At 42.5% G+C, this 288,358-nt stretch overlaps 3 protein-coding genes across 3 annotated transcripts; 2 read left to right on the top strand and 1 right to left on the bottom strand.

The window, feature by feature from the left end:
- Positions 1-49,866: 49,866 nt before the first annotated feature.
- SYN2 (synapsin II) lies at positions 49,867-202,120 on the top strand (the record flags this gene model as incomplete). Its single annotated transcript, XM_082288687.1, has 13 exons — positions 49,867-50,240; positions 105,232-105,289; positions 107,838-107,929; positions 111,491-111,647; positions 125,435-125,524; positions 162,139-162,201; positions 164,533-164,675; positions 170,009-170,083; positions 173,689-173,791; positions 180,315-180,464; positions 195,427-195,487; positions 199,224-199,479; positions 201,985-202,120. 13 exons carry the CDS (start codon positions 49,867-49,869, stop codon positions 202,118-202,120), a joined length of 1,758 nt encoding a protein of 585 aa, XP_082144813.1.
- On the bottom strand, positions 129,945-152,204 carry TIMP4 (TIMP metallopeptidase inhibitor 4). Its single transcript, XM_082289072.1, has 5 exons — positions 151,924-152,204; positions 136,073-136,170; positions 131,427-131,541; positions 130,634-130,758; positions 129,945-130,518 (listed from the first exon to the last, which is right to left on the bottom strand). Exons 1-5 carry the CDS (start codon positions 152,075-152,077, stop codon positions 130,321-130,323), a joined length of 690 nt encoding a protein of 229 aa, XP_082145198.1. The 5' UTR covers positions 152,078-152,204; the 3' UTR covers positions 129,945-130,320.
- A 31,365-nt stretch (positions 202,121-233,485) lies between the features above and the next one.
- On the top strand, positions 233,486-284,115 carry PPARG (peroxisome proliferator activated receptor gamma; the record flags this gene model as incomplete). Its single annotated transcript, XM_082288545.1, has 7 exons — positions 233,486-233,525; positions 264,740-264,967; positions 266,661-266,830; positions 268,205-268,343; positions 272,863-273,062; positions 276,378-276,828; positions 283,868-284,115. The coding sequence occupies exons 2-7, from the start codon at positions 264,748-264,750 to the stop codon at positions 284,113-284,115; spliced, it is 1,428 nt and encodes a 475-aa protein (XP_082144671.1). The 5' UTR covers positions 233,486-233,525; positions 264,740-264,747.
- Positions 284,116-288,358: the final 4,243 nt, after the last annotated feature.

The following is a 288,358-nucleotide window of genomic DNA, read 5'->3' as shown; positions in this document are numbered from 1 at the left end:
TTTTTTTCCTCTCTATGGAGACATCAAACAGCAACAAATGAGGGGGTTCCATTGCGCCATTATTAGATGGAACAAATAGGAGCCATAGGTTATCCCCACTTCAATACTTTCTATTTCAGCTCCCTACTCCTGAATTCTTCAGAGCCCTGGCTCTGGAGTGGTAACAGAACTCCAGCTGCATTCCCAGCAGCATTAACCTAGAGCCACACCAGATGGTGGCTCGCCAATTGCTCTGTGAGGCACGTGATGAAACCACCTGAAGGTGACTTCAGAAAGAAGTGATTTCAGTGATGGCAATGCTTTCAAGGGCACTGAGTGTGACAGGATGCTTCCTTACCACCCTTTTTTTTAAAAAAAAATTCATTTTGTGAATACTTCTCAACATAATTGGGTGATTAACCATAATGTTTGTTCCTGTGATTTGTGTAGATGGTGATAAGTCACGTAAGGGTGTCAGGCTGAGGGTATGATGGCTTGAATTGCTGAATGATCCCCATGGATTCTGCAGGGATATTCCTGTGTATTTTAATTGATTGGCTGTTAATTACAGCTTAGCCACATTTGATTGCATACTAATTCATGAAAGTGAGATCTTGCAGTTAGATCGTACAATTTGTGTGCTGGAGGAACTTTATTGGACAACAGCTTGAATTTAAGTGTCTGAATTAAAGTGAATTTAGCTGCCTCTGTTATTACTAATATGCTAATATATTTAAATCATAAGGAAGGCAGCTATACAGCTTCAATGCAGGACATTATTTATTAGCCTAATAATTGTAGCCACCAAACTGCATATTCTCATCATGATGAATTACCAAAGCAGAATTGAAATTCTGTGCACACACAAGAAAGAATAAAAAGGATCATTAAGCAGAATAAACAGCAAGTGACACAGAAAAATACATTACAGTGATATTTTAAGCTAATGCTTGTGTGGGCTGTGCGAAAGCACAAAGAGTTTATCTCCTACAATCATTTCTGCAGTTCTGCTACTAAACAAGGGGTTTGTTCTGCTGCTTCCCTTTACCTGGCCTGGCTGGGTAAGGCCCTTCATGTTCTGAAGCAAGAGAGGGAGGACAGCGAGGTGACAGGGCTGCAAAAACAGGGATAAAGATGAGGGAAGGTGTTGATCTAGAAAATGGCTATCACACAATTGGTGGCCATTTCTTCAGAATGTCATTTTCAAAAACCTCCATTCATTTTCATAAAGAGGTTGGTCTTAATCAGGAGGAATTTTTCGTCCCTCAAAAAGTGTTCATTTATGTTCTTTATCCTTTCTAGGTTCTAGTCCAGCTGGAGGCCCTGTGTTGGTATAAACAGCCTCATTCCACAGATGAAAGGGCAAATTGTCATTCTAATTCCTCCTTTATGACAATATTCACTTGTGTTACATTGTTATCAGTGGAATCCTAGCTGCTCTTCCATTGCTTAAGCTGATTCACTTGAAATTGTTATAGTGGGAGATGCAATCAATGGAATTCATATTCTGTGAAAATTGGAGCTTTTAATACTGAATATAGGTTATAATGTCATGGCAATAATGTATTATGATCATGAAAAATGAGAATATGCATTTTTTGGCATTTTGTAATAATTTAGAAATGACCATTCTTATCTGCATTTCACATGAACTTTGTTATCTGTAGTGGAAATGAAAAATATTTGGAAGGCCATTTTCATGTAGCTAATCAGTGCTATAGTGTTTATGTTTCATTTCTTTCACCATAAATGCTGCTCCTTGAAGTGCCTAAGCAGTTCTGTCTGAAATGCCTGCAGTCCACATGTGCAGTTCACCTGAGTTGTGGTTATATTTACTTTCCTATTCTGCACTTAATTCCATAAGGCTTTGTTTTCTCTGCTTCGAAGAGCCTCAGAGGATTTGAACTCCATTGCAGAGCAACAGTTACACACTAAATCTTTCTTGTGGTGAGTATTTTTCCTTTGGTCTCTCTTGCAGTTATGAAATCTTCAAGACTGTGTTTAACAAACATCTCCAAACTTCAGTGCACTCATAAATGGATAAAGGCAAAGATAAAGAACTGAATTTTAACTTTTGTTGAAAAGGCTTCTCTTTGCTTTCATTTAGAGGTTCAAAACTGTTGCAAAAATCCCAGTGATGAGCTCATTTTACCACAGCTTTGCAGGCTGCCTTGTTTGTGTGTCATATGATAACTTATATGTTCCATAGGTAATACAACTCTGTAAGAATATAGCTTCACTTTTGCTGGGGAGGGTGGAGCTAGCTGCCTCTAATTGTTACAAATTACATTGATCTCATAGTTAATTAGACTTCTAAAAAGAATGATATATAATGAACACAATTAGTCATTCATAAATGCTTTCTGTATTTCTTCTCTGTCGAAAATAAATTTCCTTGGGCTGCCACAACATCCTTGTGACCAAAATGGTGAGGGATGGGCTGGATCAGAGGTGACAAGCTGAGCTGCCAGGCTCTGAGGGGAGCAGGCAGTGGGGCTCAGCTGGAGTGGCAGCTGGTGGCAAGTGCAGTTCTTCAGGGAACAAAACCGAGTCCAGTGTCCCTCCATAGTTTCATAAATGGAGTTTGATGCTGTCTGAACACCCTCTCTCCCTGCCCCAGGAGTTTTTTCATCCAGGTGAATCAGTACCTGTGCCTAGGTTTGCTCATTCAATCAATCCAGGCTCATTAGCTGCAAGCAGGCGATACTTCAGTGCTGAAAAATCCCCCATATTGAAGATCAAAGTCCAACCAGACTATTGCTATTTTTCTAAAAGCATCACACTTCTATTAATTATTGGGATTTATTTGCCTTTCAAATGTGTTGGTGCTGAAACAGCAGCTTCTATGTGCAGACCAGTGAACATCCCAGTGTGGCCAACAAAGCAGTTTGGGTTGTATAGCTGTGTAAGATTTGTTGTTGCCAGAGGGGAAGTAATTAGATGTTCTTGGCCTTGTTAGTACTCTGAGATCCTCAATAACCACTTTGATGTGTGTCTCTGTTTGTACATATGTTTTGTGTAAAATATTCTCTGGATTTCCAGTCTGCTTCAGATTCCAAACCAAAATGGAAGGTTACTGTTGAATTTCTTTGAAGAATTTGTGATAAGCTGATGAAACCAGTCTTGCACATAGGTGCTGAAGAAAGAAATTAATAGTATAGATCTGTAAAATACATCTTAAATGTGTCATGTCCAAAGTAATAGTAATCATAAATAGTTAAATCTGGAGAAACCTTTTTATCACAAGAAAAATGAGAATTCCCTGGGAATCTTAACTTTGAGAATTCATCCTGAATCTCTGAGATGCTCTAGATGGAAGTGTTAAATTATCTGGCACAGTGTTTTAAAATCAGGATGTTTCACAAAATCTCATTAGTGTTTTATGATGGAAATGGTATCAAATGGTATGGAGAGGTGTAATTTTAATTCAGGTAGGTGGTTGGGGGATTTAGCACTGCTGAATTGAAATTAAAAAAGGAAGAGAGATGAATGCATTTCAGGATAAATGATTTATTACAGGCTTACCAACTTACCCACAGAAACAGTAAAAGGAGTATTGTTTCATGCATTTGGAATTCTCTCAGACAAGGTAGTAGAGCAGCAGGAGGGAGCAAGAATTTCTTGGGAGAGCAATACACCTATGAAAAATCTGAAAATTGACCTGATATCCCTTGTGTATAACTAAATCACTGCCCAGTTTTCTTCAGATCAACCTGTTTGAATACAAGTGTTGTGCTGTGGAGGAAGCAGCATGAAATATATTCTTTTTAGGTACTAGAACAGCAAAAAGTAATTTCTGATTGTTGGATTTTCTCTAAATTGAAGGGCTCTAAATATTCAGTGCAAACTGCACTGAGCTACTGAAGAGATGGAAGCACATAAAGGTGAACTTCAGAAAGGTTTTGTCTACTTCTAGTTCTTAAATTCTTACTTATTTTGCAAAAATTCTGTGTTCCAAGGGCTGAGAACTACCTAATGAATCCAGTAAAAAAAAGCAAACTGTGGATAAGCAATTAATTTCAAACCAAAACAGGTTATTAAAGGAGCTTGAAGTGGTTTTAAAATTTTTCTGAGCTCGAAAGCCACAACTTTTGAATTGGATAACTTGCATTTGAGTACCACCTGTGTGATGCTCTATTGGCCTCACGTTTAGGGTTAGTAGGAAACTGGATTTCTAGTTGTCATCAGAGAATCTGGAATTTTGACAGCTGTGAAGGATGAAGATGAAAATCACCTTGGTCGATTCAGATGCACATAGAATGCTCTTTCTGACATTTTCTGTGACATAAATCATATTTACTTAAATACAAGGTTGTTAAATAGACAAATACAGACTGTATTACTTAGACTCTTGTGTCCTACATGTAGTTTACATAACCTGTTCCTGTTTGGTTTGCTTTTAGGACTACTCTTATTAGCTAAATAATAGATTTAGAAGCAAACTCTTGACAAGATTACTAGACACCTTTACTGGAGTGAGACCTTGCTTTCATTAATTTTGTCCAGTAGCCTGCAGAAACTATTTTTGTAATGTATCTCTTTATTGCAACTACGTATTTGAGTGCCTGAGTTTTGATCAGTAATTTGGGATGTTCTTCTGATTCCCTTTGGTGTGCCTGTGAAAACTGGGAAGTAGCATCATAGCGTTCTAATGAATCTGAAATCTGAGAAGTCTTGAGATAATATTTCAGTTTAATCTGAAGTAGCAATAATATTGAAGGGTTGTATGTTGCACAGAGCAAAGAGTTCCACGGTTTCTGACCCGTAGTGTTAATGACATTTTCTGGGGTTTATTTATGTATTTGCTCCTTGGACTATTGCTTCTTTCATTTGCTGTTTTGTCAGAGAAAAACCACAGACTTTTACCAGAAGTCTGGAAACACTAAAAAGCTTTTGCTTCAAATATCATTTACAGTTCATGGACTTAGATCAGGAGTTGTTTTTCCCAGCAACTTGAATCTCCTGCTCTCAGAACATATTGAATTTTGGCTGTTTGCTCTGTTCACTTAATTCCTGAATTACTTAATAATTACTTGCCTTCAGCAAGGGATAAAACTCTTCTCACCTTAGTTATCCATCTTATTTAGGCAAAAGTAGTTCTGGTAAGTGGCAGTGTTCGTGGCAGAGCACACACTGAAGCAGTTGTGTTAGTCACTGCTCTCAGTCAGCACAGAAGGTTCTCACGTTGAATCAGGGAGATGTCAGCTGCATGGCTGGGTATTTTTAGTGCTTTCCTTAGGTTCTAATTAGCAGTGTCTTAAAACACAGCGAAAATTCGGATGATTCCTGGGCTGGCTGTTTATCTTCATAGTAAACGAGAATAACAACTGTTTCTTGGTAGAAAAATGCTGTGTTTGACTGCCCTGTTGGAAACAGTCTGTTCTAATGCTGTAGGTCAGCTTCTGTAAAGATAAATAGATTTCCAACAGCAGCTCTTGGAAGGGTCACTCTCTGCTCTAATGATGTCAGGATTTAGATGTGTGTTTAAGGAAACTGAGGTGCTCCTGTAGCCTTTGGGAAAGGATGTACAGCTCTGCTAGCCCTTCACTATAGCATTAAGGTGTACCTGCCTTCATTAACATCGGTGACCTAATTATTCTATGCATACCTGGGTTGGGAACCTTGGATACATTTTGAGCCCAACCTATGGGATGTTTCTGTTAAACATTTTTTCAGTATAAGTGATTATATAGCAAATATAAGCCCAAATTTAAACTCTGATATTCTTGAATTTTGGACAGCAGTTTTTAGAGATTTGGTCAGTGCTAGAATCCTTTCTCCACCCTTATTTTAAGTTAAAGGGGTAAGCAAGCTTTAAGGGTTTTATTTCAATATGCTGCTAACAGTTTTATAGGTCTGTTTGGCAGACTAAATTACATATCACTGAGGAGAAAAAGGTTTCTGTGTTAGTTAAGTGAAAAATATCTTCACCTTTACAGGTACCCCGAATTGAAGGAGTAGAACATAAACTGGGTCATTAAAGGGAGCTGCCAGTGCTACTGTTTGTGCAATGACTGGAACACATTTCACATGGCAGGTGACCAACTTTGGCTGGCTGGAATCTGCCCAGTTCATGACTAGTTCCTGCTGTTTGTGCATCTCCAAAGAAAGAATATCCCTATGAAATGTGTAGATGATTGCTAGAATTCTGAATAATTACAAGGCAGCACAGGAGGCATTTCTCAAGGTGAGCTCTGCAGTTCATTGCCAGAAGCGCAGGAGAAGTCGGAGCAGCGACTTCGTGCTTTCTGTTGCTGGTCTCTGGCCATGTAGGAGGTTTAATTCTCAGATCTATTTTTCTGCTGTCTTCCAAGAGAATTGAAATGTCACCGCTTCAAACTCATGTTTTCAGAATAAAATGCACAACCTCCCAAAATACAGTATTGACTGAGTAGTTCACCCACTTTAAGCCAGATTTGTAAAGAATCCAAGCCAATTAAGCTGGCTCGGATCTCACTTCTTTAAGACTCCTCCATTCCAGAGCAAGAATCAATGTCAAGTGTTTCTGTTGACATTCTGGGCACTATTTAAAAAACCCAGCCCAGTTTCCTTCTCTAATAGCAATAGACTGATCTTTCTGACAACCTTAGGGTTGGATTTCAAAACAAAAGTTTCAGTTTTGATTTTAAAAAACCTATATAGCTCAAGGAACCAAATAATAAAAGCACATTGGCAATGCAGGATACTTCACAGCTTGGCACTGAGTGCTTTCTTTTACATGGTGACATGTGCAGAGCTTCTCAGACAAAAATGAATCATGAGCAAATGATTTTCTCTCTTACAGAGAGCTTTGGGGAAAAATAGAACTGCAAAATACCAAAAGATGTTTCCCACAGGACAAGTAGAGGGAAGTATATTAGGGTCTTGTTCAGCAGAAGACTCTTAATGGATTGTAGAAATTTCTGCTGGCACACAGGGTGGCTTTTCTCGAGCTCTGATCTGGGCAGATGCAGCCCATCAGTGCCAGGGAGCCAAGAGCTCCTGTCTGCAATAATGAGACCTTCTGGGGAGCAGAGTGTGAGAATTCAAGTGCTTGCACTGCCCCTGGGTGTGCAAAGCAAACCTTTTCTGCCTGTGATGTGTCCTGTGGACATACAGTTAAAATCTAACCTGCTAGAAAATTGCTAAAATGTGAGAAACCGCTCATTATTTAGTGAGTCATATCCTTAATACAGCTGTAGGATGAAGAATAATAAAGTAATGTGTAAGAAAGAACTTGTGTTATTCTGAAGGGAAGGTGAATTAGTCAAAGTGTTGCAGAAGAACTTGAGCATCTGCAGCATTACCAGAATTTTAAATGCAGGCACAGATTTATTTTTTTGTTGAGCATCAAAAATTCAATTCTTGTGTATTCTGCAGGTAGCAAAAACTGATTAGGGATTCAGACAGACGTAAACAATATTCCTGTCAAATTTTCCCATGGAAGAATGTCCATCTTTACTTCAATCAAATGCCCGAGATTGTTCATGTACAGATTTTTCTTGGGGCACTTCTCATTGCATCAGGTTTCCAGAGTTTTATTTCAGGACTTTGCTTTAACCATATTCCCCCCTCTTCCTTCACTGTACCACCACCCACCCTTCATCTCTAGAGTTTATCACAAACTTCACTTTCCCCTGCAGAGTGTAACACTCAATATATTTTCCTTTGCCTTTCCTCCAAGCTCTGATAAGCCCAGCCTGGGCTGCCTCTCTCACACCTTGCCCTGCACATTCTGGCAGCATTCACCTCGAGCTGCTCCACTTGCCTTGGGGTTCTCCTGCACTGCACAAGGACACCCAGAGGCTCCATGCAGGATGGTGACCCTGGCATTCCCTGGGGTGCAGCATCACCATCTGCTGGCCCCATTCCCTCTGGACACTTTGCTGATGCAGAAGGGGAGGCAGAAGAAATGGTCAGTGCTGTTCTGTGCATGAAAGCAATTCTTTGGTGTTCTCCACCTGCTCTGGGCTCTGAAGTAATTGTTGCACTCTTCTTTCCAAGAAGAAAGGTGAGATATGAAGTCCAAACAGAGTATTCCTGAGGTTTCCCATTCCTTCACTCAGGATGGTTTCAGGAACCTGGCTCTTATGACAACAGAGAGACATTTAATATCTGAATGACTCTTGCACAATGAAAAAATACTCAGAGGTCCAAAGTTCTTTTAGACAAAAACGTACCACAGTATAATCCAGATGTACCACCGATAACATAAATTAATTCCAGTGTATGAGGGCAGTCAAGGTGGTTAATGTCTGTATATTACAGAAACACATCCTTTTTTTATTGTTTTTTTTTTTTTTAATCCCAACTTTATGGATCCTATCCATAAAAAAAAGTCTGTAACCTTTGCCATCACAAAAACCCCAAAAATTGATTTGCTTGCAGATTGTGAAGTTTTCTGTGGAATTCCAGACTGTTTTAACTTTCTGGCCATGGAATAATGACCATAATTCTCCCTCCCCCCCTCCTCAGTTTTAGTGTCAATACTGCATTTACTACATATGAACAATTTCACATATGATGACTATATGAAGTTGTTTGTTCACTACAAGACAAATATCACTTGGGCCTTTTTCCTTGTGGTCATGTAACCCTCATTACAGCATGATTTAATAATTAAAATGCTTCTCCTCCCAAAGTTTCCTTCCCTTGCTGAATTTTAACAGGAAATTTGTGGGTAATCAAATATACTGAGCACTAAGAAGAGGGGGGGGAATGTATATTCTCTCAGTCTAGATTTATACAAACAGTCCAGAAATAATTATATAGCGAGGAACAAGCAGACTTCAAGAGAAATTAAAGAGATTTTAATATTCATGTAAGAGAATATGTCATATAGTTTATTTAAAGATATTTTTTAAGATACCCATTAAAGTTGTCTTCGGATCCAATTTTGCTTTCAGTTGCCAAATATCTTGCTGATTCATTTCTCTTAAAATTTGGTGTGCTCAGAAGGAACTTGAAAAGAGTAATCAGTTCAGTTTTGCAGCTGATGATTTCTGCATTTACCCAATTTGACCATTTAAAAGAGCAGCGTAAGTGAAATAATCTGTTCCTATAGCAACACCGAGAGTCTGGAGGAGCTTCCATGGTGTAGAGATGATATTGAAGCCTTAGAAAACCCCACAAGATACAAACAAAAAGTATGGATTCTGAGAGAGCCCATCTATAATGAGCAGTAGGAGGACATAGCTTGTGTTAGGCATTACAATGCCCTTTATTAAGGTGCCTTTGACTGTTTCTCGGCACAAGTTTTGGGATTTGCAACACTTGCCTGACCTCACTGCTGGGTTTGCCAAGCAGCTGATGGTGGCAGTGGCAGCGTGCGTGACTCAGGGAGCATACAGCATGAGCCGTGTGTTTAAATACTGAGGTGCTGGCAAGAGGTTTCTTGCGGAGAATTAGAAAATGAACGGTTGTTTCGTTCATTGTCTGGCTTTTTCTTGATAAGTTAGACTTACCTTTCTCATTTATTTGTTGGTTGAAGCCTTGAATTCCAAGTAGAGTACGGTGATCTCTTCATTTTCTTCTTGTACTCCTGCTTTCATAGTCGAGAGACAAAACCAGTCCTTGTTGAAAGACAAACTCCAAGTGCTGATGAGCAGTGAGCTGTCCTGGTGAACAGTGCTGTTTGTCTGCCAGTCTCCTACAATAAAACACACAAGGCAAATCTGTCTTTTCTCATGGGCATCGCTGTAGAACAACATCAGTGCAGTGTGAACCTGGTGAAGCCAAAAGGCTTGGAAGGGCCTTTACTTGGAGAGACCCCAAGGTCAGAACTTCAAACACAAATAAGTGGAACCATGTGAATGTCTGACAGAAGAAGAACGATGGTTTTCTGTTAATACCATTTCTAAAGTTTAATATAAATGCTGCAGTACAATTCACAGTTGCCAAATTATAGTTTGTGTTGAAAGTCTGTAATAAAAATTTCTTCAGTCCAAAGTGTCTAAGATGAGAAAAAAATTTATAAAACTGAGAGAAGACATGGTTTCTAGCAGTTGAAAACCTCCATTTTGTTACACACACGATTAAATTACATATAACAGGATCCAAATTTCGGGGGGGGGGGGAAGCTGAAGTTTAATACTAAAGAGGGCTATAATTTAATGATGGAGGTGTACTGGATTAAGAGCTCTTCTTATTGAAGGAAAAAAATCTGGTGATTTGCTCATCCTCATTTGTTCCTCACTATGATCCTGCCCCTCTGTGCCCCTTTCCAGCCCAGCTGTAGGGGTTGTCTGCGGGCTTAGGCTGAGTCAGCTCCAGCACCTGGCAAACTGCTCTGAATTGGGCTGTCACTGCTTCCAGCAGCAGCCAAGCACCAGACAGCCCTCAGGCAAGCAATCCCTGAGTGTGTGGAGATGGGAGAGAGTAACAAAGTGCTCCCCTTTCAGGTCAGCAACCAGGGTTTCTTGCTAAATCCAGAAGAGAACTCTGAATTCATCTGGAGTTTTATTTATGTCTCTAACAGTCTTGATCTTATAAAGATGTTTACAAATAAATGTATTGATAATTTCTTATTGAATTTTATTTTTAAAAAGAAATTTATAAATCTGTACAACTCAATAAAAATACACTGTCGTTTTTTTTTTCTGAGTTCTTTCATAGCTCTCTAAGAGCTACACAGAACAATTCTTGTTGTTTGAAATGAGTTCTTGACTCCTTTTACTGTGGTCCTAACAGTTAAATTGTTTGCTTGTGTGTAACATTTATAAGGACCATAACATGAGTGCTTGGAGTAGCTCAATAACATATGTTAATCCTAAAACAGATTTATTTTGAGTTTCCTTACCATTTATGACTGGTGAGGGTAGAAAACTTTGGATAACGGAAGTATGAAATCTATAAGGATGAAATCTGTAACTGTTTGTTAGAGTGCAGTTTATTCTTCTGTCTCCATTGTATTTCCATTACCTTTCCCTAACTGGAAAATGATCTGAGCTAATTTAGTACATTGAGAATAAAATTAGTGTTCCCTGTCTTAAAACAATTGGTTTCAACTTGCATGTTAACGTTTAAGAAATGCAGTACAACTTTAACATTGCGTATTCAAACTAGAAGGAAAATTTCTGTCTCTTGTTGGTTAATCCAGAAATTCCATTTTTCTCTCTTTTTTGTCCTTAGAATATGAAAATGAAGTCAGGTTTTCTAATAAAAATTACTTTTTCATTCTCTTATTTATACCTTAATCTTATTATATTATTAACAGCTAGACTAATTAATTTATTTTTTAAACTACTTGGAGAGCACTTTCTGGTTATTCATCCTGGTATTATATGCAGTTTATATAGACATGTAGTCCCCACTAGAACTGTCCAGGAAAGAAAAGCCTGAACACAGAAGGAAACTCTAAAGCCCACTTTTTTTTTTACCTACTAGAAACACGTATGCGTTGCAGGGTTAAGTTAAAAAATCACTTGGGTTAGGGAACTTGGAATTTACTAAGTGTAATTAATTGATAATATTAATTTACATTACTAACATGCAATTAGGAAAGGTGTTACAATAAATCAGAAGATGACTTGGATGTCCACGATGACGACAACGACGCGGATGACTCAGATGACAACAGTCACTTGGATGACAGTGGCGACAATGATGACTTGGACATGGCCAATGGTGACTCAGAGGCTGACTTGGATGTTCATTTGGATGAGAGCAGCTCAGATAAGGATGTTCACTTGGATGGTGATGAGAACAGCTCAGATAGTGATGACAACTGGGGCAATTCCAATGCCAACTCCAACTTGGATGACTTTGGTTTGGATGACACCAGCTTGGACAACGTTGACTTGGATGACTTTAATGTGGATGGCAATGAATGCTGAGCCATGACCACAGCACAGGGCTTCGTTCTGTCCCACATATGAAGGGCACTGGGACTAACTGCTCTGTTTCGCTGTGTCATTACTCCAAAAATGCCTTGCAATAAAATGTTCCTTCGTTAGAGACTGTGTTCTCTTCCCTCTGCTTGTACACAGAGCTGGCCTGTGAGCAGTGCTTTATTTTGCATGCTGTGGCACTGAAAGGTTTGACCAAAACCTCGTTGCCTTGTGCAGGGTTCAACAAAGGAATTGGCACTTCAGAACTTCTTAGCATGAATACAGTTGTTGCCTTAATAAATTGATTAAAGTATTTTGTCTGAAAACCCACAACCACATCCTTGAAGCCCCAGAGCTTTTTCCATCCTCCTTTTTCTGTGTTTGTCATTTGTGCTTTTCCTCTGCTGATGCTTGGCGTGTAGGTAATTTATCTCATTTGATATGTCAGGCAGTAAAAGCATTAGAAATGTCTTGCATGCGAGAGGAAATGTATTTTCCATTGTGCAATGCTTTCATAATTTTTCCAAGTGTTCTGCGAGAGGACGGTAAGGCAAAAGAGAAAAAAGAACATTCTTTCGAAATGTTTTGAGTCACTTGCACTTCTATTTTCTGTAGGAATTTCATCTCGTGCATCCCTAAATAGGTTTGAAAATTAGGATAACACAGGTTGCACACCTGTATCACGGACTGCACACACCTGTAGGCAAGGGTAAATATTCTGGTCTGCAGGTGATATTCAGCTGCTTATAAGTAGTGGGAAACAAAAGCCAGTGCTGTAGAAATTCAGTCAGAGCTCTGGGCCCTCTATAAAACCCAAGGAATTAGACCAGGAAGGCTGTACATGGTAAATGTGGAACACAGTCAGAGACACTTAAACTGATGGATATGAATGTAAAACCGTGTTTGAAGAGGAGCATACTGCCCTGTCCCTGTTACACAGCCAGTTGAACAGGAATGGTGTTTTGCACACTTGCTGCAAGCTCTGGGTAAATCCTGGAGCTTCTTTGGGGAACACAGGAATAGACACAAACTCCTGCAAGGCAACGAGCAAAATGAAATCCTGTTTGCCTTTGCTTTTTCTGAGTGAAATAAGAGTCTGATAACTCTGTCAGCTCTAAGTGCATCAAACATGGCTGAAATGTCTGCGTGGGAAGGAACTTGGATTCAATCCAAAGGTTTTGAGGCATTGCAACTGGAGAGAATTAGTTCATATTATACGATGAGTTTTGTTTAGATAAGTTCAGGAGTATCTTTCATTCTTATTTAACACTGTCTGTAGCCTTTAGCACTTGCAATATTCTGATTACCACATATGAGGGTGAGCCAACAGAAGGCTCTTGCAAGTGCAGAACCACAAACTGGCAATATATTCAAAGTTGCTCACAGAAACATTCTTTCATTCTACAAAATCTTAGGAAAATATATATCCCTGTTCTTCACTGGGAGGATCCTAAGACTTTCAAAAACATTTCTGAGAAATGCACTTTCAAAAACATTACTGAGAACAGTAAGAAGACATGAATAGAGTGAATAACCTGAAATATTAGCGTATTTCCTCTCTCCAGAAAGAGTGGTCTCCCATTCTACTGAGTGCCTTTATGTCTGAAATTTTGTTGAATTTTCCCAGTTGTCCTTTTTGGAGCAGTACAACCATGTGTAGCTATCTATATTGCCAAGATTCTAAGTAAATCCATGCTCGGAAAATCTTTTTCTGAGTTGTGAATATTTACAGAAGATTAAATACATGAATTAAGAAAGAGCTGGCCACAGGGCAAACTGTTGGCTGGAGAATTACCTGGGAGCATGGGAGAAGGACGGAACAAGGATTTAAAGTAATGGTTAGCACACTGCAGCCAATTGTCAGAGTCAACAGACTAACGAGTTCCTTTCGGCAAACTCCCCCCCATGTCTAATTAAACTTCCCCTGAGCAGTGGGTGTCATGGCCAATACAAACTAAACAGGGTTGGAATTTCCTCTCTGCATTTCCAAGTGTCTGACTCTCCTTCTCTTGTTTTGGGCCTTGCATGCAGCATCTGCTGGGCCACTGACCTGCAAGAGTGAGAGCACTGTGTTTCTGTCTCCAACAGGCTGCTCAGAGTTCCTGCTCTTCCTGAGGGAGCTGTTCGCCTGCCCCTGCTCCCTTTTTGCCCATCCCCAGCACAGGGACCTCATTTCATAGGCATCTGTGCATATAATTTGCAGCAACAGTGAATATACCCATGTGGAGACACTGAATATTTTTGTCTCTGTGTTAAAGAACTGAAACTTTGTTATGCACAGTGCCCTGTATGTGCCTTTCACTGTTTAATCAAGGTGAAGAGCAGAGCTCCTGAGGAAATTCTGTAAATAAGCACACCGAGTGCTGGGCAAAGAAATTAGCAGTCATTATTTCTGTATGGTTAAAAATATCAGACAAACCCGGGTTTTGGTTGCTTCTTCATATTGATTCACCTGTTCTAGAGAACTTAAGTATTGTCCTTTGCCTGGGTGTCAAATCTGTGCTAGGGGCAAGCTTGGCAGCATTTGCAATCCTGCAGCGCTTTCCTGGCTTGTTTTTCCCCAAGTGACAGCCATCATCACATCAGGAGGTAGAAGTGGCAGTAAAAGCAGTGGTACCTCATTTTGGCTCTGAGTAGTTATGCTTTTTAGCTATGCCTTCCAAGGAAAATTAGGTGAGACGGATGCTAAGTGTTGGTTGAATGAGGTACAAGAGGTACTGTCAAATAGCAAAAATAAATCTTAGTCTAGATTTTTAAGATCAATTTATGAGAAACCCCTGGGTGGAGGTGTGGGTGGACTGCCTGCCTGGCCTTGCCTGAGCAGTGCATTCTGTAGGGTGGCACCCAAACCTCAACTCTTCTACTTACACATGTTCCTTTTCTCATCTAATGAGCAGCTAACAGGAGTTCATTTGGCTCTTCCCAGAACTCTTTCTGTTCAAACTCTTCTCACTTACTGGATTATCCAGGAGCCCCTCTCATGGAGCCAGCAAGATGACTCTGATACAGTAGCCATATGAACCAGATATCCCTGTATTTTTAGAGACAGCCTTAATGCCTGGCTGATGCTCCCATTTTGTGCTTTGGGGCATAAATTGATTACTGCTGAAATCAGAAGGGAAGGCTATCTCTGAATCTCTGCCTGCTGCTCCAGGGAAACGGGCTGGACATGTTATTGGCAGACTGTATTCCTCTATTGCTGGCTTCTAACTCTGCTGTTAACCTGAGGTTTGTTCAGAATGTAATTACAAATTGACAGGTACGTATTTATTGTAATTACATTTCATAAGGCTACTTAATCTCCATAAAGACACTGAGTCTGCACAGCATCTCCGTGTCACAAGCAGTGACTCATCAAAAGAAGGAGGGGAACACAGAACTTTACATCTTTATGGTGCTCTGTCAAAATCTAAATGGGCCTAACAAGATATTCTATCTTTAACTTTGTAATGAGTCTCCTTTGCAGGACACTTTCAGAACCTACTATTTCATTTTGACATTAGATGTGGAACTAAGTTATAATATGCACTTATAAAAATATCTGGAAACCTTTTGTTTGGGATTTGATAGCTGAACATCAGGGGTTTTTGCAGCAGTCCTAAGCAGTGCTTATTTTCTGTTCCTACAACCAAATTGCTCTGAAGAGGAGAGGATATGTGCATAAGGGGAAAGAATAAAGGAGTCAGCGCAGTTAATAAAGCAGGATTTATAACAAATCAGTTTGACAATTTCATTATGCTTCCACTCACTAAGGTGATGTAACAGAGCAACGCCAGGCAGATTGAATGATCTTCCTACATCCATTGATCACTTATGTGCTTACTGATTGCTTAGCTCTAAAAGGAATGTTTTGGGGAACATTTGCAGATCCTTGGAGGGGGAATGGAGCTGTGTGAGATGGGTGTTCTGTTAGCACACTGACTGTGAGGATGGTTCTGGCCGAGGCTGCAGGGCTGAGGCAGCATTCCCTCAGTCACTGCACTGAAGTTCTTACACCCCTGAGGTGTTTGGGATCCTCTCTGGGGGCCATCTCTCACCTCGGGGAGTGGGACAGTGAACAGCAGCATGAAAGCTGAGAGAAGTGTCAAACAGTGCTTCCAAACAAGCTGGAACCTGGCTCTTTTGGGCTCAGTTCTTACTTTTGCCAGTTACTACTGGTGTTTCTACCTTTCTAGAAGTGATAGATAAGAATATTCATGTATATACACAGCTAGTCCCTTGGGCAGGAACTGGGAATGTGCCCACCCATGGGGAGTCAGAGCTAACACACCCCTTTTAGCAAAGTCGTGGGCACCTTAGGTGCTGAACAAAGATAACCACTTCATAATGAATTGCTTGGCAGTTTTGCCAAGACCTTAGCCCAAAAGCTATGTTTTTCCCCCCAACTGGAATGATGAAAAGAAATCTGCATTTTGAGAGGGGCACTCTTCCAAACAGGCTGATTGTCCCCTGGATGGAGTGGGTGTCTCTCACAAAGCCTGAAGGACACTGCTGCCTGGCCAAAATGTAACTAGAGGCTTTAAATAAAATACATTGTTTGGGCTGACTTGCCCTGGTATTTATGACAAAAAGCCCAGGGCTCATCGCCCTGGGCTGCTCCCCCTGCAGTGGCAGAAGACAGGACCCACCTTTGGGGAGTTTATTTTCATAGCATCCTTTGGCCTCAGCACCATGCACACTGCAACTGCAGAGCTTGCACCAGCTTGGGTGCAGGCAGGGATCACCATTTAGCCATCAGACAGTGATGTCAAGGCAGAAGATTAAACTGGGGTCAGAAATACAGGTTCTGCTGTTTCCGTATTCCCAGGAATAGGACTAGCACAGGAATAACAGCTTTGCGTTAAATTAAAGCATTTCTTAAATCTGTAAGAGTGAAAAGTATTCCAGTAGAGTGTTTTTGAAAAGTACTAGATAAATACAGTAAATACAGCCTGAATGGCCTTTTCCAGAAATTCTTATCACAGCAGCTAATGATTAGAGCGTTGTTTAATTGAGTTGCTAATATTAATTCATTAGCCATAATTTGTTTGTGGCTCAAAGTTAGCATCCTGCTGTAAAAACATGAGATGGGATTTTTAAATTGAAATCCTATTTAATGAGTTAGTGTTTCTGAAACTGGGAAGGTTGTTGCTTGGAACCTGGGATACTCACCTGGCTTCATGGGTTAATGATATCTCTGAAATGAAATATAGAATATTCTTCCTAGTGTATATTCAGCAATCATCTGTTCTGTGATCCAAATAATCTTCTACCCATCCATCATCTATACCACTGAAAGGAAAGCTAAATGGCAGCCTTTAGCAATGAACTGGATGAGATGGGATAGAAATGATATTCTCACTTCCATCTGACAAGCCATGTGATTGACAGTGAAAAAATTCCTTCTGAAGCCTGAGCCAATACTGCAGGCAGGGCTGGGGTGTTTGTGAGAGTTTTACAGAATTCCTCGTGTCAGTTAAACCTTAGGAGACAAATCCCTGTGAGCTTCTGCAGAGGAGCAGCCACACTTCTGATAGAGAACAACACAAACCCCTCTTATCCCAGATCCTGTGTAGATTCTGTGAAGGGTGTGGGTACAGAGGAAATCGTGGATTTGGATTTAAGGGTATTTGGGGCAAGAGAATCCAACATACAGTTATATTTTTATCTGCTAGACATAAATAAATCCTACCAACATTTCAAGCAAACCAAAAGTGAGTGTGATATAGGTAGCTGGGATTTTTCTGTGCCATATTTTGAAACATGAATGTGCTGCCTGGAGGCAGGCCTGGGAGAAGATGCAGGGGCAGTATTTTGCTTCCCATGTAAGTGATGCTGGTTTCCTTTGCATAGCTCCCTCAGAAAGTACCAATTAGAATGTCAGCACATGGCTTTGCTCTCTGAACAAGGCAAATATAACACTTAACACTGGGGATTTAAGATCTTAACTCAGCTCCCTGTTGTGTATAATTTAGAATGCAGTCTCTAATGACATGATCACGTTCGTTTTCTCTCGCTCTCTTGCACACTCTGTTTTATTTTGGTTTTTCTGCTCCCTCCCTCCACCTCAGTGAGAGCACTGACAGCTTGGGCAAGATGAGTCAGAGATGCTCAGTAAACAAAGACTATTAAATTTCCCCTTCCTATGCTAAAAAAAGTTGCATCACCTATGTCTAAATAGCCACCTCTTTGAAATTGTAGAAGTGGTTTTCAAGAGGATTTTAACCCTGCTATAATAGAACAGTTGTTCGCAAATATTGAGAGTATATAAAAAAAAAAGACTGCCTGGGCAGACTGATAAAAACAGTGGAAACTGTTGAGTCATGCAGGCCATTAATTACAAAAAAAAAAGGGGAAAACATCAAGGGAATGTTGTTAAGACACAGCTGCCTTTTTACGAGTAGAAAAAATCAGGCTAAAATTACTTTAAAACACAGTGGTTGGAGTGAGTGATGGTGAAAAGAGATGGAAAAAACCACCTTTATATGATCATAGGTGTTTTGATTTAAAACAAGATGAAAATATTTGTTTAGCTTAGTCTAAACACTTATATGACACATTTAGCTTTTAAAATGCTTGAATCTCTTTGGCATTCTTTTACACTGGCATATGGAGTGATAAATGTGCCACAGTTTCTCAATTCTGCCCTTTACATTCTAATTAAAGGAGAAGCAACCCACTTTTCTGACTGTTTTCCAGAAGGAGGAATGATGAAATTTATGCTGCTTTGTGAGTTAGAGCCTTCTCCCACTTCCCCTTCACAGGACCTGAGAGAACAGAATCTATTTCATAACTGTTAGAGGTAGGAATCTTCTAATGAGAGAATCTTGACATAAAAATATCACAGCTTATTTCTTATCCTGAGAGAGGGTAAACAATGAAAGATTTCTTATGTTCTCTAGTAATGGTGGTATTTTGGATGAACCAAAACCAGACTCTTTCTCTCACAGGGCTAATTTGACATGTGGCTAGTCATTCTAATTGAAACCAAATTAATGTTCCAGTATTGTTCCAGAGTTTTATGTGGGAAAAAACCACTTAATATTCTCAAAGGAAGTTTCTTTACATATCACTCCAGTTTATCATTCCCTCACAGAATCAGAGAGTGGAAAGGAGCCCGGAGTGTTCCTGTTACAACACTTTTGCTGCCTGGTAATTGTAATTAATGACACTAAATGCCCATAGTCTGTCCTCTGGGTGTTGCTTCTATCTGTAGGAGCTTTATCTTGTCCAGATCCAGCAGAATGTGCAGAAGGCAAAAGCAGGGCTAAACAAAAGAAAAGAGTGCCAGAACCAAGAGCAGCTCTAGCGAGGCCCAGGAAACGCTGCAGGTGAAAACGGGCATTCTCACCAGGGAAAGGCACCAGGGATTTCAAACCAAACTTGATTTGAGGCATTCTTCACAACTGAAGGAGAGTATGAAAACATTCATGTAAGTCAAATAATATCAGCAAGATAATTGCCCGTAGTGGCCAGCCAGGGGAAGGCCAGCAGGGACAGAATTTTTGCAGAGTGAGCCACCAGAGGAGCACCAGAGGTTGGAAGGGTTCTCTGGAGATCACCTGGACTAAGTTTCCAGGCAAAGCAGGACTGTCCCTGGTCCTGGACGAGCCAGCCAAGGGCGTGAGCAGCTGGCCAGGGGCAGAACTCCATCCCTCAGGGCACTGCCCAGGGCTGCAGGGCTGCTGAACACGTTTCCCTTCACGGCCCAAGGCAAAGACCCAAGCTCCAGGCTGTGGCTGCTGCCCTGGCTTTGCTCCCTTGCAGGTTTTGGCCAGTTGTGTTTCTGGCTGCCCTACAGACAGCCGTGACCTCGTGTCAGATGCCTCTGTCCCCTCCTCTTCACCAGATGAGCCACCAACAGATAGATCTTCAATTAAGCCATTTAATTAAAAACAAATGTGCTTCTACTCTGTCTCCCACAGCGAGTATTTCCTTTTGCTTTAGGATGTAACTGCTTCTCACTCACATTGCAGGACATCCTCCAGTTTCCCATCTCACACCAGTGCTATTCCTGCTTGAGGAATCCCTGCTGTCCCTGTCCTTCCCACAAGACAACTTCACTCCTTACTGGGTTTTTTTCCCCTTCTGTTTATCATTTCCAATCCATCTGTGGTTTTTTTGAGGTGGGACAGTGGGAAGTCACAGTTCCCCCAAGTGTTCATTACAGGAGTGTTATTAAGTAGCAGAACACCTTCTAATCTTCCAATTTCTTCTTAATCCTTTTCCTATTACTTTCTTACATTTTCAGTGTCTTTTCTTGTTAATCCTGTGTTCTTAGAGAGCCACCAGAGCATCTTCCATATATTATCTGAGAGGTAACAGCCAATTTTAAAGCTGTAATTGGGAAAACAAAGGAATTTTTCCTGACTATGCATTGCTTTGCACTTCTTGACATTGTGCATTTGATTTTCTCATCACTCAATGAGATCCTTGAAGCCAGCTTTAGATTTTGGTAGTCTGAAAAACTCAGTGGGTTTCACCCTTTCAAAACTCAGTGGTTTTTGCCCTTTCTTGCAGAACATTCCTGCAAGTGTTTAACTGTACCAGTCCCAAACATTGTGCTTGGTGACCTCCATATTAATATTGCTTCTTTGTGAAAACTCTCTGCTTATTCCTGACCTTTTTTGTTTGTTAAAAGATTAGTCCATGCAAAGGCTTTTCTTTTTGTTCTGAGGGGATTTATTTTCCTGAAGAGCCTTTGGTGGGATGTCAGAGGTTTGACATCTCCCATTGCCATGCACTTAGGTAATTTTAACTGATACACTGATTCCTTTTAAGAGCTCTAGAAGATTTCACTCAGCCTTTCTGGGAGGGCTGCATCTTCCCTTTTTGCTTTAACTTACATTTTTCCAGAGAATTTTCTGCTCTCCTAGAGTTCGTGTCCTCATTTGCTTTTAGCGTTTGTTTGCTTGTTTGTTTGGTTTCTCCCCACCAGCTATCATGCCTAATTACATGGCTTAGGTTATTTTAAGCAAATATGGGATGCACAGAATGAGCTAAATGATGTCAATAGGAGAGTTGTCATTGCAGTTTTTAAAGAGAAGCCAATTAATAAATGCAGCTTTCAAAACAAGGCCTGAAAACATTATGGAAGCTGACTGGACTGAAAGCAACAGAAAGTGGTTTAGGTGTGGCTGATTAAATAGAAGCACTAAATTCTCTGGGTATGTCTGTGCACAACCTTACAGAAGAGGTGGTGATTTTTCATAGTCGCATTTATTCCATTTTTTGTAGCTGCTCACTGCTTCTCCAATTTACAGCTGGAGCAGATATTGTTACATAACTGGGTTTGTCATTGTATATGGATGGGATTTTCACACAGGAGCAATGAAAGGGCCCCTTTCTGTGCACGATTTTCTGAATTTCCTTCAAGAGAATTAAATTTCTGAGCCACGCATCCCAAAGGTATGGGCTTGTCATTTGTTGGAGTGACAGTTGTGACACTGATTGACTGCTGCTGGAAATGAGAAAATGAAAATATTTGTGCTTGGCAGCTGTCTGGAGACAAGACCCAAACCCCTGACTTCGTGGTGACACAAATACCCACATAAAGAGGAAAACAGGAGCTACAAAAGGAAGGGCGTTATTGCTATTTTAAACCTCTCCATTTTCCTTCTAAAAGCTGAGTGATAAGGGTCACGTTTCCCATGGCAAGCTCAGCATTTGCCCAATCATTTTCAGTCACAGCCCTGCAGGGAGGGCAGTTTTTGCAAAGCACTGATTTCTGTTTATGATCAATTACAATCGTAAAAACGCTGCTGACCAATATGGAAAAATCCTACCATGGTGTTCAATTTCCTACATAATCCCCAATTTTATTTTTCTGCAGATGCATCAGATACTGTGCAGTAGAAATATCTGCTCCAACAAGGGAACTGTGAACAGGTTTAATAAATTGTAGATGGGAAAGGCAAGAAAGAACTCACACACTGGTAGCTTGCACATGTGGGGATGCTGCTGTTGTTCTGTGCAGAGGACACCTCCAGCAGCTGTAAATCAGCATATTTCAGCCCAAAAAAGCCCTCTCTCCTCTGAGTGTGGTGGTTATGCACAGTTGCAGCATTTATCCACTTTTAATTTCAAGTGGTTTTGGGTTTTTTTACTAAAAGACAGATTCATATCAATAGCCTCTATCTTAGCCTGAAGTTTTTTGCCATATTGTGGAATTATGGGATGGTTTGGGTTTGGAGGGTCCTTCAAACTGATCCAGTGCCACCCTTGCCCTGGGCAGGGACACCTTCCACTATCCCAAGGTGCTCCAAGCCCTGTCCAACCTGGCCTGAGACACTTCCAGGGATCCAGGGGCAGCCACAGCTTCTCTGAGCACCCTGTGCCAGGGCCTGCCCACCCTCACAGGGAGGGATTTCTTCCTAATTTCCAATCTGAACCCACTCTCTGTCAGTTTGCAGCCATCCCCCTTGTCCCATCACTGTATGGTCTCCAAAAAAGTCTCTCTCCATATTTCTTGTAGGCCCTTCAAGCACTGCAAGGCCACAATGAGGTCACCCCTGGTCTTTTCTCCAGTCTGGACAACTCTCCCAGCCTTTCCTCCCAGAAGAGCTGCTCCATCCCTCTGCTCATCCTGGAGCCTCCTCTGGACTTTTTCCAGCAGCTCCAGGTCCTTCCTGAGCTGGCCCCAGGGCTGGGGCAGCTCTGCAGGTGGGGTCTCACCTGAGGGGGCAGAGGGGAAGAATCCCCATCCCTTTCCCCGTGCTGGGGCTCAGCCCAGGGCACCGGGGGTTTCTGGGCTGGAGCAGGTCCAGGTTTCACCCATCAGCACCCCAAGCCCTTCTCCCAGGGCTGCTCTGGAGCTGGTCATCCCCAGCCTGGATTGGTACAGCAGATGTAGCAGCAGAAGCCTGGTTTATGAACAGGTGGTGTTTGTAATGCACAGTCTCTGCAGCTGAAAGGTCCCTAAATATTGTTTTCACCAGGCTTTGTTCCTACAAATCGCTGTCTCTCCAAGTGGCATCAGTGTAGGAAGGCAGCTGGCAATATCATGTGAATCAGAATGTGACTGCTGGCAAAATATTCTGAAAACAGTGAGTGTCACTGGAGCCCTATAGATTGAGGATTTCATCTGGGAGGTTTCTCAGCTTTTCTGGGAGAGCTGGGCTCTAGTCTTTGAGCTGTGTAGTGTTCATCTGTATCAAGGAAAGCTTCCAGCTGTAAACACAGCTAAGGCTGTCTTCATGGCAAAGGGAAACCTTTGGAAAAGAGGCAGGAAGCATAAAGTAATGAGTGGGTGCCTTATATGGCAACAGGGCATGCTTTTAATTACAAGGTGCAGCAAAACCTCTGGGTCGCCTGCTTTTCCCACAGGTCCAGGCGAGCATCCCTTTGTCCTCGTGTCAGTCCTCCCCCAGACAACCTGGCAGTCTGGATTCTTTGCATTGCTCCCCTTGTACATTCCTTTCAATATCATCTTTCAATTGTCTTATTTACCAGAAATGTCTTCACAGAATTTGATTCCAGCTCCCCATGAAGGCAGGGAAATAAACAGTAAAAAGCCAGGACTCACTCCTGTTTTACCTATCAATGGTCTCATCTAAAAGTTCAACTATAAACTTGGCTGCCTCCCACAATGGCTGCACAATACAGTTAGGTAGGTGCTTTTCAACAGATAACTTGAATAAAAAAACCTCTTTTGGTGCCTGCTTTGAGGGAAAACAGCAGCATGAAATAAAAATGTGGGGCCTGTGTTTGTCGCAGGCGTAGTCTCTGCCACCTTCCATGTGTGATGGCTGCTTTTAAGAAACACAGAGCTTAAAAAAATTCCAAAGTGACTGCAGAGGTGAATTATGGACAATGTTCTTTGTTCAGCTGCAGTGTAGCAATTTTTCTCCCCCCAGGGGAAAAGAGAACATAGGATAGGTGAGTAGAAAGGTGGGAGCAGCGTGTCCTCCTCCAGGGACACTTTGGATAGAGCATCATCCTATTGTTAATCATCTGCTGCCTCTGAGAACAGCCTGTTCCTGGGCTCTGGAGTTACCCTGGCCCAGCAATTCTCTGTGATTTGCTTTGTTCCAACAGGCCCTATAACAGGATACTTATAACTGGAACACAAGATTTGAGTTGGGCTCTTTCTGAGCCTTGGATTTTATTGGGAGGTGGGGAGGGAGGGAATCCTTTTGCTTTCAAGAGTAAAACAGAATCAGCAGTTTGTATGTTTTGCTGGTATTGCTTTTTTAAACATTGTCCTAGACATAAGTGGTGTTGAATCTTTTCCATTGAAGAAGGTAAACAGAATTGATTTTTCTCTTCATGCATATTTATCTTCAGAAAATCATTTATACATTCTCTGATTTGTGTTAATAGTAAAAGTCCTCAGATGTATTCTATCAATCTCTTTGAAGGCTGGTACATAATTTCCATTAGGGAAGCCTAAGAGGAATATAAAGTAGACTTTTCTGATATTTTTTTAACTCAATGAATAAAGACATAGATATAGATGTGGCCATGCAAGATTCAGAACCTGTCCCTGAAGAAAAGCAAAGTTAATACAAAAGTATATTGATTTGGGTCGAACGCCAACTTTGCTCAGAGCAAAACCCCTGCTCATTAAAGAGGTCCCTCTGAAACAAAAGCAACAAAAATGTTGTGTATTTTTGCCTCTCTGTCCACCTTCCCACTCCTGTCCTGTGTTCCTCTCCCCCTGTTTCTCCTCAGGGGGAGGCAGTGTGGCTGTGCCCACCTGAACCCTGGGCTTTTATTCTTTTCTTTATCACTGCAGGTTGGCTGCTGATGGAATGCTCTGGGCCTGAGTGTATCTCGTCAGGAAATCACAGATCTTTAATCTGATAAATATTGTCTCTCTGATCTTGCCATGAGTCTTGTTTAAGGAATTGAATAATGCGAGGGTAAACCAATCTTGTTTAAAGGGGCACTGAGTGAACACAGTTTGCCTTCCCCTCTCTGACCATTTATTCTGCAGCGCAAATCATTAGAACTGTGCTCAGTCAGGACAGGTAAAGACTACTTCTGCTTTGTCACCAAAGATCCAGACCAAATTCCAAGATTCCCATGGAGATTCCCAGCAGTGCTGGTTCCACGATGCTTCCTTTGATAAGAACTGGATCTGTCTCTGAGTTTTGTTGTCTCTTGCTGTGTGACAGTGGTATCAGGAAACAGCTGAGAAGAAGGAATACATTTGTCCTTCAAAAAAAACCAGCAACTGTTCCAAACTGGGTCTGTTTAAAAGTAGGGCAGCTATTAAGATTTTTTCCTATATGTTTTTATTTACACTGTAGGCTTTTGTAACCAGCTACAGGTGGGTTTGTGTTGTAACTAAAAAATGTCATGGTTTGTCCTGGTAGGATAATCTGAGTTATGCAATTTAAATAATTTATTAAAAACAAAGAAACCACACCCACTTAATCTCTCTAATAGGAACATTTGGAGAGGGAGAAGAAAACTTGTGTTGGATACTGATCTCACTTGTGTGAATGGAGCGACACTGAAGAAATAAGGCTGAGAAATGGAACTTTGCAATCCAATTTTTATAAAGAGATCATTGAAAATTCCTGCTATGATCAGTCTAATTAATGCTAATTATTTAAGGCTTTTGGATGCAAATAGCCAAGGGCAAGCCATCGGGTAGTATGTAAATACTTGTGAAGGAAAGATGTGAAAGATATGGGTTTATTTCACTCATTCATGAAAGCTTATTAAGGATGTGGCAATGTTGTCAAATCAATGTTGTTAAGCACTTAAATTTTATCCGAGTTTGGAATCCTCAGGCAAACCAGGAAAAGTGTTCTCTTCTTCTTTGGGATTCTTCAGTACTCCTTATGCTGACCTCTGCAGAAATTCAGTGGAGCAGAAGTACAAATCAAATTTTCTCTCTCTTTCAAGCTCCTTGACATCCATTTAGTCATCTTTTGAAATGATGAGAAGAAATGAAAACACCTATTGTTTCTGTAAATCCCTTTCTGAGTGCTCCTGGTCTGCAGTGACATTGTGCCAGAGCAGGTGGGAAGGAGAGCCACAGCAGAGGCATTTCCCACAACAAACTGTGGATTTCTGTTTAGAAAGCTTAGAACCGGTTTTGAAAGCCACTTCTGTAGCATTTGACTTTAATAATCTTTATTTATTATTACTTTCTGGTGAATCAGTAGGAGATTTCCATAGTTAAGGCCTTTGTGGTCATGGATCATGTTATCAGAACTTTCCCAGTCAATGAAAAATGGAAATGCAATTGTTGGCAATTTCTTAGAGAGGAAAGGAAATCTGAAGAAAGGAAGACTGGAATGCTGCATGTCCACTGAATAATGACCTTGGAAAGTTCATTTGTGTCTTATCCTTTGGCTTTCCATTTGCAAAGGCAAATACTGACTGTGTTATCTACCTCTAATCATCAGATTGCAGGTCACGAGCTCATTTTGTATTTTTGGGCCATGCTCAGTATGGAAATCCAGCTCCAGCTGAAGTCCCTCCATACAGCACAAACAACCTCCTTCATTCCCTGCTCATTCCCTGGGCACTTTTGGAGCCAGCACAGGCAGGCAGTGTTTCTGCAGCCGTCTTTAGGAGCAGACACGTCAATCCTGACCTGGGGACTCTGCTTGCTGTGTTTGAGCAGTGGATTAAGGCTGTAAATGCCCTCTGGCTTGGAGTGGCAGAGAGAGCAATCCCATATTGCATCCCTGTGGGGCTCAGGATTGCTCAGCCACACATTGAGTCCCGGCACATTCCGGAGGAGTTGTGCTGTTGTCTCGGAGACATCTGGTGATAGATCAATGAAATCTGCTCATTTGATTTGTGCTTTATGTGGGTTCATTTCTGACAGATCTTATTAAAATAAAATAAACCCCAAAGCATTCCTGCAAGTGATTTCTTGCTTTTGCCTTGTTTCCAGGTTTTTCCATAAGTGTAGCTTTGCCTTGTGCTGCACAATAGATGTTCTGAGATTACCCACACTGAGCTGTTTTAAATCCTGCAATTACCAAGTCTTTCACTAATTTTTATCATTTCTATCAAACTATTTTTCTTTTGCTTATCAGGTATTTGGAGGTTTCTACTGAATTATGAGGAATTATTTATGTTTTAGAGAGACACTGAAATTACCTGGGAGAATGAAAAGAACAGCTTTAATGTACTTCATCAAAAGTGTATTTGTCTCTAGGATTGTCAGTGACGTGTGTGAGGAACTGCCAGAAACAGAAAAGGTGGAATACTTAGGATAATCACTCTGAAATACTGAGCCTGTATTTTATTTTAGGTGCTTGGACAACCAGTAGGATCAATCTATCGCTAACAAAACTTATGAGTCACATTGTTACAGAAAATTTCCTTACAATTCACTTTTTCTATTATTATTATTTTAATCTCCCACTCCGAGTGCAGGAAGAATCCCAGTAGAAGGATTATTACAAACCTTGGTATTTTCTGCTCCAAGTATGAAGGGCAACACTTCCACATTTCCTCCCCAACCACAAGCACATCACAGCATTCCCAGTTCTGAGTGCGCAGTGAGTGGTGGGTGTGGCCAGGGCATGAGAGAGGAAACAACCTGTGTGTGCCAGAGGTTAGCCAGGCTACTTAATACACACAGCAGAGAGTGTTTAGATGGATGTTACTGCCTGACTGAAGTACTGAAAACACAGCAGAACAATGAGGGATGTGTTTGATGGCAGAAAGGTTTGGCAGAAAAAACCTTGATTGCCAGTAACGCATGAAATCTGTATTTAGTTTTGTAGTGTTTAAAGATTATTCTCCATCTTACTCAAACCCTACTCCTATCATTGTTTAGAGTTTCCTGCAGTCATAAAGTTCTTTTCCTCTCCCAGCACTGATGTGCTGGCATACCCTTCCTCTTTTTAGAGACTTCCTGTTGCAATATCACCTGACCTGGGTAAGAACCCAGGGTGAATGGGTGATAACTTCTGTGAAAAACTCTACAGAAGCAGTTTCATACCTGATTATTGCAATCAAATACACAAATAACTTCTGGGCATAACTTATTCTTGTTTCACCTCACCAGCTACCAAGGTACCAACATTTTTAATAGTTATCCTTCTTTATTTCACTGGTGAAACTCCAGATATTTGTGTTTTCCCTGAGCAAAAGGGCACTTGTACAACATGCTCTGTGCTGCTGGTGACTGTTATCCATCAGCATCCTGTCATGACTCAGTCTTTCTATCTTCCATTCAGAGCAATATTCTGCTAGGTCATCTTTTACTGATGAATGTGAGAAATGTTCAAAATAACAAATGGAAACTGATTCTTAAAATGCAGAGCCAGACTGACTGAGACACAGAGTGAATGGCAATGAGCAGTGGTCACAGAACATCCCTCCAAGGAAAATCAGAGCAGCAGCAGTGGGCTTTTAGCTTAGGGCAACATTTGCTGAAGTCAAACTGCCTCTGGCTCAGAGAAAATGAAAGTGCCATTATTGGCCTTCAGGAGAATGCTGGAATGGTGTGTGTGCTGTTCCTTTTGAGAGTATTTGCTTCCCATCTGACACACACATTAAGAACCAAGAGTAAATACTCAGATATCTTAATTATCTTGCTGCCTTTATTATGCTGTGCTTGGTTTTCATCCTGGGAAGTCATACGTGAAAGTCTTGCAGGATCAGCCAGACAGAAAGTCTGGTTTGCCTTCCTAGAAACAAAAACAGAAATCACTTCCAAAACAGAGGTCAGCCCAAAGCAGGACTCTGCTGTGGCAGCCTTTGATGATACTGATGCTGTGCAGCATTAATTCATAGTGCACACAGCTTTTATTTGTAGTTAGCAAAGATGTGCACCCTTGAGCCTCACCTAACCTTTCAAGAATAGGCTAGAACTCGAAGTCACTGGTGGAGGGCTCATCTGTTAAAAAGCAAGGAGCTGAGCTGCTTCTGGGTTTGCTTTCCTTTCTCTGCAGGCAGTGAGATGCCGGCTTCTTACGTTTGCAACACAAGTCCCATTTGCATTAATAATGCCACAGTCGATGCAGTGAAGTAAAAGATGCAATTAAATTTCCCTCAACAGATGCAGAGCAGGTGGTAAAGTTCTAAAAAGTAAATCTGGCAAATGAAGTGCCCAGACGAGCAAACCAAGTGCTGACATAGAGACGGGGTTCCTGGGAAAATCAGGTTTCACTTGTGATAATTCAGTGTCTGATTTAGGAGATATTTCCTGTAGAATAGTATGCAAAACCATTCCATCATATATTTAATCCTATCTGACATTAGTTGTCTGAGAATTGTCCTGCACAGGTAACAGGAAAGGCAATATTGAAATAAGGATTTCCTAACAGTATTTCCTTAGCAACTCCTAAATTATTTCTGATGCTCTGAGCCTTCCTCAGTCTAGACTTGCACTTTAGCTGCTGTCACAGAACCTTTCAAGACAAAAAAACCCTAAAACAACACCCCCCACTCTAATCTAGAAAGGATGGGTTTTGCCTAATTAGCAATAAACTGATTTTTAATCAGCATAGTCGAAAAATTTGTAACAGAAATTTAGTGTGAACTAACTGCTGCACTAGATCTGCTGGTCTTTGACTCTCTGCGATAAAAGACTGCTATGGCATTTCGTTGATATTTGGAAGATTTTGTTAATGATCCCAAGGAGTCATTATGTAAACTTTAAAGGAGACTAAACTAGACTAGACTAGAAAAATGTGGTGTTTGTGTTTTGCAGGTTTCACTTGTTATCATTCCTAAAATTAGTCAGGGAGTCTGAACTCATTTTGATGTTACTTTAGCTTATTTTACTTGTAGCTAAATTGAAAAAAATGTGTCTTGTACAGGAAATTAACTTCTCAGACTCTGGAGCAGCACCATGTCTACCGACATCTGATACTCTCTTTATGCCACTATTCAGGCTGGATGTAGATTCAAATTTGAACATGCAATATCTCCACAGTTAGGATGGTAACAGATCTCTAGTGGTCACACGGTAGAGCAGAACTCCATCCCTTCCTTATTAAAATCCAAAGATTCTTCTTGACCAGCAAGTATTTTCCTTTGTGTATTTCTGGTATTCCTTCATCTGCTGGACACAGAACAAACTTCCTTGGTGTTGCTTAACTTTCTGTCTCCTCTTCAGAGTCAGGAAGTTTGCAGAGGTGATGCTGAAGCTCAGAGTGAGCTGAGAAGGGAGCAGGAATATTCTGCAACAGGAATATTCTGAAAATCCAGCTTTGTGTTCATCCAGAGCCATCCTGACCGCTGGCAGGGAGAATACCACACTTCCAACTCTGTGCACTGCTCCTTGCTCCTCTCTTCCCTCAAAGCTGCATTGAATTCCCTGCATTTAAAATATAACCCAAGCTTTATATCTCGTTTTGTGCACAGAACTTCTCAACTGGTAATTAAGCAGCCATTTAATTTGCAGAGAGCAGTTTGTCTACCAGAAAAGACAAAGCAAGGGAGACTTGTTTGTTAATGACATTGTCTCACTGTTGGGGTTTTGTTGCTGCTTTGTTCTCTCAGTCTTCTTAATAGGCAGCAAGGGAGCTGAAACTAAGTTGTTCCTGGTGTGCAGGGAGTATTTGGGATAGGATCCACCGAAAGCTTTGCATTTTAATCCCTCTTGTGTTTTCAGAAGAGACCAAAGAATTTTCTGAGGCTCCATAATCTCCTCTACTGCTGCATATTTTGCCGTACCATTTACATCTAGGGCATTTTCAGACCATCTGGAGCAAATCTGTGTGCAAAAGAAAAATGGAAAAAAACTCCATGTTCCTTATGGAAATCTATTCCGTGAGCCCCTCCTCTGAGTGAGGCTCTCAGGTTTTCGCCGTGTTTTTCTCAGGATGGATGGAACTCTGCTGCTTATGTAACAAAGCGACGAGTTTGCCTTTTAGAATCAAAAGTAGGGTAACTAAGCAACAAAAATCGTCCTTGCCCTGAACACAAATTGCTTTCTGATCGTTAGGATGCTAACACCAATACTTTCAAGAATTAAACACTGTGAGCAAGCAGCTTTCAGCCTTCTCATTCTCATTATGTTGTTTTAGTAATGCTCAAATGTTTTTAGATCCTTTCTTCTTGTGCAGGGAGAAGCTATGGTCCAGCTCTTTACTCTAACCCACACAACTTCCAACTAAATGCTGCTGTCTTCCCCAGGATCCTGGCTTGCTGTGTTTATCTGCATGTGTAAATCGGGATACAGGCTGCAGGTACTTTGGTTGAGTAGAATTTTATTCCATTAATTCAGATTTGTTGCTACCCTCCCAGTGCTAGCCTTCAAAAACTGAATGTGAAGTTTTAAGCCAGGGTTTGCTGGCACCTCAGCTGAGCTGCCAGATGCTTGGCCTGGTGGTCACCTCCAGACAGAGGCTTTTAATAAGCCAAGAGCTCTCATAAAACTCCATATTATCCACACACAGAACACAGGACAGGGCAAGCCTTGGTTGGAAGTACCACCTAGGGACACATGAGCATTATGACACTTTCTTACATAGCAATGTGTGCTGTATGTGAGAAAGGAATTCGGTTTAAAGATACCATTAAAAAAAAAAAATAGAGTATTGTAGTCAAATTTTGAACCACAGGCTTTTTAGGGACCACAAATGGCAGAAGGGACTTTATCAACTGTGGAGGATGAAAATTTCCAGACTTACTTCAATGCAGACTTTCCAGTTTTTAAGTTATTTCAATTTCTATTCCTGTAAACAAAGGTTTAAATAGGAAAGAGGACTGGTATGGCCACAGAAGACAGCAGCAGGAATGGGGAGTCAACAAGGCCATGAGGAATTTTGACATAGCCCTTGTTTCCTCTGGGGTGGAGGAGCATGGATGCAAAATTTGGCATTACAAACTTTGTTTTCCTTCCCTTCAGAACATGCTCTGTCAGCTGGGGCCTGCCTGCCTGTGCCCCAGACAGAAATTGGTGCTGTAAATACACTTGTACACTGATGTTGAGAGCTTTGGGTAAGGAAACTGTACCTTGATATGGAGGGAAGGTTGTCAGATAAGTATACACTGGAAACCAGCACTGAAGAAATTAACAAAAACAGGAATTAAGGAGACGATAACCAAAAAGCCCTAAACAAAAAGAGAGGATGTGGAACAAAGAGTAGTCTGGCAAGTGGCCAGAGAGAAAATATCTGAAATAAAACACTGCATAGAGCAGCAGGAGGCAGAAGTACCCATCAGAATGGAAAGAGGGTTATCCACAATTCCCAGTATCCAGGGGCTGGGGCAGAGAAGCTGAAGGATAAATGCCAGATGTGGAAGATCCTGAACACAAGGAGCAGGAGAAGGTCTGTTGCAGGAACACAACCGAGTGGTGAGCTGTGTCTGCAGACCCAAGGGAGGGAGCACGTTTTGGGGTTTTGTATCCATGCAGGCTTGGGCAGGACTGAAATCACTTCAAAGCTGGAGCAAAGAAAGAGGGTTTGCAGGACAAGTTACTCAGAGGATGAGCTCCTGACCACACTCTGCCATTTGCTGCGTTGTGCTGACATTAAAGGGAGGAGGGAATGAGAGCAGCAAAATCCCCATGTCTGGGACAGTGGGAGCAGGGCTGGGAGCAGAGGATGGGAGCTGGATGATAACCAGTGGAAGGTGAGCTGAGTACAGAGGAGAGAGGGATTAACTGTCTCACTGGATCCAATAGTTTTGGGATTTACAACTCCCTTGCTTTCAGTTTGTGCTTTTCATTTGTCACATGACACACGTGGGTCTGTTCCTGACCAAAGCTCTTTCACTGCACCCTTCTATCTGACAGGAACTGCAGGACCTTGCTGTGCAATGACAGCTCAAGATCTTGGGAGGAATAACAAGAAATGGGGTTGGATTTATCAGGATGGGAGCAAATAGTTACATTTAACTGCATTACTACATCAATACTCTGCTGAATTTTCAGTACACTGTGCTTTGAAATGGACATCTTTATCAGTTCTGAACGAGTCCATGCAAAGCCATTAGAGGTTATTAAACTACAATTTCCCAAACTACCAGGAAGATGGCAAAATAAAAATCCAGGGCATGATCATGCTTCAGCCTCTCGGTGCCTCAGTGAAATGGGTACCAGTTCCTCCTCCCAGGGATCCCGAATTCCTTAATTAGTACTTTAAGGGCTGAGTGATCTGGGTAGGCTTGTTGTGCAATTACAAAGTATGAATTTAGCATTAATATTGCCCCTGGAACTTTACTGCTTTTCCTAGATGTTTCTTACCATCCTTTCACTGTACTCTGCACTGCACTGATTTCCACAGTTAAGCTCAGTTTCCTGTGTTGTGTTCCTGAAGAGCAACTCACGACCTCTTGCTTTGCTTTTCATTAAGAAATTGATTGCTTCACTGAGACTAACAGGAAAACATTCTTTTAGCAGCTTAAGATAAATCCGTAGTACTCAAGTTTAAGTAAAAGGCATTTTCATTTGTTGTTTCTCTATGGCAAAGCCTCTGTAATTCTTTCCCATGTCATAAATTCATTGTGTAGAGATGTGAGGGAAGCCCAGATGAGAACCTTTATCCCAGCTCTCAGGAACTTTCCCTTTCCATCTCAGGAATGACTGTTTCTGAGAGCTTCCACTTGCAGAGAGCTCATCCACACAGTGCATATTTTCTAGGAGTAAACTGAATTACTGTCAAATGCAGCATGGGATGGAGCTGTTGGGAAGCTTTTGTGGTTGTGTTTCACAAGCTCTGCAGAGACCTGAGCCTTTGTGGAGAACAGCTCCTCTGGGCTGTGTGGGATGGGAGTACCCAGTGCCTTTGTAGATGAAGGAGAAACAGATGATATTTCTAATTCCTCTGCAGTCACTCTACGCTCCTCTCAGTGTCTCTGAAGAAGGAAGGGATGGGACTGTGTTGATTTGTCTATCATTTGGTATTCCCAAGCTTTCCAATGTGTAACTTTCCCACGTGCAGCTTCTCCCTGGGCTCTCCCAGGTGTTGCTGCTTGCAGCTCTCTGGGGCTCCCAGCCCCTCACACCTTCAGGGTTATACCAGCACATTATGGGTTTTTAGAGTATTTCCTCCTTCATTCACTTCTTCTAAATAAACTTTGCATGTTAGACACTTACTGAGAAGAAAACTGCCACGAAACAGGTTGGGAGTGCAACTGGTAGACACTGAATAGGATTTAATGGAAATTAAATATTTACAGAAGCTGATAGCTCTGCAGATTTCCCTGCACAGTCCTGGGGACAGAAACCCTCTCCTGGCTGGCCTGGCCCCAGCAGAGTGCTTAAGGCACAGGGGGAGTTTCCCCGAGGTGGGTGAGATTAGGGATGTGTGTTTAAGTGCTTTGCTGGACTTCAGCCCCGCAAACACTCTGCTTTCATTTCAATTCCCCTCTTAGTGTTTATTTTTATGTAGGGATATGAATCTTCATGGGTTCATTGCCTCAGACAGTGACACCAGCGAGAGACAATATCAATCTGTAAGTATCAGTCAATACCTACAAACTGAAATGAAGGCTGGGGTTTGTTTTTTTATTTAATAAATATTTAACAACTGCCCTTAAGAATCACTAAACCTCTTCCCTTTGTAATAAATTACCTCCAAAAACAAATTTACTTTTGGGCTAATGGGAACCAGTGTGTTCTGTTCTGGGTTTAGTTTCATGGAGGAAAAAAAATGAATTTGAAAGCTTACCTGAGTCTCTTACAACCACCTGAGGCCATGGAGCTGCTTCGAGGGGAAATTGGTTCTGGGACAAGCTGTTTTATTTAAGTGACTGCTTATGAGACAAAAGGTGTGAGATGTGAGTAAAGTGTCTGTCCATGCTTGGATGCCACTATAAAATAGAGTTTCTTTATTTAACCCCTTTGATGAAGACAGTAAATCAAAATACTGATTAATACTAAGTCATTCTCTATCAAAGCCTAAGTGGATCAAAATAATTACCTTTAGTGAAACTATTATTAAATTAATAATTTATTTCAAGCAATGACCAAAATAGGAATTAATAATTTACACAATTAATTGAAATGCTGAAAATTCGAATTTTATTTTAAAAAAGCAACAGCACTGCCAGTAAACATCCCACAGGGAGTATGAAAATCAGTGTGTTACAAAAAAATCAGATACTTAAATAGTGTTCATAATATAATAATCTATTTAAATAAGATCATGAGACAGTCCACAGGACAACATTTACAGTTATGAAACCTTGATGATGAAGATAAATAACAAATGAATATAAAATCCATTTAGTGAGACTGAACAGATGCATGGCAGTAAATGCTCGCTTCTGTTTTGCTCAGATAAACTCACAGGAAGTTTTCCTGCACTCAAAATGGGGGAATTCCCCCACTGGAATCCACCCAGGATGGTTTTTCCTTAAAGCTGGCATTGGGTGGTTTGTGCTTGGTTCTCTGGCAAGAATGAACCCTGTCAATAGTTCAAAGCTCTCCTCAGAGTTTATTTGTACCCCGTGGTGATGAGGAGCAGTGTGTGACACTCCAGCAACAAAGCACCTGCTGGCACTGGCTGAATATAGAACTCAGCCCAGATAATTCATTAATTTAGGGGAATGGAGCCTGCCTGTCACTCTGTGCTCTCTGAGAAGGGAAACACTGGGCAAACTTTTGGGTTGGGTGGTTCAGGGTATTTGTTTTGGTTTTGTGGGGTTTCAGAGGGAGTCTGAAACTTAAAGAACATAGTTTGGGGGTTTTTTAATGCTTAAACATGTTCAAATACCTTTTTTTTCCCTTTACATTCCATGTTACTGGGCCAGAATTTTGCATATTCATAATATTGAACAGTCTGAGTGTCAATAACTCCCCGGGGTTTTTCTCTCCTGGCAGTAATTGACAAAACTTTCAAACTGTTTTAAGTCTAGACTTAATTCCACAAATTTTCAGTGGGGCAAAGCCTTCTTTTACCACTTAGGTCCTGGATAAATACTTTATACTTGCTTTAGACCACCTATGTTAAAATGTGTTTATTTAAGGCAGCAGCCATAGCAGAGTTCTAGCAGGGGAGCCACAAAAAGAGGGTGAAATAATCATGCAGTGAAATAATCATGCAGTGAAATAATAATGCAGTGAAATAATCATGCAGGACTGCCAGGGGAGTCCTAAGAAGCTGTGAAAAGAGAGAATTAATCCCTTTGAGGGTAAGATGATGGATGGAGGGAAGAGGGACTACACAGGTCACAATGTTTCACGGTTTGAAGGACAGAATGATGAGAGAGAAACCAGGTTTATCAAAAAGGAGGCAGGTTGTGCAGGAGTCAGTTGTGTTATATTGGGGACCAGAGATCTTTGATGGGTGATGATTTATTTATTTATTGTACCCATTTCTGACTACCCTGAGTTGAAGGATGCTTTTAGATAAGCATCAGCACTGAAGCTCACTTTGAATCAAAGCTCAAATATGAAACACAAAAGCCCTAAGAACGTAAGAGCTCAGTGTCAGCCTGGATGGTTTCTTGTGTCTAAAATGAAGTTGTTGCCTGATTTGCTAAATTCAGTCTGCATTCTCTCTTACAGTAGCAGACTTTAAAAGCAATGCTGAATTTTTTAAGACAGGTGACCTTTTCTCACTTGTTTTGACAGCAGGGAAAGGATGTGACTGCAGAGGGTGTGCAGGTCTGCTCAGTTGTGATTGCAAAACTTTCAATTTATATTACTAAAGCTTAAAATAAATTGGTTTAAATTATCTCCAGGCAAGTGAATGAAGAAAAACACCTGTAGATAAAACTGCATTGAAGCACTGAGCATGGATTGCTTTCATTACACATGGAATTAAAATTGTCAACACTATTCTTTTGATTGGGGAGGATCATTTCTAGAGCCATAAAATATTTAAAATAGAGATGGGATAGAAGTTAAAAGGAGAGTCATTGCAAAGGTGGTTTTTAATGTTTCAACACTTGTTTACTCATTTCTTATAAAAAGAGAAATTGAAATGAAAAGCTCTGAAAGGCCAGAATCAACTTGGCGTGAAAGAACACCGCAGCTTGAAATAATTAAAACAATGTTTTCTGAAAGATAAAATGGTAATATGAAAATGAGCTGCAAAGTATTTTATGATATTAAAAACCTCCTAATATTTAAAATCATGCCTGTGAACCTTTCCCCACGAGGATTGCATACCAAAAGCGAATTCTACTTTACAAGATCTAATTGAAGTCACTGCCTCGTTTTCAGGGACTTTTTGTTTGGCATGAGATGCATCCAACAGAAAAAATAACAGCATTTAGTTATTTTGGACCTATTGTGGAGGACGGTGAGGGGAACGACTGAGAGAGCAAAACCTTTAAAGAAGATTTGACTTTAGGGCTGCAGCCATGCCAGCTCCTGACCTGCTGGGAAGGTTGGTGGGGAGAGCTTTCCCCTCTCATCCACCTCGAGGCTGTGTTTGCCTGAGATGCCTGCGATGTCCATGGCTTTTAATCAAATTAGTGGGGTTTCAAGCAGCCTGACTGCTGCATTTTCAGTGGCACTCCTCTCCACAGGGTGCATCTGTGCTGCTGTGCACTGCACTTGAAGCCTCTCACCTACCTCACTGTTCTCTAACCATGCCTGCCCATTATTTACGTGTGTCTGTGCAGACCCACAGTCTTCTGAAGGAGTTCTGACACAACATCCCATAAACCTGCCTGAAAATGAAAGACAAAGGCACGGAGCATAGATTTTATAGCATTTTTGCTGCGTAGCTCCTCTGGCTTTTCAGACTCTGCAGCTGAAGGTTCAGGGCTGAGCACTCAGCCGGGGGGAAGTGTCCCCGTCCCTGCACCACTGGAGCAGGCACACTCTGAGCGTGCTACAGCTTTCATCTCTGCTGCTCCTTTATCTCAGCCAGTGACTCATACTGCAGTGCAACCAGAGGCATCCCATTTGCATCACCCATCAGCTTATTATTTAGGGCAAAGTAATTGTTGTTGGCATCTTAAAATACCCCACCGAGTCCCTCAGACTTTGTTGGTGAAATATTAGGATTTTTCCTTTGAACCAAATCTCTTCAGCTTAAATCAGCTTAATATGTCCATGAAATCCCCCTGGCTCTCTTGTTAATGTTATTTCTAATGATATATTTTTTTGTTCTGCTGGTTTTGCAACAGCCAGCAGGGTGTGTGTTTGCAACCCCAAACCTTGTCTGAAGGAACATGTCTACAGTATCAGAGGATGAAGATAAAGAGCCCTGGAACCTCGTAGAACTTTCCAGGTTGCTTTCAGACCAAGGCTTGCTGATGGAATATATTGCCAGAAGTAGAAAAAGGTTTTCAGGATTGGTAGGTTAAGAGCAGACATTGGGGTGTTTGGACCAAGTGTAGCAGTGAGTTTCCTATGGAAACTAAAAAATGCCTCTTTCCTCCCCTCTTGATTTCTGTGTAAAAATAATTCTTTAAACTTAAGTTGAACTTAGTTTGTTTCTATTTTTCCTGGTCGTTGAACGTATAAAAACTGATTTTCTTATAAAATACCTCTTTTCAAAGCGACTTATCCTCATTTGTGACAAGGTTATCCCCAGTCTGCTTGGTGAGTTTATTATGCTGTATCTGCAGGCTGTAATTAAAAGGGTTTCAGAACTAATCACTTTTCCAGATGTTTTGCTTTTTAATGCTAACACACAACAGGAGAGCAGAGCCAGCGCAGGGGAGCAAGCAAGGTGCAGAGCAGACAGAGCAGCAGATCTGTGAGCTGTTCACACAAATTGTATTGTCCCATGTGTTTCTGCAGCCCTTCAGAAATGTTCTGCTTTCAGCTATAGCCATCAATACCCAGTTCAATTAAATCCACCTCTCAGGACGGATTTTGCAGGGAGTGGATTTCAGGATGTCCAGCTTCATTACAGGAAGGTTCTGCTGCAACGCTGAGGCTTTTTTTTTGCTTTTTACCTGCCACTAAACCCCTGTGACTGGCCCAGAAATAGTCTGTCAGTCTGCATGTTTCTACCAAGAAGGTTTTATTTCACTATCCCTTAAATTCTCTTTAATACCTATGGAACCACTGCCACAGGACCTAGTCCTGCTTTCTTATTAATGAAGCAAATTAGAGCAGGTTTTGATGTGTTTCTGCCCCAAGTTATGCTGTGTGTCCAGAGAAACCTGTGAAGATTTCAGTTTCAATCCAATACATCAGCAAAGCTGTGATTCAAGTCCAATCAGAAATTGGAGGTGCAGCAGCAGCCAGAGTGGTGCTGCCCCAGCCTGGTGCTGCACTTTGTGTCTGTCTGTCTGTCTGTCTGCCAGCAGAGCACGCAGCAATGAAAAGAACAACACATCTGTGTAGATAACTTTCTTCCCAAAGGCCCTGCACAGCTTAATCCTCTTCACCCTGAGAGATGGTTGAAGATTTGCATCGTGCTCATCAGTGTTTGATGTGTGGCCCTGGAAATGATTGGGGAATTCAGCAAAATGCAGCTTTTGGTGGCCTCGGAGAGCAGAGCAGAAACACTTCCCTGTGCTGTGAGTCGGGACACAAAGCTCTGCTCCTCCCAGCTATTTGCTTTTACCAGGGCTGAGCTGTTTCACACCACAGAACTCTGAGCACTGTTTGGGAGGCCCCTTGGTGGATCTGCCATCCCTCTGATACGAGAGAGCTCCGTGGCTGGGAGATAAAGCAGGGTTTGTGTGTTTGACCACAGCCAAAGTGCTCCAGATGTGTTACAGCTGCCACGTGAACTCATTTCAAGTGCTCACAATGATGCAGAACTACCGTGATGCAACCGCTTAAAACACAAATGCAAGCGAAATAACAATCCATTATCAGAGGTCCAGAGCTCTCACAGGATGTGAAGGAACCATGAAGAAACAGCTGCTGAAAACACAGATATTGGTTACTACTCCTAGTGAATGACTACTCCATCCTATTATACTGTAGTAGCAATAACCTATCAAATCTGGGAAGGTTTTGGTGTGCTGCAGGGTGCTCCCACACAGGCCAGGTGACTCAGATGACCAAATTCATCATCCTATTTTCTCCTTTTTTTTCTTTTCCCCCCAAGGGCTATAATCAGAGCTATTTGTGAGCCTTCAGACTCATTGCTGGACAAAACACAAGGCTCTGCTACATCATTAATGAACTGAGGGCTGAGGGAACACCCAGTAAAGGATTCCTGGAGGCAGAGACATCAGATTTAAGGGTTAATTTACTGCACAAACCCAGCACTGACTGAAACTCTGACAGTGTGCAGCACACTGCTCTATTTTTATGACTTAACCTTTCCTGCTCTGCGTCTGTTAATCAGCTCTATTTTATGCACATGATATTAATGTTTATAAAGATAGCATTTGTAAAGATGTTCATGAATGACCTTGGTGCTCACAGCACAAGATTTTTGGGTGCTGTTTTTAGTCCCATTCTTTGATGGTGCTGCCCTCATCTCCTGGATGAGGCTCACTGATCTCTCTGCTTCCCACTGAGATGGGACGGTTGCTCCTATAGAGTGACTCAGCTAAGCTGAATTATTGACTCTTCTGCCTGAATTTGAATATTTTGCCTGGATATGGAACTAAAACACAGGATATTCTATAAAAATATACTCACAATGAAGTCCATGTTGATGGCATGTAAAGTTATCTAATCCCTTTCAAGTACTCTGCCAAATTCTGTGAAAAATCAAGATTTCTTGCAAGGTGCAAGCCCCTGACTTTTCCTGTCAGCCTCATTGCCTTATATTTACTATTAATAGTTATCCATGGATTTGGGTATGTGAAGAAGCATCTTATGGAAAGCACCCTGAGCCCCTGACAGCAAGTTAAAATTGCTGTGCATATAGGACAAATAATATCATTCTAGAAATAAAAGAATCAGGCATTGAAATAAAAAATCTCCCTCAAAGCTTTCCTAGCTGGCAAAAGTGATGTTCCCTCACAGCTAGTTGCCATTCAGGATTCCTGCTGTGGAGGATCCCCCCGTGTTTGCACAACTAGTGCCCTGTTTGCTGGAGAGAAAACAGCTGCTCCTGGAGGAGGCACTTCTCTTACCCCAGTGTTCTCCTGGAAGAGCTCCTGCCAGCTGTCAAAATTATTTATTTGCTTAGTTACTGGGGCAGGGAAAAGAGTACAACTTGGGCATCTCTCCTGGTCCTAGCAGATGGCAGAGAGAGAGGCTCACCTTTGGAGTGATGCCCGTGTTTCTAGAACAGAGAAAACACCAGTGAAATAGAATAAATGCATTTTGCATGAGTACTAAAACCTTGTTTTAAGGGTTCTTGTGTCATCTCTAATTTCCCATCCCATGGCATTTCACGTTTTTTCCTCCATGCTCTGCTTAGACTTTCACTCAAAAGCTGCAACTGTTACTCTGTGAAGGGGCAGGAAAATTTAAGGGTTTTTCATCCCAGAGTGCTGAGAAGTGCCTTGTGCTCAGATCTAAAGGTGTGAGAGGGAGCAGCTGAGAAGGACCTACAGCCAAGCAAAGGTCAGTGACTGATTGTGGGACTCCCACACAGACAAGGTTTGCAGAGATCCATAACCTATTTCACTATTTAAAAAAGCTTTAATATTAATCCCTGTAAGCAGGAACAATGGAACTTTGTTTATGTACTTTATGCAGTAGTTTTGTTTTATTTCACACTGGAAATAACAGGAGTAGCACTTCTGTAAGGAGTGGGAAAGGTGATTATTGCACGAGTTTTAAAAAGCCTTGTAGCATTTCTGAGTGTCAGATGCCAGAGATCAGCTCTTGTTCCCTTTCAGCTCTGTAAAAGAACCAGAATTAGTCTCCAGACTCTAAAATGACTCTGAGGAATGGAGTGCTTAAAGCACTCAAATTACCCTCAGAGTAATTTGAACATATGACAAAATAGCTATAACATATCAAAACTTTGAAATCTTCCTGATTTGCTGAGACATTCAAATCTTCATAAGGACCTAAACCTGCTCCTCTGTCCTGCCCTTTTAGCCCTATTGATCTCCAAGAGCATGTTGGAAAGGAGATTTCTTTCAGTTTTCCTCCATTCACTGTCTCTGAGTATTGCACTTACTGAGACAGATAAAATTTTAAAACTGATGTGACAGTGTTAAAAGTAATTACAGCACATTAGCAACAGCTGCTTTATGATTTCAACTCCCAGCCTCATATAAACATGCCACTGTGATGCACCAGTCTTCATGACAACACCCAAGTAGGCTGGGGAGATTGGTATCCATATTTTGTGTAGCTATCTCCTGGTATTTTTAACTGGGAACATGGTGAAGATCAGCCTGTAGGGAGCATTCAGCCTTGTATTTTATGTCCAGCTGATTATTGGTTGGGTTCTACATCCAAGAGCAGAATGGAACATGTGCTTAAGGCTGTGCTGCACGATTGCTTAGGCTGTGATTAGTCCAGAAGCCTGGGCTGGAACAGAGGCCTTTCTCAATTGTCTGGGGAAATTAGAACCCTCTGAAATTGTCTGTTCTCTGATTGGGGGGCAGCTAAAGCAGCTGCACCGCTTCAGATGGTCACAGATTGATGGTGGTGTGGCCACAGGAGGATTTCAGGGCACGAGTGATGACAGAGGGCTCACTCCATGCAGAACTTACAGCAGAAGAGTTTGTACAACGTTAAATTTCCTCAGCTGGCACCGAGTTATTCTGGTTAAGCACAAAGTGGAAATCACCTGCTAACAGCAAATAAGTTGCCATTTATTGTGCAGTCTCTTGCACAGATTTAATCAAGGATTTAGCCCAAAGTTATCAGCAGATGCTCAGTTCCAGGGCAAGAGGAGTGTCCCTTCTCTCATGGCCTTACTCTGGGTACATGTGAGGACATCCAGGTTTTAAATCTCAGTGAAGGGGAATCTGTGCAATTTCTGTGTATCTGTAGAAAGAGAAGGGGACCTTTTTTTGGCTACTCATTAAAATCAGCTTCTCCAATTCACACAACTCTAATGGGCAACAAACTCTTTCCCAGCAAATACTCAGTGCTAAACTTATTCTTTTTATTTTCAGATCACTTGCCCTCTAAATTTTTTTTTTTGTTTTGCTGGGTTAAAAATTCTTCGAGTTTTCCTTGCATAGCAACTGGAGGATATTATACTCACTACAAGCAGAAAAGTGGAAATAATTTTCTGAAGAACACCGTGAACAGAAATGTGACAACACCTGTGCAAAATGCTGAGGGAGATAATAACAGAGTATTTGGCAGCACTGCCAGAAGGGACACAAAAGACACCTAACAGCTCTAAACGTGGGGCTGGCTGCTTTTAATTGCAGTGAAAAGACCAAAGACACCTGCAGCTCTATAATTCGTGTGGGTACATGGCCACTCTCTGCATTTTAAAAATAATTTTTAGCAGTTAATAAGTTCTTAACTGCTTAAAAATGTCTAGAAATCTCTCAGTAACCTTCTGTCTTCAATGCTGTGGCACACAGGTATCTGAGACACGAGATTTCAGGGCAAGAAGAAGTCTGTATGCAGTTAAAGGACAGAAATCAAACCACAGGCTTAATATGAACTTTTGTCATCTTGATCATGGAATTAATAGTGTTTTTCCCTTACTGGGAGTCCCAACAAATTTATTTTTTATTCCTGAACAACGATGCAATCAGTGTTTGTGACTTCTGTCTTGTAGGAGACTATTTCTGACTCTCACAGGGAAGGATTTATTCCCAGTATCCAATATCTCAGCTAAACTGTCTTTAAAAACCCTAAAATTGTATGTAAGACATATCAGGGACTGGCTACCCCAACCTGGGTATCTCTTCCAGGCTTTTAGAGGAAAATATTGGGCGTGCCAGTAACAATATCTGCAAGTTTATATGGTGAGTATCTGTATAACACACATGCAACAGAGTGTAGGATTCACGTTGTATACTTTACCTGTTACTTCAAGAGGAGTATTTTTATTTTTTTCTTTATCCTGACTTATTTTTATGTCTTTTTGTAGAATTGATCAGCATTCACTGACGATGGGGAGGTGGAAGGTAATTTTTAAATCCAACACACACTGCACTGTACTGGCTTCTGCTTTATTTGAGGAAAAAACGAGTAACAAAACTTAATTTTATTGTTCAGCTCTGTGCTGTCATCCCTTCAATTCCCTGCTCATTTTGCATGTTACACTTACCAGGTTTTCACATACATGGTATTCAAAATTAATTTGTGGTAACTAAAGCAGGCAATTAATCAGGTAAATTTGCGTTTATCTTCATAATTTGATTAGTCATTTTAAAAGAAAATTGCAGTTTTATTGTGATACCAAACTGGATTTAAATGTCGTATTTGTTTGCTGCATTTCAGCTCAAATTGTGGTTTACAGTGCTTTATTCATTTTTATGAGAAGCCAGTGCTGGGTGTATTTTGCAGTACAGGACTGTGCTGCAGTTGGTCTCACATTTATCCATTCAATCAATTAGAATATGAGTCAGAATGGTAGGACACTTTCACTCTAAATTTCATAACGTAAACAAAACATTTGCAAAAGAAAAATGTTAAAAAACCCAGACCAAACCACTTTTGTGTTGATTAAATTGATTATCTGTGATTTGCCTGGCAGACTTCTTCATCTTCAGGGGATCTTTATAGACTGTTTAACCTCCTGTTTGGAGGATGAAAATTGTACTTATTTATCGTGGGGCTTTCTCAGATTGGGAAGATCTTCAGGTCTGACAGGCCAAGAATCCCAGGCTGTGTAAGAAAGTGCAGCTGGGGTAACTCAGGCCCCAGCTCTGTTCTTCTTTTGTCTCCCATCCCTTTTCTCCAGCATTTTTATAGCATTTCTTGTCGTTTTTATTCTTTAGATACCAAAGTGAAGCTCTAAATGATACAACAAGCAGCAATACATTAACCAGAGCCTATGAGGCATTGATCTTTTTCTGCTTTTCAGAAATCTGTTTGCTCTGCTGCCTTGGTCACGTTCCAGGGTAACATTCATATATGGCTTGTTTTTGTTGCTCTGAACATCTGCTCTTTGTTGATTTTTGTGATGGTGCCTCTCCTCCAGGCTGAGAAATGTCCAAGTTTTGTTGACAGGATTCTCCCTACGTGGTACCTGCAGTTTGCAAACTGTTTGCTCAAAAAGATCTGCCTTTACTCCTCTGCAAAACACTGAACGTGTCTCACTGGTTGGGGCTTCTGTAGCGGTTTGTTTGCTGATTTTTCTGTGATGCAGAGCATGGGTTGTAAGAGGAAGAACAGCCCAGTGAGAGGAAAAGAAATAAACCAGCTGTTTCTGAGATCCAGAGTAAAATAAAGGCAGTGGTCTCAAACTCAAAACCCAAGACGTGCAGCAGGTGATAGGGGCAGAGCAGACTCATTGCTGCATTCCTCCAGAGGTACAATGCCAGTAAACACCATTTACATCTATTTTAATATACATATATTACCACACAAAGTTATGTATGACACACACCTCTTCTTTATCTGTCCAGTTTGTCAGTCCATACATGCAATGGTTGTATTATTTTTAAAGAAATTGTATTTAAAATTAATTATTTAGACTTCTGTGGCTTGAGTTCTGAAATACTTGCAAGACTGCCTTCATCTTTTACAGAAGATTAATTTGAGTAAGGGCAGTGGTATTTGAGCTTTAAATATATGTTAAAAGTGTTTGAAGTTCCTTTGTATTTGTATGAAGGTATTTTAAAAAAATAAAATTAAAAAAAATGTTAACAATGATTAAAGTACAGAATATACTGAACCAAAAAACCAGATAATTTCTTAGTAGGAAATGGGAAGATAACTGTTACTGCTACCATAACTTCAGGTTTTGGGAGAGGCAGAATTTCATCACCTGTAATTATTTATCTGACCTGTGGTTGTCACTCACACGGGTTGTCACCTGCCTGTTTCTGTTGCAGGTTGTTCTCGTGTCACACACAGAATTTGTTTTGAACTCCCTCTCACATCCCAGCAGGAATTATTCATGAGACTACAAAACCCTCTTCTGCAGCATGAATTCATCCCTGTTCAAAGCTTGCAAAGGTAAAAGTCTGGTGTCTAATGAATTATGATTTATGAAATGAATTGTGGTGGGGTTTCTGGATAAGATTTCATGGACTGCTGAGCACAGGGGATGGACAATGCGGTACCAGTTTTGCTGCTGCTCCCTCAGGAACACGGCCATCACTCAGGAAATGACACCTGACAAAAGCCCAGTCTGGTTAATTGTGTTCCCTGATAATGTCCATGGATCAAAGCACGAGAGCCTGGGCTGGGGAGGGAGGCTGGAGCTGACTCTGCCCTTTCTGAGGCCGTGGGGGAGGCAGCCCCTCGCTGCTGGGGCTGTTTCTGCCACCTCTTCAGATGGCTCAGCTGCACCTCTGCCACCTTGGCCAGCCAAGAGCAAGGGAGACCAGAAATAGAAAGCTGACAGGTTTTTGCTTCAGGGACACTGTAACAGCAGGAGTTCTGGGAGAATTCACTGGAGTGTCTAATGAAACTCACTGGAAGAGTGCATGTTAGGATGCATCATCCTTAGGATGCATCATCCTTCCTTTTCTTCTCCTCTCAGTTTGCCAACACAACTAATCCCCACTAATTTGATCTCTTTCAGCATTTTGATTTCAAACTTAGGAAACAAAACTGAGTTTCAAATTGTTGCTGTGTTCTCTGCTTTGACATTGAGGCTTTTTGTCATTTAACACAGCAGCAATTCAGTATTCTCACTTCCTATCAAACATGATTGTGCTGAATTATCTCACAAATGTGCTGTGAGGGGTTCAAGCATCACAAACAGTAGTCTGGACAAAAAATTCCACTAGCTCTTTTTCAGGCACAGGTTTATGTGCTGTTAAATTCATCGAGCTCCCTGTAATATCTACAGATACTCTTTCAACAGAGTTTTCCATCACGGTAACAACAGGGCTACACAGAGAGCTCTGCATTTCGGGTTGTTCTGCACTAGAAACCAAGTTTTTGATACTCCCAAGCTCAGTTGCCAGTTGCCTTGGTGCAGTTTTGGATTTAAGGTTGCTACAATACTCTACAAGATGTTTAGCAACCCCTCTGACTGTAGCGTTTGAGGATTATTTTTGAAGATTTTTGTCAGCACAGCGGTGACAATATAAAGAGGTAAATTAAAAAACAGCCAACAATCAAACCCCGCAAATAAAACCCTGGGAAGTTGCTCATAGGGAAGAACCAATGCATTCAGAGTGAATAAAGTGTGTAAATTGGGAAATGCCATCTATTTTAAATAGCCATGCCATCTTCAGAGTGCACAGGATGGGTGAACAAGGCTCCTGCTACTCACCCAAACACCTAAGAGTTAGAGAAACCATAGTGGGCAACTGTTTTGAGGAGTCTGATAGCCGTGGTTCCAACCAGAATCAGTCCTTATGACCTGAAAGGAAATATTGAGACTGTACAAGGAAGCACCATGGGCAGAAACCAGATTTCATCAATAAGAAAACAAGTTTTGCACAGAAATATGTAAACAGGGACAGGTCTTGTATCACCGACATCCGAGCAGCATAACCACTCTGTTTAATCTCTTTTTTTTATTTTGTTTTATAGCAAGAGGAGCTGAAACTCAGATTGCTCCCATCACTTCTGTTTGCCACGTGCACCTTGTGGTCACACAGAGAGCACAGCTGACACTGCAGGTGGGTTTCAGCCCTGTGGAAGAAACCTGGCAAATCTGTTAATGTGCCCAGGAGCACGGAACATGGCTCATCCTGCCACGGGGAGTTTGGCTCTGAGGGAGCCAAATCACCCAGGAATGCTGTCAGGACAACGAGCAGGTCCAGGGTCTGTACAGGGAGCATTGTGTCCAAAGCAGGGGTGTTTTTATACAATCACCCCTCAATCCAGAGTGGAAATTTCACAACTATTAAAATACAATTTTCCTGTATCAGACCTGTCAGGAGAGCTTTCAGTAATCTCTTTGTAGGGATGATGAAACAGTTTCTATCGTACAAAAATTCATATTTTGTATAAGCAATCACTTTTTTCTTTTACTTTGCCTTCTGTTTAGCTGAGAAGGAAGGGAGGATTGATTACAGCTATTGAAGCAAGGCAGAATGAAGCAATCCCTCAGTCTTGTGAGATTCATCATCTTTGCATGTGTGGTATGGGTGGAAATGCTCCATTTGCACTTGCCCTGGTGAACTGCAATGTTCTGCCTCTGTCAGTGACCTGCTTCCCTGTGCTGTAGCTGCTCTAACTCCCAGTATTGCAGGCAAGCTTTTCAGAAACACGAACAGGCCCAAGATATCTCAATACTACTGAGAAGAAACGATTCTCTCTAGATCCTACTGGACCTAAATTTATCCAGATTTAACTGCAGGCTCACAACTTCTCTGGCAGCACGGGCCACAGAGTGCTGAGGTGAGAGGAGCACTCTAACTGCAGCTGTAGCTCAGGGTGGTTCCTATTGTTTACATTGTCTGTGCCCTGTATGCCACAAGCTGCACCCACATGGAGCCCACACCATGGCTTGGCAGAGGCAGCATTTTCCCCCAGTGTGCCCATGATGTTTAAAATACAACCTTTGCCTGCCAGCCCTGGTGTTTTATCTGGTTTTGTCATTCTACAGCACATGAATGATTCCAAATTCAGCCCTTCCTTGCAGAATCCTGCACAGTTCTACCTTCCAACGTGTAAACTTCAAAATGTGGAAGTGCTGGTACCAGGGATTTCATTGAAACTCTAACTTGAAAAGAAGTTGTTGCATGAATTTACTGTGTTTATTATTAGAGCACCTGTTACTCTCAATGTGGCCTGTAAAGATCAGAAGCAAAATGAATTGTGACTGTGTGTATCTTGGATAAAAGGATTAGGCCTGAGCTATGTGTTTTATGTTACACAGAGTAATTATCCCAAAACTCAGGGGAAAGAGAATTCAAATTACTCTTAAAGAAAGCCTAGTCAAAAAAGCACCCATAATTCTCATGACAACATAGCATTGCTTGAAGATACACAGCACTGCCCCTTCACCAAACTGCTTTCTGACATAACCAGTGGGGGAGGTCTGTAACAACAGAGGATTCATTAATATTTCGGGGGATGCAAGGGTGGCAGTGCCTGTTCCTGCCCCCAGCCAGCGCTTCGGGCCGGTGCTGCTGCCTCTCCCTCGCACGCTGCAGTCCCGAGGGCCGCGGGGATGCTCGGGCCGGAGCTGTTCCGGGGATGCTCGGCCCGGAGCTGTCCCGGGGATGCTCGGCCTGGAGCTGTCCCGGGGATGCTCGGCCTGGAGCTGTTCCGGGGATGCTCGGCCTGGAGCTGTCCCGGGGATGCTCGGCCCGGAGCTGTCCCGGGGATGCGCTCCAGGCGCGGTGACCTGAGCCAGCGCGGAGCTGTCCCCAGCACTACTCCCCTCTCCATCCGCATCCACCGCAGCGCTGAACACGGCGGGGCTGCTGTCAGGGCGAGAATTTGCGGCCCTCGTTGTGCCGGCTGGACACGCCGCTCCATCCTAGCGCTGGCTGCGGCCTGTCCCCATCCGTGTCCCCATCCGTGTCCTCATCCGTGTCCTCATCCGTGTGCCCATCCATGTCCCCATCCGTGTCCCCATTCGTGTGCCCATCCCCGTCCCCATCCATGTCCTCATCCGTGTCCCCTTCCCCATCTGTGTGCCCGTCCGTGTCCCCGTCCCTATCCATGTCCCCATCCCCGTCCTCATCCTCGTCCCCATCCCCGTCCCCATCCCCATCCGTGTCCCCGTGTCCCCATCCCCATCCCTGTCCCCATCCCCGTCCCCATCCGTGTCCCCGTCCCCATCCCCGTCCCTATCTGTGTCCCCATCCCCATTCCCCTCTCCATCCCTGTCCCCATCCCTGTCCCCATCCCCATCCCTATCCCTATCCGTGTCCACATCCCCGTCCCCATCCCTATCCCCATTCCCGTCCCCATCCCCGTCCCCATCCCCATCCCCATCCCCATCCCGATTCCGATCCCCATCCCCATCCCCATCCCCGTCCCCATTCCCATCCCCATTCCCATTCCCATCCCCATCCCCATCCCCATCCCCATCCCCATCCCCATCCCCATCCCCGTCCCCATTCCCATCCCCATTCCCATTCCCATCCCCATCCCCATCCCCATCCCCATCCCCGTCCCCATTCCCATCCCCATCCCCGTCCCCATTCCCGTCCCCATTCCCGTCCCCATCCGCGTCCCCATTCCCATCCCCATTCCCATTCCCATCCCCATTCCCGTCCCCATCCGCGTCCCCGCGCCCCGCCCGCCCCTCGGCCGCCCCCTGCGGGCGGGCGGTGGCAGGAGCGGCGCAGCGGCGGCGCGGCCGCAGAGAGCGCGGAGCGCTGCCGCCGGCGGATCGCACATCCCGCTCCCGGCCCCGCCGCAGCCCCGCCGCGCCCGCCCGGCCAGATGATGAACTTTCTGCGGCGCAGGCTCTCGGACAGCAGCTTCATCGCCAACCTGCCCAATGGCTACATGACCGATCTGCAGCGGCCGGAGCCGCAGCAGCCTCCGCCGCCGCCGCCTTCCGCGGGCTCCTCGGCCCCCGCCTCGGGCTCGCCGGCCGCGGAGCGCCGGCAGCCGCCGCAGCCCGCGCCCCCTCAGCAGCAGCAGCCGCCGCCGCCGCAGCAGTCGACGGGCAGCAGCTTCTTCAGCTCGCTCTCCAACGCCGTGAAGCAGACGGCGGCCTCGGCAGGGCTGGTGGACGCGTCCGCCGCCGTCTCCGCGGCTGTCGGCAGAAAGTTCAAGCTGCTCCTGGTCATCGACGAGCCGCACACGGACTGGTAGGTGCCCCCCGCATGCTCCTCCGCGCCCTCATCATCATCATCATCCTCCTCCTTGCCCCTCGTCCTTCCCCCCCATCCTCCCGCGGTCCCTCCCCGGCAGGTGCGGGCTCACCTGGGGCGGGGGGCGCGCCTGGGGCCGGGCAGAGCCCCCACACCCGGCCCCGCTGAGGGGCTGGAGCGCAGCCTCACGGACTGGAAGATGGAGCGAAAAAACCCAGCGAGCCCCGGAGCGCCTGACTAGCCGTGAAATCTGTTTTCCATCACAACACTAAATAAAACATGTTTACCGCCCTGACCAAGCATATCCTGTGTTCTCTGACAAAATAAAGAACCGTGTGTAGGGGCAAGTTGGATCTAGGTGTCCTGGGCACGGATTTCTGTGCGGAACTGCGTGTGGTTGCAGCGTTCCGTGGGTTAATTCGTGTTTACGAGCCGGTTTGTTTTCACGCAGCTCCCGCTGCTCCTGTGGCAGCGTCTCCAATGCGCCGTTCGGGTGAAGGTCCTTCAGGGTGCCGGGCACCAGCCCTCGCTCTGCCCTAGCTCCGGGAATTCTGCTGCCATGGGCTTCATTAACTCGGCAGGTTTTATTTGGGCAGCGTGTTTAGCTTTTAATGATATCATTAAAAATGCGGGATTTACCAGGCGTGGGACGTGGCCAGCGGCGCGGCTTTGCCTGTGCCCGGTGGTACGAGCAGGAGAGGCTATGGCTGTTCCAGACCTGTTTATCACGGCCGGCTCTGGTGGATGCTGTGCTCTAGAGGGAGGACATATTCCTATCAATCCCTCGCTAACTTGTGTGTTTGCACATCAAGCTGAGAATCGTCTCATTCGCTGTTGCTAATTACAGTGCAGGAGGTCTTAGCAGCGCCTTAAAATAATACAGAGTAAAACAAGTCTGTTTTTGTAGCACTGATATCATCCAGTAATGGATTGTGGGTTTAGGCTTTTATTCTCAGCCTCTCAAATTTATAGCCTTACTGTCTGGATGGACTCGTGCAGTGCTGTGATCTGATCCAATTTGTTTTCAAATGGTACTTTAATAAAATACTTGAAACGAAAATGTAAGCCTTTAACTATAGCAGATATGTTATTTATGTTAAGATAACATTACCTGTTATATTTTCCAGGGCTTTTTCTTCTGGGGATGGTTTTGTGGCTGGTGGTGTGGGGAGGGGATGGTTTTCTTTTTTTTTTTTTTTTTCTTCCTTTTTTTTTTTTCTTTTCTTTTTTTTTTCTTTTTGGAAAAAACAAGGTGGTTGTATCTGCCAGACTCAGGCAGCCTCTGTACCTACGTCATGGAGATGCATCCATGGACACTGCTCCCTGCCTTGCAGAAACATCTATTTGTTTAATACTCTGTAGCTCACAGCTCTCTGCCTGATACATTCAATAACTGTAGATGTTCATAACGTTTGTTTCTGGGAGATTTTTCTGTGCTCACTGAAGCCACTCTGAGTATTTTGAACGTGGTTTTACATACGTGGTTTTGCATACTTGATAAATGCACTCCAAATTAACACAATCTGTTGATATGGGCAAAGCTTTTAAAGACCTCCGTGGGGAGTTCCCCCAAGAGCACTCCAGGTAGGAGCCTCACAAATCTACACAAGGTTACTCATGCCTGCTTGCTTTTGCCTTTTTTTCGCCCCTCCTCATAGTATGTGACATGGATACATAGTAGTTCTAGAAAAAGCAGTTTGTTGTTGCGCCGGCTCTTTCCCAGAAATCACTCATTCTGTGACTGAAGATTTTAAAATATATCCTGAGAAACGCCCCGTCTGACCCTCGTGGGTCCCATACAACTCCAGATCCGTGTGAATTCTGGTAGTGCATGCAGAAGAGTTTGTTCCATACCTTGGGAAGTACGGATGTCCGTGTGGGCACGCACTGATCTATATGGGCTAAAACGGAATGTGGGTTATCATTTGGGAAAGGAAAAGAAAGGTTGGGATGGGCAGCAGGTGAGTGCCAGTGGCGTGCTGGGCACCCCCAGCTGCCCTGGCCTGTGCTGCAAGGGGAGGTTTGCAGAGCTCTCTCATGTGATGCTGCGAGCAAACCCTGTCAATAACGGGAGGAACAGAATCACCCCTGAGAGCCTCCCCAGAAACCCTCGCAGCTGATGGGCGCTGATCCTGAGAGGAGGAGCAGATGCTTGGGGTTTGTTTTTGTCATGCTTTGAGCTGCACTGTGTTTGTTTTAAATTGAGAACGTGTGTATTGCTTGTGGGTTGCAGCTTCAGTAGAAATCAAAGGATTTCTGTCTGGATCACACTGAAATCCTGCTGGTTCAGTATCCTCTCTTCAGCAGGGGCCAGAGGAAGCATAAACACCTTCTTCTGTCAGCAAAGCATGTTCCCTCTTACCCCTGGTGTAAAGGGACATCTTGTTTCCAGTGGATTTTATTTCTGTGAGAGGTTGACTCATACTTCAAGCCTAAGATTTGGTAACCCAACATTGTTGCTGTTGCTCATGGAATCACCTGGGACATTCTACCTGGAACCAAATCCCGGCTGTTGCTTGCATTTTGTAATCTTGATCTCAATGACATCCTTCCTCGATTTCTTGCCCTAAGAGGTTTGTCCTATTGCAAGTTTTGAAATTGTCCATTTCAATTACTTCACTTTTCTGGCATGGGACAGGATAAAAAAATGGGAGCATTGCCTTTCTATACTAATTTGTATGTTTTTTACCATTTTCCTGACTTCTTAAGGCAAGAGCAAATGCAGTTGTTGTGCCAAACCACCCTCCTTTCTCAATCCAAGGTGTGTTAGAGCTGTAAAGAAATTTCCAGAGGTTCTTTGGAAACTTGCAACAACATTTAGTGGTTGTGTTTCTCCTAAAGGCAGCACTGCAAAAGAAGCAGAATCAAAGACTTTCCACCAACCTTGGTGGCAAGTGAAGGGACAAATCCAAAATAGGCTAAAGGCTGTAGTCAATAAATCCATGGCAAGTGGTCTTTGCTGGTCCTGGCTCTCATGGAAGAATTTCTCTTGGCCACTCTGTGCAATGAATGACCCTCTGGTCCACAGGTGGAAGCAAATAGCCAGCAACCATTTCCACCACCTATTGTAGAAACTCCCTGTCATTCCAGAGCAGCCCCATGAGGAAGAGGTGACCTGCAATGCAAACCCTTCCATGGTCCAGTGCTACTAATTTATATAAATTAGTGAAGGCGTTGGAAAAGCTGATTTCATTTCCAGGCCTGTTCTTTATGCACTTGAATATGATGTCCTTTTCATCTGCAGCTGCATATTGAGCAGACATTTTCCATATCTTGATCTCCAGAACCCTCTGATGGGTTCACACATCTGGTGGATGGGTTTTAAGATGCAGTGGGAACGTGTCTGATGCACAGATGCTCCATGGATCTGCTGGGGAGGGGAGAGCTTCAAGAACCACTTGTTAGGTTTAATGGTGATTGGATGGGAGATTTCAATGGTTGTTTTACAGCTTTGAGGATCGTTGTTGATATTTTACAAATAGAGCAAACTAAGAGGTGAAATAATTTGTTCAAGGTCATCCAAGCAACTGCTGACAGAGCTAAATTAAAACTCAACAGCTTGCTTCAACTTCTCTTTTAATTCTGCATTAAGTGTCCAAAATTTTCAGCTAGATAAGTTTGTTTTAAAATGTGTTTGATTTCCTCAGGAAATAACCCTTTTGTTCTGTACACAAAAAGTCCTGAATATTCAGTGCTGAACAAGCAATTGGTAAGAGGCCATACATTGGTGGCAAGGGGCCAAGACTCTGTGTAAAGATTATTATCTTTATTAAAAGCTTATGTATGAGACTCAGAAAGCTGTTTCAATATCGAAAACTAATCATCACTTTGTGTGTCTTGTCCTTTAAAGCTTGAATATCAGACTTGTTGGCAGCAGCAATGAAACTATAAAAAAACAAAGCTGGGAAATCTTGTTCTTGTGTTTTTTTAAGCACAAATCTGGTTATAAGTATCAGTACCTTTTTTTTTCCCCCCAGACAATTATGCATTTCACTTCATGTTTACTGCCTGAGTAGTTACTCAGCTTGTGACAGGCTCCAAAGATAAACCCCAAATGGCTGGGACAAATGCTGAATGAAGAGCAAACTTTCTGGTTTAAAATTACTGAGTCATTTATGGGCCAACATTGCTCATCAGAAATATTCTTAATCTGAACACTGTTGTTGCAGTGCAGAAAAGCACTCATTTACGACATAAAAATTTCATAAAGTGAGCAGCATGAGTTTCTTAGGGTTTGTTTTTTGTTTTTTAGGTATTTTTTTCATTCACTAGAATGTGGAAACCAGTTTCAATTAAAACTGTGTGTGCTGTTGGTTTTTGTAACTACCAAACTTGCATGAACACGCTACAGTGAAAATTTCCCTGCAGTTTTTCTGTTCATTAGGGATGGTTCAATTGTGCATAACTAATTAGCAGCTCCTAACTTCTGTTGGCCTAGAATACTCATGTTTTTAGTTGTAACATTGATTTAGTAGCTGCAGCTTTCATTTCATTCACTGTAAGCCTTCAGTGAGCAAGTTTTCCAAATTTAGAAGGCGTCACTTGATTTTAATAACGCATAAATGAGGGCAACTTCTCTGCCAGAGCACTCTCCTGTCCTTTGGGATGACTCTGGAGGAGGAAAATGTCCTTGCAGCCTCCTGGCACAGCACAGCTCACTGCTACCAGCATAAAGTCAAGAGCCAGGTGGGAACTGGGGAGGGAAACCCAGGGTGTGACGAATGTGGAGCTGGAGATTGACAGAGGGAGGGGATGGAAGGGCTTCCCTGGCACTGGGACTGAAGGTGGGATGTGTTTGGAGGCAAATCCAGCAGTGTTGTAGAGGAGGGAGGAGCTGGTTTTTAAAGGGTCTCAGCTCTCAAGACTTTGACCAAATGTGGAGTGTAAGGAAAAAATAATCTTATCAATATGTATATCTTATATGGGAGGAAAACACATGTACTAAATCACCTTTATTAATTTAAAATGCCCTTTGCAACAAGAAACTCTTGATATTAAGGAAAATAACCTTGCCTTTGGTATAACACTGTCATATTTCAAGGAGGAAATAGGTTCCTTAAAACCTCTGAAACGGAGCAAGAGTGACAAAAGTTTTACTTTCTCTCTAATTTTTGCTTCGTATGAAAGTGTCCCATTTCAAAACGATCTTTGTGAGATATTTCAGTCTAACTCTAGTTGTGGCCTTTGGACTGGGTTCCCAGCCCTCCAAAAGGGAGCTGGCAAGCAGCTTTTGCATGAGGCCAGTGTGTGCTCAGAGAGCTTCTTCCAGCCAGGTAATTAGATCAGCCCTGCTTCCCAGCACGCCCTTCACTGCCAGCTCTGCACTAAGGGCTCTCTGCCTCTGCAATCCAAACAACAGCACAATGAAAGGAGGGATGCAGGCACAAACAGCACAGCTCTGCAGGCTGGGAGGGCACACGCAGGAAACCACGAGGGTTTCTGCAGAGTTCATCCTGACCTCTGTCTCCTCAGCCACTGCAGGAGGTGTTCTGAGGGGTGAGGTACAGCTCATGGGGCCTTGACACTGCTTCTTTGTCCATTTTTTAATATCAAGCCCACACGGGGCAAGGGCTGGAGAAGCAGGGCACGCAGCTGAGCTAACTGAAGCTGTGTTAAATCTGAATTTGTAGTGTACAGCAGCCTCACACACGTTGTGTTCTGTGTCTGCTCTCCCAACAGCCAGCTGGTGCTGCCCCAGACAAAGTGTGTGCTGGTATTTTAAGATGATCTAAGAGAGAAAATTGCTGGTTTTTTCTGTTTATCTGGAGTTCTGTCGTGTGCAATACTTGGCTGTGTTGGTATAAATAGCAAAGCACAGTATGTGAGAGAGATTACCTTTGTGACAAGATGTAGAATGAAAACCAGATCTCAGTGGAAAACGCTTTCTCCTCCATGCTCTGTGTGCTGCTCTAGCTAAACAAGCTCTTGCAGGCTCTGATGATGTTTTAGGCAGCTGAGTGTAAATGACCACAAATTTGGACAGATTCTCTCTGGTGTCACCCCTATCCCATCCCTGATCCCTGTGCTCAGGATCCAAGTGGTTTTCTTGAAGAGACAATAGAAGAGTCTCTGAAGCCTAATGAAAGCTGCAGTAACACGTTGAGTTGAATGGGTAATATTAGAGAAAAAGTTTGCCAATGTTTTCTTCTAAAGTTTGCCTTCAGAGAAAGGAAATAGAAAAATTGGCAAGGAAATAATGAATTTTAGGGAGGTACATTTCTAAGTAACAAGACTGAAGTGAGAGAAAAAGAATAACAAATTGCTTGGTAGACCATGGAACCAAGTAAAATAAGAAATTCTCCTTACAACCTATTCAGGATTTGATAATGGCTTGCCAGTAGCAAATTGTAACCTGTTGAAATAGGAAAGGCATGGAACAAAAGGGTATTAAAAACTATAATAATGGATGTCTTATTGTTCATCTTGCAAAAGTGTGTGTGGAGGACTTCCTGTTTGAAATGGATGGGGTTTGCCATTCTGTAAACACTGCAGGACACTGGAAAAGCCATGGTTGCTGGAAGCATGTTTGCTCAAAAGATTGATGCTAAATATTCCCACAGGATGTTCCAAAAGTAGTGACTTCATTTTATGCAGTTTTAGTATCCAGTTCCTAATAGCACCGTGTGAGTGACCCACGGAAATATCATATCCAATATCACATAATTGTATCCCATTAGGAACGGTCTAAACTACAGAAATCTCTTTTAATACCACTGAAATAGACTGATGTTGGGGGGAGGTTATACATTTATAGATAAGGTACACTGCAATCTGCATTTAAAGATGTGATAAGGCTTCAGTGAAAATATGTCTGAGTTTCAACTTGTGTTTGAGGAAGGGAATAACACGTGCAGGCAGTCAGGTTTGGATACAGAACCTCCACAGAAGGAATTTGGATCTGGCTGGCTGAACACAACAGCAAAGGGTAATTACAGGCAGGTGGAAAAATTGTCAAGAATGGAAAAGAGTAAATTGGCAAAGAAAGCGATGTTGTAGATGACAAAAAGCGAAGCCATAAAGGATGAAGCAGAATGTTACCTGCAGTAATGACATTGCTTCCAAAGACGAGGCAGCTTGCCTTGTGGAGTGACAAAAATGTGCAGGGAGGTGATAAAACTTCACAGACACCGTGGGTGGGAGGGCAGCCTCAGACCTGGGTCTGGAATGAGAGCTGCTTGCTTGGTTGCACTGCTGCTTTTAATTAAACAGCTTTATCTGTGCCCAGTCGAACTGGCCCTCTCAGAGAGAGCTCAGTGCTCCAGGCTGGCAGGGACAGGTATTCGAGCCAACACGAGCTGCAGGCTGCTCCAGGCTTGGGCAAAAAGTGCAAAGACTTTATCCATTTCCCCATCCTCACAGGTGTGTCCCTCCCTGGCTGGCACACAAATGAGAAAGAACAGATTCCTAACAAACAGCTGGTGGCTGAGGTCAAATCCTTCTTTGTACTTCACGAGCTGAAGTGATAGAAGTGTTTAATCCAGAGGACACTGGACGCTGAATCCCAGGAGGCTGGTCCTGCTTTCCCTGCATACCCCAGGTGTCTCGGGCAGTGCAGGGCTCTGGAAGCACCAAGCCTCAGCTCCAGCTGTGCCAGGGAATGCTGAGGGATGTGTGGGCTCCTGTGGGATCCTGGCTGCCCATCACCTGCTGGCAGGGCTTCCAGGGCACCCCTGCTCACTCCTTTTGGAATTCAGATGCGGGTGGGATTCATTTAATTCATGGATTGCTCCAGGTCTGTGTGTACACAGCTCCGTGCCTGACCTCAGGTTTGTTCTGTCTGACCTCGTTTCTTCTTTATTCCTTCTGATTTCTTACTAATAAAACTGATTATAATTCCACTGAAACAGCCCAGATTTAGGGGATTAAACTCCAATATGAGATCAGTCACAGTCTCTTAAGCCTCCCATTTGTTCAGGGAAACCAGGATGTTTCCAGAGGGGAAGATTCAGCATTATTTCACTACCTCTTAGTTTGCTTCAGTGGTTTCTTCTGCACTGAAAATCATTTCCAATGAAGGCTCTCTATGTATACACACGCTTCAACATTGAGGAACTTTTAAAAGATGATAAGGTTTCTAAATTAATATTAGAAAACCACCATGTGAGATTTGTGATCCTGGAAGTGTGATAAAAAGGTTTAATGATAAAACATGATAAATACATCCAATTCCACTGAGTGGCAATATGGTTTCATAGCGTGCTGTGACTGCAGAACTTGTTTTACTTAAGAGTTCTTGTCTCAGCCATCTACTGTTCAAGGTAGATAAAAATCCTAGGGATACTTTTAATTAGGAAAAATTATTTATGAAGCCTTTGTCTTTGAACAGATAACCAAAATGAATTTTCCTGAGTCTTGTGTGGCTGTTCCATACAATATATATTAATAAATGACAAGAGTGTTTGTGACAGGCCTTTTAAAATGTGTTTGTGTGTATGTAGTCGTGTACATCTGTATGCAGAAGGGGTTTTTGGAGAAGAATTTGTAGGAATTTTCACCAGTGCACGTTGTCCAGATAGAAAATAGTTCATGGCTGTTGTTTTCTTGCTGTTGGGTTGCTCTGGAATAAAAGGAGGCTCTTCCACGGTGCCAGTGAAAAGTCAGCTGCTGTTTTGAAGACAGGTCTCATGAGGATCTATTGTGTGGGTTGCAGTGCAAGGGATTTAGAGGCTCAAGGTTTGTGTCAGGCTGTTCTCTGCCTAAATTCTTTTCATTGGACCCATGTTCTAGGATTTTTGTGCTGATGAATTTTCTTGCTAAGGAAGAAATGTCTGGCATGAACCAGCAGCAATCCAACATACATGAGGGGAAGATTAACTTCCTTGGCAATAGCAACACATGAGAGGAGTCAAGAGAGACACTCATATAAAGCATAATTAGTGTGCATGAAGGTTTACATTATTTCTACTAAAATCACTTCTGCTGGGTTGGTCTTTGCTCGTGGAAGGTGTGGGTGGCAGCAGACTGCAGCTCTGCCCTTGCCAGGCTGGGGAGGGTCTCACAGCAGGGCTTTTCTCTTAAGGCTTGCAGTTGTTTTCTTCTTTTATTTGCTAGAAAGCTTTTCCAAGAAGTCAGGCAGCTAATGAAGCTTTGGGGTAATTGCTTGGTGGTTTTCTTTGTTGGTTTGTTTTTTGTTTGGGTTTTTTTCGGAATATCGTGGCCCATTATAAATATCCTTTTCAGCTCCCCAGATCCTTGGCTGCTGGGCTGTGTATTGATGACAAATCAGCTCCTGAGTGGCCTTTGGAGTAAAATACAACTGCACAGTGAAGCAGGGTGGCAGAGTGTGATTGTTATTGTCCAAATCCCTCAGTGATAATGTCCATGTGTGTCAGGAACAGCTCTCTGGAAGGCTTTCACTGTAGAATAAACATACAGGTGCTGTTATCCTGAAATCCAGGCTCTGGGTGGCTTTACGTTGCAACAGTAGAAATAAATCTCCATTTTCTGATTTTCTGGGCTCCTTACTGGGCTGATGGAGGCTTTCCCCTGAATGTTTGTTCATCCCTTCTTATCTGGGTGATCTAGAACAGTGCATTTGTGATGCTTTCTGTGGCACAGAATCCCAGTATTGGTTTCAGCTTTTTGAAAAGCTCATGGCAAACTGCTCTGTCTGTCTGTCTGCCTGCCAAGATGGGATGAAGACTTGGTACATGTAACTCTTTACCAGACACTACTGTAAGGTTTGAGGCACATTACTTCATTTCAAGGCTTGGTTCAGTTTGTGAATTTTCAACTGAGTGTTTGAAAGGAAGCAAACCTAATTGGTATCAAGAAAACATTTATTTTTGAGGGATGAACAATAGCTCCAAAAGTCACTTTTATATTTCTTTAGTTAGTATTTTAGAGTAGGGTTTTTTTTTTGATAGATGACTGAAATTCTTTAGACCTAGACTCTGGACTCCTCAAGGTGAGAACAGAATATTTGCACTTCGAGGACTTCAGCAAGTAACTTTCATGTTGCAAAGCAGGATTATGTGTAACACGTAAATCAGAGTTAATGATGTTAATCAGCAAAAGCAGCTTGTTGTAAAGCATCAAAGTGCCCATCTCTGCTGCACCAGGGCTGGAGTGGTGTGCAGCTGATCCTGTCAACACACACAACTAATTTCATTTGGGGCAAGAAGCAGCTTAAGCTGCACATGTGTGAAGGTGTGTACACATCTCTGTCTGTCTGCAGTAAACCAGGAGCATTTTCCTGAAAGAGCTGTCCAGGGCATAAAATTATTCTGCATAGTGAGGAGAAATTCTTCAGTTTTGTCTGAAACATTGCCTGAAAACTCGGGGTAAAAACCTGGGACTGTGGGACCAGTAGCAGTTCCGAAAGTCTGTAAATGGAAAATAAATTGATTAGAACCAGCTCCGATGAGATGGTTAAAATTATAAATATTCAATCATCTTTAACACCCTCTCAAAAAATACTTCTGTTTAGATTTCAGTGCACAGGACCTGACTGTGTAGATTCTTTCATTGTATTCGAATGGAATAAGGTTTTTCCTGTGCAAACTCGAATTAAACTGATGCCCAGTTAGTGCCTTTTCCGATTCTGTTTGTTAGCTGTCCCCACTAATGCTGCTGCATGTTCTGGGGCCAGCGTGCAGTCACTTAACCGTGCTAAAAAAAATAGAGCAGACTTCAAGAACTGTGTAAAAGTTGCAATTTTTATTTAGAAAGAATATTTTAGAACCTGCTTTTGCTTGAATCAAGCATCACCGAAACCACTCGGAAAGGATGAGAGACAAAAATCCACTTATCTGTGGTTTTCATGCCACTGTCTTTTTTTATGAACAGCTTCTAATCTGGCCCTTTATTTTGAAACCAAAATGGAACATTTAGGGTGAAATTACTGTGGAGGGCTGGAAGTGGCAGTGAAAGAGGTAGAATAGTGCTTAGGCATGTTCTGTTCACAAATCCTGTGTTTATTTACTCTTGTATTGTTTCCACATGAGCTGTGGAGTATCTTCATGGGAGAGCAATGATGTGTTGGGGAAATAATGCACTGTGGTTAGTCATGACATTTTTACTTGCTGTTCCTTTTTACAAGAGCTGTTTCAAGCTGCTTCCTGGGGATTAGTTGATTTTTCTGAGAAGTTAATTCCTGACTTTAATCTGTCACCCTTCATTTCAAATAGGCAAAAGTTATGACATTAAATGAATATGACAAAAATGGTGATACTCTGCTCATAAATTTCTGGCTTAAGCTGTAAACTGATGTAAATACCTCCACAAAAGCAGAAATTGGGAGGCTCTTCCAAGCAAATGATAATATTCAGTGGAGTGCAGCTCCAGCACAGCTCTGGGACCAGGAGAGCTGCATTCCATGATCATTGTGACATTTTCCAGTTCCCCTTCCCACGAGCCATTAACAACCACCTGGTGGGTCTGGTACCCTTCAAAACATCCCCAGAGGGTGGGAGAGCCACAATCCACCGGGAATTGTCAGCTGGGAAATTCTCTTCCTGTTCACCTTCTGTTTTCCTGGAGTCCTCTCAAGGAAAAGTTGGAAGATAGTGGAGAATTTAGACTTTTACATCAAGAATTCCTCACAGAATGAAGAGTGACATAATTCTTATTGTGCAGTTCAAGAGGTTTCCCAAAAGTAAAATACTTGCCATTATTCAAACACATTTTCTCTGAGGTACCTGCCTGATTTCTGCATAAAGTATCTTTGTAGTTAATGCAGGCATTGTTAAAAAATCCCCTCTCCAGTACTTGGGTGGGACAAATATGGGTTTATCTTATGCTTTTTTTCACTTGCAGAAATGTTCACTTCCATTTATAGCAGTAGCGTCTCTTTGGGGAAAAAAAACCAAATCAAATGATTGGGACTTGCAATTCTCTTGTGGCTCAGCCGTTGGGAGATCACCTTGCTGGAATTTCTTTGTGTTGGGATAATGGGGATTATTCTCCTGTTTCTGTAGCCTTCCAAGAGCCTGTTATGAGCAGCATGATTAAATGCAAATGATTGTTCCACCAAAAAGGCACAAGGCACTGGAAATTGGGTGCTGGAGATTGGCTGCTCCTCTGCTCACCTCGCTCCCTCCGTTCTCTTGGATATGGGAGTTTGTAGCAGAGCCAAGTTTTCCCTAATCCACATTTCTGGAAGTTTTGTTTTTGCTTTCCTCTCGTCATCCCTTCCCCTCTCCCATTCCTGTGTTTATTCCTTTGGACATTCAGCTCTCACTGATTAGAAATATTCAGCTTGTAAAGGGCACATGGGCTGGAAGAAATTTTCCTTGCTCAAGCTGTAATAATGGATTTGAAAATTCTCATGACTGGTTATTGATACACTCAATTCATCACTAATATGTTGAATTACACTCAGTACCTGAACAGATTATTGCTTTGCCATACATTTAAATTACAGGATCAAATGCATTTAGATTGTCATAATTCAAAGTTCTTTCCTTGTGCTCTTGCTGTCTGTGTGAAATTAACTTTTCCTCTTGCTGTTCCTCTTTAACAGGATTTATCGAAGATAAAATACCAGTGCTCCTAATTCATTAGAATATTTATTTGTAAGAATCTATTATTACCACTCACTCATGTTCCTCTTTATCCCAACATCTACTCCTTCCTCAAAGCCCAGGTGACTAGCCAGATTCCCTGTGATGACCTTGGTGTTTAAAAAGAATCAAACTAAGACAAGATGTGTATAGTAGTTAAATTTAGATGTTGGTTCACCTGAACTGACATCATCTTGTAGTTTCAGTAGCAAAGCATGCTCTGGCAACAATTTGGTCCCCACCACTCGATAGCACAATTCAGAAATAAATTACTGTAATATCCAACATTCCAGACTGCTTTTTGATGAGTTACAAGTACACTGGAGGAATATCGAAACCGCATTTTCATAGGGAAGTGTTTGAAATGTGCATCAACTTTTTCCAATTTTTCCTGCCCTTTTGTTGGACACATTTTTAGCATTGCAGCAGTTGAGCTTTTGAGAAGACAGATTGAGCAAGTCCTGAATTTTTTGAGTGTGTTGCAGGGTGCCCCTGGAGAAGGAACATCCATTAATAATCTCAAATTTTTCGTCTGACTCGGGATTGTGATCCAAGACAGAATCATGTGGAAGAAGTAGCAACACTCATAAGCAACTGCTTACATTTTGCAGTTAAGGCCAGGAATTATTGGAGAAACAATTCCTCATGGCAGACTGGGGAAAGAAGGGAAAATCTCATTCACCTTGTCAAGAAGAGCAGGGCTTTCCTGAGCCTGTGATTTGTTGCTGGGGTTTGCTTGAATCATGGGGCACAGTGTTACAAATTGCAAAATAAATCAGGAGGAGGATGAAATTGAGAGTTGGACAGCTTTGAGTTAAGGCTCCAGTTCTGCAAGGACGGGCAGAATTGGGACAGGAGATAATTTGGTTCTCGGTCAGGTATTGATCCAGAAAATTGCTGAAAAACACCACAACTTATTTGTGATCAGTACAGGGATTGCACACAAACCCATATTTGCATTTTGGGGTTTTAGTTTTCTTACAAGTCAGGAATGCTCTTGGTGATAAGATGTGGGGAACTCTCTAAATTTTAATTTTTTAAAAAAAATTAGCAGTAAAGAATTATCATGTGAGTGAGAAATTCCATCCAATGAAACAAATGGACTTAAATCCTCATCCAAGCCGTGCCAAATCCCCACCTTGTCCCCAGCCCAGAGCTCTGAGTGCCACATCCAGTCATTCCTCCAGGGTGCACCAAGATTGACTTTTGTAGCTTATTGTTGGTAGATTAAGTATTTGCGGAACACAGTGATGTTGTACAAAGCAGTGGAATTCAAAATAAACAAAAAGACCTGGTTTTCTGCACTGAATTATTATTTATCACTGTTTCTTTGCTGCTTTTCAGACACATCCAGAACGAGTAGCAAAATATATTTATCTCCACGGGCATCTAGCAAACATAGAATTAAATACAGAAATACTAACAGAGAATTTTCAGTGAAGTAATTATAAAGTGGCTTCAGTCTCATGTTCCATGTGTTACCCAGCTTGGAATATTAAAGGTCTTTGGGTGGCAAAGAGCTTATTTTGTTCGTTTGACTTTTACACATAATTTTTTTTTAATGATTATGATATAATTCCTGCAGTTCTGAACCTTGCCTTTGGAATTGTTTTCTTGCACTTGACTTATCATTTGGAAGCCATTTCAAGAAAGGAGCTTTGCCCTCCTGACAGCTGATGGACAGCAAAGACTAAACCTTGTCCGTTGTAGCAAACCATTGGAACAGGTTTGCCACGTTTCTAAAGCAGAGGCTTTTCTTCAAAGGAATTATATCCTAAACTCAGAGTTTGGATCTGTCTCCTGAATTTCCAGGGCTGGTAAGGATTTTGTGACAAATATAAAATTGTGTGTATTTGTCCTGTATCAGAAACCAACATGAGTACAGGCAAATACTTTGTAGTTTAAATAAATATCATTGTTTGCATAAATTAGCGGACATGGAAATTGACACTAATTTTTTATGACGATGTATTTGATTTCGTCCTCGGATTCCAGCAAAAAACTGAGCAGAGATGCTGGGGGGAAAGGGGCGTCAACCACGCAACGGGGGTAAGGATGCACTCGCACAAATTCCCAGTTTAGACGTCAAAACGCTGGAGGTTCAGCCCTGAAAGGAAGAATCACGCGTCACAGCGATGTCTGTGAGCTTGGAGAGAAAATCCCTGGCGGGGGGAGAGGCAGAGCCGTGACTCAGCTGCGGCTCCTTCCCCGCGGGGCCGGGGGCGGCCGCGCTGCGCTGCGGGCGGAGCCGCTCCGGGGCTGCCGCTGCTTCTGCTGCTTCTGCTGCTTCTGCTGCTTCTGCTTCTTCTGCTTCTGCTGCTTCTGCTTCTTCTGCTGCTTCTGCTTCTTCTTCCTCCTCTTCTTCTTCTTCTTCTTCTGCTTCTTCTGCTTCTTCTGCTTCTGCTTCTTCTGCTGCTTCTGCTTCTTCTTCTTCTTCTTCTGCTTCTGCTTCTGCTTCTTCTGCTTCTGCTTCTTCTGCTTCTGCTTCTTCTTCTTCTGTTTCTTCTTCTGCTTCTTCTTCTGCTTCTTCTTCTGATTCTTCTGCTTCTTCTTCTTCTTCTGCTGCTGCTTCTTCTTCTGCTTCTTCTTCTGCTTCTGCTTCTTCAGCTTCTCTGCTTCTTCTTCTTCTTCTTTTTCTTCTTCTTCTTCTTCTTCTTCTTCTTCTTCTTCTTCTTCTTCTTCTTCTTCTTCTTCTTCTTCTGCTGCTGCTGCTGCTGCTGCTGCTGCTGCTGCTGGTGATTCTGCCGCTGCTGCCCTCGCCCACGCACCGCCCCCGGTCCCCGCAGCGCTCCGGGAGCACTCACACTCGGGAGAGGCTTCACCCTGGGTGTACAAGATCATTGTGTTACAGACAGCGCGTTCCTCGAGTAAAGCAGGCAGGCAGGAAGGTGGAAAAATACATGGAAGAGCGCAGTCTTTAATGTGAGCCCTGGGATATCTCCATCCTCTGTAAACACTGGGAGCTTGTCACATTTCCAGAGTGAAGTGTGGCTGTGTTTTTCAATTCAGAAGAAACCGGTCGAATAAAGACTTATTTCTTTGTGCTAAGACAGCTTACATTTTTGTAAAAACTGTCAGAGGTTTTACTGAGGCTGGTTTTCTTTAATAGGCCAAAGATGATGGGCAGCTGTCAGACCTTGCAGGAGGTGAAAAGGGGAGAGCAGAGGGAGGTCAGGGTTGCTCGTGTTTTTGGGAGGACACAGCAAAGGTTACACTGTCCAGGCTCTGCATTGCTGTGTCTTTGGGGATGAAAGGAAGAGGAAAAATATGGATTTCCTGTATCCCATAGTGTGGCAGCTGTTCTTGTTGCATTGATTCCTGGTTTTCTGTTCTCGTGTGTGTTTCTGAGTTTAGAGCTAAGTTATACAAGAGCTCCAACACGGATAGAATGATAAAAATTCAAGTTATTTACTCACTTGTCGCACTGCTTGGAAGTCCTTGAGTCCTTGAGGATCATTCACCTCCATTTGGAGTCTTCCAGGGGATCTGTTCCCATGGCACCTGTGTTACAATTTTGCCATGGAGATCTCACCTTGTAAATCCCGTTCTTCCAAACCAGTGTTGGCATCTTATCAGGTGGACTTGACCGTGTGGATATCAAGTGCTGAGGTCAAATGTCACTGACCAAATATATTGTTTAAGTTCAAACCTAACTCCAACCCCAGCCCAAGTCCCAGTTTTCTGCATTACACCCCTGCAATGTGTCAGGTTGCTGCTGAGCAGCTTTGGTTCCTGCTTCTGTTTGAAGTTGCACCCTTGCTCGGCTGATAAACTGAGATTACCTTTTCCAATTTACAGATTGTCTAAAAACCGATGGCTCGTTACTTTACTAAAATTCCCCTCCTCCCTTCACTCACTGACAGCTTTTTTAACTCTTAAAATGTTTTTCTTCACTGAATACTTGGACATTATGAGGCCAATCATAGTGGCTTGAACACACCTTGGTGGTGTTGGCATTTTGAACTGTGTTTCGTAGAGATCAGGCACGCAGCAAAGATCTGAGGTTTCAAGATGAAGCTAATCTGACAGGCTTTGCAGTTGTTTTAAAAGGTGCCAGTTGGGAGGACGTTCTGGGAAGTTTAGAATGCAATCCTGAAAGACTGAGGGGACTACAGCCTTAGTTTATTTTCTGTACAAGTGGTTAAATGTTATCTGATAAATTATTCTCGCTCTTTTTTCCTAAGCCCCTTTGGCAAGCCAACAGAACATTCCCCATGCTTCCTACCCTTTTCTGATGTAAACAATTAATCAATTGGTTCTGAGCTGATTGTGGAACACTTTTCCCCAATCAATTGCTCTCAGGAACTCTTTGGTGCAGCAAGATGTTTAATGATGAAAGAGTTGGCCAGAATATTTGTGAGCAACTTGGTTTCCAGATCAATTTCCAGTGGGAAATTATTTGGACATGTTCTGCTGACTGGTGAGATGAAGCCTTGGATTTCTGGATCCATTTTAGATAAACAAGTGGCAGCAGAGAGCTGGTTTGAGTGAATGCTTTATTGCAGCCAGGGAGATCAGTATTTTAGATTTAGTTCTTGTCAGTAACAGTGACAACATTAAAGTACGAGCTGCAGAAAGTTATTTTGGACTGAATAATCACAGATTTGTTTAGATTCAGATCAGAAAGGCAGGCATTAAGAAATTCCCTATTGTTTACTGATTGAAAATCTTGAGAAGAACTTCTATTCTTTCAGTTGTGTTTTCACTGTATTGTCTTTAGATTTGGTGATTTTATGGATTATTTTTACTTTTCCAAGTGGCATCCAGGTTTACACTTTGGCAAGATTATCTTGTTGAGTAAACCAAGTTTTCTGCTCAATTTTTTGTAGAATAAAACAAGTTTTCTGCTCAATTTTTTTGTAGAATAATCCAAGTTTTCTGCTCAATTTTTCATAGAACTTTGTATTTTCAATGTCTATTTAAAATTTCAGGATTTGGTTTTACTCTTTCCGAACTCTGCAGTGAGAGAAGCTTTGCTTGGCATGTCACCCACTGCCCTGCACCTGTTCATGCTGTTCCAAAGCTTATCTTTGAATAATTGAGGCAATGTCATTAATGGCAAACATTTTGAAAAGAATATTTTAAATATTTATAAATGTTTACTGTCTGCAAAATAAAGTACCACAGTGCAGAATAACAGGCTCCTTATATCTCAGTCAGTGGTTTCTTCATTATCTAACTTATTATAAATTCTGTATCTAAATCTAAATCTATCTGTATCTAAAATCTGTGTCTGAATCTCACCAAAAGAAGGGAGCAAAAACTTAGTAACAAAAATATGGAATATTTAAGCTTCAGTTTCTGTTTGCTCATAGATCTTGCAAAATCTTTGGACATTTCTGCAGGTGGAGTGTGCAAACACAGCCTCTTGGTATTTTGTTTCATTGCAATGAAATTCTCTGAATGAAGCCCTTCAGGCAATTCTGGGCTGTATCTAATAGTGCCAGACAGTGACCTCAGAAGCATCCTCAAAGTGTCCAGGATGAACTACTCATCTACAGATTCGACAAAATCCAGTTTAGGGGTGGAAATCACTTTAGATCCTGTGAGTAATGAAGGCACCTTGCTGCATGTGCTGCTCTGATTGCTTTATCCCTGTTCCCTTCCACCTCAGCTGAGCCATTCCATTCAACTTCCCTGACAGTGTTTGTTAGAGGGAAAAGCTCATCCCAGTAACCTCAGGAGAACTGAGCCCCACCAGAGGCTTCAGCCAGTGCTGAGAGTCACCCCCTGGAGCTGCCTCAGGCGTGACACCCTTGGTGTTCCAGCTGCAAGGAATGCAGAGGGATTCCAGCGAGGGTGGGAGGGGGTTTGTCGTTTTTCTGCCATTGAAAAAGGTATTTATAAATAGCTGAATGATGTAACATGATAATATAAAATAAAATAAAATAAAATAAAATATAATATAATAATATAATATAATATAATATAATTAATGTAATGTATTGTAATATAATGTAATATAATACAATATAATATAATATAATTAATATAATATAATATAATATAATATAATATAATATAATATAATATAATATAATATAATATAATGTGCTCCTGGGCCACGTGTGCACGGTGGGATGGGGATGGACACGGGCATGGCTTGGTCGTCCTCACTCTGGAGCTCCAACCCTTCACTCCCAGTTTCCCCAGTGCCTCCCCAGTTGGGGCTGTGCTGCCAGCAGAGCTGCTGAATAATTTCAGTGTACATCTGCAAAAGCCAGCGAGGACTGCCAAAGCCAACACCACTGGGTTGTGCTTGGCCACTGTGCTACTGGGTAGTGCATAAAATGACTTTACAAATTATTTAATGGAGAGTAGAAGCATGGAAGTAGAAGAGATTACAGTGAAAACGTTTCCAGCTGTACTTTCTGTGGTGTGTTTTAGCTCGTCTGTGAAATCTCTGTTAGCAAGGACTGAGTGGTCACTAGAGCTTGTGACCAGCCTGGCCCTCAGCGAGGTGAGATGCATGATTCAGATTTTTAACATCTACAGGTAAGGGTAGTAACTCAGTTTTCCTCTCTGAAGTATCAAAACTTGCATTTTTAGTGGGATTTCTGTCAAAGGCATAGCTTTAAACAGGTGAGTGCTATGTCCTGGTGGTAGTCCATGCAAGTTTCCAGTAATTCCCTTTTGTTAAAGAACAGCAGTGAAAAAGCAGCCAAAATAAATGTGGATTTCTTTTCTTCTGGAGTACATTCTAAGTTTGGCTTTGTTTGTTTTACTCTTTAAGGAATAGTAGCTCGACCAAAGCAAGACTGTTTCCTTGTGTGTGCTTAGGAAATCACAGCTGATCTGTGGAGGTCCTGCCACGAGGAGACTGAGACTGAGTTTTCTGAGGGAGTTCATAGTTCCTCTGTGAGAAACTCTGTCTTGAGAAGCTGCTGGTTCGAGAGGAAAATATGTTATTTTTTTAGTACTTTAAAATAAGGCTGAGACGAGTTATTTCCAGTCTCTCCTAGCAAGCTACTACTACATGGCTACAGGCTAAAAACTGAATTCCCAGCTCAGCTCCTTTCCAGAGCCTTCCCACTGGTGACAGTCCTTTAGCTTCACAAAAATGGTTTGTGAAATACCTGCCAAGTTTTACCTTGGGAATAGAAGCTGCCAGGAGCGTTTGTGTGGATTTTCTGTGCATACAGAGATTTTCTCCGGCCTGACAACAGAGTAGATGTCCAAAGTTGGGTGAGGGAAACACTAAACTTTGTTGGGAGGGACTGAAATACTGCTAATTTGGGTTAATAAAACCTCTTTTCCTCCACTGTTTGGAAGCTGGGTAGCGTAGAAAAGTGTTGTTTGACACTCTAAAAACATTATCTTCACTCTTTATTCATTATCTTCACTCTCCCATTCTGATTAGGTCTGGTTTTATCTCAGCAGCTCATATTCCCTTCAGGGAATAAAGTGTTATCTAAAATAAGCAAGTTTCATGCACTGGCCTAGATAACACATGCACGACTCTCACCAGCCTTGCAGGCAGTTTTTTGAGAGTTACAGCCTGGATCAAATCTCAGGCTCTTTGCTTTTACTGGCATCCTTAATTTTAATTTGCTTCCTACGCCGTCGGAATGTGTGAAGGTGTGTGGAGGAGATGATTATGTAAAGGACAGTGTTAGGAGAGCAAACATCAACAAATACCTTTGTTTTTTTATCCAAAAATCAGGCAGCAGTTTCCCCTGACAGGGAAAATTGTAGTGTTCTTCAAGAATAGGTTTGCAAAGGAAGCAAAGAGGCCAAATTACCTCTGCTTTGGACAAAATTTAGGATGGAGTTTCCTGTGTGGAAATACTTCCTTTAATCCAGTACTTTTCCTTCTGTAAACAATGTAGGTGTGTGCTTCAAGTGCTAGCACAGAGTGTCACGAAGGCTCTAAATGCATGGAAAAATGATTGGCTGAGAAAAAACCCAACATCTTGATTTACTTTATTGATGCAATGAACCGTTCCATTGAAGGAGAGGCTCTGTATGGGTGCAGAAGTCATCCTAAAGCTTTGATTGTGTGTTGCTGTGTGTGGCTTAAAGGGCTGGGCAGGAATCAGAGCTGTTTGTTTGTTCAGTGGTTCTGGTGACAAACCTGTCAGAGGTAACACATCCCCAAACACCCACGGCAGCCCTGAAGCCATAACGAGCTGGTGCTTTCTGAAATGAGTGTGCTCAAGAAAGTAAACCCAGAAATTTGTGATGTTTAAACAGATATTGACAGGTATTTGTGATGTTTTATTTCTCAGGTTCTACTAGTCTTACTTTGTGTGTGCACTAGCCAAGGTACAATTAGTTACAAGGCAAATTAATTATTTTGTCACGAGACCAATTTTGACAGCAGAATTTATTCCTGGTGCTAAAAGGCTGCTCTTGCCTTTCTCTACTGCTTGTTCTGCTAATTAACGTCGGCATTTGATTGATAATGCATTTAATAATGTCCAGGTTGCTTGTCTCAGCTTCTCTAAGCAAATGGAAACTCTGCTGTCCTGTGCTATCCTTGAATTATGGTCCTGGCTAAACAACTTTTCCTGCACTTTCTTTAGGTTTAGGATGAAAAAGGCTTCACAGGATGTACTGCACGGGGCCATCTCGAGTCCCTGAAGTTGTTCCCTCCACCAGTAAAACCCTGAGGGTACTTGGGGATGTTCCTTGAGAGTTTTTATACTCTTGGGTGGTTCATCCCTGGCATTCTGCCACCAACATCCCGAGCTGGCTGAGCACGTTTTGGGCAGGGTGTGCCAGTGCTTATCAAGGCCACCCAGTCCCCGTCCTCCCACTCCCACAGTGGCACTGCCATCCCAGTTGTCCTTTGCTGGCACCTCTGTATTTCCCCCTGTGCTTGTGGATGTTCATCTGTCCAGGGGAAGTTCAGTACCCTGCCCGACTCCTCGTGAGCTGGGCGTTCAGAAATATGTGAGGTTTTACACATCTCCACAAAAGGGGAGGAGGGGCCTCAGATGAAAAGCCTGGCTTCCGATCAACTCCTTTCCCCTGCTATTTACTTTAATTAATGGCTGTGGCATTCATGGATATTTTAATAATAAGAGGAATTTGGGTGCCTTGGCATTGATTGCACTTGATGACAGGTTTGGACACACCAAAAATGAATCTCCAGCTATGATAATTGTGTCAGTGTTGACAGGTCCTGTTTCTCTCCTGCCAACGCCACGCTTTGCTTTATTACAGTAGAGCCACCCCACTGCAGCTTTTGCTTTATTTTGGGTTTACTCTGGCATGAACAAAGCGATTCTACATCTTCTGTAGTACGGTTATGGTGCTCGCTTTATTTGCTATCAAAGTGACAAAATGGGACAGCACGTGCAGTGAGATCAGTTCTGTGAGGTGCAAAAATGGAATTTAGGCAATTACCAACCGTGCCGGTACTTTGGGTTCTGAGCATTATTGGAGGATGGCAGGAATTACTCACCTCTGAAGGATGAGCTGAGTGTTGGACTGTCCCAGGCTCTGTGATAGGATTCCTTTTTGATTCCTTGCAGAGGGGGGCTGATTTTGGCACAATATCCCTGTGCCATCCTCTGCTGCCCTGCTGCTTTCCATATGACTCATATCAGGGAGCAGCAAAGGGCCTTGGGATTTAAAAATAGGCTACTTCAGATAGATTTCAGTAAATATACAAGGGGAAGAGTATTGAGCCTTAAATGATTGCTAAATACCCATTTAGCGCTGACAATGTTGAAATCAGGCAGTGCAGATCTCAGGAGGAGATTTGCATGGGCTCTTTGAAGTTCCATTCAGGAGATGGCTCCGAGCAATCAAGGCTTTGTGGTTTTGGGAGGGAAATCACCTCCCATGATGATGCTGGCTAAATCCACAGTCAGGGTTTCTCTTTTGGGGCTGACACACAATAATTATTGCAGGTTTTTATTAGAGCTTATAACAGACCTGCTGTGTTAGGTACATATGGAAAAAAGGGCACAAAATGTGAGTTTTGAGCTGTTTTAGCTGACCCAGATAGCTACTCAGTGTTTATCCAGAGCTAAGGATGTTCTAGTATTTCAAGTTATATTCTCAGGGGATATTTATTTATTTTAAAGGTGAAATATCAGGTCCTTGTATATTAAATGCTTTTGCTAAGAGGACAACATTTTGCACTTTTAAAACACAGTATTTTTTTACAAGATTAAATACATTTATGTGTTAATGACTTCACTGGTAGCCTGCGAAACAACCTGAAAATTGCATAAATGTTCTGTGTGGATAACCACAGCTGGCCATGAATCCTTAACATGACACATTAGTTGTGCCCTGAGATACTTTGCTCTGGTTCTCACAGCTTTAAAAAAGCACTGAAGCCACATGAAACCCAAGCCTTGCTCTCAGAATAAGCTGATATCGATTTTAGGCTCCACTTACTCAGCTCCTGAAATTCCTGGAAGCATCAGGGGTGAAGCGTTGGCATTCAGCATCCCTCAGCAGCAGGCTCTGTCCAGGGTTCTGTCAGAGCAGCCTCCGACCCGCTCAGTTTGCAAAATTAGAAGTCCAAACCACAGCTCTGCTGCTAAAATATCCTGCGTTTGTAGATAAAAATAGGTTTAGAAGCCAGGATTTAGATACTGAAGTTTAAAGAATTGTAAGAATGTGTTGTGAAAGGAAAATGTGTAAGATTTTTGGTTTGTGCCTTTTGCTTTTGGGGGTTTTCTTTTCTTTTTTGTTTGTTTGTTTGGGTTTTTTTCGTGGTTTGTTTGGGTTTTTTGTTAGCTTTGGGGTTTTTTGTTTTGTTTTTGGCTTTTTGGTTGGTTTTGTCATTTCATCTTGTGTTGTTGTGTGCTTTCTGAGGCAGTTCTCTGCAGCACAACCATTAATTCTTTGCAGTAGGAGCAACCAGAAAGGGGTGAGCAGAAGGGGAAAAACCAGTTTGTAAAAGTTGCTGCTACTGGTGGGGAAGGAAGGGAGGAAAGGATCTTTAGGGCTGCAGAAAACACAGGTAGGAGCAGGAGCTGCTGTGGCCATGAAGCTGAGGAATGGGTTTATTGGGTTTTTTTGCTCATTAGGAAAAAAAACCCCTCGATCCAAATTCAGTTTGTTTTGTTAGATTTTTTCCCCACCAATCCTATACACTTAAAAATTTCTCAAAATCCATTCTAGTTGTGGCAGACAAATCTAAATAAATTGCTGTTTTTATGATGTGCCATTCTGCAGTCCAGGAAGAAAATCAAATGAGAGAAGAGCAGACCTGAAAAGAAACTTGGATGGTTTCAGCTTAAGCTCCGTGTGCAGGAGCTCTTTGTGTGAATAAGCAGAAAGGCAGGAAACTGGTTTTGGAATAAGCATTTCAAGGTGTCTAAGCCTTGTTTAAGCAGAATTTAAAACGCTGAAGGTTACCTCTACCGCTGGAAAATCTAAAAGAAGTATCATTCCAGCTAGTGCAAGGCTGAGCCACTGCAGTGATAAAATTTTGTTGTTCAAATCTAGAACAGAGACACGTGGGAGAAGTGGAAATTATTTTCCTATTCTTATAAGAAGGCAGGTTGTGATTCCCAAAGCATCCGTGGACAAATTGAACTCTCTTTTCTGTATTTTCTCTTTGCAATTCTGCTGATCAGAACAGAGGCCAGGGAGGGAAACAAATGCTCTGTAACAGTGAGTGGCCACCCACTTAAATGATTTTTTAAAAATTTATTTCCCCCATAGAAAAGTTGCTTACTCAGTGGCAGCTGTTTGAATAGAACGGGGACAGAGTTCTCCCTGACATACAGGAGATTTTATTTAGAGTTGTGCTGAGTGGATGCTCAGTATATTTCCACTTCCCCTAGCTGAAAAAATGGGTTCGTGGCAAGAGGAATGTGAGCTGGGCTCTCAGCAGCTTCTTTCTTGGAATAACTATATTTAAAGGAAGAAATTCTAAGAAATGGTATTGAAAACCCTCTTTAGAAAGAGGAAAAGTGATCATTTTCTACCTCTATTGCCATAATTGACTCCTGCTGCAGCAGAGTTCAGCATTTCAGCCCTGCTGTATCTGCACATGTTCCTTGGCCCAATCAATGAGAAATTATTAAAAACACCAAGCCTGTGTCAGAATTATCTGATACTCAGGGGGAATTTAAGGCTGGCTGGGGCTGTGCAAGGGGCTCTGCTCACACTCATCCCTCTCAGGCTCCACGCTGCTCTCTTTTAACTGAGATCATAACAATGTTTTGCCCTCCCTGTGCTCACCCTGTTGTGACTGGTTTGTATCACAGAGCTTGGAACCAGAACCCCCCAGCGTGTGCTGGATGCTGCAAAAGCACAGAGCAAACACAGCCCTGCCCTCACCCTTCGAGCCAAATTGCATTTCAAAATTTATTGTCACGTCAGCCAGCAGAGCTGATGTGAAGGATGTTTTTAACCAATTAATAGATAATCATTCCAGCCGGTGGAAAACAGCATCACACACTCTTCAATGAGTGTATCCCTTAAATTTTTGTATCTTTTGTGCTTTTACAAATCTGTCTGGCTCCATCCTCTGCAGAGCCTCCCATCAGGTGTTTGTACACATCGGTGAGGTCCCTCCAGAGCCTCCTCTTGTCCAGCTGGGCAGTCCCAGCTCTCAGAGCCTCTCCAGTGTCCAGTGCTCTTGTCCTTAAATCATCTTCATGGCCCCTCACTGGATTTCCTCCAGTAAATCCACACCCTCCTCTTATCACTTCTCCTGCTTCCAGGTAAATTATTCCCCAGTTCTGTAAGAGCAACACAAAAAAGGCCGACAGCTATAAAAATTGAAGTGAAGCCTCTCATTGAAATGTCCTCAGATAGTTGTGGTTCTTTGAAAATTCCTTGATTTTCTGTTAATAAACTTGATGTGGTTTATGAAAAAAAATAGGGGTTTTTTGTGTTTGCAGTTGTTAAGGTTCAATTGGGTCTTAAAACCAGAATTCCTGGCACAGCCTTGAGCTCCTAATCATAAAACTTTATGTATTTTATGATATACGGAGCTGACAGTTATTTATTTGTTTACCAGAATGAAATTCTTGTGTGGTAATTCACCAACCTGGGAACTAAAGAACAATCCACAGCCTGGGACAGCATCCCAGATTTTGGCAATAAACTTAGGATTCTGGGTTTCATGGAGATGGTTTTTACTGCTCCTGAGCATGTAAACTGCCTGTTGATTTGATTCTCTAGACCATAAAATCTAGAAGCACACAGTTCTCTTCAATATAATATACAGTTTAAAGATAATAACTGCATAAAAAATGGCAGGAGAATTGCTCTTACTGAGTTTGAATGTAAGAAAATAGAAGAGGGGATCTCTTCTGGAAAGGAAATGGAAAGACCGGGGAAGTGGAGGAGAACAGATCTGTAAACATTTCCACTAAAGGCTCCATTCAAGCCATGTAAAGAAAATTATTGGAATCATTTGCTTTTAACACCTGAAAGAATCTGGAAAGAGTTTCCTCTCTTTCTTCTAAGCAGAAAAGTTTAGTTTCTGAATTTCTCAGTTGTGGGGGGCAGGGTAAACATCGATTTTGCAGGTGACAGGGACATAACCCAAGGTGTGTGCACTGAGAATTCCATAAATGCTGTTTTCCTAAGGCCACCTGGCAGAAAATAGCTTATGTTTTTACAAAGTGATGACTTCCTCAAGTTCACAAATGTAAATTGAGGTTCAGCCTTTGAGAAACATGGGCTGTTCCTCTGCAGTTATGAATAAATTCTGGTTACAGGTTACATATTCCATAAAGCTGTTTTCAAGGAGCACGGGCCTTGAAGCAGACTGGGAATTATCCTGGAGGAAAGGCTTTATGTTTTTACCTGACTTCTCGTCTTGAGGATCACAGAATTTCCTTTGGCAGAAAAGGATGGGAATGCTCACAAAGCCCAGAAAGAGTCCTGCAATAAAGGGTTCAATCATCCCGCCATCAGATTCTCTTCAATAAAAACAAGGGAATTCTTTTACAGAGTAAGTCTGGGTGAGTTCTGACAGAGAGGCTACGGACCGCTTAAAATCATCAGGTTTATTACACTTCTCTAAAATTAATCTATGGTGAAATAGTGATTATGCTGGTTATAGTGAATAAATGCTTTCTCTCCAGTACCATTCCCTTTGCTTTTTTGAAGGGTGATTACACTGAAATTCAGGTCAGAAAGGTTAAAAATCAGGGGGGTTCTGTTTGTTTATTTATTTATTAACTTTATTAAGGATAAATTGAACAAAATTCACTGGTATTATCTAGATGCTGATGCCTAAGAGGAAGGTAATTGTTTTGTTTACATTCCACAGGGTTTCTAAATGTCCTTTAATGACTGTGTTCCCTGGGCTGTAGCATTAATTCCACAGGCTGGAACACTGAATTCAGGAACGAGCAGTTGAGTGCCACAGACACCTTCCAGCAGGATAATTCAGCATTTGTTCTTCTGCAGCTCATGGTTTTCCTCAGAGCAGAGATTTTCTCCCAGTGGCCAACCCAATAAAACTCTATTTGTTTATTTTTGAGCTGAGAATGTGTAATTAGGTCGATTTCCGTGTGCTGTGCCCAAGGGAACTTGTCAGACGTTTTTCCACCCACTGTGTGGAAGCTCAGGTTCTGCACTCCCAAAGTGCTGAAACCACAGGGGTGGAGGGCTTTGCATCAATATTTAGTGGCAAGGGGGTTAGGAAGTTCCCCTTTCCAGTAATTTGTAGTTTCATTGAGTTCCTCAAGCACAGAAAACCTGAATAAACCAGAAAAACATGAATGATAGGAAACAGGAATAAAAGCACCTGAACCTGGTGGCATGGAAAGACAGGTCTGCAAAGCAGTGAATATTAAGCACTGACTTTGCTGGCATTGCCATGAAAAGGAAAAAGAGAAACCCCAAAGCCAGACAAGTTTATGGCAGGATCTACTTATGCTGCACGCGGAATATTTGCATATATTTTCCACACACACCATATGGCAATTATTCAGATTGCAGCAGCCAAGAGTTAGGAACTTATGTTGCTTATTTCTAAGTATAGGTCAAATATAGATTGCTGTGCTGATCAATTTGGTGCAATTTTCATTTATTTCATGCCTCACCTTTCAGTACTCAACATTTTTTGCCCTTTTCAGTGATGAAGAGTTGAGTCATTTGCCTTTGAACATTTTGCCTCCAGTCAGAAGCCAAGTATTTTATAAAAAGCAGAACTCAAATGGAAGGAAAAGGCATTGTGTCTCGTAGCTGAACTGAAGCAGTATCACAGAGATGCAGAGGCTGGACATTTGTTTTAAACCAACAGAATTTTGTATCTTTAGCAATGCCTTTATTTGCAAACTCGAGGTTTTGATGTGCCATCCTTCATTTGGTGGCTGCCTCAAGAACATCAAATGATTTCTAATTCTTCTGTTGCATTCCCAGAAGTGGAGTGGTCTACAAAAATAACGTTTTGCAGTCATGTTAACCAAATCTTTTATTAATTTGCATGGCAGTCTGTGGATTTTAAAAGGTCTGAGTCAGCGTTCAGCTACCAACTTCAAAGGAAGAATATTCAGATTAAAGTAGAGTGTATGAGTCAACTCACCAGCTTCTGGAATGTGCTTTTTTATCGAGGCAAAGCCGTGCTGGAGCTCAGGATATTTGGGAAAATAGAGATGCTATGAATAAGTTAGGAGCAGATACAGGGTAATGCAGATTTCCAGCTTCCCATGGGTGAGGTATTATTGGAATCTTCTTAGGCTTATCCAGCACCAGAAACTCTTGTCCAGTTTGCAGAAACCAACAAAGTAAACAGGCACCACCCTGTGCAGAAAGTAACAGAAAATGAGGTATTCCATGGCACTGAACTCAGTTTGTGTTTTTGTGGGATGGGGGCAGTGAGTACACACTCACACGTCGTGGATTCTTCCTTGGAGTCTTCCTTCATTTCTCTGCAGCTTTTTGCTGTGGTTTAAATTTCTGCTCCCATTTTCCATCATGGTATTCCTCATGGGTTTATGTGTTCAGGAGTTTTACTCCTTCCCTGATTTTTGCCAGTTAGATTTTTTTTTGTTGTTGTTTAAACTTATTCCTTACATATTGTGTATTTGCTAGTCCAGTTATTTTAGCCCAAGCTGGAACTGATTCAGGCAAGTTTTTGAGGTTCCTGTGAAAATGGGGATGAACCTGGCTAATAGCTGTATTCTCCATTGATTAGATTTTCCACAACATGACATAATCTTAGGAATTAAAGAGAAACTTCTAAATTTATACATTAATTCTGCAAGTTCTTGAGGGAGCAGAGTCTTCCTTTAGGACCAGAGCTGTGCATGGAACACACTGAAGCAAAATTCTGTGTAGTGAAAGTGACAAAACTTTGGGATTATTTTGCTTGTCAGCAGCAAGTCACACCTAAGTAATACTAAACATTTATTGTCTAATGACATTTTGACATCTGAGGGTAGTCATAAGAGTATTCCCAGCAAAATGGGCCTGAAAGGACTTCAGGTATCTGACACTTATCTTCTTTGCACTTCTTGTTCCTTCAGGATTAATTTTTTCTTCATTTTTTCATGAAAAAAAAGTTAGAAGCAAGTTCTTTTAGTAGAGCTGTTGTAAATATGCTGCACTTCAAGTAAAGCCTTGGCAGCAGAGGTGGCTCAAATTTTGTTGTGGTTCATCTGTTCCTGTGTGATAAAAGCCCAGACAAGCTCCAGGACATTAGTCACTGCTTTCTGCAGATTGCTGATTTCCCTTTTTTCTCTTTTTCACTCTGTTCAAGCATTACTGATGTTAATTTTTTGCATCCAGCCTCAAAGATAAGCTGTGAAATGAGAAATGGAATTTGGCTTCTGGTTCACACAGCTCCAGAGCTGAAAGGATGAAGAACGCTGCTTAGGATTGATGACTTTTGAGAGATGCGGAGGTCAGGCCTAAGTATCATAATTTGATGTCACAGCTGTCTGTTGGAAATCTGTTTTTTCAGAGGAGCTAGAACTGGAAAAATGTAAATAATTCCACACCTTTCTTTTTTTCTCTTTGTCCTGGTTTGTCAGGACCTTGTTCTGCAGAACACCCGTGTCTGCACTCTGCTACACACCCACTCTGGGGTGGGTTCTTTTTTAATATTGATATTTTGGAGTGGCTCCCACGGAACTTGTTGCATCTGGCAGGAGCTGTTAATTTATTTACATCTGCTAAAGCCAGAGGTACCTGCTGAAAGTTTCTTGTCATCCTCAGGTTTGTCTTTTTTTAATGGAAACTTGCAAATGTTGAGGGGAACCGCAAAGGTTGCAAACCCTTTGGAATGCTTCCAGCAGGAGACCGTGTCAGATGATGCCTTTCCTTCATGAGATCCCATCTGTCGTGTCTGTGCACTGAAAAACCACCCATTTCTCAAAGTCAGAGCTGAGGAGCTGAAGGAATTCTGTGGGTTTTATGCCAGAATAAAAGCTCTGCTAGCCATTAGTGTCTAGCACTTCGCAGATATCTTGGAATTTTAACCTCTGTCAGTGAGAAGAGTTCCAAAGGGCTGCTGCTGTTGATGGCTGGGTCTCTTCCCATCATCTCCTCTGAGAGTTGTATTTTCTGCTAAAATAGGAGCAGCATACTTTCTGCGGAATAGTATTTGCTGTTCTCAGACCTTAAAGACAGTGAAATCTGGTTTTAGGAGGCAGAATGGGCCATGGCTGTGTGAAATGTGGTTTTGTCACAGGTTTTTGGAGCTGAAGGTGGTCAGTGGCTTCCAGTTACCAGTTTGGATTACCAGATTATTTCATCTGGATTGTTCCATGATGGCCCTGTCCTTCTTTCAGAGAAAGATGTTGCTTTTGCATGACAGGACTGACTTTTATCTGCTACAATCAGGCAGATTTAGGAGTTTTGCTGCAATATAGACATTTATCTTTTTTCCTAAATAAATTTTTTTACAGAATACTTGTCCAGTTTTTTCAGAAGTGTTTTTCCAACAGCAATATGCTTTCACTGGTAGAAAATGTTGGATTTTGGAAATAATACAACAGCAGGTTTTTACAGGTTTGGCTAATAATTTCTTTTTGCTAGTGCTAAAAATGGAGTTGAAGTATTAAAAAACAAACTGCAGGGCACAGCCAGATTTCAGATATATTCAGAATGTTCTGTTACAAATGATGCCACTTGCTAATTGCTTTTAAATTAGGGTGTTTGTGCCCATGGTGATTACTGCAAAGCATCATTTAGAGTCTAAAAGCTGGAGTAGTGTCCTAATTGGGGTTTGATTTGCAAGAAGTACTTGAAAAACTTGGGGCTGTGGACTTGCAGTCACATTTTAAGTCGTCAGTGGCTCTCAGGATGCTCTCCTTCCAAAAATGTTATCAGTACTGGGTGATAACTCTGCAGAAAATAAGTAAGGTCTGGGTTGGGTGGAATGGTTGGTTCAGAAGTAGAACTAATTTCTTAATCTACCTCTAAGAAATTGCTTCAAAATTTTTAAAAGGATTTAGTTTCATTTAAAAATCTGGTTCAGCATCAACAATATTTAACTTCAAGAGACAAAGTAACAGCACAGAGAAGGAAAAGGCTGTTGATTGACAACAAGGCCCCTGATGCAATGTACAATACTCAACGTGGGGAGCAAAACAGAGAAGGATGAAAGAGGAGGTATTTTATTTCTTTACCTGAGAAGGTAAATATTCCTCAAAAATATTGTTCCATCATTAGAAAATCAGAACAAAAAAATTACAGATTTTTGAATTATCTGCAGATCAGTAGCAGAAACCCATGCTTACCTTTTTCTTGAAGAAATCTTATTGCTGTAATCACAGACCTTAAATATTAGAACCATCTCTTTTAGCAATTGTTTTGAGAAATTCCTTTTCTTTTCAGTGCCATGTATTCACTCTAATTTCTGTTGCAAAGTCAGGGTTTATGAAATACAATCCCTGGTATTTCAATAATCATTACTAAGGGATGCTGTTAAAGGCCTTAGTTATTTACACATCTTTTTTTAATGGCTGGAAGCTAAACCCAGGAAGGACAGAGAAACTCTCTTTATGGATTTAATTTTTCTTAAAGTCAGGTACAGTTTGTTCTATTTGAAATTCTTTCCTGTATTTTGATCCAAATGAAGATATTCCCTGCCAAATTAGCCATGAATATTAAAGAACTATGCAGCCAATATTGCCCAAAAGACATTTTCCTTTATGTCTTCAGCTGCGTCTTCACTGTATCCAGGATGTTTACAAAGGGAAAAGATGATTTCTGCCCTCTCTGTTTAATTTTTGGATTTGTGGGTTCAAATTCTAGTAATGCCTCTCTCATACCACGGTCAGAGTGGGGTCAAACCTTGTCAAAGTGAAGAAAGGATCTTAAAATCTCATCTCTGTGTTTTTACCTAATTCATAATTTTTTATCATGTAGTCTTAGTTACTCCTCTGTTGTTCTTTTCCATCTTCCCCTTTTACCCTTGGCTTGTCACAGACTTCTGGTGACCTATGATGGGCACATCCCCCCAGCTGGTGAGTGAAGACCAAAACAAAAGCATTAATCCAGTTTCTGGGAAAGCAGGCGAGGGCAGAGAGCATTTCTAATTTACACAAAATTTAACTGGAGGGAAGGAGAAGTTCTTTTCTGTACTGACTTATTTTTACCTGGAAACAAAAGTCGAGCCAGGGAGCTGTGAAATCTGTCAGCTGGAGCGGTGAAATCCTCAGGAGCACTCGTGGCTGGTGGGTGAGGCTGGTTTCTGGTTTCTATTGTGTGCTCCATTATCTGTTGATGGCACGAGCAGTTGTTCTCCCCAGGGTGTGGAGCTGCTTTGAATTGGAACAAGGTGGCTGTAGAGAAGTTTTATGAGCTGTTACAGAACTTCAGCAAGCCAACACCAGGCGCAGAATTGCTTGGCATCTGTTTGTGGCTCTGTCTTCTTGTTTTGGGCGTAATGCTGCCATTAACACGGAGAAAGTTTAATTTTTAACTTCCCATACCAGATCATACCACTTAGCCCGGTGATTTCAGTAAGAGGAGCACCAAAGAAGGAAACTTGGAGAAGAAAGATTCTTGATCTGTCTGTAGTTTAAGTCAGTCATGGTTTTATACGCTGATTACAGTTCACCTTGGAAGCGCTGTTGCTCTCCTACCTCCATTAAGCGTTTCCAATGTAGCAGGTACAGATCAAAGACTTTAATGCTCATGAACATCCTTTTTGTGGCTAAATATCCACAGAATGCTCATCCTCCACCTTCTTCTCCCACCTTATATTCCAGTGTGCGGCAGTGCTCTGTCCTTTCCCCAGACCCCAAGGAATAAGCAGCTGGAGTCTGGGAAAAGCCATGGGAATCTCCTGAGGCTGCCAGAGCTCCAGGAGCATTTGGACAGCGCTCCCAGAGGTGCACAGGGTGGGGTTTTTGGGGTGTCTGTGCACGGCCAGGGGCTGGACTGGATGATCCCTCTGGGTCTCTTCCCACTGAGGAGATTCTGTGATTCTGTGATTTTCTCTGCCAGATCTGGGGCATCTTTTACCCAAGTCCTGTCCAGCAGATTCTATGGATACCAGCTGGAATGTGGTGTGAGAGCAGAGTAATTTGAATGCCACAAAGAGAAAAATGGTTTCAGGCTCATAGCAGAGATGCCTTGGTTACAGGTGCTGTCTCTGGCTTCACAACCCAGGGATTATTCTAAAGCAGTCTGTGGAAGGTGACTAAAAACCCAAATTCATTAAAGTTGCATTGCTGTCCGCATGGGTGAATTCCTAAATGGAAGGAGAAATCAGAAATAATTCCGAGGAGGTGGAGAACAGCCTTCCCAGAGGGATTCACCACATCCACCCTCACTGCTGCACGTTCCTCTGGCCCTGGCTGCCCCTGACCCAGCTGGGAAACTGTTCAGTGTGTGAGTGCTGCCCTGAGCTCTGCTGGGGCCGTGTCCCAGTGCCAGCAGCAGGTGCTGAGCCTTGGATGGCATCGGGAACAGCTCAGCGTGGGGCTGGCAGCAGGGCTGGAGGCACCATATGTGTGCACAGACACTCAGGAGGCAGCAGCAGAGCAAATGTCCCCTCACCACACCAAAGAGCTCTGTTTGACTGGCTCCTTTCTCACACTCCTGGTCGTGGCTCAGGAAGAAGGAAGGAGCCAGTTGGGAATGGCCCTAGCCCAGCACAACCTGGTTCTTTAGGAGGAGATCTCCTCGTGCTTCTGCAGGGGGTGATTGCAAGAGAAACACAGGAGAAAGGGAGGATTTAGAGAGGTATCCAAAATCACACAGAGGTGCTTGGCTTGTCTGGATGAAATCCTTCATGTGTTGGCCAGCTATTGCTCTGTGAAGAGATGCTGGGTTAAGCATTTTTATTCTGCCTTGTATTATTTTCACAGAGCTAAATGGATTGCAAGGCCCTGTCTCTCCCTCAAATTTAGTTGGAAGTGCCCGGAACATTACCACACCACACAAGCTTTGCTTCTATGGGAAGCTGAGCTAACTTTTTCAGTAAAAACTGTGTGTGTTTGGGCATAAAATTCATCAATCTAAATACATGTTCTATCTAATTTTCCTTTTCATTTCAGCGAGAAAAGCGTATGAGTGGTAACTGAATTTTGTAGGTATTTGTGAGGATATCAAGTGCCCTGTAGCTGTTATCACATGTTAGGTGCCAGATGCAAGTAATAATACTGGGAAATGATTGCCTTAAGAACTGTAATTGGTTTTAGTGTGAAGATGCAGTGGCAGGACATGACATAAAACAGGTTTTGTTACCTGACTCAGACCTGCAATGCAAGAATTTCGGTTCTTTAGTTCTGTGAACCACATGAACTGCATGAGTAAGGCCTTAGCCTTGCTTTTTAAAAATTAATCTCTACAATTTCTCCATGCTTTGCTCATGTGAGCCTATAAAAATGACATTTTTTGACCGTTTATGTGCTGGCAACAAGGCAGGTGTTCTGAACACAGCCCATCGGATGGGGCTGACTTTGGATGTGGAAATCTGCTGTGTGAAGCACCCCACAAGATGTCCAAAAGCATCAAGGTTAATTCTGGGTATTCTATCCAGCACAGTGGCCATGCAGAAGAAATGTGGGAGAGGAACCCTACCCGTTACAATCCACAAGCTTGTCTTCTCCCAGCTGGAATAATTGTTAATAATTTTATGATTTCTCTTTTTTTTTGGTGTTGGGTTTGTTTCCATCAGCTGCTTCAGATTTTGCAATCTCATGGCTTTACAACAATTAAATTCACCATTACATATTTGTACCCAAAACATTCTCTGTCCTTGCTGGTGTGTGAGGAAGACACAAGTGAGGTAAGGCTGGTGCTCAGCAGGTAGAGAGATTTGACTCTGCTCTACTAAGCAAAATTTAAATGTGAAGCTTGATTTTTCCCAGCTGCCAAGTGCCTCTGCTAATGGAAGCACTTGTTTTATTTTTGGGCACTTCTGTGCCTGAGTGCCTAAATGGTGAAAATTGAGGCACGACTGCAGGGGAAGTCGTGCTGCAGGACTGAAGCACAGCTTAGGGGAGAGAACAAAAACACCACAGCTCTTTGCTAAATATGTGTTACACAGGGGGAAGTGCATGTAAATAAGTGATGCTGGATTGATTTTGGCCTTTTTTCCTTTTATGTATTCTCTATATTCTTCACACCCGTATCTGTAGCTCTGTAGCCTATTGTTGTATTCGTGGCTGCTTTTCCCAGTACTTTTCCCTACCTTTTCCCTAGGCAGAAAGACAAAACACATTCCAAAGCCCCTACCCTCTCTTGGTTCTTTCTGGGAACCAAGGCTGAAAAACAGCTCTTCGAGAGCTTCTTGGTGATTTTTGTTATGCTAATTCTCTGAACTTTTGGGGTAATATTAATATAGGAGGTAATATGAAGGTTGGTCTTTATTGGAGGCCTCCAGGGGCAGATATGGAAAATGTCCACAAAACCCCACCCTCCACGGGGTGAATACCGATTTATAAGTTTAGCAAATTAGCATGATTGACAGAAATCACCAATTAGGAGCACAAGTGGTAATGCAATTCCCCCCCCCCCCCCCAGTTCAAGCCCTTCCTAAATCCTCCCCCCTCAGGTGGGACCAAGCTTTGTTGATGAAAACTCTCAAAGAGCCGGTTTTTGGGTGAGGTTTATACACCCCAGGCCACTCAGCACATGCCACCAGCACTGCAGCCTCCCACAGCCCACACTACTCAGCCTCCTGCACCATTCCAGGCTGGAGATTTCCATGTGTGGCATGGAGAGGGGCACCACGGAGGGCATGGAGGCGTTTGGGTTCTTCCTGGCCGTGCCACCGCTGTGTCCCCGTGCAGCGACGGAGGCACGGTGCACACCCGTGGCCGTGTCCCTGCTCTGCTCCCTCGTGTCTGGCTGCTCCTGGCTGCCTGCCCTGGCGCCTTGGCACTGCCCTGGCACCTTGGCACTGCCCTGGCACCTTGGCACTACGGCCAAACCGTGCCAGGGCTGAGAAGCACAGAAATGCTGTTGATGCTCAGCCCTGCATTGGAAGGCGGGCAGTGGATTCTCCCGGTTCTGTCTCAGGCAGAAATCGTTCGCAGCAAAGGTGTTGTCACATTTTAGTTTTCCCCTGTGGCATTTGGGTGAAATGACTTCTGCTCAGGTGGCAGCATCTGAGTCAGCTGGACACCAGGCAGATCTGTTCTGTGAGCTGCGGCTGCTGCAGGGAGAGCCCACGGCCACTTACTCACCTTCCATCTGTCGGAAAATACGTCTGTGTGAGCAGGGGGAGAAAATAAACCCACATTTTGCATTGAATTCAGCTCAGAGTGCCTGATGATGACAATTCCAGGGGGATATTTTGAATATGAATCCATGATTCATGTCTGAACGTATTTTTTCTTGTACTTTTCACGTGTGGCCCTTCTTTCCCATGTAATAATGCACAGTTATGACTGTTCCTTCTCGGAGGATTTAATTTCCTCCTTGCTCAGGAGTCAATCTGTGCACAGCTCACTGGCAGAAGATCTCCCTGTCTTTACCACACAGGAGAAGTGGAATGAAGTGATTTGCATCTCTCTATATACAGGGGGTGTGTGTAAGCAGGCTGTGGAAGTATGGATGTGAAATTAGGATTTCAGCTGGGTTGGGAACTTGCATAACTGTGGCTTCCAGTTGACTCAGAGTGTGTAGAGTGAATTCATCTCCTCTCTCAAAGGCCATCTATTTCTAGAACCTTTGTGTGCAGTTCGGCTGATCACTGAAATAAGTCACTGCTTAAAGTACAAGAAAGCAGCGTGATTTTATTCATCAGATGGATGAATTTAACATATTCAAAGTAATGGATAATAAAGATAATAGGAAATAGCCAGTCCTCCACGTGAAGCCAGTGTGGGAGGAGGTGTTTGGATTGTGGGGTTTTTTTAAAGTCCACATTTGCTGGGTTTGGGGATATCAAAAAAAAAGTGTGGCTTTTTCTTCTGGGCAGCACACAGCAGATTTTTCCCTGGTTTTATTCATGCTGCTTTCAAAAAGTCATAATTATTTAACATCGATGGAACAATGCTCTTGAAGAAATTGCAACGCTTTCTTTAAATGGGAGATTTCTAAATTGCAATGGATCTGCAATTGTAATATTTGTAAGCATTTGGTGTAATTACAGATTCACAAAGCTGGCTGCCACAAAAAATGGCTTGGTGTTATTGCAGAAGAATTAAGTCAGGAATGCAAAAAGCAACAAAACAGTACTTTGGAAAATGTCACCCTGGAAATTAAATATTGCTCTCTTCAAAGTCCTCAGGAAAAAGTCCCATTGGAGAACTGCTGGGAAAGGAAGGGAAGATGAAGGATACAGAATACAGACACAAAATTCCTTTTCATAGTTCAGCGATGTAATAATAATCCGGGGAATAATCCATCATTTGCTATCACTAATTATTTCAGGTGCTGATAAATTCAAGATAAAGTATTTCTGTGAGCCCGTGTACCAGCAGGTATTTGTGTACTGCATCAGTTCTGAGCAGTTAAATATTTTTGTGTCAGTATTTCTAATATGGATCCTCTTGTCACAGAGGTACTGCTAGTACAGGATTCTGGGTCTCTGTGGGGCTTTTTATTACTGTTTTTGAGGAAATTCCTCAAAAACATGAGGTGGGTTTTTTTTAGATGCCTGGAAGTAAAAAATTTGTTCCTTCAGCTGCTGTCCACTGTAGAGAGAGGTGGGGGAAAAGAAGAGAGAGAAGAATTGTAGTATGATTAACAATTACAGGTGTCTCAGGATATGAACCTCAACCCATTTTCGTTAAATTCTGAGTACACCACTTTTTAAGTCCCACTTCTAAAACCTCTTGGAGCACCCACAGAACTCTGCAGTGCCTTGGCTTGGCAGGAAATGCCCTGCTCTGTGTGCCAGGCAGTGTCTGCCCTTCTGCCTTGGCCATTCTCTGTGGCACAGCTCCTCTGTCATGAATAAATTAAAATGTGGCAGCTATCGGAACACACAAATCCAGATCCTCTTCCAACTCTGGCAGGCCATCATTTGCCACATATTGGTCTTAAATCCATTTAAAAGCTTTTGTACTTTGTGAAATAATGCTTCAGCTTATAAAGTTGATTCTCTGGGAACAGTTTAGGATGTTTTAAAGATTACTTGGCATAAATTTAGTTTTCTAAAGCGTAGGGCTGTTGGGTTTTTCACCTGGTAATTCCATTGTGATACTTCAGCTTTAATAAGATTGTGTGGCTGTAAAAGGAAGGAAATTGGTGTAAAATGCACTTGGATCCATTCGTGTCCTCAGGGGAAGAAAAACAATTCTCTCTTAAGATGGAATAAATTTACTGATTTAAAAATGCATCAGCAAGATGTGAAAAAGTCCTAACAGTCCTGGCTGCTGCTGTGCCCAGGTGAGTGAAGCACCTGGGGTGGGAGTGCAGCAGAGCTTTCAGCTGTCCTGGCTTTCTCAGGTGCCTCCAGCAGCTGGTACCATGTTCATGGCCAGAGCCAAAGGGATGTAAAGAGGGAGAGAGGAGAATTACAGCCCCTCGGCGCACAGGAGAGGGAGAAGGGATGAGTCACCAGCTTTTACACAATCCCTGCAATCCTTCCTGCTCACATTCCAAATGGGTTGGCACTGGCTGCAACTCCTTTTGTCCCTGTCCCTTTTAGCTCCCCTCTCAGCACAATGAGCTTTGTCATTCAAGCCACACTTTCCTCTCTGTTTTTTATTTCCTCTGAGCTTTTTTCTCTGCAGGCTTTTATCCAGTGCCACCTGTGCTGACGTTTTTCTAATTAAAGCAAAATTAGCTGCGGCCACAATCATGAAATCCCATGCAAAAGGACTTCTCCAAAAGCAAGGAGACCCTCACAGCTGACTGGCTTATGCAAGACTTGACATCGTTAGGAATGCCTTGCTATGTAAATGCCATAGGCCAGAGGAGGTTTTGGGGCTGATCATTCTCATGTCAAGCATATTTGAGGGCTTTCTTTATATCTTCTAGCACAATAAAGACATTGGTTTATGAAGTAATCATGCCTTTAGATTTTAGGTTGAGGCAAAGGGTGATGACATTTTGGAAGATGACGCTGGCATTACAAAAGAGTGAGAAATGATAGCTAAGTACTCATCTAATATTCTGCTTTCAAAGCCACGGGGATCTGAAGGATGCTTGGGATTTGCAGGGAATACATTTTGGTGGCATTTGGCTTCGTGGTAAGCAGGGCTCTGAGCACAGATCCCACCTTGCCCCACACAAGATGAACAGCATAAACTGTGAGTGAGAGCTCAGAACAGCACCTGTGGCACCAGGGGCTGGAGCAGGAATAAATAATAGGAATAAATAGGAATAAATAGGAATAAACAGCTCCTGCCTGCTCCGTTTTTAGGGCTGAGCACACAGGGCTGTGAGCTCCTCGGGACAGAGATCCCACTGGAAGAGGCTGGGAAATACGGGCAGGGAAGGAGGGAATCAGCCTGTTTTTAGTAGCCCTGCAGGGAGGGACAGAGTCTCCTGGGCTGCCCTCAGCTGTGGAATCTCAAATCTCCAGCCTGGCATTGAAGCCGTGACAGAAATTGTGGCTGGGGAGAACGTGGGGTGAGAAACGACCTCTGTGCTGTGGTAATTCCTCCTTTTTCATCCTGGGGAAGTTCAAACCAGCCTCCCCAGAGTAATGGAAGTAATGAAAAATAGAGGTAATCCTTTTTGTCTAGATCATTTATGCCCACCAGAATGCTGGCAGCTCTGCCAACTCCCAGAATCCAGGAATAATAAAGTCCCTGAGAAGCTGCTACTTTATTAGAACATGCGAGGCTCTGAAGTACAAGTTATGAGAATGAAGGCACACGAAGCCAAATGCTGTTCTATTTTCTTATTTCTATTTCCAAAATTGTGTTTCCCCCAACATTATTGTGTAGAATCCTTTCTCCAGTCCCCGTTCTTGTCTGCTGTGAATTAAATTCTCATGGAATCACGGTGTTAATAATAAATATGCCACCGAGATTTGCCATTTTCAGAGCCCAGGTCAGCAACAGGGAGGTCTGTTAAGAGCACTGAGGGGTCCATATATTAACTACCTGCACTGAGATTTCCATTCATCATTCTACCCAAATGACCTTGAGCAATCAGGCCAATCTTTCTTCTGGAATACTCATCAGTGGTGCTCATGATTGGGAATTGCCTGGAATTCCAATTAAAGAGAGCCCTTTCTGCTGGGCAGAATTTATTTTCTGTTCTGAGAGTCACTCAGGCCCATGGTAACTTCTGCTGTGTGTTGATAAAGGAACAGAATAATTTTAGCTTCATATATTCCCTAATCAAAACCTTGTATTGACTTTTTGTTTCAGCTGAGAAATCCTTTTTGCAGTAATGCTGTTCTTTCTTAATTGAGAGAGGAATTTGGATAGAGGGAAATAAATTGCTTTACCTAAGATTATGTGTCAGCTTTCTTACAGGAACTTTCTTGTTCCCCTGTGCCTCTAAAACTGCAATTTTAGGGGGTTTTTGTGTTCTGTTAAATGACCTGTGTTTTTACAATGAATTCCAGTGAAATCTATCCAATTTGAATTTTTCTTAGTTTCATGTTAGAACAGAACATTGGAATAACTGACCAGGCATTGACAACCTGTGTCAGTTCAGGTGATAAAGATCTTCAGAGAGCTGGGGAATCAAACTCCACAGGGAATATTGGACTCTCCAGGCCTAGAATAAATTTTACTCCAATAAATGTTTTTCTGAAATTTGCTTAATATATTCTCATTTAAAAAAAAAAAAAAGAAGAAGCACTTGTTAAAAGCCATTACACCAATTTGCTGTAATTATCTTTTATACTGCAACAGAATGGAAGAATTTTCCCTTGTTTCCTTTTGTTTTTTTTTTTTTTTAAGTAGTATATAATATACATCATCTATAAAAATATATATCATATATGTCATATATATTGTATGTATACATAAAGTACTTTATTGGCCTGAAATTTATGAATATAAAAGGGGTTTAAATATATACAATATATAAATGTAGTTTGCATTGATCTAAAGGCACAAAAAAAAATTCTTTATATATAAATATCTATTTAAAAAATTAACAGGAGTCACTAAGAAGATGTAGCCCAGCAGAACTGTTATTTATGGAGAATTACAACTTGCACCAAGCTGGATTTTGTGGATCCATTTCTGTGCTTCTTTAAGGTCACCTACCAGTGCTGCCATTTAAAGTTAGGAGGCTGTCCCTACCAGTCCCTGCCTTCCTGCTGCTCCCCTGCCAGCACAAATGTTCTTGGAGCAGCAAGAAAAATCACTTTTCAGTCTGTTTCGCTCTACTGGCACTTTCCTTCCAAACTCCTTCCTCCTCCTGCATCCTTCTCTCCATCCTGTCACTATCGTGCTGTGGATAATTCCACAACTTTCCCACGTGCCTGTGCGTTCTGGGATGAGTTTCATTGGGAACGGGAAGCCCAGGAGAAGTCAAATTAAGCTTTGTGCAGAAAATTATAAATTGTTGGAATAGCAGGTTAAAAAAAAAACCCCAAATCCTCCTAATTGTGGATATTTTTTCTGTGCCTTTGCTGGGAGGTTGAGCAGCAGACCATGGAGGGAGGTTCCGCTGTGCCCATTTACCTCCTCTCCTCGTGGCAATGGCTTGCAGGATAACAACTAAAAATGGGGATTCTGGGCTCTGACACAATACCTGCACTCTTTAAAGGAAAAGCCAGGGATTTATGGAAGAAAAGGGAATTTTATGAGAGGAAAAGTGACGCCTGTGTCCTTGCAGACCTCTAAACACACATCTACCTGCGTGGTTTTGTACACATATATGAACAATTTATACATCCAGGCATGCACAGACATCCAGCCACAGACTTCCAGCAAGTTTGGAGATGAAAACAAACACTGATGTATCTCTGAGGAAGTTCAGCAGTTAATGAACCCAACAAAACATTCCTTGGGCCTCGTTTGTGTCCTTAATGTTGTCCAGGGATGTTGTTCTGCAATGGAATTGGTGCTGAGCAGCAGCCTGGTCCAGTCCCAGCTGGGTTTGTCTTTTCCACACCTTAAAAAAGCCAGCACAGGTCGTTGACTGCCCTGATGTTGCAAGAATTTGGAATTTTCTTGGGAGCATCTCTTTTGTCGTTGTTTTTTAATTAGGGTTACACCTTTTGTAAACAAGTAATGACCCCAAGTCCTCCTTTCAAATAAATCAGGGTACACTTCCCTCGAGGGGAGTCAAAAGCACACAACAAATAAAAGGAATCACACGTCTGTTTTCTTTAAAATACACGTTTCCTCCTGAAATTTAGGGATCTCTGTGGCCAATCTTGTGATTTTTATCAGGCCTGTGAGTCAGATTTTTTTAATTATTTTTTTTTTGTATTCTAAGTTTTCGCTCTAACAGATTTTGCCTGCCCACAGACTACCTCCCATCTGTTCAGGTTAATGGTTTTTCTGCCTGTGCTCAGAAAGGAGCATATTGCAGGATTTGAGTGGGGAATTTCATCTCAAGACACCACTAGTCCTTGGAATCTGCTTAAACTTGGTTGCCAGGACTACTCCATCCAAGGCAAATAGGATAAATAATTGGAGATTGTCTTGCAGGAAAATGAGAGCTGTAGCTTGCCTACAGAACAGGACAAAAAGATATGGGTGATAATGGAATGGAAACCTTGGGTAAACGTTGGGATTGGGAAGTGTTCGAGCTCTCAGCTCTTAAATACGTGGTGGGGGGTGAGAGTGAAGAAGGGAAAAGGAGGAAGAAACTGTGGATCCAGGGATGAGACAGAAAGTGGTGACGCCTTTTGTAGGGGGTAGTCCCAAAAGGAGCCCTCAGGAAAGTCTAAACCAAGTGATGTCTCACACTGGAACAGCAAATTCATCACAGTATCACAGTGTTGTGGGTTAGAATCAAGCCCTTAAAGAACTGCCTGCCTCAAGCTGTTGGTCCAGGAAAGAGACTCAAAATACGGGGATTCACACAAGTATGGAAAGGGTGAAATTTTGAAGCCTTGACCTGCCACCTTTGGAGAATTCTTTTAAAAAGCTGAGAGGTAGAGGGATTCATAAATCCTTCCCTTCCTTGGCTGTGAAACTGTGCCTGTCTTTCACTCCCAGCTCAGCCCTTCGGCTGCAGAGGTCAGGGTGTTCCCAGTCCTGCTGGGCTGGCTGGGAGGGGGTTGGTGTGTTCTTGTTTGTGCTGCTGAGAGTGAACACAAGAATTCCCGTTCCCTCAGCTGCTCTGCACTCCTGGATGTGCTGGGTGTCATTAAAGGCATCCTTGAGAGAAAGCCAATATCAGACCCTCCCAATTATCTTCTTCCTCAGCAGCACAGTGCAGAAAACAGCCCAATTTGTGCCTGTGGAAGTGTTTCCAAGGTGTTTTTCTAGCTGGGGATTGTGTCTGGATAATGATCCTCTGCTTTCTGTCAGGCCCACCAAGGAAATAACACAGCTTTGGACAGAGCTGCTCACCTTCATCTGTTCCTTTCTGGGCACATCCGTTGAAAATGGGGGCTCTGAATGGTTTTAGACACATTATCCTGCCACAAGGAGTGTGTGCTGGGGATAATTTGAGGGAAAGCTGGTAAGGGAAGGTGGAGAGGAACAGGGGTGCAGCCATCAACGTGTCACTGTCCCCAGCTGTCCTGTCTGCCACTGAGGGCTGCTGGCAAGATGTGGACTCTTAAAATTAAATTAAATTAAGATTTAGTCTCTTACAAATGATGAAAACTGGGGAATTTTGCTGAATCCTTCATTGCCTGTGTAGATACCCAGTGATAAACTGGACTAAAATGACCATTTCCTCTTCTTTCTTTTTGGATGAATGATGCAAAAAAATTGTCATAAACTGGTGCTGAGAGTTTCCCCATTTTCTGTGTCTCAGTATTTGACATCTAGAGCTGTCTTGTTTTCGTTTCTGAGCACAAGGCTCTGCTTTGCTTCCCCTCCACCCCTCCCTGTCCAATGTGGAGCTTTTTCCAGGAGCTGTGTCCCAGCCAGAGGAGGTCCAGGGGTCACATTCAATAATGGGGGACCAGGCTCTCCACAGCTGGCAGAACGTAGCAAGGGAGATTTACTACGGTGGAAGAAAGAAAACTTTGGGGAATCCAATCTAGTTAATATTATTTTATTCAATAATTATGCATTAATGGGTTTTTTCATCTGTTTTTTGAATTTTTCAGTCTCTCAAACCGGGGTAAAATGTAAAAGCAAAAGGCAGAGATGGATTTTGGTCCTTGCCAGCTCTGTACCTGTGTGTCTTGTGGAAGCCTTACGGTAGCTTGGATTGTGATAAGTTCATTTCCTTAATTTTGATCTAAAGTACAGCCGAGAAAATACCTCAGCTTTCTTTTCCCTCTGAAATTTTGCAGGATTAATAGAGCCCAATGGGTAGCAGCAGTGAATAGATGGAAATTACTGCTCAAATCACCTTTAGTTGCTCCGATTTTACTTACAGCGATTAATGTTTTGGTTTAAAATTAAACCACCATTACTTTTAATTAGTAATTAGATTCACAAATCGGTGAAAGCTCTCCAAACTTGAGCGGTTTTGCCAGTGATTTTCCAGAGCTGCAGCTCCCGGCAGATGGCAGTGCTGGACTGGATGTAGGTGAGGACCTGCTCTCCTCCTGCCTGGAAAGGGAGCAGAAGCTCAGATTCCCTCCAGGGATTCATTATTCCCTAAAAACACATTGCAGAAATGGATCTTGGTTCGGTTTGCTTCCCTTTTCTTGGTGCCCCACTGAAGTCTGAAACGGCTGGAGACACCAACTATAAATATATATATATAATTTATATAATTATTTATTATAATATATACAAAATATTATATATATTATATAAAGAAATTATGATTTTTGTCTTAAGTAATCCTGGTTGAACTGGCAGAATGTGAAATGCATTTAGAAGAAATGCCCATAAACAAAAAAGCTTTATTAAAAGTCACTAAGATTGGCTTTGCTTGCCCTTGAATCCTTGTGAAGGAACCTGCCCTTATTTGCTTCACACCGTCAGTGCATGTTATGGCTGGATTATCAGAAAAATGAGATCCACTCATAAGAAATCTTAAAAATAGCCTCAAAACAAAACATCAAATACTTCAGATTCTGTCTCTAACTCAATAGTGTGACTTATTTTTTTAGTTAGCTGCTGGACCATGGAACAGGATAAGTAATTAATGAGGATGGAGAAACTCAGACTGCAGGGGCTTACAATGAATTAATGAACACAGTGCTCACCAGGTGTGCTCTGTGGAAAAATTGGTGTTGGTTCAGACAATTATAAAAACTACTGGGGCTAAGAAAGAGCCTCTAAAGTGAAAAAGGAGAAGAGGAGAAAAGATAGAAAATCCTGATTTCAAAAGTTGTCAGAAAGATTAATGGACTTGCTTTTAAAAATTTAATGGAATGGCCACGCCTGCGAATCCTGGTGAATTTTCTCTTGGTTGTGCTATTAGGGTCTTAGGGATTACTTGCTCATTTTGGGTGCTCTAGTTTCTTCCCTGCTCACAAATGAAAAAGAGAAGGATTTGAGGAGACACTGGCAGAGTGCCATTCTGTGGGATTTTGATAGGAGAGCTGCCTCGAAGCGATCCCTGACAGAACTACAGACTAATTTGTGTGGATGCAGTAGCAAACCACACTGAGGGGAGCAGCAGTTTTTTCTGAGGAGAATTAAACTTGCAGGATGGACACCCTGGGTCTCCAGCTCCAAGAGGTTTTCAGCACATCCTGAATTTGTGTCCCAACAGGCCTTATTTTGGAATAATCATGAACACATTCTCCCTCTCAGCTCTGTTATTTGTTCGTGTTTTGTTTACTCGCCAGGAGGATCGTCCTTGCCTGGAGCCATAAATTCACAAGTGAAAATATTTATCAGTAACCAACTGCAGATTTGGCTCCTACGTAACCAGGGCTGCTGTGGGGGGCTCTGCCAAGTGGCAGCTCCTCCATGGGAAAAGCATTCCCATTCCCTTCTCCAGATGAACCAGTGCCACGGGCTGCAGGCTTGCCCAAGGATCCATCAGCAGGGAGGTGACCAACAGCCTCATGCAGCCTCATGCACCCTGGGGACCACGGGGGAATCCCAGGGGAGGAGGTGGGGCTGGGTCCAGCTCATCCCCTGGGCACCCTGGGCTCAGGGCTGGGTGTCACCCAGGGAGTGGGAAGGCAGAGATCAGCCCTGCTCAAACCTCTGGGATTTTGGACCAGGCTTTGCTATGGTGTACAGAAGAGAATACAGAGAGGTCCTGTTCTCAGCCCTATAGGCCCAGGGGGAATTAATCTTATGGATCTGGAGCCTACAATTGTGTAATGATTGCAAATACTGCTACGTGTGGCTGTCAGTCAAAAGAGAATGTTTGTTTGAGTCTTAGTTGCCTCATGCCTGTTACACTTCCATGTTTTAGCAGTAAATCTCAGATCTGACACCACTTAGTTGTGCAAAAAAAGAAAAAAAAAGAGGGAAGGGGAAGGGAAGGTTTGTTGGAATCTCACCCTGTGTCCAGCACAGCCTCTGCTCCTCACAGCTGGGAGGGCTTGGGGTGCTGGGGTTTGCAACAACCTCTGGGGACACTGCTGCTCAGTTCCCTGGCACACTGCTGGATTCCCAAATCCCAAACCTGTGGTGCTCCGTATTGCTCCACTGCAGAGCTGGACGGGAGCTGAGTGATGCAGACCTTGGCTGGAGTAGTTCTGCACCAAACACTTGGGAGAGTGTGGAGCTTGTCTGATTCCAGTGGTCATCAAGCACTAAAAACTTGGCTCTCTCCTGCTTTACAAGTGATGAGAAGGGTGTGAGCCATGGTGGGATTTTGTGTTATTGCATAGTTACACCAAAAAGAGTGGGCCTCTCTCTCTGACAGAGATTTTTTTGGTTTTAATTCAGCTCCTAATTAGATGCACCACGAGCAAATTAAGTTTGCACAGCTGCCTGTCAGACTCCGCTGTCAGGAAAGTGCTCTCCCATCTCTGCTGCCTTCCCCTTTATCTCAGCATCCTCATCTTGGGCTCTGTCTTGTGTCACAGATCCCAGTAGATTGACCTGGCTTTGAGCTTTGTGGGCCGTTTTTGTGTAGGAATTTTTAAAGTCTGTATTCCCAAGGTCAGGCTCACCTGGAGAAGGGATGGAATGTCCATGTCTGGAGTATTACTTGTGGTGCCAGTTCATTGTAGTGAAAAACACAGTTCACTCACCAGCAGTACTGGAAGATTCTGTTCTTCCCTAATCCATAATGAGAAGCTGAAAAACCTCAGAACACAGGCTCTCAGTTATTTGGCTTTTTAGAGAATATTGAAATCAATAAACCAAACATGGGTATTTGAAGTACAGACAAAATGATGTGATTGTATTTCAAGGTGTAATATTAAACTACAAGGTGGTTGGTTTAATTTTCTAACACACTTGGGGAGCTTAAAAACAGTGAAGAGGTGCTACTGGCAAAAGCATTTTCTATTTTCTTGGTATCCATTTGCACTGAGAATTACCTGTATAGTATAATTCCCATGGCTGTTGGAACTTGAGTTTTTGTGGCAGCATTCTGGACCTTCCCCAAAAGCCAGCAGCTAGGTAAAATGTGCATTTCTGAGGCTCATTCTTCCATAATAACGGAGAAATTATTTTGCTTTTCTGCTGAGCACAGTGCATGAAATTCTCCTTCCCTCGAGGTGGGGAAATTGCACTGGAAGTACCACCCAGTGTCTGATCCACATTTAGAGTCAGAGGAGACTCTCATGAAGCCAGTGGAAAGTGTGTCTATGTGGGAGAAAAAAGCCCACCTTGAAAATATTCATTAATTCACCTACAAATAGCAGAGGGTCCTAGAAAGCATCAGCAATTGGTGGTGATTTAACCCATCAGATGTGAGTGATTAATTTCCTCGTGAGTTGTTGCTAATGCTGTGGGAAACACATCGAGAGTGGTGTGGCTGTTGCTGTTAATGTGCTGCTTCTGGTAGATTTAAGCTGCTCACAAGCCGGGCTCATGGCACATGCAGTGCCTGTGGCTCATCCCTGAGCACAGCAGGCACTGGAATATTCCCACTATTTCCAGCCACCTCGTGGGTGACTCCTGCCTGCCCTGCTGTCCCTTAGAGCCAGGAAATCCGGGGGTTGACCGTGGATCTGCTTATCTGGGATTGGAAACCAGTCTTTAGCCGATCTCCTCTGCATTTCTTCCTGCAGAAGAGGGCAGCAAAAGCCATCGACTCCTTCCCTTCCTGCCTCTGTGCAGATGCTAAACCAAGATGAGGTTTTCTGATTGATGCACTCAAAAAAACCCAAAAAAACAGGGCAGCACATGACTGTCTTGAGTATAAGCATAAAAGCAGAAGTTTCAGTTGCATGAAAAAAAATAAACTGAAACATCAAATGCTGGTTTACACCGATTATTTGGTCTTTTTTGTTCAAATGGGGCCTCAAGTATTGCTGTAATGTGATGTTAGTGGGAGTGCATGACTGGCATCTTCCCTGTCTTTCTTTCCTCCTTTCTGGACTGGCTCGTCCAGAACCTCAGAGGGGTTTTTAAGACACATTTTCTGTATTAAATTCAGGATCCTCAAAGGTGAAAATTCAACCAATGTCACAGCCCAACAGGTTATATGTGAAGTAACATTCTGTAGTGTCTCCAGGCATAAGTGATTCAGATTTACCTCACAGAGTCACACATCTTCCTTAAAGACATCTGAAACACCTCAGAGAACTCGGCATAAATAGGAAAATTAAAAGGCAGATGCATTTCTGATGAAAAAATGGATTGGATTCAGTCTCAGAGGCTCTTTCACTCCATGCTGCTTTATATGGCTTTTCAGGTGTTGCCAGAAATGACCTCCTGGCAGAGTAAAGCCTTTAGGTTCACTTTATTTTCTTTACCTCAATAAGAAAAAATAAATTTACATATCTCAAGATTATATTTCTAGCTGCTTTGGGTGTTTTCTGTCACAAACTATTCACCAGGGGCTGCACTGTGGGACATTTTAGCTGCTTATTCAAGATGATGTGCCTTCCTTTCTGAACAGGATTGCTCAGTAGCAGTTTGAACTCCTTTATCTTGGTTATCAGCAGATGAAATGGAAAGAATGGACCGCTTAGTTGGTAGGGAAATGCCAAATTTGTTACTTTATCCTGCAGTATTGTTTACTGGCTGTAGGAGATAAGGAACTTAGGGCAGCTGGTGCAGAAGATGCAGCTTGAGGCTTGAGCACCAAGCACCAATAAAAGCTGGATTCAGCACTGTAATATTTCGTAATTTGGCTGATATGTTTTCCTGTATAAAAGTTGGAACTTTCTGTTCATCTCATGAGTACAAAATATTTTTATGACCCCAACCCTGGGGAAGTGTAGTAGTCGTCCTAATGAGTCTAACAGATTCGGAAAAGGTTAGGGTGTGTTGCATCACGTATTAGGTCTTCTGCTGATGAGGGAATGAACATTTAAAAATACCCTCATTTGTCATCCAATTTGCAGCAAAGGAGCTCACAGAAGTTACATCGTGACTGCAAATCCTGCAGAGAAGTAATGGGCTAATGGTAAATATTACATAATGGGAGGTGTGGGATTCAGAGACATTACCAGAAAGGCAGACTGGTGTTTGGGCATGAAAGAGGACTTGTTTCACCTCGAGTGGGCAGAAAATGAGGCATTTTCAGTTGAGCAGGCTGCTTAAAAGACCCATAAAATTTCAGTTCAACTGAGAGATTCAGGAGTAGGAGGCACTTGCTTCTGCATCACATCTCTAGTGAAAACACTGTTCAGGCACGGAGCAGAGGGACAAACCCTCCAGAATAAAGCAACAGAGGTGCTTCTTGGGCTGGAAAGAATAAAATGGCTCTACTTTGTTTAAATGATCAGAGTAGAAGGGATCTGATACATGCCAAGGGATGGGAGAACTTGTTAAAAAAGAAAGGGCTGGTAATAAATTAAATAAATTAGGAGAATAAAAGAAGGGATTGAGTTGGAGGTTATGGAAGCCTCTGAAGGTGGCACACATAAAGCTGTTGTGAAAAAACTGAAAACCCACCTTTCTAGCAAGGGGGTTTGCAGCCCAGGCAGGGAAATGGAATAATTGATGCTTAATAAAACTGTGTTCTTCATTTCTAGAGAGGCCATGGGTTATTTTAAAATAAGGTTTTAGAGCGGAATCTCTTCGGGCAGCTCCTCCACGGCCTGGGCAGGGAAATCCTTCACTGAAAAGTGTTTACTCTGGTTTTTCAGGAGTTTGGCCATCCCTGGTGAAGGGAGTGGGGCAAGGTATGAGGGTGCATGCAGGAGGTTTGGGTTTTAAGCGGGTGTTTAGCAAAGTTCTTTGCTCCAGGCTGCAGAAGGGAGGGCAGGAAAGCCTTGCAGCAGAGGAGCCGTGATTGCCACAGAGGTGTTCTCCTGCCCTGCTCAGTCTGAGCTCTGGGGTGGCTGTGCCCTCGTGGTCCTCAGTAAAAGTGGGCAGCTCAGTGATAAAGAAATCCTGCAGGCTGACAGAATTAACTGTGTCAGTGCCAGGCTCAGGCCAGCTGGGAGGTCTGTGCTGAGATGCACCAGGACAGGAAGTGCTTGCCTTTGTTCCCACTAATGCTCTTTCTGTCTCTTACGATTGACACCTCTGGTGTGGGAATATTTGATGCAGCGATTTCAGGTGCACAGACAGCACAGACAGAAGCCTGAGATGTACTGGCAAAAGCACCTTTTTTAGGAGCAGTTTATTTTCCCCTTCAAAAGGCTGGACTGAGAGTGAAGAGCTGCATCAGTCGGGTCCTACCTGGCGTGCTGGGGAAAAAATATTTGTATGAAATAAATCAAACTTCAGTTGAGGTTTCTGTGAATTGTCACCTCCCAGGGTGAATGGCTTTGAAGGGCAATCCCTGTGTCCTTGCCATGGCAGTGCCTCTGCTGGGGAGGGCATTCTGTCCAGCTGAGTGATTAACAGCAGAGCAGAACTGCTGGAAGTGTGAGCCATGGAACCTGTTGGAGGAACCTGTGCTGTCCCAGAGCCAGGGAAATGTGCTGCTGCTGTGCAGACTTACAGCTCCTGCTAGTGGAGATTATCATTAATCTAATGAAAGCCAGCTCAGCAGGGAGCACTTCTGCAGCTAAAAGTCGCTCAAAGTCACACGTCTGATGTGTTCTGTCATTTGTTTTGTGGTGATGGCCTGCTTCTTCTGGGGCAATTTCTGTGCGAAGTAATAGCTTGAGCAAACATCACTGTTTCATGTGAGAGTGAAATACTGGCTGGGTCAGGTGCCAAGGGTGGAACTCCACCGTGCAGAAACAAAAAGGACCTGTTCTAAATCCAGACAGGTCTTTGCAGAATCTGAGTAACACATTTAAGAGCATCAAGGTCTTTCAGAGTCAGGTTTTAAATAGGATATTTTTTTGTTTCATATCAGTCTCTTTTTGCAGAAATGTGGAACAAGTGAAAAAAAGAAAGTCTGTAAATCACTGTGTTTACAGTGTTCTGGATAATTTCTATTTAAGCACGATAACCTCAGCATAGGTGAGTTATCCAGATGATGATTTTCCTTAGCTTGGCTGATTGGGAAGGCAGCACAGCAAATGTTGGCCTTGTCAGTTGTAGAGCACATGGAAACTGATAGAGAAATCCCCCTGGTCTCAGCAGGTTGTGGTTTAACTCCCAGAAAATGGAAATGTTGTGCAGATCTTAGCATACACTTGCTTTTGTTGACAGTATCTTATGGTCTTCCTGTATTTACAAAAGTCTTTTTTAATTGAACTAAAGAATAAATTATTTCTAATCAGATTTGCCCTTGAAGACTGGGCTCAACTTGAAGTCTCAGCCACAAGACCAGGCTTGGTTTTTCTCCAACGTGTTTTAGTTTGAGATTATTGTAACAAGGCTTTTTAAGTCCATGGAATTACACACTGTGGAACTGTGGGTAGGTGAAGAGGGAAATACATCAGATTTTTTAATATATTTGAAACACCTTTAATGACTCTGCTCCATTCCTTGTCCTTGCCAAAGTTCAGTGAGCGGAGTGAGTTCGTGTCAGGCTGCCTCTATGGCAACTGCATATTCTCTGCTTGTTTAATTTTAAATATGGGTTGTGAAGCAAGGAATGCATCAATATTTCAGGTATTTTGAACAGACTCTGACTATCAGAGGCCCTGCCAGTGACTGCAATGGGCAGCATCCCTTCCACAGCTCTCTGCTCTCTCTGTTGGCTTTGGAAAGCAGTGTTTGAGTTTCAGGGGGATGATGGTGCCCCTTTCTTTCCTCCTCTTCCTTACCTACAATGCAAAAAAATCATCAACAGCAGGCAGCCAAATGTTACCTGGAGTGGGGCATGTTTGTTTTTTAATTTCACTCATGCTGGCAGCTCACCTCACACTCCTCAGAGACCCTGTCCTGGGAAGCTCTGAGAGCTGGTTACAGCCATTCCACGCTCCATGCCAAGAGCAATAAGGCTTAACAGGAATTTTAAACTACAATTGAATGGAATCCTGTAAATCAATAACACCAAATGATTTCGTTCCTCAGCTCCCCTCTCTAAAAAAAAGAAAAAAATTACCATAAGTATGTGATGAATGCCTTTATGAAAGGATTGCCTCTTTCTTTTATTGAAAATGGGAAATAATTCAAGCAGGGCATGGCTGAATTTCATAGGTAGAGTAAATAGAACAAAACCCAGGTTCTATTTCACAGCAAACACATGCTAAGAAACTCTTGGACTTTTTTCTGAAATTCTGGAGCTATGAGTCTTTAAGTCATTTTTTAGAGATACCAAGATAAATTCTTGCAGTTTGTGGCTCAACATTTGGAGAATACTGTGGAATATTATACATTTTTATAAAAGCTGTTGGCTAAAGCTGCTGTGAAATTAAGTCTCTTTAAATGACTGAATGTCAGATTTGTTTTCAAGCCTCAGATTGCTTAACTTCAGTCCTCACTATTCCTGTTTATTTTCAAAGCTGAAGTCATTTATTGAAATGTGAATCATGCCAGGGTTTAGCTGTTTGGAGGTTGCCTCATGTTTAAGTAGAAAGACCGAATTTAGAGGAATAGCATCTCACTAATTAACAGTTAATGAGTATTTTGGTTATCGCACTAACACATACGTGCAGTGGACTCGGAGTAAAGAGTAGGAGGGTCTGCCTTGGGCTCTCTGTGGTTTCCCAGTTCCATTTGCTCTCTCAAGGAAGTACCAGTTGCTGATATTTGTTAGGGCAGGCCTCAGGGGGAAGTTTAATCTCTGTGGATGGCCAGGTTTCGTTCAGATTTGAAGAAACTTGAGTATTATTCTAAACTTATTTTCCAGTGCCCAAGAGGCAGCTTCACTATAATGTGGCCAAGATAATTCTATTTAAATTAAATGTGCTGTGTGATGCCCTATAATGCATTTACCTCACCTGTTACAGCATCAGAGAGAAATCCAGGAGCTTGTCCTGCTCCCAATTGAATTCAACCAGAACAATGCTGTTAAATTTATGGGGACCAGAAATTGGGCTCTAAGTATTTTCTTCAGGGGTAAATCTTTAGTTTTTCAGAGAGGCATTAAAGCTGTCTGTTGAGGTGAGCTGGATGCTTTCCTCCTGAGGCAGATGTGGTGTTAGCCCTGATTGTGAGACCTTCCTCCCTGCTCTGGCACAAATGCCCTGGGTTTTCCCATAAAACATGCCCAGAACCTTCAAAGCTTTCAAGAGGGGATGCTCACATTCCTCTTATGGGATTCCTAAACAAATTTGGAAAGAGAAACAAGTGATCAATGGCATTGCTGTAAATTAGGTTTACAGCAAAAATATTTGGTGACACTAAGCTGAGTGTGCACCTCCTATAACAAAACAGGGATTTCAAACTTCATCCTTCCTGTGTATTTATTACAGGAATACCGTATAAATAATAACAATAATAATAATAATAATAATAATAATACAGATGATTTCTTCCTTGTTTTCTTCTTACCAATTGCATGTTTACACAGAATTAATGGTTGGGCAATATTTTAGTGTGTGGTTTCAGTATAAACACTTTTTTTTGCTTTCTGACATCCATTATTCATAGCCTAAAGCTATCCTTAAGAAATATCCTTATTCCTGATGAAATGCTGCCCAAGGCAGTGCTTTCATTTGATTTTTATGAAGTTTGCTTCTTCCACTATTGAAACCAGTGGTGAAACTCTTCTGGACCCCAGTGGCAATAAGCAAGGATAAATTGTTAATATTTGTATTAATATTGCTTTCATTGGTGAGGTAGGTTTCATGTAATACAATAGCATTTTGTTAGATGTTGAAAATGGACAAAGTCACTCTTCTTTAATGCTTGAGGTGACATTCTGTGGTGTTGCGGTTTGGAATTATGCAACAAATTTTTCCTTGTAAAAGAAAAAAGCAGGGAACATCCCCTAAGCTTTGGCTTGAGCAAGGAAAACACAGAGAGACTGATATTCCTTTAACAACTTCAGAGTGTTAGAATAATCCCCTTTTATCAAATTGTATCAAACCTTAAAAAGATTTATCTTTTTTGTTTAAATTCTCTTTTAGTCCAAAGCAAATACATGCTGCTTGAGGGATACAAGGAGTGAATTCCTAGAGGAATATCTGGTGGTAAGGCCTGGGAGGCTGGATCAGTGAACTCAGTTCTGTTTTATCACAGCAATCCTGGCGTATAATAACTGCTCATAAGCTCTCCTTTGCATTAACTTCATCTTAAGTTAGTCTAGAGGAAGGAAAACTGATTAGGAAATCAAGCAGGCACTCAAAGATCTGCCAACAGCAGTCTCCAGTACTCTGCTACTTTAAAAACAATGTAAAGTTTCTAAGCGTAGTGCTCCCAACAAACCAGTTTTTCTAAATAAACCAGTTTTTCTAAATAAACTTCATGGGTAAAGATGAACATGAGTGGTAGGAAGTTCTCCACATGGCAATGAATTCCCAGGGGCATTGTTGGCTTTGAGAGCATGGCTGTACCTGTTTAATAGGCCTCCTTTTATATGATTTAATACCTGTGAAACGTGGACTTCAGAATGGCTCATCATTCCAGTGGGCTTTCACTTCAGTGTTGGAAATCACATTGTGCTTTTTACTACAAAATGCTGTGGGATGGAATGAAGAATACAAGGATGGCAAAGAAAGGGAATTGTGTATGTGCAGTGGGCAGTTTAATTAGCATATCTGTGTGTTTTCAAGACACTGAAGGCGATACAGGAAGTTTTCTACAGACACTGATTACAGATACAGATATCCTTGATTTTCTCTCCCTTTTTTTTTTTTTTTCCTGCAGGGCCAAGGCTTTTCGTGGAAAAAAGGTCCATGGAGAGTATGACATAAAGGTGGAACAGGTAAGTGACTTAACCTGCATGTTACTTTTATATGTGTGCATTTAAAGAAACACACCTCTATTTAACACATATGTGACACCTCCCTGGAGGGATTTCAAACTCATGTGGGTGTGGCACTTGGGGACATGGTTTGGTGGTGGCCTTGCATTAATGGTTGGACCCCATGATCTGAGAGGGCTTCTCCACCCCAAGTGATTCCATGCTTCTCTGTGCATACATGCAAAGGTAAATTCACAATCTTTGTACCCCAAACCCCTCACAGCTCAGGAGATGTGACAGTTTTGGCTGGGGCAGAGTTAATTTTCTCCCCTGGAGCTGCTGTGGGGTTTGGTTTGCTCTGCCTCCACTCACAGCTTTGGCTTTATCTCTTGAATTCTGTTTATCCCCACCCTGGAGTGTGCCCACTTTTACCCTTCTGGTCCCCTCCCCATCCCTCTGGGTGGGAATAATGAGTGTGGGGCTGAGCTGCCAGCTGGGGTTAAACCACAACAGCCCTTTTTTGGCACCCAACGTGGGCTCTTCTTAGAGGATTTTGACCATAATTTTCACAGCATGAAAAACATCTTGTGTTCAGAAGTTGTTGCTTAGAGACTGTGAAGTTCCCAGACACTCCATGAATTACGTGTGGCAGTTCTGTATCACTAATTCCCCACTCAGGAATATAAATGTGCTCTGGGTGCAGCGCTACCGTGTGGGGATGTCATGGTTTAGCAACCAAACCACTACAGGGGATTAAACAAAACCCATAATAAATAGGAATAAATATGGAGATATAATTTAGGGTGCACTGGAATTATGGCTATTTTATTTAAGCTCAAAGGAGGGATTTAAATAAGTCTTTTCACTGCTTTTGAATCTTGAACTCCTCAAATAGATGCTGCTGTGAGAAGCATCAGGCCTGGGGTTGTTTTGTCATTGGATTTTCAAGGAGTGAGGGAAAATGATCCCTTTGTGGATCCAGCTGATCTAAATTCACTGTAATGGTGCAGCATCCATTCTGTGCACTGCTGAATATCTGATGCCCTTGGCTTGGGAACATGGAAAGCTTTGCCAGGGGTCTTCAGGAGAATTGAGGGACAGGCAGGAAAACAAAGACAACTGATTTGTCCACTCACACCTAGAACAGAGCAGGCAGCGGGCAGCACACACCCCATCTCTTTAACAGGAGCAGAAACTCAGTGTAAACCTGGAAATTCCTTCCTGAGCTGTGTTGTGGGACCAGAACTTTAATCAGAGAGAGACTGGAAGTTTCTGAGCCACACAAATCCCTTTGTAACACGTCAGCACAGCAACAATCAAACACAAATAACAACTACTGCTAATACCATTTATTATAACACTAATTATTTCATTTGTACTCTGCCTTTCTTAACACACAACGTCTTCTATCACGTCCTAAGCTTTTAAAATGATTTATTAATTGCAGATATCCATTCTCAGTCTGGGAGCCAGCAGATTGCAAATGATTCTTTGCCATTTTCAGCACATACACAAATATTTCATTCTCTCCCCATTTGCACTGTTTTTGCAATAAACTTGGAAGTGTCCCCTGTGCTTGGAGCTGTGTCCCAGTGATCCCAGGAGGTGTGAGGGTGTCTGGGTTTAGTGAGGAGAGCTCTGTGCTGGAAACCAAGCACACACTCCAGCGCCTGAACTGGAGCAGTGGGAGGAACAGTTCAGCACTCCCTTCACTGAGCACCAGGGTGTGAAAGCCTCCCAGATCTCACCAAGGAAGACTTGCAGTGATACCATTTTTCAAGAGGAGACTAATGAGAATTGTGACACTCTCTATTCTGTGCTGGCGTCCGGGGCAGCAAAGACACTTTTCTTTATCCACCAGAAGACAGTTGGCTGCATTTCAATTCTTCTGCTGGGCAATGTTATTGTAAAGTGCCTTGAGAGTCTAAGCTGGTGAAAGGCTGGGGATAAATGAAAAACATCCTGTCCTTTCCTTTCAAATAACTGGAGATTCAGAGTATGGGAGCGGTTCCTTTTAAATTCCACATTTCCAGTGTGAGAAGACTTTTGAAAAAGTGCTTTAATTGAGAATTTTGTGAGACAATTGTTCATTGGCACCAGATCTTTCAAAAAGAGCAGTAAATGCACATAAAGAAAATAGAACGGGGTAAGCACTATGAGTAGACACAAAATTCTACAAGAAAATGTTATTTTAATTCTGCTTTTGTACTGTTTTCTTCAAAACTTCATGTCAATGTTGAGCCTGTATTAATCTCTTTGATAACATTGTTAAAGCAAAAATATAATTCCTACATTTCTGTGCAGACGTGGATGAGTAAATCCGCTTGCTACTGCCCCACAATCCATTTTCACAACTTTTTTTTTTTTCTACCTTTTGCTCTCTTTGGATTAAAATCTTTTCAAATATGATGTGTCATGCTTGGCAGATACTGCTGGATCAATGTCCTCTTGGTGCTCATTTTATTTCAAATGTCGATTGCCAGCGCTTCAGGCCCTGGTGCTTGAAATAAGGGAGTTAGGAAAACAATAAAATAAACCAGACTGACTAACAGGAGTTTTCTTTTCATAGGCAGAATTTTCAGAAATCAACTTGATAGCCCATGCTGATGGCAATTATGCAGTTGATATCCAAGTCATTCGAAATGGCACCAAAGTCATCAGGTAAGGAAAACTAAACAAAATGACAGCAAAAAGCAGTAAATGGCATCATGTGCTGAGGGGTTTGGTTGTGTTTGTGGATTTTGCCTGGTGCCCAACAGGGAAAGTAGAAAATAAAATATGTGATTTGTGACCCCATTTTTGTGACAGCGAGGACGCATCTTGACATTTTAATCATGGGGAAAATGGATTTATTAAGGGAATGAAGTTCAGAATAAAGAATATGTGGTTGGGAATTCAGGTGATTGACTTGGGTTTTATGTTTGTTACAGAAAGACACGGGTTTGGTGATTTTGTACCTGGCAGACTCTCCCAGACGAGCAGAATTTATTTCTAATGTGGAATATTTTCTATTGGAACAGACCAAGTCATAACTGCCTTCTCAGGGCAGCTCCTGGAATATTCCTGCCTGTTTGAAACACTTCAGTTTGAACACCTCAGATTTCCCAACAGCTGTTCTGTCTAAAAAGGATGATGCCAATTGAAGGCAGGATGAATTTAAGTTGTTTTTTTCAGTGAGGACACCAGCAGCCTCGTAAATGTGAGGGGAGAAAACAGGGCACAGTAAAAGCTTAAGGAAGTATTAGAAAATTTATATTAGCAAAATTATATTGGCAGAATTATTATATTGGCAAAATTATTATCAAAATTATATCCTATATTTTATTTAAATGGTGAGAATTGCTCCTATTTTGGCCAGTGCAGTTACGTGTGAGTGAAATGTAGCAGTTGTTTGCCTGAACAATTGGAGCCACACAAGCATGTCCTGGATCTTCATGGTTTGCAGAACATCTCCCAAAATAAAAGATCTCAAAATGTCTACTCATTCATTTTAAAAAAAACCCAAACAAAAAAAACCCCAAAAACCAGGAAAAAATATTCAAAACAAGTTTATGCTTCAAAATTCCAACTCTTTAATCTCTGGCATGTTTTAAAAATATTGCAGTTTAATACAACAACAATGATCTCGTGCCAAATCCGCAAGATTATTTCCTCAGAAGAGATTTGATTTTTCTTAGGGTTGGTGGAATTTTTTACCCAATGATGGAAGTTTTGGAGCCAAGAAATCTTGATCGCTGCTCCCTGGTGGCTTTTCTGTAGTACTCCAAAAAGTATTCCAAAAAGTATCGAGGCCAAGTTACCATCAAAATATGTCAGGAGAAAATGAGGGCTGGGAACCTCCAGAAAACAACATCCACAAAGATTTGCAGTTCGTGAGAAGACTTGCTAAAAGTGCTGCTTGTGTTACAAAACAAAGGAGCCTTGTGCCATCAGATAACTCTGAGAACAAGATAAAAAGGGATTTTGTAATATTAGAGTTTTGTGGGTAAATTATTTACCCAAATAGAAGTATCTGAAGCTGATAATTTCCCCTCAAATCTGGTGTGAGATGCCTGGATGTGTGTGTGGTTTGTGGTGTGAGGTGCAGGCATGATGGGAGAGTGGCTCTCTGTTTCTGTGATAAGTGGAGATATTTGTTATCAATTTGAGGTCCAAAGGGACCTTGTATCATAGATTTATGAGCGAATTATTAGTTAACAAAATCATAGAGATTTTAATGATAAAATTTTGCTGGTTTAGTTTAGGAGGAAAAAAAAGCAGCCACCAACTTCCTTAATTTTTGTGACTGAAAACCACACCATGAAAAATTATATTTTGTGTAACATATGCTGAGATTTTGGATCTTGATGCTCGAGCCAGAATTAAACATTTTCTCCTGACCTTCTGCGTGCAGTCACCCCATCCAGCATTAATTACAGAAATAGAACAATTACGTGAATGTTTCAGAATCCTTTGAGGGGCTTTTGCAAAGCAAAAAGTATTTCTTTATTTTCAATTTTTAAAAAGCATATTCCTTCCGTCCTCCAACTGTTTCATTAAATTGGTTTCTGAAAGGACACTTTCTAGTCTTTTCTTTGGAACCACAGTGCTGTCTGGGATGTGTTATCCCCCTTATTTTAAGTGATAAAAGCTGCCTCTCTTTCACTGAGGGATCTGCAATTTTGATTAAGGCATCATTAGTCCTCTAAGTATTATATTCCTGCTGGGGCAGTAAATTGGATTTCCATGTTCCAAACTCTTGGCACCCTCCATGAAACCCAGATCACAACATCTCCGAGCTGTGCTGGGGATATTTTTCAGGAATCCTGTTTAAAGGATCTCTTTACAGGTTTTGTTCACTGAGCTTCAGGGCCATTTCAATGACCCTTGACAGCAAATCTATAAGGTTGCTTTTGCCAAATCATGCAGGTTTGGGGTTTTTTTTTTTTTAATTTTTACAGTGGCAGTGGTAAAACAGGGTGCCCAGAGAAGCTGTGGCAACCTCTTCCCTGGAAGTGTCCAAGGATGTGTTGGGTGGGTTTTGGAGCAACCTGGGACAGTAGAAGGTGTCCCTGCCTTCCACTAGAAAAGTAAATGAGCTTTAAAAGCTCCCTCCCAACCCAAACACTTCTATGATTCTGTGATTTGAAATTTAAGAATCCAGCTAATCTACTTTGACTTCTGCATCCAGGCTGGGATCTCAGAGCTGCTAAAGCAATTTTACCATGGATTTTAATTGTTTTGTTTTTTGTTCTACCAGACTGAGACTTCCGAATCAATTTGTAATTTTCAGAGTGTCTCACTCCAGTACACAGCTTGTATTTGTTCAAGGCATGTAAATAATTTCACCAATTTACTATGCTAATTTAATTTACCCTGCAGTTATACCTCTTTTAGGAGCTTGAAATCTTCAAGCTGGTCAGGGTTTTTTTTCCCCTATAAAACTGGAATGCAGAAGAGACTCTTTCAACAGTCAAATTTAGGAGTGAATTGCCCTGTTCTGGAGGCTCTGCCCCATTGTTTTGTGTTTTCTGTTTTCCATAAACTTCTCCAGTAACAAAATGTCAGGGTTGGAGTAAGGTGAAGATGGTGTCAGATTGTTGGCAAAGGTGCAGGGTGATAGGCAGGAAACCACAGAGAGCAGCAGGGGAAATGCTGATCAGATAGCAGAGAGAAAACAGGGAAATGCAGTTGTAAGTTCAGAAATTCATCTTGACAAGTCTCTTGATCAAAAGTTCAGTTTCAGAATGGGATTCTCTCCATTATGGTCTGATTCCTTTTGCCAGCAGTGTGGTTGCTTCATCCCTTGCTGTCCTTAAAGCAGCCTGACGAGAGATGTGAAACAAAATTGTTCCCCAAAAGCCCGTCTGTGGCAGAGCCCTTTGCCTGCTTTAACTTTGCTTGCCACTGCTCAGAAGCTGGAGAACACAAACTAAGGACATACCCAGAGGCTCTAATGTGATTTATCTTTCAGCAGGAAAGCAACCTGAAATCCATGATAATTTCTCTCTCCTCTTAATGGAGCCCCATTATTGAGGGGATGCTGAACAGGTGGAGGATGATGCAGATTTTCACAAAGCCATCAAGGCTCTTTCCATCTTTTATCATTTCCCTTTGGTTTGGATGTTCTTCCAACCCTTCCCTAGCCACCCACCAGCCACTTTTCCCCCCCCTGCCCATTTTGCTGTTGAAGGAGAACCAGTTTGCTCGTGGATTAGCAGCGCTGTGTCTGTTTCTTGGCAGGTCATTCCGGCCTGACTTCGTGCTGGTCCGGCAGCATTCCTACAGCATGGCCGAGAACGAGGACTTCCGTAACCTGATCATCGGCATGCAGTACGCCGGCATCCCCAGCGTCAACTCCCTCGAGTCCATCTACAACTTCTGTGACAAGCCCTGGGTGGTGAGTGCTGCACCTGGAAATCTCCTGGGCCTGGGAATTCTGCTGCTGCAAAGCCTTTCTTTAATTGCCTCTTTCGTTCCCCTTCGCGAACGTTGGTTATCCAGCTGCAAACCTCCCTCGCCGAGCGGTGGAATAGCGGAAGGGTTAAAAACCAAACTAAGACATTTAAATAATGGGTTGTTTTTTTTTTCAAAGAGCCAGTGTGGGGACAGAGAGGGAAAATCTTTGTAGTACAAATAGAGAAATAAGTGAGGCATCCAACGGAAAGGCTCCCCACTGCTTACATGCTTCTTCAAAGTGAGGAAAGAGTGTTCACAATTTGTCTGGGAAAAGCAAGCTGAGAATATTTCTCATATTTGTGGCTTTGAACATAATTTGAACAGGCTCTAGCCAGTGTTTTCCTCATTCCTGTGAAATTTTTGGGGCTATGCTTTAGCAAGGAAATCTGAAGCCACTCGCTTCCTCATTTGAAAGCCCTTTTCATAATCCTGTGCCTCTGGGGTAGGAGTTGGGCCTTTCAGTTACCCCTGAGCCGTGAGGTACCCTGGAGAGCTGCTGGTCTCTGCCACCTTCAGTGGAGAAGCCAATGCAGTTTTTCTTGACATGCTTTGTAGAAATGGAGGTAGCATTTGGTGATCCTTTTGGTTCATAAAGAACTAAACATGAGCAACAAGAAGTTAAAATGTGGTGCTGTAAAAGGTGATGATCCACAGAGCAGTCACTGCTCCTACAGTTCCATTGTCCAAGAGCTAACACAACTTTTAAAAATCCCACTTCTTACAAATAGCCAAAACTTCATTTTTTCCTCTGATAGCTGGGTAAGAAAAGAACAGTTGTCAATATTTTTGCCACTGCAGGGAGGTTTTACTGCAATACTTTGTATTGCCTTGAAGATGTTTATGTTTTAATACTCACTATGAGAATCCCTCCAAACAATTGTCAGCACTTTTTAGCATATACATCTTGCAGCTGATTTTATTATCCTTTTATGCTGCAGTAAACTGCTGCAGGGGGGGAATAAATAATTGATAGAGCATTTGCAGCTTCTCAGTACATACTGTACATTGCCAAATTCATTATCTTAGTGCATCACATCTTCCAGCTGTGTGGCATTTCCCAGTGCTTTGATTCACTGGGTGCAATAGAGCTGGGTGGGGAAGCAAAGCCAGGAGCATTTAGATGCAATAATGATGCAATAAAAAGTAAAGCAATAATTCCTCCTTACAGACTGCCATATCTGTGTTTATCACTGCCCTTCAGTGGGTCCTAGTGAGGAGTGTGGGCTTTTAGTGTGAGCACAGATAGAGTTTGTGTATAAACCTGGGGGTTTGTTTGGCTGCTTAACCTGGGATATCCTGCCTTGTGTTCTTGGGGGTGCTGGAGATGTAGAGACAACTGTGTATATCCCAGAGCATCATGAAATCCTCACCAGATTTAGGAAAGGAAAGCAGAGGAAGAACTCATGGACCTGTGTGGGGCCAGGAGCTGGACTTCAATGGACCTTGTGGGTCCCTTCCAACTCAGGATATTCTGGAATTCTATGAAGCCATTCCAACCCATTCCCTGAGGGTAAAAATCCATTAACCTTAGACTCAGCCAACTTCATGGCTGGTCAGATATTGCAGCAGAATCCAGGCACTGTTGGTTTTGCCAATAACATTGTCTGCCTTGTTTGGTTGGATCAATCCCTCATATGCTCCCTGCGTGGGTGAAATCCCTGCTGAAAATTGTTGTGGATGCCTGGGAATGCACTCCTCAGTCTGCTGCTGCCTGCTAAAATTAAGGGTTTGTGTTCCTACATGGCCATGGACATGCTGGGATTTCCCATCAATTCACCCCCTCTTCACAGCATGGCAGGGATTTCTTCCTGCACAATCACTTTGTCAGCACCAATGACCCGATGTTCGTGTGAAAGGTCTCTCTATAAACATTGCAAGTGCAAAAGCCCCATGGAAAACTGGGAAGCAGAATGCTACATAAAGCCATGAGTAACAACCTTTACTAATTCATGAGAAATGGATTGACTTTCCGGCAGGTAAAATTTGGAGTGGCAGAAGGGAATTACAACTTTGATAACAGCAGGGAGGAAAAAGGGGGTGTGCAATGGAATGGGCCTTAAAAGGATGGGAAATTGTTGAGCTAGCCACAGGCAATCAATCTTCCTTACATCAGAGCAAAATTAGGAGTAGTATAGAACTGCTAGGAGGGGAAGTAGGGGAAGTGAGACTCGTTATAAAAGGGCTCTCAAACAAAATGAGAGTTAGAACTCAACATCCAAGATCTTTGTGGTTTAAATGACTGTTCTTCACAGTGCCAGGTGTTTGGTGTTTTTGGAACACACAGCTCCAGATGTACAACTGCTTTTCAGCTCAGGGGGCAGATTCACACTCTGTGCCACAAACTGCAGCACCTGCCCTTGATTTTCCAGGAAAGATCTTTTTGTACTTTGGCTTTCTGTGCCTTTGCCAATAGACAGTGAACAAATGTGTATTTGATCTGAGGGGTATTACTGAAAGGTGGGGTGTGGTGGGACGATTGCCAGGAACATACTGAGAGCAGGTCTTAAACCTCATGTTCTCTGGTGTCAGGGCATGCACAGCTCCTCCAAATGCACAGCAGAAGTTCAGAGCACTGTGAGGAGCTGGGCTGCGAGCAACCAGGGGGAAGAAAATGTTGGAATGAGTGTGTGTGGTGAGATGTTTGTGTACTGAAACATGTTCAGGGCTTGGGGTTGTTACAGGGCTCAGGTTATTTCACTTCTGTGATAACACTTAGCACTTAGCTCATGGAAAATTCATGGCCCTGGCTCAGGATGGGTTTCACTTAAATGCTAGTGAGAGTGTCAGAAAGCTGGGGGGAAAGCATGAGTTTTATAAATAAAGACTAAGTTCTTTATTGCTGAGCTCATGCAGAGCTGTGGAGGGACTGTTTTAAGGTTCATGCCCTCATTGAAGAATTATTATTAAAACATTAGAATGTTTCAGGGCAGGGTTGTGCTGCAAAGGAATAGTCTTGGGCATGACATGTCGCACTAAAATGAGACTTTAAATTTTACCTGGCTCAATTTACAGCTACACTGAGTTAAGGGGAGGCAAAAACATCCACCGTCCTTGTAGGATTCCCAATCCACCTCACAGTTTTACTCGTGTCTAATGGGGCGTAGATCCTGCTGCAAAGCATTTATGAAAAGAAAAAGTAAAGAGAAAAAAAAAGAGCACAATTAATTCTCCAAACTTAATATTTGATATTATTTAAATTATCTGTTTTCCTTTAGAAAATGTCATTCAGGAAATAAGGGAGGATTCCCTTAACTGAGGCTTAGGAGCTTGTGTGCAAACTTTCTCATAATGCATGATGTCATTGTCCCTGGAGGGATTTAAGGTTTAAGTTCCACATAGATGTGGAACTTAAGGACGAGTGGTGGACTTAGAAGTTCATGGTTAGTGCCTGGTCTTGGTGATCCTAGAGGGCTTTCCCAACCTAAATGATTCTGTGGTTCTATGTAGGTGAGTGAAGGAGTAATTGCAGAGGCCAGAAGGAACAGGAAAATATGATGATGATATCAGTGCTTGCAGCAGCATTAGGTAAAATCTCATTATTTAGACTAGGGAAATAATACTTTAAAAACCCCAGCAAAACAACATGTATTAAAAAAATACATAACGTGATTTTCCAGTGTCCTGGGACGAAGTTTTTGAGAAGTTCTTCTGCCCTGCATGCATCCCTTTGCATGCTTGTAATGACTGATATGAAACTTGCATGCTGAAGGGTTTCCTTCAATTGAACCCTGCTGGATTTTAGCTTCAGCTGCAAATATTGGTGACAGGGGCACAGCTTTTTTGGAACACCCCAGTTTATTCTCTGCTCATCTCACTGTGTCCAGCAGCTTGCTGGTAAGTGGAGTCAGGCAGGGAGGTGGAGTTGAGTGACACCAAACAGGCAAACTGATTTCATTGTCAGGGGCTGCAAGGTTCAATGCCCACGGCTGTTGCAGATAGAATATAGGGTTGGGTTTTATTTCAGTTAAACCTGACTCTAATGTGATAATTGCAGGCATTACAGGGGCTGGATTGGTACTTCCAGGTTCTTTCTGACACTGATAAACATTTTAGCCCTGCAGAGACTCCAGAATTGCTGCACTTGTGTAGAGCAGCTGTACGTGACTGAGGAGGAAGAAAACCCTCACAAAATCCTACCCATAAGTGCAGTTCTGGTTCCTTCAGTGCAGAGGAAAAGCATCCCAGCCCCTGCAGCTGGCTGCACATCTGTTCTCCTGGGAGCATGTGTGTGTGCCTTGGGAGGCTGCAGGGCTGGTCTGGAGGCTTCAAGGATCTGCTGATGCCTTAATAACACATTCACTCTGCATAAGGAGGGGGCACAACCTATAATGACCCTCAATTGTGAACACTGTGATCCCCTTTAGTTGTTGCCAGGGTGGTGGAAGGGGCTGTGTTTAGCTGGAAGCACGGAGGGAGGGAATCCCAGAGGGGTTTGGGACGCCCACATGTGCCGAGCTCGGGCAGAGCTGTCCCAGGCTGTGGAGAGGCAGCTGAGCTGGCTCTGCAGGGATGGGAGCTGGTGCAGAGCAGCTTGGCCCCAGGCAAAGGGCAGTGCTGGCACAGGGACACTCTGCTCCCTCGCTCCAGGGATGTGGGAACAGAGGAACCAGCGAGGAAGGGTTTTCTGGGCCAAAGCTGGCAGAGACACCTGTGGGTTTGTGAAGAAAAGCTGAAAGGTCCTGGTGTTTTTCACACAGAGCTCCAGATGGGAACCCATCTTGTGCTGAAACATCTTCAGATGTCACACTCTGCTCCATTGCAGGGATTTATTGTTATTAGGGCTTTTAAATGTTAGAGAAGTGACACAGACACTTTGTCATGCCAGAACTTCTTTCCTTGCTCACCCGCAGCCATTCTGAGGGAAGGCTGGGTATGGCTCTTCCTTTTGTCAGGCTTTGGGAGTATTGTAAATCTTACAGTTGTTGTTTGTTTCTTCTCCTACACTTCGGGAGTAGACAGCCAAATATTTTTTTTCAAGTTTGTTGATATTTTCCTTACTTTGCTCCTCTTGCCAAGCTTACACAATTCTGTGACTTCATGTGCCATGTTCTGCTTTGCATTTCTTTTTGCAGATGCTCTTCTACTTATCTGTCTTCATCTTTCCACTCCAGCTGGACGTTTAACTTCTCTGTTTTTACCTTGCTTTCTTGGAAGGTCTGTTTTAGCTGCCCTTTCTTGCTGTTTGATGGGTTCTAGTGCTCTTCCCCACCTTGTTTTCTCCTCCGTGTGTTGCTGCTCCAAGTTGGTCTCTTGTGCTTTTTCCACTCCCAGTTATACTTAAATAATCTTGAGCAACAGATTGGGGCACTGGCAGGACATTTGTCAGGACTCTGCAGGGAGGAGCAGAAAAAAAGAGATGAGCTCTGCTCCTTCCAGCTTCCTGTTGACACAAATTATTGAAGCTATGCTAATGGGAGACACAACCACGCAGAGGAGATTCAATTTTGTGTCAAAGCATCTTCTGGAGAGTGAAAAACAAACAGAATGAATGTGTGCAAGAAGAGAAGCATTTTGAAAAGCTACTTGCTGTAAATCTGGGAGATTTTCAGTGCTATTGCCTGTTGGGTTTAAAGAAAGAAATTCTCAATGTTTGTTTCACTATAAGAAAATCCTGTGCTCGTTACCAAAAGTCAGATTTGTGCAATAATGCTGAGCAATGGGATAGAATTTGGCTGGTTATTGCTCTCTTTTATGTGCCAGAGGGGATCTTTTTAAAGGTCAAGGCTGGAGAATGCTTACCTGCAATCTGGTTTCAGCTCAGATAAGGAAGACATTTAGGGATGCTCACATTCCAGTCTGCCATCACGATAAATGTTAGAAACACTGAGATGTGTTTTAGTCAGTTTTATGTATTTCATTTGATCAAACCTGGAGCCAGCACTGAACTTTCTTGTTTCAACCACTCTGGCAAGATGGATCTCACTGGCAGGTACAGGCAGGGCAGCCAGAGGTGTGCAGTGGCCTTTTCCTGCCCTTTCACTTCAGGAAGTTGCTGAAGTTCCTTTCCCTGCCCCCAGCACTGGACCAGGAGCTGCCTTCTCTCCCAAGCAGGGCAGAGCTGCTTCCTGAGGCACTGGACACCAGGACCTGGGTGGCAGGGCTTGAGCAGCCTCATGTGATGATGTGTGGCAATCTCTGTATCAAATTCCATGTGCCTGACAGCAAATATTTGCATCAGTGGCCAGTTTTGTGCCCTTTATTCCTGTGAAGGGTATTGGATTTACAGAAGGGTGTTGGCTTTACAGATTTCAAGTGAAAGCAGAGGTCTCTGTACCTCCAGGGTAGCCAGAGAACAAACAAACAGGTGCTTTTCCTCTGAGCAGAGCTTTCTTAGGAATAAACAACCTGCAGTTTAATGCTCTGTCAGCCAGGGAGGGTTTTGGCCTCTTTGCCCAGTCTGCCACTTAAAGCAAAACACGTTGATGGATTTGTAGTGCAAGAGCTGAAAGTGAATTCACAAGACTGTCAGAAGGAGAGTGAAAACATTGTAAGCTTTTTGGTCAAAAGCCAATTTAATACGAGGTTTGAACATTGAACTGGAGCAAAATTCGTAATTATAAGTTTAAATACATAACCAGAAATCTAAATAAATTAAACCTAATAGTGTGTTTGCTCTTTGCACCTCTTTATAGGGCTGGTTTAGTTTAATCTAGTCTTGGAATAGGAAGGGAATATTCCAGCCTTCCTTACTGATTTTGCTTTCCTAAACTAAGTAAGCTCACTTGAAATTCCTGTAAAAAGAAAAAAAAAAGCAGAGATCCTTAAATAATAAATAAATCTCAGTGAGGTGATGATTTTTCTGTTCCATACAGCCATTAATTCTCTCAGCTCTGTATTTATCAATCATTGCTTGCACTCTAAAGTACTTTACACATAAACTGAGTATGTGAATATTTTGCTTTACCAGCATTTATGGCAATCAGGACAATTTAATGCAAAAGCAGACTCAGATTTTTTGACTGCATTCCTGAATTTTGTGGTGGGTTGTTGCCACTTTGCCCTGTTCTCCTCTACACTAAAAAGCAGCAGTGGGAGCTCTTGACATCCATTACAGACTTCCACTGCACTGAACATTTCTAGTGGCAGAAAATTCAAACAGACTTTTAACTGTTTCTTACCTTCTAGTGGAAGAAACTGTATTCAAATAGAGGCTGTAGAGTTAATATTCAAAACAGGACTGTAAAGCTGTGGCTCATGTCCTTTGTATTGTCTGCTGGTCCTGCTACAGTAGAGAAACCCTCTTTTGAGCTTGGTTAAGGCAAATGTCCATAGCTGGAGGCCAGATTATGGAAATTAACTTTGATTTCTTGTGCAATCTTAATAAGTAATTAAAAAGGAAACCTGTGTGTTATATTCCCTATTAAATTATCCTAGAAAATCATTTTTTCAGTTAAAATCGAGGTTATATCTGCTTCTTTGGTGTGTGGCTGTGGCGGCTCAGAGCTGAGGAGAATCGGGGGGGGGTGAGACTCCCCTTCCTGCCCTGGAATCTATCACCCATCCAGGAAAATCCTTCCTGCTGTGATGGCTCCACCAGGGCAATCCCCACTCCATCCTCTCCCTCTCCTCAAGTGCAGTTCCCCCACATTATCTCCACGGCTCCCACCAGCGCTGCCATCACCCTCTGACATTCCTGGGTGTTCCACTTCTGTCCTTAGCTCCTGCTCCCTCTGAGATGGATGCAAGGTGTGCTTGTCCTGGTTTCTTTTTGGGGTGTGTTGGGTATCAGCCACCCCGAGGAGTCCTCTGGCATTCCGTGCTGGGCCCAGCGGAGGATGGCTGGTGGTGTCTGAGGAATGGCATTGCATCCTGGAAATCCACCCTGGAAACCCACCACGGAAACCCACTCTGGAAATCCACCCTGGAAACCCACCCTGGAAACCCACCATGGAAATCCACCCTGGAAATCCACTCTGGAAATCCACTCTGGAAATCCACCACAGAAATCCACTCTGGAAACACACCATGGAAATCCACCCTGGAAATCCACTCTGGAAATCCACCACAGAAACCCACCATGGAAATCCAGCCTGGAAACCCACCCTGGAAATCCATTCTGGAAATCCACCACAGAAATCCACCCTGGAAATCCACCATGGAAACCCACCCTGGAAATCCATTCTGGAAATCCACCACAGAAATCCACTCTGGAAACCCACCATGGAAATCCACCCTGGAAAGCCACCCTGGAAATCCATCATGAAAATCCACCCTGGAAATCCACCCTGGAAATCCACCTCGGAAATCCTCCACTGATTTCTTCCTCCACAAGCTTCGTTGAACTCAGTATTTTTATGGAAACTTCCTATTTGAACTGGACCTCATCTCTAAAAAACCCCACAAACAGGGAAGTCTCCTTCTGTTGCAGTGAGCCCCAAACCCTTCTGAGAAGTGCTTAAGCACAAGGCCAAGTCCCATCAAAATAAACAAGAGCACCAATGTTTCCCTGGTCAGAACACTGAACCCCCTGTTCCCAGAACAGTGCAATAAAGTGCATTTTCTCACTGCTGGAAGAGCACCCAGGAAGGAGTCCCCAGAGCCTCTCACTTCCATAAACTTCTTTTTTCCTTCTGTAACTTTTCATTCTGAAACAAAGAGCTCCAGAAGGCCTCTTGACCTAGGCCTCATGGTACTACCTTTTGCTAATTCTTTGGTACCAGGCATGTCTTGATCTGTGTTCTACCCTTCTATGACCATAGGCTGTTTTCCTTCATTTTAATCTGCGTGTCCTCCTTAAATCTCGCTTTCCTCACTGTTTACACAATTTGTCAGTGCCTCTTCCACCAGCCAAGGTGTCTCTCCTTGCCAGATGCCTTCTTGCCCAACCCTGCAAGCCAGGAGATGTTTTTGTGTCTCTGACTGTGACCCTTTTCTGGTTCTCTGGGATTTTTTTAGTCCTGTTTTTCCAACTGTTGTAGAAAACTTTTCTTTTTTCTCTCATGGATGCACTCTGGTAATTTGTAAGCCAGTTCATGCAGTTCTTCCAAGGCCATGAGGTTTTTATTTAAGGCTTTTTTTTTTTTTTTTTTTTTTTTTTTCATCCCGTAGAAGCTCTTAATGGTTTGTATCTCATCATCTGTGCTTCTAATGTGAAAATATTCCAGCAGTTAATTACAGCAGTGATTAGCAGCAGCAGAGCTGTGCCTCTCAGATTGCAGTTCTCATGCTGCAGGGGAGGGGCAGGAGCCAAGAAATGACCTTGGAAATTCTGGATAGCTGGAGCAGACAGCCCAAATCCCTCTGGGAAGGGTCAGCTCAACCCACAGGGGCTGAGCAGCTCCATCTCAGGAGGTGCAGCAAGAACCCCAGAGGGCGAGGAGGGAGCTGAAGGCATGGAGGTATCAAGTAGCAAATCAAATGTGTGTGAAGTCAGCCTTCTGGAAAAGTCTTCAGTGTTTGCTAAAGGGTAAGAGAAGAAATGTTGACCAATCTCAACAGAGAAGCACATGGAGAGCACAAAAAGGGTCACGCAGATGCTTCCCAGCTAATAATAATATTAAAAATACAGTAATGTAATATGAAAATACACTACAGGCACCATGTTTAAAATGCAGATATAGTGAAAAACCTTGGCCAAGGTTAACTGACTCCCACAGAGTCCATGTGTCAAATGTATCCTTCCAGCCCCTTCCACACAGCTGCCTTGTTCCTTCTCCCTCTGAAGAATCTCGAATGTTTGTGTCTCAATTTGTTGGCCTGCAAGGACCCCTGCTATGTTTGTGCTTTTGAACATCTCTTACTCTCACAAGGTCATCCAGCCTTTATGGCATGACCAGCCACATTTCTGAGCCTCAGTCTGACAATGGACATTTCAGCCTGAAAAGAGACATTTCAGCCTAAAAATGGACTTCAGGACTTTTTTCCTGGTGCCATCTGGAGGGGATGAAGCAGTCAGTGTGTCATTTTCTTTGTTAATTCCCTATAACAGAGCTGTAACAGGACCAGCCCATAATGGAGATCAACTCCAGTTTCAGCTTCACAAACCCTCCAGGGGCCCTGTGCAGAGCACTGTAGGGCAAAGGGACCTTTCCAATGTGTATTGAAAGGGAAAATCCCATTGCAGAGACCCCATCCCTGGTGAATGCTGAGATCACATTAGAAACGTAGAAAATTTTACTTCAGGAATTGCAGCCACAAGTTCTGATACCCGTTAATGCATTTGGGAGGAGGCAGGAGATCCAGAGGTAAACTGGTATTTCATGGAATTTCTTCACCCTTAAGATGAGCCCACACCTCAGAGCAGCCAGAGATAAGTTAAATCTCAGCTAAAAGTGATGTTTTTTATGACAGACAGATTCAAGAAGTGTTCACCCATCCAAGTTTTCCCATTTCCCTACTCCTAGAGAATGCCAGCTCCTCTGGGTGGGTGTAAAAGACTATCCAGAGAATTTGGGGATTGTTTTAGTTGTTCCCATGAAGCACTAGATGAGCAGCTGGAATTCTCCTACTGCCAGCACGAGCAAACCTCAACTTGTAAAGAGAACAGGTAACAAACCCTCAAAAAAGGGAAATCTCTGACAGAGAGGGTTCAGTAAAGTCCACAGCCATGGGGTCCTGCCTGAACAGGGAACAGGCAAACGGGATGCAGTTCCTTGAGTTAAAATCCTACTCACCACACCAGGAAATTCCCCAGTGGAATGGGCAGTGCTACAGATCCTCCAGCCTGGCAAGAGGGATTAGCAGCTTTCCAGAATTAAGGCTAGCACCATCTGCAGTCATTAGTTTTAAATATCATATCTGATTATCTTCGAGGGAGAAGTTGGTGTGGTTTGTTTAGGAACAAATCCGAGCCTCTCAGAGATGGCATGCATGTAATTAAGCACATTTTAACTCCTCGAGAGTGATAAGCAAAGTAATTATCCAACTCTTTATGAAGATAGCAAAGGGATTTTTGGTAACTCCTGCTTGGTTACAGCGCGATCTGTGCAGTCAAATTTAGAGTTCCAGTCTTGGGGTGAGGAAACCCCAGAAAGATTTGATATGAAATCAAGGGGCATAAGCTCCTTTTTGACGAAATATTTATTCTCTGTGTCACACCTTGTTGGAGAGGAGGAAAAGCACAGCAGTCACCGTCCTGTTCTGTTATGGAGGAACAATCCATAGGCTGGCTGTGGAAGCATTTTATCCTGCCTAGAAAAGAGCTGACATTGCAATGAATGCTACAAAACCCAACGATTTTCCTCTTAAAATAATGATCTGCAAGCTGTAAACACACATACCTGAGGATATCCCTCTCTGAGCTGAAAATAAGATGCATAATTGGAAAATGAGAGGTAAATTCAGCTTGCTAAACTAAGAACCTTTTTCCACTTCGATTTTTCTTAAGATGTAAAGAAGACTTCTGCTGAAATACTGAGCTCTATGAGTTTGGGGGGGTTTTTAGATGATTATGGGATTTGATATCCATATAAAATACTTATTAGTATTAGGCTCTATTAGTACTTTCTATTTCATGAACATCCCATGTTTGTAAATGCTCAGAATTGGATTAGATAATTCAGTACTTTATCATCTAAAAAGATGGTGCTCCTGCCCAGGACTGGTGTTCATTTGCTTCAGCTGCTGAAAAGGAAAATATAAAAATATATAATCCAGATCCCACCTAAAAATGATAGAAGGTCATTAAAATGTAAATTAAATTCCTCTTTATAAATAGCAATTTATAAAGTAGCAATCAGGGAAAATAAGAAATATTTATGGCTGTTTATGGAGGTACAATTAGAATGCTGAAATTTTATAAGAGTTGGGGCTGAATTTATCAGGTTGCTCTTTGGGGGAGAAATGATTGACAAGAGATTCCCAGATTGTAGACATGGAGGTGAGGCAGCATCTCAGCAGGGTAAAGGATAAATCATTCCCCCATCTGTGGGAATTTGAGAGATTTCTCTCCTTTGCCTCACAAATGGAAACCTACCTCCTTTTCCCACCTGCTATCTCCTAGCTTCATTACTGGATTAGAGGGTACTTTGGAATGATACACGTCTGTTATCCATGGCTGATACTATTTTATTTTAATTAACTATATTCTTTTAATTAACTATATTTATTAGCTATTAATTAACTATATTAACTATTTAATTAACTATATTATTTTATTTTAATTAAAAAAGAATCTTTCTTACCTCTTGCATCAACACCATAATCCCTACAAAAAATGCCAGTTTCTTACTGTCTTCTGCTCCCTTTCAATGAAAATGGAAAAGAAAGTAAGGAAAGAATCACAGGAAATACAATCAGATGATTTTTTTTTTTCCATTGGAGGCTTTTACTTAAAGATAGGTAAATAGATTTATTTTAACCCAACAATTATTTGGCAAGAATCATGTATTTAATAGTAAGTACTTTCTTGTGGAATTTGGAATTTGGCTCTTGGATCAGAACAAAAATAACGAGTAAGTTGTCAGGAATCCTGCTCCCAAACCACCTTATTTTGGTAGCTGTGATAATATTTCCTTTCCTTGAGGCCTGATTTGCACAGCACACAACCCAACTACAATTTCTTAGGCTTTTGGTGAAGACTACTCATCATTAAGGTATTTTCCACTGGCCTTCCAAATTTAAAGATGTATTTTACCAAACCTAAGTAAACACCACTAAATTAAACAAGTCCTCTCTGCCAGCTGGAAATGCAAGCAAAGCTTTCATGGGTTTTTTCCCCTTTAAACAGTTTTTGCTCTCCCTGCCCCCTGAGCCTCTTCTCAGAGTAAGTATTTTATCTGCATTATGGACAGAGTTCTATTGTTCTGTGCTTTTTGTGCTGTTTGCAACCAGCAAATCCCACTATTCAAAGTGTTGTGCTGAGTTGTTTATGTCCCGTGTTGGCATCACGACAATTGAACACATCACAGGCACGGCCGAGCCAGAGCTTTGGAGTCCTGGAACAGTGAGCTTTGGCTGCCAGAGCCCTCCTGCTCCCTGGAAACCTCAGCCCAGGCTCAGGAGTGATTTAGTTTTCCAACTGTTACCAGAGGAGAGTTTATCTGCTCAGTAAAGAGAAAGAACAGCCCCAAACCCATCTCTATTTAATAAAGAATTCTCTTGTTTTGCATGTAAATGTTGTTCAGCGTAAAGCTGCTGCAGTCCAGAGTGCAGGTAGGCAGGAGCATTGATAGACTATCAGCATATTATATAAAAAACACGAATAGAAATGGCATAACATGGAGCAGTTGAAATCATCCCCACCCTTGGTGGTGGTGCAAGGATGGCCATGTGGGAATGGCCCGTGGCTGCAGCCTGGGAGATGGAACTTCTCCAGTTTGTTTCTCACCCGACCTGTTAACATGACACAGTTGCTTTTATCTCTTTGCCAACACTGCAAAATCAATGTCAGGGAGGTGGCAGCCACTAAATGAATGATAAATGCCTGGTCTTTAGGTTCAAGATGATAGAAAAGGTGAAATTATAATGATTTTATTGTCACAGAATCGTCTTAAAACATACAGACAATGAGATATCTGAAATCCAGTATTCCCATGTATTTCATTTTCTCTACCTGTGGGGGATTAACTTTTCAAGGTGTTTTTCTGTGTTGATCTTCACATGAAGCCACAGCTTGGGTGGATTAAAAAGGTGTGTGAGGAGGAGGAGAGAGGCTGTGTGGGCTGTGCCCCTGGATCCGCTGAGTTTATGAAACACCCAAGAGAAGAAGCAAAATGTCAGTATGAGCTCATGTGGGCACGATGAGGTTCCTCTCCTAAGCTTTCTGTTTTGTTCTGCTTTGTTTTGCAGTTTGCCCAGCTGGTGTCTGTCTACAAAACTTTGGGCCCAGAGAAGTTCCCTCTAATTGAGCAGACATTCTACCCAAATCACAAGGAGATGGTAGGTGCAAACAGCAGTGCTAAATCTGCTTTCTGTGACTGTAAAACAGGGACTGTCACAAACAATTCCTTTTTCCCCATTTACTGTCTATTCCAAAAGCCATTTTGGCAGCTTTTGGAGAGGTGGGACTGGGTGACCACTTGAAAGCACTGTGATGGTGAGCTGGAGGGTGCTCAGATAGAAAGGTGGTCATTTTTCAACTGCCCAAATTCAGATCTCAGAGAGATTAAATGGTTACAAGGACACTGAACAGCTGTTAAAGTGCAAGAGTCACCTTCATGGTTTGTTTTGCCCCCAGTCCTTCCTGGTGTGTTGAGAGTGTTTCCTGTCTTTGGAGATGATGCACTGGTCTCTGCAGAGCTCTGAACTCAGCCAGAATCAGGGTGGTTGTGACTGGTGATCTTCGGGTAGCTGAGCTAACACTGATTCCCAGTGCTTTACAGACATGAAAGTACCACAGATGAGCCTGTCAGAGTCCAAGGAGCAGCTGGATGATGCTTTTAGGGTACGGTTTAGTTTTAGGCAGCAGTGAGGAGCAGGGAGTGGGACATGATGACCCTTATGGGATCCTTCCAGCTTGAGACTGGCTATGATTTATTGAAAAAGCAGGTCTTTGGGGTGCATTGCTAAACTGCAGTGCACAGAAACAAAAAACATTTCATTTTGGGGCAAGAACTAATGTGTCAGACTTGTAAGTTTATATGGCATATTCTTCTGAGGTCACCAACTGTGTGAGTGATTTTCCCTACCTTCATTCCTCTACATTGCTCGTTAAAGTCTGGACTAATAAGTTATTTCTCTTTTGTTTGAACTTCTGAATGTTTTTCTCCACAGTCATGTAATTTTTTTTCACATATTTCTATGGTAATGAATGTTAATCCAGAGAAAATGAATATGTTTGGGTGCTGCATTGCTGCTCAGAACGGCTGCAGTAGCTGCCTGTGATGACACTCATTTGTTTGGTTTTATTCCTTCTGATGAGGGTTTTTGGAACTTGGTGGCTTGGGAAATAATCAGGCAATGTGATACGAGATAACATTTTGTTTGAATTCCTAGAGTGGGTTGTAAGATGATCTGGAAATCAGAGTCTTCTCATGCTGCACTGAAACCATATCATTTTGTTTTGTTCTGGGTTTTCAACACTTTATCAACAGCTGGCCTCATTTGCATTTGTTGATGCAGAATTTGGCCATTAATTGGCAGTTTAAAATATTTTTTTTTTAGTTCCTCTTGCCTTTGCTCCTTCCCTTTTTATTCTTCAAATGGGAATCTGGAGCTGTCCCCACCCTCCAGTGCAAACCGGCTCAGGGGGGATGTGGAGAGAGGGAGAAAGCCCCAGATCTCTGGGAGCTGAGGGCCAGCTGTGCCTGCCAGAGGTGCTCCTTCCACCCTCTGCTGATCGTTTGTGCCAAGGCTTTGGGCAATAAAAGGTAAATAAACAAAGATGCCACTGCTTTGTGTAAAAATGGAGCTGCTTTAATGAAACACTTTTTGAAACAGAAACATTCATCCCAGACTGATTACACAGAACGCTGGGAGGCTTTTGAACTCAGTGCTAGTTGAGTCATACCTACAGCCTTTCCCTCAGTAATTAGCTCCCTTTATTTCACTGCATTCCCGCCTCTTCTGTTCTCTGCCGTGGCCAAAACAACACGGCTTTTTCAACATAATTGCTGAACAATTTAATTAAAACTTCACTAGAACGTTGAGGAAACACCAGCAATATTCCAGGTGGTTTTTTTCCCTCCCCTGTTCACCTGTACAATCTCCCTTCTCTCTTCTTTTCGTTCTACTCTTATCAAAAGTCATGTGAGTCATTTCCATCTTAAAATCAAACATTGTGCCAGGCTGCATTTCTGCTCTACCCTCTCATGTAATGCATGCACAGTTTCAAGAAGTAAAAAGAAAGTGGTGTTAAAATAACCTGCTATTGATAATATATCACTGCCACTACAGAAAATCTCCTGATAGGAAAATAACATATTCAGAATGCCACGCTGCAGTCAAGCCTTTTCAGAATCTTCCTCAAGGAAAATAAAATCTCATTCTGAGAGGGGTTTTTGTAAAGCTTTTCTTGCCACATTTATTGATATGAGGGAATAAATTAACTTTTGTACCATCCATTGTGGGAAGTTTGGGCAGATTTATGCTTGGCCAGAAATCAAAGCAGACAGACACTAATTGTGAAACACCTCATGTGGGATATTTTATGGCAGGACAAATAGAAAATGTTTTTAAAACTAATTGTGGCATGCAATTTGTATTACAGTCTGTCCATAAATATCAGAGAAAGCATTTATTTGTGCAAGGTGCACAGAGAAGGCAACCTGGGCTGGGTGAGTTGAGTTTAAGGTCTGGTTACTGTAAAACTGAAATAGAAACAGAGCTCTGGTGAGTTGAAAAGCAGAAAATATCTGTTTGCTGCAGTGTTCCCCAAAAGGCACCATCCCCTCAAAATGGATTTGGAGACAAATGCTGCAGGACTGGTACTGAATATTAACCATTGAATATCAACCTTTGGGGTTATCGAGCTCTGTGGGATTCTCTAGGAATTGGCTTGATCTGACACGAGGAAATAAGGCCTGGCTTTGAATCTTTCTGAACATTAGTAATACAAATGCACAGCACTGTCAGTAAAGAGCTCTGCCAGTATTGTCACTGCAATATCAATTCTTTTTTGGAAGAAATGTAGCTTTTTTATTCTTTTTGTTTCATTTATGTAAGTCTATGGTCCAAATTACTAGCGTTAGGAAATCTTTGGTTTGTCTTGAATAAAGCAGAAAGCAAGCTGGGCTTTACATTTGGCAGCACATAGATATGGTTTTAATTTAGGGTTGTAAATTAAAAGAGCCAGACTGATTTATGGTAAATCAGAAGTCAAGCATTGGCTTTTATATATCATGGGACATGTATTCCTCAAAGGAATAATGGCTTGCTTTCCTGTTGGCCTTGCACAATTTGCATTTCACTGGAAATGTATAAACTTGGTCACAGAAAAATTAAGTATTTTTGCTCAGAAGAGTGTTTCCAAACCGGTCCTTTAGATAAGGGCTCAAGGAATTGTCAAAAGAAATGTTAGAGACACGAAAATGTGACACAAAAAATACTTCATGCAGTGGGGTTTCTTTCAAGTATCTGTTATCTGTCCAGTGCATCACGTCCTGGTGTGTCCTAAGGTACATGGGCCATGCTAAATTTCATGTCCAAACTGCTGCTCGTGGGATTGAAGGGAGTCAGGGACGTGCAAATGTTCTTGGCAAGTCAAATCCCCATGGTTTTGTCAGGACTGTCCAGCAAACAGGCTGAAGAAGCCATTTGGAAACCCTTGAGCCCATGGGCAGGAATGTGCTGACCCTGACTGAGCCCCCAGGCCGGGAGTGCCCCCCTGGGCTTGGCAGGAACCTGGAAAACGTTTGTGTGAACCCTTTAAAGAGACCTGACCCCACCACAGGAGCTCCCGTGAGCGCAGAGGAGAGCTGAATCTCTGCCAATGGAGAAAACCAGAGAGAGCAAAATCTGTCAGAAATAACAGCTACTGGAGATTCCCATCCTGCCTGAGGGCTCTCCCCCAGTTTCTGGGACACGAACAGTCTGACCTTTGGCGTTTGCACTTCCCCAAGTTCCACCACTGTGAATTGAATTGCTTTTGTAAACTTAAATACGTGTGTGAGATTAGTTACTAACTCCAGTCATCAATTCAGGAAAGTTAACACACTAAAAAGTAACAGGCAAAATGTGTTTTAACCCTTCTCTAGCCTGAGTTCACGAGTAGTTGAATTCACTGACAGAGTACAGTGGGTGTTCATGAATTAAAAACAATTAAATCATATTAAATAGGGTCAAATATCTGAGAGCTTCCAGAGACCACTTGCAGTGTAAGTTATGCAATATTTATTGCATATCTTTTCACATGAGGTTCTAGTGCTGGGGTACAAATACCTGGTCATGTATTTCGGGAGGTGTTAAGGGCTGCAGCTGCCATGAGGATGGACACGATTTTTGTCATTCTGAGCAGTTTTAGCCTGTCATCATTTGGGCTTGGAATTTGTTCCATGGAATGCTGAAGCATTAAACATCTGGGTTTTCCTTCAGCAAGGGGTGGCTATCCATAGGAATGCTGACTTGGGAAGGGGGGTTTTGATTATCAAGGCTGTTTCTTAACCTTGTTATCAATGGAAGTTACAACTCCATGGATAAAGGAAGCTGTGACATAAGGAACGTACAAAATGTGGAGCACAGGTTGTTTTAATCACAGAAGTGTTCAACTTGTTTCAACAGATAAGGAAATATTTGTGAATCTTTTTTTTTTAATAGCACATTGTTATAATACTTTACATATACACTGTACAATAATTCTTTTGTATCCAAGACTTTCATACAGAAAAAAAAAAAAAAAATAGTTCTATAAAACATTCCGTAGTTCATTGGAAAGATTTGGAATAAAACACGGGGAGCTCTTAATCTGCAGGTTATCAAACAGGGGGCAAAATTCTGGCAATTCTTTTGTTCTTGTACATTCATATTGGCAAAAGGGAACCTGTTATGCCTTGGAGGACACAGGGGAGCCTTGCCAGCCCTCTGTGCAAAGCATAACAGAGCAGAGCAGGTACCTCCAGGAGGTTTGTCCCTCGTCCTGCACGAGTGCCAACCCCACAGACTCTTTACAGGACAACTGGTGTTTGTTTCTAAGCAACAGATACATGAGACCGTGGCAGTTCAAAGCTGTGAGCGTGCAGGGTCGGATGGAATGAGCCTCCAAGGGTTTGTTTGTTTGTTTGTTTTAGGAAGTGAGCCCTTCAAGGTTCGCTGATGTCGATGAATTCCTTCTCGGGGGGAGGCCCCCCTCGGTACCAGCTGCAGGTGCCGTCACTCCTCTTGATGCAGGCGTAGTGCTTGGCCTGGTGCCCGTAGAGCTTCCTCTCGATCAGCCAGTCTGTCCACAGGCACTCGTTGGGGGCCGTGATGGAGCAGGGCACCATGTAGCATGTGGTGATCTGGGGGCAAAGAGCTCGGTCAGCACCCTGCAGCTTCCTTTGGAGCGGGGTTTGCGCTCAAAAACGCGACTGAACGGCGCAGGAGGGAGCAGGCATTGCTCTGCTCTGCACTCACCTTGCAGCCACAGCCCATCTGGTACCTCTGGTTCAGGCTCTTCTTCTGAGACAAGGATAGATCATCCCACGGCTCGATGTAGTTGCACAAATGGATGAGCACTTTGCCGTCGCTTAAAATCTGGCCTGTGGCATGGAAAACACAACAAAAGCAAGGCAATAAAAATGTTTTCTAAACATTGGAACAGGAGTGTAAGAAGACCTCAAGTTTTTAACCAATTGCACCAAATTAGTCATATGTAAAACATTTTTTTTTAAGTTAATTTAATTATAACTGAGAGAATACTCTTCTGATTGCATGCTGGGTAGATGTAAAAGATTGAAGAAGGGTATTTTTCAAAAGATGTTGATAATCTCCCTGCCAGAGGTGCATGTGAATGCAGTGCTATGTTAAACTGGATTTTAGGACTCTCTGGAAAAATCTGTGGTTACATTGAAGCCCAGACCTGCAGACACACAGGCACGTGTTGGCTCATTATGCATGTTTGCATTCCTGGGAAAATCAGTACTGTTGGTTTTAATTGAATAATAATGGCAAGTACTGAATCAAAATTCCTTCTCTTTATTAATTATATCATCATTGACCTTCACTTCCTTTGGAACTGCTCTAAGATTGCTGGAGGAAGGATGGAAAGCATGTAAGACCACGCTATAACTGCAGCTGAACACAATTTTTACATCCCATTGTGTTTGCATTTAGTAGACAAATGCATTCCTTTTTAGCATATTTTAGCAAATTCACTCTAAGCAGTTACTTCTGGCTTTCCAGGAACACTAACTGTGTTTCATTTTACCTGTAAGAAGATACTGCTTTTTGTTGTTGGCTTCTAGTTTCACTCCACAGAGTGATGAATCAAAAGGGGTGTAGACATACTGGACATCCTTGAGCTTTTCAAATCCTTTAAACATCTGAAAATGATCAGAAACAGAGAGTCAGTAGTGGAAAACAAGCATGAAAAAACAGTTGCAAACAAGAGCTGGAAGAGGTACAGGGGATCTCTTTAAAGAAGGCTCCAAAGTCTGAATTAATATGAAAAAGCACCAACAATTGGAATTTTCTCTCCACTTAATGAAACACATCCAATAATTTTAGGAGGAAATTAGGTAGGTCTTCATTTTTTAAATGATAGCTTTTAAAATGTGCTTTTTCAGTGCATTTAATGGCTTGCTAGAACTTTCTCTTCAATTTATATTCTACTGGCATCTTCCCTTTGAGGAGCAATGCAGAGACAGCATTCACCCCAAGCAAAATGTAAATATTTCTCGGTGTATTCATGTGGGGAATTTTCTCTTGACCTCTGTGGTTGTTGGGATCTCCAGGGACACCTAACATGCTGAAGAACTGAGCATTTTCTGAGCATTGTTCTCATGCTTGGTCACTAAAGCAAAGTAGTTTTCCATATCCAAAATTCTCACCAGTGGGACCTTCTCAAATAACTGCTGGAAAACTTGATCCAGCCCTTAGGATTTACACCCTGCAGCCCCAAAATGGAGAGATTTGGGATCAGCACAGTTTTCAGACTGGCTGCCCCTTAACCAGCAGTTTCAACCCCGAAAAGAAATCTTAAATGAGCCATTAGAAGATCCAAACAGGCTTGGCTGTGTCCAAACACAGCGAGGAGGGAGCAGAAGGTGCTGCTCAGCCTCGGAGTGGCTGTCATCACCTCGTGTGCCACCGCCAGCCCGGTGACATCATGCCCCGTGTTGACAGCTGGGGACAATGGCAGGGGCTCACAGCTCTCCCAGTCGCAGCTGGTGTCACTGGAAAATGTGTTTGTGTTCCTCAAGCCCTCCCAGGAGATTTAAATAGTACAGGCCACTAGAAAATACACTGTAATGTGTTGGTTTTTCTGAAGACTTGTTTATGGAGGGGGGAAAAAAGCCAACGTTGCTGTCACCGCGCTGCCGATCCAAAAATATTAGATGAGGTTTGAAATACTTCAGAGAAAAAAACAAACAGGCCCAGCCAGAGCAAAACACAAACCAAACTGGCACCCTGTCCAAAGCAGCAGTGGAAATCACAGAAAACCTCCGTAATGATGAGGAAAATGTGTCTGGGACAGGGCCACCACGTGAGCTCTGCACGTGTCCTCTGCCTCAAGCTCTCTCCACATTCAGAAACCTTCAGGAGATTGTAGGGAACAGCTTTTCCATGGATGTCTCAGCCCTTGATCTCAAATTTGGGGGCTTTATGCAGACAACACACCTTGATTTAGCTATAAAACTCCCTAAATATGCATAGCAATGCATAATAGAGATTTAGTTAATATTTAAATGAGTTTGGTGTTTGTTTTGTTGCAGGTATTTTGCTTGCTTGGTTGGGTTTTTTTTGAAATTCCTGCCTGACTTATCTCTGGTCTTGACCTGTATAATTGTTACAGCATTTCTAAAGATTATAATCTTGTGCTTAACTCAGTAAATCATATTTAATCTTCTCAATCATATCCTCCCATCTCCTAAAAGCGTGGATTTTTCTCCATAAAGGGATAAGGTGGTTGGATTTGGTACTGCATGGTCCGTGTACACCTGAGCTCCTGGTGAGACTTTACTGAAGCAGGGAAACAAGGTGAGGATTTGGGGGATAGAGAGATGTGAACCTGCTCCTAAAGTCTGTATGGACACTGTCCCTGTCCTCCTGAGGGGTGTAACCAGCACCAACACATCTTGGCTTTAAGATTTGAGAAGGAGTATGATGACCAAGTCAGTTACAAAAATATTATGGAGAAATATTCAATTTCACGTAAATCATATATTATCTTCTCTCTTTAATATCATGCTGTAAATATTGCAAGAAAAGAACAATAGTGGAAAACATTTATGGCTTCTTGACATGCCAACCCACCCCTATAAAATGAATAACCCTGTTGTCAACATTTTTTTATTTCTGAAAATGAATACCAAAATAATATCCAATATTTCCGTCTAGAGTAGCAACGTTTTAATGCTAAGCCTAATGCACTGGATTTAAAATCAGAGAGACAGAATTAAAGCCATCCACATTAATGGAACAGCTCAACAACCCTGAGAGCAACAGAGCAGAGAAACAGCAGCACTGTGCTGTTACCGTCCAATGCAACCTCCAAAGGCTCTGTGTTCCCTTTCCAAGAGAGGAGAATTGATGAGGGAAATGTGAATACCTGAGTGGCCCAAAAACACTCCCCAAAATTCACACTGAGCTGATAATCGTGGATGAATTGTACAGCTCCAAGGGGATGATTGGGCAGTCTGTTCTTGCCTGCCGTGTTACACAAAGCACATTCCTGGCCTGTCCCCCACCCCGTGCCTGCTCCTGCACTGGGCTGTCCAGAGCCCCGTGGTCAGAGCCACTGAACATCCAAAGGACCCTTCAGTTTGTAGGACTGCAGGGCACCAGGAGGAATCACCAGTAGTGCTTGGGAGAAGGTCAGAATAGCGAGCAGAGAATATTCTCCCCCTGCACACACACACCGAGGAGTTAAATTCTTTCAAACGCTGCTGCCTGAGGTGAGCCATGGTGTGACCAAGCTGCTGCTCTGGGCTCAGTTACTCAGCAAACAGAGTCATTGGCCAGCAGCTTTAATTTTTACCTCTGTGCACCTACCAATTAGATCCTTGGGATGTCACAGCTTGCCTCCCCCTCTGTCACTCCTGTGGGGTTTATCAGGCACAGTCGCCTTGCTGGGTTTATTCTGGTGCCACACCGGGTGCACAGGTGAACCCCCATAGAGGGTGGGCAGGTCACAGAGCTCCTGTTTTCCGGCCAAAATCCTTCCCTTCCCAAAATCCCTCCCTCCCTGGAGCAGAGAGCTGGGTCCTGAAGTGGTCCTAAACCCCCTCTGCTCAGAAGGAAGGATTTGAGGGGTGGGGGCTGCCACTGTTGTTAGTCTAAGCCTGTGTGTGATGGTGTAGAGCATCTTTCATTAGAAACCACATCTCTGCTTTGTCCAGGCCTGGCTGACTTGCCCTCTGAACTGGGCTGGAATTAAACAAACATCTCTTACTGCTGCCTGAGTTCTGAACAGGCCTCCACTGGTGAAAATTAGGGAGAAACTCCAAAACAGCTGCACTACACAAATATATTTCAGAGATTTCACACAGAGATTCTTGTGCTGGCGCTGAAGAATGGGATTATAGACTGAAAATAATCACTCAGATTAGATTTCTCATTCTTCTTGTTTGTGCTGAGGTAGAAGATGATTTGCATTCCTATCAAGTCACCGAAGTGTTGCAGAGTAGCAGCAGAACATTAAAGTGCCAGTGGGAGGAAAGGGAATTCTGTGGCATTGATGTACTTATTTCTGTAAAGAAACACTTGAATATATCCTTAATATTTAAGAAGACAGAAATTGGCAGATGGTGAAGAGCTTTGGGGTTTGTTTTAGCAAGGTAGAGACTGGCTTGTAGACGTTGCTGTAAAACCTTAACAGAAATCATGTGTGATAACCATCCTTACGAATACTTTGGGTTATTCTTGTTTACCACAGATTATTTTTCCTACTTAAACTCCTGTGAGGGGGTTGTATCAGTGGATACAATATGAATGACTGAATTTTCTTTTGAAAGCATGTAGGCATTCATAATGATCTTAACTGCTCCCAGTAAATGAAAATATTATACACTATTCATAGTTTATGGCTTATAGTTTGTATTTTAAATGTAAATATTAAAAAATAATATTCAGTGAAAAATAAGAGATGAAACCACCTGGAAAAACAACCAACTAACCAAATCAAACCACCTGTGCACACTCACACATTTTAATTTAGAGAGATTACTTCTTGTGTATTCCAGAAAAAGGTAAACCATGATCATTTGAACATCAGTCAGAGTTTGACAGTGACTTGAATGGGATCAAGATATATATTCTTAAAATGCATTAATGAAGGTATCTCCTTACTGGAGCTGAACAAATAGTGGAAAAATCCTGTGAGATTCTGGATATGTGCCTTTGGGTGTTTGCTTCCCCAGTAACACTCATACAAGTGGATTTTTGTTTATGTGAGTGTGAGGGAAGGACTCCTGCCCTGCAAATATCCCTGTTCACAACAAACACAGGGTTTGCTCTCCCAGCTGGAAATGCTCCCCTCTGTTTGGAAAGTTTGGATCATCCAGAGCTGCCACAGCATCAGAGCACAGGTGATCAGGAATCCTCCAAAACCAGATGTACTGACACCACTCACAGGCTAAAGCACATTTTTTGGAACCTTCATAAATTATCAATAACAAAATTTCTCATCAAAATATCATTATTTAGCAAAAACCACCTGGATGTCAAAACAGCTTTCTTTTCTTTTTTTCATCCCTCCTTTGGTTTATTCTGTGTATTTCATCTGGGTCTAACTGTGAAGGCAACTGGAGCAGCTTTTCCAGCTTCCCAGCACTTTGGGCTAAATTATTTTGGGCTGAAATATGCAGAGGTTATCAGCATTGAACTTCAAAAAAGCTGAGTGATTCCATGTACCTTTATTTGTTTGATTTCATACCGGATCATTTTGTGGGTATCAAGGGGATCATCACTGGCAGGAACCACCTTTTCACTGGATATTTTTGCTCGGATCACTGGAAGAGAGAGAGAGATTGAAATGCAAATGAGCAGATGCCCAATTTTACGAGCAAAAGTGAAAATTACATTGATAGATTTCAGCATTGTTTTGACACTTCAGCTACAAGTAGATTTTAAAGATTTTACCATAAGAACACCAGCTGAGCTCCTGAAAACAAAAGCAAGTGGGCTGTCTGTGATGTAAATCTGAATTCCCAAGAATCTGGAAACCACTCAGTTTTGACAAAAACTGTCCATCAAAATCTCTGGAAGACTTGAATCCCATAAAATTTGACAAAATACCCATCATTATAATCAGTGAGCAGAGGAAAGGGACACTGCTGTTGATGACAGAATTGCTGATCAAATAAACACACTTGAGGCATCACCCTGAAAGCCTGGGCCAGGCAAGATGAAAGCATTGATTTCATGCCTGAAATCAGAAGAAAAGTCTTATATTCACTTTTCTGAGCCTTGACAGGGCACACCATTAGTTGCGTTAACCTGGAGAAATCAGTGCTCCCTGTTTGGATGTACTTAATTTATTTCCTGTTCTTTAATCAAGGAAAGTAGGAGATTTTCTGGAAGAAGAAATGGATTCTTCCCCCCTCTCTTTGTTTGAGGCATCTCTGCTGTATGTGATGTTTAAAACGTACTACAGCTCTGGCACAGTGGTTCTAAGAATATGGTACGTGGCCAAAATTCCTCTGGGGATTTTTATCCCCCCAAATCAGTGAGAGCCCCAGGTTTGCTCCATTCTGGATGGCCACTGCTACAGCTCCTGGGTTAGAACAGTCTGTGCCTGTGGAGAGACACTGGCAAAGGCGAGAGCAGAGGAAAGTTTTGTGACATCAAAATCACATTTCCTCCCCAAAACCCCCTCATATCTTTGCTAGATTGACCTGGTTTTTATCACAGTAAACATCATAGTTAAAGAAAAGGAATAGGAAACCCAGCAGGGTAGAGGTCAGTCCCACCTCACCCTGGGCAATTCCCATTTCCTCACTAATTAGCAGAGCAAACCAGATGGAATAACCAACGTGATGCAGATGCCTGCAGCTTCCAAGCTCCAGCCTCTATCTCTTGGCACCATGTTCCCTCCTCCTGAGCCATTTAAACCCTTTTTGAGGAGCATTTTAGACTTCTTGGGAGGAAAGAGTTCTTTTAAGTACAAGCAGCAAATTCCTCATTTCACGTGGTAAGTGGCAGCATCTCTTTAATCATCTGCAGATGTGAGCAATCCCACAAATTAACTGTGTGTCTGCAGTGCTCTGGTCTCCTTCCAGGGGAAAAGTGGTGTGGATCGTGTGTGCTCTACACTGCTGGCAGGCACAAATTAGGATTGTGTTGTTTTGTTTTGAGGTGCTCTCCTTTGCATCATTACTTCCTAAAAAAAAAAAAGGGTTTTCTCATTAAAGAGTCTGTTCAATTCTGAGGGAAAGGGCTGAGAAAACAACATTATTCTCTCAGAACCATAACATGGTTTATATGCAGTAAATCTTTTCCTGCCTACTCAATGTAGGAGAATTGAAACTTCTTTCCCCCTTGTGTTTAATGTTGCAATGTTGTGCATTTCTGTATTTTTATGAAATCCTACTTGTTAGCACAGGAGAGGAACGTTATAGATGACCCCTGATAGCTCCAGAGGTCTCCGTGGAGTTGTGCAAGGCTGAAAGTGTAACGTCCTGGGGTTCATCATGAAGAGACCCTTTTAGTGCGTGTGGAGAAGAGAATGAGAACTATTTTTGTGTTGTGTGTGTTTCATTCGTTTGTTTGCAAGAAAGCTTCCAGACAGCAAACTGAGATTTTCTTGGGTTTTTTTAACAGTAAGAAAGTTTTATTGTCTACATTTTTAGCTATTTGGGTTCCACCCTTCTATTCTCCTGAAACCAAACTCAAGCACACAGAGATCTTTTGGGGCCTTTTCATCCTTCTTGAGTTTCTCTTTTTTTTTTTTATCTGTGCATTAATATTTTTTTGCAATCAGTGTCGTCTAGCTGTCTCCTCAAACCTCTGATTCATGTGGTTGCTTCTGTTTTTAACCACAAGCACTTCCTGCAGGAGCATTCCTGGGCCCGGCCATCTCCCTCTCCTCACTCGTGGTTCAGGGGTGGTTGGGGCTCAGGATTCCTCCGAGTCTGCACTTCTTTTCAGGACACGGTTTCAAGTGTTCCACGGCTGGCTTGGCCTCTCAGTGTGAGTGAGAACAGCCTCTGGTTGTTCAGTAATAATGTCATTTTATCTGTCAGGCAGTTATTGCTTCCTTATGAGGAATTTGCATATATGGAATACACATGCCCAGACTTCGTGTTCCAGTGCCAGGAATTCCGAATGCCTCCGATTCGTTCTGCACTGAAAATACAGACTTCAGTATTTCAGTAGGAGCATGGAGCTTTTCTGTGGGACTCAGCTTTGATAAAATGCAACTTTTTTTGTCCCCACTTTGCAGCTGGAGGTTGTCTCTGGTGACTGAAGTGAAAGGAAATGAATTCGAGCTACAGGAGGACCATGCTCGGCCCTTGGGCACTAATTAATACCCCAAAATAAACTGTGCCATCACCTTGTGTGTTAGAGGTTTTTGTGATGGTGAGGAACTATTTTACTGAGGGTACATTTCCTTCTACTGGGTAAATTCCCTGCCAAGAGATTGATTCTACCCCACCACAGTGACAAAAGCCATGAAATATGAACGGGGAGAAGACACAAAGAGCTGAGCAGTCACTGGAGGGCCCATTCCAAGGCACAGATATGGATGGAATCCGGATAAACCAAATCCTTGAGCTTTGTCCACTGAAATTCACATATTCCCTGAAATTTGTGTCCTTTTTAGACTCTGAGTTATTTCTAAGACAACAACAGAGGGAAAACTGTTGAGTGAAGAATTACTGTCATTGGTACAAGTTGGTATTATTAAATAATATATTCTGCATCACAGTATCTAATATTTTATATAATATTGCCATGCTGACACGAGTGGTAGGATTATCCTCCTTAGGCTGCTTTTCACAGTCCAAGTGTTTGAAGAAGGGCAACTTTACTCAGCTAAAGTAATCAACTTTACTACTCCTTAAAAGAGTAAAGGAAATTGGAGTTTACTCCCCAGATAAATCTCATAATCCTAAGAAACAGGAGGTAAGGAGAAGATAAAAAATGGATGAACAAATGATGTCTTTTCCCCCAGTATGTTAAGTACGAGCAACTGCACAGTGAAAAATAATTATCTAGGAAGATACTTAAGATATTGCTAGATATAAGAAAAAGGACTTATGTATTATGTATAAATCCTTATGTGCATTCTTGTTTTAAATATATAAATATCAAAATACAGAAATATAGAAATATGAAAATGTATAAATAGACAAATATAAAAATATAGATAAATAGAAAAATAACATATAAATATACAAATATATTTTTATAAAAATATATAAATAGATATATATAAATATATAAATATATAAATACATAAATTTATATGCATATTGAGGAAGAATCTCTTTCAGTTGTGCCTGCAGTTCACTACAGCTTTTTTACAGACTACACCACAGCTCTGTGAATAGAAATATGATCTCCATCTCCTCTCAAGAAATCCTCATCCTCTCAAGAAATCAGGAAAGTTTAGCTCCTATCTCACAAGTTTATAATCAGAATCAGCTCTGCTACAAAAACCTTGAAACAAGACCTCAATAACCTCGGTTGACAGGAAAAGATGTAAGCTACTGAAAAGTTACGATAATAACTCATGAAGCTCTGCTTTTCTCTTATATTTTATACCCTCAATTTAGCCCTTCCATTTAATTACCTAAAATATAAGGAGCAGTTTTTGAGCACTTCTTCCTGCCTGTCTCTTTCATGTCTGACACTTCAGTCAAGCTGCTGAAAGATGTTCTTGCCCTCAGAGGGACAAGGAATAAATGGCACAAGGAGAGGGACCTAAATAAAAGCGTGTGGCTGTTACACAGTTGGGCTGGCATCCTAAATGTAGATAGAAAGCACCCAAAAAGTGCTTTTCTGAAACACCATGTCAGTCAGAGGGTGTGGTATGAAATGCAGCATAGCTATGGACACAGAATATGGATTTGCATCATTTTGAAGGCCCTTATATTCCAATTAACTTCTCCATCTACAAATCTGTCCTTTCACCTAAATGGAAGCACTTTCATACACAACATGCAGATGTTTCTGCTGTAAGATTAATTTGAATTTCTATTATCTATCTATCATCTATCAGAACTTTTTTTCCTCTTTGGGGTGCAGGAGCTTAAAACTTGCTCCATAAACGTCTCCAACTCCTAGAAGATCACACCCAGAATTTTGGTAAAAGGAAAATCCCACAGTGACAACTGCTGGAGCCCCAACCACAGAGACCTCGAGTTTATGGAAACTCAGTTCAAAAACTCTTCTTGTCCAAAAGTGATGGTTTTTGGGGGGTGGGGGAGAAGAGGGCTTTGCTTTCCTCAGAAGTGTATACGTAGACTTCTTTTTCCTCAAAAGAAGAGGATTGAAAGAGGATTTTGCCTCATTGCAACACTTTTGTGAGCTCCAACGCTGTTTTCCAAATCCAAAGGAACCCCAGTGCCCCAGACATGGCAATCATTCCTGTTCCATTGGCCCTTTTCTTGTTCCATTGCACTGCAGCCCCTCCCATCCCAGGCTACTCAGACGTGGCTGGGACATGGCACCGGCGTGTCTTGGGTTTATACACTGAAAGAATTTGTCCAAAGAACGTGCAAAAGAATCCACATTGGGGGTTTGGAGCTGTGAAGGTCCAGTTTCCAGGTCCAGTGGTTTAGAATAACGGAATAGAATTCAGAAAAACAGAATAATGGAATAGAATTTAGAATATTAGAATAATATTAGAATAAAGCAGGAAAGAGCTGCACTGGCTCTGGGCTCTGCAGGCCAGGTGGCAGTGGCTGTCCCTGTCCCTGGGGTCACAGGCTGGGGTTACTTCCAGGTGTGTTGTTTTTCCTTTATTCTGCCTGCTTAACTGGCTGTAGCAAAATAGAAATGCATTCCCAGTTCACCTGTGGCAGTCTTGACAACTTTACACCGCCTGGTAAAGATGTGTCTGTCTGTTTTTAAGGTCTCATTTAACTGTTTTTCTACAGTTTATTATTTTAGACATGTATTTTTTTTTTACTTTCTACATTTATTATTTTATACGTCCTAGTTTATTTTGTAGTCATGTAAGGGAAGTTCCCAGAACTGCTGCTTTAGCTAATCAATGGTGTAATACTGATGATTTTCATTTGAGTATTGGGATAAACCACTTAGAAATACCCCAGTGCAGTGCTGGTGCCACAGGATTTTTTCCCAGCCAGAAAAAAACCTAGCCAAGGGTTTTCCATTAAGAAATTTTCTCAACCAAAGGATGGTGATTTCCTTCAGGGTTTACTGTGGGATTAAGAAAGAAGGGGTTTTATTAACACCCTGTCACTGCAAGTGCTCAAATTTGTACTCTGTAAGAGAAGATGGGGGACAAGGGGGATAATGAGATTTTCAGCAGTGCCCATCTTCAGTTTGGGCAGTGAATGAATTCAGAGGGTTCAGCAGGAGAGCAGAGAGGAAGCTGGAAATCCCAGGAGGGGACTGGAATTCCTTCCTGCCCTCACCAGAGCTGCTCCAGGGGGAATGTCGGTGTGCAGCCTGGCCAGCAAACACCACTGCAGCTCAGATTTGCCTCCAGCTGAAGTCAGGCATCTGGAACTGGCCAGGAATTTAAATGTGAGCAACCAGAAAGCAAAATAACTTCAAGTTTGTGAGCAGAAGCCCATCTATGCAGTCACCTAAAGCCCAGTTATGGTAAAATAATGCAAGGAGTCCAAGAAAAACTCTGGAGAGGGGGTGTGACCACATTGTTTCATCGACCATCTTTGTGTCTGGAGGCCATAGAAGCTGAACCCCATCTATTATGGCCCACTCTTGGTCTCTTGGAGGAGAATAATGGCAAGAAATGCTATCAGAGCTGCCAAGGAACACAGTCAGGAACACTTGGGTTTCAGGAGTACACAGACATGACAAAAAATATTCTTTAGATAGGAAACTAGACATCTGAGACACTGAACTTTTCTTGCAGAGAGGGAACAGAGTCAGCAGGAAAGGAGAATGAATAATCAACCTCAAAAAAAAGAGAAATCTGCACAGAACTTGTCACAACAGACCAAAATCAATGAACCCCCTTAAAGTGACGCTGCACTGCACAGAAAAGGTAGAACAGGTATCTTGGCTAGAATTCCAAATTAAACATGGTCTGTTGGCTGCTGATTTAAATTGCCCACAAAACTTCTAACTTGTGCAAGAGGTTGTAAGAGTCTTTCTCTGTAATTTAGAGCAACTGTCCCATCTGCCCAGCATTGCCACTCTCCCTTTCTCTGCCCTCGTTTAAACATGCTGGATTGTTCAGCTGTGTCAGGGATTTTCTTGCCACATTTGTTTATGGTAAAGCTTTGATTCTCACCAATGAAGAGAGCAAATTAACTTGCTTAAATATTCATGTACACAGAAAATATTAAAATTTCTCGGAATACGCATGAGAGGAAGAAAGAAGCATTGGTAACTCTGATTGTAACTCTGATGGAAGCTCACAGGTATCACCAATGCTGCCAAAAGGAGGCAAAAATTATTGACTGATTGGCATAAAATAATGTTGGAAAAGGAGTAATTTAATACCCAGCATGTACCTTTACATACACACTGATGTTTCTAAAGCAGCTTATTTTAGAGATAATTTTGGGGAGAATTAAGGGTTTGTTTTCTTTGTGTTCCAGTATTTGATCTGCACATGTTGGCTTCCAACAGGAGTGGCAGTGGTGCTGTGTCAGTCATTTGAAATCTCTGGGAATGTCTGTGTGCATTCCATACATCCCTGGGAGCAAGGACCTTTTCTGCCACGAGCAACCATCCCTGCCAGTGCCACCAGGGTGATGTTTTGGCTCAATAAATTGCCCTTAACCTGAACTGCTTAAAACCTTTCCAAAGCAAGTCCCTGGACAGCAAATATTCTGGTTTTTTCTGCCCATGTGGAAGCATTTGCCAACTACACTCTCATGAAGATGCCAATATTTTTTATCCTGCTCCCACTCATTTTTCTCTAGTTTGAGTCCAAAAGAAAAGGCTCTGCTGGTGCTGTAACTCCATTTCACATATTTTGAGGTGATCTGTATTGCATAAGAAAGGTTTGTACTCTGAGTTTGCAGAAGCTCTCCTACTTCTCACTGCTTCAGGTATCTGCTTTTCAACTTGGTGGCTTGTGAATCCTTATCTTTATTTACAATAAGCAACCTGAGCTGAACTCAGGCAACTCTCACTTTTGCAAATTAACTCCTATTTAATTGCATCTTTCAGAATCTGCTTGTTATGAATTTACTGGGGTGCTTCCAGTCAGATCCAGACCTCTGCCATGGGTGTCCAAGTGCTTTACCTCCAACTGGCTTTGCTGGGGGCTTTTAATCAACACTTGCTGGCCACCATCACCACCTCTGGAGATAGTTCAAAATATCCATTTGGATATGGATAAACCATCTGGTTTTTAATTCTGATCCAGAAGATTCCCAGTCTTGGGGCAGGGGTAGGCTGGAAGTGGAGTCTGGGTGCTGGATGAGGACTGATGTGTGTCAGGATGGTTCGGGCAGTGTTTTTGGGAGGTCACAAATGACTCCTAGATCCCCACTGGAGCGCTGCCAAACTATTGGTGGTGCTGCCAGGCTGGGGATGAGGTGGATACAACACACTGCCGTGAGAAAAAATCTGGGAAACCTTTCCAATGGTTCCTGTCACAGCCTTGGAATGCAGGTGTCCCACACAGGCTTTGCCTTTGATGCTTTCAACATCCAGGACCCACTCTTTTGCAGTGTTGTTTCTGAATTATTGCACAGCTTTGAATAGTTTCAGACTCCAGCAGAGAGAGAGACGTTTACTTCAGGATCTGCTGAGGTGCTACTTCATCCTGACTCTTTCAGGAGTGGAAATCTAAGATTAAACCCCTAAGTTTTTATTTCTCTTTTGAGAACCAGCCCCTGTCGAATGTTCTTTGAATTATTTTTAAACAGCTGAAAAAGAACAAATGAGTTTGGCAAATGGCTCATCTATCAATTAACCTTTCAACAGGACGGAGCAGCAAACAGTAGCTTCATTTCCAATCTGTAACTCAACTCAGATGTTTGGGGCTGTGGGACAAGCTCAGTTCTAGATGCAAACACAGTGAGCAGCAGCAAAGCTGGCCCAGTACTGAGTGAGTGGGAAAAAAATCTTCTTCTCTGGGTTTGCAGGATGGATTTCTTATCTGTAAGTGTACATTGTCACTTGACCCAAAGTCAAGGAATCTTTAGTTCAGAAGATGTTTCTGCTAGTTGGGATATAAAGGCAGTTTTATTTTTCCTGCTCTGTATTTTTGTTTCCTGATATTCCATCCATAAATGCTCGTAGCCAACTGTAAAGTAACTGAATCATCAGCACAGTAATCAGCTGAACCACGGTTCTGAAATCATGAGAAAGAAAAATAGTGGAGCTTTGTGGACTATTTGGACACAGTTGTTTTGGATCTGTAAACACAGAGCTTGTTGAAGAATTTAACTGTACCTGTAGCAGGATTTTCCCTTTATTCTATGGAAAGCAATGTATGGAAGAGCATTTCCAAGTCTTGGTGATGCTTCCAGTTGCATAAGAAAAGGGTGGTGAGATAATCCTATCTGTACCTGAGAAATCAAAGCCTTACAGTGAAGTTCGTGACTTGGACTAAAATTCTCCAGAAACTTCTGAAGAGAGAAAACCCCATGAATACCCTCAAAGTTAAGCAGGTACCAAGGATTTTTTAAATTACCTTGTGATATGGGTATGAATTTGCACTGCATTATTTCCCAGTGTAAATGCTTTGCAGAATTTGGTTTCTCTGTAGGGTTTTATTTACACAGAACTGTTCTAGTCTGCATCCAAACTGCATTTCCCGTTCAGGCATCCAGGTCTATGTTTAAGCTCATTAGGACTCTCAGGTAGGTCAGGATTTTGTGCATCTCTGTGTTTTTGGCTCAGGATGCAAAAATTCCTCGTGTTGAAGGCAGGAGTTGATCGGGTTTGGCTTCCTTGTTAAACCAGAAGATTATGTGGTTTTATTTTTTTTTTTTAATTTAGAAGAATACATTCAATTTATGACGGTGAGGTTTTAAAATCTCACTTTTATAAACATTCAAATAGAAGAGGTGAGTGTATTTTTAACGGAAGTGTGGGATTCTTTTAACTTAAATATCACCTAAAAACTGCCCTGATTTCCTAATGTTGTTCAAGGTCAGCTTTATTTTCCTGCACTGTTTTCACAGCTGCTCCTCATGTTACCAGAAACATTTTTCTCTGCTTCACAAGCCTCAGATACCACATCATTTGACTGGTAATCAACATCTGCCTAATTTCAGCTGAAGAATAACACCCTCTTTATGCTCCAAAGACTGTAGAACAACATGCATGATGTTATTGTGGATTTCCATTCATGGGGACACGGCCCCTCCTCGGGGCGGAAGGAACCCCACATTGCTGAGATACTTTTTAATGAGAGAGTTTGGGATTAAAGTTGGCACATTAATAGGATTAAGAGCTTGGCAGTCTTTCATGTTCTCTGTTTTATATTATTTAATCTTTGTTTCTAAGCCTGAGTTTTGTTCTCCACTCAATGTGTGTAGAATGTTGTTTTTGAAGTGATGGGGTTTAGTTTCCCAGAATTACAACAAATGCTTTTAAATAAAAGTAACTCAGCTTTTTAGTTTTCTTCTCCTGAATTTAGAGCACACTCAGCCACAAGTTGGGATTACTGAGTTACTTCTAAGTCAGGCAACCAGCACAATTCTCCTGAAATTTCATTCTACTACACAATAGCCAGCTCTGGGTTTTTGGTTTTTTTTTCACTAAAGCTAAATTATGTTACAGTTTTCAGCTCTGTTGTAATTGACAGGAATGTTGTGCTCAGTGGGTTTGGCTCCTTAAAATCCCGTCCTGTTGTTCAGTTTTGTGATGCCACCTCATTTTACAGCTACGACTTTGAAGCGTTGGGAACACTGCCATGAAAATCCAGCGAGCAAAGGGAAGGAGAACGACTGGGTTTGCCCAGAGTGAGCCCCATTTCCATGCTGAAAAGGCAGGATTCTGAACACCACTCATCTACAGAATACTGGAAATAATTTCTTAGAGTTGCATGAGATTGGCAGTGTGATTCAAGTCTTGAATTCAGCGCTGAAAAGTAACTTAGAACACAAATTTTACATGGATTTAAGTTCTCAAAGTGTTTGCTCCCATCCTAAACCCTCAAGTAGACATAGGGTTATTTGTAGGTCTTATTCAGGTCTTATTCTCCCTATTCCCAAACAGGAATTTCAGGCTCGATCCTAGGAAGCTGTTTCACTGATATTTTAGTGACATTTATTTTCACTGTTCAGCTGCAAAAGGAAGGACTCACTGCTCTTCCCACAGTGGCATTCCAGGAATTCATTGAATGGGAATACCGAGGTGCTTCACTGGACCTTCAGGTACAAACACACAGAATTGTAATCAGTGAGTGACACCACAGCATTCCTGCAGCCAGAGCAGCCAGGTTTCTTAGGATTTTTGCATTTTTTAAAGCTGTTTGAAGTTTCAGGCTGTGATTCCAAGCAATTTATATGTACTGCCATAATTCCTGAATTGCCATCTGTGGGCATTTTTATCAGTGATGGGCCTTTGCAGGGTGCCAGGTATTTTTTCTTCTCTCTAAATGCATCAGCAGCTACTTTAAACTAAACAACTTCTTAGAATTCATGCTGTCCAGTTTATTAAAAATTTTATTTGAAAGTGCTATTAATATGTATAAAAGTATTCATGAAAGACAGTAAGAAAAATTAATTTGCATTTATTTTGTACTTAGAGAAGTAAAGAAACCTGTCCCCTTCTCTGTAACTGAGTTTGATGGGCACTGTACAGCCAAGATAGGTTGAAATGTCTATTTCTCAATAATTTTTGTTAATGAACCTAACATTTGTCATCTAACAACAGGGAAGAGTGATTGTTAATGATTCCTACCTCCCAACACTGCTTCCTGAGCACTGATGGGACACACAGGACTGGAATTCTGCTTTCCTCAGCCCCTTGCTGAGGAAAAGGCAGAGACTTGCCTCATTTCCAGCCCCTCTGCATTAAACCTCCCACCATGAGTTTTGAGATCAGGATCATTTTAGCTTGTTTTAGGGGGATTCATTGGTTATGGGTTCTGGAGATGTAACTGGCAGCATTCTCCCCCAGTGGCACCAATGCTGCCTCCCCACTTCCTTTCCACAAAAATCCTTGCAGGAACCTTGCTCAGGTGCAGAGCTTTGCCTGGTTTTGGGACAGAGCTGGAACAGCACCAGCCCAGTACAGCATTTCTGCCATCCAATTCCCAATTCTTGGGGCAGAAACTCAGCTTCCACTCCTGTGTGCGAGCCCTGAGGAATGGTGGCTGCATGTTCCTTCCTGGTCGGTGACAAGTGGCTCTGGAAATGTGCATTATTGGCACTGGTTTGCACCCTAGGGCAAGGAGGGGTTGTAAAGCAGTGGGATCTGCCTCTGCTGGGCAGGGCAGGAAGAGAAATGCAGATCATGAGTTTTCCATGCTCTGGGGAGGCCCAAAAAGCTGTAGGAATTCCAGGGTTGCCCATGAGCCCAGGTCAGAGGGTATCTGGAAGCATTGCCCAGGGCGCTTCCTGGCGCTGTCTTGCCCAAGCAACAGCATCAGGAGCCCAGATTTTTAATAGGATTCATAAAAACCTTCCCAGAAAGCCAAGGTTTGTCATACCACAGCCCTTTGGGGTGGCTGTCACTGCTGGTATGGACACTGTGTCCCCAAGGACATGAAGGGCAATGACATCACTGCTAAATTTGGTGCCAAAGCTCCCCTGAAGGGAGGACATGCAGTGACCAGACCTGCCCAGTGCCACTGCTCACTGTGAATAGAACACAGCAGAGTAACAATAAAACATTTCATTTCACTGTTCACCTTTCCTCTCCTCCCTTGGAAGAAGCACCGTCCCCATTTCCAATACATTCCCCAACCCTGATTTTTCCCATCAGGCAAAACTTACTTCCCACCTAATAATGTACAAATTAATCCATTCCAGCACAAAACTGGATTTTATAGAGCAGAGAGGCAAAACTGTGGGACACTGAGCCATGAAAGTTTTCATTTGAAATTCAATAATAAAGAAAAAGCATATTGTGACTTTCTCCCAGAGGAGCTGACTCTGAAAACTTAATTCTGGCATATTCAAAGCAAGTTTTTACTGTTATGTTTAAATGTGATTAAAATTTAATATATCATCTGGCACATCTTTACAATGCTTGATCTCAGTGATCTTGGGAGATTTTAACGGGCTGAAAAGGCTGCCAAGCTCCAGCTGTAATGTTTCCATCCTATTCTGAAATGTGCCACTCTTCTCCAAAGCTGCAGAACTGTTTTCTGAAGCTATATTATATAGATTTGTATGCAAGACCTGTTAGTCATTGCTGGTCAGCAAAAATATAATTCTCAATATATTCTTAAGAAGAAACGACAATAAGATGGTTGAAATCAGAAAGAATACAAAAAAATTTGAGGGGAGCTGGTGTTACACAGCTAAGAAATGTGAAGGGTTTACATATTTGTCCTACTGTCCAAAAAATAGCCCAAGGGGAAAAACCAGCATGAATTTAAAGTGCCAGACTTTAGAAAGGAATCAGTGCTGTCTGTACCCCATTTCTGTCTCCAGATTGCCTGAAGTGCACACTGGTTTAGAACTGAGGCCAGGAAGACAAATTCAGTGGCAAAAGGGAAATCTGTTATCTTGGCACTATCTGGTAAACTCAATTGCACCCATGTTTCTCTCCAAAGAAAGGCAATTATCCAAAGGGTTTTTGTGTATTGGCTTGGCACTCCAGGGCCTCACTACTGAATTTGTTATCCAGCACCTCCTTCCCACATATTTGTGAGGAGAAAACCTGGGCAATGTGGTCAGCGCTGATAATTAGCACGGACATCCTGTCTAATTAAACCTCTCCATTCCCAGGGAAAGTCCTGTGGGAAAACAGAGGTGTTCTCTGGGGGCTGAAGGAATTCAGCACATCTTAGGAAGGCCCCAGCACCATTTAGAGGAACACAAGAGGGATGCATCTCTGGTTTTTTGTAAAAGGCGTGTATCTCATGGTGTCAGGCCCTTCCTGCTAATGAGTTACCTCACCCTGGAGTGAAATTTCAAACTACTGAGAAGCTCATGAAAATTTCTCATATCAGTACAAAATCACATCCTCTGAAGGCTCTGTGGGAAGATGAACAAACCCAAGGTCAGATAAACGGCAGGACTGGCACAGCACTCCTGATTTACCCTGGCAAATCCCATGGCTCTTCCCATGGTGTCCAACCCTTAACGCCTGCAGGGCTCTCCACTCATCCCTGATTTCAGCTGAGGCGGGACCAGGAGCTCTCCCTGACTCTTATCACTTTCAGGTTGCTCAGGTTCTGTGCTACCTGTGGGCATTTAGAACCACGAAAACTTCCTGGAAGTGAAAGACAAAGTGTCACAGCGCCAATCATCTTAACAAAAGCCAAAGCCAAAGAGCTCGTCCCAGACGTCATTAATTTCTCTGCTTGTTTTCCGTTGGATCTCTCAAAAATGCTGTTGCTGGGGGGCTTCACACATTCAATTAGAGGTTCAGGTAATGTCAATTCAATCCCCCCACTTCCATCACAGTCATGCTGATTGAAATTGAAAATGTTACATTTACACCGTGGCTGAAGGACACGTGATGGTCGGCAGCTCCATGAGCGAGCCCGGGACTTTATCTCTGGCTTTTCCCTGGGGTTTTGGGTCCCAGCATCTTTATTTTAACAAGATGTGCTGGGAAATACTGCAAGGAAATCCTCGGCCGTGTTTGTGGGTGCAGAGGATGACTTCAATAACTGAAGAACCGGAGCAGTCTCAGCAAAGGGCTGGCACCAGGGTGGCCCTGAGGCCACAGGTGTGTCCCCAAGGCACAGCCCCAATTCCCAGGGGAAGGGCAGTGCCTGGCCAGGGCTCCAGCCCGGGGTGCCCCTTCCCGCCGGGCACAGCTCCTCTCCTGGGCACAAAGGCTGCTGGCACCGGCCTGGGGGAGCTGCCGCTGCCAAGCAGAGTTTCCTCTCACACAGGACAGGCAGCTCCACTCCAGCTCCTCCAAAGGGGTTTTGCTCGGTTTATGCAAAATATTGCGGCCAAAGCATATCCAGTAATAGAGCCAGAAATGCTTTGAGCAGGTTTTATGTGTGTGTCGATGCAAATGCACACACAGAAATATGTATACATTCATATGAAGAATTCCCTTCATCTCCCATTTTATAATATAGAGAAATGGTATTTTAAAATTATAGTGAACAAAGGGATCCTTGGCACAAACATTCCTCAGCCAAAAGAGGAAGTTTACTTAGATAGGAATATTTATAGGAGTGAGAGCTCGAGCATCAGGTCCAAACATTGTAACGTAAAACTATCTTCAGCTTTTAAATAAAAAGTAGCGTGATATAGTTCCTATTTGCAAAATATATATACGAATTGAGTAAATATGAATTTATATCATCAGAATTGCTTCCCTAAGGAAGGCAGCCCATAATGAATATTTTTGAGTTTCCTCTATACGGTAAAATTGTTAATTTTGGAAAATCTTTACGTTAAGTCTGTTGAGAAGCTGTCACAAATGCACAGGCGTGCAGCAGGCTGCAGCAGTTAAATGTACACGTATTTAGTTGTAGCACAGCTTTTATTTCCTCTCGCTCCTTGAACACCCCCAAGCGTGTAATGCCTGGTGGAGGTACCTCCATGAAGGAGATTGCTTAACACGGGCAGATTAAAAACCAATTTAACTGATGGCCACAAACAGAGCTTAGAGTTTGTCATGGCCACAAAGATTTTCTGTCACGGCATAAAAGCAATGAATCAGTATGCAGAAGGGATTGCCTGCCCCATAGAGATGCTAATTCTGTGACACTTTGGAAACTCATGTTCTACATTTACTGTTCACACCCGATGGAAGCCAACCAGCCTTAGCCTGAGCTAATGAAATCAAAAGGCTGCAAAATGTCACATTTTCGCAAAATGTCACATTTTCTCATCCCCGTGCAGCCTAACTTTGGGATCTTTAGGCTCTTTCTGTAAGTTATTTGACAACCACGGTGCTGCCTGGCTGTCATGAGGCACAGTTGTCCCAAAACCGGAAAGTCACATTCACACAGAGCTGCTGTAGCCCGTTTATCTGCAGAAAATAAAGGGCCTATCAGTTTCCTGCTCCAGATGACAAAAAACCACAAGAATAAATTAAAGAAAGTATAGAATAGCAGAACAAAGATCAAAAGTTTCAGCAAGTTAGCATTGGGGACTTACATTTTGCGGTCCTTTGGTTTTGGGTTGGTTTTTTTTTTTTTTCCCTGAAGTGCTACAAATGCGCAGTTTAGACATTGCAGGCATATTTAGATAGGAAACTTTATATAGAGCAGACACTGCTAACAGCAGATATTTGAAAGCTCAGGTATTCTCTAAGTTAGGACCTAATATAAAAATATATAAAAGAGTGTAAGAGTAGCGAGAAAGCCGCTCTCCAACACAGCAATCCCAGCCATTTATAACCACGAAACATTCCGGCAGCGCGCGGGAAGCGGAGCAGCTCCTGGCACCCATTCCCCTGTGAGAGAGCTGCGCAGAAGAGCTTCCAGCACCCCATTTCCCCGCACCCCTCGCTGCCAAAGGGCCCCGCGGAGCCGCGGGCGGACTCACCGAGCGCAGCATCGCACAGCAGCTGCTGCGGGTGCGCGGGCGCGCAGCTGCAGCCGGACACGGCCGCGGGCAGCGCCGCCAGCGCCAGCGCCAGCACCAGCGCTGCCGCCCGGCTCCCGGGGCTCCCGGGGGTCCCGCTGCCCGCTCGGCTCATGCTCCACACGGGGAAAGGCTCTCCTGGCGCTGCGCGGTGCCCGCTGCGCTGGCCCGGCCGCTCCGCGCTGTCGCTCCGCGCTCGCTGCGATGCTCGCGGTGATGCTCTCGCTCCGAGCGCCGCCGGGGCTCGCTGGCTCCAAACTGCCCTGACATGGGACCCTCTTATTTATGGCCCCGGCGCCAAGTCCCGGCTCCGCCTTCCCGCAGTTAAAAGCTCATTTATTGGTGACATCGGCCCGGGGTACCTCGGCCGGCAGCGCGGGAGTGGAAATGTTAATCGCCAAAAGCCTTCAAAAAAACAGCTTTTACGAGGATCTGAAGCTGATTTTCTGACCGTTTTATCTCGTTCGAGTAAGTTTGCGTCCACTTTGGATTTAAAAGCCAGCCCTGCGATCTGATTTTGGGCAAGTAAACAAAGCTGTCCTGTTTTAGGCTCCGTTTGCATTCGCAGCCCCCGATCTTCCCCGGCACTTCTGGGCATTTTCCTGAACTGCCGTCCCTGTTCGCAGGCTGGACAGAACTTCATTCATGAAAAGGAAACCTCTCAATGCTCTGCTTGTGAGCCTCCAACAATCGCTGGTTACAGGGAATAATGAATTACAAATAAAAGCTGCAATAAAAAGCATTTTTAAAAAATCATTTCATCACAGATTTAGTTTGAAACAGCAAGGAAAAATATCCCAGTGGTGTGTTTTGGAGGCACGGCTCTTTCCCTGCATTCCTTATTAATGCAAATCCTGCTCAGCACAGATCTGTGCCTGTATTTCCTGGCTGATGTTGTACGTGGAATACACACAGAAAGGCAGAGTTCAGGAATCCTTTCCACCTTCAGAGCTTCGGTTGCTGTGGCGATCTGGATGTGTGTAACCTGTGAGCACCCTCTGTTTATAAAGAAAAACGTTTCATGAGGAGGCAACCCGAGGTTTGATTAGAGAGTAGTAAAGAACATCTCTGGATTGACGTGCAGGACAGGGCTGCTTAAACAACTCTGGGTTTTGTCACAGCCCAAATCAAGCCTAGGAATTGAAAATTCGTTAACATGACCTGAACCATTCCAATCCAGGCTCGTGAAAATGTATTTTGTTGAGGCTGAGATTTAAGTGTTCCCAAAGTAGCTTGTTACCTTTAGAGAGATGTGTACATGTTTCACAGCAGCAGATTTATTTCATTTCTGGACAGTTATACAAATATTAGTGCTCTGATTCTTTTTCTTTTTAACTCCCATCCCCCTCAAGACACACTCTGTCGGTTAGAAAAAACCCCACAAATATTCAGAATTATTCGAATTGGGTCTCATTTTTAGAGTTTACATCCCCACTGAACACTGAGCCAGGAACCCTGTACACTATGTCCTGATTTCACGCAGCCATACTTGGATTTTTTACTTTTCCAGTCCAAAGTTTTGGCTTCAAATCATAAGGTTGGATCCAAGCCCAGGACTGACACCTGAAAATAATTTAGACCTGTTAACGTCTCTGTTCTTACCTAGAAGAAACGGACTTCTTTCAGGAGAGGGAAAAGATGAAAAAGGCTGGAGCCTTGCACAGGAAGTTCAAGCTGCAGGAAGGCAGTAAAACCTCCGGGCAGGTGTGCCAGGGGTCTGGGATCAGCACCTCTGGGACTACGGATTCTCAGGCCTCACTTAGGGCAGCAGGACGGGGAAGTGATGAAGGAATTAATTGGGAGTCATTGATTGGTTTCCATACGACATCACAGGGTGGCTGTTATAGGTGATCTAAACAGACCACTTTGAGGGCTGCTCCCACAAAATTCAAATAATAAAGAAATATGCTGGGCAAACACTCTTCTCTACCTGTCCCTGAGGCACGTTTTGTCCAGGATTGTCCAGAACACGTCCAGCTATGTTCAGGGTGTCCTAAAGGCTTTTATATCTACTGCAATCAAACAAATTATACAATCAATAAAAGAATATTATGCTCAGAACAAAATTTAGAAGTAATTTCATGACAAGTCACAAATTAGAGGTCCACTGTATTTTAGATGTAAAAGAGGATTAAATGCTTTCAACTGAATGTGTGGAAAGCAAAAGTGCTAAAACTAAATCTCATGTGCCAGTTGTGCAAATGCCATTAATACATGTTAGTTATGGTCTTACCTAGTGTTGCCTGCAGGGATAATTCAGCTTCTAAGAGTCCCTCAAAGGCAGCTGTACACAGGTGGAGTATTTAAAGTATGATCACACCTAGAGAAGTGAGCGGCCATAAGAGAGGTTCTCAATAAATGTGTTCCCAGATGGTCCCAGCTGGCATTGGGAGGGATGGGATGGGATGGGAGATGCTGTGTTTTTTGAAACCTCAGCAGAACTATTTTCTGATAAATCTTCATTCCGAAACGGTTTTGTCAAATTCTATCTGAGTTTAGACAACGACATATTTACATCGTGGCTTTGAAAGGGATTTCAGTAGGTCTGGAAACCTCTGTGCTGGGGAATACGCTCCCACAAATGCAGGAAAATGTTCTTTTAGGCTGTGTATCACAGGAAACAAATGCTGCCTGTGTCTTGTGCTGGTATCAGGCAGAGCTGGAGTACCTGGTACCACTGAACAGCACCAGCAGGCACCAGGGCTTAGCTTGAAGCTGCATTGGCCCTTTTTATGTTGGATATTGCAGAGGTTGTTGTTAGATAAGGAAAATTACTTTTAGGGATTTTAAAAGGAGCCCCTCTGCTGGGGAGCCAGGCTGGGAGAGCTGGGGCTGCTCACCTGGAGAAGACTCCAAAGACACTTCAGAGCCCCTTCCAGAGCCTAAAGGGGCTCCAGGAGAGCTGGAGAGGGACTGGGGACAAGGGATGGAGGGACAGAAGATAACCCAGAGCTGAGGGCAGCTGAGGGCTGGGGATAACCCAGGATTTTGGGATAACCCAGGGCTGGGGATAACCCAGGATTTCAGGATAACCCAGGGCTGGGGATAACCCGGGGCTGGGGATAACCCAGGATTTCAGGATAACCCGGGGCTGGGGATAACCCAGGGCTGGGGATAACCCAGGATTTCAGGATAACCCGGGGCTGGGGATAACCCAGGATTTCAGGATAACCCAGGACTGCAGGATAACCCAGGGCTGGGGATAACCCAGGGCTGCAGGATAACCCAGGATTTCAGGATAACCCAGGGCTGCAGGATAACCCAGGGCTGGGGATAACCCAGGATTTCAGGATAACCCAGGGCTGCAGGATAACCCCCTGTGCCTGGCTGGGCTGGGATTTCCTCCTGCCACTGCTGTCTGCCCTCCCCAGTCCATTTTTCCAGAGGCAGCACTGCCCGGTCACTTTGTCCATCCCTGGGCACTGCTCACCAGCATTTCTCTGGGGGTTTGAGTTCACACTCAGGCTGTGAGCTGTGTCAAGGAGCACTGAACTCTGCTGCACAGGGATTGTCCATACAGCTTTTTCCAAAGGTTTTTCATTGTCATGGGACATGCCACAGCCACCTTGCTGTCCCTTCCAGCTGTCAGGCAGTTTGAGTCTGCTCAGAGTCTTTTGCTTGGGCTGCCTGCTCTGTGCTTTAGCTTCTGGCAGTGCACAGGGTACAATTTTTTATCTGTATCCATCTGATTTTCTCTTCATTGTGGCAAATGAATCTTATTTGAGAATGGTAGTGGGCAGGATTGTCCACAGCAATAATTTATCTGTTGCCTACTCAATGCTTTTCCTCGGTTCTTTGCTCCCTGGTTCTCATCTGGCATCACAATCACTGCTAAAATCTACTTTCAGTTTACCTGATGAAGTCACACCACACATCCTGTACCAAACCTGTAAGATCATGTTGAAAATTCAGAGTTAGAACAGCATTTCACAAAACAGGCAGGCTTTCATGGATTTTAAATCCCAGTGCCTCCATGTGAACTACAACCTGCTTCACACAGGAGGGCATTTATAGCTGTCACCTCTAAATACTACAGTAAAAACACCCTTACAGTTTATAGTCACAGCAGTTTGGTGATTGTTTTATAAGGTGGCAAAATGTTACTTGACTTTCGAGGCAGCAGTTTTCCAAACAGTTGGTGGAAGGATGAGTTAAACACTGACACACCAGAATCAAAATATAATTTGTTTCTGCAGAGTTTTTGTCTTCAGAATTTCTGACAGAGATCTGTGGGAGCTGCTCTCGTTGATTCAGTGCAATTACACTTCGTGTTTTCCTCCCTAATGGCAATTTCTGTTTTCATGCTGTGCAGGAGTAGAAAACAGCAGACTTTCTGCCATCAGATCACTTTGTGTAGCTTTAGATCACTTCGATTTTTTGCTTGACCAACCAGCTGTGGGCACAAAGGCGTTTTAGGTGGGTCACCTGGTGATCAGGTGGAGTCACTTCATAACCCAAGATCATGAACAGCCTTGCCCGACTTCAGGGAGCACATGGAGCTGCTTCGTGCAGCTCCAGCCTCTCCAGGTGCTGCTGGCGGCAGTCAAAGGTGTCTCAAAGGGAGCTCAGAACTTCCAATTCTGCATCAGTTCCCACTGATGTCCCTGGGAATTGAGGTGGCCCTGGGATCTGTATTAGTTCACAAAGCACTTTAACCTTCTATTTTGGGTCTGAGACTCACAGGTAAGGTGCATTTTCCTCTCCCTGGCACACTAATAAATTAAAGCTCTATTCTTTTTATCCCCTTGAACTTTTTGTTTCTTTACTGCCCTGTCTAAAAAGATAACACAAATCACCTCAGCTTCCCCCTGGGCTCAGGGTATTGAACCTTACTCCTTGCAGAGAGAGTTTTACACCCACTTTTAGCTGCCAAGTGGAAAATGTGGCTCCACATCCCCAAATTGTGCCTGTGTTTGTTGAGGCCAGCAGCTGGTGGAGCGTGAGGTTTTCTGCTGAGAGGCCAGAGCTGGGCTGGCCCTGCTGGTGACGGAGCTCCTGCCTGGCTGAGCCCCCACTCTATCTGGAAATTGTGTTTTCTGCAAACCAAACAGACCAGAGAAAGTACATCTGCTGCTTGTTTATTGATTTAGGGCTCTTCCTGCCTGTTTCTGGGAAAGAAAAAAAAAATAAAAAGAAGGCCACCTTCGTTATTTCACTTTTAATTTCCTTTCTCCAAAGTAAGCAGAGCAAAATTAGATTTAGGCTGATGCATATTCCACAAATAAATTACATGGACCTAGAGTGGTTAAATGAACTTTGCTTGGGGATTATTGGAAAGATAAATATTTAAACACTGAACTTGAGGTAAGTCATGTTTATGCAACATCTGGGGGGTTTTTGTCATTGCTTCTCCGCCCCCTCTTTTTTTTTCCCTATTGTGGCTTTTCTAGTCAGCTCAGCCCTGAGGACATGAAATCAGGGTGAATACCACCTTCAAAAAACTGTGTTGTCTGTATTGTTGCCGGCAGAGGGTTTTTTTAAACTATTATTTTAGCAGATCATCTTTGCCTGGCTCTATTTTTATAGAAGTCTTTGATCATATTTCACACTATGCCTCGGTTAAAAGAATTCAAAGTAAATTTAGAAGAATTCAAAGTATATCTCTTGGAAAAAAGTCAGCTTGTATTGAAACTGTTCAAAAACACTTAAATTACAGTAGAACCTATAAATCTTTGAGCACCATAATGTATGAAGCTTAAATTTGAAGGTTTTATTTTAAATTAATAGACTTACAATTGCAGGATGACACTCTACTAACCAGACTCAGAAACTCCAGGGAATTTCTGCGGTAGGGAAGGATAGGGATTTCCTTTACCTATGGAAAAATGCAGACAGCAATCCAGATGGGGACTGTGCTGGTTAATTCTGTAGCCATCTACGGGGTCACTGAATTACCTGCACTACAGACCAGCCAAGGTGATATTGGAGGTACTGTGGAATTGTATCAAACCAGAAAATTCCTTTCTACAGTAAAAAAACGTGCTGAGCACAGGTGTGAAGTCTTTAGATACTGAAGATTGATACAATAAAGTACTTGCCTTTTAAGCTTGCAATACAAAAAAAAAATCTTCAATTTTAAAAGGTTCATGCAGATGAAAAGTTAAGAAACCATAATTAATAATAATTATCCTTGCTATTGTGACATCAATAAGGGAATAATGAAATGAACTGGCTTTTTAGATTTTCATGCTCATCTAGAAGAGAAATTTATCCTTTCTAGAGTATGTCCCCAGAAATGAAACACCTGAAATGCCCCTGATTGGCAGGAGTTTGCAGATGGCATTTTATTTTCCAAATTGAGCCTGGTTGACTGCGTGGGCTTCATGGGTAGATAAAATAAAAAAGGAGGCCCTTTGAGTGACTTTTTATGGTGTTTCTTTGTAGAGATCTCTGGGCAGTGTTACCATCCATTAAATCATCCTCCCAGGCACACATGAACAGGGATGGGGTGTGTTGGGCCTTCCAGGGCTGGCTCTCCATAGTTCTGGGATCTCAAAGCTTGAATCAGACAATTCCTTCCAAAATTCTGGTGGAAAAACCACTTTACATCCTGCAACTCCCAGACAGGGGGAAAAATAGAAAATCATTAAGTAGGATTTCTGACCAAGAGCCTTGGGTTTGGTCTGAGGTAAGAAAGGATAAACTGAGCGTGTTTGTAAGAGAGATGTCACATCTGTGATGGCCACACAAAACCTGAGCAGCCACCCTGGGTCACCAGAGCAGCACCACTTCCAGCTGCCTCCACTGCCAGGGTGGGTTTTGTCTCCTTGGAAAGCACAAGGGAAGGTTATTCGGTGGGGTTCACTGCAAGGTTAGAAGAGTTAGGTTAGAAGAGTTTTTCCCTGATGCTGCTGCAGGAATTGCACGCACAGAACCCAAATCTCACTTTAAAGGAAGTGGATTCAGGCAGGAGAGAAGCATTTCTCAGATATTTCCTAGCAGGAAGTACTATGGCACACTACTGATTTTACTTTTTATTTTTCATAGCACATCGCTGAAAATGCTGGTGGCAGTATAACATAAAACCAGCATTTCTTCATGGGCACACCATTAATGTGTGACCTTTATGGTTTTGGTGATTAACTGCTCAGGTGTCAGAACTGTAGCACCTATTCCTGTGCTTTCCTTTCCACACAGCAAGTTTGGGGTTGTTTGTTGTTTTGGTGGGGTTTTCCTGCCCAAATTCCCTGGCAGCTCCACACTGGGGGGTTCAGCACCAGCAGCACCCTTGGCTGTGGAGCTGCCCTGTACTGGAGGTGAGTGGGCAGAAATGTTGGTTTGAGCAATGTCAGTGAACACTGTGACAAACACTCTTCATTTGGATAACAAATTAACTCTCACAGAAGAAAAATATGGATTCCTTCCTTTTCTCCACAAGAAGCAAATCCTCCACCAAATTTTGAGAGATGAGGAGAAGGGAAATTTTATGTTTTATCCATGGCAGTGTTTGATTCCTCACACTCAGGGAAGTGCCCACATCAAAGTAGCACCTACTACCAGTAGTACTTTGTCATGGAACTGAGCTGTGTAACTTACCCAAAGTCAAGGTTCTGTTGGAATAAAACAACAACAGGAGAAGCTCAAACCACATAAATGAAAGTGTGTGGACCAAATCCATCTTTGTAACTTTTAGGAGCTGATAAAACAGATACAATTTGAATATTCACTGATGTTATTCTGATTAATGGCATTGGATTAGCAAATGTCAGCGTGTTCCTCAGCTGTTTGTGTATGTGTTCCCACAAAGAGCCAGGAGTTTTTCCAGTTGCTCCCAATATTTATTACCCATCCAATCATATTCATATATGACTATAAATTTGGAAAACTTTATTCCACGTTTGCCAAATATTCTGGTTTCTGTCTAATTAATAATGGTGGTTTATTGCATTGCTATTTAAGCTAGAAGCCCTTGTTATCCTATTTTTTTATTCTGCTGTATTTTGTGTATATTAGATGTATGTGGAAGGGCTCATGCAGTACAGACACTTCCATCTCTCACATTTATGAACTTGGCAGATTTCTCAGTTTCTCTTGTTGGTCTTTGGGTCTTCCCCCTCAGTTTTTAATTGCCAGAGGCGAATTTTTACTTTCCTGAATTTAAGAAAGTTTTCAAGAAATCAGCAACACTTTTTGTAAAATGGCCTTTTCCCCTCAGTGGTACTTTTCAAGGCAAACAGCTTTTATAGCAGTAATTATAATATAAATGATAATTATCAGTAGTTATAATGCAAATTTAAGGAAAATCCATGGAGCTGGTAAGTTTTCACGGTCTCTATCACACTTTTATCACATGTAATGTTCATCAAGTATAAGAATAGTCTGGAGAATGCCTGTTCTGCCAAAATGACCAGAAAAGAGCAGATTGGGAAGTGGGATGGGAGGACTCAGGTCAAGTTTTCTTTAATTTCTGTGGGGCATTTCAGGCTTTGTTGGCAGAACAAACCCCTGGGCATGGCTTGGTGACAGAGGTGCGCTGCACGATGGCAGAGGGAAAGCTGGGATGATTAAAGTCAGAGCAGGAATGAAGGAAAAGCTGCTCAAACCCCAAAATAACTCCAACTGCTGAGCCCTGGCTTCATGGCCCTGTCCCAGGGAGAGCTACAAACAAGAGAAGTGCTGCGATTACTGAGCTTGGCCTGCCTGGGTTTTTCCTCTCCAAAGTTTGAACTGCAGCATCCAGAGCCTCTGGTCTGTGCTGGGATGTGGTGGAGCACATGGAATCTCAGGATCCAGAGAAAATGATGCTGCTGCATTTTTCTGAGGGAGGAAGCACCGATTCTTTTTCTTTCTTTTTCTTTTTTCTTTTTTTCTTTTTCTTTTCTTTTAATGTGTTTGTTCCTGCGGCCCACAGAGGATTCCACAGCTTTGGGATCACAGGAAGATACGTGGTCCTGCTAATTACAGGAGTGCCATCTGTACTGCTGTGCTCAGAGGTCTGCCAGCATTTCCATCACAAACCCCAGAGCAGTGGTTTGCAGTTCAGTCACAGAAATGTGGTGCTGCCCTTATGAATCTTGAGTCTGGCAATGATTTGTTCCCCTCCTACCCCCAAAAATTGAAAAAAAGCCCTGGTTTAAAATCTGAAAGTGATACACCAGTGACTAGATGTTGACTAAGCAGGAACTTTGGTTCCTGCAGTTTAGCAAGAACTGTATTCCTACATTCCTGTGTAGGTGGCCTTTACTGTAATATGCTTTTGCAAGTGCTTTTGGTTATTCTGAAACTAATCAATGTCTCATAAAACCTCTAACAATTCTTAGTTTATCTTCTAGAGCATCAGCTTTGCCTCTGGTTGTGTTTATTGTGCTGGGATGTGGCACTCAAGGAAGGGTTTGGAGCCTGTAACACTGTCCTGCTGCTGCCCAGTTTAATTACATGGTGAAGGTGTTCAGATTTTTATTTCTAGTTCTAAACCTCTTCTGTGAAATATCTGTGTTTATGCTTGGGTGAGAGAGGTTAAATATAGGCACGTTTTAGATTTAAAAAACCCATGTCCACGACTGGGAGTTCTAAAACTTCTTCAAGTGAATGATGGAAGTAAAAGTGGTCATTCACAGCACTTTTTGAGAGACAGAAGCATTCCCATTTCATTGAATAAAGTGTTTTCATGTGCTTCTGTATATTTGATTTCCTACTCAATGGCTGGATTATACCGAATTATTCCTTGCACTCTAAAGCTGGAGCCTTCCCTAGAAAACCTGGATGTTCTGTATCACGAGCAGGTTTTTGTGAATTATACATCACTGCTTTCATAAGTGGTCACAATGTATTTACAGCCCTGCTAAACAATGGAAATCAAGGGGAAAAAGGTGGTTAATTTGGCATCATTAATGATTAGAACCTTGGAGAGTTTGTGGGTCAGAAAACACAAAAGCAAAGCTTAAAATAGGAAACAGCAGAAACTCCGTTTAAAAAGTGAAAGTTGAAAGGAAGATATAAAAAAAGTTAAATTAAGATAAGTTAAGGACACTAGTTGGCTGCATTGGGAATACCATTGTGCTCAGAAAACACACCCAGCAAGTCACCAGAGCACAGAGGATGAACACTTTGAGGCACCACATGGCCAGAACAGCTTTGGCCACGTTATGATCATGCTTAAATAATTTCCCTAAATGATGTTGTTTAATCATTGAGCTCGTGGTTGCTCTCTAATCAGCCTGTTTTGTTTCCCCCCAGCTCACAATGCCAACCTTTCCTGTTGTTGTGAAGATTGGACATGCTCACTCAGGCATGGGAAAGGTGCAGATGCTGCTTGTTGCATGTTGGGAGCCTGGGCTCTGTCCCTTACCTGTGCATGCTCCTTCCTTCCCTGGATATTTTACCTTTTACCTGCCCAGACTCTGTCTCGGATCCCCCCTTGCAAATCTCTGCCTGGCCATGCTAAGAAAGCGTCTCTCTTCAGGGAAATAAAAACAAGGACAAAGTATTTTTACAACGAGGCCTTTGCAGTTTAAGAGCTGCCCTTTGTGGGCTGTCCTTTGAAATGTGCTGAGATGCTTTCTTGAAGCAAAACCTTGTTTATTAATTTGCTGTCTGCATTGCAACTCTTCAAGAGTCAAGGTCTGTTGCACAATCCAGCTTTTTGGAGCTGGGAGTGTGGGAAGGTTTTGCCTCAGTTCTTTACTGGTTTCAGCTTGATACTGAACTTTGATTCATTTCCTATCTTGATGTGTTGTCTGTGATTGTTTCTTACCACTGTATAACTGCTGCTTTCTTTCTCCTAAGTAATTGCATTTCAGTGGTGAGTACAGATGTTTTGGTATCACTTATCTCACGGTGCTGGGCCAATGGGAGAGCGTTTAAATCCCACCTTCACTGCTAACAGTGACAATTTCTGGTCATTGCAGAGTAACTTCACTCACTGAAAACACTTCAGTGCTAGAAGTGCTTTAGATCTTAAAAGAATTAATCAGAGAATAGTTACATTTATCATCCTGAATCTCCAAACCTCCATGAACATAATCTTTGCTACCAGCAATAGAAATAGAAAACTGATTTAATTGCAAGTTGTACTGTATGTTATTTTTTGCCTATGACTGTTTTGCTTTGTTTCATATTTAGTAAATCATTGGAAGTCCAGCAGCCACTTTAATTGAGAACAGAATGAACCACTAATTAAGCTGCACTCTCTGTGGATTGCATATGTGAAGTGTTAGAATGTTTATGCTGTACTTAGGATATTCACCCCTCGTTTAGAGAAAAGGGGAAATAATGCACAGAAATGTTCCTCGTATCAAATGTCTAGAAATGAATCTAGATTTTTCTTATAGCTATGAAATATTTTAAACCCTCAAAGATTAAATGCAACCAGAGAGCAGAGGAAGGTTCCCCTGGAACCCCAGCCCTCTCTGAGGGCACTGCTGGCAGCAGCATTTCCAGAGGTCCCAGTCAAACCCACACAGGCCAGTCAGTTTTCAGGAAATCAAGTGGAAACGAGGCCTTGTGCCTGGTTTGTGGCTCTCAAATGGCAAATTACTCTGTGCCATTCTCCATCTGAGAGCTGGGAGTAAATACTTAGACTTCAGGCTTTTATCTCCACCAAATTCCCTTTATTGTGCCACGTCCCACCTCCCAGCCTGACCCTCAGGTTCCCTTTTCAGTTCCAGAAGAAGGAAAAGCAAACGAGATGCTGGGCTTGCAAAGAGCTGCAAACTCTCCTAATATTGGATAATCCCCACCTGCCTCCTCACCACTCTGAAATGCCCTTTGGGTCAGTGTGGCAGAGTCCCACCTTCCCTCTCCCGTTTTCCACTGACCCCAAGGCTTCTCTCCTGAGCCCCTTTCACCCCCTGCTTCACCTGCTCCGAGGTCCCCCCAGGGATGTGCCCTCCCTGCCCAGAGGTGATGTCTCTGCCCTCCCTCTGCCCTCTAAAACCTCCCTCTCCCCTAGATCAGCACTCCCCACTTTTCCATCCCCCTCTTATTTCAAGATGTAAAAGCTGATGGTTTAGTGCAGAGTGTTCCACGCCTGGGAAATCCCCCTCCCAGAAAGCCCAACTCCTTCAGAGAAGAGGGAAAAATGCATCCAATGGTTCTGCTGCCTGGAGCCAGCCCTCTGTGCTCCCTGAGAACGTGCACTCACCGGGATATCAGGATCCTGCAGCCCCCCCCTTGTGGGAGAAGCTGCTGGGATGGTGTGAGAGCTCCTGGTGGGCTCCACATCCAGTCAGTTACCTGAGCAATTTACAGACCCACCAAGAACTCTACATCAGTTGGGGCTGCATGTCACACCTAAAAAAATTTCTGAGGCCTGCAGCTCTATAACTGACCAGCATCACTGCAGAAAAAAGCAAAGAAATTTAAAAAAAAAGGAAAGCAAAATAAAATTCCACTGTCTGCAAATCGCTTTCTCTGGATAAGCAGGCAATGTTTTGCCTAGAACAACAGATATTTTAAAGCAGGAATGTCACAGAACCTAGAAATCAGATAAAATATCAGATACTTTTTTTTTTGATGCTGTCAAAACCATGCTTCTCATGAATGCCATTTGCAACCGGATTCCACATTTTATTCCTAATTACTCTTTTTTTCTTTTGTCTATGCTGTGTTCTTGTGGCTTGATGGCTCCAGATCAAGGTAGACAACCACTACGATTTTCAGGACATAGCCAGCGTGGTAGCGCTCACTCAGACCTACGCCACCACTGAGCCCTTCATAGACTCCAAATATGACATCAGGATCCAAAAGATAGGCAGTAACTACAAGGCATACATGTGAGCCAAATCCTTATGTTCTTTCCTGCTTTTGTTTCAAAATTGATAAGCACCAGTAAGATTAAAGAGTGTTGGAGGTGTTTCTGAGCTGATGCCTCCCCTGTCACACTCTCTGGAAAGAGTATTTTAAACTTTCTGGATTTACCAAAATTCTTTGTATTGTTGATTGGGACTGGGAGGAGGAGAATGAGACACCAGGTGAGCCTGCTAGAGGGGTTTTTCTGCTAACTTGTGTTCATTATTCTCATTTAAAGAAAGGAGCAGTTGGAAGAGGGTTTGGTTTCACAGAGGACTTGTTAATTCAGATTTCTCCGTATCTTTTCAATTTAAGAACAAATTTTCTTCAGATTTTTCTTCTTCCCTCTGAGGATAGGTTGGATGGCATTCATTCACAGAAACAAACTGGAATTGTCACACTTTAACGGAACAAAGTCCTCTCCTTTCAACAGAACACATTAAAGAAACAATCCAATTTTGCAGTGACCTTCACAGAGCTGCATGAAAACCTCTTCCAGTTTTAGAACCCAGGTGTTTGTTTAAAGGCCATGACTAAAGGAGAGGCTCAAAGGATGTTTCAGCTTCACAGACAACATTAAGCAGGAGCAGCACACCAGGTTATGATGCAGCAGTTGAGCTCTGGTACCTGTGTTTATGCAGATTTTTACTCTGTTTCAGTTATCAGGCAGTGTAATCTGTCAAACACCCCTTTAATTTCTCATTTTAGGACAAGTTAGATCATCTCATGCCTTTGTTCCCTCACACTTACAATCCTGAGGCAAGGAAAATAGAACATGGATAAAAATACACATTTACATAGGCACACCCACATCTCCACACAGGGATATTTCTCAAGGAACTCCTGAAGAGTGGAGGGATCAGAGATTCCTTGGAAGTTGTTTGGAAGGTGCATTCAAGCTCTTTATCAGTGAAGAACTCCAAGCAAACCATAAATGTTGAGAAAACCTAAAGTTGGAGCTGGATTAAAGCAAATCCATAAAATGTTTTATAGTTTAAAAGACAGGGTTGATGTTAAGAAACAAATAATTTAGAACAGCCATGAGAAAATAGAAACTTTGGTCCAGGGTGGGAGAAGGGGAAAAATTTATCTCCTTAGGTTGATATTGGAAGGCCACATTCTCTTCTCACCAAGACATTGCTGTCACAGCAGCTGCTCTGTCCTGACCTGGCACTGATGGGGCAAAGAACATCCAAGGCTTGGCTTCCCAAAACAGCTCAGAAACCCCTCCACTGCTCACTTACACATGAGGGGCCTCAGGAAAGCACAGAGCTGGGTGCAAGCACTGTTCCCATGGGTCAGGTGCACCCTGCAGTGTGGACACTCAGTTCTTCTGCTCCGTTTTGAACCCAGGACTCACTAAACGTTGTGAAAACAGCACGTTGGAAATTTGGGTTGTACACAGTGACCACGGCAGAACACTCACAAAGCTCACAAGGATTCAAAAGTACCTGGAATCCTCTACTATTCAGTGTTTTCAGTGATACAGGGCTGTGATTTAAGCTCCCTGTGGCATTCAGGTGTGATGGGCTGTCCCCACCTCTCCCTACAGGTTCTAGAATCTGAAACAGATGATGCAGCTTTTATCCCCGAGCTTCTCCACGAGAGTTAATTCCAGCTCTGCTTGTTTGTCTTACACTGGAGCTCCAGGCCTGCCTTTCCCTGGCTTTCCTCCCTCTCTGGGGACACCCATCCCACTTTTTCTGACAGCACCGTGTCCCTCCACCCCAGAGTCCCCTCTCTCCACCTGTCTGGGCTGTGCCTTGGCCCAATCCCACTGCTCTTCCAGATTGCTTCAACCTTCCTGTCTCTTCATCCTTACCCCTCACTCCAGAGCTGTTCCCATGCCCCAGGTTGTGCCTCAGCCCTTGGATTCTCCTCAGTGCCATTCACCAGCCTTGCTGTGCCCCTGCTCCCAGTCCCAGCCTTCTCCACCACAGACCTTTTCATGCCCCTGCTGCTGCCTCTGCAGGGCTGGATGGGCCTTTTCTCTCTTTTTCTCTCTTTTCTCTCTTGTTGGTGCTTTGACAGGCAGATTCCTCGTGTTGTGCTGCCCATCTTTCCCCTTCTCTAATAAACAGAGCTGATTTTTCCCACTCTTACAGCTCCCAAGGGTAGAGTTTTAGGAATAAGGCCCAGCTCTTGATGGCTACAATACATGGCCAGCTACCAGATGTAATACTGGGCTCATCCCCTGTGATAGAAATTGGACCACAGCATTTCGTAGGAGAGAGCCCCACTCTTTTCCCATTGACTTGAAATTTAAATGCTGTTCAGCGTCAGGAACAATTTTGGAAGAGTCAGCCATGGTAAATTTATCATTCTGAAACATAAATGTTTCTTCTTCACAGAAGAAGCAGTTGGCCTAAGGGACAGCAAAAATAAGTTAAAATGACAGCCTGCTCCTCCTACCTTTTATTTATTTTTAAGTTTCTGCTCAGAAACTCTGGGTTCATCCAAATGGTAAAAGCTCAGTGATCATTTTTTCTCTAGATTCCTTCATACCCTTAAATCACACAACAGAATGAAATACGGATTCGTTATTACAAAGCATCGTGGAAAGGAGAAGATTTACCAAATGCCTGAAGAATTCTTCACGTGCACATGCATATACATGATGTCAGGAGAATATTGTTCTACAGCTGGTTCTCATTTTGCTCTGTGACACAGGAACAGAGCACTTAGAGAGCCACCACAAAAAATACCAGCTGAACATTTGTTTTTGTAGTTTAAAGAGAGTTATTAAGAGCCTCAGTTTTATAATTCTGTGGGAAATTGTGGTTTAAGTGGATCCATGAGTCACCAAACACGGGTGCTTATCGTCTGTCAGTAGAGATTATGGCCCAAAAAGGAGGATTGGATCCCTGTAAATACCACAGCCCCTCCAGGGGCTGTGTGACACACACTTAAGTGCCCTGGGCACCCGGGCAGGATCCAGCTGACTTCAAGGAAATACAGTTTAAAAGGGTCACACACAATGTCAAAAAACAGAAATACAAAAGCCCTGTACCTAAATCTCCCCTCCAAAAGCAGCACTGCGAGTCCAGGGCTTAAAGTGCTTTGATCAGAAGGTCGATCAACCAAAAGTAAAGCACATCCAGCAAGGGAATAGTGTTGGAGGATCAAACCACAGAGCAGGCTGCCTACTCAAGAATAGCAGGCAGACATTTCCACATATTTTTCTGATGACAAGTCCCTGCCCCAGCAATTTGCATTGAGTACTGTAAATGCCACTAAATAAAGCAGGAAGGTGTTGGAAAAGGGGAAGCTCAAGTTACTATGAATTGTTCAGCAATTCTAAAACAGTTCTTCCTTCTTGCAAGGACCAAACCGAGTGCAAACGTGTTAAGCCTAAGTGTAAAGCACTTAAAGCTGCAGGAGTTGGTTTATTTACTATTCAGTGTTTGGCTAAAGAGGAGGGAATAATGATGTGAAAGATTCTTGGCAATTATCAGAAGTGAAGAAGGGTGGGAAACCTACATATTTGATATATATAATTACAGAAATCATCCCTAGGGCTTAGGGTGTCTGGTTGGGTAGTTTTGGAGCAGTTCACCATGGTCTCTTGTTCTGGAGTTCATCTGTGTCAAACCCACAGTTTCCTGAGATTCCACCAGTCAGTTCTGTGTCCACGGCATTCCTCAGCCCTCCTCTGGTCCCTGCAGCATCCTCACAGCCAGCCAAGCATCCATTGGGAGACCTCTGCAGGAGCTTTTCCCACTGTGGAGGGAAAACAGGGCTTAAAGCAAACCATCTTTGCCTCTCTAGTCAGTGGTGCTGGGATTACATCCCTGCAGCTGAGCATCTTGAACTAAATACTTGCTACAAGCCTTCAGGATAACTTTTTGCCCTGATTTGGTCACATCTTCCTTCCTAAAAGATACCTAAAAGAGTCCCTTCTAATTAATTCCTGTGAGAAGTCTGCAAGAGAATCGAACTGTGCTTTGTGAGATTTTCTCTCTGATGCAGAATGTGTGTGTAGAGTAGTAATGAACCTAAAATCAGTAATTTTTGAGCAGGCACATGTATATAAACATCACCTTAAAAAATGGAGCAGAAATCACAACATAACCTTATTGCTGGGCAAGGTTTCCTTACACAGCACTCAACAAGCATCTCCTCTCCTCTCCTCTCCTCTTCTCTCCTCTCCTCTCCTCTCCTCTCCTCTCCTCTCCTCTCCTCTCCTCTCCTCTCCTCTCCTCTCCTCTCCTCTCCTCTCCTCTCCTCTCCTCTCCTCTCCTCTCCTCTCCTCTCCTCTCCTCTCCTCTCCTCTCCTCTCCTCTCCTCTCCTCTCCTCTCCTCTCCTCTCCTCTCCTCTCCTCTCCTCTCCTCTCCTCTCCTCTCCTCTCCTCTCCTCTCCTCTCCTCTCCTCTCCTCTCCTCTGTTTTCTCTCTTCTTTCTCCCACATACACAAAGAACATGGCATCACAGAAGAATTTTCTGCTTTAAAACCCACCAAACATTATGAGGCTCCCAGAGAAAAGTCAACATTCCCCCACAATTGCTACTGACCCTCATAATTAACTTAATGGAAAAATGGAGAGAAAGCTCTTGCTGCTGCCTAATGTACTTTTAATACATTGCAGATGTTCCCATGATTTTACCAACTGGAAACACTTCATAACTTGTATCCATAGCCTATTCCCAGTACAGCATTTAGCTTTCACAAAGCAGTAATCTTCTCAGCCCTAGTAGCAGTCCTAAGGTCTGAAGAGAAAAAAAACCCCACTTTACATGGATATTTTCTTTCTTAGAGATTAAATAGAAGAAGGTGAACTGACACAGAGTGTTTAGATTATATCAGTAAACAGCAAAGACTGAAAACCGGTGGAGAACCCAAAATCCAGCTCCAAAACACACCTGTAATCACTTCAGAGGTGTTAGAAACATAAATATGTTTCTTTTCAAGTGTTGGGACATAACCCTGCAGTGGGGGTGGGTTTGGAAGGAGAAGCTGAAGCTTCTTGACATTTACCTTTGCAGTACCAGTGTGTGTTACAGATAATCCAGTGCCTTTGTAGCTGGCACCAGCTCATTTCTAACACTGCCCCTTCATCAGAGCAGGCTGGGTTTTTTAGAAAAATCTTAAATAAATAAATGGGGAACAGAAATTTCACAGCCCTGTCATTCTTTGCACCTCCAGTGAAGTATTGCTGACAATGCTCTTACAACCCCTCACGGTTCAGATGTTCTGTGACAAGCTGCCAGCTAGGAAAAAGGGGTCAGTGCTGCTGCTGCACTCATGTGGAAAGCAGAGTCATTTGATAGTGAGAATATGAAACCACTGGCTGTCTTTGTAATGTTTTCCCCCTTTCAGGAGAACTTCCATATCCGGGAACTGGAAGACAAACACGGGCTCTGCCATGCTGGAACAAATTGCTATGTCAGATAAGTAAGTCGAGTCTCGTGTAAAAGGTAATTAAAACAAAATTAATGGTGTTTTATTTTAAATGAATTTTTAAGGAATCCCATTGTTGGTACACAATTCACAGTAAGTGCATGTCTTGTGTTCATTTGGGGAAAAAAGAATCTCTCGATTAGGTGGAGGAGCAGAGCCAGGAGTTCATGTGGCTTGTCCCAGAGTTAACTACCCACACTCAGGAGCCCTGGGTGTTACGTGAGCCCTTGGGCTCCTACATCCACATCTGCACCTAGAAAACTGCTGGAATTCCCTTCAGAAAATTAAATTTCACAGATTCAACCTGTCAGTCATTTCTCCTGGTTCATTTGCCCTCTCTTACCCACCAGTCTTACCCAATGCACAGTTTTAAACTTTTCTCCTTCTACACCCTGTAGCATAGCTGAGCAATGCAGCCTTCACTTTGCCTTTTTAAATCCCATTTCTCTTTTCTACTTTCAATCCCAAATTCCTTACTTTTCATTTTATAAATTTCCACTGAACTGCACTGTGAGGCTTTTTCCCCTGTTGCTGGGATACACTGAAGCTCTATTTCCCTTGTGCCATCATTCCAGCTCTGTACTTTGGTTTACTGTGCTTTTCCTTTTCTTTCCCATTCTTATCCTGGATAATTCTTGCAGTCCAGTTGAAAACATTCATGCAGCACCACTTTGAAGCTCAGAACTCTTTTCTCAATACTCCTCATTTGCTCCACAACACATGAACCTCTTTTCCCTGCAAAACAAAATCTGAGAGGCTTTTGGATGGCTATGAATTTTCTGTTGTTCAGCTTCTCCAAAGGCTGCCACCAGTGGAAGCTGAAATAAAGTCTGTGCAGTGAAAGTGTAATTTAAAAGGTGTTTTAAAGTTCAACAGTAGTCATGTTTGGGGGGGGTTGTTGGTTTGGGGTTTTTTTTTTTTAAAGTCTGGAACCTACAACTTGGTTGCTCTTACGAGCTGAGGGAGACACAGGAACTGAACCATTGCCTGCCCTGGAAAGGTGAAAACAAGAAAGACGGGAATTCCAGCTCCCTGCTGTCCAACCCCTGTCTAGACTGTGTCCTCACTGATCTCCCCTCTGGGGATGGACTGGAGCCACATTATTTTCTCTTTCTCATTCCCTCCCACCTCCCTCTAGAAAGTGAGGTTATGTCTTCCCTGGGAGGGAGAGGCAGGGGTGAGCTCTGGGGTGTGTAATTACAGTCCACGGGCTGTGTGGAAACACAGGAGCTGCAGTTCTGCCCTGAGGAAAGCAGTGCCAGCAGCAGTGGGAAATGCTCCCCTCGCCCTGCTCCTGCTGGAAATGCTCCCTGAGCTTTGCTCCTGCTGCTGCTTTTCAGTGTAAGTTAATTAGAGCAGAATAGGGATTTTCCCATTAAAACACTGGCCAACAAAACAAAACTTCCTTTATGCTGATGAGGCCAAAAGCATGGAAAAGGTGGAGGTTTTCCCCTCAGAGAAAGGGGCGTGTGTGACACAGCCCTGCTTTAGTGGGATTGCCCACAGAGTGCTCACAGCAGAGCAGGGCACACAAGGGGAAAAGAGACTTTTCTGAAGAGCTGGAGCAGTTTCACCACACAGCAGAAACAATCAGATCTGCTGCATTTTGGTTTTAATACAGGCCATGAATGAGGAGGAAGTGCCTTGAAAGCACTGCCTGATGGACATTGTTGGCTGAATACAAATCCCAGGGCAGAAATTTAGAGAAGAAAGAAGAGTGTGGCAAGAAGGGACAGTGAGAAGCAGAGGAGCAGCACAGTTTAAGGTCACGCTCTCTCATTTACCCCCTGTTCCAGAGCTCCTGCTGCCCAGAAGAACAGAGAGCTGTGCCAGCAGTGCCCACCTCACCTGGCACACCTGATATTCCCTGCCAGCCCCCTGGGAGCAATCCTTTCTCCTTTATTGCCTGCCAGCCCCAAGGCTGCTGCTCACACTGGCTCTGGGAAAAGAGGAACCGTGACATTTTGTCAAACCTACTGTGCAAGCCTTGGGTTTAAAACACTCCAGGCTGCTCCATCCAAGCCCCCTCTTTCCAAATGTAGTTTTCCAGCTCTGTGTTTGTTGGCAGAAGATGGACTATTAAATATACTTTCATAAATCTGATTGATGTTGCAGTATTTTAAAGAAAATTTCCTCATTTTTGTTTTCATTTCGAGTCCAGATATTTTCTGTTCAAGACAAGTTTTGTTGTCCTCGTGACTTTCTAAGATACACAATATTTTACAGAAAAAAAAAAAAAGTTATTTATAAGCAAGTGCATGCAAAAAGTCCAGTCAGTCAGTGCATCTACAGATGTTGAAATTGTCAGGCATCCAAAAAACCCTCTTGTATTGGACAAAAACCATGTTTCTCACAGGAAAAAAGAAATTAATTTCATTGCTAAGATATTACCATCAGGGTCTTTTCAAACAGTTGTATCAATTTCTTTGTATTCTGCTTAAAAGAAAAACTTTTCCACTGGAACAGATTTGATATAAGAAAATATAAAGAATGTGACTTAATAAGTTTGCTTGGAAAGGATGCTCTTCCTGGAGATATTTATACATGAATCAGACTCTCAGCCCAGCAATGAATTTCCTTTGATCCTACGATGAAATCAAATGCTTTGTTTATTACAGCAGGGGTTTTTTCAGTGGAAAAGACTATGAGGTGGCAAATCCATCATCAGGGCTCCAGGGCTGCAGCAGGAGAGGGGCTGGAAGAGGAAATAGCTCAGCTTTGGACTCATGCGTGAGCCAAGGAAAGAGGGAGAATTCATGATAAATGAATGCCTTAAAAATGGGGATTTTTAGCAAATCATGTCCTTCAGTTGCTGACATCACCCTGCATCATTCCTGGGTCATTTCCTCCCTGCCTGGTGTCCAGCCCAGCTCTGCTGGGAGTCACTGAACATTCCCAATGCTTTTGGTGTCCTGGGATTCTGTCCTTGCCTTTGGGCTCTCAGAGCTCTGTGCTGGTGTCACTACAGCTCTGCCCTTGGTCACAGGAATTGCTTCACTCTTCTTCCAGTAAATCCCACCTCATCCTCTTGTTGGACAGACAGTTTCTCTCTTCTAGAAAAAAAAAGGGAAATAAATCATATTGCTGCTTGTGGAACGGGTCAAGTGTCCCTCCTCAGTCTGTGTCTCTTACCAGGAGATTACAGAATAAGCTGAAGAGTTTTTATGCTCAGCACTGTGTGAAATAACCTTTTCAGGAGTTGTAGAATCCCTTGGAATTCTTTAAAATCCAGTTGAGATTTGTTGTAGTTGTCTATAACCCGACATAAGGAACATAATCCTTGTCTGCATGCTCCATAACACCCATAATGTCATATATTAGGTTATCCTGCACCCCCTGAGGGATTGTCCTGGCTGGATTTCTCCTTTTGCTCAGTGCTGTGGGAATAAAACCAGCCTGGCTCCTTTAGAAAACAGGTGGGGCCACGATTTAGGATGGAGCCTCTCACTCATTTTGCTGATACAGGAACCAAACCCATCCAACGTAGTGAAAATTCTCAGTTTAGGATGAATGTTATGTTCAACAAATTATTAGGTGAGCCTCTAGAAAATCAAGAGCCTGATGAGATACTCACGGAGAAAATTATTTTTACGAAACAGGTACAAGCTTTGGGTTGACACCTGTTCTGAAATATTTGGTGGTTTGGACATCTGTGCTGTTAAAGCTGTTCATGGGAAGGATGGAAAAGATTATATTTTTGAGGTAAGCAATCCCACTTTGTTTTTTCAATATATGCTTTTACATGTTACAAACACCCAAGGAAAGAACCCTTCTGATCGCTGGGCATTGGCTTATTTGGGTTTCAGTCAAGGCTGTGTATTTTTGAGCATGGTTTAAATCATGACACAAAGCCACAGGTCCAAATTAGTGGCAACACTTGCTGGAAAATGTAACCCTATAGATGGAAATGTCTTTTGATGTTTGAGGAAATGTACACAAACTGCAAAACAAAACCAAATGTGGATGGCACATTTTCCCAGCCCTTATGATTTCTTTCCTGAGCAGGTTTACCAGCTTTTCCTGGAAGGTTTATAGATAGCACTATCCCAAGGGAACCCCAACAAAATTATACCTTGCCATGGAAAGGGAGATTAAGAATGAAGTGGAAACAACTTTGCTGTTTTTTCTAGCCTAAATGTTGCCCTGAAGATCTGAATCCTCGTGAATCAGAAGTTTCTGCTGTAGGTAATTTTGAAAAGTTGAAGCTTTTTTTTACTTTGATTTGGTTATGGAGAAATATCACTTTGTGTAGCCATAAAACAAGTTATCATCACTTTCCTATCACACAATTTCTTCAGCATCTTCCATGTTCCTAGGATTTTATTCAGGAGGTGGGCAAGGATCTCCAGAATCCCCCCCACTCCAAAAAGCAAAAGGGGGAAGCTTTTTAAAAACAAAGTAGCCCCTGCAAATTCTGTGCTGGACCAAAGGCTGCCTCACTTCCTGCTTCTGAACAGCCCCCCTGATTTTCCACGCCACAGGCAGTCACACTTTCTAAACCCCAGAATTCCAAGAACTGCAGGATCCATCAGGAGCTGGGTTTACAGAGCATTTTAATCAGGGTGCAGAATAGATGTTGCAATTAAAGAAAAAAAAAAGAGTGGATGGAAGCGTGATAATTCCTGCTGTTGTACGGAATCAGCTGAATTGTTTGGGAGATGGGGATGCTCGTCAGCAAGGATATTCAGAATCTGTAAAAGAGTTTGAAATGTGGGGCTGTTTGCAAAGTTCACATCCAGCAGAACATCTGTAAAACTTACGATCATCTGGTGCTAAAGAGGCAGCTCACATCAACAGCTGTGATTTTCACAGAATTCTGGGCTCCAGTGAGGGCTGGAGAACTGTCTGCACCAAGCTTGGGAGAATTTCCTCCTTTTGTGTCCTTTCAGCATGAAAAAACAAACGCCACTGAAGCTGGCACATGCGTGCTGCACTCGAGGGGGCTGAGCAGGGCTGAGCAGTCAGTCCAAAAACCCTGGGCTGCACTTCCATCCCGGGAGCTGTGCCCTCGTGTTTCCATGGGGATGCCACACCTTCGGAAAAACGCAGTGGTTTGGTACCAGTGACACCTTAATCCTGCAGAGATCACCTGCCCAGCAACACACAGGCTCCTGAATGGATGAAACCATGTTTGCAGATTTGTTCTTCCCCATTTTCACTTGGCACGTTCCCCCAGTGTCACCTCCAGCAGGAGGACACAGGTGTGTGTCACCCACCCTCGGAGGGAATGGGAATTAGGGGGGGATTCTGCTGAAGTACCCTTCAGATATCCAGACCAGTTTTGCTGAAGACAGGAAGGACAAAATATTGAAGTGATATCGTTATTCAAGCACAAAACCTGGGTTTTTCTAGGAAGCTTCGGGCTCTCTGCAGTTTTTTAGGTGGGGGATGTAAGAGGTAACTTTGCCTTTTAACAAACAGATTTTCTAAAAGTGCTTCCCTGAAAAAAACTTCCTTGTCCAGAGGAACACAGTGCTTCTTCCTGCCTGTCACTGCCCTACTCCAAGGAACTGTCTCCAAACTCCTCCTAAGGAGGAATGGACTAATTAAAGGATCACCCAGCCAAGCAGAGGGGCTGGCAGGTTGATCAGGAAGAGGGCCAGGTTACAACTCTGTGTAACAGCCTTATCTCTTCATTTAGAGTCTGTTCTTCCCCCCTCAATGGGAATTCTCAGCTGCCAAGCATCAGACAAGCTGTAGAAACAGGATTTTTATTAACACATCACTGCAACATGCAGCTATTTAACTGTCTCCCCTCTTCTTCCTAGTAAGACATCAAATTAAGGTTAAACTTTCAACTTTTTAAATATAAGGGCTTTTTCCCTTTTTCAATTAACACTTCTGAGGTTTCAATACTAGGAGGAACAGAGCATTGTTTATATTTCTCACCCCACTGGATAGTATCTTTCCTGTTTCCTTCTTGGAAAACCAAAGCTCTGGGAAACTAAACAAAAGCTCAGAGCATGGTGATGAGAGCAGTGAAAGAGCAGAAACACAAGAGAATCCTTTAGGGTGGCCTCCCAGAAGTCTCCTAAATTTTGCTCCAGATTGAATGGGCTGCTGCAGGTGTCTTATTCCCATTGGTCCATTCTGCCCTCAGCTAAATTAAAATTAGCTCCCAAGTGGGGTTTTTTTGGACTTAGAAAGATGCAAACTGGATTTCATGAAGAAAACTTTCAGCCACTGTAAACCAATGCACAAAACGAAGAAACAGTGTTTGTGCACAATTGTATGTGAAGTTCTGCTCTTGGCCTCAAATTCTTGCTGCCAGGTGCTCAGAAGCTCAGCTACTTCTCCTGTCTTCCCACCCAGGACAGAATATCCTCTTCTCAGGTCAGAGAGGGAACAAAATCCAGCTGTAATAGCTGATAAACTCAGAAGTCTCTCACAATATATGGTCTGGAACCTCGCTCTATTCACAGACCAAAGGGAATGGTTTTGCCCAGTTCTCACCCTCCCAAGGATGGACCTTCAAAATCACCCTGATTTAATTCCCCCTTCCTCTGTACTTAGCAGTTATCCTACCTTCTCCTGGAATTCCTGGGTCTTTTCCCTCAGGAGATCCATAGATCCTGTCAGCCTCCCTGGGCACTGCTGACTGACGGCCCTCTGGCTGCCCCCTCATGTTCCTCTTGTATTTCAGCATCCTGGGAAGCACCTCCTTCTCCCACTGTATCCACAGCCCTTCACCTCTGCCCTTCCTTTACCCTCCCCAGCTCTGCCTTTCCCAGCACCATTTGGGCTGGGTCTTCCCAAAGCTCTGCCCAGTTCATCCCAGTCCTTGGGGCTGAACTCAGGATGCAGCAGAGCTGGGTGTGGGCAGTGGCAGTGGGAATTTCTCCCTCAAGCACGATGACCCCTTCGCAATTACTGATATCTTAAAATTGCTCTGGCTCCTTTATAAATCCCATCCCATTTCCCTTCCCAGGCATCAGAGTTAAACAGAATTTCTCTTCTTCTTCTTGCCAGTCTCAGTCTTGCAGCCCAAATTTCAGCTGTTTACCTTTTCCACAAATATATACAGTCAGTCCCTGGGTGATAAGAGAACTTCATCCCAAAGAATTGGCTGCTGGAATGAAACTACATTGATATATAAATGTGAGTTCACAGTGATATGAATTAAGTGTCTGTAATTCACAGGGCCCCATGTTTTTACTGGCATCTGCAAAAGTAACGTACTTGATTTTATAAATTACAGATGTCCTTTTTTCCCTGTGAAATCCTCTTAGTGGGAAACTCCAATATTTTAAATAGCTGAACTACACGCTGCACTAAAAACTGGCTGGGTTTAAATGGGATTTTAAATCTAGCACAGCCTGTAAATAGACTATTTATAAACAGGGAGCTTTGTGTATGTTTAAACTTTGTCAAGTCTTCTAAAGGGGGGGAAATGCCAGCCTGACATTCCTGTAGTCACTCACAGGATTTAAAAGCTGTTGGTGTTGCCCAAAATATTCTTAAGATACATTTATATGAAATGCACTGATTTCTGTTAGTTGTCATTAACTCTTGTGCTAGGAATGAAAACAGACTGTATTCTCTGAAAAGAAGAGAAAATACACCCAAGCCACCAAGTAAAGCATCCACCTTGATCTCAGCTGCTTTGCCAGGCAGTGACAGAGGTGCCAACAATATTTGTGCCACTTTGGCAACAAACCAAAGGATTTTAACAAGGTCAAAACCTGTCCAAGTAATAAGAGATTGATAAGGGGAAATGGCTCTGGGTTTTAATGCCAGATCTGTTGGAATCTGCCTCAATATGTGATTGTACCTGAAAATTCTTCATTCAAGGAGTCTAAGAACTTCTCTGCTGGAGTGGACATGAAGATCTGACACCTCAAGGCTTCCTGTTCTCACTTTTCCCACAAGTTCTGCTAAACACCATGGCAGTACCTCCCAAAGGAAGCTGATGTGTGAACTTGCAGTTGTAGAAGTACTTAAAAGCAGAAATTCAGTCCAAATCCAATCCTTCAGACCTTAATCCTGCCTAATCCTTTGGCAGGACCTTATTGGAGGCAATTTATTTCACAGTCATTCCAAGTAATTGTTTTAATGTAGGTGGATGGTAAACAAAGGGAGGTTTTCTTTGCATGCTTGTGAAACTTTTAACTGATGTTGGCTAAGAGGGGGCTTCATCTCCACCCTATAGTGCATATTTTTTAAAGTAGATCTCATTAAAAGAGATTTTTAGAGCCCAGACATCACTCCTGCTCTGAAAATCAGATGGTTTGCAGTGGGCAACCAAACATCCAATGCCCTTCACACCAATACATTCTATTTTCAGTCATTATTAACACTTCACAGCCCTGGCACTTCGGCTCCCTCCAGGCACGATGCAAATTCCTCTTGCAAGAAACAGCTCAGGATACAAGGAAGTGGGTCGTTAAAGTGTTCAGACAATTTTTTAAAAATAGCAGTAATCGAGCAGAAATTAATATTCAAGAGCCACTCAGCCTGCAAGTCTTCATTTCCCCCTTCAGAAACATCGACTCCTATTGGTTCAGTACTTTTCTCTCAATGAATTGAAAACACTGGGACGTTCCACTTAAAATGATGTTAAAATGTATGGTAAACTTTAAAGAACCTTTCAGTGTACTTATTAAACATTTCTTCACTGCTGTTGATGTGGCCCTAGAGTGGAAAAGCATTCATTCAGAGGAAACATTTGTTCTGGAGTCCAATTATTATTGCATTGTTTACTCTGGGGTTATTTTAAAGCCTTTTGGCTGTGAGGAAGCTCAGAGGGGACCTCCTAGATCTGAAAATCCCAGCACAAGCCTTGCCAGCATTTTGGTTGCCAGCACACAATGCCAGTGAATCTTGTAAATGAACAAACAGAAGAAAAATGGAAATGATTTGGGACTTCAAACTAATCCCATTATGGGAACAAAGTAGCCTTTGTCACTCAGGAAGAATTTCTGTAGCACTCACCATAGTTTGAAAAGCTCAAGGTTAGGTCATATTGTTTATAAGGCAGCTCCTTCCCAACTACTGCAAGGTGTAATGTTCTTTTAAATCCAAATGTCTCTTTAAACACCCAACTTCTGTGTCTAATTCCTAGAAACCCTTGAATATCTAAAAGAAGGAAGGGAAAACTGTGTTCTTTGTTAATAAAGGGGATGTTTTGTGGAGGTTGGGGGATTGAGTTTTGCTCCCACTAAATCCCTTCCTCTTCAGGAGGGATCTGTACAATGTGGGTGCATTCGTGCTCTTCAGACTGATCCCTGTGCACCCCTCAGACAACAAAATTCTTCCACCCTGACCTGTGAGAGACACCAGAGTGCAGCAGTGCAGGTGACATGGACGTGCCCTGATGCACATAGAAAAAGGACTGCAGTCTCTCAAAAGTGAATTAAATCCTATTATTGTTTTTTTAAGAAGGAACGCCTAGTGTGAATAATAGTTGTGGTTATTATGTTATGCTTTTACTTCCCCTGAAACAAACACAGATGCGGCAGAAGTGGATACGCTGGAGAAACAGCAAATATTCTGGAGAAATAACAAATATTCTGGAGAAGTAACAAATGCTTGGGACCCACTGAAGGGGCAGAATTCAGGATGAGCTTTATTCATCACAATAGCTGCAATAAGTAACCACTGAGCACTATTCACCTGTCACATTTAGAATGGGAATGTGCCCATTTCTAGCTGCCTCTCTGCCATCCTGCTTTCTTTGTAGAAATTCTTACTTATTCTTTGCAGCCATGCTACTTTTTTAAAAAGGGTATCAATAATAATAAGGTGTTGTTTAAAGTTTTTAGTGAATCAATAGGGACCCAGATTTCCCTAGCAAAATTCCACAAATTGCTAGGAAGCTGAAGTTTTACTTTGCATTTCCACGCTGGAATTCAGCTCATGAACATGGTGTGAGCCACCAAAGCAGGCAGGGGAGGAAACCTTCAGCTGAGACAGGAGAACAGGACAGGAGTTGCTTCAGGCCACTGGATAGCCTGAGAAATCTCATTTTCCTTATCAGCCCTGTGCTTCCCATTCCTGTCCCCAAAGTGTGTGCCCAGCTGTGAACTGAACCTGTATTTTGTGGGAGACTGGGAGGGGAGGGCATTGCCAAGTTGCTGTTCTCTTGTTCATTTTCTGATGGAACACATATAATTCCTACAGCTCTCGTGTGCTTCTGCTAAAAGCAATCCTGTAAATCCATCTGTGCCCATCTGCACAGAGGAGGAGGAATTTCCTTCCCAGCACTGATGTCCTGTTGCATTTGCAGGTGATGGACTGTGCCATGCCCCTGATCGGGGAGCACCAGACCGAAGACAGGCAGCACATCACCGAGTTAGTCGTAAGCAAAATGAACCAAATGTTGTCCAAAACTCCTATTCCATCTCCTCAGAGACCCACTGCCACTCAGCAGCCTCAGGTAGGAGCCTTGTGCTTTTCAAATAGAGCATCTTGGTCTATCATTTTCAGCTCAACGTTTTCCTCTGAGAATTTGGACGCCCGTGGAACATCAAGGATTTGAGAACCTACCAACACATTTTTATCAGTTTGTTATATTTCAGTGAGATTGTCTCCAAATAGAATCAAGAAGTGCAAGTGTTGCTGTGTTTCTGCCAGGAAATGATCCCTGTGGGCTTTGTACTGTTTCCTTTCAATCCCATATATAAAATATCATGGAAATACTAAGAAGCTCTGTCGTGGAAAACCCTTGCCCTGAGGATGTCAGAAAGAATACTGACAATAATTCTTGTTCTTGTGAGAAATTAATTACATGATAATATTTTTTAATGTGCTGCAATTCAGGAAAATACCTTAGAAATCTAGGAAACTCCTGAAATATGTTCAGCATAGCAGAAAACATGGGTCAAAGGTTGCAAATAGATGCATTTCATTTATTTTATCTTGCTTGGCCCAACAGTTAAAGTGTGGGGATGCAGAGTTCTGCCCCTGGCCTTGCCACCAGCTGGAATTCAGGAATCACCTTTGTGTCTCCATTTCCCTGCTTACAAAGTGTGGGGTTTATTTTACTGATCCTTTTAATAACTTCAGGGAGTGTGGCATTTTTGTAAAGGGCTCAGAGAACAGCAAAGTTTGGAGAGATGTGGATTTGCTGGGTGGAATTTGATGGATAAGGAATTGGGTGGGTGTCTGTGCCCAGAGTTACAGTCAGTGTTTAAATAGAAACCAGTAACGAGTGGTGACCTGTGGCTCTGTACCTAAAAGATGCTTATAAGCCCTTTTTTTACCAAGACTGAGTGTCAGGGGGATGGTTTTAAACTGAAAAAGATTTAGATTAGACACCAGTTCTTTACAATGAGGGTGGTAAGGAGCGAGAACAGGTTGTGCAGAGAAGCTGTGGGTAAAATCCATCAAATCCACCCTGCCCATGACCTGTCCAGGGCTCTGGTGCTGCCCTGGACCTCTGCCCTCCACAGGGATCAGCTGAACCTCAGAATCAGCCAAACTGTAAGACAGGAACTACCAAGCCTAAATCAAGGATCTATTTTTGCTCCCAGCAGGCTCCACACCAGGTAAACAATTTGAGAACAATTTTGTGGCACACCTCAGACAGACCAGTTCTTGAGGCAGAATGACTAATTTGTTCTTCAAATATCTCATCGTGCCTTAAGATATAAAAATACCCTGTCCCACATGAAAAAAAAAAAATGGTGTGGCTTCTATTTATGTTGTAGCCACTTGAAACTAAGCACAAAATTGTTTCAGCCACAGAACCACATACAATGGAGAAGTTTCCATCCAACATGGCTCAAGTCCATTGTAAAGGGCACTCACTGAGAGAGAAAGACAAGAAGGGGGAAAAATAAATCACCTGGTGCCAAAATAGTTCTTTTTTGGAGCAGCAGATTATCCAGCAGATTATTAAAAGGAAGCAAAGAGGCAAAGTTGAAGTTGCCCAGTCAATACAAGTCGACATAAATCAAAATTTAAAGCAGTAACAGACATCACTGTCACATTAATAGATTCACACTTGATATTTCACATTTTGATGGAAAAAAGGTAAGGTCTTGGGTAGGCTTTCCTGGATTTCTGAGCAGCCAAGGGAGGAGGAGGGTTTACTGTTACTGCTGTCATCCAAAGGAACTGGCTCTTTGTTGTGTGTAAATAAAGTTTCCAAGCATTCCCAAAGGAAAGCTGCCTACCTGAGTCCAGAATGAAAATAGGATCCAAGGAGCATTTTTTAGAAGGTTCCTAAATTCCTCAGTCATTGCTGTCACTCAGCATGTCCACGGAAAGGGTTTTTTTCTCTGAAACCAGTTTTTGGATGAATGTAGAGATAATATTCTGGGATGATGGACTTCTGGTAGGTTCCTGTTTGATTTAGGTTATTCCTGGAGGATTCAGCCTTTACTGATGGCAGCAGGATGTTATTCCACATTAACCTTCTTTTCCTTAGCCTATCCTTACATTATGGATTGCACCTGAGCAAAAAAAAAGAGCTGTGAAAACCACAGAACCTTCAGAATATTTGCAATATCTGTTAGTTTTCCTCTCAGTTAGTCAGACTCTTAAAATTGGCCTTATTATACCAGTTTAGGGCAGGTAAAGGGGACCTGATTTTCTGCTGAAGATCCTGTTTGCAAATCCCCATTAATCTTCCCAGCTTTAGGGGAAAATCATCAAACACATTTTTAGAATTTAAAGCAGACAACTCCTCGTGTGTAGTTCATTTTTAGCTGGGTTTTGCTAAGAGTAAAATCAATCTGTTAAAACAAAGCTGTCCCTTTCAGTTTTGAAATTTTTCAGTTCTCCTTTTCTAATGTGAGAAATTATTTCCTATTCTTGAGAAACCCCCTGTTCATCTGCAGGGCAGGGCACACTGCCCATTCCTACAGGTGACACAAAATGCAGAGCCAGTGATTTATCCCAAATCAGCCTCGTCTGTGTGTGGACATGGCCTTGGAAACCAAAGTACTGGAGGTGTCAAAGAGTAACTGCTGCATTTTGCTGCTTCTGCTTTTAAATGAGCAGCCTATGGTCAATCATACAGCTCCAGATGTGCCACATCTGGAATTTCCTTATTATCTGGGGGGTTTAAAAGTGTTTCTCGTCTAGTCCAGACTGTAGCACTGGGTGGATTGTGCATACAAACCTGCCTCAGTTTACAAATGCCCACAGTGGTCAGTCCCACTCCAATTAAGCATCCATCAGAAAACAAATCAATGATTGGGAAAATCAGCCTTTGTTTAGCACTGGGCAGCCAAGTCTTGGTGGGAATGGTTGGCCCTGCAGTGTGCTTTGAAGGCTGGCAAGGCTCTCCCTGTCACCGTGCCAGAGGGAGCAAATTCCAAAGGGAAACCTCAGAGGGGCAGGGCCTGGGCTTGTTAAACCCATTAAATCTGAGATATCTCAGTGGGGAGATTTTTTAAATATATGTTTTGTACGTTACCTGTTTATTTACCTATAAACACTTGCCCAGACTCTGTAGCAGGTTCTGCTGGTGCACAGAGGGCAGAGGGGCTGGGCAGGAGGAGACTCAGGGAAGTTCTATCTGTTAAAACTACATATAGCCAAAAAAATCCTCCACGAAATGAAGTTTCTTCTATTATTTACAAACATGATAGCTTGTTTTACCCCAAACCATGCTGAAAACACATAAGAGAACTTGATCTAGGAATATGATTTTAAAAGTTTTGCATAAACTCTGCCTGCTCTACTTGCAGGCAATAAAACTGTGGAAATCTAAATTTACATATTTTCTAACCTCTTTGACTGCTTTTGACAGGTCTCTAGAGAAGTCTTTTTCAAATTTTTCCTAAAAATCAAGTAAATAGGCTCAACCACCCAGTGAATAGCCAGTGGGACCACTTATCTCTGCCTCCAGGAAACACCACTGACCAAAGTTCTGCTCTGGGTTTGCAGAGCTCTGCAGGAGGTGGCTCAGTGCAGGCTGGTTCAGGCTCGTTCCTGGACAATAATATAAAGCAATCATGTCAAACAAATGAAACAATAATGGCCAAACATCCACTCAGAGCTGCCCATCAGGTGCTGAGGTGAATTGTGCTGGAGTAAATTCCGCAGAGAAAATGACATTGTCCATGAGAATCACCATAAAATGCAAATGTTTATGGGCGTGTGAGCAGCTGGAGCTGAGGGAAATCCTGTTTGGAAAATGTTCATTCAGTCCTGTTGCATTATCCATGAAAGAATAAGGGATTTGTTATCCTTAATGGAAGGCAAGAAGGAAGAAGTGTGTGCTCCAATATCCATAACATGATGACATCACAAAGAGCAGGGCATTCCCAGCCACATCCTGCTTCTGTGTGGTGTAAAAGAGAGGAGTGGCACAGTGCTAATAAACCAATTACAAACCCAATGTAGTCTCCATTCCCTGACCCTTTCTATGATATTGTTTATCCAGTTTTATTGTTCCATGTCCAGAGAGAAAATTGAACCACGTGTGGCCATAGTGAAAATAACAAAAAGTGTGAATTCTAGAGAGAAAAGCAATCCATCAGCAAACTCCCTGCTCCTGGGTTTCCATAGGATTGGCTACAGTTCTGTTACCTTCCCTCTCTGGGATTTACTGGGGATTTCTTAAAGGAAACTGCTTATGATGAGCAGCAATTTGCTTCAACTCACTGAAGTTTTGATGATGAGCAGAAAATGCAGCATTTGGTTTGACCTTAGCTGAAGGGAACACATTTAATTGGGAAGGATCCCCTCATGGAGGTATATGGAAATGGAGAGTTCAGCATTAGTCTGCTTGCTAGGAGTAAACTTCTCTGCATGAAATTTGGGGTGTGGGCTTATCCCTAAGTTATTTTTCGCTTTCACAGTCTCATCGAGGTTCACTTCAATTTCCACCCTTGATTAGAAGAGGAGCCCTTGATCAGAATAGGAGCTGCCTGATAAAATAAACCAATTAAAAGGCCACACTGAATTATCCTGTGTGAGAGAGGGTGAATGGAGGGGCTCACTGAGGGTCCTGCAGAGCAGATCACCCCTCATGGAATTAGGTCTGTCCTAACAGAGGGGTTTAGGACAGCTTGCCTTCAGGAGGTTGCTAAATGACCTAACAACCCCCAAACCCACTCATGCTGAATTTCCTTCTCTTAGGAAGAGATTGAAACTGGGCATAAATGGCCATCACGAGGCCATAAAGCTGCTGTGGAACAGCATCTTAAATACACTCGGGATCAGCCTGATTTCTCTTTGCTCCAGGAGGGCAGCACAGAGACCCTGCAGAAACAGGATTTTACTGCATCCCTCTGCAGTGGTTTCTCTTTCCAATTGTTTCTCGTTCCAAGCTCTCCCCTGAGGTTCCCCTGAGTGCCCCAGCTCTGCCATGGGCACACAGAGTGTCTGTGTGGAGACCAACTGAGCACTTTCTGTAGTTTGCTTGAGCAACCCCCGAGGTTTCCCCTGCTCCTCGTGCACCTCACAAGGTCTGTGGGCACTCTGAGAGCCATCAGTGCCTCCAAACACCTCCCTGGCTCTTCTCCACCACTTCCCCTGCCCTTAAAAGTCCTTTTAAATCGCAGTCCTTTGTAAGATAAATTACAATATTTAATCTAGTTAAATAATTTCTCATCAAAATATTTACAGGCTGCTTGTGGATGCCCTCCTAAATATACTGGTAGAGAATTTAAACCACTGGCATCAAAACTCACATAGAGCAAGGCAAAATATTGCTGGGGCACATAAATCACACAACACGGAATGCAAAACCTTCCAGAGGGCATTTAAGTCAAAAGCCATTCTGAAAAGCGTCATTTTTGCTGGAGGTGGTGCCCCCCTCCCAGCAGTATTTTGGTTTTTTGCATCCCAGCGACACCTTGTGGATTTTCTTGTGGAATCAATGAGCTGGGGAGTTCTCTGTTATTATTACGAGATTCTACATCATATTCCACGAGCTGAAGCACATTAAGAAAGGTACTGTCTGTATATTTTACAAATCAGCAAATTCTCCCTACTCGAAAATTTTTCATCATGTTATTGTAATGTATTTTTCTTAATTTCTTTTCAATATTTTAATATGGAATGTATTTTAATAGGCTACATTAATGTGCACAAATATAAGTATGTATATATATATATATACACACACACACAATGTTTATCTGTGTGTGCTTATTTTAATCAAAACTCTTAGCTATTTTATGGTAGTGAAAATATAAGAGCAGCTGTTACTCTTTCAGATCCCAATATAAACATATGGAATTAAGAAAAGCAGCAGAAAATAAACAAGTAGGAGCCCGAGCCCACCACATCCTTGTAAAAGGCCACATTTGGGGCGCAGTTCATGCCAGTAAAATTTATTTATCACAAGTATAAAATGATGGGGTTTTTTTTCCTACACTGAGGTTGTTTTGTCTGCCTTGAGCAGGGCAGGTTCTGCATGTGAGGCACAGAGGCCACAATGGAGGCAGGACTCAGCTGTAGCTGCTGGATGAGGGATGTTCATGTATTTAAAACAGTCCCCATTTCATTAGCAAAGCTTGATTTATTTTAAACATTTGAACTCGACATGCAGGTCCTGAAAGGTATCAAAACCACAAAGTTCATGCAGGAAAATAAATCCTGAAACCTTTAATATCGATAAGGACACAACATATAAATATTTCAGCAGGAATTTGACTAACAAAGAGATTGTTAAAGTGAAAAGAACTGATTTAAAATCGTTCCTGAGCTCCTGCACCAGCAGATGGAGTGAGAGCCAAGGGAGGCACAGAGGAGCTGCTCAGAGCTGGTTCTGAGTCTCCCCTGAACAGAGGTCCCAGGTAAATAACTGGGGATAAATCTCTGCACAAACGCTCTGGGGCTGTAGCCCTGAATGTGTCCATCAAATGAGGGTGATTAAATCAATACACAGATAATGGTGATGCTGCTCAGCTTGGTTCCATGTGCCAAGAACCAGCCAAGGGTGCCTTCACAGGGCCCTTCTGAGGGGATCTGACGGCCTTTACATATAGAAGAATATACTAAATGTATTAAAGGTTTAGGGTTATTTGGTCAAAATTTTTACTGACATCAACAGAAATTTGTCCAAATGAAATGAAGCTTTCTGGGTGTAGCCCGATTTTTATTATTTTTTTTAAGTTTCTGAGTGCTCTACATTGAATGCATATCACCAGCAGTGTACCTGGAAAAATAACTGATTTCTGCAGACAGGCCAGGCAAACTTGGTAAGAGAAAGAGCTGCTCACAAAAGTACCCACTAGAAGAGAATCCCAAAGGAAAAAGCCCCTGACAGGGTCAGGCTTCAGGCCCAGGAGGATTTGGGTGACCTCAGTTGTCTGTAGGATACAGTGCTTCAGCCTTAGTGCTGATTTTGTAACTCGGAAGGCCACAAAGTGCTGGTAAAACTGAAAAACAAAACAGGTTTTGTTTTAAGTTTTCTTTGTATTAAGTACTTAATAGATACTTTTCCACATTTATCTTAAAGATCATAACAATAATATTCTCTTTTGTCTTCATTCACATAGCAAAATGAGGCTTTTCTTAACTTTTTGTTACCTTCTGCCACATGATCTCCTGCTCGTCTCACAGTCCGCCAGTGGTGTTGGGAATTCTGACACTCCATGCTCCCTTCCCTCAAGAAGAAAGAAAATAATTGAGGTTTAAAGCAATCCTGAGCCCACCACGATGGAGTGGCCTGTCTGTTCTTCTGTGAGAAGCAGCTTTTTGGTCCCACAGGCATTTTTCTGGAAACTGCAAAAATTGTCCTCATTCCATTCTAGAGCAAACCCCATCCTTTTCCAAATCAGAGCAAGGGAAGCAGTGATCCCATCGTTGCAGACCAGGGAAGAGCTGCCACAGACACAAACAGGACAGGAGAGCCCAGGCTGGATCTATGTTTTGTCTTAGTGCTGTAATTACCATCATATATAACATCCTTTGATTTTTTTATTTTATTTTTCATCTATTTTTACTCTCTGATCTGGTTTATTTAAGCTGAACCTAACAGAGATATCTTTTTTTTGGAGGCTTTTCCTTGGTGTCCCTTCCTTTCCCCACCCCGTGGTGGGTGTTTCCTCTCTACTTTTTTTTGTTATTATTCCCTGTCTCCACTTGACTTTTCTGTTTGATTTCTCTGACCTTTAAATCATACCCTGTTCAGCAGGGCTGGCTGGCCTTTCTCCATGTTTAACTTGCAGGAATTCTGCCCCTCTCCCCAGGCATCCCTGCCACGGTTTATTTTCAATAAGGACCATGTGCTAAAAGTGTGTCAAAACCTTTAAACAAGGCACCAAGAGAAATTACGGAAGAATCCAAACCAGAGCAGCTCATTTCCATCTACTCTTGATTTGTCCATAGGAAAAAAAATAAGCAACCCTCACACACAGACACACTTCCAACTCTGGAATGTGGTGATGGACTTCTGGAGCTGCCAGCAGAGCAAAGTCGTCTTCAGCTGCTCCAAAATCCTCCTCCAGGGTCTCTCAACTTCTCACAGAGACTCAGGGGGGGTTTCAGAGCTCAGAGCAGCCCCCAAAGCTCCTGTGGGCACCTGTGGGCTGGAGCAGCACCACGAGGAGCACGAAGAGAAGCCATGAATGGTTGTTGTGTGTGGCTCTTAGCAGAGCCCTGAACTCCACTTTAATTTGGGGAGGGCTCAGGGGTCTCTCCCAGGGCCTCTTTTCTGTATCCCCTCCCACTCTACCACTCTGTGACCCTAAAAACACAAAATGTGGATTCTCAGACCGGACTTGAGGCTGCTCCATGATCTTTTTTCCAGACTCTCTTGTTTCCAAGGATAAATTTCAGCTCTGAGTGGATCCAGTAATGATGGATCTCTGTGGCTCAAGGTGAAGTTCTGCAGACCCAAAGCCCCTCCTGTTCATGCACGGATCACTTGTCATCCCATATTTCAGAATAGTCATAAAAATAACCTACTTTTTGTTAAGACTGGAGGGGCAGACACAGCACAGCATCACCCAAAGTCCCTGGGCTCAGGGGTCAAAGCCTTCCCTACAATTTCCACCCTCAGCACAGGATTTGTGCACTGTCAGCCCCACCTTATCCAGTGTGAATGAGGAGGTTCCTCTGTACACTGGGAAAGAGAGAGGAAATTTCCTTGCCAGGATGTTCCCCTGGATGTGCTGTACCCTTTCTCCCTGCTTTTCCATCTGCCTTTGAGCTCTTCCCCTGCTCCAAACTCCCATCCCACGCAGTGTCAGCACATGGGGGAGCTCGCTGCTATCCCAGACTCCACATCCCCTCCCTGTCTGTGGGGAACAACCTTTTCCCTGGGAAGAGCTGCCTGGAAGCTGCTGTGCCGCTGCGTGGTTTTAATGTTCCCTGCTCCAAAAGCAGAAATGGAAATCTGACTTCTTCAAGCAATAAAAGAGCTGCATCCGTGTCCAGTGGAATTATTGCCTGGCCGTGGAAGGGAGCAGAAAGCTTCAATAGCTGATGCTACTTCAGAAATTCATTTTCCCTAATAAATCAACATCCTACTTCTTCTCCAGAAACCTCATCAAATTGAGAGGTGGGGGGTTTTTTTTGTTCAGCAGAATAACAGAAAATAGGGCTGGAATGGACAGTGGGATTTCAGCTGTTCCAGTATCTCAGGGAAACCTCTGGAGTGTCCATGGGAACAGCACCGAGTCCCTGCTGGATGCTCATCTTCCCTGAGCCACCTGCTCTGCTGGGAGCATCCCTGCCCAGGTGGGGTTGGAAGAAAAGAGATCTTAAAGGTCCCTTCCAACCCAAACAATTCTATGAGTCTGATTTTTAAGATCTTGTGTAAAAATACTCAAGCAGGAAACTATTGTCTAGGGAGTAATTAGTTATCTAGCAATGGAAAACAGTCTATAAAATCTAAGCTAGAATACTTTTTAATGTTTTTTTTTTAAAAAAAAGCCCTTTTCAGTGCATTTTTTAAAATACTATTCCAAGCAAAAATCTCACTGTTTTGCTTGTTTTCTGCTCTGAGCAGTCATTTCCTACCCATTATGGGGAAAACTCTAACAGGTTTTGCAGAGGTTCTTTGGCAAGTTGGTTGAGCAACAACAAAAGTTGCTCTAAGTTTTTGAATTCTTTATCAAAACTTCAGCTTGAAAAAACCCCAGGCTGGCCCCATTTTTGCCGAGTGTGTTTTTCACACAGATTCCCTCAGTGCAGAAGGGCAAGGCTGGGCAGTGGAACCCCAAAAACCTCTGAAAAGCAGGAGAGACCTCTCCTCTTGCTGCCCCCTTTGCACAGACAACAGGAAGGTGGATTTTTTTAAACTCATCTCTCCATGGTAGCTGTCACTGTTTCTCTCAGTCCACAGGGAATATAAAAAACAACAAATAGCAAAATCTTTGTCGTCCTGTTCAGTGGCACGCAGTGGGGCAGATAAATCACCTGAGCCAGAGTCACCTGGAATAGGGGAAGGTCTGAACCAGCACCCAGCAAAAACCCCACCACACTCACTGCACACGGAATGGATGAAGCAGGAAGCACCAAGTTACTAAGAGGTTTTGTATTTTTGGATGCTCCACTTCAGGATTTCACTGCTTTGCTGAATTGTACAGCACGTGCTTATTTGCAGCCCAGTTTGACTCAGTTTATACACATTTCTTCTTGGTTTCCATTGGCCTTTGGCTTGCTTTTTGCCCCCAGTTTCTGTTTATAAAACCCTTTCATTTTACTAAACTAAGCAGACAGGTTCTTCCAAAGGCTGCAGGCACAGCCTGGTCAGTTTGACAGCACTTTTGTGAGGCAGCTCAGGTCTCCTGAGCAGGGCTGGTGGCACTGAGACCCAGCAGCAAGCCCAGCACCTCGTGCAAACATTGCACTGAGTTGTGATGACATTCTGGGGTTTTCTCCTCACAAATCTTTCCCATTCGATTGCAGTGAGCGAGTGAGCTCTGCCTTTGTGACAGATGCCTGTCATTAGTCCATAAATAAATGATTTGGGACTTTTTGGGGGGTTTTTAAACTCCACTCATCATTTCATTCTTTCTTTAGGATATTTTGGCCCTACAGTCTTCCAGCTCTGTATCATCTATAGGTTTTAGTAGCACACACCTATTTCTTTTGTGCCAGCTTAATTAATTAATAATCTACTCGAGAGCTGCATCCCACTGATGCCCTTCCCAGCAGTTTTTCTTCAAAAACTGCTTTTTTCCTCACCAATCACTTCCTTACCCTCAATGTAATCACTGTCCTATTCGTGCTTAACCTTCTCCACTGTACCTTGGCCAATCCCAATTTTTAGAGAGACCTGGTATGGAATTCTGCATTTCATGAGTCAGCTGGTTTTCATTTCTGAGATGAAGAATGTTCTCTTTTTACCTGCATCTCATTTTTAGCTTTTATCCCACCTGCCATCCTGCCTTTGCTCCTGTGTTTATCACCATCTATGGCACTTCAAACATTCATTTACTATTTACCCTCTACTTAAACTATCCCAGTGACCTCTCTCCTTAGAAATCACTTTTTTTTCGTAGTTCTGCTGTTACTTAAGTGTTTTACTATTTATTCCTGTTCCTTTATGAGCTCTAACTCAGCTCATATTTTGGCAACTCTCAATTGATCCCTCTCCTTCTTGACCTGAAAAACGTGGCTTACCCCTCAAATATTGAAATACCTATGAAAAGCTCCTGTCCTTACATTACAAAGAAAACTAAACGAGACCCAAAAACAACTCTACGTGCTCCAACTACAGTTCACAAAGTCTTCAACCTCAGCCAAATCAAAATCAATTTTTGCTGGGACTCTGTTTAGCATCTCTTTTGCCCAAGGGCTATTTCCCTGCCAAGTTGCTGCTTTTGCTCCCACCCATTTCAACATTCTTCAGACTGTTCAAAATTCAAGTGTATATGAATCCAATCTGCATTTATGGAAAGGTAGAAAAAGAAGCAATGCCCTGATCAAATTCTAATACCACTTGCTTTGAAGAATAAACAGCTTTTTCTGCCAGTTCCACCCCTAAAATTCTAAGGAGACTGTTCCAGGTAAGAGTGGAAAGGAGGAAAGTGCTACAGGGACATCTAGAGACATTTATATTTTAGATAAGTAGTGGGGGTTATGCTCTGGCTGTAATTAGCCAATATTCCTAAAGGTCATCACGCAGCCAAATCCTCACTTGTTCTGCCCAGAGCTGAGACATCACTGGAGCGTATTTGCAGCATTCATGTGGCTTGGGGGCTTCCCCAAGTGAAGCTGTGTTTTTTGGGGCAGTTATATAAACAGCAAACCCCTCTGAACAGGAGAGCCCCTTTAGGCAGCCCTACAGAATGTTCCTGTCAGCATCAGCACCCCCTTCTCCTTCGGAATTCGGGTGGGGTATGAAAGTTGTGCTCCACAAAACGAAAACCAGAGGGGCTCCTTCTGCCATCAGTCACCACACCTCACTCAGGTAATCCTAAACCATCCCAAACACACTCCTGTCCTACTGATTCTGCTCTTTAACCCTCCACATGAGGAGCTGTGCAGGGCCATTTTCCATGATAAAATCCTGCATTTAACCCTTGATCCCTGCAGGGTCTGTACCAAGCACGTTTGCAGATCAGAGCTGCAGCACAGGAAAACATGTCTGTGCTGAAAGAAGGTGTCAGGAGGGTGAATTTCTAGGCCAGGCAACAAAGGAAAACAGAAAATCAGCAAGAGGGGTGAATACATCTGCAGGACAGGTCTGGTCCAGCACCTCTGCTCGGAGAGGAGTGAGCAGCTCCCACAACTGCATTGGCACCACCTTGCAGAGGTGAGAAGAACAGCCTGCAGTTAATTTGCCAACAACTGGTGTTTTAGAAGGAGCCTGGATTTTATTAAAGGTCTTGGCTCAGGGCAGCAAACAAGGCTGGTTCAAAGCCTGTCTTTAATATCAAGTATCAAGGTCTCTGACTGTCTAAAAGAAAGACTCTCGAAAAGGGCTGGATTACTACAGACCATTGAAAAACCATGAGTAAGATTTCTCAGTTAGGAATGTAATGCTAATTAGACGTTTTGGGTCAGCCTGGGTGGGTTGGCTAATTAGCCAAAGTAATATACCCATGTGATTGGCCTGGAGTGTGGGTGAGGTTCCTGGAAGCACCAGGTGATATCTGCTGAAAAAGAAAAGGAAAAAAAAAAAGGATGTGTGGGTGGTAAAATCAGGACAGCTGCAGTCAGTGACTGGAGAGGGGGAAATGCACCTTCAACAGAAAAGGCACAAAGACTCCAAACTCCCAGCAGAGTTAGGGAAGGATTTGCGAGCTCCTATAATGTTTATTGAAAGCTTCACTTCGGATAAAATAATTTCTTTGGGAGATGAGAGATATGCAGATTGCGCAAGGGCCGGTGTTGTCATGTCAGATCAGTGCAGTTGTGTGATAAAACCGGAGACATCTCGGTGCGAGAACAAATGGCAGATTTGCTCCAGCCCCGGGGCCCGGGGCAGACACAGGCCCTGCCCATAGGTGTTGTTCTAACATTAAAGGAGATGTGAATTCAAACTGCCAGCCTGCGTTTCTAGATAAAACATGGGGTTTACCTGCGTAGTCTTTTGTTTTAGTGGAAAAATGAGAATATCCTCATAACCTCCCTGGCCACCCTGTGCCACTGCAGAGAGCCCCAGCTTGGGCTGTGGCCCTTGGTAAGGGTAGGGAGCCTATCGTGTGCTAATCATGGTAATTGTAATTATAAAATCCTATGTGTGCTTTCTAACAAAGTCATGTGGTCTCTTTGGGCCTCCAGAAAGAAACTCTTGGAGTTCTTGAAGCCCCAATCTTGGTGGTTTCCCTCCCAGAGCACTCTGCATGTCCCACAGCCCCAGGAGTGGAGCAGAGGCTGCCAGGAGCATCCCAGCTCTGGGACAGGGCAGGAGCTGCCTCCTCCAGGGCAGCTTTTCAAGTTTCCACTCTGGGCTAATTGCCCTGGTCTCCCAGGAGCTCCTGATGCAAATGCAGATTTTGCAGGGAGCACATTCTCCAGAGTGGATACCACAAACACTCTGGGTGCTGAACGTGCCCAGGGGAGCCCAGCAGCTCCTGCATGTGGCTCTCAAAATCAGAGCAAGGAGGGAAACCAAAAGAGAGGCCTCTCACCCACACTAAAGTGCTGTGACATTTTCTGGTGGCTTTGTCTTTCCTTACAAAATTTTCTTACTTTCTACATATCTTCATCCCTTTAGCGATGCTCACCAGGAGCTGTGTAACTGGGGCAGGTAAATCAAGGATCAGAGCTTGTGTGGATCATTTTTACTCCTCATTTGGTCTTCTGCAGGTTGGTAACACTGAATAATGAGAGTTTCAGACCTGCCCTGTGCCCTTTTATTCACGTAGCTAAAGCAGACAGAGCAACTTGCAGCAGCAGGATGCACTGGAGAATTGTTGTGCCATTGAGAACTCTGACAGCTGCACTGCTGAGCAGGAATTCACAGCACTAGGAGCAAGATTTATTCTGTAAATAAAGCACTAGGAGCGAGATCAAATACAAATCTATCGGAAAAAAAACCCACAGTAAGCTCTGCAAGAAACATGTTTAATTGCTTTTGCATTTGCTCTTTAATAAATTCTGCATTTTTTTCCTCTTGACAGATGGCAATTTGATTTCTGGATCCTTAAAAAAAAATCCTAAGCTATTGTGTCCAATGATTTAATGTCTTTCACGTTTCAAAATATTAGAGATGGGCCTAAGACAAGGTTTGGACTCAAAAAGTCGTGTTCCCAGAGGGTGTTCTGCTCCAAGGTTTTGGTTCAGGCCCATCTTTTCCTTTCACAAGTATCCATGTGAAAAGGATGCTGCCAAATAAACCTCCTGTTTTGAAAAGTGAAGTATTACATGTGTTTCTAATAACATGTCAGATGGAGAAGCATGAAGTAATTTCAGTTATTTTTATTATTTGTCTGTGGTTTTTGCTTTCTTCTTTCATTTTGCTTAGCAAAACAGTGAAGCTGGAGCAGCCCATCTCCCTCCCCACTTACAGCCAGCAAGTCAAAGTGAAACTGTCACTGGCAAAACTCCTGCTGTGCAAACGCTTCTGGATACAAGTGAACATAGTTAAAAATAAATTATTCCTTAAATTACACAAAGGTATCTGTTGAAATCCATTTCCTATTCAGTCTGTCCTAAAAAAAAAAAAAAAAAGAGAGAGACCAGAAGCATTGAGATACAAAAAAAAAAAGGTTCCTGGTGCTGGGAACTGAGGATAAAGTCCTTCCCCAAATGGAGGTGAGGTTTGGGAAGGCACTCCCTGCATCCCGATCACATGCTGCAAAGGGAAAACAGTTCTTATAAGAGCTCAGCTTTGGACTAGTCCAGGATTCATATATCATGTCAGGCAGCAACTAAATTAAAAAATGGTATTGGGAATAAATTTAAAGTGTATGTTCAGCCCCACCAATAAAGAGTTTTCTAATGAAAATAAAGACAAATTAGTGGAAAATTGGAACCGAGCTACTCTAATTTTATTTTTTTTTTTCTTTTCTGTTTTCAAATGTATTTTCCAGAGTGGATCACTAAAGGAGCCAGAGCCAAACAAAATCCCACCTCAGCGACCACCACCTCAAGGTTGTTTACAGTACATTCTCGACTGTAATGGCGTTGCAGTAGGACCAAAACAAGTCCAGGCTACTTAGATAATTGAGACCAAAAGCAAGGGTTAAAGCAAAAAATGAAAAGAGGGAAAAAAAAAAAAATTGAAAGAAAAGAAACAAACAATCTTAATGCAACCATCCCAGTTTTGTTCAATTTGCCATTGTTTCAGTGCTGACCTGGACTGTGTTTTTTCTATGCAGTGTCAACTCTCCCGTCTGGTTGTTTCCTTGTTCCTGTCTGTGCGTGTAATGCTTTCCAACCTTCCTCTGTAAAACTTGTGATTGCAGGGCTGCTGTCAACAGTGTACAAAGAATGTGCCTCTCTAGAGCCCAGTGCCACTGTACATCATGGATGGTTAGACAGTATTTTTGGAGTATTCTATATCGTTCAGTAAAATTCCCCCGAGGTGCAAACCACCGTCCCTTTGCTTACTCTGTGAGTGTGTGCACACTGTACTCATAGCCTTTATTTTTCTGTGCGTGTGCATGACCAATAGGTAGGTGATCCAGATATATTTTTAAAAGTCTATATTAGGATTTGCTAGTGAGGCTTTTTATTTATAATTTTATAAAGTTTATTAACCTTTGAGTTTTACTTATACGCGAGTGGAAGTCTGCTATTTTCAGTGACTCCATAAAATACGGTTCTTCCCAAGGAATATTTAAAATATCTTCTATTTTACATACTGGTATTCATATTTTTAGTAATTCTGCATTAAATTATTAGCTACAAAGCTATGTAAATGGGCCACCTATGTGCAATATCTCAGTGAAAGTGTGAGTATTTAATGTATCCTATTTCAATTAAGTAGTACCTTTTGTTGTCATTCCGAATTAGTAATCTATGGAGATTTTTAATGAAAACTAATGCAAATACTTCCAAAAAAATCTTATACTTACCTAAGATTTAAATCCCAGGGTATTTGGTGAGAAGTACCTCAAGGACTGTTAAACTTCCTGTAAGAGCTCATTTCATTTCAAACACTGAGAAGTGAGGGGATGGCAGACCAAGGTACCTTTAACCAGCTGAGGCTCCTGGGTTAGAAAATGCAAGACAAAAATGTCAGCAGTTTTCTTTACCAACTCAGGTCTCCTATTTTACACCTACAAGTATCCCGAGAGCTGTAAAGAAAATCCAATCCTGACGTTATCCACATAAATAGGGTTTGTAAGAACTGCTTTGACATCAAACATGCAAAAGGACTTGAGATGCCTGACAACTGCTAGATTTTCTGTAGGCAAATTCTTTGTGATTTTTACTTAAGTGATTTCTAATGTGATGTTGTGAGAGCTCCACAGGCAGGCAGTTAATCTGCTGTGAGAAATCTAGCCTAGAATCACAAGCTGCACACTGCTGGCATACCAGAAAGCTTAGTTGCAAGCGAGCCACAAAACTATAATTTTCATCTTGAATATGTACAAAGATGAGTAGTGGCCATTAGTTTAGTGCAAACAATTATGTTTAAAGGGAAAACAGCCTGATGTTCTACGTCTGTTTTCCCTACAAACACTGGAAAAAGTTATCAGTGAGTCTCATCATTCTTAGTGTTTCTTTTATTCGTACGAGCTGGCTGGTAAGATGAGAATTAAGGTATGCATTATTAGCTATTTAAATGTTTGTGGTAAGTGCTACTGTTTACTACCTATCAGTAAATTACATTAATATTTTGCTTTAGTGATCAGCATTTGTCTGGGTCAGTGATCGTTCCAACGATGGCATTGGCTATTTTGTTCTCTATTAAGGAAATTCCACCTAGAAATCAGGTTCACAAATCCTTACCTCCAGACACCCTAAAAGTGAACAAACCATACTGCCCTGGGGTGGAGAACTGAATCTGATGACTGATTTTCCTTTCAAGCAGTTGGTATTTTTTGCATGGAGTAGTGCCAGTATTCACAAGTGCTTTTCACACGACATTTGTGCGTTGTGTGTGTGCAGAAGACCTGGGTGTCTCAGACAGGATTCCAGCCTGTTCCCTGGGAAGGATTCGCAGGGGCACACACAATTCCTACATCCCACAGCCAAGAAACAAGCCACGATGTCTCTCTGCATGTCAGCATGCTTAGGTGCAATATTGTGGGTAACAGGGAACAGATGTTTTACAGTGTAGGCTTAATGTTCAGTTCTGTTGAGTTATTTTTGGTAAAAGTTTCTTTCATGATTGTTGCCTTTTGTACAACCCAGCTGCAAGAAAGTGAGCAAACGCTGGAAATGTGACAGCAGTATATCTTTTATGTGAAATCTCTTGTACAGCTTAATGTGCAATAAAAGAAAGTTATATCTGTCTTCAGTGTAAAGTTTCTGGCATTCAAGCCTGTACGTACAAGTGGGGGAAAGAAACCTTTCTGGTTTTCAATACTGAGTGAAAGGAGACTAATAAGAAAATGCTCCTTATTAAGATGTTGCAAGACCATGTTATCACCTTCAAATATTTCCTACAAAAGTGGTTCAAATTAATAAACAATGAAGGCACATTCCTTAACATTCAGTACGTGCTATTTATCTTTCTACACCACAACACGCTGCTACAACTGTGTTAAAACTTACTGAGGCATTGGCACATGCTGTCCTCACACACACACACTGGAACCTCATGCACTAAGGGGAAAGTTAACTATAAAGGCAATTTAAAACCAAACAGAAATCATGTATTGCAGCAATACATCCAGATACGAAGGGTTTCTTTTAGAGACCTGAGCAGATTAAGTGTTTTACTTGTGCTAAATATCTATGCAAGACTAAAAAACTCCCAGATATCCAGAAGGTCTTGCTCAGTTACGTTCTGTGATATTTACAACAGCTCTGATCCTGAGTGAAGCATTATACAAACAAATACTCAGAATTTCCCATCCTTTCTCCCCTAAAGTCAGGTGTCCTGAGTGCATTTTCATGTGCAAGAGTTCAAATTCAGTTATAACAACCATCAGTCCAGAAAACCCCAGTCAGACCTGGGAACTGAGATAAAAGCAGCAAGCCCTGATGTCTGACACAGCACTATTTCAGTCAGAAAGCAGAAAAAACCCCACTGGATGATGCTGTAGCATCTTTCAGCCATGGATTTCACAGCCTGAGTCTCTCCTGCACGTTGTAGTTTCACGCTTCACGCAGTAGTTTGCCAGTAAAGTGCCTTCCTGGTAAAGAATTAGTAATGACTTTCTTGTGTTTCTTGTAATGTTCTTGACATATCTCACTAAGGGGTTAAGTAAGTTATGAAAATACTTTCAACCAGCCAGAAAATTTCAGCATGAAGTTGTTATACTGCTATAAGAGTGAATCTTAGAGGAATATTACAGAAATGATTTTAAGACTTTGGAGGAAGAAAACTGCAATAACTCCACAGAAAATAGTGAATGTCTTGCTGAAATAGGTATTACTGCTGTGTTCAGTTATCTCACAGCCTCTCCCTGCCTTGGGCCAAAGCTATTCTGGGGGTAACTCCATTGATTTGATTTGAAGTCAGTACCTGGGATAGACTGGGTGCTATTTAGCAATTCTAAGGCTGATTCATAGGGGCTCCAAGCAAGTTCCTAATGTACCAGGTGTGAATAGTGCTGTTGCCTCCATGCAAGCGCAGTCCTTGTGAATAGACTTTTGCCTCGAAAGTAGCGTTAATCACGTTGGAGGATGATTTTAAAGTGTTGGATATGAAGTCTAAATAAGGCCTCTTTGCAACTATAACATTATGAAGTTTTTCTTGTACTGAACCTAGGGGGCCCAGTGCAACCCCAAGGAATGCAATCCCAAAGCCAGGAGCCATTGCAGCCCCAGCGCGTGTTCCCCGCGGGGCAGGCAGCAAAGCCCGCAGCCTCGCAGCCCCAGCGGCCGCCCGGACCCACCACCCAGCAGCCACGGCCCCAGGCCCAAGGTCCTCCCAGCTCCAGGTTATCAAAGGAAGCAGAGCCACAGCCCCAGCCAGAGCCACAGCCTGCGCCACAACAGAAGCCTCAGTCTCATCCGCAGCTTAAGTAAGAGTCGCTTTATCCATTCCTTTTTTCTCCTCGTGGCACAGATTTCGTGTAACTGGGATTTGGGGGTTGGTCTAATAGTCAGGGGAAGAGTGTACATGTTGTTCCCTAGTTTAAAATGAGGTTAAATAGTTCAAAAAGCTTAATCTCAGCTAATGGAGTAAAGTAAGCCACTGTCATTAGTCCTATCCTAAGCGCTGCACAAAATTTCATCTGCCAGTTGTGCAATTTCAGCCAGGTCTGAAAAAGCATCATCTTTCTTGTCTTTGTTTCCTCCTTTTGGTGCCACTGACTCATGGACTGGGTGTGCTGTCAGCCTGCACTCCAAGAGGAAGTCTTATCTAGCTCAACTTTTAACCTTGCAGTCACTGAGACAACAGATTTCGTTTCCAAAGGCCTGTCTCAGGCACAATCCAGGCTGGATAATGTTGGACAGTGGCTGCCAAGTTGGTTCTTTATGCTGCCCTTGGTTGTGCAGGGGATGTGCTCAAGCCCTGCCCAGAGAAGGCTGCACAAAACTCAAACAAAAGTGGTTGTCCCACTTCTGGAAGATTCCTTACTCATTTACCTGCATCCAGTAAGGAATGTGCAAAGGGTTCCCCCTCAGAGCTCAAACCCAGCCAGCAGAAACCTCAGGGAAGGCATCAGCAGAGGTTTGCAGTTTTCCAGCACAGCAGCCCTGGCACAACTACTGCCAGGAGAATCTCAGACACATCTCCTTAGTCTGGTATGTACAAAGACATGGAGTCTTTGTTTCCTCCAGGGAACACAGATCCCCTTGTTCCACCCACTCCTGTGCTAACACCAGTGGGAAACACCCCTGGGTCCTCCCCTGAGCCCAACTCAGTGCCGAAGATATGCTGGATGACAATGTGCAAAGAGGACAATATTTCCCTTGCCTCCCTGGGACAACGTATTTCTTTATTCTGTTTTATAATCATAAGCCTCAAATTGATTCGTCCATCCTTTAAATACACATAGAGAATAGAGAGGTGGGGTTTTTAAGCAAGATGGAAACTAGTTTATGGTTTGAAACTTAACTTGACAACTTGTGGCGTTGAGGAAAAGCAGCTAAGAACAGTTACAGAAGGACTCTGCCACATGCTGGTTCCCAGCTTTCTTCTTGAAGCTTTTTGTTCACATCTAGATTCATTTTTCTCTTCTTCAAATGGAAGAGCCTCTCTTTAAAACACAATAACAAAGGAGAAATGAAAGTTTTTAAGATGTAAGCCATAATAAGAGCAGCTTTTCTAACTTTCAGAAGCAGTTCAGGTCCACACCAAAGCTCAGATCTCCTGCCTGTAGGATTAACTCTATTTGCATGTGTATGCTTTGTATTCACCCACATGCTGTTGCCTAACCTGTATGTACATGTTATTAATCTGTGAATAAATATTTAATTAGGCTACTTATTGTGTTACTAATCAAGTCAAGTGCTGCTTCCCACCCTCCCTCTTTCAGTGAGTACAAACAAACATTTATCAGTCTATTCTCATTAGCACAACTATAATTTATGAAAAACCTAAAATGCCTGCAGCACTGTTTGCTGTACATTATTAGTTTAGAAGTAGAGAAGCTGCAAACCATGAAGAGTCTGAGACAATCTGCATAAGGAAAGTGCTTCAGTTTTACTAGAGCCAAAACTGAAATCTGTTGTACTGAGATAAAAATGAAACCAGGTAACTCATTTTACCAGTGTAGGGATGTCTTTGTAAAAAGCTGATAACTCATTAATGTGTTCTATTTAAATTCAAGCCTATTTTTAGATGTTATTTTATCTGACAAGTCATGAGTTAAAGTTTTAAACTTTAGCTATTTTCCTTCTTGTTTTCCTTGTAATATTTTTCATGCTTATGGGAACTTGCACAAAAGTTACATGATAGCACTAAGGATGGAGTAGCATTGCCAGGCACTGCCTATAGACAAGAAAAAAATATGTCTGGTTTGAGGTATTTTTTTAAAGATATAACGTCTTTAAGCCTCTGGTAAGGATCTAATACTCAATACATATAGACAAAGGGAGAGCACGCTGCAATTTAGGATTCAAACTCTTGTAAAACACCTGATTTTTCTCTGTGCATAACTGTTTGCAGCCTAACCAAAACCCAATTATTAATCACCCCTGCTGGGTTGTGATTTGAATTTATAGCCAGCTCCACATTTTCCTCAAGCTGTAATTCACATCATCCAATTCAGATCTGTGGAAGGAAAACAAAACACCAGTGTGTTCCTTAAAATAAGTATTACCCTCAAGTCTCACTCTCAAGTCGGGGTGCAGCAGGGAATGCTGTGTGGGACCTAACTGTGGGGTACAAAACTGTGGGGTACAAAACTGTGGGGTACAAAACTGTGTGCTCCATAACCCTACTGCTGGTGGTGAAAGCCCATCCTTGTCCACGTCTCAGGGACAATTTCCCCTCTGCTCATCACTGATCCAAGTGCTCGGGGGGTGGAGGCTGGGGGCCGATGTGACCATGCAGAACCTGTTGTGCTTGTGTCTTGCAGCAAGTCGCAGTCCCTGACCAACGCCTTCAGCTTCACAGAGTCCTCCTTCTTCCGGTCGTCTGTGAACGAAGATGAGGCGAAAGCTGAGACCATCCGGAACTTGAGGAAATCCTTTGCTAGTCTGTTTTCTGATTAGCCAGCTTCATGTACACCTGAGATAGTCCGACACCGCCGTGAATGTCCCATAGGTTTTGTTCTCCCTGTGCCAGTACCCTTCTCTACTGTGCTCACTGTTGTACCAAGCAATATGTTAAACCTACAGAAACACAAATAAATAGCAGGAGGACTTTGGTGAGTGAGGTCCCACCCAGGAACGTGTAAAAACATCTGTGAAGAAGGAAGGGTTCCATTGCTCCCACAGAATGTCCAATTCTAAGGTCCTTATCCATTGTAATATTGTGGCCTTACTGTGACTGAAGTATATAATCCTATTTGAGACTCCTTTGTAGAATTGTGTTAATAAAGCATTGAGGAATGGGTTTCTCCTCGCTTTGCCCATTTCCAATGCATTGCAATGCATGTGTATTTTGTGTGTAAATGTTTTGTACTGCAGAAGTATAGTCTTGACTTGTTCTTGCCTCCCAGATTCAGGAGGCGATTCACACTGACATTCTTGTCAAGTCACATAAATAATGTGAGAAATTGAAGCAGTTTCTTCCTCCTTATCCAACCCTTCCATCAGCTGGTTGTAGACTTCTGATGTATTGCTGGGAGTTATCAGTACACTAAATGTCATAAATAGAGTGTATATGTACTACTGTATCTCCATATGTCTATTTAAATAATTTATTTCCAAACTGTAACCATAACTGGGTTTAGTTGCAAAGAATATGCATGATGTTACCCTTATTTTTGTGAACACCTTCTAATAAATGTAAAGTCCCATGCCTGATTTAAAAAAATGTCCTCTACAAAGCTTGTTTCAACATCAATATATATTGTCTATTTTGACTGATATCAAGAGGGTAACTTTATGATTATAAAATATTTGGACACAAACTACAGCTGTAAGAAAATAAACTATCACAATGAATTCCTTTGTTGAATCAGCATTGTAAAAAAAAACACCCTATAAATTGTAGGAATCACATTTACATTTTCTACTGAGTTATGTCTTTTAAAAATATTTCTCTGACTTGTCCTAACAGAATTCATCCCAGACTTTGAGGTAGTAGCAGCAGTTTTTAACAGAAGTTTTCTGAATCAAACTGAAGCTTGTTACTAATCTCTAGACCATCCATTTCCAAAAGATTTTCATGTCATTCTGAATCTCTTATCATGAATCACATGCAATCCTTGCCAGGAAACAGTGCTAACAGAGGAAACAAGAAAAAATACCTGTAATATTAACATGGCTGAGGGAGAAAAAGAGCAACACCGTGGTCACTTAAAAACCCTCTGGGATTTGTAGTGGCTTTGTAGAGACACCTCTGTTTGCCTCAGAAATTTTAGCTCTTGGAGATGTGGTAGTTGATGGAGCCTGGGTAAATCACAAGCACCTTTTGATGACACAAATCCTTTCAGCAGTCTTGGGTTCCTCTGGGTGCAGAGCCCGGGAGGTTGGCAGTGAACTGTGGAAACTTTATTGTGCAGAGGTGTCAGAACTGAGCTCGCACAGGAGCACCTGATGGCTCTGCTTGTCAGCAGCCTCAGCCAGTGACCTCAGCACACGTTTTTGTTGGAAAGTGGGCAGCTCCAGGGCCCCCAGGAAGCACAACTGGCCCTTGTGGGACTGACCACAAGGACTGGCCTGGGGCCAGAGCTGAAAGACCCTGCCCAGAACAAGGCCTTAGGTAAAGTCCACAATGAATTTCTGGGTGAGTTTGCTCTGCAGCGATGGAAACGTTGGATCACCGCCCTCTGTGAGGTGGGATCTCAGCCCCCCATCTCTACAGCAGCCCTTGGAGAAGATCTCTGACTGACAACTCTCTTTTCTTTTAGGATGAATGCACTGTGGACAGAAGCCTGTAGTTTAGCTGATGAATTCTCTGGCAAAACATAATGCTATAACTCTTTTTATTAATTATTAGTTCATGAATATCAACTAGACTTCGATTTTTTTTAAGCTTTGTCCCCTTCCTGCCCCCCCACTGGATTGAAACACCCTCCACGAGGCTGCAACAACAACCCTGAGCACTTGGAGGGCCTTTCATGTCTGAGAAGCACTTTGCTTTTAGATTAGAAAGATTAATCAAAGTTGCTAACGCAAATTAATTACTGCTACAGAGAAAGCATAGTAATTATGCATAGTTTGGCACGGTTCATGATTAGTGCATGCCTGGTTTCAGCAATATTTAGTACAATATGAATTACAGGTACTTCATTAGTCCAGGCCCCAGATTTCGACTCGAGGCAAAGTTTCTTGCTCATATAAAATTCCCTCCCACCCCTTCCTGGGAGAAAACGGGTTTCACTACAGCCTTTGTTTTACCATCTGGAAGACAAAAAAGAAAGAAAGGGGAGAAAAAAAGCCAGGGAGATGATGCAATCCGAGCTGCCTGGTGTTTCCTCCCACACAGTGTGCAGAACACGCTGCCTCCCCGCAGTGCCAGCGCTCCCCGGCCCCGCGAGCGTGCCAAGGAGTGTCACACACAAGCTGCTGCACGCTCCCCTCCCCGGGCTCTGCCTCTTGGCTAAGGCATCTCTGAGCAATCTGTAACACACCTCCGAAATAGAATCAGGGGAAAAAAAAAAAAAAGGTTTTATGGAGGTCTGTTCAAGCTTTGATTGTCCGTTTTGTCTCGCTCCTCAGAGGGGCTGCGGTTCGACTTCGCGCGCAAGGCCTGAGCACCCAGTTATCCCATGGGATGCTGTGGAGGGAATTCCAGTGGGAATATGGGTGTTTGTGGTGGCTCATCGCTGTGAGCCCCAGCCTGCGAGGACAAGGGCTGTTCTTCACTGGCACCTTTCCATGCAGAGGCACCTCCTGGTGCCACAGGTTTCTGTGCACAGCACTGCATCTTTATTCGTCTTCCACTTAAAAATCAGGAAATCATAAAAGCTACAAGAGCTACTAATCAAGTTTAGTCTTGAGATTGAGATGGAGCCGTTTTCTGACCATTAGGCCTGAAGCCAGTTCAAAACTCTGAAGCAGATTTCAAGAGATTGTAATTATGGTCGAGGTGACTAATCCAGCTTTGAAACAACCACTGACTCTCCGGTAAAAATTAGTCAAAATAGCACTAAGGTACTTTGTAAACACTGTGTGTGCTTTGCATACTTCCTACCTCACAAAAACAAAGCCCCTTCTCCGAGCCAGCGCTGGCTCAATGAACGGATCACGTACAGGGAAGCTCCTATTTACGAAATTGGGAAAGGCCCTGCAGTTGTCTGGGCACTGACAGGGCTCTTGCCACTCTTTGGCTGAATACTGCAAATAAATTTCCTGTTGTCCATCCACAGCAGGGATGCAGGGGGCTGGATGTGTCAGTAACCAGGATCCACAGGGCTGAGATGGGATCTGTGGGCAGGATGGACAGGGCATGCAAAAAGGGGCCAGTGGTTGGGACCGAGTTTCCTTTTCTGTCTGGGCACTCAGCCGTCTCATCCTTTGTGACACAGAATCCCAGAATATTCTGAGTGAGAAGGGACCCCCAAGGATCACCCACTCCAGCTCCTGGCCCTGCACAGGCACCCCAACAATCCCACCCTGGGCATCCCTGGCAGCGCTGTCCAAACGCTCCTGCAGCTCTGGCAGCCTCGGGGCCGTGCCCATTCCCTGGGGAGCCTGGGCAGTGCCCAGCACCCTCTGGGGAAGAACCTTTCCCTGAGATCCACCTAACCCTCCCCTGACACAGCTCCAGCCGTTCCCTCAGGACCTGGTCACTATTCCAGCGTGGAATAAGAAGCAACTTAACTGTGCTCTGCCTTTCCACTTCCCTGGCCAAGCAAAGCTGTTCAGCAAGACAGTGCTGCAAACAACGAACCACTTGCAAATTTTGATCCCTAGCAGAGTTTATTTTTCCATACCAAAAGTCGCTAGAAGTGATTTTGGATTCAGAGCAATTTAAGAGACATCATCTAAACTGTCACACATGTCACCACAAATGAGTTTCACTTCTGAATGACAATACCTGTCTCCAACGTGGAAATGCTTTTTCTTACACATGCACCTCTAAACAAGCAAAAATTTTTAAGATGCTTTTTAAAATCTCATCTCAAAAGATTCAAAATAGGTACCTAAAATTAGCGATTCGTTTTCCAAATGCATATTCAGTTATGCAAATAAGCAGCCAAATTTGCAAAATCCCATCATTTTCTCTAATTCCTCCTCTTTTTCAAGGAAGAACATTCCACCTCAAGATGATACTTTACATCAAGTTCCATGAAGCATTGATTTACTCCTCTGTAGTTAAATTATTGCAGCTCAAAAATTAACTCAAGATCAAGAAAGATAATAAAATAAAACTTTTTTTAAAAAGAGAAAGAATTTAAATAATATTTAAAGTATCAAGTCACTTCTCTAGATTTAAAATAAGCCAAGAAGAACAACAGAAACAACATCCCTCCCATCTCACATTAAGATAGCCCAGGAGAGACAAGTTTGGGGGTTTTTTAACCACAAATTACAACACAAAAAATTAGAAAGAGGATCGATTTAAGCAAAACAAAATAAAATGAACAGACTTTGTGGTTTTTACTGGGCTTGAAGTTTTAACTTCTTTTAGCAGTGGCATTGCTCAGCACTTCCAAGGGTGGATGTGGGGTTTAAAGACTGATCCACATCACATTATCTGGCACCTGGGTTTCCCAGGACAGGCTGTGTGTGATGGAGGAGCAGGTCCCTGGCTTTAGGGCTCAGACTTTGTCCTATAAGAGTGATGGGAAGAGGGTAAAAGAAACCTCCCAATGAACCACATTCTCCTTCAAGGCTTTATAAGCTCTGAGGAATAATATTTTTATCTGAAAGGCAAGATTTTGGGTTGTTGTTATTGCCCTGCACTGACCTGTACTTCCCAACACCATGCAGACAGCCACAGTAAATAGCAAAAAAATAAAGCTGCTCATGTTCTTCTCTTGCTTTTTTCACTAGGAATGAATCTTTGGTAAAAAAATCATGCAGATTTATAAAGCACCTCCACTGGCACTGCAAAAGAACTGTTGTCTCTCCAGATGAGAAAGAAAAGAAACAAGTGGTGCATGTGGGCTGCTATTTAACTCTGTTTTATTTTGGGAGCTACCTCTCAGAAGTCTGTTACAAGTGTTTGAGTGACGGGCACTTTTCAGAGGTAAGGACTTAAAATTACCCAGCTGGATCTGCTCCATCACTCACAGAATGTCTGTAGTGCTGAAGAAACTCGGGGTAGTGCTGATTAAAACTAACAAGAGCTGTGCTTCATTAGTGTGCCCTGCGCCCTTCGGAGGCTGCAGCAGCGCCTAAAGAGGGGGTTTCATTTTCCTGTCACTCACAACAGCCAAGGTGATCCCCCAAAGAATTCATGTGGGTTAGCAGTTCTGTTTTAAGGAAAAGCAAGATGCTGATGCTTCTTTTCCCCTGGCCCTCAGGTATTTCACATAAATTCTGCTGTTGAAGTCTCCTTTTGTGGGCAAAACTTTTTCAGGTAATCTAAGTGTGAGAGAAGGAGACATTTATTGAATTCACACCTTCTGTAATAAAATAAGAGCATCTCACAGCCTTTCTCCTAAAATGCCTCCTCCCCTGAAATCAGGAGTAGTTTTAACACACAAAGAAAGCAGAGGGGGCAAAGCATCCTCACTCTGAGTGCAGCAGCCATGAGCCAACACCTCTGCCAGGGCAGCTGCAGATCTGCTGTACAGATCTCTGCAAGTGGGGATAATGTAAATCCTGCAGATGGGCCCTGGAAACAGGAGATTTCCATCCTGCCTCTATCATCACTGAACACTTCAGACTCTGAGCTGCTTCAAGCCCAACTCCTGCAGCCTCTGCTTTTTTTCCCATTTTCCTTCCTTTACATCCCACGAGCCCGGGGAATCTTGAGGCAGGTTTTCCCCATGTACAATTATTTTTTACCCTCAGTCACAAACTCCAGCAGCCTCATGCAGGAAGAAACAGGATGTGCCACAAAAACACTGCCACTGGAATTCAGTGTGCAAACAAACGGTGCTGCCAGGGTGACACATCAGCTCCCAGTCCACGGGAGATTTGCCTCACACAATAGATCCACCAAACAGCTCCGAGGGCCAGATTTTTAGCTCGAGAGAAAGGAAATGTTCCTTTCCTCCCCTCTCCTCGTGGGGAAATGGAAATTAGTCACTCCCTACCCACCAGCTGAACCAGGGCTAATTGCTGCCTAGAAATGATGGTAATTTGGAGCTGTGCTGAGCTGCTGCCGCTGTGTTTGTCCCGGTGACAATTTCAATAAATTAGCTGGCAGTGAGGGCTGGAGGCTTCACCTCACAGCTCCTGGGGAGCTGGGGGGTGTTTCCACACGGAATGGATTCCACCTCTGTTATTGTTACCACACAACCCCAGCCACACACTCATCTTTTAACACCCCTGAAAGTGGGAGTTGCTGTCTGCATCCAGCGTGGAAAGGGGTTTGCTCATCACCTGCTGGAGCTGTAACAAATTTGGGTGTATGGAGGAGACCTGTAATTTAAAGGCCTCTGCCCCACCTGCTGTGGGAATGTCTCTGAACTAGGATCAAGGAAGCATTCTTTTTCTTATTTAGATGGTTTTTGTCTGTTTGCAAGTCATGACTTAATCTGTTAAAAAAGCTGAAATGGTTGTTTCAAAAGCACAGTGTCTCAATCTCTTCTGCCCTTCCACTGACGTTCACTTCCAGGTGAGCACCACACTACATTAAATATTCCTTTCCTCAGCTTTGTTCTAGGGTACATTTCTGAAGACATTAGCATTTTTCACACCTTTTTTACTAGAAAGGGAAAGTGTGTGCATTGACTCTGGGCCACGGGGAGCTGATGTAATTCCATGGCAAGAAGACTCCTGCTGCCCTTAAGAATGTCAGTACAAGTTCTGAACTGACTTACCCTCCTCTGGAATAATTATGCATTCCACTCTGGCACACTTCATCATGCAATTCTCCTGCTTTGTAGATTACATGTCTTGAGGAGGTACAAAAGGGAAGAGCAAAGACTGGTTTATTTCTATACATGCATCTCACCAAATTATATACACACACACCCCTCAAACGGGACTTTTAAATGTAAAATTATGTGAGAATGCACAGAATTATTTAATATGTTCATTAAATACAGGCATCCTTTCATGCATCAAGGAGGTGCAAGCATCTCTTGGGAGGAACACAGCGAGCAAGGGGAAAAGATATTGTTAAATTACAATGGAACAAGCTGAAACTTGCTCAGCTTAAACAGCCCACCCTCAAACTGCAAAAAGCCAAATTTTGCCCTCAGCAACTTCTGAAAAGCAAAGTGCCTTCAGTGGATTTCTGTGAATTTAACTGTCTAGAGTCTCCAGCCACATCAGAATGCGTCTCCCTGATCTGGGAGATAGCAGAGCTCAGCCTAGGAAGTCTTTGGAGAAGAGACCACTTGGCAATCCCACAGAGCATTAAATGTTAGCACAGGATGCAGCTGGGCTGAGAGCTTGGATGGATGGATGGGAGGGGTGTTCACAGCTCAGAGGTACAGTAAATGTCCCTACCAAGGAGGTTTTAGGATGCATTTCATAGCCTACCTCTCTCTGACTACAGCAAAACCTAAAATTGGGTTAAAAAAAACCCAAACAAAAAACCCCAAAACCAAACAAAGCAAAAAAAAAAAAATCAACCCCCAAAAAAAGCTTCCCCCCAGCCAAAAAACACCTTAACCAAAACAGACAAACAAACAAACAAACAAAAAACTAAAGCGAAAAGAAAACCCATCAAACTGGAGGCTTAATTGGCCTCAGTCCTCTTTACAAATAGCAGGTAGCAAAAGCTGACTGAATGAAAGCTGAATTCAACCTGAATTCAGTTCTGACAAATGGGAATAACAGATGATTATGTCCAAGGACTAGAGAGCAGGTCAGGTTTTAGACTGAAGACACAAAAATGGGTGTTGGTAGAGCCAGCAGCAACACCCTGGGAATGGCTGAAGTCACTTGGACTCTTGTTCCTCAGGCCAAAGTCAGGAAGGGGATTTTTGCTCTTCTTTCAGAGGTATTTTGCTGCATCCTCTCGAGGTGGAGATCTTTCAAATCAACATTTCTTTCTGACCTTCAGCACATCATGCGAAAAACTTGGCAGCAAGGGCACTGAACTCTATCCAGTGACACATAAAGGACTTAAGTGTTTCATTTTTAACTCTCCTGGAACATGAATTCCACTCTTTAAAAACACAAAGCTTTTTTTCAAAAAAACCCATTCCCATAGACTGGTGAGTGATGCTGAATGCAAAATCTCTGTGTGTTCCTGCGGGATGAGGGTGGGACACGGGTGATGTGTGTGGAAAATCTGCATCTAAAAACAATACAAAAGACACACAAATGTCTTCAGTTCTCATTTAATCCTGAGGTTCACATAAAGCAACAAGTCCATGGAAGGACAGGGGATAACTGAGGCTCCTGTACCTGTATTTGTATCTGAATTTCCCTGTTTAAAACTTGTGGATTGAAAACCAAAATCAGATTTTCTATGGGTGGCTCATATTTAGGATGGGAGCAGCACACAGATTATATTCACAAAATACAACTCTTCCTTATTTTTAAGCTTATTCTCCCAATTAACACGCTAAAGACCTCATTAATGAACATTGAAAAAAGGCCAGCATTTCCATTAAGCTGAAAATTTGTGTGTTAAGTTGCTAAACAGTGATGGGTTTGTGCTCCCTCACACAAATGGCTAACTGAGAATGCGTAGCAAGTTCAAGCTTGAAATGAGTTTTTTTTTAAGCCACCAGTACATAACACTAAACATGATTTAATAATGGAAAGACTGGCACAACCTTAAAGGAATATCATCAAGTAGGCAAGGTATGCTTGTGACTTATTATAAAACAGTTAAATCGAGTCGGAAGCATAATCCAGATTCTTTACATAATTATGGCAGAAGGGTGTGGAAGAAGGAATATCAATTATTTTTTAAACTAGAGAGCTTCTAAAGTAAAACAAGCAATACACTGATCTCCCATTTCCCTCAACTCTCTCGAAAATGTCATTTTTCATTTACATTAATGTTATAGCCAATTTAAAAGCCAGCTTAACATTTTGCTGGCACTGAGGGGCTTTTTTGGGTTTTTTTTTTTGGTTTTGTTTTTTTTGTTGTTGTTGTTTTTTGTTTGTTTGTTTTTTGTTTTTTTGGGGTTTTTTATGCAGAAATTAGAATAATTGTTATCACAATTCTTGCCAGGTCAGGCTTAACATTCTCAGGACAGTTTCTTCTCTCCTTGATCAAGCTGATCACAAAGTAAATGAAGCAGCATTGCTGGTCCTCGTTCCACTGGTAACAAAACATTGTGAACTCAGTCACACACAGAAATGACTTAATTAAAATGATACAATCTGATGCTGTGGACCAAATTAGAGAGGTGACTGAAAACGGAGAATTTGTTGGTTTACACTCAGTTGAAGCTTAAATAATTTCTGCTACAATTAAAAACCAGATCATTTTGTGCTGTTTGCAGTGTCAAGAACTACACACACATCCAAATATTGGAATCGTTTTCCACACTTGGAAGTGCTTTTGCTCTGGATTTCTGTGCATAGATCCATGGCAAAATACTGATATTTCCTCAGGCACCTGCCCCTTCAGCCTTTGAAGTTTTTAAACCTTTATTCTTCGCGATTGGGATTAGGGAACCAAAATGTGTTTAGTGCACGCTGGGTTAGGTCTGGGGAATGGAGAGCCCTTCACGGAGCTATTGAAACAAGAGGTGTGGCTGTGATTACCCGGAGATCTTCCGGTGATAAGGGCAGGATTGCATCAGCTCCTGGCTCCAGCGCCGGGGTGACTCAGCAATCCAGAGGAATTTGTTTCCATCTGCTTTCCGCTTGGGAGATGGAAAACCTTCACTGACAATTTCTCCTGAAACGCCCCGAAACGGGCAGCCCGGGGATGTTTCGGCTCTCCGGAGCAGCTCTCCAGCCTTTATTCCCCTCCAAGCCCCTGCTGCCATCCCAATCCCGGTGTTCGCTGAGCAGCAGCAGCAGGAAATTGGTGTGCAGGGCTCAGCAGCTGCTCCCCGGTGAGTTACGGGCTCACCGCTGCAAGTCAGTGCAGCACAGCGCAGGAAACTCCACTTTGGAACCAAAATGGAATTGGGAGAGCAAACATTCCTGGTAATTCTAGTGATTCATTAGTCCATTTTTCTTTTTCTTCTTTTTTTTCCCTGTGATTTTGGCATTCTCAAACCAGAATTTTGTCCATTCTCTAGGAGTCCAAAGAGAAAAGTAGAACACCTCAGAAAATTCTCATTAATCGGGAGTCTGTGTTTTGAGTACTACACCAAAGCACCATGATTAACAAAATTAACTATGTAAAATAGTTAATTAAAATACTAAAATATCTTTTTTTTAAATTATCCTCTCCTATTGCCATTACAGAGGGATTACTAAATTACATTGACCATTGGGTGGGCCCAGCAGGACAGGTCTGGGGGGTTTTCTCTTCTTCCCTCTAAGCAAAGAGTTTGCACCCATCACGTTAAGCCAGGTCAAGTTAAAGTTACTGTGGCTGGGCTGCCAAAATTTCTTCTGAAATGGGATTTTAGTTGTGGAAGCAGTGGAAAATGAATGCTGCTGTTCCTTTCCTCACAAGAAAGACTTTTGAAAAAGTGTGGGTGTTTGGGTTTGGTCTTCGCAGAATTGGTCAGTTTGCATTAGAAATAGAAGATTCAGGAAAATTTATACCTGTTCCTGGCCTGCCACTGAGCACAGGAGTTAAGACCAAACTTCAGGCAGTTCATACCTGAGCCTGGCCTTTACCCACATTTCTGCCTCACCTCTGACCATCAGCTCAGGCTGGCACCTCAGCTCTCAAACCTACAGCCCCCTCTGATTAAAACTGAGCCTTACTTTCCACTGAGTCCCTGCTTTCTAATATTTCAATCACTTCTGTGAGCACTGACAGGAGGCAATAGCAGTCTGTGCACACTTCAACGAGCTATCACAAGACTTGAATTTCGTCATCTGACTGTGACACAGCAGACATTTCCTTTGGGCTGTGTGATGTTTAAACAGTGGCCTCCAAGAAGTGGAAAAATCGAGAAGTTACATTTCCAGTTAGCCTCGTTCTTAGAGCAGGACTCTGGAAAATCCTGAACGGTTACAAACACATGGGAATAAAATTGGCATGGGCAAGCAAAAAGCCATTCATTTAAACCAATCAATCATTGTCACTGTTCATACAGTGCCCCAAAAAGCTCCCTCCTTCTCCTGAAACAGGAATTGCATTTTATAGGTTGTATTCATGATGTTAGGTGGGACTTCAGAACCATTTCTGAAGTCTGCCCATTTCCTTTGCATCGAGATCCGTAAGTCTGGAAAAGGCGATGAAATGCTGAGAAAGTCAAGAGCAACTTTTGTGCCCAGTTTGCACAACACAGCTCGAAAATACAATCCATCACCTAATCTAGAAAATATCTTCATGCCAGCTGTGGTTTTCAGCACCCTGCCCTTTTGAATCAGCATCCAAAGTGATTTAACAGCACAACTGATCAAAACCTCCGTTTTCACTGAGCTTCTGACACGCTTGCAAAGGGCCAAGTGATTTCCTGCTTGTTTAGCTGATCTGGCTGCAACAGTGCTGAAAGTGGTTTTGCAATAATTAAACTAATTTATGTCCATTTTGGAGGAGTTGGTCACTTTTTTGGAGTGGAGTGGGCTTTGAGGAGACTGGGTTACTCTGTGAGATACTGGCGCCCAATCTGCTGCTAAGGCAAACATTTTCTGTTCATAAAACCCAAACCAAAAGGAGCCCATTCACGACCCAATTGCCCTTTAATATCAAAGAAGGCTAAAAATCCTGTGTGTGCTGTAAGGAGGATTGGAGCCATAAAAGGCCCTAATGTTGCAAATTGGATTGCTGTCCAGCACGGGGATCATTTCCATTTTAAACAAGTGCAAGTGTGGGTTACTCTGTGCATTAATATTTCCCAAGGTATATTCACAGTGCAGGGAATACCCATTTCTCAAAGGCAAATACTGCTTTCTGTAATTTTCAAGATCCACTGAGAATTTCAGGACCAAAGAGGACCCAAAAGACAGAAGCCTCCTTTGTGATCAGCTCTCTTCTCTAACTGTTTTGCCAAAACCTCCTGAAAAGCAGGCGATGCCAGCTCTGAGCAGCTCTGCTGCTGTGCAGGAAGAGTGGCACTGATGTGAGCAGCAAACCAGAGCTCTCCTGTATTTGTTCTGTTGTGAAAGACACAAACCTCGGGGACCAAACGTCAGCAGAGATCGAGAAGCTCTGGGACCCTTCCCAGACAAGCCCTGGAGTGCAGCAGGTGAGCCCTGATGGGGTGTGGGGACACTCCCACTGGGTCCCTCTGTGGCATCCTGCAGCCAAGAGAACAGCACGGGGCCCCAGGTCTGAGCAAGTCCCTCCTGCTCCTGGAGAGGAAGAGGATTTTCCTAAAATAGGTTAAAAAATGAATAAAAATCAGTATGAGGTGCTGCCTGAGCAATGAAATATTTTTCAGCCTTATGCATGTATGTTCACCAGTTCTGTGCCTCTCACTCCAAAACTTACTTTTTGATCACCAAGAGAAAGGACAGCTCCCATCAGCCCCTTGCCTCCCAGGGCACACAATGTTTGCAATTAATTCATCTGTCATTGCACTCCGTGGCCTGTGTTATTTCTTACTCCAGCACGTCAGCTTTTATAACAGCATACAGCAAATGTGTGCCAAAACCTCCCTTCAGCAGAAAAGGCCCAAAGCAGACTTGGTCAGGATGCATTTTCCAAGCCTACTGCCGTCTTCTCACCTGAGATACTCTGGAACTCTCCTTTGGCTGCTGGCTTCCTGGTACTCATATAATTACCACAGATTTGGAAAGGGAAACTCACAGTGTAAATTTCTGTAAAAACACCAAATCACGATATTACAAAAAAAAAAGCAAAGAGAAGGGAAATTAGTAGGATATATTAATTAACTGGTCTGCTGCCTTATCCCTCCTGCAATGCCCAGAGATCCTGGAAGCAGTGCTGCTTGTGTAGAATTAATGATTTTCCACTCCCCAGCTGTTGCAGCCGTTCCACTGCTGGCTGGGCTGTTGGGAATGCATCCTTCACGTGTTACAGGTTCCTTGCACTCGCATTAATCACCAAACTCCCAGGCCTCACACCAGCCCAACAACTGCCACCACACCCAGCCCCACCAACGTCAGGCAAACATCTGTTACAACCTGTGTGATGCAAGCGCCGGGGAGATCGATTTTATTGATTTTGAGATGGCTACTCACTAACCCTAATTCATTTGTAAGTATTCGTAAGACTTTTCCACCCAGGTTTTGGATTTCAACCTATCTGCTAGAGCATCTGGCTGTTATTATGCCAAAGTGTAAAATATTACAGAAAAAGTGAAATAGGTGCTTCTTAAAAGATCAACACTGCGGATACATGGAACAAATCTCGACAAGGCAGCTTTCAGTTCTCCTTCAGTTTTAAAACACAGCTCCCTCTGAGTTACTACCGCGGCAGTCTCCGCTGTTCAATTTATTTCCTAAGCGCGGTTTCAATGCTGAGAAGCGAGGCCGCCCATCGCTTTGGGAGCGGGGATTTGTCCCCGGCGGCTCCGGAGGGACGCGCGCGGCTCGGCCCGGCTGCGCTCCCGGCCGTGCCCAGCAGGCGGCGATGGCGCCCGCCCCGCGCAGCGCGGCCGGGCCGGGCCGGGCGGCACCGCGGAGTCCCCGAACCGCATCCCACAGCCCGCACCCCGCATCCCGAACCGCCTCCCGCATCCCACAGCCCGCACCCCGCATCCCGAACCGCATCCCGCATCCCACAGCCCGCACCCCGCATCCCGAACCGCATCCCACAGCCCGCACCCCGCATCCCGAACCGCACCCCGCATCCCACAGCCCGCACCCCGCATCCCGAACCGCACCCCGCATCCCACAGCCCGCACCCCGCATCCCGAACCGCCTCCCGCATCCCACAGCCCGCACCCCGCATCCCGAACCGCACCCCGCATCCCACAGCCCGCACCCCGCATCCCGAACCGCATCCCGCATCCCACAGCCCGCACCCCGCATCCCGAACCGCATCCCGCATCCCACAGCCCGCACCCCGCATCCCGAACCGCACCCCGCATCCCACAGCCCGCACCCCGCATCCCGAACCGCATCCCACAGCCCGCACCCCGCATCCCGAACCGCATCCCGCATCCCACAGCCCGCACCCCGCATCCCGAACCGCATCCCGCATCCCGCATCCCACAGCCCGCACCCCGCATCCCGAACCGCATCCCGAACCGCATGCCGCATGCCGCATCCTGAACCGCATCCCGAACTGCATCCCACAGCCTGCATCCCAAACCACATGCCGCATCCCGCATCCTGAACCGCATCCCTGCATCCCAAACTGCACCCCGCATCCCGAACCACACCCCGCATCCCGAACCGCATCCCGCATCCCGCACCCTGCACCCCGCATCCCATACCCCGCACCCCGCATCCCCGCATCCCATCCCGCAGCCTGCAGCCCGCATCCTGCACCCCACGCCCCACACCCCGCATCCCATCCCGCAGCCCGCAGCCCGACCTGCAGCCCAAACCACATCCCGCATCCCAAACCGCATCCCGCATCGCACATCCCGCATCCCGCCCTGCATCCCGAACTGCAATCCGCATCCCTCATCCTGACCCACATCCCGAACTGCAGCCTGCATCCCAAACTGCATCCTGAAGCGTATCCCACATCCTGCATCCCACATCCCGCATCCCGAACCGCATCCCGCCCCACGGAGTGCTGCCATTCTGGTCCTGGAAGCCACCGGGGAGTCCCTGCATCCCGCACCTCTCTGTATCCAGCTCCTCATCGCCCCCGCAACCAGCCTCACATCCCAGCCCGCATCCCGCTCCTCATCCCACCCCCATCCAGCCCCGCGTCCATCACTGCATCCTACCCCACATCCAACCCCCCATCCCGCCCCCGCATCCCTCCAATCCCACTGCCCAGAGCCACGGGAACACCTCGAGTTATCCCAATGTCACACAGCAACAAACTCCTGTTGGTGCTTGTTCCAAACTCACTTAACATTAACAGCCCCAGCGCTATAAAAACTGAGCGAATGATCAAATTCAAACACAATTAATCATTTCCTCATTTTTCCTCTTTTGTTAGACTCAATTGGGCAGCCGTAGCTTGGAAACTTCCGTGTGCACACAATAAGAAATCATATGAAAAGGGTTTGCAAAAAAGAGGAAATAATAAGTAACAGAGAGAGAGCGGGCTACAAATAACTGAGTGACCTACAAAAATATTGCCAAATCATGCACCGTGTCTTACCTCTGATAACAAATTCCTTTGAAAGCGATTGCATTATTTTAAAAGCCTCCTGTAAAGGGAAAACCTTAGGTAGAACTCTAAATTAAAAAAAAATATGTACCCATCCAATTAAAAATTCCACGTTCAGTTCTTTGGCTGAGTACAAACACACACCACATTTCACTTTCTTTATTGCAGCTGCAGGAAGGAGATTTTTGGGGCTGTTCCTCCGGCCCTGACCCAAGTGCACCTCAGTGCCAATTCCCCCTGTTCACAACAGGGAGATGGAAGGGAAACGAGGGAACAGAAAAAGGGAAGCAGGGATTGGGGTTTTTTCCACCCATGGGCTCTGAAGCAGATCTTGGAAAGTTACAACTGCAGTTAAACTCAGAACTTTGGAGCATCCCAGCTGAAAGAAACAAACCCCATTTTTCTCACTTTTCCCCCCTGCAGTTTTGTGCATAGATTCTGTAATCCCTGCTTTAGAAGGATAAACACCTTCAGCACTGAGCCTCGTGTTAAGGGAATAACTCACCCTTGGGATGCAAGACAACTCAGCCCACATATGGCAGAGCAGGCCTGGGATTATCTTATACACACAGAGAGATACTCCTGCCAACACTGACACATTGCGCTGATTTATTTGCTGTGTGTTCTCAAATGGCACTGCAGCACTGCTCATCGGGGACTGGATTAAACAGGGAGTACCTCAGTAATGCACATTTGGTGTTTTAACTGGAGAGCCAGATTTGGGATCTTCTGGGCATATAGAGCTTAAATGTCATCATATGTTTTCCTTTCCTTTCTGAAACAGAACTCTAGCTGCATACGCATCGCAATAAAATATTTTTATCTTCCACGTGTCTTAAAAAGAGCATAATCCAGCCAATCCCATCACTAATGTAGAAAAAGTGTGGAGAGAAAATCAGTTTTCTCTGTCCTGAAGAGCTGAAATGCCTCTCTTCTGTATTTCAGTACACACTGGGGTGTCAGAAAACTCACAGGGAATTTGCAGCCCAAACCAGCAACCGTGTTCAAAGCCACCAGTGCTTAAAAGAATGAAATAGTAGGATCCATTTCTGGTATTTTCCCCCAAAATTTCCTATAAAAAATCAAGATGTAAACAGTTGATTTCGAGCTGTGGCATTCCCTCCTCCCTCAAACAGGAGTTAAAGCGATCAGCACGGCAGTTTGATCTTTGTTACATTGGGACTATGGAATCCAAGCAGCTCTTTTACAAGGCATTGTAATTGTTTGTACTTGCAAAACTGGATTAAGAAATCACTGCTATTCTTAAAACACATTTATCACATACATACAAAAGTCAGCATATTTCTACTCCGAGCACAGCCCCAGCCAACCAGAGAGAGTTCCTGTGTTCCACCCACGCTCGTTCTCTCATCCTCCCCTTCCCCAGAGCAATCCTGCATCTGGCCAGTCCTACATGGAAAAGTCCCCCCCGTGCCCCAGCAGGGCACACCTGCCCCAGGCCGACCCCGTGGCCCTCACCTGGGCTCTGCTGGTGCTGCCACCCTTCCCAGCTCCCCCGGTGTGGCTGCTGGAACACCCAAATTGGGAGTTCTGCACAAAGAAGGTGAGATTGTAGAAGGATTCCGAGGTGTGGAAGGCACAAGCCCTCTGCTATTCCAAAGGTACTGGGAATTTCAAGCAGTTCTGCGCAGGGCAACTGAGATGAGGAAAAAAATGAGGTTATACAGGGGGTGTCACTGGACCTCCAGTATTTTTAAGTTTGGGGCTTTACTGAACTTGTCAAAGTTTCACGGAACACATTTTCCTGTTATTTACATCCATGTGTTCTTCAACTGAAGCTTAATTTAAAAAACATGTCTTTTGAACTGAGAGCAAGTCTGACTAATTCTGTTGTAAATGCTGATGAAGATGAACAAAACTAACACTATAATTGAAAAAAAAAATAGAAAAGGCCTCATGCCTGCACAGCAGCCACACTCAGGCTACTGCCGAGCTGTGAGAGAACAGCTCTCATTTTGTTAACTCAAAACCAACTCAAAATCATCCTGCTAAAATCTGTGCCAGATATAGGGAAACCCTAATGACAGAATCCAGAAGCTGAAGTTCCCCTATTCATCTGTTTTCTCTTTCTATTTCCTTCTTACACGTTTGGCTCCTCTGTTTCCCATTCCCAATGAAGTATCCTCGTTTAGATTTTATCCTTCCAGCCCTTTCCTGCTACACTCTCCCTTACAGTGCAAACCAAGTCCTTTGGCACCTTTATCTCTGTCCTGTTGCTTCTCAGAGGAGTTTTGGGTGGGCTCCAGGCCCAGCCTCAGTGGCAGCTGTGCCATTTTTCCCCACTCTCCAGGGAAGAGGAGGAAAAAGCACCATGGATATCATCCTTGCTTCTCACCTCAACCCCTGTGTCCTTCTCCCAGTCAAGAAAAGGATTCTTGGGAACCAGAGCAGAGTAGCAGTCCTGTACCTCCTGGTTGATTTTCTGTTTCATACTTCCAGAAACATCTCATGGGTATTCACAGTCTATTCCTCATGTTAGAATATCTGTTATTGATATTTAATAAGCAGTTGTGATACTCTGCCTGTTAGCAGGATGTCCTCATGTTTTCCATAGGCACTCTCTATTTTAAATGGCACTTCTTGCTACCTGGGGTCTAGGGCAGGCTGAGAATTGAGATGTCCATAGTTTCCTTTCTCCTTAAATGCTTGCATTCCATCCTTCTTCCCTCTCTTTATATAATCTCCATGAACAAGAAAAGTCATTCTAGACTCCCCTTGCCCAAGAAAAAGGCATTTTCTCAAATGAAACTTCATGGGAGCCAAAAAGTGTTGCTGTGCCCCTCTAGCTGGCCAGGGCTGCTGTGCAGCCTTACCTACATCCCACCACTGCCAGAGAAGGAAGTGGATTTTTTTCCCCTCTTGGCAACTCCTGGGAAGGTTCACTATTGTGTTCTGGGAGTCCTCGTTCTCAAAGGCTATTGTGAAAACTGTAGTAAACAGAACTTTCAGCATCAGGATGCGAGGAACAGGATCCAAGGCTGGAAGCATTTGCCAAGAGTGGATGTGACCGCTGCCCCATTCAGTGCTGGATGGTACAACAGTTCACCCCAGCTGCTGGATATAGCACATTCTGTAATGAGGGGGACAAAGGTGGCGGTTACTGAGAAGCCAGGCTGCGCAAAACAGCATCAGGATGTACAAAAAATTTCCTTCCCATCAGGCAAGGAAAGAATGGATCTCAATTCCAGATAGTGGGCTGCAGGCTCCATTTGTGTCAGCAAATTTCCATGAACTGTTGTGGAGCCCCATGATTACGGCAACGGAGCTGATGACAACCGAGAATTTGGCCCACAGATTGAAGCTGAAATGCTCAGAGAATTCCAATTAGTTTCTCTGCTGTTTGGCAGAGTGTGTGATGTCAGACAGGCCAAACAGTTCACATGTATAGAAAAGCAGACAAGAAGCAGAAGGTGGTGAATCTGAATGTTTAGGAAGATAAGATTAAATACAGAGTTTCGTGGAATTAAATTCTAATGCAGAAGTAGTATTGAAGAGGGAATAAAATACTGTGAACAGCTATGGAGTTAAGTGTTCTATGTTAAATTTACTATGGAGGTAGAAAAGTTCTTTCTTGTAGATTCTGGAAGGAATGAAGGAAATGTGCAGGGGAAAGAAACATCAGGTGATAAATTTAAAGTTTAGGGAAAGATTACATGGATTTTACTAATCATGAAATTATTGAGCATAGAGGGAATAATGTATCCAAGCAACTCCAGATGAAGGCAAATAATTGCTTGGTACTACCAAGCTTCAACATTCAGGCACATGGAGATAGATATTGGGGATGTTAAAGACAGAAAAGGTTTGATCTCATTTGATCCCAATCATTTGACCTTTCTCTGGGTCAGTCCAAGTCCCTGGTGTCTACAGCTCATAACAAAGCTGGAGATTGCTTTTGAATTCTTCCAGTCCAGCTTCTCACACACTATTCCTTACCCTTAGGTGGTACCAATAGTCCTCCAGTGGCCTTTGCAATGCAGAAGCCCACTGAAATTGCTAATTCAGAAAACATCACCTGTTTTTACTGACATTTCATCACTTCTCGTATCACTGCTGGTTGGATTTTTCGGTGGTGTTGAAACCAGACCTAAAGAAGCTGCCTGCCATGTCTGCAAGGCCATTCTGGCACACACAGCCAAAACAGAACCCTGCACCAATCAAAACCTTCCTGATAATGCAAAGGTTCTGTGCAGAAAGACACCAGGACCTTTTCTCAGTTCTAACACTTCATCAGGAGCCACAAGCAAAGCAGCCAAGCAGAAATTATTGGCACAGTCATCCAGGAGAACTGATAACAGCGCTCCTTGGTGTCTGGGAACTGGAGGAGAGTCAGGGAAAAGATGCCCAGAAGGAGGACAGGCTGAGGGTCATTTTCAGGCACAAATTAACCCTCGAGCAAAGGGTGTACAGAGCATCTTTAGAACTTAATGCCTTTATTGAAGCTGCTTCTCTCACCTCATGAGTTTGTCACTTTCCAGCACCTTCCTCACCTGCAGGAAGGAATCACGTGCTTGGAAGTCCAAGAAAAAGCTGTCTCTCACTGTTCCCCTTTTTGAAGGCATTTTTTTCTGTACAAAAGAAGGGGTTTGGGTTTCAGCAGGAATGGCTATTTCTGTCTGCCCACCAGATCTCATCCAGGCAACTTTAGTTGCGTAGGACTCTGAAAGAGCTTTTCAGATGTGGGAACCAAAGTTGCAGAAAACAACATTTTTATTCGTTATTTTCAGTTCAGGAATGTCTCTTTTCCATGATGGGCTGCAGACCACTCACTAAAACAGAGAGCTGGGGCAAAGAACCCCCTCAGAGCCTGCCCACAGTTGTGAGAAAAGGAGTGAGAGCCTAAATTCTGCTCATCTTGCTGTCAGACATGAGTTGAAGCCTTGATTCCTGCAGCCATTGACACACAGGAATATCAGTTGCTCCATGGTAGTGACAGTAAACTAATACTACAAAGATATTTTTGAAATGGACAGAAAATACACAAGAACTTTGCTGACAGAGAACTTTTGTAGCGTTCAAAGTGCAGCTCTATCCTTCAGCTCTGTCCTTTAAGGAAGACCCTAAACAGGTCAAATCACCTCGCTGGTTCAAAAACAACGATAAAAATCAATAATTTATGGAAAAGTCTTTATTCACTGATACTCCAGCAATAACTAAAGCCACTTGGTAAAAGGAATTGCCCAAATTCTGCTTTGAGCAGAGAACATTCTGGAAACTTGCACTATGGCAATGCTTTAAAAAATTACCCACAGCCTAATTAACATCTGCTGTAGGAGCTGAAGTTATTACAGGGTCATTTATCTACTCCAAGGATCTTGTACACAATTGAGCAGATTTTTAATGTTTAACATTTCTGCCCATGAAGCACCAATGGGAGCCATTCACCTAAGGGAGCATGTAAAGGGTAATTCAGCTCTGTGTTTCTCCTCAACATGTCTCACTAATGCCAGCTTTTCCAATCACAGGAGAGGTAACATCACCCATGAAAGAAGTGCCGTTCTTTTTAGAAAGCTCAAAGAAGACTTAAAAATTTTGGCACCACAAGATAAACAACACCAACAAAAAAGCTTTAAAAAAAAGTATTAAAAAACAAACTGGATATTCTATAACTGAGAAAACTCTTTTGCAAAAGGCCTGATGTGAATGGCCCTAGATGCAGTAGGTTTATTAGGAAATAAATCTAGAAATGTGTCTTGGGAAGGTCCTCTGCAAAACACAGCTTTCCTCACCTGCAGCCCGGCTCTTCTGAAACACAGCTGGTCAGAAGGTGATAACCAAACTGCAGCTATCCTCATTTTTTGGGGGATTGTTCCTCTGATTCATTTCCCACTGTTAGATTGGCCAGTTGCTTAGCAGGAGAAATGGAATTTTGGGGCACATGTGCCACAGGAGGGGCAGGGAATAAAGTTCCAGACCTCAGGAAGGTTGATTTCCCTCAGCTCAGGAAAACTGCAGCACACACATGGGTGTCTCTAGCACTCAGAAAGTCCAGGCTTTACTAAGGGTGATTTCAAACTTAAGAGGAGATCTATGTTTAATTACAAGTGGAATGCAGAAGTCAACCCTTCGTCAACTAATTTTGGCTTTTCTTATTATGTGAATCAATCTAAAGATTTCAGAAAGACTTTTTGATCATCATTCTGGCTGGTTTTTTACTTTTGGTTTGCTGTTTGGGATTTTTGTTGTTATTGTTGTGCCCTAGATAATAAGCAAAAAATTCTAGATTAAGGAAGTATTTCTTCCAACTGGTTTGTGTTGGTCTGTAATCCCTTCTAGCAGCATTTCTGCCAGTGGGATAGGCCCACTCGAGCTCTTGGTGTGGCCTTTCTGAGAGAAACAAGGAGTAAAAAGAGGATTTTTTAAATCTTGGGGGCGTGGGCAGCCTGCTGATGCTCCTCCAGCTGAAACCCAACAGTTAAAAGGAGATTGTTAAGCAAATCAAAGATCCTAAAACAACTGTAGTCCTGTCTCACTTAAAAGGGATTTTAGGACTGGCTCAGGTACAGGGCAGCTCTCTACCTTTATTGAGTCACACATTTGAATTTGAAATGAGTGCTGGGGAAGTTTTATAATTTATTTAAATGGTCACTCAGAAGAGCTTCAGCACCAGCTCAATGGTTATTATTGAAGCTTAAGGGTAACAGATAACTGGTGGAAAAGCAGAGCTGTGGGAAAGTGGGAAGGAAAAGTGCAGCTGGAAGCCAACACTCAAGAAGAAATATCTATAAAATGGGGTTTAGACAGGTGAGGGAATTCTCAAATACAGTCTTACATATAACTTGACCAGATCTTCGAGAAACACAAATATAAGGTATTTAGATAATAATTTTTAAAAGATGGAAAGATAATGCAATCAGAAAGAGGTGAATTTAACAAGTGGATTTGCTGCCATGCCCAAAGATCTCAGAGCAAGCTGTGCACATTCCTGTCTCACCTGGCTACTAGAAATAATGATTTATTTTCTCAGTTTAAGTGGTTTCAGAGTATTGGAGAACCAAATCAATGTCTCTGGGAAATAAGTTATACTGCTGTCAGTTTGGGAAAAAAATGCACATATTTTTATAAGACTTGTTTCTCAAAAATACCAACATTAATTTAACGTTTGAGAGCATTTGAAAACCTGAGCTGGGAAATGGACTGGACCATAAGAGATCACATCACACAAGTGAAAAAGTAGAAATATTACAAAATAAAAAAAAGCTGAGGTAAAATATCAATGGAGCTGAGATTTCCAACCAAAAAGAAATCAGATAAATTTAAAAAGGTACATTTATTAATAAAACTCCAGACAAAACCAGCCTGGAGCTGTGTGATGAGTAAACAGGAAACTGGAACCAGAAAATACAGAATGGAAGGAGTCTGCTGCCATCGGTGAGAGAAGTTACCCTAAGTTTTTTCTTTCTTCTGAGCTAAGATTAGCAGGTTTAATAACTCACTTCCAAGGAATAGGCTGAATCCTTAAAACCAATAACTTTTTTTCTAGTTTCTAGTAACCTTCTGGATGTGTATCTAGAGACAAAGGCAATTTTATCTTTTTTTTTCTCCTAATCATAATGGAAGTTAAAATCCTGTGATACTCCTCCTCTGCATTACTGTATGGAATATTTAATCTGAAATCCTGCTTTTCACTTCTTGGGCATTTATTGTTATGCTTTCCCTTAAATATACACCACTGTGAATTCTTGAAGAGCAAAGTCCTTGAAGAGCAAGTCCCAGTCTACAAAAAAGCCATTTTCCCCCCAAAATCTTTCATGTTGCAACTTCCCTCTCTCTCAGTAGTAACCCATCTATTTCTAGGATTGAAAGTAAGAACTACCCCCCAGTGAGTTGAAATTTTGTGGTCTGTCTGGAAAACTAGCTGTACATTTTTTTCCACTCATATTTCAGGTGATGTTTTGCTCACTCGGTGCTCACTGGAAGCAGGTGTAAATTATTATTGAAAAAAAACCACAAACTAGGGAAAACCAGCTGTTACCAAAAAAGTGACTTCAACTGCAACCTAACTGGAACTGTTACACTCCGAGGAGAGGGATTATGAAAAGATGATCTCAATTTCTGGTACACTTTGCTATCTCTATTTTATCCTTGGAAAATTCAGCTTTTCAGTGATTTATGGTAGAAGCAGAATTACCTATAAAGTCTATTTAGAGAAAAAAAATTCAGCAAAGGGCCAGACTGCACACAGCACAAATAGGTTTTTATACGTGGATAGTTTGTTGCTAAGCACATTTGAGGAGGAATAAATAAAATGCAAAATAAATTCTAATATACAATTAGAACTTCCCAATTGAATCAGATTTTCTGTCCCACCGTTCTATCCCTATTTTTATACTTTGGTTCCATGGGTTTGGCTTCAGGTTCAGCTGCTGGAGCAAAGAATTGTGCACAGAACCATGAAAGGCCCATGGAGACTGACAAACACAGCAAGGGTGACCAGGCCCAAATGTCTGAAACTTTCAAATAAAAGTAGGAGAGTTTATATTAAATTTATTTTAGTTCACTGGAACAACAGTGAGCTGCCAGGCTCTAGTCCACGGTGTACTGAACTGCTACATTTTATTATTTACTGCTTTATATAAAACTCAAATACCAGAAATCAGCACCACGTCCTCTGTACATTCCCAGAATTGCATTATTTTCCTCACACAACAGCAGGGCAAGAAAATACTGTTAATGAAGTTCACAGAGCAAAAACTTCGGGAGAAAAAATGAGTTTGATGACATCTGCTCCATGTCCCACTGAAGGGATGCCTCTATATTAACTTATGCAAATACAAGTAAACATTCCATAGTATGCAAATTAGCTATTAATAAATCATTACCATACCTTACATCTGTATAATAGACTTTTTGAAGAGCTTTTTCAGCTCTGCTCTGCTAATACTGAGGACTCAAAGCCACAGATGGCAATCACAAGTGCTATTACAATACAAATAATGCAGATTTTATTCTGAAAAACACAAAGAATGTTGGTTGCACTATCAGCCAGTTACAATCTGAGGGAATAAAGAACACCAGCAATGTGGAAATATTTTTAATTAGGATTTGAAATATATTAAAGCCATCAACCAACACCACCCCCTACTCTAAACCTGCCTTTTTAAAATCAATTTCATCTTGTAACAAAGAAATTTTTAGCAGGGAGTATTTATATCCTAAATTAGAAATACAAGGTTTCTGGCTGCTTTGGATGTTGTTCCTGACCCGGTGTTATTTTTCCTCCATTTCTGATCCAACCAGCTATTTAAATTCACCAGGATGTTTGCACACGTTTCCTAATTCACTTTATATGTTAGCTAGCACTCTTTTTTGTTGTTATTTTTTAAAATTGTCTTTTAGCATCCAACACTTCACATGAAAAGGCAAATTCTATAGAGCCCACAGTGAGTCAGCAGAAGGGCTGTTGCTATAGAATGGCAAAAACCTCCACAGAAGGTGTCACATGTCCTGAGAGAGCACAACATGACAAACCCAAGAGCTTCTCCAGTGATGATGAGGGGTTTCAGGCACACAGTGGGCAGAAGTCCTAACACACTTGAAAAATATTTAACTGAACAATAATGGAGCAGTGCCAAATACTAAAAGTTACCAAAGATAATTTTAATTGTTGTAGATATAATAGTGTTCAATGACAGCTGTTTTGGAACAAAAAGGTTATTTCCTGAAAATTATTGTAATATTTTTCTCCCAAAATAGCCCCTGATTCACTGCTAAAGTTACCTGGCATCCTCTAATGCTCAGCACAGACTAGCAACCAGTTATTAACTTTATTTTTTAGGAGTCTTCAGATCTTAAATGAAAATAATGACTTATTTGAAAGACTAACAAGAGTCAGTTCAGAAGAGGAGCAGACAAACCAAGTGAACAATTTGCATGGCTGCAGCATGATGCCTTTAATGTAACACTCATTTCAAGCTGCTTTGCCTGCTCGGATTTTATTTTCTTGTACTCCTGCAACACAAAACTCAAGTAAGGATTAAAGTCACTATTTCTCTGCCCAGCAGAGTTCCCTGCACGCTGGCAGCACATTTTTATGATGAAGGTTTAATCACAGAGTAAGCAGATATTTATTACAATCAGAAACTCTCATCTGAGGCCTTTGGGTTCAGTGTCTGTGTGCATTTACACAAAACACCACCAGAAAATAGGATGCCCCAACAGGACAAATATTGGGGTGATTTTTCACTGTGTTCTGCCTCACACCCCTGCCTGGGTACAAGTCAGAAGGCAGAGTTTGGTGTGTATTTTGTTGGGTCATATCTCAGCGGTCACAACTTCCTTGGAAAAAGAAGCCTCTGCAGCACAGTTTGTGAGATGCAAGAAAAGGATGCTCCCATTTTATTGTTTTGCCACTCCTGGTGATTCTTTCAGAACTAACAGCATTTTAGGATGTTTAGTGTTATAATAATGTATATTAATGTATATTAATAATGTATAATACTGTATATTAATTACAAAGACAATCAAGAAACTGCTTTATTCAGTCTTTGGTCTCATTATCCAAAGCCATGCAACCTATTTGCTGTGAAGACTATTTCAGCAAACATAATTAAATCTATAGGATAATCTGAATGTCATCTAATTCTCTTTCAGTCTTTATTACCTATATCCATCCTAAATAATTCCAAAAAGTTTAAAATGTGTTTAAGCATTCAAGAATATAAACCTGATTTGCCAGACATTTGAAAGAGACCCTGATCTCCTTGGTTTAAAACCTCTTTGCAGTAGAAATAAAAGTTGTGGTGATGGGAATGTGAGATCCATGGCAGGAATGCTGAGAACTGACCCTTAAGACAAGGAGATGCTCCCCATTCCAGGACTTTCACTGGGATTTAGGAGCTGCAGTGTGTGAACTGTTGTTCTACAGCATCATCATCATTTAATTGACCGGCAGCATTTCCTACGTCTCTCTGAGCACCCTGGAGATTTGGGGAAAATATGTAAAAAGCAGGGATTTTAAAAATAGTGTTTCAAATTAACTCCATCACAACAATGTATAAAAACTATAAAGCGGGACAAAGGTTATAGGAAATGGAAGTACCAAGAGATCTTCAAGCACTCCTCCAAAAGAAACAATGGGAGGGGGGGGATTCATTATTTTTTCACAATCATGAGGGAGTGAGTACCTTTCTCATACTCTTACAAAGAAAAAACAATTCTCTTCATGAGCAAATGTTTAATTGGAATCTGGAGGCAAAGCTCTCTAGGTATTTTAAGTTAAAATCTGCATTTTTGAGTTTTTAGTCTTTACTGGAATCGTAGAATTGCTGTGTAAGACAGCAAATTATCCTAAAGGAGTTACTTTAGGAATATAGATGTGATCTGCTGATACAAGTATACACAAAGTCCTTTTATAAGCACAAAATAACTGTATAGACTGTAATGACTTTGTCTCGCAGTGCTCTAGCAATGTAATATTATTTCTATTTTATATAGGAGCAAAATGAGACGGAGCTCAGTGACTTTAGTGACCCACAGGAAGTCAGTGACACAACCAGGAATAGAAGCGAGACCTCTCAGCAGCTCAGTCCCATGCTTTAACCACAAGCCCAGCCACCTCCTTCCCATCTCAGATTAGCACAACTCTGAGCCTTGGTTGCATCAGCTCCTAATTTCAGATGTCTAAGCATGTATAATTGTAGAAATCTGGATTTCTGAAGTTGAGCAAGTTACGTTCATAAATCTGTCTTAGCTCAATCACCCAAGAAATTAGGATAAACTGGTTTTAAATGAGGCACAAAATGACCTTTTGGTTGCTTTAAAAGGATTCCTTCAGAAATAAATTTCGGATGGATTAACACATCTGACAGACAGCAGTCTATGCTTGAGCTCTTTATTCCTATACGTTCTTTTGCCTGCTAACTGTGTGTGATGTGCAACTGGGCCCATTTGATCAGAATGGGACTGGAACATGGCTATCAGATCCAATTACAGAAGAGCCAGACAGTCCTAGAGAGGAAGTTAATCCCTTCAAGATGAAATCAGAGAAGCTAAGAGTTGGGGGGAGACTAAAGGTCAGGGAAAAAACCATTCTAATTAGAGGTGGGCAGGCTGGTGTGATCTTGGCTTTAGTGAATTTAAAGCAGGCATGATTCGGATTTTGTTCTCTTTTTATCCAAGCCTCAAAGTTCAGGCAAAGGAGGCTCATTTTTAAGGGGTTCTTGTTTTGACCCGCCCTGCAGTTATCTGTGAAAAATCTGCCTCGTGCCTGGTTCTATCCCTCCTGCTGGATCCAAGGAGAAATTCACCCAGGGATAGTCCTCTACCAGCACTTAAAGGAATGCAGTTTAGGTTTGGCCATATATCTGTGTAAAATGCTACTGATAGCAGCTGAAACTTCTAATTCCCTTCAAGTAAAGTGTCCATACAGAATGTGCGAGCTGGAGATAGGAGTGTGGTGCGATATTATGACTTACTTTTTAAAAACATGCCTTCCCAGACCAAAAACTGCCAATAAAGGCAGAATGAGATATGCTAAGGCAAGTAAGATATGCTTTTTATCAATAAAAGGACACCAGATATATGAATTAAAATATTACATTACCCAAGAGAAAGAACACAGGGTAACTTTTTAAAAAAAAGCAGCAATACAGTACATTTTTAGCTCATTTAAACTCCATTCCTTTAAACCAATGCAATTTGCACAACCAGAACTTGCTGCTCAGGCTGTCAGATTTATGGCTGCACTGTCAGAGTAGGAGATTGCCCTCTAGATGTTAAAAGTTTGGCTACTTCTTCATTCTATCCCACAGCACCGGGATGGGATGCACCGTGAGGGGTGATTTTAAACTCGGGTAATGCACCCAGAGGCTGAGAGCACAGACACAGGGGAAACATAAAAAGTAAGTAAAAGGTGGAACTTTATGTTTTTGCAGAGATGGGAAGGGGTATAAATCCTTGTAAGGTTGCTACCCTGTTCAAGCCAATTGTAAAAGTCACAGCATCGTCTCCAATATATTCGTTGCTCTAACCATAAACACCTACCTGGAATTCCTTACCAGGAATTGTTGCACAGAAATTCATCCATCAAGATGGAAAAGAGAAATGAAACCATTTAACAGCGGTTCTTTTGTCACTGCTAACACCCTTATCCATCTCGAGATTCCACAAAGTACTCATTTCAGCTTCTTATCTCAGTGAGAACTATTTTTGCCATATGATTGAATTTAATCTGCCTCATATTTTCTGAGTAATTGAAACCCACAATGTACAGTCAGTCTGTAATAAGTGCAAGCAGAAATAATATTTTTTTTTTTTTCGGATGCAATGAATGCTTCAAAAAGACTCGCCACGAAAAACTGACCGATTAAAATTAATATAAAATGCAATTCTTTCACATGAAAAGAATTAACTAATGCTTTTATACCCAGTAAGAAAAACAAAGTATAATTGATCTTGTGTGAAGGCAAATTATCTTCTAATTTTAAAACTAGAACTGATGCTGAGAGTCTCTTCTCTGCTTCTCTTTGAACTTAGGGAAGAAGTGCCCATGGTTCAGGAAGGCCTGAGCCTGACATTTCATTCTTGTTTCATAACTCCTAGAGGTCCCAGCCAAACTCAGGAATTCTCTCAGATAAGCAGGGGAGAAAGTCTGGATCATCAAAAACTGCACAGTCAAACAATGCAAACAAAAACTTACGAGAAACTGATAATGTCTTTATTATGACCATTTCATTACTGTATAAAGCAACTTGATTACAGAATAGATAATACATTTGTAGCCTATTTTATTTCTTTACCAATACAGAAATGATCGGCTTTCTCTGGAAAAAAACCACTCTGTTAAGGAAAAACAAATGAATTCAAATCATAAATAAGGCATACTCTTAATTACCAGAGAAAATTTATGGGTTCTTCACCTCTTGATTCTTCAAATTAAGATTAGCTGTCCGTCTGAAAGAAACATTTAATGAGATACCAAATCCTACCTAAAAATCCATATTAAGCTGGAAATCAGCTAAGTAATTTTTTCCCTTCCTGTCTCAATCTGCTAGAATGCATATTTACAAAACCTGAGTAATTTGTACATAAGTTATCACTCTGTTTTCACTTAATGTTTTATGAGTTCTGTTCAAAAGATGAACTTGCTAAATACGATACTTAGAACAGAAAGAGACTGATACTGGCTTTGCAATATTTCTGTGAAAGCTGTGTCTGGCTGATTTCTCTGGACTGAGTTAGATATGCCTGTCTCACCCGTGCAATTTAATTAAAATCCAAACTCCGCTTTGTATTTCTGCCTCACTTCCAAACTTCCTAAAAGCCTGGGCTCAAAGCATAGTCACAACTGGATGTTATCAATACCTGCCAAATTTTTTGAGTGCTTCCAGTTGCACGGAGTTTGAAAAAACCTGCACGTTAACACCTCGATTTTTGGGAGGGGTCCTCTGTTATTCAGACACTTAAACTAAATGGGTAATTCTCCAGCAGCTCACAGAGAGAGCAGCAGCTCTGCTCTCACCAGAGCTAAATCAGAACTCTGTGGAGCATCCAGCTTAGATCCTTCTCCTTTTAACTTTGTATTGAAACTCTACCTCAGCTATTGCTGTAAAGTGGTAGAAATATTAATAACCGAGGTATTTAAAACCTCTTATTGTCAAGATTATTTTACCCACATTTGCCTCTTTGTTCATCCATGGTAATTCTGAGGGTTTGTTTTACTTGTTTTCAGGACCTGGCTTCTAATTCCGAGCCAGGGTATTACTGGAATAGGTCATTACTGCAGCATGTTAAAATAATTTTTAAAATACCCAACCAAAACAATAAAAAATAACCACTTAAAAAAAAAAGTATTTCCACATTTCCAGGGCTAAAAAATTCAGATAAAAGGAAAAAAGCAGGAATTGAAAAAGATTCCTTGATCTGTCAAGGCAGAGGTAACACCTCAAGCCTATACAAATAGACAGATAATTCTCATAAAAATTAACACAAGGCTTCAAGCCTCTGCAGACAGAGAGATTGTTCTCATAAACAAAAGGCTGTAGGCAAAGTTAGTATCTGTAGGTAGTCCAGGTATTTTGACGTGTTCAACCCTAATCTATAAATTGCCTTCAGTATACAAATAATAAAGCAAATGTGGGCTCTCTTTCAAAATGCTTGATGACTAAGAACCATAACGAGGTAAATTTGGGATCCTTTCAGCCTTCCAGTGATGTCCAAGGGATCAGGAGTTTTTTGAGATAAACTGTTGTATCCCGGGGCACCCCGAGCTCCAAGATGACTCTCTAAAGCCTGTTGATCTTATGCCTTTTTTTCCACATCTAACTTCTTTTTCAAAGCCTCAGAGGCTGAGATAGAGGAGGTGACAGGCTTGTTGGGGCTTGCTGCCTCTGGAGAGGTACCGAACACAGCCTATACCGCTCGTCTCTGCATTCCTGGGAGGGTGGGGGGGGAGCGCCCAGAGATAATCTCACGGAGAAAAAAAAAAAGTGAAAAAGAATTTGCTTTACCTCTGTTACTGCTAAGAACCTTTTCAGAAAAGCCTTTACTCCTGTCATAGCAGGACACAGCCTGACGTGAGGTGACCCAGGCAAACTACCCAGCGCAGAGCGGAGCTGGCTGGAGAATGGGAAGGCAAAAGAGAAAGCAGTCGGCAGCCGGAAAAAGTGAATTTTCAGTTACGGGAGATTACAGGGAGCAGAGATCAAATTCCAGCTGCGCTGCGTGGCCGGCGCTCTGCCCTCAGGTACACGCGGGTGATTCCGCTCCGCGGGCACGGGGGAACCGGCCGGGCTGGAGGGACGGCCCGAAGGGCAGAGGGAGGAAGGAGCCGCGGCACCTCCTCCTCCTCCTCCTCGTCGTCCTCCTCCTCACTGCCCCGCTGCTTCTCCCGTCCCGCTCTTCTTCGTCATCCCTGCGGCTGCGCTGCCCCGCGGCCGCCCCCCGTCCCCATCCGTATCCCCATCCCCGTACCCCATCCCCGCGCCCATCCCCGCGCCCCCGAGCCCGCTGCGCTGCCAGCGCCCGCCGTGGGCCGGCGGGAGGCGGTGCCGGCGGGGGAGGCGGGCCCTGCCCGGGAGGACGGGCCGAGCGGGGGAGTTTATCCCACTAGAAGGGAACAGTTTCTCCCGCTGAGACTTGACAGCGCCAGGTCAGTGCGGGCTGCGGGGACCGTCCCCCGAGGTGAGGGGCGGCGGGGCGCGGGGGCAGCGGGGCTGTGACGGCACGGCGGGCGGGACGGGGCTGCCGGGGCTGCCGGGGCTGCCGGGGCTCGGGGCGGGCAGGGCGCGGAGCCCCGGCCCGCCGGGATGCTCGGGGTGCCGGGCGGGACGGAGGCTCCGCGGAGCGGGCCGGGGGCCGGCGCTGCTGCGGACGGGCAGAGCGGAGCGCTCGGCGCGGCCCCGGCGGCAGCGGAGCCGCGGGCGGTGCGGGCGGTGCGGGCGGTGCGGGCGGGATGCGGTGCCCGGGGCAGCCCGGCCGCGCTCCAGGTGCGGTGCCGGCGCTCCGGCCGGGGCAGCCCGGGCGCTGTGTCCATGGTGCTGCATGGCCGTGGGTCCGGTCCGGCCGCAGCCGTGCAGCGGAGGATGCTCGCGGGCTGAAGGGGCGATGTCCCGCCCTGCGGAGGTGGCGGTGATGGGCACGATGGATGGACGGACGGACGGACGGACGGATCCGCTGCACGGGGCAGACCGCGGGGCGTCCGTTCCTGCCGCCCTGGGGGAAAGCACCGCCAGGGCAGTGCTGGGCTCACCTGGCTCCTCTCGTAATGAATGAACAGCTGCTTTTTTTGTTGTTGTTGTTCAATTTCCCAATCGCAGAAAGCCGGGGAGCCTTTCAGAGCCTGCAACAACTGAGATGCTATGTTGAAATATATTGTGTCTTGATGGCATGCCTCAGGTTCGCAGGAGCGTTTTGTAATCTTCCTGGTGTCATTTCTCCCCAGGGTATTCTGCAGCTAGAGAGTGCAAGTTCCTGTGGTGTTGTAACTTTGTGGCACTGTGTACACACGACAATACTATGCTGACTTAACAGGGATGCATTTATTAATATCAGTGATGTAAGGCTGGTATTTATTGTGATTAAAAGCTCAGGGAATTATCAATTTCTTGATGTCCTGTGGAGTCTAGGTTCCTTTAAATGAGATGGATCAATTATAATTCTCCCTGAAATAAGCAGGGGTTTGGATTAGCCTTGTGTTTGTGACTTGCTGCCCCATCTCTGAACAAGCTTTCGCTGTAGAACCTGATTACAATGCTCCACTTTAAAATATCTATTTTCTGGTAGCAATTAGTCCATAATTTAATAAGTAATTTACCTTTTAAAAGGTTACTATGATTTGTTACTAGTTAACTAAAAATTCCCAGCGTACACCAAGCGACTGTGACATATGATACTCAGTGCTCCCCTTTGAAAAGAAGTTTCGTATGGTGTGCTCTCACTAATATCAGAATTTGGTGCATAAAGTGATGTGTTTGACATCATTATTCTCTTTGGCTGTGACAAAAAAAAAAAAAAAAATTGCTGCAGAAATTGCTTAGAGATTTAATTATGAGATTACAAGAAATCACTCCTAGCAGTGTGTTAAGGCATGTGGCACAATATAAGCATGGGCTTGTCAAGGGGAGAGAGAGTTGAAAAAATAGTTGGCACTGACTTTGAATGATAACCAATCAGAAATATAAGATAAAGGTATTTTTACACGGACAGCTTTTGAATTTGAATGTTCTTAGGCATCAGTTTTGCAAAATATCTCACTAACTAGTAGTGGTTCCGAGATTCTGTACTTATAAACAGCCTTAAGATGGTCTGGGTTTCTTAGAAATGCCTCAATGCCAAATTCCTAGATAATACAATATATGAAACATCAGCATTCAATGAAACTTCCATTACAGTATGAAATATACAAATAATAATTTCTTTCCTGATATAAATTTGTATTTCATATAATGAATTCTGAAATGAAGGCGGTGAAATATCAGAATTTAATTGAAGAATGTTGAAGCTTTGCCTTTTAACCTTCCTTATGGGACTGATAAAGACACCCCTTATCAACAGTGCTTCTAAATCTGACTCTTCTGTGGACTTTTTTAAATAACCACAAGTCCATTTCTAAGTCAATAAAATAAATTTAGGCACAGCTTCAATTACTGTCAGTATAATTTCCTACTTAGAGTAATGGCTAATAAAATGAATTTTGAAAACAATAATTTTATTGTAAAATCAAGAGAAAGTTTAAAAGTAGAACAAAAACTCTGTCTTGTACAAAGCTGGACTAAATAATGAAAAATAAACTTAATACTTTTTCACCTTGATTGGTGAGGCCCTCTTCAGGTTTTTTTTTTTTTACATGTAATCTGCTCAGAGTGGAGTTGAATGCCTTTACTAGCCCTTTTTAGTAGCCTAATTGTGAATCACTAATTGTGCATATTTGATATTCAGAACCCGAGTTTCTTTTACAAGTTTTTTCACGAGGATTTTTCCCATATCCTCCTCTGTCACGCAGTAAAAGTTTCCAGTGCAGTTACTCAAGAGGAATCGTCCTACAATTATAAATTCTCCATGCTAGGTTCTTTTGAAGTCATGGATACAATACTTTTCATTAGTTATTGCTACTAGTTTAATTTTTAAATCACTAATAGGTTTATTAAATCCAGCATGATATTAGATGATAAGTGCTAATTATTTCACACTGTATTTCCATAATGATGTGTCATTTTTCAACAGCAGGGATCTGTTTTTCAGGTGCTTTATGCCAAATCTTTGTGTGTGAGTTAACTTTTTGTGAGCTAACAAGAGAAAGAGTTAGAAATAATCCAAAGCCAGAGAACATTGTTGTACTTAAGTCCTACTCCTCATGCTGCAGACAGAACTTGGGGGTTCCTATTAACAGGTCACTTCTTAAGGACTTCATTTACAGAGTACTTGGGGAAAAAAAATCTCCTCCTTGTCCCTGTCTTTTTCCCTGTGGAGACTTTTCCAAGGCAGAAAGAAAAGTGAAAGAGCCGTAAGATTTGTCTTCGGATTCTTGGGAATATGAAACGTAAATTGATACCTACATTAAATGATAAATCTCTTATATTTCTTTTGTCTGTTCCCCCCTCCACTTTTTATTTTCTACAAAGGGAAGAGCCCAGGGAGTTTTTTCAGTTGTGCTTTGTTTTAAATGGGAGGTAGTCCCTCTTTTTGCTGCTTTGACGTGCCAGGGACAATGTAGAAAATGCTGGTGCTAAGCAAATTATCACCCTGGTACTCACTCCTGTGGTGAGTGGGGCTTGGGATGCTCCCAGGTCTTGCAGGTAGAAGGAAATAGGAAGGAGAAAATAAATGTGGCAACCATAGGAAACTCTACATTTCTGCTTCAGCATCAGCTCTTCTGCTGCAACATGGGCTTTCCTCTTCCTCCCGCTACAAAGTTTTCAGCCCTTCTCACACTGCAGGGCAAATTATAATAAATCTGTCGTAGAGTTTTGCTCTTTCAATTTAGGGGGCGGGGGGGGGGGAGAAAATTAAAGCAAGGCCTATTCTGCAGTCTTCCTATCTGGAAACTTTCGCAGAACTGAAGTCAATTTGATGATGTTCACATTTTTCTCCCACTCCACCCACACCTTCCATTATATTATTTGGCCTGTTTGCCCTCTCATAAACCACTCTATAGAACTGAACTAAACAATGACATCATTCTCCAATTAAAATTCATGATACATGAACTATATAGATATTTTTAATTACCTGTGTTGCAGTAGTACCTAGCAGCCTAGTCCAGATTGGGGCCATCTTCTTACTCAAATGAAATAATTGCCCCTGTCCTCAATATTATGTGATCTATGACATGAGAATGCAGAGTTCCACATTTGCAATGGAGACACAGTGTAGGAGGGAGATTGATGCAAAATATGAAATTTGAAATTTCAGTATTTCCATTTATAGAGAGTAAATAGTGCTTACAACAGTAACAGATTCTAATCAGCATTGTGACAGAAAACGTTAGGGATATGTGTAATAAATCCCCAAATATACAGCAAAAACCACCTCAGCTTCTAAGCAGTATCCTCTTCTCTTTACTTGGCAGTTTCTCAAGCTTTCCCTGGAACTAGGAAAACTATCCCCCTTAGACAGGGGAGGATAAGGAACCACCTCCAAAGCCGGGCTGTGAATTTCTGGAATGGACTAGCAGGAGATGCTCTGTGGACTTGAATAAGCCACCCCCTTTCCTCATGACTAAGCAGATCTCCTCCATGCCATGCAGTCTGCACATTCAGGACAAAGTCTATGAATTCAAGTCTCTGAATCCCAAAGTCTACTCTGCTGGTTGATAATTAGCAATTTACAAAACACAAAGCTGCCGGAGCTCTGGGGATGTATGTCCAGCATGAGTGCCCTGCATGGCTGCTGGGGTGAGCACGCGTGTGGGGTTATGGACGTGCTTGTAGGGGATGTGTGTGTGTAGGGAAGGGATTAACCCTATGTTAGGAATGGCTTCCTACTTATCTCAGCAGTGCTGAAAGGCTGTGTGTAATTTCTGATAGCACAGGATAATAAATATTGGGCAATATCCCAACAGAAAATGTACAGAACCCTCCAGTCTAGCAAAGAAACTTCTTGGGTGGGTGGAAGATGCATAGAATCTAAAAAAAAAAAAATAGAAATCCCCGCTTCCTTGAGGTCAGTGGTTTCAGTAGGATCAGGTTTGCAGTGATAAAAGTTTAGTCCTCTATCCAGTTTGCTTCCATGCAATTACTGCTGAATTACTGCATGTCTGTGGGTTTAGTACGCTCAAAATTGAGGGTCCGGCTCTAAAGGAATTGCTGTTTGCTCAGTGAGACTAAATGTCTGAAATTAAATAGCCATGAGTACATATTCTAGCTAAAGTCCTCCATGTTTTTCTTCAAAACCTGTAAGAAATGCCAGTGTAACAGGAGGAGTTTATTTATCTGCCTTTTTTAGTGCAATTTGTGTGCCATCAATTTCTTAACGTATTTCAACTCCAAATGAAAGGCCAACATTCTGCTACAGACACTGCAGTTGGTATTAGTTTATTCTACACTTCAAATTAGGCATGAGTTCTACTTTTGGTCTTCTAACAGCTATTATTATGCCATTATAAAATAGTCGACTTCGTGCTGCTTTAGGGGTTGTTGGAATTTCATGAGCTCTGTGGGGACTGAAGTCTTTCCTCTCTATCACAGATCAGATTGTGACATGTTTTAGACTCCCTTTTGCCAGAATCCTACACTTTTTTATAGACCTCCAGCTCCAATCCCTCTAACTTACCTGGGTGTATAAAATTCTAAATGCGTGATTTGCATCCCAACACTTTCAGCTGTATGGAATATTTACCTGGGATAAGGCAGAGCAGGGGAAGTTTTCTTATTGCATCTTGTGTTTTTCCACTGAGTTTAAGCATTTACTTCGCAGAGAATTTCACATTTGCACAAAGGAGTCCTGCCCAGAATTATGATCTCGTCTTAAAACTTTTTACACGATACGTGATTACACTGCGTTGCATAAAGTGGGATTTTTATGTTATAATATTGCACGAGAAGTCCATAGTACTTGTGTGTTTGTTTGGATTTATTGAACAGAGAGGTTGTGTAACTGCTGTTACTATTTGTGGCTGGGTAGCAGCAATTTTGAAGTTTGAGAGGCTTTGAACTCAGGTTGCCATCTGTATACAAATAGACTGATGAACATTTTCACTGCCTGTGCTAGGGGAATATTTTAATAATGCTGTGAACCAAGTGCTCAGCCATGGTGCTTTGAGAGAGAAGTCAGGCTCACCAAAAGACTCACATTGTTCCACCAAAAAAAGGAACTATGAAAAGAAAAATGTTAATTACAGGCTTTAACACTCACACCAAGATCTTCTAGTAGGGGTGGTCAGAAAAACAGGTTTTACTACCTGGACCTGGTGCTTTGTGGTGCTATCTAATATGGGGGCTTGTGGAAAAATGCAGCCACTTCTATTTACTGCCTTTCATAATGTACATATTTCCTCATGATAGGTTTAGGTCCTGACTTTTTATGTCTACAGTAAATAAAACTGAGAGTTTATCCTTTCATCTTGCATGTGTTTTCCTTGGAGTTGCTGTTCCCTACAGTGGTATTTCAGCTACAATATTTTATGCTGAATCTCAGCTTTTAAGCTGCATAGAAACATGTTATTATGTGGTACATTGCTAAATTGATTTTTAATCCTACCTATGAATGTAAAAAACAAGAAACCCAAATTTTATTTTCAATTACACCCAGAGAAATCTATAGATAAGCAAGTACTGAAGTACATGAGGGCAAAAGGTTGCTTTATTTACTCAGAATTTATCTGTATTCTCCATTCTCTAAACTTATTCAGGACCATATGTAATGAAATTGGGAGAAAGTTTGAAGAGGCTGCAGCTCAGGGTCTCATTGCCTTCAGAATGAGGAAAAAAATGTAATATTTATTTGTTTTCTAGCATGCAATATGTCTAAAACGAAGCTCTTGCACTGACTTAATGATGCAGCTACTCCTCCAATCCCCCAAAAGTTAACCCATGACAGGAGATGGATTTATTTCATGGAGACACTAAAGTTCTGCACGGGTTTTACTGCTTTTCTTCCCTTTGTCCCTCCCAGATGCCAACATTTGCACTTGAACTGCATATCTGAGGTGCCTTGTTTGTCCATCAAGGCATGGTAACGTATTTGAGGCTTGAAATGATTAGAAATGCTAAGAAAAACAGGCTAGAGTTTTATTTCTTTTAAATATCCCGCAGTATTGCCAACATAAATAGGGTTTGACAAATGGGTGCATATTGAGGGTACCCATACAGAGGTGCTGACTTTTTGGGTTTTGCCTAGAACAGGATTACGGAATGTGGAAACAAAAGCTCTGCAAATGTGCTTTCACTTTCAGAATTTCCAGCTGTTGCTGAAGATGGTTTGAGATGATAAACAAGATGAAACTTTAAGCCTTATTTAGAGCAAAAGGGTTTCACATTAAATCAGTTCTCTGAATGAAACAAGCACCATTTAAAAGGTTTCTTTTCCTGGATTTGGATTGGGGTTTTTTTTCACATTTACACTGCAGCTATTGCCAGAATTGCTGAATTGGCCTGGAGTGGATTCTTTAGTACAGATCTCATCTAAATATGAGTTGTTAATTTGACTACTGAACAAGTTTCCAAATTGGTGCTACAAAAGTTTCAGGTCTTGAATTTAAAATAGGAAAAACGCAAATATTCAAAAATTCCATTGGAAGGCTCAGGATTTTTACCAATGGTTTCAATGTATTTTTCATTATTAAGGCAATGCAATATAATCTCCAAAAGTCTGGTGGAAGCTTAATTAGTAGTTCCTAGCTTGCTTATTGGGGAGGGGGGGTGGTATTATCATCATTATTATTATTATTATTATTATTATTATTATTATGCTGTTTACATTTAAGAAATGCCACTGGAAGCAAATTCCACCCCTGCTTTGCCAGCTTCTTGGAGCATTCATTGTGCTGGGAGCCCACCAGTTGTCTCAAACTGGTGAATTGTTTTTGTGATGCAGGGAAGAACATTAGGCCATGATGCACAGGAGACCCAAGAGGGTTCCTTGCCCAGTTTCCTTTGGGCACTGCCCAAAATTTGTTCCCTGGGCCTGCCTCATGTGGCCAGTTTCACCAGGATATTTGTTATGTTCCCAAGATCTGCTTTAGTGTCGGGCTTTTTGCAGGAATCCAACCCCTGGGATAAAACATACACTTGAAATCGTTGCACCCAGGTTTTTAGCTGGGATAACACATCAGGTTATGCAAGCTGCCTTCTGACACAGGTAATGACATTTGAGGAATTATTTTCTTAGATCAGGATTACTGATTTATTAAGAAATAGTTACAGCACAGTTGGCGTAGGCAGGAATTCTTGACAGTGCTGGAAATACTGGGAAACCCTTCAGTATCAAGAACCCATTTTTCCTACAGCAAAGATATTTTCTTGTGGGTGTCTTCTTGAAAAAATTTTGGCAATGAAAATCGTAATCCAAAATTTAGGAATATTAAAGATCTGGCTTGCCCCACAAACATACCTTAATTTTTAATAAAAACCACGTAGCAGGTGAATGTCAGAGTCCCCAGCAGCAGGACCCATTATGAAATGAGTCTGTGTCTATCACTGTTTTCATTGGTGTCTGTCAGTTTTTTAATGAGTCACAGTTTTGTTGAGAAGGGCATTTTTTTATGCAAGAAAAGAGTTGCACACAGCACAGCAGCGCTGTGAGCTGTACACAATCTGCTGGTTCATCCTTCGTGATGTAACACTGAGGATGTGGAAGTCATGTGCACTTCTTTCCATTCTTTTTTTGGGTCATCAGGGTGCCAGTTTCGAGTAGGTGAGAGATCAGATGAAAACCCCAAAAACTGCTGGGTATTGTCTCAATTCTGGTTTTAAAAGATAACGACATTACCAGTGCCCTCCTGGTTTACAATACTCGTAACACGGAATTTATGCAGAATAGGTGGAGTAATGTGCAATGTTAAGGTTGGCTCCAGCTTTTTTCAATCTTGTGAAATAGCAAGATTATCTTTAATCTTAATAGAGGCTACTGGTGTGCAGTGTGATTAGATTAATTGCAGTGGTGGATTAGGGCAGGGATCTAAGGCCAGTGTGGGACTTCGGAGGCTCAGCAGAGAAGGGAGCTGGGAAAAAGGGAAGAAGCTGTCCACAGTGAATATCAGGAAAGGAAATTAATTAATTAATTAATTAAAGGAAATGTCAAAGGAAGGCAGGGGGAAGATTAGCTACGACTGCTGGATTTCTTTATTTATTTAGCCCTTTTTATTTTTGCCAATGAAAGTATTAAAAAACGGGGGAATTCTTTAAAAAAATACAGATGTTTGAATTTCTTTCTCAAAGCTCAAAGTTTATTGTTGGAACCTCCTTGATTTTGAATTCTTCTCTCTGGTCTCTTATGAGATTTTCAGCTTTTCTTGGTTTAAGATATGCTGACAATGCCATAACGTGGTCTTTCACTGTATTTTGGCATCCCTACTCATTGTTCTTTTTCTGCCCAAGTTCGCTCTGTTTTTTAAATCTAGCCTTACTTATGACTCCTCTGAGAACAGGAACTGTCTGATATGCTAACAACAAGTGACAGCTTTCCTGTCACTGAGGACAGCAGAACAGGCAGTGAATATTGCTGCAGCCTGAGGTAAGTTTAGAATAACAATACCTCGTCCGTACACTAAATTTGCTGTCCTGGAGTGTGCCTACGTCCTCTGACGCAGGCTGGGCAGCAGATTCCGGTCTCCTCCCCTCTCCAAGAACAGGAAGGCACAGCACAATGTTAGAAAGCATGTGGCAATTTTGAATTTCTCCTCCAGCTTGACCCTTAGACACGAGGGCAGCTCTTTTGTTGGCACTGGTGAAACAGCTGTTCTGGGAATCTCCACTGCATGTTACAGTGACTGGATTTAAATTAAAAAAACAAAACCACAACAAATTGCTAGATGTGAAAACAGTGAGACCATCTCTCCCTTTCCTCCCCAAAATTCTGTTGGGAGGAATAAAGGGAGGAAAAGGGTTGAGGTGAATAAGGGAAGAGAAAATAGAGAGAACCTCTAATTGTCCTGGAAGGAAAGCAGATAAAAGCAAGGAGGAAGAAGAAATTGATGCAGGCATGGTTGCCACTTCCCTGACAATTATTCCAGGAAAGGCTAATGAATGTAGTAATTATACCTGGCAGTTACTCTGTGGAAGAAGGGAATTCTCTGGAGTCCAAAACAGTAGGAGTGATAGAGCACTCACTGAGCTATGAATATGGAAATGAAATAAAGACAATGCAGGCTAAATGCTAAATAGCATTGTTGTCTGATTCCAGGGTGTCATTTAAACTGTTGTATAGCTCCTCGAAGAAAACATCCTCTGAGTAAGAATTCCTGAAATTAAATCAGAGAAAAAAATTGGGAAATCTACTGCAGAGAGGAGTGTTGTTTTGGGAAAAGTTACTGACAGAGCCCATAGGATTTTCCTCCCTGCATCTTCTAAAAGCCATTATTCAGAGCAGGTTCTGTTATTTCCTTCGGTGCTGAGCAGCAAATCTGAAGAATAGGGAGTTTTCCTCTACTTCCATGGAGAATGTGGATTATCCTAAAAGCTGGGGGTGATTTTGAGGTGCCAGTGTGTTCTTCCCTATTCTCAGAGGAGAGGGTGAGAGAAATATTAATAATTATAAATACTAGTAATTATTAATACTTATAACTGCTTTCCTGTTTGCTGTAGTATTGCCATTCTTATATTGTGGAGCCTTGAAGCAGCAAAATGTTTCCTGTGTTTTTATGAGACACGAAGATCGATGGGTAAATGCCTCTGTTAGATGGCAAATACAGGAATTTGATCATTATCAAGAATAGAACGTAGAGTTTTCCATCTCTGCAGGGTTTTTTGCACAGATATTTCACTGAAATGAAGTGCAAATTTGGGAAAAAAGAGGTCAGTGCCTTTATTAGTGCTCAGTAAAAGGGTGTACGAGAGAAAAGCATCTGTGGTGAGATTTAGGAGAGTCTTGTTCACGTTCACACTGGTGCTGAACTCCTCCAGAGTTGTGAGAACCCACTACAGGTATTCCCAGCTGGCAGGCAGCAACTGGGGCCACAGGCAGGAAGAAAAGCTGGTTCACAGTTAAATAACTGAGTGGATCTGAGGAAAACCAAACCAGAACCCCAAAGCAGCGACATTCCCCAGTCTCAGAGCAGTCTCGTTGAACACAAGGGCTTGAACCATACTGGTAAATCAGAGTGCTGTAACTTGGGCACAGGTGCAGGAAGTGGAAGGTTCAGTGGATAGATTCTTAGAATTGTCCCTGCTCCAGTTTCAGCTCAGCCAATTAAGAGCCATTCAGTCACTTTCCTGAAATAATTTGGACCATTTGCAAAAGACCATTCACAAATTGCCACCTAGTTTGGACAACTGAGTTTGATAATGAGAGCAGGACAAGCATGGCCAGAGTGAGAGTCCTGGGGCTCCTCAGTTCATTGGTAGAGCTGAAATGGAATCAGCTGAAACTCCCCTCAGATCTGTTATCATTTCTTTTTAAGTTTCTTGCTGCCCTCAGAGCAAGGTGATCTGTGCCTAATGTTCCACTTGTAGCTTTTCAGCTCTAAAAGATTCGGGTTAGGGTTTAGATTAGTGATTTCAAATGTGGAGATTTTTCTAAGAAAGCTTGTGGCACACAGGAAGAAATTGTGTATTTGGTAAAGTAGAGATCAGAATTTCATGAAAAAAAATGATCTCTCTAGGTCGTTTTAGCCCGTGTTGTCTGTTCATTTGGCTGCCATGTAAATAAATAAAAGAACACATTAAGCAAAGCCCAAAATCTTTATAAATACTCTTTTCTAACCCTGTTATGGGAGCTTTGTGGCATGATGGCAAAACTCCTTCTCTATTTATCCATCTGCCCTGAGCAGATATTAGTACAATACTTGTATAGGATACAGTCAATGCCCTGAAAAATAATTTGACTTTTTATTGTCCTACTGTCTGTTCCAAGAACTAGAGACAGCTGACATTGTAGCTCACCTGTAAAGAATACATTACAACTTGCTTGCTCTGAAAACTCCTCCTGGCTCGAGTGAAAGCGCAGAGGGCAAAGTTATGAAATGTGTGCACAAGGTGTGAGAGAAGGGGGTTAGACCTGGGTAGAATTCAGGGTTCTGATCCTTCAGGACAGCAGGGCCAAGCCACACTGACTGATTTGCCCCAAATTGTGTCAACGAAAACAATAAGGGAATTTTTAATCTTTGCTGTAATTAGACAGCACAGAGGTGTAAAATCCAAAAGATGACTGTGTAGTTTAACACCTGAAAATTTGAGAGCTAAAATACTTGACAGTGTAGCCACCATTCTAAACTTCATTTCTGTCATAAAAGTTGTTAAATATTTTAACTGTTAATTCCTTTCATCTGTGTGATCATTGATTCAATTAAAGAGCAGAAATTATCATGGTTTTTTGAGACTTAAAAAAAATGCATCAAGAACCTTTTACAGGTAGTCAAACAGGTGAAGCATTCACGAAGAAATACACATTAAGTTACAAGATTTTTCAAAAGAATGAGACACTGACTAATAAAAATACGGCAATTCAGAGACTCAAAGCACAATTTCAGATGAAAATTTTAATATTTTAACTTCACATAATTGACTGGCAATCTCAGAAACAGCATAGAGAGGAGGAAGCTCTGTTTACCTTTGTAAGGGCATTGCCTTGAATATGGGAAACCAGAGATGGGGAAAGCATTTATTTATATGGGAAAAATACCCCAGGGCTCCTCAAGCCCTTTTGCTAATCTTAATTAAAGAGTAATTTTTCAGGGAATTTCTTAAAAACAAAACTATGTCATTTTTAACCACCTCAATCTGGCTAAACTGAAAGAGGATGTGTTTAGATTGGCTATTAGAGAGAAATTCATAATTATGAGGGTGGGGAGACCCTGGCACAGGGTGCCCAGAGCAGCTGTGGCTGCCCCTGGATCCCTGGCAGTGCCCAAGGCCAGGCTGGATGAGAATTGGATCCACCTGGGACAGTGGGAGGTGTCCCTGCCCATGGCTGGGGTGGGACTGGATGATTTTTGAGGTCCCCTCCAACCCAAACCATCCTGGGATCCTGTGAAGTCATCACCTTGTTACGTGTGGTGAGGCAGCAGCACAACTACAGCCATTCTAAACTGGAAGAGTAATCCAGAAATGCAAAGTTCTCCAAGATCTTTTCCTGTTTTCTGAACCTTTAAGGCATATTTTTCAAATTTTCTCCACATTGGAAAACCTTCGCTAAAATGGGAATTAAGCCATAAAAATGGATATCTGGTGTGTTACTATCAAATCTAAATTTTCCAATTTAAGTGGTTTGTAGTAAGACTAACACAGACAAATAAAGGAAATAATGTGGGAATTGTTGTGGCTGTTAAAAAGTGTCATTCTGTTCTTACACAAATAGTTCTTTGAACAGTAGAATCGATTCCCTTAATTTCCTATGGATATGTCTTTTTGGAATTCTCCATTTGGATTTTTTGATATATTTTTTTTTTTACAAGTTGAGCACAAACTGTTGCTCTTTCAGTGGTGGCAGCAGCAACGATTTCAGCCCTTTGTGTTCAAACTCCTCTACATTTGGAGTCAGTTCTGGCTGAAAACAGCCAAGGCTTTCCGAAGCCCTTGGGATGAAGAGAAACAGCCCAACAAAGACACGATAGGAACCAGTGAAGATATTATAAGCTTTGTTTTTTACAATCACATTATCAACTGAAAAATTATTTTTTAATGGGCAATATTTGAATCAATCTGTTAAACAAATATTGGTGGTTTATAACGCGTTCCAAAATTTGGAGTATTCCGCATACCTTTGGGATGTGCTGGCCAGCTTCTGGAGCCACTGAAATATGGGAATTCTTAGGAAGTTCCTCATTTCAGAATGAGGCTGTATGTGAGTATCTTACTACAGGGAACTGGAAGCACCAGAAATCCCACAGGGAAGCACGTTCCCTTTTGGTAAATTAATCAGGGCTTCCAGAGCAGAAGGCCCAGAAAGGCATCTAAACATTTCCAGTTTAGTCTCAATTGCTTTGTCAATCTCTTGAATTTCCTTCCTCTGCATCTGAGCTGTTACTCAAAAATTGTTTCAAATCATCAATTCATAGAGCCTGAAACTTTTCCAAGAGAATAATAAAAAAGCAGTTTGTGGCCTCTGGGAGAGTAAATTCCAGGGTTAATTTATAACTAAAGCAAATGTATCTATAAAAAGAAGAAAAGCTCCATAAGAATTATGTTAACAAATGACAAGAAAAAAGAGGCTTGATAAAAGATACCAGGACTTGTTTGGCACCAGTGATTTTATGACTGAGGAATTCAATTATAGGTGTGTTGGGAGTACCAAATCACAATTCTTTAAATTACTAATGGGAGACAAAGCTCTTTATCATGGCCTGAATGTGTTCACATGAAATGTTCAGTCCTGCCCTCTGTAAATAAACTTTTAGTGCTTACACTATGCATCTGCACTGGCTCTGTGTCACCACAGTAAAAAAGATACTCAGTGTCTGTTGAATCACTCTTCAAACACTGCTGATACCCTGCTGTACTAGAAAAGATGTTATCCACCAGATCCCTTCCTGTAAGTTCAGAGTGCTCAGCTGGCCATTTTTTCCTTCTGTATTCTTTCCATTTTCTAGAGTCGTGGTGGATTTATTTGCAGGAAAGTTCAGCCCGTGTGACACCAGGCTGCTCCCAGCGATAGGCAGCGAATGCTATCGCTGGGGATTTATTTACTCTCTTGTTGGATACCTAAGTGTCATAGAGGTCTTGGGCTGGTGATGCAGATAATGACTTTGTACTTGCCCAGGAGAGACAGATTAGGCCGGGATCAATTGCACATCAGCTCCTGCCTAGAGCCTGACACCGTGTGAAGGCTGTCTGCTACCTGCTGTGGGAGCAGCAAACCCGTATCTCTTGTCAGCCACGGAAGGAGGAAGGGCTGCTGCTGGAAATGCAAATTTCACTCGTGGGGAGATCCCCCTGCTCACAGCTGATGCAGGGAAGTGCAAAGGACTCGTTCTGTGTGCTGGTGGAGTTCCAGCAGGCTGGGCATCGCTCCTGGAGAGCTGCAGACAAGGAAACTTGTAAAGTCGGCGGGGCTGATGTAAGGTTCCTTTGAATCTTCGTATGGTGTTGTTGGCTGTGTCATTGCCATGACCTCCAAACACCCTCTTTACTGTGGCAGGGTTGTATGAATGTTCTGTGCACAGTGCCCACCCCAACTACTAAGCCAGACTATTTACATGAAAACTTACACAAAAAGTAATTCGCTTTATTTCGTCATCACTTCCTTTTCTTCTTTTGGTATCTGTTGCTGAGAAAAAATGTTGTTTGCATAGCAAAGGTTTAACGCATGAAACTTTCACCCTGAATGGCCAAAAAGCAAAATACGTAATTCTTTTTGGTCATCTCTTTATTGACCAACTGATTTCACTTTTAGTGAGAATATTATTCTCTCCTAAATAAAAACTTACTAACAGTTGTTGGTTCTTACCATCTTGACCATTTGAAAATTTTAAAATATAAGCAACATCATTCAATTTCTAATTATTTAACTAATTCTCTTTGTTGGTTTCATTGACAAAGAGGCAAAACAGACTAAGAAGTGTTGGAGTTCCCCTGTCTTAAACTATTAAAAGTGTTTATTATATATAAGTATTTAACCACTGTGCCTGGTAGCTTGTTAATTAATTTTGAGAATTAATTTTTCAACCTCCTGCTTTTAGATCAGGTCCATGAAATCCAAGGAAAGTGTGTGAATTTCTGAGACAAAAATCTATATTGTGAAGAGGAAAAAGGAGTGCTGGAGAGGTAAATATTCCACAAAGGAGTAGGAATGTATTCCAGAGACAAGCCGTTATCTTGTGCCCTGGTGCTCTGAATGCAAGAGTCCACAGGCCCTAAAACTCCACACAGATGACACTGGGGGGAAAAAAAAAGGTGAAAGATTCAGGGAAATACCTTTGTTGTGTTGCTGGGGTTTTTTTTTGGTTAATTCCCTCTCAGCCTCGAGGAATGCTCTGGATGTCCGTGCTGCAGAAACGTATGAAAGTTGTCTCTGTGTGGAGCTGCCATTGCTCTTTGCCTTATCTGTGAAGGAAACACAGCAACTCCCTCTGGGGAAATTTCATCTTAACTTGATCTTAAAATAAAAAATCAAGGGAAAGGTCATATCCTAATAAGCTGTGCAAATCTAAATTCCCAGGGAGCTTCAAAATGACATTGTATGACTAGGGCATTAACAATTTTCCGACATGTATTTTTGAACTGCTTACAATAGTGGTTTTAACATCCCAGAACTAATAGTAAAAGCAAGATACAACTGGCAAGATGCAGGATCCGGCTGAGCCATGTGATTCACAGCATCTGGCCCATTGATAATCCAGGGGAGCTGACACACAGAATGGAATTGGCAACTCTCTCTGCTTTCATTGAGATGTAGATCTTGGGAGGAAGCTTTTTACTGCCCACTTGATGTGTTGTTGTGGTCTCAGGATCAATAGTTTGCACTTTTTCCCCAATCTCAGATTATGGAGCAGTGATTCCCCCAGATTGTCTGAGGAAGGAGGAGGTTCAGTTTGGTGCCTGCATGGTCTGTATGTCTGTGTTGCTGGAGATTTTGGGTTTGGTGTGGTCAGATACTGACCAGGAGGTCCAGCATTCCTGTTAAAAACAGATGCTGCCATTGCTGTCCTGTGAAAGGTAAATTAAGTGAACTGATGGAGATTTACAGCCAATTTCAAAGGAGCTCATATTTGTCTTCAAATTATCTTGTCTGGCTCAGTGGCCATATATATGCAGAGCTGTAAGAAATAATCCATAGTTCCAAAATTAACCAAGTCCAGTACAAGATTCTGCCTGAAACATTTTGGAAATCAAATTAGATGATTGTCTAATTGTATTAGTTTTACACACCATGCCACAGAGGTTTGGGCAGCCCATCCCTTGTATTGGGAAGGTGTGCCATGAGGTTAACACTGACTTCTTGGAGCCCAGCAAAAACCAGAGCCTGCTTTACAAATAGTCTAATGTTTAGCCTATTTTGTGATGCTGTATTGGTAGGAGAAAGTGAAGGTGAGAGACCAAAACCAGGCTCTAAATTCACCAGCCCTGCCAGTCTGGGTGGGTGGAATGGAATTAGATCATAGTTGTGCTTATTTCCATCCTAGTCATGTCCCTCTACACCAAGCACATCACTGTTGGTGAAGGGTCACCTAAGCTGCTGCAGAATAATCCCTTAGTTTGTGCAGAACGTAGGGATGAGGTTTAAACCAGCTGCTCACACCTTTGTTACACAGAGGACAGGAAGGGGTAGGTGTGGGAAGCACTCAGCTGCTGGAGACCCCTTCTGATCTTGGGGATTAGAGGTGATCCCAAAGGCTTCAGGGGCAGTTTTGCTTCAGGAGTGTCTCACCCTGATATTCAGTGTTCTGTTACACTGCTCTGCACTGGATGGAATCCAGATGTCCCTTCAGAATTTACTTTTTGGTGATACTCTCAGTAGTACTTTAACATGGTTCTTTTCAAATACAGCTGGATCTTTAAAGAGATCAACCATCAGCAAACAGAAATTTGCAGCTATTGGTATTTTTTGAGCAACGAAAGAAAACTGAGAACAGTAAAAAGTGCCAAAAGCTTACCCTCAGTCCACATCAGAGCCACATGTTTAGCTGTTCACACGCCTGCTTGAGGGGTTACAAGAAGTCACAGCAAAGACTTTTAGTTCCTCACACCAAACTTGCTTGGCTAGAAAAGGAATCTCCTTAAAAGAAAATCAGGGTATGACAGTAACCATTTATTGCAAGCTGAACTGTTGGTATTCTGACCCAATTGAAGATAAATTGCTGATTTAAAAATAAACCAATCCAGTTATCAAGTATCCCAGAGTCTCTGGGCAAAATTGCAGCTTGTGATTTGTGGTTTGTGTGTGAGAATGGCACATGTGTTTAGATTAAAGAAATATAGTTACACATAATTATTCAAAATAGCACTTCTCAGGAAGTTGATTAATATGTTTTTCAGTATAATAACTTATTCCATAAGTGTTGTAAAAAAAGAGAAAAGGCAAGAAATTAGCTGTCAATGTTATCAATGTTAGTATTTACATTTTTGGCTTGAATTCTGGTGCATCCTTACATTTATCACAACATGAAACTGAAAGATTTGCTGTTAGCTGCCCTCTTAGATTACTTGGAGAAGAAATTCCTACAGCGTTTTAAATATAGCAAAAACCAAGACGATGACAAGAACACATGACAGAGAAAGGAACTGAAATTTTCTCAAAATCTCTTTCTTCCCCTCTTTTTAATGCTGTTAAAATTTAACACAGCTGCTTTGCTGCTACCACTATTGTTAATGTTGCATAACCTTATAATTATTAATCTTTTTGAAACACTGTTAGAACTTGATTATACACTTTTCTCCTCAAGTGAAAGCAGCAAATGCTGTCAAAGACAGGAATGGGATGGCAGTTCAGCTTTTTAATGAAAGCAGGTGAGTTTCCACGAACTGGGATCTCTAGGGACAGTTGTCATCTCATACACAGAGTTTCAGAGGATTCCAAATCCATAGGAGCAGAGGTGGCTGGGGCACACTGGGATCTTCTGATAGACACTCCACTCTCTCCACAATATTTCTGTGCAAAATGCAAAGTGCAGGGTTTTAATCATTCAGTCAAGCGTTGGTAGATTCCTTCAATCTGGAAACAAATCTACAAAAATGACTGGTTAGGATGAGCTGTTAAAAATAGCAGAATTGTGAAATTATACATAAATAGCTTTCTCCTAAACCGTTCTTAGCTGTGGATCCTCCGCTTTCCGCTTGTGTCCTCCAATGATGTCACTTTAACTCTTGAACATTTCTTGTCAAAAATAGCAGGGCCAGTTTCCATCTTCCTCCAGCAGAGTGATTGGGGCAGGGCCACGGGCCCTGTGAGTGTCACGGCGTGTGCCAGGGCTGGCACTTGCCACGTGCTGGCACTCTGGGTTGGAGAGCACCAATATTACAAACAGAAGAACAAAACACACACACGTCTTTGAAGGGTTTGGTTTGCCTCAGAGGCAAAGAACGGTGGCAAAGCCATGGAGTGGTGTTTATTGGCAGACACAGGAGTTTGTTGGAATACAAACAGAGCCTGCTTTGGGGATGAGGGACACTCCCAGGAGTGACAGGCAGCTCACAAGTGTGGAATCGTTTTCCACACCTTGGCAGGTAAAAATGTTTGTTCCTTCGTGAGCAAAGCAAGGCAATTTCAGTGGGGGAGTTGGAAAAAAATTTATTTCGAAATAGGCAGGTTGACAAAAGTAGGACCAGGTCATATCAGTGATATTCTTAGGCTATTAGTAACACAGAGAAAGAATTACCCAACAGAAAACGAGATCAAAGAAATTTCTACCTTTTAGTTTTCAGACACATTAAAAAATCCAAACCATGCCAGATACCTTATTAGAAAATACAGTAGGTTTTTGAAACTGTAACAAAGTCAGGACTTTGTAGAATTTCACATTAATGTATCATTATGCAGGTTATATTTAAGTTCTTTTTGAAGTGCATTAATGATTTTGAAATTAAATAAAAGATGAAATCGTGTTCTTTCCCCACAAATATTTTGTCTTTTTTATTGTTATAAAAGGGCTGCAGGGGGAATATTCATCTTTTAGTTCAGGTTCAGACAGCACTTACCCATTGTGTTTTCAGTAAGTTACTTCTGTGTTCTTAAGGGAATGGTATCTTGGGGTTTTTTTTTTTTCCCCCTTGAAAAGAACATTTGGAAAAGAATTAAATATTTCCATCAAATTCTGTGCTGGGATGGGGCGGCCTTTTCTCAGCAAACTGTGAGGGGTGGGTGGCAGGAGCATTCAATAACTTTGTGTAACAGCTGAGTGAGTCCCCTTCTTTAGTTATCACCTGAAGTCGTGCTGATATCCCTTATCTGAGTCGTGGATTGTGGTACTTTCTTTAGAGTGGTAGGGGGAGTTGAGTTATCAGTGTCAGATGGCAGAAGGAAAACAACGTAACTGGAAAGAGTTTGATTTGCCCAATGTATAAAGTGACATCCAGGACTACTTAGAGTTTGGTAGGGAAGCTGTTGGCCCATAAACTTACAATATTAACCCATTTCATTTAGTTTAGAGCTCCAGATAAAGCAGTTCTGTTCTGGGGCTTTCAGGTATCATTATTTTACAGTAACTCAGACCCTGGGTGCTGGATCTGAGGCTGTTTGGGTTTGGTTTTTTTTTCCTCTGCTCAGTAGTTACTATAGTTTTAAGTACCAGTTTGCACAAAGCTTTTTAAGGTATGTAAACCAGAAAAATCCTAATGAAATTTCTCGATTTTTTGCTGCAAGTAGGACATACAATAACACAAAAGGAGGTACATTGGTGCTAACTTAGTGCTGAGTTTTTATAGTGGATGCTTTAGTATTCTTTCTCCCAGCTTGCTATTATTTAGTCAAACACAGGCTTTCAAATTAATATTTATAAAAACAATTTTCAATGCTAAATTTCCTTCAGAAACTTCCCACCTATTTTTTTTTTTTTCTGGAATAAAACACCGAGCACAACGTTACTTAATGTTGTACTTTATGCTGACCCCAAAAAGACAAGAATGGGGAAGATTCTCTCGAAGCTTGTAGTCCAACAGGAGACTCAAAATGAAACTGTTCAAGGTAACTTAAATTCGGAGCACAGCTCCACGTTAATTTCCTGGTGTTCATTAAATACTTCTCAGAGTGTTGCAATTGCAGTTACAACAGCTCACCCTCCCCGTGCCCTGAGCCCACGCTCCCAGCCTGAAGTCACCTTGAAGGGGTGGTTTGAAAGCTCCACGGAAAAAATAATATTTAGAAAGATGGAGCACATGAGAGGCCAAGAACATTGATCTAAAGGTGTGATAAGTATCCAACACTATTGAGAGCAATCATTATTGAATCGCATGTAAAAACATGTCAACATGCTTCAGCTGGGAATTTTTTGGAGGGTCAAAAGTACAGGAGTCAGGTGACAAGGGATTGCTCTCTTGCTGAAAAGTGGCTGAGCAGGTTGGATGCTTTGCAGTTCGTACAGTTGAGAAGGTTAATTTTTTTTTCATATTTAAAAGATGAAAGAGATACATTTGTGCAACAGATGATAGGTGTACAAAAGTTCATGTGTCTTTATTACTACATTTCTTAGGTGGGTACTCTTAGTGTAGGGTGGAAAACCTGCTGTTGGAGATAATCACTTTTGGGGGTCGGCTTTCCTTTGCCTGGTGTTTGTCTTTTCAGAATTATGTTGGGATGTCACCCCTGGTTCCCCTCCAAGCTGAGGAAGGTCTGCTAGAAGAGTTTCAGCCCCTAATGAAAGCACCCTTCAATAACTGTGTGTAAATAACTGCATTCCCCACAAAATCTGATGAATTTGAGGGGCAGCTGAAAGAGGAGAGTGGTGAATGTTCAGCCCTCTTTGGTGCTGTTTATCTGCTTTCTCAGGCTTTGGTGTGCTTGAATTATCTTGCCATCACAATGGCTGTCCAGGCACAAAGAGCATTATCTTATAGTGGCACGTATCAGAAATTATATCTGTTTCTATACAGGAAGGGGTGCTTGCTGTTCCACTGAGAGCTCTGTATTTAATGCAGAAATAATGCTCAGCACGTCTACGTTAATGAATGAGTTTTGCAACATGGTGCTTTTTAACTTTTACAACTTGGTGATTGTCCAACAGATTAAAATATTTTGCCAAAAACCAGGACTCGGTCAAATCATGTGGGCCCTCCATCCAGCCTTGTTTTACATTTTTAGTGTTTGGAAGATGACAGCTTCGTGGTGGAAACGACTCATCCCAATAGGAGAGAAGCATTTTTATGGATTATTTGCAGTGTGTTTGACTGCCAGGAAAAACTTTAAAAGTGGGATTTAATTCAAGGAATGAGTTTAAATTCATATGGCATATTTTCCTCCTCCTCCTCTTCCTGTGGGAGTATTCAGTATTCTGCCATGGCAGGGAACTGCATTTAGGATATTAATGAGTGTATTTTACCCTAGTCCAGTTGTGTGCCTTATTATCTCATCTCTTGGAAACAATACTGAAGTTTACTGTCTTGTGAACATTGAAAAGCACTGACATGACAGAGTCTGAGGAGAGAAAAAAATCCCAGGCTTCTTCCCAACAGTACTGTGCATCCCTAAATTCCCTACTACTATGAAGTGGATTGAGAAAACTCCATGTGGTTATTATTATTATTACAAAAATTCGTCAGGGTCGGTATCAAATTTATTGCACCTACAGTGTTTTAGAAGAAGAAGATTAACTGGGTATCATGCACATACCATCTAACATTTACTATTAAAGTTTTTAACATTTCAAAAGCAAAGACAGACTTTGTACTCTGAATTCCATAATGGAGTACAATTGTTTAAAATTTCGTACTAAATTGATACCTCAGCTGTTAATTACTGGCTAAGCACCATTTCCAAAGAATGGAGTCTATTATTAATATATTCAACAGCATTAAGAGACACGGTGATAATGACCTAATGAAACCAGATAAGCAGTGGAGCAGGAGATTGTCCTGTAAATAGCTGTGGTGCTCACACATGTTTGCTGTGTGCTCTGCCACACTACCTGAAATCCTGGATAATCTCACACAGGCTTAGGGAGCCACAGAGGAACTGGCAAATTTTCATATAACACACCACGTGTGAGCACAGGATAAACTCACTAAGTGTTTTTGTGCCGTGCTTGAAGGCTTCAGACAGAGCTGTTACCTACTGAAACATCAGCAGGCTCCTGGCTGACAGTGCCACTGGGGCTTTGTGGTGCTGGGAGTTTATTTTATTAACTCTGGCACAGCACTGTCCCTGAAACAGTCATTTTACACAGGAAATAGGGCATTTTATGAGACCCCAGTTTCTTACGGGTCTGTATCATGACGTACATTGCTTTATCTGTGTGCATAGATGTGTATGAGATGTAATTTAATAATATATCTTAGCTAAAATAGCCCTTTCTTCGCCAAAAACTGAGTTTTAAAAGTGCTTAACTTGAGGAAGGTGTTTCAATGCCATTAGCAGGGAGGCAATGTTCAAAATGAGTGTTTGGCTTAACTTTGACCCAACCACTGAATTTCTGTCGAAGCTGGAAAACTTTCTGTTGACTTCAAAGTAGGTTTGACATCTGAAAGAACAGTCACAAGTCATGCAGATGAAACTTCTGAATGGCTCATTTGCCCTTAAAATACTTTTAATGGCAAACACGGTATTTTGGAATTATATGGATGTCTTGTAGTTGGTAAAACTTCCGCTAGACCCAGCAATACAAAGCCTGCCCAGTATAAATACATGGCAATTATTAAAGTATGTTGAGACTTGGAGCCAAGCACAGGCCTGAGAATGTGAACACTCTTATCAGCTGAATTGTGTGGTGTTGTTCCAGTTGACAAAGCTCTGCTATCTTGTGTCCCACACAGCGTTTTTGGGGATATTTTAGAATCAATGACTTCCTTCAGCCTCAGGAGGCACCTCCATGGCTGGAGCAGACCTTCCCCTCCACTGTTTGCCAAAGGGGGCAAAGGGCTCTCCCAAGAAGTCAGCCCTTGCTGATTACAAAATCCAATGTGATTCATTGCCTGTCTATCAGGATCTTATTTTAAATCACAATGATTCATAGAGAGCAACGCCTACATTTTATATAATGAGATAGTTTTACAATACTGCCAGCACAAGTCAGGGATGTGCTGTTTGTTTCTGCTTTCCTCAAATCCCTCAAAACCAACAGGAGCCACAGCTCAGTTCCACTGAGGCAAGGAAGCACATTGTAAATGCCAATTTATGGTCTTTGCCCATTAGAATCCTACAGAGGTGTATTCTGATTTTATATTACCAACCAGATGATACCTTATTTTTCAGATTTTCATGCTTCTGGAGGTGTATTTTTTTTTTTCTGTTCAAAGAAACGAAATAACAATCATTTCTATTTTGAAGAGTGGGAGGGATTTTTAAGACATTTTCGAACAAAAGGCATTGGAAGAGAAATCTTTCATCAGGGTTACTTTTAGTTTCAGTACATGGTGCCTCACAAAGCATGACTGCAACTAGGAAAGTGCAGTTTTTCTGCTCAGGGGTTTCTAAAAGCAGTTTGAGGATCATTTCCCACAAACTCTGAATCTGATTTAACAGAGCAGAAGGGATCTCCTCAGCTCAGTGTTCTGCCACTGCTGTGACTGCAGCACAACACTTCTATTTCTTTTGTAGGCAGACTTTTACCACCAGGAGCCCAACACTGTCACTTCCAGAAATTTGTAGTTAAGCTCTCCATGATTTTGAAGTGCTGTTCCTTTTAAATCTGACCTACCCACCCGTGAGTTTTTCGGATTATAAATCAATATTTCTTATATAGACATTTCCCATCGTCCAATGTTCTCAATTTCTTTTTAAGCTACTTGAGCACAGCCTTGCAATCAGTTTCCTTTGTACCCTGAAGTTTCATGGATTTCTATCCAGTATCAGAATGCAACAGAGCCTACATTAACAAATTAAAATAGGATGGTAGAATTTGTAGCGTATCTGAGTAGCCTGTGGCATTTTTGAACTTGTTTCTCATTTGCAATTATATTTACAAGGGTTTATGTTGCTGCAAGGGTATAAAACGTTGCTGTTCTAAATAACCCAGGCCATTTTGTGTGAATTCCATCGAATAGAAAATATATTTAACACTAAACAGCTCTATTATTCCCTGAATGGGCTTTCCTTCCTTGTTTCTATTAACAACTACCTCTTAAACATTGTGGTAAATTTTATGGACTGTGCTTTTAGTGAGCACAGCTTGTAGTTATAATTCAGCTATAGGAATAAAATACATTTCCTACTGATTTATGAGTTGCTTTTTTTTGGTCTTTCCAAGTGTTTGGATTTATACATTTTCTCCTGGTGGTTTACTGTGCAGCCTTGCTGAGAGGATGAATGGGTTGCCTCCCCCTTTACCTTTCATTTGGCTTTTTGAAGGCTGTGGCTGTCACTGGGCTCTTGCAAATGGCCCTTGCACTGGGATTTCTGGGCCAACCAGCCTTCAGCCCTGGTCAGACTGGGAGATGAGACAGAAATGGGCATCTCCCAGCAGTGTTTGAGGGTGTTTCTGGGTTTGCTGTCACACCTTGAACATTCCACTCGGCCCCAGGTCGCTGCTTTTCCTTTTGCTCTCAGAATTTGGGCCTTGTGCTGGTTCTGCAGGTTGGGAGAGTGGGTGGAAGAGGAGCCTTTCCTAAGCTCCTACCCCTCCTACTCAGTGATGAACCCTTGAGGTGTGCCCTGGCTGCCCTGCTGGGACAAGCCCCTCTGCTCAAAGGCTGACAAATCCGTTTGGGCCAGAGCCACTCCACTCGTGTTATACAGAGTCTTTACTCCGTTCTTTCCAAAGTGCCTTCTCTACCTGGCATCTTTTTGGTGTTGTCAGGTGGACATGGTAATTTTGGGGCCATTTTCAGATGGCCTCAGAGCTGGACCTGAGGGAAAGAATAGAAAATGTAATCTCTTGCCTTGATGTGCTTGGAGTCAGCAGTGCTTTTAAAGCCGTCTGTGTTAAAAGTTGCCATTATCAGTCGCTTGTGAACTCATGTTTTCACTAAGTCACTTTATTGTGGAGCTGATTTTGATACTCAACATTTCCTAGAGATACTGGGTACTTTCTTTGTTCTCACAGCTAGATTAACATGCAGGGAACTTTAGTTTCGAGTTCTTTAATTGAAACAAATCCATTAAAATTTCGTTCTTCTGCTCTGTAGTGAGGTCAATTTTCATTCCAGTAAATGTTTTTGATAAATTCATGCTTGAAAAGAAAATGACCAGGTCTGGTGAGGCAGTGGTGCCCCCAGGAGAGTGCCTGGCTCCAGGCTGGCTGCAGAGGTGCTCTTGTCCATCCCCAACACAGTCCCAGAAGTGCTGAAAGGCAACACTGAGGCTTCAAAACCACTTTGAATTCACAACAAAAATTTATCGATACTTACTCTATCCATTGGCTGGACCCTTTTCCCACATCCATAGAGGTTTCTAATGTGTCACTTGTTTGGGAAATGACTGCTTTGGATAACTGTTTTCATCCTACCGATATTGTTGTTCAGTGTGTTTGTTCATCAGCACATCACTGAAACATTTTCTGCCCTGAATCCTAACAATGTTTTGAGTGTGTGCAAGGATAAAAAGAAAAAGAAATCTTTATATCTCTCCTTCTAAACAATAGAAGTTCTGTCATGGAACTTTTAAAGCAAGGCTCTATAGGGTTTTTTGCTGTTACTTTGCTTTTCCTGCTGCAGTTGGCAGAGTACTGATTTTGTCAAACACAGAATTGGGGGCATCAGCCACCCAGGCTCTTTGTCTGTTCTTTTTTTTCTTGTTTGTTTGTTTAGGAGCATCACTGGCTGTGCCAGCAGAGTTCTTGGAAAGAGGGGTTTTTTTTAGTTATGTTGTGCTCCCTCTGCTGACTCTGCAGCAACAGGACACAGAGAGGTTCGGGTCCTGTGCCGGGAAACGGGGGGAACATCAGGAATCTGCCGGCCAGGAAGGTGTGAAACAGCAGTGGGCAACAGCTTTGAGTCATTGTTTGAGATACAAAAAAATTCACATCGTTTGGTTTATCCAAAAGAAAATCATCTCTTTGTTATGCGAGTGTTGTCTGTTAGATAAAGTCCATTATAATGACAGTTGCTATTAGTGAAAAATATGTAATTTTCATTATTGAGGAAGGTATCTCCTAAAGATTTAAAGCTTAGAGTTCCAAGGTACTCTGGCATAACCAGGAATACTAAAAATCTGTGGAGTAATCCCACACCTGCTGGAGAGGAGAGATGTTTTGTAGATAACACAGAGAATGGAGGGGATGAAGATAACTTTCTTTCACTGGACAAACAGAGAAGTGAGACAAAAACCTGCTTGTTGTTTTTTTTTTTTTTTTTTTTTTGGCCAGGAAAAAGCAAATGCAGTAAGATGTGATTTTCTCTCAATAACCTGAATTTCAGTGAACAGGACAAGGTGATACCATTTTTCCCTGTCTCACTAGAACTGAAGCCCAGCTCCACCTTCCAGGGCCATCAGCTAATCCCTCTCTGAAGGCAGTGGATCCCCAGCCCCTGTGCCTCACGTCTGGGACCTGAGAGCAGCACTGGTAAAATGCTGGCTTGAGCTGCCTGACCATTGCCACACAGAATTTCTGTGTCAGAGGCAATGAGAGAACTGAGTTATTGGAAGGGGAATGCAAGTGGGTTATCACAACACTGGCTGCTCTCTTTGTAGTCCTTCTGCAGCCTTCTCCTCTAAAAGATTAGGGAAGGTCTCTAACTCAGTGGATGTGCTGCCATCACTTAGGGGAGATGTGTTTTTGCAAGGCACACATAAAATGTTTTGTTGTTCTTCCAAATAGATAAATAAATTGAATATGGGGATATCAAGCTGCCCCCTCACTATCTCTGAATTCTTCCTAAAAGCTGAGAATGACTGTGTGATCTTAACCAACTTACCTAGGATGTTATTTCACAGAGGGCCTGAGCTGCCTTAATGAAATTAATTGGCAAAGGTCACACTAAGTTCTGCAGGAATTGCATATGAGTTTACTTGACAAACTCCAACACATTTATACATGAGAGGAAATCCAAACTATTCCATGGAATTCGTTTTCATTAAGAAAAAACCACAGCATTATTTAGATCGTGTATCTATATTTATACCTGTTCATGTCATGTCATTATACCTGCCTTGATTTTAATAATGTTTCAAAGCTGAGAGGCTTTATCTATTTGTTTTTTCCTTCTGATTTTCTGTAACTCCTGCGAGGCTGGGATGTTCTGCTTGCTTCATTAAATACCTGCAGGGTCATATTTTGGTAGTTTTGTCTGGAAAGAGCGTGTCTAGAATGCAGCACAACAGGCCCTTCAGGTTACCTGAGCACAGGTAGTGTTTATGGTAAAGAGCAGCTCGTGATCCAGGATGTTTTCCATACCTTGGTAATCTCCTATGTTATATTTTATGTTTTCCTAGTAGGAAAAGCGCAGGGAATATCTGTCTGAGGAACTGGAAAGCAGATCAGTTAGGGGATGAAGTGATGAATGAGATGAGATTCCTGCCTATCAGCAGCAGAACAACCAAGGGTGGCTGTGCCAGAAGAGTTCAGTGCCTTTGGTCCCTTGCACATAACCCTGAGCAGTTCTGCAGGAGATTAAACAGAGGAAGGCGCTTAGAACAGCCAGCTCCATATCTCAGTATTAAATGTTATCTCAGCAGCATTATCTCCTTCACTCCTGCTCTTTTGGAGGACGAAATGCCAGAGCTCCTCCATCTGACTTTGTGAATAGCATCTCTGCTGCTGTTCTGCACAGCCTCTTGCTGGCTGAGAACCATTTTTGCACAGGAAAATCTTCTAGATCAGATAAAAATTTACAGATCTGCTACCTGGGTGCCACAAAAGCATCTGTGAGTGTTATGAAAGCAGTCTTTAATCTGTTCCTTGGACTTGTCCATTGGATTTTTTTAATCCTGGTTGCTGTTTTTTGGTTCTTTTAAAGACATGAGAAGATTACAATTAGTTGGGTTTGGGTTTGGGTTTTTTTTTTTTTTTTTCCAGAGGGAAATGTTGTCATTCCTCTTTCCTGGGGAGGAAAAAAGACAAAGTACACAGCAAAAATCAAGTAAAGCTACATGCAAAATAGAAGTATTTGTAAAATAACCATTAAACATAGGAACAGTCTTCACATTTTGGTTTTGAATAGTGCAAGAGTAAAACTAGCATGGAAAATGTTTCTTTCATTTTAGTATTTCTAATATGAGCTCATCTGAAAATTGAAATTCATTGGAAAATTTTGTTAAATTGAACAAGATATCCATAATTTGCTTAAGTCACAATTGGAACTTTAAAACTGTAATGAAATGCTTTGTGTTTTATACCCAGAACCTGAGCAAACCTGGACATTCTCATCATTCAGAAGTGGTTATGAACAATATTACTCTGGGATCTAACGAGTCATGGGATGTTAACCTCTGGAAGGGGTGGAGTTGATAGGCTTTTGACTAAAGATTTGTAAATGGCTGCTGGCTCCAGCTTTTATTGCCTCACGGCAGAAATACGAGCAGGATAAAGCAGAATTGCTCTGTGACCTGCAGTAGCTGATAGGTGCAGCCACAATTCCCTGGGTTTTCTCTTCAAGTGTAATCTTGGCATTTGTATTTCCTCTGCTCTCAGCACATAGAGCATGTGTGTGATTCGGATAGACGTGCAGAAGAAAACAATTAGTAGGGAAGAAGCAGCATGTGTGAAACCAGATCCCTTCTATTCAGTGATGCTTTAAACAGCAGGTTACTCTTTAATTACTTAATTTTCTTTTGTTTCTTCTAAAACATAATAAAAATCTAAACCATCACAGTTCTAGGCTAGAAATACTTTTACCATGAAACCACTGCAGCTTTTTTTGGTAGACTTTGCTGAAGTGATTTGGCTGTGCTGACTGGGAAACAAGATTTCTGATAAGGAATTACTACAGCCTCCTAGATTTTGGAGCTTGTGCATGCCGAGCCAGACCTCTGGACCCACCTGCTTATCTGAGGCTTTCCAAGCTGTAAGATACCTACATAGGGAAGTTCATGCACACACACTGGCCTGTAACAACACAAGAGTTTCACAGAATCACTCATGTTCTACATCATCGACCTCTCCAGAACATCCCAGCCATGGACTGAGTGTGAAGTGAAACCCAGCTCAGCTGAACTTGCTGTTCAGCTCACGGGTTTGCAAACTGAAGCCTTTGAACTTGAAAGGACAAAGTGAGTGATAAGGCCTTGAGATTGTGAGAATATTTTTCAGAGGTTTGATAGAGGATGCAAGAAAACTGTTAATTTTCCAGTGAGATCAGTGGCAGGTGACTGAGTTCATCTCTACTCAGTGAGTGACCCGAGCTTGGCCTTGCCTTTAAGCAGGTACTGAAGCCTCTCTCGAGGACCTGGGGGTAGGTCCTCCTGCCCTGTGATGATTTGGTTTCCTGCAGTTGTTCCTTGTCCACACAGCAACCTCGTGGGTGCCCCTGAGTGTGTGAGTCCTGGGAATCCCTGGGATGAACCTGGGCTGTGACTGGGAATGTGCCTGTGGCCATCCTTCCTCCTCACCCTTTAGGCAGAGCTCCAGGAGAACCCTCGATGGCACTTGCCTAAGGGGATATAAACCAATTAAATGTTAGATGTCTCTTGATTTTTTTATTAGTTTAAAGATGTGTGTGGTCATTACCAGAAATGGGCTCTTCAGAAGGAGCCTGTTCTGGTTTATTGCTTCGTTTGGAAATCTGTTTTGGGGAGACAGCTCCCAGTGTTGATGCCAGGGATTTGCACTTCGTGCTCACAGAAAAATTCAGAGAATCTCCTGAGCTGGAAGGGACCTTCAAGCGTCAGAGTCCAGCTCCTGGCCCTGCACAGACACCCCAACAATCCCACCCTGGGCATCCCTGGCAGCACTGTCCCAACGCTCCTGGAGCTCTGGCAGCCTCGGGGCTGTGCCCATTCCCTGGGGAGCCTGGGCAGTGCTCATGATTTGAGCACTGGACTTGAAACGTGACCATTTGGAAGACAGCACACAACACCAAGGTACTCTGACAAGCTGTCATGTGTTTTCCCCAGAGAACTGTCACTTGTGGCAATTAGGAATCCTGGTGTTTCCATGTAGAGGGTGACAGGGTAACATCCTTAATACCCCATCCAGTGGGACAGGGGGGTGGCTGGGATGCAGCAGCACCACTTTGTTCCCACTGCAGTGAGAATCTCTCATCTCAAATTTAGAATTAAAAAGATCCCTTGCAACCTTTGTTGTCAACATTCAAGGCAGAAGAGCCGAAGGGTTGTTCTGGGAGTCCTAAAAAGGGGAAGAATGATGGTGACATTCCTGAGGGAAAGCAGAGTGCGACCATTTCTAGCCACTGGCACTTGAGCAGAGCTGAAGGGAAGCGCAGGCACAGCTTCACTTACCTGTCAAAACATGGGATCAGCTCCAAATTCTGGAGCACCTCTGTTCCAATATCTTCCTTTTTCAACAGCACGTCTGGCAGTGTGACAGAGTAGTTTTGATTCAAAGCAGATCAAATCAAAGTTTCTGTTATCTAGAGGTTAAAGGCCACTTACTTGATTGGGTCTAAAGTCCACATTAAACAGCCAAAGTGACCAAGCTATTTTAGTTTTGAAACATCTCTTCTATTTTTAGGTTAGAATGTTCTTTTTATAAATAGTGGAAAATTAAACACAGACCCTGCTTATAAAACAGTCTTTGCACTTGCTGTAACTTACAAACTTTTTCATAGTTAAAATATGTCTAAATTAAGGATTTTGGTTCAGCTATCGGTCAGAAGAGGACTTGGAAAAACATTTCATCTCTCAATCTAAATTCACTCAATTTGCAGAAGATTTTTGCAGATTTAAGTTTCCTATTTGTTTACTGCTTTCAAGATTTGCATCAATATATATGGAATTTGAAGAGTCATAATTTACATTTCCTTGATCCTTGGGTTTAAGACTGGGGTTAAACTTTTGGCAAACTCGAATGAGCAAAGATTTCAAATATTTCTGGTTATTTGGAGGAAAACCACCACTATTTAATACCAGCTACTTTGGGGTTTTTCCTTAATATAAAAATCCTTGAGATTTTCAGGCACTTGGGAAGAATGATGATTAGAATTCACAAAACTGAGAATTATTTCTGGAAGACCTCTAATTTTATTCATATGCATGCTATGAAGAGATGCAGTTAAAGTTTGCCTCTCAGCCCTCTGGCCGTGGCACACTTGGACCTCAGCTTGAGCCTGAGCACACTGGAGATAAAAACTCCTTTTAAAATGTCTCTTTCTTGTTGTTGTTTGCAGGGATTACAATGGTTGACACAGAAATGCCGTTTTGGCCCATGAATTTTGGAATTAGCCCCGTGGATCTGTCAGCCATGGATGATCACACACATTCCTTTGACATCAAGCCCTTCACCACTGTTGACTTCTCAAGCATTTCCTCACCGCACTACGAAGATCTTCCTCTTGCCAGAAGTGATCAGTCAGGCCTGGATTATAAATATGATATCAAGCTCCAGGACTGCCAAAGTAAGCTTTTCCTTTTTTTGAAGCATCTCCTTCGTGTCCACGCTTCCTCCATCCCCTGGCACATGTGCTAGCAGCAAATGGATTTAGAGGAATTCAGATCTCCTGTGTCAGCAGAGAGGTCCTTGCAGGGCAGGCAGAAAAGAGAGAATATGCATAGCAGACCTTCACCCTTCCAGAGCAGCAGCTGGGGTTTAGGAAAGGCATCATAAAGTATCCAGAATTACACTTTATCAGGCACATGGAGCCCTCCATTGTCTCCTATTCCTGTACCTTGTGAGCAGCTTGTCCTTTGAAGCTCAGTGCACACCATGCAGAATAAATCCCCTGGATGTTCAGGAATGCCCAGCATACAGGGCATATTAATTATTAATATGTGCAGCCTTTAAATTCCAAACAGCCTAAGAAGCCGATGATGTAGAAATATTGGCTGCCCCTGAGTCACAGCATTGTTACAACTCCTATCACTGCTCCTGGATTATTTACTTGCTATGAAACATGCTGCTCTTTCACCCCTTACACTGAAAAAATCACACTAAATCCTCCTCTTAAGAAAGGAAGTGACCTATTCCTAAATAAATTGTTACTGCATTCCTGCTCAGAGTAGGAATGTGAGGTTGCTGTGCCTGGAACTCTTTTAAGGATCCACTTCTGCTTAGATCTGACATCACTTTTATTTGTAGTAATCTGTACAGGAGTTCTTTCAGGGAATTCTTGCTGGGAAAACTGTGGTGTTAAATTTTGGTTGTACAGTGAAGCAGGTGCCGTGTATCTCTGCATTACTACTGTAATAAAGGAATGGACATTTTTTCCAGCTAGTAATTTATTTTTCTTTTGTTTAATTAGAAATATTCATAACATTTTAATGCCAAGTAGTTTTAAAGAGTGCAGTAGAGTTTAGATGGCATAAATCCTCCTCATCTTTACTTAGATAATTTCTTCCCAGTTTATTTAGGAATAAATCTTTCTAGTTTGTATAGTGTAGCCAATCTGGAAAAATAAAAATACCTTCTTTAATACTCCGTCTGTTTCATCATTCCTGATGTAATGTAACTGTCAAATTTCAGCTTCTTCTATGGCCAGTGATGATTGATTCAAAGACATCATATTTACTTGTTTGAGCTCATTCAGTATTAGAAATTGCTCTCTTAATTAGAAACTTTCAGAAGAGCAAATTTATCTCTAATCTTCATCCCAAATTGAACAGTTGTCCTCAGGAGAGAGCTGAGTTTCTTGAAATATCCAATATTATTTTATCACACATATATATATATAATTGAATAATATATTATTCCATATATAGCTCTATTAGACACTTGAATATTTTTTAAGCCAGATTAGTCACTCCAGCCCATCTCCATGTAGGAGTTTTTCAACACTTTAAAGATAGAGTAAAGCCTGAGTTCTCCATACATTAATTTTTAATATCCATCTTCAAACCATTCCACACTACAGAGCTGAAAGCTGGATCTGTAATACAATTTCTCCATCAGAATCTGCCCCTTCCAGCTTCTCCAGCCAGTGAAGTGCAGCTTCCAGCTCCCATCCCTTTGCAGCCTTTGTCTGCTGCTGGCTTTGCCGTGGAGCAGACCTGGGAATCCCATCCCAACTTGACTGGGATGCCTTGTGATCATTCCTTGCTGCTTCCTCCATGTATTTCCTTGGAGTTCACCATTGAACTCTTCTCTGTGCACAGGTGCCATCAAAATGGAGCCTCCTTCCCCTCCCTATTTCTCAGAGAAGGTTCAGTTGTACAACAAACCTCACGAGGAGTCGTCCAGCTCGCTGATGGCCATCGAGTGCCGCGTGTGCGGGGACAAGGCCTCTGGCTTCCATTACGGGGTGCATGCCTGTGAGGGCTGCAAGGTAAGATGCTGTTTTCATCTAAATAATCACTTGGTAAAAAATCCCCCCTTTGTGCTTTTTTTTGGAAAAAAACCAAAACAAAACAATAAAAGTTTCAGGTCTTTGCGTAAATTTTTCCCGCGTGTAATTTATGACTTAATAAGCGGGAGTTTTTTAAAGTGTAGCTTGCTTTTTTCTTGTTGGTGTTATTGATCTACTCCCAATTTTTTGTGCATTTTTTCTCCTTCTTTCAATCATGCAAGCATATTTCGTTCCTGCTGTCTTGGAGGTCATGTGCAGAAAAATCTGAATTCTTAGAATGCAGCAAGAGCAAACTCATGCCCAGCTCCAAGGCTCTGAGCAATTTAAAACTCAGGCTCTGTTATTCTGCTTGATTCGAGTTTCTTTACCCAATTTATACATTTTGGATGACTACAGAGAAGTCTAATGGTATTACGAATGTGGATTTCTGCTTTAAAACTTCCCTGACTTTTTAATCTCAGTGATATTTAGTGCTCATAACATGTTAAAGGACAAATGAATGGTGTAAACATTGCAGTCCTCAAGAATGAGAGAAGAAATGTCAGAGAATTAAATTATTAATAATTCATTGAGTTCAAAGAAAATCATTAGAGTTTAATGTGAAATTCCCATCTTCTCCATTTGCAATATCTTGAGGAAAATAACTTAAAGGAAAGAACCAATCCAGAGCTTAATCCAGCAGTGAATTAGGAACACACATAAAGCAATAAGTATGAAGTAGATTCCTCAAATTACAGTTACTTATATAAATAAAAGTTGGCGTTATGCTTTTCCTGTTTTTATTACCTGTGAGGAAAAAAATCATTTTTACAAGGAAAAAATGGTGATAACTCCATACAAGCTTTAGTAATTGATTATGACTGACCCGAAAAAGCATCTTTAAACTGTAAAAAGAGAAATAACCTACAGCCTTTTTCATTTACTAGAGTTGGAACTGCTGTTGGCAGAATTTTTGGTTTGTCATGGTTAACAACAAATTTTCTACGTTGATAGTGAACTTTAAATTTTGAAAATGTTGTGTTTGGTTCATAATAATTGTCCCACGAGCAGGAGCTTTGCTTCCTTTGGAGTTGTGCACTCACCTTACATCCCAAATATCCTTTAAACCCCACTGATTCCCTAAAGCTTCTCCAGCTTTTTGAGAATTTTACCCCTTTATCAAAGGGAGTTGGAAACAATTGATAAGAGCAGAACAGGAGCAGAGAGGATGGTCCCAGGAGCTTTGCTTCCTTTGGGAATCCCTCTGATCCGGGTCAGGGTGGGCACAGAGAGGTGCCCTGGATGGGTGGAGCAGGGCCAGGATGGCACTGCCAGTTTCTTGCATCCTTTTCCATATTTTTCTGTTTCCTCCAGGGCTTTTTTCGAAGAACAATCAGGTTAAAGCTAATTTATGACAGATGTGATCTAAACTGCCGGATCCACAAGAAAAGCAGGAATAAATGTCAGTACTGCAGGTTCCAGAAGTGCCTCGCTGTTGGAATGTCACATAATGGTAAGTGCACGTAGGGTTGAAATCAGTAATGGTTCAGCTGAAAAAGAACGTGGAACAGCAACACAGTCACTGAATGTGCTCAAATGCCCACAGTCTTCAGTTTCTTTACAGCAGGCAGTTCAGAAATCCACGTCAGAGAGATTGCCCTGACTTGAGGAGCCTCTCTGTGACTGGAGATTGCTGTAACATGAAAACCAGAGAGGTGGAGATTTGCTGGCTGTAATACAAAATGTAACACGTGAGTCGGTTTTACTCTCCATCATTCCTGCTCGTTGGTAGCTCCTCCTGAATAATATTCACTCTGTAATTGCTATTTTTCACTTCATCATCTTATTTTCTGACCAGACCCTTTTTTTTGGCCTGCTGGAGCTCAAGATGCCTTTCCTGAAAGCCAAAAACATCATTATGAAGGCTGGGTTAGAGAATGTGCTGAAGCTTTGTGAATAACAGCAACTTGAATTTGCTGCATAGGTCACTTTCCAAGGGCTGTTAGTATGACTGAGTTAGCACTTCTCACACTAAAACACAACGTGTTTGAAATTAATTGGCCCAAATTGTACACTTCTAAAAATCTCTATCCTCGTCCTCCTTCCTAGGACACCCACATCTGGGGTTGCCTTCTTTACCATAAGTAATGGCAGGAAGAATATCACAGTGCTGCTCTCTCGCATAGCATTCAGAAGAAAGTCCCTCTGAACTTTAAAATTAACAGAGCAATTCATGTGGAAATACTTATGAATGTTTGGACAGAAAGACATAATGAAGATTCTTTGTTGCCTTGCTTTGGCAAAGCTGAGTAAAAACAGGAATTAAATGTCATAACATAGAGACTTATGTAATTCTAAGGGTAAAGAATTGCAAACATGACTGGGAAAATAATTTCTCTGTGGTTTTTTTAGAACTTTCATTATTTTCAGTATAAAAAATGAGTGTGCTGTCCCCAAGAGGAAAGCTGGACTGTGGTTTGCAAAGTTAACACATGCACTGAATGTAAATTGGTATGGGAAATGTTTTGCTAATAGAAAATACGGTTTTCAAATTCCTGGGATGCAACAGTAACACTTAAAAATAAATCTAATTTTGAAATGCTACTGTGGGTATTTTTATAGTAATCCAGGAGGGTTTCTTATTATTATTTTCAGGGTGTGTGCCAGAGTCTCCCCTGGCCTGGCAACACAGCTCCCAGTTGTGTCAGTGGGATCCATGGGCAGCTCTGTCAGGAAGGAAACAACCCAGACCATTCTCTCTGGCCTATAACATATAGAACAGCTTTAAAATTATCATTTCACCTGCCGTTTGTCCCTCTTCAGCCACTGCTCAGGCAGAAGCTGTGGCACCAACAAGGTTATAGGAGTCAGGGGAAGGCAGAAAAAGGGCAAAGCCATTTGCCCCAGGGCTCCAAGGAACATTTTCCTTTGCTCCAACCAGGAGTTCTCCCAACAAGAAGTCAGTGTTTCTATTCAAGTATTGCCTTCTACACTGCCTTTTTCTTTTTGCCCGCTCTGGTTACATTGCATTGCACAAAACACTCTCATTCCTTCATCATTTATAAACAGATTTTTAAAAAGAGCTGAATTTCACCTTTGAGGGCCCAGAAGCGTAAAGAAATGAAACACTGGATGTGCTCAATGACACTGAGACACATTTTTATGTTACATCTACAGATTACACTTCAGCCACTCGGGCAGGGAAATTATCTGAATGTTAAATGCTTTGAAGCAGAATGTGGGTTATTTGTGCCTGAGGGTTCCAGTCTGTGCCTGGCCTTGTGTAGATGTATTATTGCAAAATGATCAGGACAAAAGGGGGACTGCAAGGAGACACTCAGCAGCTACAGCCACATTTTTTCACGTATAAATGCTACATACCACTTGGCTAAAGGTTAAAAAAGACAGTGGTGTTCTCATGCTTGGAATATTGTTTTCCTTTCCTTCCCTAGCCACAGTGCTGCTCTGGGTTTAACCCTGAGTTGTGCAGATTGGGTTCTGAAGCACCACTGAGGAGGAGCCTGGTTCTTTTGGTTTGAAAATGTCATTTATTTTGTTCTCTCCTGCTAAAAGTCCTGCTTGTATTACCCCAGCTACTGTAATGGAAAGAAGGGAACACACGGCAATATGTCTTTATCATCAGTGCCAGGAGCAGGGGATTGCTCAATCTGGGCATGTGGCTCCAGTAAAGTCAGACAGGTATCCACCCTGGCTTTACCCTGTGTTTTCTAATGTAAGAAACTGTATTTATGGGCTGTTTGGGGTCTCCTTCATGCTCAGAAATTATCCTGACCATCAGAAGAGTGGTGTCCTACAGGACAGTCTATAAACAATCATCTTTTTTACATTTAACTCCTCCAAGCAGTAAAATCTGGGGTGAGGATAAATATTGTAGTTTTTCCGCAGGAAGCCAAAGGATAGGATGCAGCATGTAGTGACTGACTGCATTCACTGTTGGCTTTCTGCTCCTGACATTTGGAGAATCCTGCAAAGGCAAGGGAAAGGAAGAACTGCCGAAGGAAAGGGAGAGATCCCACATTCCAGCTGCAGGCTGCTGCCCAAACTTGCAGAGTCTGGGATTACTGGGGAAGAAGCTGCCACCTGAACCCCTTCCACCTTCTCAGCACCAGGAGCCAGCCAGGTTTCCAGAGCTCTTCCACCACCTCCCAGGCTTTTCCCTGCCCTTCCCACCCCTACTGATCCCCTTCCCAGGCTCTCCTTTTCCCAGCCTAACCTTTCTAAGTGTCATCATCAGCCCCTCCTTCTTCTCCTCTCATCCAAAATCCCACTTGCCCAATTCCTCACAGAAACCTCCCACTGCCTGACCTCTCCCTGATTTTTGTCTCAGTCCCCTGAAAATGACAGTGGCAATGGTTTTTCCAAAAGGAAATTACTAGGCTCGTCCCACAAAACTGATTTTGCCCCCAATCTTGCCTGCAATGCTAATAAGCATTGAACGGAATCTGCTGGAACTAATATCCCATTTATAAAATCTGTTCTAAACCTGAACAAATAAATCCTATGTCTATGAAATTGTAAGATAGGAATGCTTGATTCACAACTCTCCTTGTTGTTAACGAATTGTTGTATTTGAAATATACTTTATAATGAGATGTTATATTTGAAATACAGCATTTGAGTGCTGATCACCTTTTCTTTTGGTGGAATGGAGTCCTCTGCCAGTGGGATTCCAGATTCTGACCCTGCTTTTGCAAACCTCAGCTCTCAGGAACAGGCCCACAACAGAATCATTTCCTGCTGGTGTTCAGTATAATTTAATATAAAGAGCACCCAAACAAATGTGAAATATTCATCATGTGTCACTCAGAGACTGAGTTTGCTGGAAGAGAAATGGAGTTCAGTCATTAAAATATACAACTTTGTTTCTGCAGCCATGAAATAAGACAACTGATCGATAAATATAATAATATATTAAAAATGGGGAGGGGGGGATGTGTTCTGGCATAATTATTTATTCTTGGAAAAAAGTGTCCTTTTTGCCCATCAACACACATCCCAGTAAAATCATCTCTATATGATCTTAGCAGCACTTTTCCTTTATCCAAGGAATACACTAATCACTGAAAAAATATTCATGATATTTCTATTTGCCCCTAGGGCCAAAATGCAAACCTTGATTTCTTCCTTCCGTTTTTTGTTTTGATGCTCTTTTGTTCTGTTTTGTTTCCATAAAGCAAAATAAATTCTGTTTATTGAAATATCATGTGATAAATCAGTCTTGATTTTGATGGCTCATTATCCAGTCAGTCCCCATATGAATAAACAGTGTCTTGGATGGGAAGTACATGGACAGAAAAGCAGGAGGTCCAGAGGAAATTTGGTATTGTGCAATTTTGAGCTCCAATGATGAGGTAGAACCATTTCCTGGTCTTCAAATACATAGAGCTACCATGAGGAACTCAGCCTTTTCCAGCTTTTTATTCCTTGTACAACCTTCTTCCCCATTCCTTAATTCTTATGGTAACATTTTCCAGCACTTGCTGTGCTAAATTCTGCTGAGCCGTTCAGGAATTTATTCCTGCAAGGCATGTGAGGGTTTTGTTTCCAAACAAATGAAGAATCCGAGATCCACATGGTGATTTGCCCAAAACAATACAAGGCTCAATGGTGGTTCCTACCCTCAGCCAACAGAACTTTAATATCTTAAATATTCTTTACATTTTATGTAGATTGGAGGTGGAACCAGGGGGTTTCACCAACAGCTGACAGCAGGTTTGCATTTCTAAGCAGGGTATTTTAATGGTATTGTTTGGGCACAGAGATGATTTCCTCTTTGAGATTTGTTTGTTTACATTTCTTTAAAGCTCCTCAGCTGTTTTGCCTGAATTACCAGAGAAACCCCTCTTTCCTTGCTTGCCTAACCCTGTTTTAACACAAGCTTCAGCAGCCCACACCGAAAGGCGACAGAAGACTCAAATGCGCTTTGTGAGGTGCAACTGCAGGTGCAGAAAGGTGGCAGAAAACCTGTTCAAATGTGCTTTTTGAGGTGTAACCCTTGTGCTGTTCCTCAGCCATCAGGTTTGGGCGGATGCCGCAGGCGGAGAAGGAGAAGCTCCTGGCAGAGATCTCCAGCGACATCGACCAGTTAAACCCCGAATCCGCCGACCTGCGGGCGCTGGCCAAGCACTTGTACGACTCCTACATCAAGTCCTTCCCTCTGACCAAAGCCAAGGCGAGGGCCATCCTGACAGGAAAGACGACAGACAAATCAGTCAGTTCCCTCTTCTCTTTGTTTCTTCCTTTCTTCTGTGTAAATGATTTACCAAGTTGACAACGCAGCTCTTGGAAAAAAAAAAACGACAAAACACCAAACCTAAAAAAAAACCCCACTTTGCTGTTGGCAGTTACATATTTCAAGCTGTGTTTGAAACACAGGAAATGTTTTTAGATAGAATAAGTAAACATTATTTGAAAAAACTCCAAGTTCACCTAATAAAATACTTGAAACCGGTACAAGAATTTGAAGGTCATCTTAACCTTTTTGTATTCTCTGATCCTCTCTTCCCGTTTTCCTTCTCCTTGCCCAGAGGTTATCTCCCACACTATCTGTTTAAGGTGTCTCTCTAGCTGTCTGGAATTGCCTGCTGTCCTATTCCAGCATCCCTACCACAGTGTGTTACCAGCACTGGCTGTTCCCTAAGGAATATTCCTTTTCCTAAGTGGCAAACGATTCCAGCCCCAGCAGAGCCACCAGGCTGAACTGTGATGCTCATTCTTATGATGCTCTGATGACTTCCTGCTTTTAACTGGGTCATCTCAGGTCAGATCAGTGCCCTGTGTTGGTGCAGTTGGAATTGTAGGAGGATGGACAGGAAGAAGTAAGGAATGGTGATAAGTGTGTTTGTGGGTTGCCTTGCAAACTTCACCTGCAATGCATCACAATCTTCTGTATCAGTGAGAGGAGGATAAATAATATCTGACCATTTCAGATATTTTGGTATTCAGATTCAGGTTTTAAATTTGGACAGTATTTTAATACCTAAAGAACAAAATAGTTTGCCAAAACCTACAACTCTTAGTTTGATGTTATTTTCTAGAATCATTGGCAGAAATTTTACTGTCAGGATTACAACGGAGACTGTATTTCATTTTCCTTAATAATTTCAAAGACAGCAAAGAACTTGGAGGTATTTCAGGCTCCAGAAAGGTATTTCTTCCTTTCCTTAAAGGCAATTAAAATAATAATTTCAGTGTTGTGCAGCAATTGGTTGTATCCCTTACATAAAAACTTTAGATGTGGTGGGCACTGACAATGTGGGTAACTTTTCAGCATGGAATATATAAAGTTTGAATCAGCACAGTTTATTTATTCTGCAGAAACTGATGTGCAACCTGGTCATGTCTGAAAGTTCCACCACTGCAATTCTCGCCCAGTAAATGTGTAATTACATCAATTACATTCTCCTTTTTTCTTGGAGGTTTTTAAACTTTGGCACATTAGAAACAGCAATAAACCAGTAGACAGAATCCAGCTTTTCAGTGCTGCCAACTTCCAAGTCTTTTTTGAAAATACCACTGAAAGAGTGACACTATTTAATGGTTACAACTTCCATGTTTTTATCAATGGATTTGGTGCTCGGGAGCATCAAACTGTTTACTATGGGCAGAGTTTAAACTTCTGTTGTTTTTTAGTTGCTGTATCATCTGAATTAATTTAAAACGTTTGGATATGCAAGTGAGTGTATCAAAACTAGAATGAGTAACTCATCATCTCCTGGGATATACACAGAGCCCATTTGACATGAGATTCCACTCACAAGTTCATCTGAATCTTTATATTAAAAAATCTTCAGCTGTTTTGAACTCTTCCTTGATTTCCATCTATCATCAGCAGGCCAGTGGTGTAATATAGGCTTTCTAAAGCACATGGGCATGGACATAATAACGACTTTTTGTTGTACTTGGTGCTCCCAGTAGAAAGAACAGAAAGAAATGACCTAATAGAACCAAAATATTCATTTTAAAAGCATCTTCTGTAGTCTTGTTGCTCCACTGTTCCACCTGTGTGCATATCCATGGGTGCAGACACATATTTAATGGTTTTGCTGCTGCCAAAATGTCATTACCTCTTGAGAAATTCCTTCTCCTCCTGCCTTTTCTCAGTGCACACCATTCCTTGAGCTCTCTGTTTTCCCAGCAGTTAAGGACAAAGCTGCCATTCCCTGCCCCCTTCCCAGCTGTGAGCTGGGTTTGGCCTCTGTGGGGTGACCAAACACTTCCCAGTGTCCATGTGCAGAACTCTGGGATGGGAGGAGGATGGGGATGAGCCTCTGTGGGCATTGCCCCCTTCAGAAGGCACCACCAGTAGCCACTTCCAGTTTAATTCTATAATTTAGCACTGATTAGATTTCAAAACTATTTTAATCAAATAGGAATAGAATTTTAGGAGTTTCCAGAAGCTGATTCTGTGGGAAAGGACTACTGACTATGGCTAGGAGGGCTTGGGTTATTTTTGAACCTGTTCTGCAACATGTAGTGAATATAAATCCATGAGATTGAGCACCCCTATAAGGCATTAGAAGTTGCAATCATAAATGACCTTATATTTTAAAAATTATTTCTATAGTCCAATTGTTGGACTATAATCCCTTGCATTTTAATTAATTAATTAAGTCTGTTAACAAACCTATTCATATCAGTAGGTATTTGCTCAGTGCAGCAGTGAACTATTTAATCATTAATCCTCTGAGGGAAAGATTCTTCAAATAAATTTGAGAAATCCTTACATAACCACTTCTTTAAACCCAGGAGCTTCTTTTGCATATTCTGGAACAGATTGTTTCCAGATCCTAATGGAAGTATTCTGGCACTACTTCTTCTAAGCTGCTTTCAAAATTGATTTATTCCAGTTGAGTTTATTTCACAGTCAAACTCATTCTTGTGTTCTGAATTGTGGTTTGTATCATGGTATTTGTTTTTTCTTTCCCAAAGACAAGTTGAGTGGGTTTAAATAGATCCTAACTTTGTTGTTTTTAAAGGAGTTAACAGCAAAAGGTTATGTTTATCAGATAATCAATGCCATAAAGTTGGTATTACTTGCAGTGTTTCCTAGGATAGAGCATGAAAGTAAATAAAGGAATCAAAATGTGAATATTCTCTGTCTTTCTACAAAAAAGAATGTTCCTGTACACTCATTAGATTCTCTTTTATAGAAGCCACTATAATTCAGTTAAAATAAGTGTAATTTTAACCTTTTGTTAAACATTCCAAACTTTGAATTCTGGAATTACAGAATGTTTTGTGAAACAAACAGCGAACAAGCAAAGGAAAAGGCATAACTCCTGGGTACTTTAAAATAGTGTTCCTTCCCCCCCTTACTCAGCCTTTCCGTAAATAATTTTAACATTGTGAGGATATTTGTTTTTATAGGTTTAGGACAATTTAACTATCTTGGGAACCCTTGATAGGTTCCTCAGAGATGTTTGAGGGGTTGCTGGTGAGTTCCACCCCCGTTTGGGTTTCTCAGGAGTCGAACGCTCTTGGAAAGGACATTTGGGAGTAAACGGACTTTTCCTTTTGTTTTTAGCCCTTTGTTATTTATGACATGAACTCTTTAATGATGGGAGAAGACCAGATCAAGTGCAAGCACGTGTCCCCCCTGCAGGAGGAGAACAAGGAGGTGGCCATCCGCATCTTCCAGCGCTGCCAGTTCCGCTCCGTGGAGGCCGTGCAGGAGATCACGGAATTCGCCAAGAACATTCCGGGCTTCGTGAATCTTGACCTGAACGACCAAGTAACTCTCCTGAAATACGGGGTCCACGAGATCATATATACTCTGCTGGCTTCTCTGATGAATAAAGATGGGGTTCTTATATCTGATGGACAAGGATTCATGACACGGGAGTTCCTGAAGAGCCTGAGAAAACCTTTTTGTGACTTTATGGAGCCCAAGTTTGAGTTTGCTGTGAAGTTCAATGCACTGGAATTAGATGACAGTGACCTGGCAATATTTATAGCTGTCATTATCCTAAGTGGAGGTAAGTGCTCTCTTATTTATGTGAGATTTTATAGGACAGAATTGACACTTTTATCTCCTGTGCAAACAGCCAAGTGCTCTGCACTGCAGGGTGGGAGTGAGTGCATTTACACAGAGGTTTTTTAGTCATTTTCAAATTTCTTTTTGTTGTTTGCCCTTTATTCAGTTTCAGACAGAAACTGAAAATGGAAATGACCCGCTATTAGTGATGGAGCTGGAAATGCCTGCTGAGTCATCAGCTCATTTAGGCTGAAAACAAAATCAGGGCTATCTCCTGGAAAACAGGAAGGGTGGAATTTCACTGGCAGGAGCTAAAATTCTGCTCGAGATTTTTTTAAACCTGCAATTAGGTTGTGTGGCTTGCTAATTGAACACAAATAGCTTTGACTCCAGAACAATTCCAAAGGACAGGGGGTATTGGGCTTACAGGGTTATGGTGCTTCCCATTGTTCTTTCATTCATGCAAGGTTTTGTTTGCCTTCTAAAAGGAGGGGGAAACACATTTCTCAGGAAAATGATGGTCCCCTAATGCCTGGGAAAACCAGGCATGGTGTGTCTGTTCAGATTCCCTCAGCTGCTCTGTTTGTGTTATCTTCATGCATCACTCTTTGAGCCAATCTGAAAGCCCAGGTATCACACTGCACACATCCAACACTCCACTGAAAAACCACCGAATTTCAGCTTTTCTGCAGACAGCCACTGTGTTCTCCCTTCTCCTGAGATGATGTCGCTGTTCGGTTTTGTGAATTAGTGACAGCTACCAGGATTTATTTCCCTTACACACCTTCAGACATAGATTCCAGGCACGTTGAAGCTCTGTTACTTTGGCCAACACTCCCAAGGCAGTGATGTTGCACAAATAAAATCTTGCCCTCCTGATTTGTGTGTATTTTGGCCCAACATGGAGCTGCACATATCCGTGGCAGGAATGTGCTGAATGCTCTGGATTCGGCTCCTCCGCAGAGCAACGCCGAGTATTTCGTTATTAAATCCCATTTCAGCAATCAAACACAACCACATGCTCTGGTTCTAAACACAGCCCTGCTGCTGGGAGGGCACTGGTAGGCAGAGCTGCATTTAAAATCACCTCCATTTCCTCCTGGCACCGTTTTCAATTCAGGAAAAATGGGGGATCACAATGTGGTTTGTCCCGCTAATTCCGCTTCCAACAAGAACTGCTCCCAGAAATTTCCTTGTGCAAACCTTGGGCACCATGATCCCTGAGGACTCTGCAGTAATTCAGGGAAGGAAAACACCTTGCTGGTATATTTTTGGTTGGCTTTGATGGGAGAGGAGAAATGGCACAAGCCTATCAGGGCACTGCACAAAACATGCCAATATTTTGCAGTTTTTAGTATAATGAAATGTGACAGATGAGAAAAAGGCCTCTCAAAATTCACTCCTAACTGCAAAAGGGGAACTTGCCCTCTGCAAAGCCCTGTCTTCAGCAGTGTTTGGTTTTCTCCAGAGGAAATAGGAATGATGTAACCAGTCTCACATTTTAGATTGCAGGAGGACAGTGATTCACATATAATAATTAACTGTGTTGAAGCCAATTTATCAGCATGTCTCTTTTTTTTCAAGAATAATTTGTAAACAGAGACCTGTAAAGAACTAACGAATTTGCATCAAGTAACTGTGTAGCAAAACTCTGAAGCAAATCTGTGGAGGGATATAAATCTGTGTAAATATAAATCAGTCCTTTCTAGGAAGATCATTTAATTGCTTGATAACAGAGATCTCGCTATCTTTTTTCAGAATTTTTTTTTTTCCAAAAAAGCATGATAGCTGCTTGAAAAAAATGAGTTTATGTTTTGAAAACAATTCAGCTTTGTTGCCAATTAGAGAAAGCTTTTATCATGGAATTTACAGCCAGATATGATATATAGTGAACTGGATGCGTTCTGTGGGACTAAAATATCTTATGTGATAGAAAACTGAATCCAATTTCTCAGCTGTCTCAGATGCTTCTGTAAGAGCTATACCCTTGCAAAATTGTATTTCTGCAAGAACTATTTGAATATAGCAGGGTGATTTCACTGAAAACAGGATTTCAAAACCAGAGTACCTCGAGGACTTGACTTGCTGCAGGAATCCTGCAATGCTCAAGTCCCTTCATGAAATCCTGTGTACAACTATCTTTAACAGAAAACCAGTCTGTGGAACCCAACAAGATCCCAGCCAGGGGATTCCAAGGAATGAATCTGTCATTACCTAGTGAAATGATGCTAATTCTGCTGGCTCCAGAGGGGCTGGCTCTTGTGCAGCTCTAGAGTGGTGGAGAAGGGAAAGGGAAGGATAATTCCAGCTGGAACACTACACGTAGGAAGCTTTTCATTGGGAAGTGTTTGGAATTTGCCACAAATCCTATAAAACTGTTCAGCCTTTTGATAACCAAACAGCTGCTTTTGCACGTTATCTAAAAAGGCAAAAAGCCCAAGTCACAGCCCCGAGAAGCTGACAAATTAACTGTAATAGCAACAGATGGAAAGTACTCCCACTCCCACAGTTGATTTTACTGTTCCTGAGCTGCTCAGTGCAGCCTCTCTCTTGTCTCAGAGGTTCCAAATGTTTCTCTGAACTCATTTCCGAAGAGCTGCTCTCACTGTTGGTGCTATAACACAACGTAAGTGGCAAACAAAGTCTTGTATTCCGAATTTAATGCTGGTGAGACGGAGAGACCGTGTGTGAGCGTAGGATATCACCTTGTTTGTACAACAGCAGTGCTTTTTGCCACCAACAGCAGCACCAACCTCTCATTGCAACATCCTCTAGCTGTGGTAGCCTTAAGAGACACACTTTGGTTAAATGAGATTTGGAAAGCTTTTTTTAGGAGATATTCTTCCTCTGTGCCGCTGAGGCACATCCTCAGTCAGTAGTGAGTGCTCTGTACATGTGACAAAGAACTTGAGGCATCTTTAAAAATATCACATCCACCTGAGCTGAACTCTGTCACAAGAAGGTTTAAGGAGAACAAGTTGGATGGCTCTGTTAGGGCAGGACAGATAATACCCCAAGTCTTGTTGGGACAATTCACATTTATGAACTGAGCAAACTCGCTCTAGCAGGTTGGTGTCAAACAAAGAAAAAGCTTAAAAGGGAATTTTGTACCATGTTTACATGCATGGACACAAAGCTCTGTGTGTTATCTTCTGCAGTGGTTGGATACAGGAAGGTTTGGATACAGGAATATTTGGATACAGCAGTGTTTGGGGCAGGGTGTCCCTGTAAAGATCCACACTCTGACAGTCCACGTGCAGTCAAATGGGTATTTAAACCCAAAGATGTTTCTAAAGTCACTTTTTCAGTTTTCTATGGGTTTTTTTACCCTAAATTTTAAGCCACAAGTCCCTGCTCCTGATTTAAACACCATATTCAATAATTTTGCTGCATTCTGAGGTCAGCAAAATTTGAAGTTTTATCGCTGACTGTTACCAACAAGTGATTCCTATTTCACTGCCACACAAATCCCGCACTTCGTTAGAACAAAGAAATGCTTTGCAATCAGAGCAAGAACTGCAGATCATCACTGGAGGCATTGAACCAAAATCCTGGTGACAACAATATATGTGACAGTCTCAGAAGACAAACCTCAAACTGCTGAGTCACATCTGCCTCAGCAGAAGGAAAAAGAAGCAGCACGTGTGTTCACTCAGCCAGATCTTTGCCTGTTTTTTCATGCTGAGATTGTAGAATGTGCATTTAAATGCAAAATGCACTTAGTCAAAGCTATTAAAATGTAAAGTCTTGCAACTTCATATGTGAGGAACAGGTAAAACATTGTAATTATTTTTAGGGACATGAAAGAGGCATCCAAATAAGTAAGTAAATAAACAAATATTCTTCCCTGAGACAGTATAGACTATCAATTTACACAAAGTGGTACTGCTGGCACTCAAAACTGGGGTTATTGGCCTTTCACAGTCACTGTGAACATCTTCTGACTTGGAACAATTTCCTGCAGAGTTTTCAAACCAATTGAAGCAGCCATAGGACAGTGAATGAAAACGTAAAGAAAACATGACTAAAGACCCATAGTAAACGAAAGGGAACCATGGTGCTCATAGTCCTCATGGGTGAAGGGCAGGCTGGAGATAGCAGAGGAAAAAGCTACACTTAAACAACAATCTGGTGTATCAGGGAGGATTAAAAGCAGCATCCAAATCCCTCTGAGTTCTCTCTGAGCTTATCATACCAACTCTTTGGCCCTGTGTCACCCATTTTCATTGTGTCCTAAGAGAGCCCTGCTACAGCTCCTTGGTTTTGTCCTTCACTTCCCTCACCAGTTCCCTTTGCAGTTTGCTCTGGCAGCTTTCCAGCAGCCCTTAGGTCTGCCAGCCCCCCAGAGGCTTCCCCCCCGGTGTCCCATACAGTTCCACACTCCCATTCCTGTGTTTTCTCGGTCCCTATTGCAATGGTTCTCGAGGCTCACTGTTCATCATTCCCCTTGCCCTTTTTTCTGCAAGGCACATCCCTCTGCAGCTCCTTGCTGCACTAAACACACCTTTTGGTGCAAAACCAAATTGGTCTGGAGCATGTATATTAAAGAGCTTTTTAGCAGCTTGAGATATACCATAATAGCTGGATGTTTAAGCTTTTGTCTCGTTATTTCCTTTTTTCCTGATTTAGATAAGTTTCTTGGAACAGAAACAGCATTTTCCTCTGCAAAAAGATTTTTACTGAGAAAGTATAGCAAACTGTCAACACCCAAAAAACACTGCCCATATCCTGAAGTTCTCATTCATGAAAAATCTCTCTTGCCTTCAATGGGAATTTTCCTTCCTCTTGAATTGGCTTATTTAAAAATAACATCTGATGATCTCTTTGGCTTTTGTCAGAGTCATCTTCTCTGCCTCTGGTTCCATTGGGTCATTAGAAAACCATCACAATGGGGTTTTCAAAGGGGTTTCAGAGTTTTAGCCCCTGCAGTCTCGCTGACCTTCAGTTGACCTCGGGCATCCGAATTCAGGGGGTTCCTGATAAGTTCCAGACCCAGTGGAGTTTCCTCCTGGACTCTGAAGCACAACATTTGAATGGGGATTCACTCCTGAAAAACTCACACCCCAAAAAATTCCCACCACAGAGGAGCAGGGACCAAATGGAGATGAATCTCAGAGGAAATCTCAAGGCCACGTCTTTGTGCTTTCTGGCTTTTTCTATCCCTGCACACTGAGTCATGCCCAGCTAGCTCAGAGTTCAGCTGCAACACGCAAGGAAAACTTAAAGCTATCGCAACCCCAAAGCTTTAGCAGCTTTGAAGGGCTGAAATCTGGGAAGTGTCAGAAAGATGTCAGCTCGATTCTGCAGCACAGGCAATGCATTCAGGTAATCGAAAAATAAATACTTAACATTTATCAAAAATTCTTTAAGTAGCTGAAAAAAATTGCTCGGCAATATTGCCAAAGGAAATGAATAAAAAGGAACCTTCTGTTACGTTTACTCCCAGACTTTCTGAACCAGATTTTATGGGGTTATCCATTGAATGGGATAAATGAGTGATCTCTGCAAGACAAGCACACTGGCAAACAAATATCCAGGTTCATATTCAAAATTACCATTATTCCTATCTCTGAAAAGCTCTGCCCAGACCTCACCTCTTGGGGAATGGAGTATCCTTTCCTGATCAGTGACCTTTGTTTTCATGGCTTGTGTGTACTCACTTGTTTTCCTGCCAGCTTTGCCTTTTAGTTTACACTGCAATTTTTCCCCCGTGAAGTAAAACCCTGATGTATTTATAAAGAGCTTTGTTTTCTCTCAGCCTTTTTTCCAGTGTGCAGCACGAGTCCAGCTGAGTTAGTAGAACTCTATGCACAGAAAGGTTACCAAGATCACAGGAAATAACAGCTTATTTTTTCAGTTTTTAATAGAGATCAACCTCTTGTCCTTGCTGAAATGGAATTATTGCCTTAGGGAAGTCATTTAAGGCTTGCTATAGGCATTGCTTTTTATTGATCAACCAATGGAATTAATTTCATAGCTACACAGCAAATGTTATTTACACTATTGACTCTTTCCATTATGATAGTTGGGATGCATGAGCCAGTATTAAGCATTTTAGCAGTAACAGATTCATGGTGGTCACTGTCATATGTGAGGATTTAACGAAGTTTAGCAGCTTTCATTGCTTAGACATTCGACATTGCATTAACTTTCAGTGCTGGAGAATCAAATAATTTATTACCTCAAGTTAGAAACCAAATGTTACAAATTCTGCTAATAACTGCAGCCACTTAAGGATATATTTGGGGACAGACAGAGCTAACAGAACAGCTATTATGACGAGGATAATAATGGCTAAAACAGAGAGATTTTGCTTCTTGCTGAAGAAGAAGCTGTGCCAAAGCTGCTGCTGGGCTCTGGCAGTGCGAGGAGCTGAGTGTGGCTGGAAACATCCCCCAGCCTCCTCCATGCCCTGTGGCAGGAGCCCAGGAGAGGCATTTTCTGCACAAGCCACAGCCACTGGTCTCCACTGCCATCAGTGGCTGTGCCTGGGCTCATGGGCTGATGCAAAGCTATCCTGAAACTTCCTCATAGCAGCTGCAGCTTGGGCGTGGGGAAGAGCTCAGCCTGTGATTTTTAAATCTCCCAGGTTAGTACGGCTGCAGAAGTTGAGTTTATGCCTTTTTTATTAAATTTTGATGGGTTCAAATCCACCTTAGCAGGAAACATTTTTAGTGGTAGCAAGGACATGCAAATCCATCAGAGTATCTGTCCATTTTCCAGAAGTGAATTACCTGATACAGATTGTTTGTCCCCCGACTATCTCACTCTTTTTTCCCCCACACACTCCCAGTTTACTGTGGAAAATCCGCTGTAGTAGAGTACAAACCTGTTTCTGGATCAGCACCACTTGAACTGCTTCCAAGACTCTAAAACCCCTTTGAGCAGACCCCAGTGAAATCTTACAGACTACCTGGTGGTCAAACAGGTCCCAGGAAATGCCATCTGTAAAGGCTGAATTTGCTAAGAAATGTGTACGGAATGAACACATGAGCTCGATGTGATGATGCTCATGAACTCCCAACTCTTTTCTTCCCCAGACCGCCCAGGGTTGTTAAATGTGAAGCCCATTGAAGACATTCAGGACAACCTGTTGCAAGCCCTGGAGCTGCAGCTGAAGCTGAACCACCCCGAGTCCTCGCAGCTGTTTGCAAAGCTGCTGCAGAAAATGACGGACCTCAGGCAGATCGTCACGGAGCACGTGCAGCTCCTGCAGATCATCAAGAAAACCGAGACAGACATGAGCCTCCATCCGCTCCTACAAGAGATCTACAAGGACTTGTATTAATGAGCAGAGCAGTTCTTAATCCCCTGACATAATGTATGTTCTTCAGATTGCACTATTTCTTTGAGGGAAAACTTTGCATACCTAAGAAATTACTGTGAAACAGCATTTAAAAAGAGAGAGCTTAGTATAGTAGATCTATTTTATGCATATTGTTTATAAAGACACATTTACAATTTACTTTTAATATTAAAAATATCTATATCATGAAATTGTTGGCAGTATTTTCAGAATTAATTTTTTAACTATGTTATTTCCTAAAATTGCTTGTCCAAGTATGATCGATGCTTCACTCGAGTTGGTTAAGCATGCAGTTAAATTTTCAACTAAATAAAAACCTTTCTCCTTGAACATTTCCAGGGAAATGTTTGAAGTATTACGTTCTATTTTGTGCTCCCAAGGCAGCAGCAAAATAAAATTCAGTCACAGATCAGTGTAACTTCCCAGGGGAGTTTCAAAGGCCAAAGGGAGGAGTGGCAGGTCTGACAATATTCGTGCCTTCCATAATGAGATTTGACACTGGCTGAGCTCTGTAAAGGGGGCTTGGTGTAAGGAAAAATTAGCCCACTCATTTGCAGGCAAACCCAAAAATGAGATGCCATTTCAAGAGCTAATTAAGGAAGGAATATGCACTGCTCAGCGCTCTTAGGAAACAGAGCCTTTTTTGATTCCTCTGCTCATGCAAGTTTGAGACAGGTGGAGCAGCAGCTGCTCCCTAAGGCCTCCAATTCCCACCCCACAGCAGCCAGAGCTGAGCTGGAACAGGTTGGTACAAACCTCTTGGCCTGAGACGTTCCCAAATTATTTGATAAACTGCCATTGAACAGCAGTCAAAATATCATGGAAAATTGCAATGCCATGACAAATTAACCCCTAAACAAAAGCACGGTTTGGATTAATTCCTGTAAAGATAAAGCTGTGATGGAAACCCTGCACCCTTATTTCAACTTGAGCTCCTGATGTTCATCCCAAGGACACTGGGAGATGTTGCTGCTGTTGGGGCTGTTGGTTTTCTTGCATGTGATGCCCTACGATGCCACCTAAGAGTTCCACAGGGAGCAGAGCACAGCACAGTGAGCAAGTTTTACAGAAGATAAATTTCCTAATACGGTCATTTTGGGGTATTCTTGGTACTGAGGTGAGAGGCCCTTGCATTCACATTTCCCCTGCCCACATTTGATAGTTTGTGAATGTGACCCCTGACAAAGTCAAGCAGGGGGGGACCCACGCTGGTGGACCAGAAGAGGGAATACTGGGGGAAAAAAGCCACTATTCATAACTTATATATCGAGGTAAGGAGAGGTCCCCAGTTGAATATCCTTGGTTTCCTCTCCATATTCATATTTGATTTATGTAGCAAAAAATGTGCCTTAAACTTAGTGAAACGAGTGATACCTAAGCAAACCAAGAGGTGATGTGGGTGTGAGTAAGATCTTCAGGGAGTACAGACTGGCTTTGCTCCTAATGTAGACCTTAAAGTGAGACCTTGAAACTCTTAAGTCAATGCAAATTATGCAATAAAGAAGTTGAGAGAGGTAAATATTAAAATTAATCTTCCAGCTCATGCCTTCTACACCTGGAAACGTTTCCTAGTACTTGTTTCAGGTAACCTCTGGGCCTAAGGTCAGCCGTGAGCGCTATTCCCACCAGGAAGTTTGGGAAATTGGATCATTCAGCCTCCAGGTTTAAAGCCCACAGGTGGAATTGCACTGAGATGAAGTCACTGCGAGGCTGAAGAGAACAGCTTTGATCCTGCCAGGCTTGCAGTGAGATCACTTCAGGTAGCTCAGCAATGGTGGCCCTGCAGCAAACACAGTATTGCAGTCAGTGCTCGGCGTTGCACGTTTGCTGCACATTTCAGGGTGTTCCAGCTGAGCCCAGCACTGGCAGCAGTTACATGCACACTTTTATGGCTGTTACAATGCAAAAGAAAATATTCTCTCTCTTGTTTTCCACCGCTCATTTGGAATGTTGCCACCCATCCCTTGGTGGGGGAATTTTACAGAGCTCATCCCGTCCCGTAGCGGATGGATCAGAGATGAGCTGGCACTGAGACGGACCCCAGCTCCAGCACTGAATTCCTGCAGTAGCAACACACAGCAAGAACCATTAATCTGAGCCTGCATTTCTTAGACAATCCAATTTCCCACTGGCTTCCCTAGAAATGGGAGTCCAGAAGTAGTTTCAAATGAAGAGGAATTCTAGGGCATGCCCTTACGGAAGTAATATTCAAATTTATTTTAAAATAAGTGGCAGAGATGCTCTGACAGGGAAATTGAGTCCAATGCTCAAAAAAATATCTGTGCAACCCAGCAGCACATTAACCAAAGAGCTTCACTCCACTCCTGCAAGGGGTCATATTTTTGAAATTCAGCAGTGACGGTGTCTAAGCCACTCAGTCCAAAAATCCCTATATTTTGAGAGTGGCAATGGAATCATAATCATAACAGTTCTGCAGGAACGGGTGTTATCCTTTATGAGGATGAAGGGACTGGATGCCCAAAAGCCTACACTTCTCTTTCAACTGTATCAGCTGCTCTAATAAAATACCCTGTTCTCCTTACACCCTGTCTTCTCTCACATACTGATAGTTACTTACCATGTTTTCCTCAAGCCATGCAAAGTGTTAATTTTTTATGTGAGTCACTAATCACTGACATTTCTGATTCTAAGCGGTTACATCATGGTTAAGAAGTTTTGCCTGAAATACTTTTCTACAAGAATAGGTCTTAAGGGAAAAATGTTCATTTAATGGACAATTGCTGTGTACTAATTTAGAACAAATGACTGTTATGAGGATATGAAAACATTTTCTCAAAAAATAGCATTTTCTCTTGTGAATTATATTCAGAATTTTGATCTAATTGTAAATACTTTCTGTTTCTATGGGACTTTATTTATTAAAAACAAAAACTTGCTAATGGGAGTTCATAAGTAGGTTGTCATACTTTCAGACTCTCTGGAGTTTTGGGTAGAATGGGCTACGCCATAAATGAACAATTTGGGTTTTGATCTTCAGTGCTACTAAAAGCATTTAACAACTCAAAAATAGAAGCAGTCAGCTGGTACATGGCTGCCTTTGAAGAGCTTCATTTTGCTGGTGTTATACTGTTCCTTAGTCATCTGTGCACTACATCATCACATCCTCGGGGATGATGTGGGATCCTGGAGATTCCCACAGGCTTTGAAACTTCTGGGCTGTTCCTCTGTCTTGTATTTCACACTGATCTGCTTTTTCTGTAGGAAAACTGGAGGTAAATTGAGTCCAGAGAAAGTCATTCTGTGTCCCTGCACACATTCAGCCCATTTCCCTCGCCCTGTCAGGCATCAGAACGTTCCTTGTAGGAGCTCAAAGGTCCCTGTTCAACAGGAAAAATTACCTTCTTCACACAAAGAACACTGGTGACCATTTCTCCAGCAAATATTGCTGTGAGGGCCTGGACTGAAAATTGAGAGGAGAGGAAAACATTTCCAGCATCCCCTCTGTTGTGGCAAAGGCAGCCCAGACCATTTTAGCCACAGTTTCCATAACAGCGAGGAAAACCCGTTTGTCCCCCTGGTGCAGGTGATTAACCACCCTTCAGCACTCCCTAACAGAACCTTTCCCCAGCACAGCCGGCCCTCAGCACCCCAAAACATGGGAAAATGGGAAATGGACTTCCCAAGAGCTGCTGTCCCACCTCGTGTGACTGAGCCCCTTCCCTCAGCACACACACCACGGGTTCCAATCACTCTGGGGACAGATAAGCCCGGGGGGATCAGGATTTAGTATTTGATTTGCAACTGTAAACTCTGTCTTGAGGTCAAGTACGTTTTAATGGGACTTTTTTCCTTTTAAATAAGAGGTAATATCCCTTAAATGATGTAACATCAACTTTGTAAACACGAGCAATACAAAGCTGCAGCTAGAGATCTATAGGAGGAGGAAAACAAAAACCCCAGCAAACACCTCCTGGATCAGCAGCTCAGGCACACACCTGTCAAACAGTTCAGGTTCTCATTCAAGCACTGGGAAGAAAACGTGTCTCATCATAAATCCCATTCCAAGTGTCCTGTCTGAGAACTGGTGGTTAAAAATCAGCTGCACAAGGGTGGATCGGACTCCACGGGTACCAGCAATGTACATCCATTCTTCTCAGCACTACCTAGCCCTGGAAATGATGACTGTAGGAAAAACAGTTCCTGAGCTTCTGCATTTTCATTCTGGTAGGCAGGGTATGGATAGGAAATTCAGCAGCACATCTTC

Source organism: Coloeus monedula, assembly GCF_965178545.1.
Source record: "Coloeus monedula genome assembly, chromosome: 11".
Taxonomy (NCBI): domain Eukaryota; kingdom Metazoa; phylum Chordata; class Aves; order Passeriformes; family Corvidae; genus Coloeus; species Coloeus monedula.
This window is presented reverse-complemented; position numbering and strand designations above follow the sequence as displayed.

Coding starts and splice junctions, on each gene's coding strand:
- TIMP4 (XM_082289072.1), bottom strand. CDS start 152,077: ATGAGCCGAGCGGGCAGCGGGACCCCCGGGAGCCCCGGGAGCCGGGCG. Junction 136,171..151,923: donor GCTGTGCGATGCTGCGCTCG/GTGAGTCCGCCC, acceptor TCTCTCTTCCAG/TGATCCGAGCAAAAATATCC. Junction 130,519..130,633: donor AGATGGGCTGTGGCTGCAAG/GTGAGTGCAGAG, acceptor CTTTGCCCCCAG/ATCACCACATGCTACATGGT.